The following is a 230,529-nucleotide window of genomic DNA, read 5'->3' as shown; positions in this document are numbered from 1 at the left end:
GGGAGAGAGAGCATAAGGAGGAGACAGTATCAACCAAAGGAAGAAAGAAGCTTGGAGGGCGTCTCTGGTTGGGCTCTGAGATAAAGAGGCACCAGGGTGGATCCAGGGCAGGTCAGGTCAGGACAGCCGAATACCAGTATTTAATTAAGTATTTATCATCCATTCAAATTCATCCAGCTTACTCAGGTATATTAATTTAAAACTATCTTAACTACTATTATTTTAAGATGCTTTGAAAGTTTCCAGGATTTTATTCTAAAATGGAGAGGGACAACTCCCAAATATATGTGATTTGTATCTTCATTCCCACTATATCTCCAAAACTAGTTTAAAAAGTAACTGCACCCAGTCTAATAATCCTGCTTGCCCTTTTCAGCTTGAACATTTTCAGCTTTTATCATGTATCATGGCACTTTAGTACACCGCTACATCACAGCTGAGGATGGTCACTAGAACACACCACAAAACCAAATGACACATAGAAAACCTGGAGTCAGGTAGTGTTAATCTAGATGTCTGAGGATGTAATGATGCTACCGAGTAAAGTTTTTCAAGACAAGTCAAGTCAGTTTTGTATTGCCTAAATTTCTAAATTTGCCTCAAAGGACTTTTTTTTAAGTTGCACAGCATATGAACCCTCTAAACCTTTAATTTGTGTAAGTAGAAAACCCTTCAACTGGGAAAAAAGGGAAAAACTTCAAGAACAGACAAGGGATCTCTCATCAAAGGACAGACATGCAAGAGATGTTGTGTACACAGAGTAGACATAAATAACAATAGTATGTGACAATGTGTACATAAATGGGAACTTAGAGAAGCGGAAGGGTACAAAGGGGTGCCCTAACAGGTTAATCCTGCCACATACCATATACCTGCTACATACATATGTAAAAAGACCTTTTGTCTAATCTGCTGCAATCATTGGTGAAATGAAAACTGTTTCCTTTCAGTTGTTGCAGCTGGATCTGCTACTTTATGGCCAATTATTTTATTACTTTATGTTGTAGGAGAGCTGCCTCTGTTTTGCACAGGAATAAAAACCAAACCTTTATATACAAATGTTCAAATGTTCTTCAGTCTCCACTATACCTTTCATCTACACATTGTTCATGGTCCTTGTATCTTATATCAAAGACTTATAGAAACACTAGTGGGACATTATTTGCTGGTGCATCAGATGCCACCAATTGGGCCCAACACCATTTCTAATATAAATGCAAATTGAGTTTTCTAGTATCAAGGCCGCAGATAAGACAGACGAAAACATGCTTCCCCGAGCATGACTTGAACCATTTAAATTTTCCAGGCTCTTCTGTTGTCCACTTCTGAGAACTTTAGTCAAAATTGCCTAATAAGTTTGCAAAGAACAAAATGGCTGTAGAGTTGGTAAAAAAAAAAAAAAAAAAAAATCAACCCCCAAATGTGTATAATTTGTTTCCTATCATTTGTGTAAGACCGAGGAGGGACAGCCATCAAAGTAAAATGGCCACTTGCACAAACACACTCAAAAAGCTGATACTGATGCCACTGTCTGCTATTTCAAGTAATGACTAGACGAGCTTGCTTGAACCAAATGATGTTTTTCAGAGCTCTGAGTGCCACTGCTATTCTCCCTTCTCCATATCTCGCTCTCTCTTCATTATCCTCTGCCTCTGTGGCTTTCTATTTCAGAACAAATAAGAATAAAGGATTTTTATTTAAGTTTTTGAAGAAAGTTGATACCTTTTTTAGTGGTCAGAAATCAATCAATCAATCAATCAAACTTAATTTATATAGCACACGTCTAAAAAAGAGTTTAAAAAGGACATGAGTTTAAATTTAAAAAAAAACATTTAAATGAATAAAGTATAATATAATAAAGCTAAGAATAAAATAAGAGATAAGAAATATCAGATAAAAGCCAGGCTAAAAAATATGTTTTAAGTTTTCTTTTAAAGATATCCAAATTCTTTAAAAGAAAACTTAAAACACATTTAATTAATTCCACATTCAAAGGCTGACCTTTGCTTCTACATTCATATCTCCGTGGCATTCATCCTCTTTTTATCTCTTACTTTAGAAATGGATCAAAAACCCATTTCAAATTAAAATTTGATTCAAAGCTTCTCTCACACAATCTCGACTCAGATAACCACTTGAATCGTCTTGGAAATGGCAGCACAGTGTGATACAGCAGTAATCAGCACAGCTGATAGCGGCTACCTGTGATAGTTCTGAATATCTCATGTGTTTGATGGTTTAAAATAAAAACATTGTGCTTTATTCTATGATGTCTTTTGAATGTAAAATCTTAATCCTATCTACAAAGAAACAGCTATCTGTCAGCAGAATTAAGTGGAGTAAGTAGAAAGTAAAGCATCAGTACGGTAAAGATCCCCTCCAGACAGGTATTAAGGCATATAAAAATATTCTGCTTGGAGCAATAATGAGTGTCTAATATGGTTTTTCCACAATGTTAAAATCCTTAAATGACATCTCCTCATTCTCCCTCATTAAAAATTCCAGAATCTGTAAATATGAATATATATTTCTTTTCAGAAGTTGATCTGCTGGACACAGGATGTCTCCTACTGCATTATAAAGTCCATTTTCAGTGTTTGTGCACCTGGGGCTTCAAGTTTCCACATCACACTTGTGTAAATTTAATATTGGACCAGGACTGGCTTCCAAACCACTCAAGCTTGTAGGTTTTCAATGATCACAGAGAAACTTTCCATTTTCAGCAGATGAATGTAAAAACAGCCTTCTAGTGTCAAACTGTTAACCTAGTTGCTCTGATTATCATGCAGCCACAGATAAAATTCTTGGTTTAGTATATTTTCCAGTCTCTTTCAGCTCTCACTACTTGACCTTTAGTTTTAGGACTACATTGAAGTCTGTCTGTTAGAACTGCTTTCAGCACCATGGACAGCGAGCGGCTGAGCCTGCAGGTTTCTGTCGTCACCTGGTGGTGAAGAAGCTGAACTGCAGGATTCACCAATAAGAATGACTTGACACTTTGGTGATTCAGGATAAATGGACCTTTTTCCTATCAGACATTTTGACTGGTCATAGCAGGTGAAGCACAGGTAAAACTGATAACATTAACAATGTCTCAATTCTATTCAAGTGTCCAAGGAAGCCATACTGGTCATACTGGAGCCGTCACACACTGTACAGGGTCACTGGGTCAAGAATTTGGAAAAATTAAATGGGATTCAGCCATCATTGATGGTATTAATTGCAAAAGCTAAAGAAAAGTGATGAGTCTTAAGATGAGTTTTAAAAATATCGATTGAGGGAAAGATCTAATAATGAGAGGCAAACTATTCCACAGTTCAAGGCCAACAATGTTCAAACATCCCTTGATTTTAACTGGGAGTGGAAGAGCAGTGGAATAAAATATGCTGTTAAAAATAGAGAAAAATACTTAATTACTTAAGTAATAGTACAGAAGTTGTATCAGCAAATAAGTAAATCAAAGTAAGTATTCACTATACATAATGATCCCTTTGATGGTTTTATATATAAAATATATATATATATATATATATATATATATATATATATATATATATATATATATATATATATATATATATATATATATATATATATATATATATATATATATATATATATATATATATATATAATCTTATTGGATTATTGATGCATATGCATTCATGTATAAGCAGTTTTATAAAGGCGTTCTTTTAGTTTAATATATAACAACACATTATGTTATTTAATTAATATGTTTAAGCTGTCCAATAAATGTAGTGGAGTGAAAAGGCACACATTTCGCCTCTAATATGTAATGTGTATATATAATATAATAATATAATATATTCATAAACGTAGGCCACTTAGTCTTCACATTATATTTATTATAATTATCAGTAGTTGTAATGCGCTCTAGTGATTCATGTATGAGTTGAGATACATTTCAAAAATTTACATATACACAAGGTTATCATTATTTATTTATATATAATAGGCCCAAACAGTGAAATGCTTGCAACTATGTTAAATATAAGACCAACTAACTATTTAATGTGTTCCCTATACATTGTATGTAACTGTGTTACTTATCCTTCATGCATGTTTCATTTAGTCTTTGTTCACCTCTGCTGACATACAACTTGCTTTGCAGATTTAGATTGTATGTACAACATCAGCTTACAAAATATAATGCAATGTTAAAGGTTCAACTGCCCAACAGTATATAAAGTATTTGAAATGACCTTTACCTGAGCATGAGCTACACAATTAAAACACCCCGGGGGGCAATTCTGTATAGTAAGTAGCCTACTTTTAAGTACATTATATACACTTAGTTGCCAGTTTATGTAGTCTAATACAGCAATACAGCAGCCCTGCATACCTTCATACAGGTTATTTTATCTGCCCTAATTTATATAAATGGAGTGGACAAAATATTAGAAACACTATACTGGAACACAATACACCAAAAGACTAAAGCCTAAAATCAACACCTCTCTAAAACAGTTTGAACAAGACATTATAACCTTCGTGATGGTAGGATCTATTGCACGCTGAAAACTGGAAACTGTGCATACTTTGCTGATAATACTTGTGTACTTCAATATACTGTTAAGTAAAACTTTGAGAGAAGGACTTTTAATAGTGGAGAGTGAGGAGTATTTCTATATTGTGGTGTTACTGCTGCTATTTATTTCAGTCAAGAACCTGAATACTTCTTCCACCTCTGCACACTGACATAAAAACTTTGACAGGAGGTCACTGCGAGCGGACAGGCTGCAGGTCCCAACATCCAATGTGAGACTAAACCATCACTGCTGACATCCAATCAGCTGAGGGCTGATGGGATTGGATGAGCAGTGAGTGTGTTTCTCCCCGCAGCATCCTTGGATACCTTTCAGGCTGACACTGATCTGCGTTATAGGCGTGGGGATTTTCATCGGTGATGGAAAACACCCGCTGCTTTGCCAACCGCTTCTCCGATTACAAAGGCGCGCTAATACCGGGCCAGGGCGCAGAGATCGTGGTGCCCGCCGTCATCTCCACCGTCGATAAAATCCTGAAAAAGGTCCCCATCGACATCAGCGACTATGACGGAGGGCTGTACGATGGTCCGGCCGGGGTGGCCTACATGCTGTATCATGTCAGCGAGTGTCCGCTCTTCTCCCAGCAGCGGGACGTCTACCTGAAGACGGCCAAGCAGATCATCGACGTGTCGGTCAGATATGTGGACGCGGAGCCAGACAGAAACATGCGTGCCGCCTTCCTGCTCGGCGGGGCGGGCATCTACGCGGTGGCCGCGATGATATACAAGTCCATGGGCTTGGCGGAGTTTGTGAAGCCGCTGACCAAATTCCGTAACCTGTGGGAGGTGTGTGCGCCCATCAATTTCCTGGAGTGCGGCTCCGATGAGCTGTTTGTGGGACGGGCTGGGTACCTGTGTGCCGCCCTGGTGCTTAAGCAGAAGCTGGGCATAGAGGTGAGCTCCTCCCCAAGGCACAGCATGGCACACTTCACATGGCCTGTTTGCAGAATTATAGAGGCAGTTCATCACCTAAACTTCAAAACACAGGTTTGAGACCTGATGCTGATAGATCCACAGGTCTGTAAATAGTCTACATGCACACACACAAGACAACCAACTCAGGTTCATGCTTTCTGATGCTTTAAAAGGTTTATTTATCAGTAATCTATTAATCATTAAAGCTCCCCTTCACTCAAAAATGTTTTTCTTCTTGTTTCTTCAGTTGGATGTTTGAGCTTCACTGTGCAGAATGATGTATGTGCAGAGTTTGATACTAGAAGGCTGTTTTCACATATATCTGCTGAAAGTGGAAAGTTTCTCTGTGTTCATTAAAATCAGAGTTTAAGGGGTGGGTCTATGAGTATGATTTGTGACATCACAACTAGTTTGGAGGCTAATCATGGTCCAGTATGCAGTGTGATGGGGAAACCTGAAGCCTCCAGTGCATAAATACTGACTATGGACTTGAAGCAGCAGACATGTTCATATTCAGTGATTCTGGATTTGTCAATGAGGGAGAAGGAGTAGATAGAATTTCAAGGTTGTTAATGAGGTAACTGTACTCTTTATTAAGGAAAAAAAACATAATAGGCACATACTATTATTCCAAGCAGAGCATCTTGTATACAGTATCTTTTACAACATGTCTGGAGGGGATCTCTAAATCTATAAAATGGCAGAAAATAGTTAAAAGTGGCCCCTACAATTTCCCATATTCTAAAGTGAAGTCTTCAAATGTCTTGTGTTGAACAGGAAATCATCACATTGGAGAAGCTTGAAGCTAGAGAATGGTTGCTTGATAAATTATTCGGTTAATTGATCATCAAAATTGTTGACAATTTGTTTTCTGTCAGTCATTTCAGCCCTTTAGTTAGGCTCACATTTTCAGCTATGATAAATTGAAAATGTGGGCCTGTGGAGCAACTCTTCAATTATGTATGTTTATTTGTTTATTTGTCTGGATCCCCATTAGCTTTCGCCACAGCAGTTGCTAGTCTTCCTGGAGTCCACACCCTTAAAATACATCATAAAAGCAGGATACTTATAAGAGTATCTTATTAAACAATAACCAAAGGTAATGCTAACATAAATATCATCATACTAGACACAGTAGACTAATCCAAGGTAATCCAAGTTGCCTTAAGTATGTTTATTCATGTGGTCGAGCTAAGATGTATCTTATGTATTTCTCGAAGGTGGAGATGCTGGCAAATTCTCTAACCCTAATTAAATGTTTGTTCCATTTTGACCAAAAGTTTGAAAAAACTACTCTTGGAGCGAGGAATTACTAAATTACAGTTACTTAGGGAGCATGTGGGATAACTATGTATTTGGTCTGGATATTGCAGTTGGTCAGAAAATGGATGAGGTGTACCTGATGATATCATAATAATAATAGTATAATATTACTTCCTTTATAAATATGAGTATGCCATAATGAATCTGACTTGTACTGGGAACCAGGACAGTTTGTTGTGCATTTCAGTAATGTGTACTATATATATCTCTCATTTCGAAGGTGTGACAGGTGATTTAAATGATTTTGGTTGATCTCTTCTCACTCTCTCCTGTTACACTTTTATTATTCTTACTATGTCTGCAGACCTCATTTAATTTCCGGCACATCTCCACCTAGTCATCAAGTGTCTGTCTATATCTTACAGTTGTATTTCTAGCGATTACAAACCTTACTAATAACAAGAGGATATGTCCTTTATTCTCCAGATTCTGAGCAAGGATCAGATCAAATCTATTTGCCAGGCCATCATCGAGGCGGGAAAACAGTACGCCAGGAAGAAGAGAAAGCCTTTCCCCCTCATGTACTCGTACTATGGGACAGAGTACCTCGGTAAGAAGAACAGCAGCTTTGATCGAGCTTTGATAAAGAAGTATGTCACCCTGCTGTTAGCATTTAATGTCTGTCTTTGTTATCCAGGGAGACTTTGTAAGTTGAAGAGTGAATTAGCTTAGTGAATTAGTTTCTCAGAGCTGCTGCCCTCTGACTATAAGTACAAGGAAACCTTAAAGAGATTTATTGTTGTGGGATTGGTGTGTTCACATGTGTAAAGCTAACTTTCCTTTCCTTGACTGCATCAGATGAAGAAAGCCGTCAGGCTCGGAGATCCTCAGTAACACTCACACCAACACAGAGTCCATAGTAAGCATAGCCCCGCTGGCCACTTCTGCATGGAAACAAAACTTTGAGGATGATGAAGAAGTGAAAAAAGTGACACTTTAAACTAGAAAACTATTTTCACGTGAACACACCTGGCTAAACTAAGATACTGCATGTGTTAACAGTTTGCCTGTACTAAAAGATTTGCTCGCTGAGGGGTTCCTCATTTGATTTGCTCGATATCAACAAGAATCACATCTGAAGGGAATTCACTGGCTTTCCTTATATCAGAGAGCCATGTTTTCCCTGCATGTGTTCAGTACTACGTAGGAAGATTCTGCCCCAGTTTCCGAAAGAATTACATCCATATTTGACGAATTCTGCACCTCACAATTTACATCCAATTCCAACAACGTGTAGCATGTCTGACTGACATTTCAAAAATGTTGGACCTCTGAGGTTTTGCATAATCGTCCAATATCGACTATCTTGCCTGGTTAGAGGGTTGCAAGACTACAAATACCTCAATGTACCTGTATTAATAACCTGTATTTATACTATATTTTCTAATAATTCTAATCTTATTTTAGTAATATGATATTCTGTACAATCTTTTTTCAACAAGTAACTTGTGGTAACATTTAAATCCCAACAGAGTGGTCTCTGGTCCTGAAGGGTTCCATAGTGGGACAGTGATTGTGCAGCTTCTTATCTAAACATCATCTGTTCTGGGAATCATCAAGTTTTGGCTGCTTACCATTAGCTTTATTAAACAGAAAGGACTTGTTCACTGCTTGGAAACAAAACATTTGCTATCAAACAAAACTGTCAAGTACATATATCAGACTAGAGGGTAAACAATCAAAAAACAGAAAGCCAGTCCTCCAGTCGTCCTTTGTGAATGTCTGTGCCTGTGTGCTTCGGGTTGTGTCTGTCTGTGTGTACCTGGCACATTGCCTTCTTGCATGCCTGGTTTGGCGGATGCATGTGTGTCCCCTCCCCTCACTCCCCCTCCTGTCAGGCGCAGCCCACGGCCTCTCATCAGTGCTGCAGATGCTGCTGAGCTACCAGGACGTGCTCAGCGGGGTGGAGAAGGACCTGGTGTGGCAAAGCGTCGATTTCCTCATGAATCAGGAGCAGAACTGCAACTGGCCCGCAGAGCTTGGCGCCATCATCGAGAGGGAGAACGAACTGGTGCACTGGTGTCACGGAGCCCCGGGTACGCTCAGTATTGTTCATTCAGCAACTGTTTCTTCAGTTTAAAGAATGTCTCCTGTTAAATTCGTGTCACCATCCTCTCATGCAGGTGTGGCATATCTTTTTGCCAAAGCCTACCTGATCAATAAGAAACCCCAGTATCTGGACACGTGCATCTGCAGTGGGGAGCTTGTGTGGCAGAAGGGTCTACTGAAAAAGGGACCTGGGATTTGTCACGGAGTTGCTGGCAGTGCTTACGTTTTCCTCCTGCTTTATCGGCTCACAGGCAACTCGAAATACATCTACCGTGCTCAGAGGCAAGAAAGCCCTTCTACTGTCCTTCATTACAAGAGTCAAGATTTTAGAAATTCTGAGGTCAAGGTTGGCGTTTGAAATACAGGTGCATGACAAGCAACAAATACAATACAAACAACTTTATTAATCTCTGAACAAATTGCCCCTAGTGGGATTAATAAAGTTGTTTGTATTGTATCGTAACAAAGGTCCTCAGCCACAATGGAACTAGGGAGTTCAATTAAATTCAAAATACTTTATTCGTCTCTCAAAGGGCAGTTTGAGGCAAGCGGGTCTGTAAACACAAAAACACTTCATTCATTCACAAGCTTAAAAACAATGTAACCATCTTTGGGAAAAACTTATTAGACATGTACTTTGATTTTTTAGTTTGGCTCATGTCCTGTCTACTAACAGGGAGGAGGCAGGACATATGACCTATACTGCAGCCAGCCACCAGGGGGCGATCGAGATGTTTTGGCTTCACTTTTGGGGAGCTGTCATGACATCCATCTTTATATACAGTCAATGGTTACAATAGATGAAAAGATCAATACCACTCTTGTGTCTGTACAATGAATATGAAGCTAAAGCCAGGAGATGGTTAGCTTAGCTTAGCATAAAGACTGGAAACAGGGAAATAGCTAGCCTGGCTCTGTCTGAAGGCCTCTGCACCAAATCCCTTGTAAAAGCACAACATGTCATTTTTACACTAATATGTACTAAACAAACAAGATATAACGTGGTAATAGGTGAGCTTTAGAGGTGCTGTTACCTCTTGTTATGTTTTAGCAGAGCCACGCTAACTGAACACGCCCCTGTTTCCAGTCTTACTAGGCTACAGCAGATCATCTCCTGGCTCCAGGGTCACATAAATGTATAAAAATGAGAGTTATATCGATCCTGTCATGTAACTCGGGTCAAGAAAGCAAATAAGCATATTTTTTCCCTTAAAGGGAAACATTAAAATATTGGAGGCTACATGACAAAAAGCACAAACAATGTGTTTCACCAGAAAATCTCCTCACATATGCAACCAGTAACAGACATGTATGTATGTTATTGCCGAGACTATGGACAGCTATCGACAAGAAGTTTACATAAACGTACCTAAATTTATATAATCTAAACTTTTAAGGGAAATGTTTTGTTTCATATACTCTGTTCAGCCATCTTGGCGTCAGAGTTTCTAAAGATGTGAAAACTTTGTAGAAGAAGGGTATTTGTGTCCCCCACCCTTCTTCAAAACCCCCAAATTCTCAGAAAACATACTGAAGACATGACCTCAGTGTCTTTAACTGCGTCTCAGCTGTACTCCATTCATTTAAAACATCACTGTCAATTCATGTCTCTCTACTTTTCTTTCCTCCCTGAAGGTTTGCAGAGTTCCTCTTCACAGAGGAGTTTAAGGCAGGCTCCCGCTCAGTGACCAGTGTCTACAGTCTGTTTGAAGGCCTGTCGGGGACCGTCTGTTTCCTGGTCGACCTCCTGCAGCCGGACCAGTCAGAGTTCCCTCTGTTCAGTGTCTTTGTGTGAATGGACCCAGAGTCACTGACCTTTAACTTCTGAAATCCCCCAAGAACAGGATTGGTAGAAACTTCAGAACCTGGATTGAAACTGTGGAGGGATGGATGTATGGTGTTTGTTTGAGTTTTAGGAAATCACATTTGAGTACAGTTGCAGTAGAAACCGGTCTTGTTTTGTGTCTATTCTAAAGTGGGTGTTCAAGTTCCAGGCTTTACCAGTTTCATCCCACTTACTGTAGCCTATCATTGCCCATTTCAATTTACAATGTAATCACATGGAGTGAAGTTTTGGATGTTTTGTTTTGAGAGTGGTACTTCTAGTACAATGAATGAAACTGCAGCATATTTTACTAAGGTGCTGCTCTCAGGTCCCAAACACACATGAATATACATGATTAACAGCTGAAATAAACGGCAATCACACTCAAGTCACACAAAAAAGAACAAGTGTCACATAATGCCTTTAAAATTTTTCTACCGCTTCACCAGCTCAGCGTCACATATCGCAGACTTTTGAGTTTATGTCTTTAAGCTTCTTCATTTCTCAAATTGCTGTTGTCACAATAAATATTTGCACAACAAATATTGGAACCTTGAAAGGATTTTGATACTGAACTTAAAAAATCAAAATGGGCAGAGAGGTATAACCAACAGATACTGAGAGAAAACCAAACTGTACTAGTTTATTGTCTCACTTTGTCTGCGCTGTGCAATATAACTTACTCACCTGTTTGAACCGAGCTTAGGTCGTGTTGCAGTGTGACAGTTGTTTGTACCTATTTGATGTGTCAAACTTATCTATTGTTATCTATGGAGATGTTTGAAACGTTCAATGTGATGTGTTTGCTACAAATTCTACCCTGAAAAAGTGCAGCATATTAGACTTTAGCTTGTGATGAGGACTGAAAACAAAAGACAAAAACATGTGATCAGTGTGAAAATGTAATTTTCCCTTTAATGTGATCTCTTCAAGACACTACTTTGTGCAGCTCAGTTATGTAAAATTACAGTTGACGGCAGATTTCTTTTCTTAGATGATGTGATAATAAGGCCTTAAAACACATTTCAAGAATTTGGATTTGATCACATCTCTCAGAGAAAAGGTCTGAAAACGTTAGAAAGTGAAAATGCTTTGGGAGGCGTTTTGGACATGTTGGTCATGTTGTAATGTAAAAAGGCCTGTGAACTCAGTAATGTCAAACCAAAGCAGTTTCTTGATGCTATTTGTGCCTGTTGTGGAACATTTATAAGCTGTGTATGTCTGCACTGTTTTTGCATTTGCAATCGGAGCTGTGCACAACAAAGTCTGAATTCAAAGTCTTATTATTGTTATTAATAAAGTGTCCAGATGAAAAAAACAAACAGATGTGTTTTTTTGTTTTTCTGAAAAGCCTTGCAGACATTACCTTCACAGCCTGACATAATGACAAATGACTCATATCTGCTTTATATGAAAACATGACTTAAAACATAAATCAATGCATCTCTCTGACCTTCCAGATAATGTGTACAATGATCACCTTCTGGAGGTTGCAGGATAATCAATTACCTTTCACCACATTGCTGTGTTTTATTGTGATTTAAATATTGCGCTGCATTTTTAATCTGGTTTCATTTACAATTTCCACAGCCTTAACATAAGTCTGTAATGTAGTAGAGGTACAGCAGTCTGTTGTTATTATGATTTAGGGCAGCCAGGACTTCTACGGAAATAAATTACATTAACTTATAGTATTTTCTGTGTATGTTGCAGTTTCGTGCCTTGTTTGGCTTATTTACAGTTTATTTTATTTAATATGTGTTGTCTTTGCATGTTCAGGTCCCATTTGGACTGAATCTGTCTTTTGTTTTGGTTTTCTTTCTTCTGGTGTGTGTGTGTGTGTGTGTGTGTGTGTGTGTGTGTGTGTGTTATGTGCAGGTTTTTATGACAGAATGAAACCAAACCAATGGATATGAAATTTACCAAATGAAATTATATGAACAGTAAATTGTATTTGATGGACTTGTTTCATAACATTATTAGCCTGCTTAATGATATGATTTGTTAAGTCGCCTGTCATCAGTCTGCATGGTGTTTATCTTCTCACTGACCGGCGGCGCTTCTCGCGAGCGCACGGTGAGCGCAGGCGAGCGCAGCGCCGACTGCGCCCCCTGCAGCCTCTCGCAGCGACAACATCTGACTGTGAAAACATCCTGACTGCCTGCCTCAAACCACGGACGAGCTGCGGCGGCGGCGGCCGACACAACGCCACCCTGTCCAGCGGCTGAGTGACGGCCGGGTGGTATGGATGTGCGGACCCTGAACGAAAGGTTCCCCAGATGGCTCCGTGAGTGAGGATGCGACTCCCCAGTTCCATCTTTGTGTCGGTGTCTCTGTTCACGGCCGAGACCACGGCAGCTCTGTATCTCAGCTCCACGTACCGCTCCGCAGGAGACCAAATCTGGCAAGGGCTCACGCTCCTCTTCACGCTCGTGCCGTCCGTGCTCGTGCAGCTGACTCTCACCTTCATCCACCGGGACCTCAGCAGAGACAGACCGCTCATTCTACTGCTGCACATCCTGCAGCTCGGACCCATCGTCAGGTCAGTGTTGGCATGTTTATCACTGTGGTTGGCCCGTAAACAGCCTCAGATACCATTGTATCATTAATCTCCACCATGTCACGTGAGGAACGTTTATTACCGGCCACAGGTGTCGCGTCCACAGGCGATAATTGTCGTTAAAAACACGTCCGGGCCTGTGTGTCCATAAGCTGCTTACGGATGGTTTGAATGCGCTGCGCACATGCTGTTGTTTTCCTTTTCTGTGGCCTTTTGTGTTCGCCTGGCTGCATTCACCCGGGTGGTGCAGTGAATGTAAGCCTGTGCCTTTTTACTTCGAAAATAAAAGGCTGATCAATGCTCTCAGTACTCATCGATATGTTCCATAAACCCCCACAGTTGGCAGTCTGCTCAGCCTCTCTCAATGCAGTGTGACTTGGCGTTAGATCTCCTCCTTCTCACAGTTTGACCATCTTCAGCTTCACAGAGCAGACAGAGTCTGATTTATTCATGACTGCTCCATCTGAAAGATCATTAAATCACCCTCCATGAAGAGGCGGACACACTGTGATGGTTCTACTGATGGAGGAACCTTGAAACATCTGCACAGAAATGCTTTAAACCATAATAGGCCTGGTCCTTCTGAGTAAGCCCTGGCCTGCTGGCCATCTGCCTCAGCTATAGGAGTCATGAGCCTAATCCTCCTTACTGTACATACTGGCCCACACGACCAGCGTCCACCAGTATAGAAGCAGCAGGAGTGTTACTGGAGTAATATCTATTTATCTCCTGAAATATAATATAACTGTAGAGCTGAAACAACTAGACAATCAATCTAAAGTAGAAAATTAATCTGCAACTATTATGATAGTGATTAATTATGTAATTTTTCAAGAAAATAGACTTTTCTATTTTATTTTGTCTTACATTTCAGTTGAGCTGCAACGATTAGTCTGTGACTGTAAACTGAATATTTTTGGGTCGTTGGTTGGGACTAAACAAGACATTTGAGGTTGCACCTTCAGGAAACAGTGATCAATATTTTTCAACATATTCTGACATTTTATAGACCAAATGCCTAATAGCCTAATAATAATAAAAAAAATTGACATTAATCAATAATGAAAATAATTGTTAGTTGCAGCTCTACATTATAGTAAAAAAAGCTATTTGAAGACTCCACCTCGGAGGATATTATGATTCTCATGTTTTATAGACAAAAAAATAATGAATTAATCAAGAAAGTGAAAACAGTTGTTAGTTGCAGCACTAACGGAAACAATTAATTAGAGCTGATATGATGAGTCAATTAACTGATCAGTAGATTGACAGAAAATGAATCAGCAACAATTTTAATAATCCATTAAAGTTGTTTTTGTTGTTGTTTTTTGTGTTTAAGTTTTTATTGATTTCATAGAAATGGTTGGCAGCAACTTGATCTATACAACATGTCATATTACCACCAACTTAACCAGCAATAGAGACAGTTAGAGACTGTATATTTATGACCGCCAGCAACAATAATACTTTCGTTTTTTCTCTGGGAGACCGGTTGAAGAGATGTCTCTCACTGCGGATCTGACCCCGCCTGGCCCACTTCCCCCTCGAGTGTACATTTACATGATTACTGTTCTAGGCTTCTACATCTTCCCACAGTGAAGAGCAGACCTAAGAATAACACATGTCACTGCAGCTCCTTATCTCTGACAACACAAGTAGAGGGGGCGGGCGTCCGCTTCTACTGCTGACGGCACAGCTGCACTTCCTTCTCTCAGAGAGTCTCATTCGTTCAAAACAACACTTCTTTATCTTACATCTACTTGACTTGTCATTTAGTTTATAACACTGCTGGTTCCTGTTTTTGTTTCGGCGTCGTCTCTGCAACCTCGTTCCATTTCGTCACAATTGAGCATTTAGCACGAGCCATCATACTCTCTTACACTCTAAACAGAAGTGGAGTTTAATTTGTCTACATACATACAATATTATCTTTTTTCAGGAGCTTTAAACCAGTTCAACTCCTCCTCTATTAAAAAATGTGTTTTTCTTATTGAAGAAGGCTGTTTTCACATTAATCTGCTGAAGGAGGAAAGTTTCTCTGGTTTCTCCTTAAATATGCGACATGTACCTGTGAGCATGATGTGTGACATCACAACTTGTTAGGAAGACAATCATTTCCAGTATGCAGCTTACACAAGATATGTCTGAACCGGATCTTGAAATGTGCAATAACATACTGTTTGGCTACTTGAAGGTCGCAGAAACAAGCTGTGAACACAACACTGATTGTGAAATTGCAAACTTGTTAACAAACACTTCCATATTTACACATTGAGCAGATATGGAGCAACGTCAGCATTCATTTGGGGTCATGTTCGTGCAATATTTACTTCTTTTAGCTCTGTTTTTGGTCTCCATCAATTCCTGAGAAACATTTCTGTCTCTTTAGCTGCTTAATCACCGGCTAGTCGCTAACTGTGTCTGTTCCTTGTTTGGTGCTGAGCACGTAGCGTATAGTGAGTTTATCAGCTCAACACAGTTGCCTGCTGCTGCTGCAATGAGCTGAAAGACGCTGTAAAGCTCAGTAACACTTTGAACACTTTTCACATTCAAGTAGTCATTATTGTAGCTGCTTTTAAGTTAAGCTGCAATATTTTCTGGTTTCTTTAGTCTTTCATGATAGTGTTAGTCAGGACAAAACAAGAAAACAGTGATCAACATTTTTTACCAGTTTCTGACATTTTAGAGACCAAATGACTAATCAGTTAATGGAGAAAGTAATCAACAGATAAATCGATCATGAAAATAATCGTTAGTTTTAGCCCTAAAGTTAAGATTATCTTGTCAAAATCTGTCTGTTGTCTGCAAACTTGTTCTCCTAAACACATAGTGGATGTTTTCCACTTAAAACATGCTGAACTTAGCAGATCCTTGAATGAGATTTTTTTGGTGTTTTGTATTAACATCTTAAAAACAGCTCACAAACTGAAGTTTCACATGTGTTTTTTTAACTAAATCGGTGATGTTTTCACTGTGCATGCTACTCCAGTGAGGTTCAGGCTGGTAAATAGTTTGTTCCAGCACCCCTGTGGTCTAAATCCCCCTGCCTTGCTATATTATTGGCACTGTGTATCAGTGCTGCTTTACCAGAACAGCATTGCCTCGACTTTTGGCCTTTTCCCCACAGTCAGCACTTTAGTGTTTTTAGTGTCTTCCTGGCGGATGCCTGACTGGAACATCTGTACTAACAGAGAGATGAATGCTGGTGTAAATGTACAAATAGATATTGATGCTGTTGGTAAAAAAAGAAAAACAACCTCTGGATTGCTCACATCTGCTGGATTTCATTGTGATTGTTACATTGAGTGATCAATTGATTAGCCATCATAGCATTTTCAACTGTGCTAGCAACGTAGCCCTAAAGCTGGTGACATCGGTCTGAAGTTTACACTGATTTCACATACGAACACAGTGACAAAGCCTCTAGCATGGTTGTAGACTATTAGTCTTGTTTCTTTCAGTTTATCTGCACATTATCTATCAGTCAGTCAGTCGATCCACCACTTTGGTCCAACCTGTAATATCTCAACAACTGTTGGATGGATTTTGTACAACCATTCATGGTCCTCCGAGGGTGAATCCAACAGATTTTGGGGACACCTGACTTTTCCTGTTGTGCTACCATGAGGTTGACATCTGTGTTTATGAGTGAAATATCTCAACAACTGTTGGATGAATTGGCATGGAATTTAGTTCATGCATATTTTTAATTTGTCCAAAACTATAGTTTATGACCAAATATCTGCAAATATCAGCCTTAACTGTACTTTGTGTTTAGTGCTAATTAGCAAATGTCAACATGCAAACACACTATGCTAAGATGGTAAACATTATAAACATCAGCATCTTAGTCTTGTTTCTTTTAGTTGATCTGGTCTTATTGTGTGTTGGTGTTATGGTGTAACCTAAGGACATGAAATTGAAAAAACATAAATCAATAATGAGAAGTTATATGCAGCCCTTCATTGAGAGCCTCTAAAACAGTCTGCGGCTCTGAATGATTCCTGTTTCCTTGCTGTTGCTGTACTGTAGGTGTCTGGAGGCGTTCTGCATCTATGGCAGTGTGGGCCGTGTGGAGGAGCCTTATGTCAGCATCACCAGGAAGAAGCAGATGCCCCGCGGGGGTCAGTCTGAGGAGGTGGAGCGGCAGGTGGGGCAGGCGGAGGGCAAACTGTTTACACACCGAGCAGCCTTCGCCCGCACCTCTGTCATTCAGGCCTTCTTGGGTTCTGCCCCCCAGCTCACCCTGCAGCTCTACATCTGTGTCCTGCAACAAGGCGTATCCATCGGAAGAGGTGAAAGGGATGCGTGGAAGTGTGTGTGTGTGTGTGGACGCAGTTATGAGTTATGCAGTTATGAGCTCACAGCACTATCTGTCCAACTCTACTGTCTGTCACCAGTCCACAGCTCCACTATGATGTGGGCAGATTAGCTAAGTGCCATATTGGAAATAAGAGGATGTTGTTTTCATGAGTCAAAGAGGACTTATGTAACTGCCTCTCTGATGTTTAGGATGGAAAATGGTGATTCTGTGTGTGTGTGTTCGTGTGTGTGTGTGTGAGCCAGTATTTCTATTCCAGACAGAGATTTAGTAAAGGTTCACACAAAGTCAAACTAGGACATCTGGTCTTTGAATTAGGACAAAATAAAAAGAGAAAAAACATTTGTAAATCTTTCTTTTTCTGCTCCTGGAAGTCAGACATCTTTATTTCATGCTTACTGACTTAACGGTCTGTATGTGATGAATGTGGGCACAGCTTCAGGACCTTAAGTGATCTCTTTCTCTCTCTCAGGCACACTGATGGTGATCTCACTTTTGTCCATTGTGTACGGAGCGCTGCGCTGCAACATCCTGGCCATCAAGATCAAATACGATGACTATGAAGTGGACGTCCGACCCACGGCTTATCTGTGCATTTTCCTGTGGCGAAGCTTTGAGATTGCCACCCGTGTGGTGGTCCTGGTTCTGTTCAGCTCTGTGCTGCAGCTCTGGGTCCTGCCTGTGGTTCTGCTCAACTTCCTTATTTTCTTCCTCTACCCCTGGATCCTCTTCTGGCAGAGCCACTCGCCGTTCCCCGAGAATATTGAAAAGACATTGACCAGGGTGGGAACCACCATCGTGCTTTGCCTGCTCACCTTCCTGTACGCTGGCATCAACATGTTCTGCTGGTCAGCTGTGCAGGTGAAACTCAATGACCCAGACCTCATCAATAAGTCCCAGAACTGGTATCGCATGGCTGTGTACTACATGTTGCGTTTCATTGAGAACGCCTCGCTGCTTCTGCTGTGGTACATCTACAAGACCGACTTCTACAAGTTCATCTGTGCCCCGCTGCTGGTACTGCAGCTGCTGGTCGCCTACGCCATCGCCATCTTCTTCATGCTGGTCTTCTACCAGTTCTGTCATCCTTGTCGGAGGCTCTTCTCCTCCAGCATGACCCAGGGCCTTTGGAATTGCTCCTCTCTCCTCTGTCTGATGTGCAATTCTACTTCGCCGCAGAACAGGCCGATAGGAAAGGCCATCCTGGAGCCGCCAAGCCCCAATCAGCGCAAGGAGCCAACCAGCGACGGAGCCCACGAAACAGCCAGTGACACCACTGACGACATGCCTAACGACACAACTTACGACATGCTCAACGACACAATCTATGACATTCCTAATGAAACGGGCAATAATACAGAAGAGGGAATCAATGGTGACATTAGCCACAGTGTATCCTGCAATGCTTGAAGCATTACATTTGTTTGACGTGCCATTCAGAGGATTGTACAGGGCAACTCTGACAGTATTCGCACCACCGTAACCTTTTAAGTGCCACATTGATCCCTCTGTGAGTTGAGTTTACACTTTAAATCCTTTCATCTTCATTTCATGTATCCATTGAATCTATTTTCTAACACAGTTGGTTCCATACATGAAGCAAATGTGTCCTTAACTTTGGATCTGTACCGGCTGCATTGTGTTCACTTGTGTTAACCTGACGTCAGCAAGCAGTGTGCAGAAACATCCTAACCTGTCATTATGCAGCCTTTACTACGAATGAAAACCTGTTGTTGTTGTAGCCACCATTACTTTTATGTGTGGAGACTGTTTCCACTTATATGCTGCATTATTGATCACCAGGAGCCATGGCATTTGAATTGATTGTATTTAGTATCTCTCTTTGGCATGGAGGTGTGCATGTGTGGAGCCTCAGATGAGGTGTAAATGTTATTCTGAAGGGGGGGGTGGAGTCTGTTTTGTACAGGGTTCTTTCTTTAAAAAAAAACAAAACCCCAGTTTTATGGCTGCAAGCAATCAGCTTTTTTACTCCTTGATAAAAGCTTTATAATAAATCTGCGCTGCTTCTGTGATGTATTTGTGCTTGCAGTGAGATATGAATCTCTACACATTGTTAAAGAGCCTGTTCGATCACCAAACATGTCACTGTAAAGCACGGACATCTCTCCGCATAATGTTTTTGCACGTTTACAAAAAAATAAAAAAGGATTTAAGTGTCTTTGGTTCAACCGTTGGACAGCAACAGCTGTTGTGATGTGAAATGCTTTGTATTCAGATGTATTTGCATTTTTCTAACTCATGCTTTGTTACGTCTGTCAGCCCTGCGTCTGTATGTTTAGTTAGAATATTTACACCGAGTGCACACAAACATGGATAATATCTAACAGAAAAAGTGTCAATGCTTGGAATTGTGAGTTGTATTTTTGCTTAGTTTTAACCTTTAATGTATTTGTGTGTGTGTGTGTGTGTGTGTGTGTGAATGTCAGTGTTGTTTGTTTTTGCACTAACTCCTTTTTGCAATGTATCTGCGGAGTGAAGACGACCTCGGGAATCACATTCATGCTCCTAATGTTTGTACAAATAAGACAAGCAAACTTTGAAACCAAAAGAAATGTGAAATATCTATTGTACACATCAAACATTCTCATACAAAGCAAGATGAAAGGCATTAAAAGATGAAATCCTACTTAAAATAAATTTATATTTATATGTGAAAACTGTCTGTATTGTCTTAATTCTAGCAGAGGAGCAGTTATCCTGTGCTGACCTCTAGTGGATGAATGCTCAAACTGCAAGCTAATGACATTTTTCTCCTCTTTCCATTTTGGTTTTGAAAAGATTGACGCTCACTCAGAAGCAAAAATAAATTGTTGAATACATTTATTGACTGAACTGTACACATTCTAACAAATTAATTCATTAAACAGCCTCCATAAATTAAACAGTTTAACACAAGAATTCAAGGACGTCTGCAGGTTAAGTCCAAAGAAAAAAGTTTATTGGTCGCTGGGACCATGATACAGTCCTGGCCTGGAAATTCACAATCATATCCTCACAATTAGATATAAATGGGTAAAATATCAATGCAAACTAGTACAAACACTTTATACAAGTAGACTTGCTTATACATACTAAAAGACAACAATCACTTTTTCTAAAAAACCGACTCTCCTCTACAGCAACAGTTCAGTCTGTTTTATTTTGGAATGTACTGAAGGAGACAAATGATAAAAAACTACTTAACTTCTACATTATGGAAAATTTACAGCATCTGAAACAATTTGATGGATCACAATATTTAGTGTTAAGTGTTTATCAATACTTTGTTGACTGAAGAACACCCCCTTGATATGTCTAACGTATAATTTTTTAAAGTACTGCTTCAGGCTTCCATTCTGACCATGACCCAGTAACGCCCTTGCACAGCTGCAGCCCATCCTGACGTTATGTTGTTCAAGCCTGTGGGGAGACATAAGCTACTCGTACATTAACTTCTACCAAAGGTTTTCATCTGAGGATGTTCACGGCTTGTTGGTCACGGTGCCATTTCAAGCACAGCTTGGGACATGACGATACTAGAGGAGAGAGAGAGGGAGAAAGAGCAGGGTGCGGCTCTGTGCTGCTGTTACAGTGTCACGGCAACAGCAAAGACACTGACCACACAGTACATGGTGCGGTTCTCCCATCTGACTGTACAGCTTCCTAGAAGAGAAATACAACAAGAGCCATCAGACTGCATGAAACCTCCAAATATTTTCAAGCAATAAAGTTCTGGTTATATTATATAGAGAACATGTTACATAATGACTCAAACACAGAAATTAGAGCTTAAACAATTAATTAATTAAACAATTAATCAAACTATTTTAAGTATCGATTAAAGATGTAGATGGAGCAAAATTTCAAAACATTTGCTGCTTTTGTCTGTTTGATGTAAATTGAATATGTTTTGCTTCAGGACTGTTGGATGTAGTTTACATATTGCATATACTCGACACACCATTTCAAAGCAGAAAATGCGATATGCTAATATTTCTGAACCGTCACTGAGATTCATGTCACTCAAATGCAAACTACATGAAAACTGTACAAACTGAAACATCAAGTCCGACCGATCCAAGCAGTTTGTTTAGAAAGATTGTCTCATTTCAAACATTTTATATCCCCAATTTTTTTTTTTTTTAAAGCAACAGATCCAGTTTTGGCATTACTATGTCTCATAGGTAATACAAATTATTTAGTGTTTATGCTCAGCAGTTTAGGTTTCTACTCTTGATTCACAAGTTGGTTGGTTCATTCACTCTTTTTGGAGTAAGAAGGCCGGCAGATGAAAGTGCATTTTGCAGTTTGATAGTTTGTGGTTTTTATTTAGGCCACGACAGATCACATAATGTATAAACAGTTAAGTGAGTGAAACAGATAGAGATCAAAGTTTTTCCTCAGTTTTAAAGTTTTGGTCTCATTAGAATGAGATTAGAAGGTTTGCAGTGACCTGAACCCACATGTAGACACTATATTTGAGTTAAGAACAGTGATACTACATTTGTGTAGCTGATACCGATATTTCAGTATATTCTGAAAATCTGATAACGTTGTGTCAGCCAATATTTGTTTGTTTTTTTTAAACATTAACATTTTTCATAAGGAGTTCTTAAATATAATTATTAAAGAAATTTGATATTTTACAGTTGATAATAAACTTCCCAGTACTCTCTGATGGACAAACTACGTAACACTTCTGTTTCTGAATGACCTCACACGTAGCTTCTGTATTTCTGTACTGAAACTATATCTGTAATATGTGTAACTAAAACTGACTTGGACGATTTTTCACTCTGGCTGACCTCAGCCGACGCCTGCCCTTTGCTGATAACCCTTTTCGATGTGTTGCGTGCATGTAAATTAGGATGTGTGGCCCCCAGTGTGAGACTGGTCCTGAAGCCCCGGACTGGGGAGGCACTCAGTCCAGCTCTGCAGTCCAGTCTATGCAATATAGACCATCATGTTATATATTCTCAGTTATGTTATTAGTTAGTGTGGCTGTGATTTGATCTTCAGATCTGTCTGTACTAGAAGAGTATTAAGTTTCTGTATAGGCTGGATTTCACTGTGCACACACCCACAGACACATTCAAATACATTTTTGTTTAGAGACACTAGGATCAGGAGTATTGCTTGTAATGTTTTTTGGTTTTTGAACAGTTAAGAGCCAGGGAGGTGGGGTGAGTTTTTATTTTTCATTTCTTTCGTTTGAAGACAAGTTTTTAGGTTTTATTTATTTGATTTATGATTTGTAGTTCTCCTGTTTTTCCTGTTATTCACCTAAGTTAATTATGACCAATCCTTGTAATAAATTAACTTTGTTTTATCAAATCCATCTGGTTTTATGTTACTGCCCTTTCCCCTAGAGAACTGGGTCACAACAGATGCCATTAAAAGTTGAGCTGGTATCAAACCACATAACTCTTTTGGTGCAGCCCGACATGTTGTCCAAGTATAGAAAACTATCAAGTACCAAAAGCTGGCATCAAAAGTCTGGGCAGGTTTGTAATCTTGTTTACTTATTCTATGATCAGATAGTCCCTGATTTAAATAATAATTTAACCAAACTAAAGATTATTTCATTTAGGCAAACTTTTGGTGCAGCTGCTTTCTATAGACAAGAGTAAACATTTGAGAAGTTTGGCTTCTTTTTTAAATAAAAAACTGTTTTTTATAGAAAACCTTCTTCTTTTTCAGACTAACCTCACTTCTTACAAGTGCATTCAGTAAAGTATTGTTTTGTTATTGGTATAGTATCAGCACTAGTATTGAATAATTGATGAATAATGACACTAACTGTAATTATGATTTGTCTCTTACCATCAGTGGTGGTGTCCCAGTAGCAGGAGTTGGCTGTGTGGAGACCAGCGCCGCTCTTCTGCATGATGGTGCAGTTTACTGGAAAACACACAGAGACCCGTGTTACGCAACACATATTTAAATGTCATATACAAGCCCTACATGTCAACATAATGTAGAGAATCTCATGTTAGTATATGTGAAAGGGAGCTAGCTCACCCATGTATTTGAACGGCCGTCCTTGTTTCACCAGATGAGTCAGAGAGTGCTCTACGATGCCGGCAGTCCACTGGTTGACTTTACTCTGGTTATAATCTGTCCCACCGATGACACCTTCAATACACTGAGACAAGAACATGCACAGAAAGATGTGAACACAGTCATCACGTCAAAGAGTAGATTTACAATCACAGAAAACATATGAATGTTTCCAGGAATTAAATGATACCTCTTTAACTGAGATACTGGCCTCATCAGCATTGAAGACGCCCTGCAGGATCATTTAGAAAAGAAAAACATGCAGTTAGACGCTTCTGAGTAGCTTTACTATGTTTATATTTATTTGACAGTTATAGTTACTGGTTCCAGTTTACAGTCACTATTATGGTGTACTGTGGCATGTCATTGAGGACATTATTCATGAGAAAATATAATGGAAAACTGAGATCATGGACTGAAAGTTTGAAAATGTTCAAAGATACATATTCACTCAAACCCAAAATTGACATCTCACTAGCAAAGAGTTGTGTTTCATATTTGTAGTAACAATCTAATGAAGAAATAGTGAATAATTTAAAAAGAAAGAAAAGCATCAAATTATCACATCTGAGAAACTGCAACCAGCTAATTTTTTGAAACTAGGAGCTAAGAAATGACTAAGACTATTATTTGATTATCAAAATAGTTGCAAATTAATTTTATGTTGATCTACTAATCAATTAATGAACTAATCGTTGACACCTCATTAACATAACGTACACACACACACAGTTTGTTGACACAGTAAACCCAGTTTCATTCAGTATTCTCGGTTTTCTCATTATTAATATTCTTCTGACAGTAATATAATACTGATATGAATATGAATATGAATACATGATAATATTAAACATGACTGTGGAAATTCTGCATGATAAGAAGTTTCATTTTTCATACTGTTTTGCTGATGATACTTTTGTTCTTTCACTTAAAGTCCCCCTCTACTCAAAAATGTGTTTTTCTTCTTGTTCCTTCAGTTGGATGTTTGAGCTTCACTGTGTAAAATGATGTATGTGCAGAGGTTGACACTAGAAGGATGTTTTCACATTTATCTGCTGAAAGTGAAAGTTTTTCTGTAAAAATCAGATTATAAGGTGTGGGCCTACGAGTATTATTTTTGACATCACAACTAGTTTGGAGCCAGTCGTGGTCCATTATTTATTTACATATTTATAGATGGTGGATTTTTAATGAGGGAGAAGGAGTAGATGTAGTTTTAAGAATTTCTAATTTGGTAATTGAACTTTTGTGTGGCAAAACATGTCAGTCACAAACTATTATTCAAAGCAGATTATTATTATGTGTCTTAAAACATGACTGGATGGGGATCTTTAAGAGAAGTAACATTATAAATGGTTTCACTTGCAAAAGAGAATTTAAATACTTCTTCCATCGCTGACTAGATGATCAAACAAATAAGGTTAAATAATTTAGGAATACATTTATTTTCAATTTTAATAATTGATAAATGTAACTATCAACTATTAATTTATCAATCAGCTGATTGACAAAATGGCACAAAGAGACTCCACAGTTTGTGTAAATGTCACTGTAACTAACTGTTTCAGCCTTTCTTGTTAATAACATAACATACTCTGCATGTATTGTACATTATATAATATTATATATCTAAATACATCTATAATACTGTATGGCCACACCCTGAGAGAAACACCGTTATCTTCAAATTTAGAAACAAAGGCAGCTTTCATGTCGACTGAGAGCCGTGTAATATTCAGTTATATATGATCATAAACAGCTGTACCTCATCTCCAGAGTTATATTCCTCCATTGTTACAAACACAGGTACAGCTGTCTGCCCTCTTTATTGTCGCCGGTGGCTGGATGCTGTTGTCATGGACGGTTGTTAGGTTGTTCAGTTATTGTTTCCGGTTCACGCTCGTCCTCCTCCGCCTCCTCTTCCTCAAACAGTGTTTTTATGTCGCCTCTCTGTGGCTGAAAACACACACTACACAACCAAGCGAGTCTCAGGCTTTTACTCACACAATACAACTGAAAATTAAATGCACACACACACACACACACACACACAAACACAAACACACACACACAAACACACACACACACACACACACACAAATACACACACACACACACATACACACACACACACACACACACACACACACAAACACACACACACACACACACACACACACACACAAACACACACAAACACACATACACACACACACACACACACAGACGCACACCTATAAACATTATACACATGTACAAATACTGCCATGAATTGGGGAACATACACTTATGCAACACATGTAAAATGATTGAAATATGATGTAAATATTGTAATTTTTGTATGATCATCAACACATAAAATTGCACCCAGTTTGGGTCAAAATAGCACCAGTACAACACTGGGTTAATTTTAGCAATCTGTTATTTTGACCCAGTGATACACACAACAAGCTTTAGTTAAAAACATCACAAACGTATTGTTTCTTGTACAGAATGATGTGCATATGACATAAAAAAGATACACAAGTTATTATAAAGATTATAACAAGCTTTGGTTCAGGTAAATAATAAAAAATAACACTAACTGTGTCAAAACAACCCCTTGTCTTGAGTGGCTTTCTGGATAACATTAACCCAGTATTGTGTTTGTGCTATATTGACCCAAACTGGGTTAAAATTGTGTGTAATGCTGGAAAATGTGTCCTGAAAACTGACATCTTTAGTTTCCATACAAAAAAGACATTCATACATGATTTCATATGTGAAAAATAATATATTTCACATGAGCGTCTACATACAAATTCAAATGAAATACTTCTTAATCTAATTCATGACCAACCTTCGTGCCTATATGTGATTCTATGGCATGTTTTACATGTGATATGATATGTTACATTGTTGTTTTCACATGTGACTTCTTACATTTGTGAAAATATCTGAAAAAAAACATGTACATGTGAATTTTTATGTGAAATAGTTGTCCACATCCATGTTTCACCCGTGTTGAGTTCCTGTCATGATGTAATACAACTTGATAGATATAATTTATTTTTGTATAAAGTTTTATCAGCCTTCAAACGAATGTAAAATTAAAACTGTTATTAAAATCGGACAAATGTATGCAGAGCAATAAGAAAAAGGGAATATTAATGTTAGTACAAATGTACTCTACATGATATCATTACACTATAATATCAGGTAACACAAAAGCATATATAATACAAAGAGCAAGCACAACAAAGAGGGAAAAACATCAATTACTATGACACAATAAAAAAAATGAGACAGGCTGACAATAACATAGATAAACGGGTTATTTTTAAGACCTAAGACCAAATAATGATATGGAATAAGGTCGACTAGTTATTTTGATATTCATTTATTCATTTGTGTTTTTTCCATGTCATCAGCTGATGACCAACAAGACTCTTTCAAATTATGTGTGAGCCACATACATGAACTGTCACTTTACACCGAGCTGGATCTTCCTCCGGCCATAACCTCAGAGATGTAGACTCCCAGGAGGTCTCAGGGGGAAATATATAATTCATAATACTACTTCTGACAACAGGGAGTTTCCCATAACCTATTTAAAGCCGAGCACTGCGAAATACAGTATAGCTTCTGTATGTGAATGCTGTTTTGAACGGAATCCGCCTTTAATTAGGTTATGTCAATAAGTTTATTGCACAGGCTGCAAACAACAGGAGACTGCGAGAAACAATTGTCGCATTGTCAGAAATAAGCCTATTTGTAAGGATTGCGTGCATGTGTCTCTCTCTCTGTCTTACACACACGCGCACACACACACACACACGCACACACACACACACACACACACACACACACACACACACACACACACACACACCACGCCCCCTCCTGTCGGGAACACCCTGGCTGTGGAGCTCTGCCTTCAGACGGTGCCGAGGCGCACCGACACGCTCACGTACGGCCCTTGATCCACGGACCGACTCTTCAGCCTGCCGCGCTCTCCTGCCGGCTCCTCACCTCGGTCCACAGTCACCAGGTAAGACATCTCCTCTCTCTCTGCGGGTCAGCCGGCGACACTCCGGGACACCGAACCCCCCCCGTGTTTTCTCTGGCATATGGCAGTGTGTGAGACAAGGCAGCCGCTGCATGCCGCTGTTTGTTTGCAGTTAATGATCTTTTATTTGTTTCTTTTCCTTCTTGGGGGGGGGGGGGGGTGTTTGTCCACCATCACGACCACGACCTCGGAGAATTGATCACTACCAGACAGCCCACATCCCACCTGAAAGTTAGGCGCGTTTGGGCAGGTGCAATGCAGCAAAAAGCTCATTTTCTCCGCTGGTGTCGACGGTAGATTTACTCTTCAAGCAGGTGACTAAAATCATTATCTTGGAAAGATGTGAATCCTGTCTTATAATAATAAAAATAAGGCAGTGTTTCAGATTAAATGATCACATATCAATGACAACTTTAATGGTGCAAACAGAAGCTCGTCTGTGCCTCACAGATGATAATTAATGATGACCTTGTTTCCTCATAGTCCTATCTGGTGTCACCAGGATACCCCCAAAGCTTTTTAGGGATGACTGCAGTTGCTGAGAAGGTGACAGACAGACAGTAATTGTCTCTGTCCCAGCGGATCCCCTGCTGGGATGCTGCTACATGTCTGTAGGTTTAGTTGGTTAGTGTAGGAAGGGGTACAATTGCTTCTTTGATGAAGAAACACGCTGACCTGGATTCAGATTTAGAGGTGGTTTTTACCTGGGATTAGCCGGTGTTAGGCTTGTGTTTGATGCTGTCATTCACAGCACTGATGCAAGGTATCAGAGATCTAGTTGTAGTTGAAGATAAAAGAGAAGATGGTAAAATACTGTCAGCAGTAGGATTTGAAGCCTGTGTTCAGGATGCAGAAGTTCTGTTGGGAGGGTTTGAGTCTGACACCCTGAAACACAAAATGCATGTTGATGTATGAATAAAATCAGGGCTGCAAATACTATCATTGTCACTTTGTTTTTGATTCAATTTAGGGCTGCAAATAACAATTATTTTCATTACCGATTAATCTGTGGATTATTTTCTTCAATTAATCGATCAATCTTTTAGTCTATAAAATGTCAGAAGATACTGAAAATGCCCGTTGTAATGTCTTAGAGCTCATGGGGACGTCTTCATGTGTTTTGTGTTTTTGCTTAAAAAAATGACTAAAATGCTCAATTGATTATCATAATAGTTGTCAATTAATTTTCAGTTGATCAACTACTTGATTAATCGACTAATCGTTGCAGCTCTACATCTGTTAATGTCAGGAAAATGTGAAAAATGACACAATATCAGTTTTCATTTTTTCCGACCAACATAAAAAAGTAAATCAGAAAAGATCAGAGGCTGTGACGAACAAATGTTTTGGACTTTTTACTTGATAAATGATCCAATTATCATATTATCATATATTCATCAGCCAGTTTTATTTCTGAACAACCATCAGAGCAATTCAACTTTCCAAAGAGGCTATTAGACCTGTCAGACAGGTGGCTGCTAAATCAGGCTGAGCGGCAAATATTGAGTTACTGTATGTGTTTAAGACTGGAAACAGCTGTAAATCAAAACAAAGTTGTTGTACTAATGAGTGAAAATAACAGTGGACTGGTGCGCCTCCGTAGCCTAATGGTGCCTTATGTGGCGCGTGCCACATAACCGCAACATCCACCGTTCAATTCCAGTAGTGGATCTTTGTTGCATGTTGTTCCAAATCTCTCTCTCTCCCCTAATTTCCTGCCATATCTCTACCTTTGTCTAATAAGGGCAAAAAATGTCCCCCTCCCCCCCCCAAAAAAACATATATAAAAACACCTTTCAGTTCATACATTATCATGAGTTTTCAGTGTCAAAGACATCAAAAATAGAAATGTCTTTCAAAAGACATCCCAGTCAAATTTTACATCTTTGCAGTGTAAGATATCCTGCAAAACTATGATGTGTCACAGTGACGTTTGCCTAAATTAGTTCATTTGGCTCGTATAAGCAAATGATGCTGAGGCTGTTTCATCATTGTCATGGGGAGAATGCCTCCTTAATGATCGCCAAGCTTTTATACAGCGCATGCACAAGGCTGGAGGGGGCAATAAACGGGTGAATAAAGGAGGAGTGAAGCCAGGGAATGCAGGGATTCCCTGATTTCTTAACACGCAGGCGAGCAGAGAGCTCATCCAGCAGAGCAGAAAGGAGCCCTGGGGAGTGCAGTCACACGGCATTAGAGGTCTGCGTCTCCCAGATCTGGCAAGACCGAAGAGTGTGTGAGTGTGTATGTGCAGGCACATGCATTCACACATGTATGCATTATTATGGCAGACATCTCTGTGACAGGCTTCTGGTGCCAGACTGATGTACTGTTGGCACCCTCTGTGTCTCTCACATAAATCCTGTTTACATTGTCCACTCCCTTGTATTCTCACACTGAGTGTTGAGCTGTAACAGGACAAGAGGAGGAGGTTCATATATTCAGCCTCTGAATAATAGCTTATTAAACCTGCTTTAATTTCTAAGATCATCTGCATGATGACCTAAGCTGCTGTAACAAACTCAGCTCTGCTGCCGCATTGAATAATGTCTGATCTTTGTAGTGCAGGGCTTCCCTGCCTCCCACTCATTGATGCCTCTCTTCTCCATCGCTCTCCAGTGCTTTCTTCATGCTCGTTTGGTATGCAGCCTATAGCCCCATGCGGCCTCAGAGAAACATCGTGTCCCCGTTCAATCACGGCCACAGCCAGGCAATCAGTAGGAGCCTCTCCACACACCAAACCCCCCAGACACGGGAGGGGAGAAAAAAAAAGCATCTGAAAAGCAGGAATGTAATTTGGAGGCAGGGCTGAGGGGAGTGACTCAATTGAGTAATAGATTGCCGGTCAGGGAGTGATGCCTCTCTGTCACCTTTCCTAAACTTGTCATGTGTGTGGGACACATGCCTTTGTGGGCTGTTGAGGGCCACCCATGGGATCAGGGGTCATTTCAGCCAGGCAAAGCTGTGGGTGCAATAAAACCTTCACACACGCTCAAACTCACATAATTGTTTTATTATTTATTCAGAGCCAAAAGCGCAGTAGGCTCTTGACTTGGGTGTACGGCGTGCATGGAAAAGTCAACACAGAAGAGTGTTCAAACATAGGCATCAATTACACACACTGTAAGCAAGTCATGCAGATCAAGGTGTGTAATTAATGGGTATATTTGAACGGATCAATGATAGCTGTAATGACATCACTTGGTGTAAGAAATTGACTGAAACTAGAGTCACAGCCTGATTCAGTTTTCAGTGATCTTATTGCCATAATAACAGCAAAGATGTATTTAAAACAGGCAAAACAAGGAGTTAAATATTTGAGGGAATATTATTTAAAATTCTATTTTTTTTATAAGCAATTTGAAGATTTAACATGCGGTGCAATTAAATGAAAATCATCTGCATTTGAGCATGAAGGTTCATTCTTGACATTGTGAATAGTAGCCGTGATACACAGTCGACACTTTCAGAAAAAGAGGAAAGCTTAATGATTTGGAAAGATAGGATGTGATGATATTGTAATCTTACGTATAAATTAGAAAAAAGGTAATAAAATGCGGCACATTTTGGTAACCTTTTACCTATTGATATACACATGAGATCTGTTAACCATGATCAGTATAAGCAATGTGATGATGAACTGATGAAGTACATGTAGAGATGATGAACAGCAGTAGGTGAACAGGTGATAAAAGGTAAAGTGCATAAAAGCAGAGCCGGCGCACCTGAACTCCATGTTAATCCTCTATTGATGCATTAGACAATGTTTTGTTCTTTAGGTCAAACTGAGCGCACTCAGGGTATAAGGTTGCCTCCTTTATGATGTCATTACTGGTGGAGACCCACAGGTGTAGGATTAAAATGTAGTTCTTTGTGTCATGCAGATTTTAATCACATAGTCTCGAGCATTAATCTTTTGTTTCAGTGGCATTTCCCGTCGACCTCGCCCATATTTGTTGTAAAGGCTAAAGTCCACATTGAAATTCACTGTGTTGGCTCATATCACTGCAGGAACAGCGCTGTGTTTCCCTCCTCAGGGGTAGAAGTAGTGACTTGTTCCATGTGTCTGTGATCAGGAGATGTTATGATGGATGTTATTCACGTCTGTATTTTGTTCTCCTTATTCTTGTTTTCTTCACATAACCAGACAACCAGACTACAGGGGGCTTTTCATTCTGTTGAGCACATGTAGTGATGGTTTTATTTCCTCTGGAATTGAAGTTACATTGTGTACCTGATTGTAGGAGCCATCTGGAGTGTCACTTAGACATCCGCTGTGTTGAATATTTGTATATTGGTAGACACAATCTGTTTATGGGGTTGTTTACACACATCCACATCCAGTGCTGCTGTTAATGGATTTTCCACAAACTAGTTTTCTAATTGGGTAATACTCGAAGTGATACAGCACTCTCATAAGGAGCCCCTTAATGGTTTATAACCTGTAATTAATGACTTTGTTAATGGTCAATAAATCATTCAATGAGGCTTTATAGATCACTTATAAGCCATTAGTATGAACAATTTTTTTGGCTTGCAGCTTGTGAAGAATCTCTCTTCCAGGATCACACTGGCTTTGTCTGATTAGCTCTTTAGTTCCTCAGAAATCCCTCCAATGGACTATCAGTTACCTACTGGGAAAAGACTACAAAACATCTGGGCCACAATACATTTATAAGAACTTACTGATAGATTAAACTGCAGACTTGATAGATTAGTATATGAACCCTTTATTAATGACATATGGACATGCATAATTCTGAATGGACTAATATTTGGTTCAGATATCCTTAGGTCGACATTTCCACTTATCCAGGTAAATATCTCAACTGCTACCGGATGGATTGGGACAAATGTTTTTTATAGACATTCGTGGCTATAGGGGGACAATTGTGTCCCAAATCCATAATGCACACTAATTGTATACAGTATTTGCTATATACTAATGCTGATAGTATACTGTTAGTGTACAAGAAATCAACATACTTATCCCAGCAGGAAATTATGCAATATGTGAGCTGTGCAAAGGCAATTAAACTGAATGCCACCGCCAGTTAAACCTAACAAAAAGACAGCAAATATTTTTTTTCAAAAAATTCAGTAGTTATTTTTTGTTTGTTCCTGGAGCTGTTTCACCACCAGCCACTGTCACTTTTAATTTTGTCCAGCTGAGAGTAGTTCCTCCATTTCCTTTGTGCTCTACACTTTGGGAGAATAGTTTCCCTCAAGAGCACACTTACAAATCAGAAGCTTTTTAGTATGCGTACCAACTGCACACTAAAGGAGTATACTTAACTTGTTGTTGCTTGATGTAAGCATTAAGCTCAAAGTACAGTATCACAGAGCTGCTAGCGTGGCTATAGACTGTCATGTTTTAACAGCAGCCGAAGGGATATTTCAGCAACATTTTTACCGTTACATTTAATCATTTGGCAGACACTTTTATCCAAAGTGACTTACAGGCAAGGCAAGACAATCAAACGTTAGAGGACAGTTACTCAAAAGCTGTTGCAGTTGTTGAAAGTTGTCTTGCGATACCAAGACTATCGGAGATCTCTGCCTAACAAAGGCTGGGGATTTCTAAATGCACGGTTGTTGCTTGAAAGGTTGCAAGAACTAACACCTAACCACTAACCACTAACAAACCTATACCCCTTACATTTAATCAAGGACACACCTTACCAGAAACGATGAGCAATGTAATGAAGTGCAATGGGAAAGAGTGCTAAACAGATGAAACCTAAGTTTTTCTTAAATCTTATAAAGCATTAGTGACTTATTTATTAACCATTTATAAAGAGAATAAGTTACATCATGTAAACAATGTAATACGATTATTTTGACTGGCAGCATCTCTGACACTTTTCCTTACGTGAGAATTCAGTAATTGTCTCTGTCTGTACTGAAACGAATCAGGATGCCCTTTCTGTCAAAATGCTCTGTGCTCCAAATATTGGTTGCTGCGTGCTGCATATTTTACAGGTGCAGTTGTTTTGGTTCATAGCCAGGATTTTCTTTAAATGTGTGGGAGGCTGAGAGCTCATATGCAGAATCAAAAGTGTTTTGTTGTTAGAGTTTTAGTTTCACAAGTACTGAATGTCATGACCACCTGAAATCTATTTACCGCCTAAGCAAGTAAACTTCTTTGACATCTGAAAAGAGGGAGAAGACAGATCAAAGGCCTGGCTACTAATAAGAAAGGAGGCTGACATGCTTTTTTGACTTGATACTGCTGAAATTACCTTCAAAAACAGAAATTCATGAGTACTCCAAACCTGGAAGATTCAAGGTCCACATGTCTCAAACAGCAGTTTTGTCTTCGCTGAAACATCTTTTTTCATCAATCTGTCTTGTTGGCCAGCTGGTTCGGACACCCATCTGTCCACGTTAATGTACCAACATACAGTCTAATAAAATAAAAATGATGCAGGGCTACGCTTAAAAAAATATATAATCCACTAGCAACCACTCAGTTTTAAATTACACATGCTGTTCAATTGTTACAGTTTGATTAATGGTAAGACTACTCTGAACACACACAGCCCTTTTCTCTCCATTAGACTGTAGCGCTTTGAAAAGACAAAGTGCACTAAAATATGTCAGGAAAGCAGCAGTTAAACAGGAGTGAGTGCTATGAAATATTCAGCCATGTTGGTGAAAGGCGAGGGAGAGGTTTATAACCTCAGTGTCTCTCTCTCTCTCTCTCTCTCTCTCTCTCTCTCTCTCTCTTTCTCTTTCTCTCTCTCTCTCTCTCTCTCTCTCTCTTTCTCGGTGAAGAAGCGGCAGCAGCAGAGGCCACGACTGAAACTGGGTTAATAAGATCCAACGTCAATCTAACAACCTCTCATCTCTTGCGCTCTAAGTGCACATAGAAATCTTTTACAAATCTGGTTCACAAACAAAAGCATGTTTTGCTGTGTGAAGTTTTCCTGAAAGACGCACGTCACAAAAGATCAGCCGTGTACAAATAATCCTTATTTATTAATCTGAGTTTTATTAGATTTCCTGAAGGACCTGTTTTGCTAAATTTTTTTCCTTCAGGGCGAACGTTGAGAACTACAGATTTCAGACACTCTGCACTGAATGTGAGTGTGTTTATCCAACAACCAGACTCCCTGCATGTCCTGTGTGTTAATAATCACATTAAGAATGAAACATGCTGATACAACTCATACAATTCAGGAAAACTAATGTGACAACTTTATGCAGATTATTGGATTTATTGGTTTTATGGACCTGATCTGATGGGATTTCCCAGCCGTGATCCGTCTGCTTGAACACGGTAATTGTTCTGCCTCTAGGACTTATTGGTCTGTTGTTAGCCATCTCTACCATCTAGCCTCCAAGTTAGTCTAACTAGTTAGCCTGCCTAGCGAGCTCGGTACCATCATGATTCCTAATCTTTCACCATCCCATTGTTTGGGTTGCATACATTTAAATAGCAAAATCAGCAACCTGGAGGACACCAATCCTATGCAGGGATCAGTTTGAAGAGAGGAGTAGAGAAGGTGATGCAGAGCTGGATGATAGTATTCTCATCGTGATGTTAGCCAGCACAAGGTTAGGCAAATCTGGGAACAAAACAAGTCGAGACCTGAACAGCCCAGCCCCACACCGCAAGGTAACTCCTGGTGGTCTGTGGGGAGGAAGGAGAGTCGGGGTGCAGGGTCTTCTGAAGGTGCATCGTGCTCAACAGCCCATTGTTCTACAAAACAGATATGATAGTCTATACCTTGAGGAGTTCCCAGTGCTGCATAACCAGTTATCTTCACTGTCACTGGCGGATTAACACCGCACCAGCAAAAACCCGGCCTGGACCCTCCTCCCATCCCAAAGCTGTCAACCCTCCAGGGCTGGGTGAGCAATCCTACAGCGGTCTCTGCTACTACTGGTGCTTTTGGTGATGCTGTTCCTGCTTGTACCAGGCATGCGATGAAACGACTGGATCCTGCAGGTCCTGGTGCCCACCTCTCCTCTGTTGCTGCGGTCGATGCTGAATGTTGAAAAGTGGAACCAGGCCTGCCCACAGAAATGGATGGGCCCCTGAAAAGGTCCAGTGAATGGGCCTTCCCCAGAACTGCTTTACTCATATCAGTGCATGCATGTTATGTGCTACATAGGCATGGACACACATACACACTCACACACACACAACATAATAGAACTCTTTGTCACACTTACACACACCAAGGTCAACAAAGATCTGTTACACGTACACCAAACATTTCCTAGTAGAAAATGCAATTTCTTACCTTATGGCTTCATCTTTGCCGCCTTCCTTGTCTTTCTGGATGCAAAGTCCTTTATAATGTCTTAAAAGTCCATCTGTTTAGCCAGTTCACACACGATGGGAAGTATTACCAGGTTATTGAGCCTCTCCTGGCTCATTGTGGAGTGCAACAAATTCTTTATTATTTTCAGTTTACTGAAGGATCTCTCTCCTCCTGTCACAGTTACTGGTAAAGTGCAAAATATCCTCAGTGCAATGCAAATGTGACCATAAATGCTCTCAATCTTCATGTCATAAATCCTGTTGAGCAGCTCCATGGCTGTTGAATTTGAATATGAATCTTTATTTTATTTGATAGGGATGATGCAATTCAACATAGTTGTCCCTAGTCGGGCTTTACATGCACAGTGTAATTAAAATAAACCGTTTTCATCATCATAAAACCACAGTACTCTACAGATATGGAAGTACAATAAAATACACATATTGGAATACGCTGATTGCGATGTACAGTTTGAAAGAAAAAAAATAACAATACAACACAATTAGCTAAAAATGATGGTTGAGAATGTGGCACTGTATATCCTTTTCAAATGGAGCATTTGTTTTTCCAAATCTTCAGATAGATCCTTAGAATATTTTGTTATCGAATTTCTACAAGATGACTAGACAAGATCCTCCTCACTCAACTGCTGGAACTTGAATTTTCCCTTGAAATCATTGTAAATATCCCTGATTGACTGAAATCTGGAAGTCAGCTGTGCAATGATACTGTCCACTGCAACATAAAACACAGAATTGCTAAATGTTACATCAGGAGTCTCTTGTGCATCTGACCTTTCTTCAGTGCGCTGGTGCTTTCTCTGCCTGCTATGTGTGAACTCAGGTGGGATGCACGTTGCTTGGACTACATTTTGATCTTCAGCAAGCATTGAATCACACTTATTTCTCAAAGAAATTATTTCCTGCTGTAGAGCGTCAATGTTTGCTGCTTCCTGATCGAAAGATAGGCTGCCACTCTGCAGGAGCAAATTCTTATCTTCAATATGTTCCAGTATTTTTACCCAGACAATGCACACGACAACCGCTGTGAATGATGTGAAGTATTCTCTCAGTCCTTGTGCATCTGATAAGGCCTCAATGGATAATTTGCAGGATGATATTATGCAATTAAGTGCTTCAATCACACTGAGGAGGTGGGGAGCAAGTCTTACCACATCAATATGTGCACTCAATCGTGTATCACTCAAGCAGGCATCTGAAATAAGTTGACATTTACTTACATGTCTGGACAGCATATACACCTATTAGATTCAGTGTATGCTTTACACGAGGAGAAAATGTAGCCAAAGGATTTACTTGGATAATTTGGGTTTGCACACCTCTAACTGCTCTATCATGCTGGCGATTTAATTTCCTGTCTTTTTTGCAAAGTGTACAAACTCAGTAAAACATTTGTTTATTGTCCAGTCTTGCCATGTGTGTCATCGTTGAACATGTACCTCAGAGACAGGATGTTCTGCTTAACGTGATATATCTGGGATGGCATCATGTATTATAGAGTGATAGATTGACTGGAGTCTTTTCCCGAGAATGGTGCTGAGAACGTCATTTCCACACAGCTCAAGTAATTCATTCTGAGAGTGCCATGAGAGATAGTGCGTTGGCAGCTGTTCCCCTCTCTGCTTGTATCCTTTGACTTTTTCTAGATGCTCTTGTATGACAGAATAATATTTTGAAATCAGCTCGAGTAGCCCCAAAAAATTTCCATTATGAACATCACCAAGCTCACTGGTCTCCCCACTGAAAGCTAGATTTCTAGATGTCAAAAAGAGGGTTAGTCCTGGTGTTTTGGGCCTTGCTGGTCCACAACTGAAATTATCATCCGTACTGGTCATGAGAGACTCAATTGTGCATCATGTCACTGTTCCAGGAGGTGTAACACGTTGTCACACAGGAGCACTAGTGTCAGACATCAACCATACGCTGCTGAATGTCCTTGACCAGACTCCATTAGTCCAAACTGTAGGGCTTCATGTTGGAGTGAACAATATAAAGCAGCAACAATCAGAACTATTGAAAAGGGATTTCTTGTCCTTGTTTGAGACACTCAAGAAATCTGAGGACTTGAAGTTCTCTCGTCTACAACAGCTTCACCGCTGGCTGACAGGCTGTTGTAGCCTTATGAATATCAGCTTTTATAGACAATTTTAATGTATTTTTTAATAGATCCAGAGGGTTCAAGGTTGTTATCTACAACCATGTGTGAAATGGTAGAATCACTGAAATGGGAGCCATCAGTCTTGAAGTCTCCCCTCACTGGGTGACGTCTCCAAGTGAGCCCGGTTCAGAACACACTCTGTCCTTCACTGTCTGCTCTTGTGTTTCCTGTACTGATCACTATTGGCCCTCATAAACAACACCAGCCTATTTCTTTTACAAGTTATTATAACCCTGAAAATTTAATAATCTCAACCCCCAAACAAACTCTATAGGTGGCCATTAGCGAGTAAGCCCTCCTGTGACTCTGGTCAAGCCTTATTTAACCCACATGCTTTCTAATCCAGAAATGGCCTGGGGCTGATGCATTTAAATATCAGAAGTCTGTGTAATCAATTTAAATTAGATCCCCTGAGAATTCTTGTTTCACAGACTGACCCTGATATCCTGGCTCTGACAGAAACCTGGCTTAAACAGAGTATAAATATTTCTGAGGTTTCCTTACATAACTATAAATTGTACAGAATAGACAGAGTTGGAAGAGGCGGTGGTGTGGCTGTATATTGTGAAGTCATGTTTATCTGTTACTGTTTTAAATGTCATCACTGTACCTCATTATTTTGAATTTATTGCTCTGAAGGTTAATTTATCTAGTAATAATTCAACTAATGTGGTGGGTGTTTACATAGCACCCTCAGCTGTCTCTAGTGCAACTAATAAATTAGCAGACTCACTTGCTCAGTATAGTAACTCAGAGATGTTCTAGGTGACTTTAACTTAAATTGGTTAGAAAAAGATTCAGATAGTCTAAAAGAGATGTGTGACAATCTCAATCTGTCACAGCTGATTGATGAGATGACCAGAATTAATTTGAAGGATCCCTCAAAATCAACATTGATAGATTTGATTCTGTCTAATAGGAGGAACATTGATTGCTTCTGGAGTTTTTGCACTGTCCTCTAGCATGCGTTAGAAGTGCTAGACTGGAAAGATCGAGCTCTAGGATCATTATCAAAAGAAATTTAAAAACTTTTAATGAACAGGCTTTCCCCAGTGACCTTGCTGACAGTAATACACATCACACCTCTGAAATACCCGATGTAGAACTGGCATTGGAATATTTTACAAATTCATGACTTTCTATCACTGATAAATATGCATATTTTAAAAAGCTTAGGGTTAAAGATAGATCAAGCCCCTGGTTGTCCACAGAATTATCAGTGATGTTCAAGGCAAGGGACAAAGCCTGGGCTCTAGTGAGGCGTACTGGTTAAGCAGCCCAACTCAGAAGTAAATGCACATCCTCCTTGAGAAAAGCAAAATCCAATTATGACATAGAATTAATCTCCAGCTCTTTTACAAACCTGTCAAAAATTTTGGAAAGTAAATGTAAATGAAAACAAATCCTCTCTTTCTGTTCCTTCTTATGTTAGGTTTAATGTTCGCTTAATAAATAAGACATCAGCGATTTGCAATGCTTTTAACACACATTTTACTGCTGCTGGGAATCCGTTTGATATGGTGTACTCAGGATCTGCTCTTAATAGTAAGCCTTTGGCTCACGTGCCCTCCTTAAACCTCACAGTTCACAACACAGGCCTTCACTTCCTCTGTTGTTAAGGAAGTACTTCAAGCTAACGATTGCAGAAAAGCAACTGGGGAGAATAAACTAGACCCTCATTTTTCAAAGCTCTGTGCCCCATTTATTACTGAACAAATTACATATCTCTTTAATCTTTGTATCTCCACTGGAGTTATCCCTCAGGTCTGGAAATCTGCACATGTAGTACCACTGCATAAGGGTAGTGATAGAAATTATCTTAATAACGATCAGCCATTTTCCAAAATGTCCTGTCTTGCTAAAACCCTGGAGTCATTAGATAATCATCAGCTCAAATCATTTCTCTCAAGCAATTCTGTGTTAAGTCCACACCAATCTGGTTTCAGAGCTAAACGTGGTCCTGTCACTGCTACTACTTTTGTTAAACATGATATTGTAACTGCTGTTGACAAAGGGAAATATTGTGCTGCCGTCTTTGTTGATTTAACAAAAGCACTTGACACTGTTGATCATGCTGTGCTCCCACAGAGGCTATGTGATATTGGTTTTGATTATAAGTCATGTAAATGGTTTCAGGACTACCTGTCTCATAGACATGTGTGATTTGGGGAAATGATTGTTCTGTATTTTTACGACTGTCAAAGGGGGTTCCACAAGTTTCAGTATTGGGTCCTGTCCTGTTCACAATTTGTATTAACAATATTGCATCCTTTATAACAAATTACAATGCCCATCTTAATGCAGGTGATGCAGTTCTGTATTGCTTTGCCAATACTGCACATTCAGCCACTGAAATCCTACAACAAGCCTTTGACAAATTGCAAGATACACTTTTTAATTTGAAATTAGTCCTGAAGACTTAATATATGCTATTCTCTAGAGCCAGAGATATTGTGGACAGTAGTTTGCATATTACGACTCTGAATGGACTCCATATTGAGAAGGTCTTGGTATCTCACACACTGACACACTTGTCAGCAAGCTACGACACAAAATTGGATATTTGTTCAGAAACAGAGCTAATTTTCCTATGTTCAGTAGGAAGTGGATAATTGAGGCCATATCTTGTCTGCTTTGGATTATGGAGATATATAGACACACCTCTGCCTCCACTCTTTAACTACTAGATTCAGTTTATCACTCCACCATGAGATTTATTAGCGATGACAGTTATTCTATTCATCATTGCATCTTGTATGAAGAGGCTGAGTGGGCATCTCTAACAGTAACACGTTACAGGCATTAGTTTCTATTTATTTATAAAACCCTTAATGGCAACTTGCCATCATATATCACTTCCTTATTGAATTGGTCCCATAGTCATTATTTGACTCGCTGAAGTGCTTGAAGTCCACACTAAATTTGGGAAAACTGCTTTTAGTTTTAGTTGGAACATTTTACAACACACATTAAAACTTAACACAATTGTACCCATAGGTCCATTTAAAACCATGATTACAAACTACTGCGCTATTGAATTAACTGTGTTCTGTTGTTGTTTGTTTTTTTGTTAATTATTTTTTGTGTGCATTTATTCTGTTTTAATTGTTCTCTCAACATCATTGAAAATGAGGATAGCCCCCGATGATTCCTCGAGATTTAAATAAAGGTTGAATGAATGAAATATAGAGGATGCACTGGGGAAACTGATTGAGCTGATTGAGCAGAAGAAAAAGAGTGATAGATGAGCCTTCAGACAGAATTTGACTTGAGTTATGCAGGTTTTGCAACTAGAAATATAAGGACAACTAAGACAGAAAGAACTGGATATTTATTTAACTTTGTGTCAGAGGTCTATGTTATTTTAAGAAGATAATTATTATCATTACCATATGATTTTCTCCTCTGATGTAGCTTTGTTCATCATTTATAAAAACAGGCTGTGATATTATTTACGTTTTGCAGACACTTGTCCAAAGAGATGTACAAATGTAAGCCACAGTAGATCCAGGAGAGGCCTCAGAGAATACGTGCAGCAGCAGTCAGGTCCATGTTTGACACAAGTGCCACAAGGCTGCAGGTGCATGAAATAAGACAAAAGTGCATAGCAAATACCTTTTTCTTTTTTTCTTAGAGAGAGATGTATTTTACAGTTCAAGCAACAGAGTGCACCATATCAAGCAGGGGAATTGAACTCATGTCCCTCTGACAAGCAGGCAGGCAGTAAACCACTTTACTACATGTCAATGAATGGATGAAATGCCTTGTAGTTAACATACAGAGAGGGCAGTTTGTTTGCCAGACATTGGCTTTATTTAAACACAACATGATTTACACTGCAGTAGTTAAATCCTCTGCACCCTTGGATGCTTTTGGCAGCGTAGGTCTATGGATGAAAATGCCAGCCAGTCGTGTACCAAATTGGTCCAGAATGAAATATCTTGATAAATATTGGATTGTTTTGTGTGACATTTTGTAGAGATATATTCCTGTTCCCCAGAGGATGTATCCTAATGACTTTCCTACTAGCTGCACCAGGAGGTTGAAAATGTTTTGGTGAAAAAATGTCTCTACATGATGAATTGTAAAACCTCTCTTGACTTTTCAGCTAGCACCATCTGGTTAAAGATCGACTTTGTCCAATACTTTGTTTTATGACCAAATACTTGAAGAATGAATGATATTCCCATCAGCCTCAGCTGTACTTCGTGTATAGTGCTGAATGAAGGATGGTGAACATGGTAAACATTACTCTCTAAAGCATATTATTCAGCATCTTAGCATTGTGACCACGTTGCTATGCTATTATTAACCTTTAGCTCAAAGCACTGCAGTGCCTACAGCCTCACAGACCCACTGTAGACTCTTGGTCTTGTTATATTATGCATTACTTGAAAAATTAAAGGCTGCAAAATCTGGAAATTATGTTTTGAGAGTGCACTATCTTTCTGGCTTTAGACATCACAGTGCGGGAAATAGTCTGAGTCTTTTTTATCTTTGGTGATGCAATTTTAATGAAATAGTTTTTTGAGTTTTTTTTTAACATTAATACGTTTTATAACACAGCATTAAGTAACAAAGCAATTTTCCTCAAAGAAGTCATTAAGATTGTGACTGTATTCAGAAAAACATTATTGGCTCTATGCAAAATGACCACAATATAACGGTTCTTTGTTTTATCTGCTCAGTGAAGAGGAGGAAAGTCTTTCTTTGCATTCCTCTGAGAGATTTGTCTTAAGGCGTGTTGTGTTGTGTTGTGTTGTGTTGTGTTGTGTTGTGTTGTGTTGTGTTGTGTTGTGTTGTGTTGTGTTGTGTTGTGTTGTGTTGTGAGGGATGAAAAAAAAATGTTTCAAGGTCAGAACACTGAACCTGCGTGAAGTCATCGCTGACCACCTGCTCTAACTGTCTTTCTCCTTTTCCCCTTAAAATCCTGAGCTGCTTTTCTCTCTCTGGCAGTCTTTTATTCCACCGGTCACACCCAAAAACACAAGCAAGCAAACCAATAATCTCTTTTCCATCTCCGGTTCAGCAGTTTTCTGCTGGTGTGTGTGGGGGAGTGGCAGCCTCTTCCTGATCCCACGCTGCCCTTTCCTCTTAATTAGCGGGTGAAATGACACAAACAACCTATCAATGCAAGGACAATAAGCAGCATTCAGATAAGAATGATGCAGGTTCAGTGAAGGTGAAAACCAACGAGTAGAGGAGAGTAGTGCCGTGCGTGAAAGAGAGCACATCTGACAGGATAAGGTTTTTACAGGCACTAACTCTGTTGGTTTGTTTTTCCTATTTTCTGCTCCATTGAGCCCTGCGGGAAACTGAGAGGTGTGCAGGCGTGATAGGTTGTTAGTGATGAGGGCTCCTCTGAGAATTGTAATCTTATAGTGGCTGTGACATGTGTGCTCCATGGCTGTAAGGGCAGCATTTTAAATGTTAGTCATGGTTGGGCAGGAATTGCCTTAAACAGTGGTGGTGGTGAAAAGGTTTGTATGCAAAAAAAGAACACTGAAAGATAACATTACAGTCTGCGTTTGTGTCCACTGGTTTGTTATTTCCAAATTTATGAAGAATTCAAATAAAAAGCTTGTTAGATCGTCAAACAGTGTTTTTAACCTCCTCACCATGTTGGAATTGGTGGTGGCTGCAGGCGTCAGTCGACTTCAGTGGACAAGCTGCCATTACTGCGGTTGCACCAGACTTGTAAACCCACGTGTAACACTGTAATGTACGTAAAGAATTTCACTTTCAAAGCACAAGAGAAACTATCCAGGTAGTCCTGTAGAACCAGTTATATGTTGAAAATATAGACATCAAATGCCATTAAAACGAAGGTTACAATCTACAAAATTTGAACTCAAAATAATTTAATCCAGATTTAACTAGTCGTCTTTTCTGAGCTGTTATCAGCTGCTCCAACAGTAAACTCAGACTTTGGAAAAAGGAAAAATGTAAAAGTGAAGGGCCTCTGCTCCATAAAATAAATTTTACTTTCATAAATGTCCATCAAATCCTCATGTTTTCGGTCATATTTTGAGCAGTATGCCAACTAAGGGACCACTACAGATGAAGCAACCAGCACTCCGCTGATCTCTCACCATCTGTGTATCAGTGTTACGTTTCCTGGCCGAAAAAAAAATCGTGAAGTTTGATGATTTCGATCGTAAGCTAGCAAGTGATATCTGCTGAGTTGAATTAGTTACTTCACACAGCACTTTCACATCCAGACTGTGGAGGTCAGACAGAGGCAGTGCGTTCATGTTATTTTTTCCCAAATCATGCGTCATAACTGATGTCACACTAGTGTTTTAAGACTGTCGATAGTGATTATCTCAGTCATCTGCGCTTTCGCTGTCACTGTAAAAGTGTTCTGTTTAACTCTAATGGCGGCACTTACCACAACAAAACAATCAGCCGATTCGTCTATAGCTCGAGGCAAACTAGATCATACAATTTGTTGTGTGCCTAAAGGCAAAAGTAATTATAGTTGCTGCTCCAGACGACACACACATTTGAAGGCGATGTATAAATCTGCAAAATTAATCTGATCTCAAAATAGAGTGGGGCAGGGACAATAATTTGGATTGGACAGGTTTCATTTATAGTGTTCGGTTTTACACGCGAAAAGTGATGGAAGTAGTTGTCTATAGTATGAAAAAACAGAGCTCAAAAGATAAAAATCAAATCCTGTTGTTCCTGCTGTTTGACCAGCATAGTTGACTCATTTGACACTTTTTGTACGTTTCCAAACCCGACAATCAAACAATCACACCCACTTGATGCCATGATTGGCCAGTGTGGAGGTGACAAAGTACGCAGGTGTTGTACTTCTCTCTCAACCTCGCTTTTGTCATTCTCCACTCAACAGTTTCAGATGTGTGTATGAGCTAATTCTCAAGCTCACCCGGCCTTTACAAACTTGTCTTTCTCTCCTGTATTCGCACTTGTCCTCAGTGCAAGCATGAAAATTTGTGTACAGCCAGTTAAAAGATGACATCGAGCCATCTGCTGCAAGATGACATCACCACCCTCGCTGTAGACTCACAATCAGAGAAAAAAGGCCAAAACTGGCGAGGAAAAGAATGCTAGTCACCATAATGCAAAGTGTCAGGCTTGACGGAGGTGAGTTATTCATATTGGTGTCTAATGTTGCTTCATTACCTTTGAGGCGTCCAACTAATTAAGGTTTCAAATTGGATTCTGATTGGCAAACCATGATGGGTTGTTTCTCAGCAGAGGCACTAACATGCAGAGAGAGATGAAGATGGAGAGAGTGACGGATATGTGCGCCAACAGGTCTTTGCTTGATTGGCAATGACATGAACAGTGTGTCTGAAAGGTCTCAAGGCAGTGGGAGGGGGTCATTACTGCACTGCAGTGGTGCAGATATGTTATCTGCCCTGAGGTGATGTGTGTCTGTCGGAGTGAGACTAAGAGTCCAAGAAAAAGAGAGAATGACAACAAGGTCACCCATTAATGAAAAGTACACACAGGCAAGGATACTTTCCACTCGGATAAACATGTCATGTATCACTGAATGTGCCATCGCTTCCCCGCCCAAATCCGTCCTGTGCCTCTTCCCAGAATCCTCTCCAGTCTCCTCCAACATGCCAGATCTCATCTCTAGCTGTCTGTGGAGACGATGGCTGCCTATTGATTTCACCTTGCTGTGAACACAGGTCCACATCCGACCTCAGGAAGTGGATTACATGCAGGGAGATACACAGCTCAGATAACGGGATAAATCTTATTTGCTTCATTTCCTTTAAATTGAGATAAGCTGAGTGAGCTAGAAACCATTTTGAGATACAACAGCATCCTTTGTAAGAATCTGCAGCTTGTGTAGAATTATAAAAGACATGAAGCATGAGGAAGATGTGTGTGCTGCTTTATAAAGACCAGTCTCCGCCTGTTGACAGGGTTGTACTGTCACTACTGGTAAATTTGATTGGCTTGGCTCTCTGGGTTTTATGTGAAGAAATCCATCTCAATGGCTTTGTGCTTCATCTCATCCCCTTACTTAGAACTGCAATTGAATTTTAAGTCTATTGAGCGTTGCTGTGCTTTGATCATCGCCACATCTGTCATTGTTGGGAAATTTCCCCATAGAATTACTCCTTGTATAAAAGAGTTAGGCCATTTAACAACCTGCTCGGCTTTAAAATCCAGTTTGTTCTGCTGTCTTGTGTGCTCCTTCCTTTCACTGAAGGCAGTGGGCAAGTAAAAACGATGTGTGCGTTCCCATTTACACACAGTTTTAAAGACTTTATTAGTGTGGAGTTAATGAGGGAGGGATGGTGACAAAGATAATATTACAGATCAGAACATTAGCAGTAAACAAAGAAATACATCAGTGGAGTAAATCATCATTATTCTCCCTTCAATGCTTTTCGGTGCTTAGTAAACATATGATGTAATGTAAATCAAAAACGATGAAAACAACTTACTAAGCATTTAAACTAATCAATGAATTTAGGGTTGCAGCTTACGATTATTTTCATCATCGATTCATTTATTTATTCATTGGACTTACAATGACATAAAATAGAGAAAACCTGAAATAAAAGAATGTTTTTGCTCGATAAATTACAATTTATTGATGATCAAAATAGTTGCTAATATATTTTCTGTTGATTGACTAAATGGAACACAAAATACGCCATTAAACACTCAAACTGACCAATGAAATACTAACCAAATAAAGTGAGTCTATTAAAGTGACAGTGAAGTACTTTTCTCTACTTTCCTAGGTTATTTATTTGTTTACTGCTTGAGGGTAAAGTGGTTTGTAAGATACTGAACCCTGATGGCTGTGCCATCATTTTATGAATGTGTGTGTGAATGGGTGAATGTGGCTAGTAGTGTAAAAAGCACTTTGAGTGGTCAGAGGACTAGAAAGCTGCTATATAAGTGCAGTCCATTTATTTACCATTTATATAACGTTCACATCACGTGGGATGGATGGGAGAGATGGGAAAGATTCACATTTATGCAGTGAGCATTCATATCATCTGACAACTGAAAATGGTTGTATGATTTGTTCATGCGCTGCCTTAAAACACTCTGCATTGACGATAAAACATATACACATTAAATTTGGGTTTAATACTGACTATTGGTTTGCCTTTTGATGCACTTAAGTCATAGTTAGCGTCATGTTATCTTGTCATAATGGCTTGGATGTTTAAATGAACAATTACAAACTAGTGCTCTATAGTGACATAAATGTGGCATATGCATGGATGTTGGGTGATGTGCAGACTTGTGATGTCACAGGTCTATTGTACATGGTGTCAAGAAATCAACCTTTACTAGTTATAGTAGAACTACAAGAGCAGAGTATGTTATATTCTCTGGTGTAAGCAGCTGTGAAGTGTACCGTTATTGATCATTGTTGATGAATTATTGATGTTTTCTACTCTCAGAGCATGCCTGCCACTGTGTGTGTGTGCACCATATAAAATCCTGTGTTGGCTGGCCGGCAGGATGTTTCTCTGGCTGAGTTGCATTGACCTGCTGTTTAGTGGTCACCAGAGATGCTCTCTGCCATTCATGATCACTGTCTACCGGCGTCTGTGTCGCATTATTAATGCAGGAAGAAACCGTACAGCATCCTGTGGTTTACCACAGTGGCATTTAAGGCTAATACATGAAAACAAAAGAGCAGAGCCGCAGTACATTACAGACTGCAGGTCCCACCAACTTTCAACTGGAAGAAAACCCTCTATAGACAGAATAATAGTTGATAGACTCCTGCAGCTGTCGGTTACATGGTACTGGCAATTAGTATAATTTATTAATGATCTGGACTCACTGCTCTTCATAGTCGCCTCTGTGCGCATTGTGTGGTAGTGTACATGCTAGAAAATGAAAGCACCAGGGGAAATTATCCAGAAAACGCCAGTCTCCCATGAGATTAAAGATCTGCTGATACGAGGTGAAGGAGCTACTGTATGATTTATTTACTATCTTAAAGGCGAAAGAGGTCTCTCACATCAAAGATCTGTGCTGCTCCTCGCTGAAATAACAAGGCTAAAGCTGAAGTCGAAGCTGGTGAATTTGAAGACGATGGGGCTGACCCACATTTCTGTAAAAAATACACAACGCACCATAAAATGTTCTCTCAGCCTCAGTCACCCCACTTTAACTCTCTCATAGAAAGGTTTCATAACCGCATTCACATGTTGTGTAAAGTGTGTGATGCATTCAAAGCTTCTGCATAAAGTTGATATTGCTGCTCTGCTGCTGAGATCCCACTGAAGTTCAGGAGTGAAAAGTGAACAAGAGGAGAGAGAAATATGAGCTGAGTGCAGGTGATGTCAGGAAAAAACACACGTTTCTATATAGCCTGGGCAATAATTCAATGTTGCAGTTTATCAAATTTTATCAAAATTGTACCATGATGATTATCATGATATAGTTTATCAATTCTGCTGTCCAAATTAATAATTTAACCAAGCTGTGATTTTAAAAAAGTAACTAAATGAGCCATTTTAGCCCTTAATTTTCCATCTAGCGCCACCATTAGGTCAAATATCTACTAAACTGATGACATTCACATAAGACTCAGCTGTACTTTGATGATTGAAAGCTCCAGAACAGTCCAGAACAATGGACCTGGTGAGAATGCTTTCTCAGTATGAATGTGTGATTGTGACTACATTAGCTATATTGTGATATATATTGATATCAGAAAGTATCGATATGAATATTATGGCCAGTGGATTTGTAGATTATGAATGAACTATGAAGTGTGAAACTATAGGCAGGAATGTGTATTGCGTGTTTCATGTGTTTATGTGTGTGCATGAGAACAAATAAGCACAACTCATAAAAACATTGCTGCATAGCACTACTAGTGATCAAAAACTCCACCTTTAAACAACTTTGTAGAGCTGAATATAGTCTATAATAGCTGTGTTTTTTCATGGTGGAGAAGATTTGGCACTCGTTTCCTTTGCTCAGTCATACCATAATTTAATTTGGGAATGTTGAATGAAACAAAAAGACATAGAGAGATCAGGCAGTTAGCTCATTTGCTACTAAACTTTGTGAGTAAACCTGGATGTGGGTGTACACTCAGACAAATATCAACTCAATGCTCAAGTAACTAAACCACATTCACAAAGACTGTGTTGAATTCTAGTTACAGTAGCAGCATATTCAAGCATCAAGAGGTCTAAGCATCACACTGATTTTTTTTTTTTTTTATTAGATCACATTTACACAACACGAGGCAACAAATAGTCCAGATATCTGTTGTTCAAGTCACAGGAGCACCGATGAGCAAAACAATTTAGCCAGAGGGGAACACTCTTATATGCTAAGTTGCGATGCTGAAGAACAGCAGAATAACAAAATTTTGGCTTCAAAGAATCAGTACTAAATAAATAAGACTGCATTTTAAAGGGACAGCATGATTTTATATTTTATTTATTTTCAACAAATTCCATGTGAAGAAGATACTCTCTGACTTTTATATCCTGTCTGTGGCTCTCAAGCCCTTTGGTTTCTGCTGAAGATGTAGATCACAGAAATGTAGTTTCAGTTTTTAACAACAGGCTCAGTAGTTTCCTAAAACAGCTGGACACTGCAGGTTTTAGCAAATATCACATTAACAGGAGTAAATGGTGCATTTGTTCGGGACTATTTTCAAACATTTGGTGCTCTAGCCATGGCAATAAAACTATTTGTTTTGTTTCCAGTGGGCAACCTCTACTTCTACTCTGTTTATTGGCAGATTATTTAAGCCTATATCGCCATCTACTGATAAAAGTATGTGTTACGTAGCCTTGTTAGCTTCAAACCAGTTAATGGAAACGCACCTAATTCGCATTTTCCTTTTTGCGACATTTCAAAAATTTGCTTAAAATTATCTTGTGAATCTAATGGAAACACGGCTAATGACTCGTGCAACGCTAACGGTGGGCAGAAGCTAAAGATTACGATGTTAAGAAAACTGATTTTACAATCTACAGTGTGAGTCAGTTCGGTTTTCTAGGTCTAGGTCTCTTTTCAAGGTCACTTTTGAGGGAATTCAGCAACTATGGTGCAGCTTTTGTGTATAACCTCAGTGATGAAGTGCTTGGAATTCATTACAGCTCTGATTTGCCTCTAATGAAGTTGAAATAATTGAAACGAGTGGTCATAATATAAACCTATAAGAACGTTACATTATCCTGGACAATCCTGAGTTTCTCTGTTCAGTAATATTGAGGAAATTATTTAAAGAAAATTTTAAATGGGAATACAGAATGGAGAAAACACGTCTGGAACCAGCGGCCCCTCTCACTTCACAACTCTATTGTAACGATGTGACTTATTGGTATATTTTTTAATGAACTACAGTGCCCGTGTTCATTGTAATGAAGGACCATGTCAACCAGTACAACAGTGTGGTTCACTGATGTATTTTTAAAAGTTTTTGAACAATGGGGTTTTACAGCACTGAGGAATAAACTATATCAGGCTTTAGATACACAGACAGTACTTGTGTATTAGGATCAGTTCACTGTTGGTTTTGTCTTTTCATGGGATTTGTTGAAGAATAAGGAAAATATAGAATATCACTGACTTATCTTTTAAAGCCCCCCTCAGCTGCCATGTCTGACAGGGCCTCTATTTGCAGAGTGCATCCATCCAAAGCCAAACATAACCCGGTGTATCAAGTACAAACCAAGACCTTTTTTCAAAGTCAGAATGTAATAAAAGTAAATGAATCATTTTGCACTGATTTTCCCCTTAAAACTATTTGCATGTGAAGGTTTTCTTTCTGGAAGAACATCCTTGTATCCAACTACACACAGTTCAGGACTGAGTTGAAAGTACATGGCCTTGGTTTATGACTTCAAATCAAGTGGCAACCTCCGGGGCTGAAAAATGAAGCCAATGTGGAAGTACCAAAAACTGCAGTTCCTTGAATGGCCACTTGAGGCTGGCTCCAAAAGTGAGTCAATCCTCATAGACCCCCATATTAAAATGCCCCACTTGCAGCAGAAATAAACATGTTTACAGCCTGATACAAAAAATAGTTTTGGTCTCTATAGCTAATTTCCCCTTTCATGACAACTGCACGGAATGTTTTTATAACCGTAAAGTTATGCATAGTTAAGGACGTGGCCGCTGAGTGACAGGTCGCTAGCCACCAGGTGGCTTGTTTCAGCAACCAGGCTTCATTCGACCTACCTCAGCTCCACCTCTTTGCCCACTTTGGATTAGCTGGGAGTCAGGTGGAGTCAGGGACTGCCAAGATGGCGACAGCCGGAGCTGCCCACTTTGAGTTTCAAAACTGCTCTTCAGGAACCATGACGTCACGGTGGCTACGTCCATATTTTTTACAGTCTATGCTTCAAACCCTGTTTTGTTTTGTCAGCCATTTGTGTTCTCCTGTTCAGTAATGACTGTATTTTATGTTTATCCTGTGGCCATTTCTCATCCATGTATCCTCTGCTTTTCTGCCAACCGGAGCCCAACTGTTCTCAGCACACCTGTGGTCTTTAATTGGCAGATTGATTCTGCTGTCTGTAAACCCGGCCACCTGCAGAAAACACCAAACTAGTGAAATGCCACAGAGTTATAAAACACCAAGAATAACACAATGTGGCTTTGTGGCCAGATGTCCCCAGTAAAGCATAGACCCTGCGGCAAATGATCCATTATATGCTTGAACAACATGAATTGTGAAAGGCGAAAAAGATGAAAACCTTCCCCGCACTGTGTTGAGAAAGCAGTGAGTCAGCGAGCATTCCTTGAAGCTACATTATTAGTGCAGAGCTGAGAAGTGAGTGTATTTCCTCTGTTCAGAAGCCAAAGTTTAACTGTCTCCTCACTGGTGTTTACTCAGGGCAGAGTGAGCGGCAATAGGAATGTGTGTTGTGTGTACTCAGGGAGGGCTGCGTCAGGACACCACGCCTACTGCAGCACACAGTTCAAACTCTGAGACCATGTCGTGCTCACAGCACCACTGTAAAATGACACTCAGATAAATATTTGTTTCACTTTATTGATGTTGTTGACCAAGTATTAGTCATATATGCCCAATACGTCAGCATCATGTGGCACAGTTGTTTAGCTACCAGAATCTTATGTGTTGTTATATTCTGCATTTTCAACCTTCAGCTTTATAGACATTTACTTTTGATTTTTATCAGGTGAGCACATTCTTTGCAATCTTATGTTTACAGTTCAGCCTGTGGAGTAATAATGAATTGAGTTACAAACCCAGAGATCAATGACTTTAATTTCCCAGTTAGAAGATAATTGTGTTGTCTGAATGTTTGAAGAAGTGGTACGGTTGACCACTTAGTCTGGAGCTCTGTCTCACACAGCCTGTGTGTTTGTCTGAGGGTAAATAACAGTCCATGCAGACTGAAATATCTCGACAACTATTGGATGGATTGCCATGAAATGTGGTTCAGATGTGCATGGTGTTCAGATGATGATCCCTAATGACCCTGGTGATCCTCTGACTTTACCTTTAGCGCCACCAGCAGGTTGATATTTTTGTGAAATTTGGTTGACATTTGGTGAAATATCTTGACAACTCCCAATTAGTCTCCAGGCTTGACATTCAGAGCACATCACCCACATATTTAAGCTTCTACTAGCAAAGCGCTATCTTTCCTTGAAATTCACAAGACTTGCACAAATTATCTGCACACCTGCTTGCCAGTACACACAGCTACATTACATTCTTTGGCAGATGCTTGATGGTTTTGTCCAAAGACTTTTTAGTCATGTTAGTGGCATGGCTCCCAATTGGTCCACCACTTTGGTCCAGACTGAAATATCTCAACATCTACTGGATGGATTACTGTGAAATGTGGTACAGACATCCATGCTGCAGAGAGGATGGAGCCTACTAACTTTGGTGATCCCCTGACTTTTCTCTAGCACCACCATGAGGTTGACATATGTCGTTTTGAGTAAAATGTCTCAACGACTATGGATGGACTGCCTTAAAATATTCTCCTCAGGATGATCTGTAATTACTTTGGTTTACGACCAAATATCTACAAAACTAGTGACATTCCCCTCAGCCCCAGCTGTACTTTGTGTTAAGTGCTAATTAGCAAATATCAGCATGCTAACATGCTAAAATAAGAGGATGAAAATGATAAACATCAGCTACACACCATCATGTTAGTGCATGTTATTACAGTAGGCTATGCTAATTTAGTTCAAAGCACCACTGTAGTGCCACTAACATGTCCGTAGACTCCACTTGCTCCACTATTCACAGTAAGTTTCAGTCTTCTAAATGTAACGTATCTGTAAATCGTCATTATTTCCTCTATTAAATCCCTACCTCATGTCTTAAAGGTGGAAAATCTCTTCAATGGGTACAATGCAGCTGGAGTTCAGTTTAAAATGCTATAATCACTGATGTCACGATGTGCCTTTGGCTGCAAATGAAGCTGAGATGATGTCTGCCGGTTCATTAGTGCTAATTCATGTAAAGTGAAGGCAAGAGGCGAGAGAAGAAAGAGGATGAAAGAGACGGTAATGAATAAGGACTGAAGGAGGTTGGTGTGGGCTTGTGCAGATCCCTCCACTCCATTCAATTTTGATTTCGCAACTTCATTTACACGTACGCTGACAGAATCTTGTCCTCTCCTCAGTGACTCATATAAGCCTGTATGTATTAGTTTCTAATCTTCTTGGTTGGTTTTATTGACAGCATGGAAAGCTATTTTTTGTGCAAATCAAGTTATTCACAGCAGTTTACTTGATCAGGCACCGCAGCTAGATGGTAATCTAGTTTGTGTGTGACTGATTTTCATATTCAGTGTGTGTGTGTATGTTTATTTTCAGCATTCAAAGCACATCATTTGAAAAAAGTCATGGCCACTTAATGTTTTCACAGCGCAGCTTGGAATGACATTTCCATTGTTTTAAACTCAAGGCTGCTGTGGCTCAGATGGTGGAGCCATTAATTGTAGGGTTGGTGGTTTGATTGCCAGCTCCTCCCAACCATACTGTATATCACAGTGTGCTCGAGCAAGACACTGAATCTAACAAACTGAGGTTAGTGGCTCTGTGAGGCTGTTCATTGAGCTGCTGACAATGACAACGCTAACATGCTTCTGTTTAGCAGGAAATGTTTACCATGTTCACCATCGTAGTTTAGCATGTTAGTGTCCTAACATCTGCTAATTAGCACTAAAGTAAAGGTTAGGGTTAAAACAAACTATGACAAAACAAACTACAACATTATTCTATGCTCTCTTGATAAATTCAAGCTATTTAGACTAACAGGGTCATATAGCTCCTTATTTATTTCCTTTTACATGCTATGTGTCCCTATTGTAGACAAATCTTGTTTCAGAGATTTTTTCGATTACCTGAGTAGTTTGAGCCCTCTATTTATGTAGAACATTCATTAGTGCATTTTGGACAGTTTTAAGCATTGACTAATTTTTTTACAATTTTTCTTCAATTGAGGTCATATACAATGTGAATGCATGTACATTATAAAGGTTTTTTATTTATATGCATCTTCATTTATTAATCTGGATTGTATAGCTCTTCATATATAGTCTCTTGCTATACGTTTCTGTCTTGGGCATTCGGTTCATATATCCATTACCTTTTAGTTTGTGATACTTGTCATTGTTTTCTCTGATTATTGTGGTCACAATATCTTCATTAGGAGAGGTCCATATTTGGGTGGTTTATTCATAGATGGATTATTATGCAGTTATGTATTCTCTTTGCTAATTGGTGTTTGAACCTCACCTGTTTTTATATAAGTTGCCATTTCTGCTGTTTTGATTATGCTGATGATGGCTTATTGCTGAAACGCGTTAATTTTTGCTTACAATACTTAAGAAGACTATTGATTTGTGAGTGTCAGTGTTTGGTTTGTTTTGATCTGTGACCTGATATAGTGTTCAAGAATTCGAGCTGTGCGCACTGGTACTTTGACTATAAAGGTTAGGGTTACCCTTAAGTATTGGATGAAAATTTTGAACTGATGGTGCCAAATGAAAAGTTAAGAGATCAACAAATTGATTACAATTCATCCTGAGGGGGACATGAATGCGTGCACCACATTTTCTTGTAATCCATCGAATAGTTGTTGAGACATTTTACTCAAAATCACAAATACGAACCTCATGATGTTGCTAGATGAAAAAGTTACCTATGTCAGTAAGCTTCATCCTCTGGGATGAACCAAATTTCATGGTAATCCATCCAATAGATGTTGAGATATTTCAGTCTGGCCCAAAGTGGTGGACCAACCAACCAACATTGCTTTATTGAGGACTACTAGTGTTGCTAAAAAGTAAGTCTTTGGATAAAAACATCTGCCAAATGAATGTAATATAGCTGTGTGCATTGGCATGCCAGTGTGCAGATAATTAGTCTTGTGAATTTCAGGGAGACATAGAGTTTTGCTAATAGAAGCTGAGAAATGTGGGTGCTGTGCTCTGAATGTCAAACCTGGAGACTAATTGGGAGGTTGGTAAGTGACTGTGGAGCTGTCAAATGTCTACCAATTACTTGTGTTTCCCCTTGTAATCCTGAAAATCATTGTTTTATTTTAATTAACGTGTTTTAGACTGGCCAAAAAAAAGCACATTAACTAGGAATTTGACTTCAAACCCATTTGGATGTTTAGAAGTTATTAGTGTCAGCCATATTTTGTTGACTTTCCCTTTTGTCTGTTTGACCTCATCTAGGTTTCCTGAGAGTGTCCATCTCCTGTGAGATTTCTCAAGAAAGAGAAGATAAACACTGGAGGGACGCGGGGAGCTTTTTGGAATCACAAGTTTGGACTATGCACATACTAAAAGAACAACAACCCAAATGTTAACATAACAGAAATGGGAACACATCACAGCATAATGTAGTTCTTTCTGGCTTCCTCCATGCAACATCTTTGCTTGGCTGATTTCGTTGGCCGAGACTGAAGGACCAATGGAGCAGGTCATGGAAGATCTGAACCTCTCCTTTCTGCTGGAACATGAAAGAGAAATGATCCTGAAGGTGCTGCAGAAAGACGAGAAAGTGAGGAAAAGAGAGGAGAAGAGAATACGGTGAGGACTTCAGTGTCAGTCATTATCATTCGAGTCTGTCTGTCTCGCTTTTCTCAGTATCCTTTGGTGTACTCCTGTTTCTCTACCACAGGAAGCTGAAGAATGAATTGCTGGAGATCAAACGGAGAGGTTCCCGTCGGCCTCAGGAGTCGGGGGAGCGACAGTGTGCTCGCTGCACTAAGACTTTGGGCCTGATCTTTGACCGTGGAGAGCTCTGTGAGGAGTGTCAGCTGCGTGTCTGCAATGACTGCCGCATTACAACTCCTAAGAGACGTCAGTGGAAGTGTAACGTTTGTGCCAAGATCTCGTAAGTGTAATGCCTGCAGGGACCAGACCAATTTAGTGTTTAAAAGAGGAATGGACTCCAGATGGTTTGGATTAGATGGTTAATGACACCACATCTGTCTCCATTTGTCTGTGAGGGCCTCAGGTGTTTCTGGTTCGCACAAACATCCCCAAAAAAACCCATTTTAAAACATATGGCTGGCGATTATCTATATTTTCTTATTGTCAACAAATCTCATGTGCAATGCCAAACCAGTAATTAATAAGTCCCACTTACAAGCATTGTGTCTGTATCCAAAGCCTGATATATCGCATTCCTCTGTGCTGTGGACCTCCACTGTTGTCCAAAACCTATTAAAACACATCAGTGAGCCACACCGCTGCACTGGGTGAAATGCTCCTCGGCCTGGAAGAGTTTAGTTACGTTAGTTTGTTTAGAAACAGCTCCAAAGTCTAATAACAGCAATCAAGTTTTCAGTCTCTGGAGAGTAGTAGAGAGAGTAGTTAGTGGGCAGACGCCACTGAGCATGTGCAAGGACATGATTTATCTTTACAGAGCTTTGCTAGCTTGTTGTGCAACATATCACAACTTCTTGACTTTGTATCACATTGTACATTATTAATAACTTTAGAATAAAGTCACAAGGTTGTGACATGCAGCACAACAAGCTAGCAAAGTTCTGTAAACTGAACTTCGTTCCCACACATGTGTAGAAGCTTCTGCTGTACAAGGAAGTACTTCAGTGACCCTAATCTCACAGGCCAAGGAAAATGCCGTCTAGTGTAGCGGTGTGGCTCATTGATGTGTGTTGAATAGTTTTTGGACAACAACAGAGGTCTACGGTACAGAGGAATACAATATATCAGGCTTTGGATACACACACAATACTTGTAAGTAGTAGTACAGTTCATTGTTAGACATGATATTTGTCAACAATAAGAAAAATATAGAAAAGAAAGAAAATTTTCAGCCATATCCTTTAACACTGTTCATCAGTGTACTTTACACAGAAGTGATGTGAGATATTTCAGCTCTGCTACCATGGAACTATTAGGCATAATATTTCTGGTAAACATCAAGCTTTGGTGTCTGTTCTTCAGAATCAATTAGCCATGACTTTCTCTTACAGTCACTATGCACATTCAACATTCACACAATAAGAAATCAATGGCAGAAATAGGAGACATGCCAATTCTCTGCCGCCTCCAGTCTGATAGAGTTGTACGATGTGTTTTCAGGGAGCTGAAGGTTGTTACAGGAGAGTGGTTCCTGGAAGAGAGGTCCAAGCGCTTTGAGCAGAGAGTGCTGAGCAGTGACATGGTTAAACAGACAATCATGAGCAGCCCGACAAGTGAGTTTCACCACTAATGACAACTGTAAAAGTGTAATACCATAATGATCACTGTGGAAAGTATGTTTTGAAGGTTAGGTGGTGTAGGATATATGATGGTTTTATTAATGGATTCTTGATGTTTTTGATCACAAGCCTCAGACAAAAAGTCTACAGAGAACTTGTCAGTTGCTTCTGAGCCAGAGAGACCTGACACGCCAAAATCCAGCAGAGGTGTATTACACAATGTTGTGGACGGTATGAGAAAGAAAGGGTAAGTCTACACTTTATGTTCATGTAGACACATACTTATACTGAATGTTAAAGGGTTTACTCAGTGAATTACACAATATGACAATGTGACAAAAGCAGACACTATAAAATCATCTCAAAGCAAATTTGCAAATTTGAAAGAAGTCTGCAGTGTGTTCAGAGCACACTGCAGCACAAAGGCAGCAGAGAAGATCAAGAGGATGCTCATTTGATTTTATCAGACCATGAATACATTTTAAAATACATTTGGTAAAGCAACATATCAGTAATTGGATTCTGCATGCTAACACCACTCCTTATCTTGGCTGCAGACAAAGATGAAGTGCAGTGCAGTTCAAATGAACATTTAATATATATGTTATGACTCAACTGTCTTAAAAAATGAATTACTTCAATTTCAAAATCGCAAGCAGCTACAATTATTTTAGCAGACTGGTGGCTGCTGAAAAGTCACTGACTAATACTGACCTATATTTAAGAAAACACTCAAACACAATTTATTCATACACAATACTTTTTAAAATCATTTTTATTAAATGTGTCTTTTTTGCAGAAAACTTAAAAAATGTGTTCCTGCATGCTGTGTACTGTTTCAAAATGTAAAAACTCTGAATTCTGTAAATTTCGAAATTAATGTGAATGTATATCTGTATCAAAATTCACAAATAACAGTGACAACCAATCATGGGATTCATATTAAAGAAGCCAAATAATTACAGTGGTAAAAGACAAAATAGAGAAATGTCCTTCAATTCATTTTAATGACAGAGGAGTCGCTTTCCAGCCTTTATCAGTGTCACAACTATACAGTTCAGATGCCTCTGAAACAGCAAAAACACAAGTGATTTATTATTTGGATCTGCATTAATATGTGAAGAGATTTCCTAAATTAGCAAGTCTAGTAGATGGTGCTCTCATTATAGTGGCCTAGTTTCAGTCTTCTTCTGTGTTACAATTCTAGATTCAGATTGGTTGTTATGTAAATATCTGCCCACCTTGCTAGGTGTGATGGCAGTTACCCCTTAAAGGGGTAAAATTACCTGTGTTTTTACTATTATATAAGAGGCATCTGAACTGCATAGTTGTGACACTGATGAAGGGCTGATTTTGACTTCTTGTCATTTGTATCTTCACTGAGTGCAAACCTCCTCTGTCATCATTAGTCAATAGAATGAAAGAAGGAAAACACACCAATGTTTCTGAGATGGTGAAAAACTCTACATGTAAGGAAGCCTTTTCAAAAATCCTTGATCTCCACCAAAAACAACAAAAAAAATCACTTGGCCAAATGCCTAAATGTTCACCAAATTTCACTGAAATCTATCAAGAGGTTTTTGAGATATTCTAGTAACTAAGAAAAAAGAAAGAATTGCTGTATGATTATGTACCATAGTTGTTCATACCTGACAAGAGTATATTTCCTCTGTATTTTAACTGTAGAGCTGAGTCACTGAGGTCATCCTGATAAAGCAGAGGGAGCAGAGAGAGACAGCGTAATGGCTCTATAATAATGACTCTAATGTCTCTGTGTATGTGTGTGTTTGTGTGTGTGCAGAAGGATGAAGCTGGATAAAAAAGGCATCAGGCCCAACTTGAAGCCAGAGAACGGAGTCGACAACATCAGTGTCAAATCTGTCCCAGATGTTGAAGCTCAGAGTGTACGAAGTGGTCCCTCTGCTCCGAGTCCACGTTCAAACAGGTGTCCATCTAAGCTCCCAATAAACAGAGTGAAACGCGAACCCTGTGATCAATGTTCATACAACAACAATATTTCAAATAATTTTCATTATCTAAACAGTTACACCATGCAGTACAAGAATGGAATATGCAAAAACAACTCTTCCTCAATGGCTCAATATATCTCCTTAAAATTTTACATTAACACAGTAAAAATGTTTTTAGATCCCCATTTGACGAAACATAATATATCGGGTTTGGACAACAACAGATATTGCCTCAAAATTCATTCTTTCAGCGCTGGTGCAAGGTTTGTATCAGTCTCTACAGTATGAAACATGTGAATGGAGACATTGCTTATAAGTGGGTTATATCTCTATGAAAAATGAACACTTGAGGCATCAAGGCTGTAACTGCGGTTTCAAAAGAATTTAAGCGATTAAAAAAGAAACACATTTAAAGATGAATCAAGTGGGATGGCAATGACATTTATTAAGAGCTCAGTCACATAAAAAAAGCATCTATTTGAGTGATATTTTTTAATAGAGTGAGTGAAGAATCTGAATCTTACTTATGCCTTAGGCAGGTAGCTTCCCTCGAGTGTTACATGACGATGAAAGACTTGAATTGATGTCATTTTATGTTGAAGGGAATGTCGCAGGTGTTAAATTCTTGTTGTTGATGTTATACTTGTGGTTTTCAGTGGTGGTGCGGTGGCTTTGGAGTCCTCAGGGATGCCGACTGTACCCAATAACATGCGTTCACAAACTCTGGACAGATCCTCCACTCCCAGCGACAACCGGAGGGTCAGGGTCAGCAACTGATGCGCAAACACACACATGTAGAATTACACAAAGCAAAACTGTCTGAATTAAATTGTTATTTTAACAGCTTGGGTGTGTGTCTTTTGTGTTTGCTCACAGCCTGACGGAGCAGAGAGTGTTGCCAGTTTACACTCCAGCGACAGTGAGAAGAAAGCTGCCAGCAATCACAGGAAGAATTCTGGCGCTCCGACCATTTCTGTTTCCAGGGCTTCGGTCTCTTCAGGTTTGTCCGTTAAACCCCACACCTCCTGTTTCAAATACTTTTTTTTGGTTTTTGCACCACATGCCAAGAAACATGACTGATCCTGAACGCCTGCTTTTGTCTCACAGTTTCACAGCTCACATACAATCATTTTGATAACTGAGTCACAGTTTCATGTTTTAGAGGCAGCAGTATCATATCAGGGTGATGTTTAACAATGACTGTCTAACCAGGACTATTAAGTATCAAGTACAGGACAAAATTACTCCTTTTGTCAGGAGCAAATATCACATCTGCACAAATTACACTATTACACAGGCCCGTCACTTTCTGTTGCTCTTTTATGTGTTGAACTCCCCTCTTTTTTTAAGTATAATCTCCCCCACTTTGTCTCTCTCAGCGTCAGACCCTTTATCTCCACTTGTAACAGCTGCTAAGAAGTGTGTCAAGATTTTAAATTGGCTCCTATTAGTGCCATTAGCTGGAAAATTGCTGCTGGGGTTTAACGGGGGATCTGCTCACACCCACACATGTGTAAGGCCATATATTCAGTAATATATATATACTTTTTATTAAAGTGTATATAAGAGGAAATCATACTGTTTTGTGACATTATATTTCCTGTTAGGATAGATTTTAAGATCCTATAGTTGTCTAAAGTTTTATTCATAAAGTTTTGCCTGACTGTGGTAGATTATGTTTGTTACGTTTGTCTCAGGAGGAGTCCTCAGATCCTCAGACATTCTGCTGCTCGCTGTTTCAAAATCTCAGACAAAGACTTGTTGTAAAGCTGTATTCTGCAGTTTTAGACCCAGAGTCTAAAACAGTTTCCCTCTGAAGACAGCAGCATCAATGTAGGCTTTTAAGTGCCTCCTGAAAGCACATTATTTACACTTCTGAGTTTCAAGTTTCAACTTCCCTCATTATCTTTTATTCCTATATGCTGTGTTTTTTTTTCTTACTTTTGAAAGAATTCTTCAATATTTTGGGAAATATGTTTATAATTAACATTGTTTGTGAGAGTTAGATGAGAATAGAGACACCATGGAGGTGATTTACTGTGAGCTTTGTTTAGGAGAGTGGAAGCAGCTACGCTAGCTCTCTTCAAGAAAGTAGGGGCACACCTCCCAGCTTCATAATAAACATTTAATTTGTTTTATGCATATGATTTCTTTTTAAAATCCATTTTAAGACCAAAAAACACTAGAGTATAAGTGTAAAGAGTGTGTTTATCTGCTCGAAGGTAAACTGCAATTGTTAGCTGCAATAATGTCTGGCTAACTAGCTTACTACAGTAGTAATTAAGCATTACTTCCAAGCTAAGTAGTACAATGTTAACTAACCACATTAGTTTTGGGGTTTAAGTGTTTTTAATAATGTTTAAAAAAAAGCCTGTTCATGTTCTGCTCTAAGTCCACGATACAAACAAGTATGTAAGCTAAGCAACTAAACAGATAACAGTTTGAATTTCCTTTTCAAGAGAATATAATCTATGATGTAGATTAGATAGTAAGTTTGCAGTCAACAACCAACACAACAACCCAGCTCCAATTTCAAAACATGCTGCAAAGTCTCTCTCTTTCACACACACACTGCACAAAATATAGCCTACGTGCAAGCCACATCTAAGGTTTCTCTGTCTCTCCATCTCTCTCTCACAAACACACACACACACACACACACACACACTGCACTGTGTGCGTCATTAGAATATAATTTGAAATAGACTACGTACTCTTACCAAATAAATTCAGACAGACCCAAAAGCCACTCAACATCTTGTGTAATAATCATGAAAGCCAAGGCTGGCATCATTCTCTATTCTTTGTTTGAATCCCCATTAGCTTTTATTACCATTGTTGCTAATCTTCCTGTGGTCCACACAAATTTATACAAACACTGACAGCATACAGACATACAAACAGACATACACACATCAACTTGCACCCCATCAGTCTACACAAAAATTACATAATTAAAAGTCAAAGTGATCAAAATCTATATAACTTAATGCATGTACAGAGGTTATCAGACGAACTTATTAGTTGAAATCCCAAATAAAACATCATAGCAGGTGGCATCATTCTTGTTGTGTGGTCTCTCTCTTTAGTTTAATAGGTATTTGCTTCTGATTTGTTTAATGTGTGTAGGTAATGAGTTCCACTGGCTGGAGGCTCTATAAATGACTAAGTTTTAAGTTGATTTGTTTTCGACTTTAGAACATCAAGATGATCCATGCTGACCTGTCTAGTTTTATGATTGTATTTTAGACCTGTCTGTACAAGTTGTTCTGTGAAGAACTCCAGTTTTCCATCTACGATTGCATTTTGGACAAAAATGAAAGGACTGGATGTTAATTTAGCCTTAATGGTCAGCCATGACAGACTGCGGTGCATCTTTGTGACATTAGTTTTAAAAGAGCAGTGAAGAGCTAGTCTTGCGGCTCTATTTTGTGCAAGCAGGAGTATTTCGGTATCTTGATATCTTTGATATCTTTGATATCTTTTTTTGCTGCGCAGGACCACACAACCATACAGTGCCCTAGGTGTGAGAGAAGTTCTTGTGTCTTGTGTCCTGTAAATCTCAGCTGTTTGACAATGATTTGACTTGTTCCTGAAACTGCCCCACTCTGTGGGCACATTCAGTTTCCATTCTTCCAACATCCAAATTAGCTCAATGCTAAGAAAATAATGTTGAATTTGATTGAAAACTATCCTCCTCGGTTTTTCTTCAGAATGGATCTAACTTTCTTTTCTGATGTCTCCCAAGTCTCCCCTTTCTCATCTGTTATTCCGTCCACGATGATGTTGCTCCTTCTTTATTGATTCTCTATTAAGTCCAGCTTTGAGATCACTTCATCAAGTTCTGTTCTTGATTTGTCAATTTCATTTTCGATTTCTTTCATTCTTTTTATCTGCCCACAGCTCATTGACAAAGCCCTTGGTAAATTGATATCTGGCTTTCACGTCTTGGAAAGTCTTTAATTACTTCATCCAGTTCTCCTGCTGCTGTAGAATCAGCTACTTTTAAAAGTTTATCTGAAGCTAATATGAAGCTTCAACTGTCCAAATTAGTCAAATCAAGTAGAAATCCTTCAATGTTACAGTATTTTTATTACTTTACTTCCACTGCAGCTCAACAGGGAAACACTGTCCGAGGAAACAGAAGGAGGTAATTTGATGCTAAAAAGACTGTAAATGTGGCAGATATCTACTGATATGACTAACTCAGACTGCTGAAGCCTCATATAAGCTTTAGATCAACTTTTAAATGCATTTTTACATAAAATGACTGTGTGGACACACTGTGAATTTTGGCCCCTATCACTTACATTGGAAGCACATTTGAAGGGGATCTTTTAATAGCCAGTATGAACAGGAAGAATGATTACAGTGAGGAAAAACTCTTTCAGTGTTCATATGGGCACCTGACTGTTGTTTTGAGTAAGACTTGAAAATTTTTGATGCAAAGACATGAGAGTTGGTATCTTGTCTAACTCTTGACAAGAAAGTAATGAAATATATTTTAAAAAGTGTTGAACTATTCCTTTAAATGATCAGCCCTTTCTAATTGTTCTCAGTTTTCTCTTAATGTAAATTGCTTTGAGTTGCATTTCTAGCACATTATTATTAATACTATCATAATTATGGGCAGTACCTTTGCACATGTTCATGATGTTCACATTTGTCTAAGCAGAAAACATGGTGGTAATCATTAGTATCTGCCCTCTATGTGCACTGCGTGCTTCTGTTTCTCACTGCCTGCCTTCTGGTTCCTCAATCTTCAGACAGCATCTTTGAAACTGCTTTCTTTTTTTTTTTTGTCTTACTCCCCCTCTGCATTCCTCATCTCCCTGCCTGCACCAGATCACAGTCGCTCAGAGATGGACCTGTCAGCTCCTGGTTCTGAACCCAGTGACGACGCCTTCAGTCTCAGAAGCCGTTCAGTCCCCGGGCTTAATGAAACAGTAAGCAGCATCAATCCACGATCACACATTTGATTTCTGCAACAACCTCCCCACAGACCCAAATCACAGCAAAGGCCTTGAGACCCTTTGATTTTTCAGTTGATGTCCCTTTTAAATCTACACATCTACTATACTATGAATCCATATCTGGCTTGAAATCTGTGGGCGAATGAAATCAGCGTGATGCATCAGATGTGGGGCTGAATGTTAATTTCATCTCAGAGCTCACTTCAAAGAGCATGACGAGCATCTAAATGGCTGTAGGCTGAAAACAGGTGGAGGATCTGACAGTCAGTATAGCACTGCTTTGTCTGTGTTCATTTGCATTCAAAGTGTCCGATAGACACACTGGCACATACTCAGACACGCACAAAAACAGACAATTTAAAAACAAACATACTCATCCATTCATACTCACAAGTTTACTGTAAACCCTGTGACATTGTGATTATTTTGCATGAAAAATGAGTAAACGAATTACCACACTCTGTCCTCATTTGTCTCATTGAGTTTAAGGAAGCTGGCTGCATCCACCCACACAGAGCCGCTCCGTCGAAAACTGTGCAAGTACAAAGATGCGTTGGCCAGCTTCCCAGATGCCATCTCCCCTTTGATTAAATCTGAATGTTGTCCTTCATAGGAGTTTTCTGATGAGGACGCGGAGGAAGACATTGATGCCCTGATGTCAGCCCACAGCCAGACTCCCGGCCGACGTCTCAGCGTTGCAGTGTCAACGGTAACACCCATGTTTAAGCTAGTACAAACACAAAATTATCAGAAACAGATTCAAGGAAGTCCCGTATGCTCATATACAGTACAAACACATACACGCACACTCTGTACACACACACATACTCACCATCACCTGATGGGTGAGTCAGGTGTCTCTGTTCTAGTGTTGACAGTGTAAATATAATGTGAGCTTTCAGGCCGGCTTGTGTCACGCATACACGCTTCTGAGGGCTGCTGCATTTACATAAACTAACTTGTCTTGTAGTATGATAATGTAAAAAGTGTTGCAGAAACATGTTGTAATGTAGGTCAATGGAGTATGTGTTCTGTGTTCTGTGTAAGTTTGTAGAAAATTCATTGTACGTAGTTTTTTAAAGATTTTGTAGTTTTTATCACAATATAGAGTCGAGTCACCCACGTTACCAAAATACATATTTTCTCATTTACCTTTATTGGTGTGTAGTTAAGTAGATGGTTTGTTTTTTTGTGCTGGGTTTGAGATATTTGTCTGTCAGATTTCTGCCTTCACCCAAAAACAATTACATTTCTTTTGTGATGCTCACGGGAATGAAAAATTACATTTAAAGTGGGACTAATTATATTTTTATATTAGCATTGAATCAAAAGAAGGAAGTGTAATATAAAAGCTGTGGCTCGTAGTGACAGACCCACAGAGAAATATCACCTGAATCTGCAGTTTCTCTCGGCATTACAGAGTGTTTGAAGCATATTCCAGCTCATTGTTTGGGTTTTGAACTGCACTGTTTTGGTTCACTCTCACCGCTCTCATCTACGTGATTTTTTTGGCTACATTTGGAAGCGTTTGTTATAACAACACAGTGCTACACATTCAAAATCATTTGGTTAAAATTTTACCCTACCCAGTGTGGGTCAACATGGCACTCATACAACATTGGGTGAACTTAACAAACCTGAGCTAAAAACTTTCACAAATGTATTGTTTCTTGTACAAAACAAATTACATTCAAAAGATACACAAGTTATTAACAATCAATAACAAACTGTGACATGTAATTTTAAAAAGAGTAGAGTGGATTATAAACTTTAGTCTGGGTAAATAATCCAACAGTAAAATAAAAAATAACACTAAAACTGGGTCAAAACAAGCTGTTGACTTGAGTGGCTTCCAGGGTAACATTACTGTGTCGGTGTTATATTGACCCAAACTGGATAAAATTTTAACCCGGTGATTTTTAGTGTGTACCTGCCCTGCACCGACAGTTAGCGACTAGCTGGTGAACATAGTGGAGCATTTAGCAGCTAAAGAGCCAAATATGAGCTAGAATGAGTGAAAATTGGACTTAAATTTGTCAGATGGGCACAAACATGATGCTAATGTTGCTCTGGTTGTGTAAATATAAAATGTTGTTGTCATATCAACTTTAAAATGTCACTGTTGTGTTTTGAGCTTGTTCTGCTACCCCCGAGTAGCAAAACAGAAGAAATAGTTCCCGTCTAAACTGTTGATGGCCCAGAGTAACAGGGACGAATTCTGGAGACAGATGTGGCTGTTGATTTTATAAAATGTAATATTCAGTAACATTTTTTGCACGGCTAAATGCTACATATACTCGGGATAAGTGAGAAAATATGCGCTCACTCTTTTACATGTGACACAAATGCAGGACTTGAGCACAGTTAACTTGGTCACACATCTTACTTTCTACTGGACACCTTCACAACCAACAAGAAAGTGCAAGAAAGTGCTCAGTCTGGCAGAAAATACAGGTCTTCAAACAGTGTAAATAATTGGCTTATTTCATGACTCATACCGTGTTCATTGTTCCAGCTATTTGTGTGTGTGTGTGTGTGTGTGTGTGAAATTCGAGAACTCCATAGTTAAACAGGCGAGACAGACGTCGTGCCTGTCTGACATTTATCATGTCATCTCATAAATGACTAACAACTGTCATTGAGCTGCTGTTGGCTGTATGAATGGAAGTGGAAGTAGGCGATGAGTGACATTATGCAGATAGCAGTGTCTGATAATGAATAATTTGCTCTGCCCACTGTTACATGATTCAGTTCGTGGAGGGCTTTGGGGCGGATATAATGAAAGCATAACTGACGTAGTGTTGGTGCCATTTATTTAATAGTGCAGTTTCTATTACTTGTTCACTGTTTTACAACCTTTACTGTTTACCCACACTAGTGGTGTGGCTGTAGGGAAGGCAATGAAATGTCTTGACAACTATTGGATGGATTTCTATGAAATTGGTAGACACATTCATGTCCCCCTCAGGATGACTGAACTTTTCATCTAGCGCCATCATCAGGTCAAAGTTTTCATTTGTATTTTGATTTATGACTAAATACCTGCAAAACTAAACATAAGCTGTACTTTGTATTTAGTGCTAGATAGCAAAAGTCATCATGCTGACACACCAAAATAAGATGGTGAACATAAATTAGCAGCTTTTACACTTTAAGTCCCCTATTTAGCATTTATAAACACTATATAAACATTTGATAAATGGTTTATAACTCACTATAATGTATTTATAAGCACATATAAGAACACATTTGAAGTGTTTATCACTACACAGTATTTGTCAACAACTCTCATATGAAGATATTTTATATTATTACCACTGTATTTTAGTGTATTGTTGTTCATTATCTGGTTATATACCCATGTCCACTTATGGACGTCCACAGTAGGATTTATACGATAGTTGTAGAAAAATACATTAATAAACACTTATATCTGCTTACAACTACATTATAGTCTGTTATAAACCATTTATTAACTGTTTGTATACTGCTTATAAATGCTAAATAGGGGCACTTTAAGTGTTCCTATAGTAGAGCGCAACAAATATCTATTCTTAAGTGACAGGATAAAAGTTGTTTCTTTTGAGTTGAATTTGGAAACGAATTAGAAAAATATGAGAATAAATTATAATTTGATACACATAATATTCTTTCCCCATTCTGGCTGTTGAAACATATGCGTGTGTGTGTCCAGTGAGCTTCATGTTGATTTCACAGCCGATTCCAGATGAGTTATAATCTCTGTGGTTTCAGCTGATAATCACCATGGTAACCGTGTGTAATGTGGTTCCTGGCTGTGCTGCTGGAGACGGGGTTTCTGCAGCTCCTCCTCGGTGACTGTGGGTCTGTGCTTGGGGGTCTGTCTCTACCACTAACACATCAAGCGGCTCAGTTCTCTCTACTTCCCTTGTTTCATCTCTATCCTTCCCCTGTTTATCTCCGTATCTCTGAAATGAATCGGCTGCTAGTCTTCCACTCCTGGCTCAGAGCGAAGGTGGGGCTACCTCAATGTCCCCGACTCGGATGCTGAGACTGTAAGTCTCCCCTTCCGCATTTGTGCATGCAGTTATTGCATGTATTCATTATTCACCGTTACATTATAGAACAATAAACATGCAGCAGCAGCATCAAAGCACAAATATTACATACAATATTAATAATATATACTGATAAATAATTAATAAACCAGTTTTTGTAGCATCATATTTAGCATGTTGTGTTGTGAGCGTGTGTATTTGTGCAGATACATGCCATATCAAACTACCAGCTACATCTATTTCTGTTAAGTCTAAGCTCCTCACATTAAACTAGTCATTTATCACACCGGCTCCCTGCAGGAAATAAATGAGGAAGACTTCACAGTAGAAGAGGCACAGTGTGGTTCAGTGCTGGCTTTGTGACTTTAGCGCTCTCTGGACAGCAATATTATTATCAGTGGATTATACCAGTTATATCCTGTCCAGGGCTACAACAGATATGTTCGTCTGTCTCCAGTGACATTTTCCAGACACAATTATCTGCTGTGGTTGTAATGGTTTTGAGTCTTTTGTTCATTAAATAGGTTTTGCAGGTGCACAATATGAGGTAGTACAATGTAGTCACAGAGCTGTCTAGTTTGTGGTGTAGGAAGTTTTGACAATCTGTGAAACACAGGAGGTACTCGGACAGATATATGCGACTTATTGGGTGTTACTGGTAATGATGGAGCCAGAATAATTTATGTGTTGTCCACAAGACAAGCAGTTATCTCTCTTCTGACAAACACCACAATTAAAAGTTTTTCACTTTATTTTGCTCATTTTGTATTTTGGGTTTCTGTTAATTTCCTCTTTCGTCTTATGATTATACACTTATTCTTCATATTCGTCTTATCTAAGCCGCTTATTATTTGACAGAAATTTCAAATAATATGTTTTGGGTGTATTTAGAGGTGAAACCATCAGGTGATTAATTTATTAGTCGTTTTAACAGAAACAGAAAACAGAAAAAATAATCTGAAACTATTTTGATAATCGATTAAGTCATTTTTAAAACAAACATGCAAGAAATGATGTAGTTTCAGCTTCTCAGTGGTGAGAATTTTCAGTGTTTCTTTGTTTTATGTGATTGTAAATTTAATGAGTTTTGGGTTTTGGATTGTTGGTCAGAAAAAACAAACAATTTTAAGACTCAATTTTCTATTATTTCATAGACTAAATGATTCATCAAGAAAATAATTGGCAGGTTGATCAGTAGTGGAAATAATTATTAGCTGCAGCCTTGCAATTTTTAGTCTACAATACAAGCAAGACATCAACAACTGAAATCTGATGAGTAAATACAGATAATTTCCTCCAGTGGCTTCTCTCCGCCTCACTCAAACACAAAAACAAACAAGAGAGGACGACTAAAATACATCAAAGTGGTCTTCTTAGAGAGGAAAATAAAAGAAAAAAACATACAATATGGAAACAAACTATAAGAATATAAATCCCACATAGAACCCAATGTCATCAGTGTGCCTCACATTTAGACTTATGCATTTATAAAAGAAAATGCATAATGCACCATTAGAAACATCACATCCTTTCAAATGCCTTTCTTAACTCATCACACTTTCCTGAAAAGGAGGCACAGAAACACAGATAATACTTTTGTTTAAGAACAGAATAGAAAATTTTCATGCAGAATTGTTGGATTTCTGTCCACATTGCAAATGTTAAACTCAGTGACCTTTATTCATCAAAGGAAGCTTCACTTCCCTTTCAGGAATGCCCTTTTCACACTAGAATACCCTCATCTCCCTTATATTTCCAGCAGACCACTGAATCTTTTAATTCAGTATATAGTCTATATAATATATATACTATGGTCTATATAGTCCATATAACCTTCTGTGTAAAACTTGAATTTAAAGCGTATTGCTGCAGATTTTATTCCATTCATGTTCATCAAGTGATATCACAACATACCTCATGTGTTGCTGTTTTCTTTTTTTACCTCTTCAGCTCTTTTCTTGCTTTGACCTCTTCTCCAACCATTATCTACCACTCCATCTCTTTTCTTTGCCCTAACAGAGTAGCATAAACAGCATGATGAGCATGTACAGTGAGACTGGTGACTATGGCAACGCCAGGGTGAGTGGTGAGATCCTGCTGAAAATCAGCTACAGCTACAAAACAGGCGCTCTCAATGTCCTGGTGAAAGAGTGTCACAACCTGGCAACAGGAGATGAGAGGAGGCAACGCACAGATGCGTAAGAGCGCACGCACACATATACACACACACACACACACACACACACACACACATGCGCACAAACACACAAAACAAACATACCAGGATAACAAGTACCTGCAGCTTGTCCAATATACAGTGTTATTAGGGCTGATGTTAACGGCTATATTTGCTCATCACAGATTTTTCATTATTGGCATGTTAGCAAATGCAAAAACAAAATACAGTGCAGTAAATGACAGCAATAAAAGTGTTATGGGCTTCTTTTTTTATGTATAAATGACCATTATTCATATGAAAGAAGTTCTCAGAGGGGAAATACTCAATGTTCGCTGTCTTACCTTTTACTGTAAATGAGAAATTTTATATCAATTTCTTCTCTGTGTGTTCAGTAGTGACATTGGTCAAGGGCATTTAGCCTAGCAGCTAGCCTTGAAAAAAAGAAGGAAAAAAAACACCATCCAACAACAAAATTGCCTTATTTATCGTGTATCTTTGTAATCAAAGCCGGTAACTTCACAATGAGGTCAAGACTTTGAAGTTGCATACAGGCATTGTACCCTGAAGTGTTTGGACAGCACGACGCTCTAATACAAAACCAATAATAATATAAGCCAACAATACGAACACATTTTATTTGGCCATCAAATTTGCAGTTATAAATGTTGTTGAAGTTAAATTAAATGACACTTTTTTCTGCACCTAATAAACCAACAGGAAAAGTTAGTAGGTCATCTGCAAATCAAGAAATAATAAAAGGGCTTCAGTCTATCAAGTATGCATATGTCAATAAACTGATAATATATGAATAGATAAGATAGCCATAATAATAGCCAGTCAAGATATTGATACTGTATTACTATATTACAACACAGTTACCTCTGTATTAAACACACAGAGATTAAATTCTTATCAACCTTTTCATCTAACTCTTAGTAAGAGAGCAAACATATTTCACAATATATTTTCCTTTAATCCAAGTTTAATATACAGTAGTTTTGTTTTTTTTAAATAAGTATTTATAATGGTTCATTTTCCAGTTTTCTGTTATATATTTACTGTTGTATTAATTGTCACTGTCAACTTTAATAATAACATTGATTGGTCAGCTGTCATATCTTTATCTTCCTATCAGTGCTTTAATAACTACATTGGGAGGATTCTTGATTTTAAAAAATGCTGTAAATGCTATGTGTTTATGTTAAAAAAAAAAAGAAGTATCATTCAGTATCGGCTGGGCAGGCATCAACTGTAATAAAGTAGGTGTTGCTAATCTATCACGTTGTAGGTATGAACAAGGACAAATGTTCATCTCCTCCTATGGAGCTTGAGTGAGTCACTGTGTCTGTTTCATGGCAGTTATGTGAAGACTTACCTGCTCCCAGATACATCACGGCAGAGCAAGAGGAAGACGAGCATGAAGGCCAACACCATTAACCCTGTTTTCAATGAGAATCTGAGGGTCAGTGGCTGAAAATCCCAATGAACACAATTACTCTGTGTACTACACACGTCAATTGAGATCTTTGTCATTGAGTTATGTTTTTTTTCTTGTGTGGTGTAGTACGTGATCAGCCACTCGCAGCTGGAGACACGAACACTGCAAGTCTCTGTGTGGCACCACGATCGATTTGGACACAACAGCTTCCTGGGAGAAGTGGAGCTGACCTTTGACTCCTGGGAGTTTGATTCCCAAATAGAGGAGTGGTACGCTCTGCAGCCCAAGGTAGGAACTAGTGCTCCAGCATGTGCACACGTTGTTGTCTTTTTTTATATCATACAAACACACACAAAGACAAAGTGTTTGAGAGGTTTGTGGATGTCGTTTATGTAGTTGGAGAGCAGTATCGACTCCACAATGCAGTACAAAGGAGAACTGACCGTTGTGTTGAAGTATATACCTGCAGAGAAGAACCTCACGCTGCCGCTGGACCAAGTACAAGGTACATTCATAACTGTGATGACTATTGTACTATTTATTATATTGTATATAATGTTCTACCTCACATTGTATTAAACTGTGTCTGGACTTTTAAGAGATTAAACAACTGCTCTGATAATTACCGTAAATTTATAATATCTAAATTTTGAAAGACAGACAAAGTTAGGTGGTAGTTTTCTCTTATGTAGCTTTAAAGTTATTCAAAAATCTTTTTCCACGCTGTGTATCAGCTTCTTTCAGCTCTTAATGTTGGCTGTATGACATATACATTTGAGTAAAATATTCAAATCCAAGACTCCATGTTGGAAATATTCTACAAACATTTTCCCCTAATTCATTCTGTAATGTGAAGTATATTTTGAGACTTTTGTATCTCACTCAAATATAAAATAGAGTTTAAACAATGTTAAGCTGCACAGGGTAAGTTTATAACGACTGTCCCACAAGCAGGCCACAAGTTAGCTTCTCTCATCTGACCTGAAGAAAGTCGTTTATGTGCTAGTATCTTCCAGACATGACTACTGAAACTTATGTTAGAATTTTCCAGATCTGTATTTCCCACTAAGGCAGCGTGCTGCTGCTAAACCATCATCCAGTTGTAAAAAAAAAAATAGACCAAATAGTCCCAATTACTGAGTCCATACTCTTCAAAGTTCAAAATATTACTACTTGTGTTTAAAGAGCTCATAAATCCGAAAGAGTTTGCTGTATATAGCCTCTTCTTTCTTTGTTAAAAAAGCTCATTATCATAAGTATGTGTCCCAACTCATGCTTGTCTCTGTACAAACAATACAAGGTGCCTGTGTGTCTTTGTGCACGCCTTTTTTCACGCGCGTGTTAAAGTTTCACGAGAGACTTGTTTGTTTTTTTAAGTGTCACATAAATAAACCTGAACCTGTGAATTGAAGATTGTTTATTCTTTCACTCTGTCTGCTTCCCTTACTCCCTCAGTGAAGAAAGGCTTCCTGAAAGGCAAGAAGACGAGCAGCTTCACGCTTCCTAAAGGGGGCATGGTTGAGCTGTTAGTCAAAGGAGCCAAAAACTTAACTGCTGTCAAGTCTGGAGGAACCTCTGACCCTTTTGTTAAAGGGTGAGTGAGACGCTCCTTTGTTTGGTATGTGATGTGATTTACTGAAACAGCCTGAGCATTGCACAGTAAATTTGTATTCCCCTGTCCAGATACCTGCTCCCTGACAGCAACAAGTCAACCAAGCACAAGACAGCAGTGGAGCGACGCACAGTGAACCCACAGTGGAACCACACCTTCACGTACTGTGGCCTGCAGCCAGGAGACCTCAACAACGTCTGCCTCGAGCTCACTGTGTGGGACAAGGAGGCTCTGGCCAGCAATGTCTTCCTGGGAGGAGTCAGGCTGGGAGCTGGAACAGGTGTGTGTGAGATTGCTTGCTGGGAAAGAAAAGTACCTGGGTAGACTTTGTTACTGTTAGACAAGACATCTCCATGTTTTTTTTTCTTTTATAAGGTCAAAATACAAAATTTCAAATACAATGGTAAAACCTCTGAAATGTTTTACAGTTGTACATCGGCTAAAGAGCTTTACTCAGTCTTTGAGGAGGCAAATATACTTTACATCTACAGGAATAAGTTGTGTTTTAACTCCCATTAAAAGCTTTTGTAAGTTTGAAGAAAAATGGCTTGAAAATACTGTGTCAAAATTAAGGACATATATGCATTTTTTTTAAAATATAGGCCTGACTAATATGTTACATCTTATCTAGAAACCAAAGATCTTTACAATAGTTGTACAGTTGAAAGCTGGTATTCTTCCTCTGGCTACTGAGGTTGGCAAATTCAGAGGGAAACAGATTACGTGAGCTGTGTGATTTGGGAAAAGTGAGTCCCATTTTCTTTTGTATTGGACACAGAAATATTGTGGTGTACAAATAATCAAAAATAGGAGCGGTTGTTCAGTTTTGATGTGTTTAAAGGAATAGTTTGACATTTTAAGAAACGTATTCACTTTCTTGCTGAGAGTTAGATGAAGATACCACTTCCATGTCCATAGATAAATATAACAGAGCATCCTGTTAGCTTAGAAACAGGGGGAAACAGCTAACCTGGTTCTATCCAAAGCTAACAAAATCAGCATACCAGCACCTCTAAAGATCACTAATTCACATGTTATATCTTTTTTATTTAATCTGTACAAAAACAGAGGTTTGCAGTTTTTACTTTGGTTATGTGCCGTACTATCTCTTGGCTAGGCACAATGATTTCCTGGAGTCTTGTTGTCACCGTGTGTTTGCCAGAAAATAAGCAGAGACTCCAAGAATGCACAGAAATCGTCCAGCACATAATGCCCATTAAATCCACAACTTGTCATTTGTATATTTCAGTTTTTGTAGTGACTATACCCCTGTCTTCAGTCTTTGTGCTAAGCTAAGCTAATAGGCCGTAGCGATTAGCCTTTACCATACACAGAAGAGAGTAGAATTGATCTCCCCATGTAACGCTCTGCAAGAAATTCAATAAGCATATTTCCCAAAATGCCAAGCTATTCCTTTTAGTTTGCTAACTTTGTCTTAAGGGATTTGGTGATTTTCTTTTATTGTTATCAACAAATCTCATGTGCAGAGCCAAACCAACAATGAACTGATCTACTTACAAGTATGACCGTAGACCGCTGTTGTTGTCCAAAGACTATTAAAAACGCGTCAATGAGTCACACTGCTACACAAAAGCTACCGTAGTTTGTTTAGAAATGACTCCAAAAAGTAACATCGATGATTACATTTTCAGTTTCAGGAGAGTAGTTCTGTGTAAGACAGACACCACTGCACATACACAGGAACACGTTACCCTGTGTAGCAGTGGGAGTCATTTACATGTTTTTAATAGTTTTTGGACAACAATGGAGGTCTGCGGTACAGAGGAATACGATATATCAGGCTTTAGATACACATCAAGTACTTGTAAGTAGGATGTGTTCATTGTTTGTTTGGCTCTGGACATGACAATATGAAGAATATAGAAAATCACCAGCTTTATCTTTTAAAAACCTGGGACAGAAGGCAGGATGGAATATTTAATTGATATTCACTCTGATTTCTCCAGTATTGTACAGTACATGTTTTGTCAGATTTATGAATTTTTTTGCAGTCACAAAGGTCTGAAAATCTGAAAGTTATTCAAGTTGGTTTTCCTTAGTTTGAAAATGTAAACACAGCATTCTTGACCTGGCTTAAATGAATTTGTAGTGTCTTGTAAGCCTATTATCATATGCATAAAACAATAAAACTTCATTCATTCATTCTTGTATCATTATAATCTTAAAACGTATATCTATTCATCTAATATGCAAAACTGGAGTGTTGAGGGAGTATAAATGTCCTCAGGGCTCCCTAGTAGTTCTAACAAAGTAAAACAAATGTGTTTGTCTCTCCCCTCAAGGCAAAAGTTACGGGAACGAGGTAGACTGGATGGACTCATACGGAGAGGAACAGCGGCTGTGGCAACGCATGATTGAAAACCCAGAAGTCCCTCATGAGTGTACTCTTATGCTGCGTTCCAGCATGCGCAAGTGCAATACATGAGCCGGGCCGAAGCACAAACAGAGAGAATAAAAGAGAAAAAAGGGAAAAAGTGGTGAAGGTGTGAGGAGAGAGCTGGAGAAGTGGAACGGTCAAGAGAAGCAACACAGCAGAGGGTCCAGGACTCAAATGACCGTCCCTTTCCCTTCTTCTTTCCCCTGAGATGCTCTGTTCAGATTCCTTCTCGTGTCCAGAACAGCCAGTCATGCCTTACACTCTCATCCACATGTGCCCCTCTGCCCTCCAAAGCATCTAGTCTTGACTAAGCACTGCTGTTTACTGCTGTATATGAAAGACATGTATTGTATGTAACTTACCGTACCTACTGAAAAAGCACACGGCGTGACTCCTGATGTGTATGTCCACGTCTTTGTGATCCATGTACCAGAGTCATTTCTGCATGTAGTTACAGCAACAGAGACCATTTGTAAGGCATTAGATGAGATACTGATCAATAACTTAGAGACTTAGACATTCCCTTTATGAGCAACCAAGCTGCATCCTGGTCTGAAGCACACAATGAGGCTGAGATTCATCCCCCTTGTAAACAATTGTGAACAGAGGTGGAAAGGGACTAGTGCTAGTTGTACTGCCCTATTGAAGTAGCACTCTTACTTGACTCTATTATTACTGAAGCAGAACTTAAGTACAAGTACAATAGAAGCACTTTTGAGTAGTCACATGATGTATGGTCACTGTGAAAGGACATACCTTTCCAATCCCAATCCCCAGCATGCTCTCCAAAGAGGTGACCATCTGTTATTTGTTTTCTCAGATTACTTTATGACGGAAAAGATTATCAAAGCAAAATCCTACAGTCAATCATTCTGTTAGACTTGCATTTCAAAAAGGAGTTGAATGAAGGTCTTAAACAAATCTCACAGTGTCAAAGTTGATATAATGATTTTAGAAGTTGAAGTACAGCTGGAACCATCAAATATTTGGTATTTTTAGCGGCTCTAGGGATGGCAATGTCCGTCTATCGGTCATTGGTCCTCCACTTTGTTCCAGATTGAAATATCTCAACAAATATTGGATGGATTGCCATGGAATTTGGTAGAACCATTCATGTTCCCCAAAGGATGAATCCTATCAACTTTGGTGGTCCTCTGACTGTTCATTTAGCGCCACCATGAGGTTGACATTCATGGTCTTCGGTGGAATGTCTCAACAAATATCAAATAGATTGACATAAAATTTTTTACAGACATTCACGGTCCCCTCAGGATGAATTGTAATAACTTTGATTGATCCCCTGAATTTTCCACTAGAGCCATCAACATTACAAAATTTTAATTTTCCAGTTCTTTGGTTCATAAGTAAATACTTAAATACTTACAGTACATACTTACTACTTACATTAGTTTATAGAAAACTAATGATATTCCCCTCAACCCCAAGCTACCATTTGTGTTTCGTAAATTAGCAAACGTTGGCAAACAGTATACCTGCTAAACATCACGTGTTAGCATTGTCATTGTGAGCATGTTAGCATGCTGATGTTAGCATTTAGCTCAAAACACCACTGTGCCAAAGCACAACCTCACCGAGCCGCTACCATAGCTGTAGACTCTTAGTCTTGTTGTTTGATGAATGACAAACAATTAATTAGTTTTCTGTTCATCGATTAATCGGTTAATTGTTTCAGCACAACAGAAAAATACAGGTTCCTGAAAAATGTACTTACAGTAACAAATGTACTTACAGCTGGTTACTTTCCACCCATGCTGGTTACTTTCCACCCCTGCTGGTCTAAAAAAAATCTCTGGCACAAAGTCTAGACAGATTACACAATACTTTAACTAGCTTTGATGTAAACTTACATAACACTGTATCAGTGTGATAAGTAAACTGCATGGTATTAGAATAAACAGAGGTAGAAGAACAAAAAGTAAAAGTAAAGTAAATAAAGCACTGATGATGAAATCACTCTACACTCAGCAGTGATTTTAGGTGCATTCCCAGGATCCCTGAGACGGGGGCTGTGTGTTATAGTTTGAGTCAGCACTGAGGCGAGCTGACTTCATCTCAGGGGGTGGAGTTAGGGGGGGAGGGGGCTGATAATGGGTAAATGGACTCAGCGGTCCACCATCCTGTGATGAATCACGCAGCTCACAAAAACAATTCTCAAGTTAAACCCTGTAAAACCATTTTTCATGTGGAATGCCAGTTTTGTTTGCTTGTCCTTGGCAAACCCTCAGCTCTGAACTCCCAGGGCAAAACAGTTTCACACTGCACAATTATAGTAATAATACATGGTGTTCACTGTACAACATACTTTAGATGAGAGACTTGTGCAATACCCAATTACCGAAGAAACTCTATGTACAGCATGTACTATCTCTGTTGTGTCTGGTTTCCAAGCATTAAACTTAATGTATTCAAGCCTATTTTGTCCCATATGTGTTACAGGAATATTTTGAAATAAAAACATCTTTCCATAGATTGACTGTTTGCTTTTTCTGTTGGAGAATATTTCCTATATTATACACTTTATGTGAAATGTTGGCTTTGTACTTACAAGACTAGTTTGTGACACACTACAAAAAATACACTTTTTAAAGCTTTTTTTTTTTGCTAAAAGAAAATTTGTTTTTAGATTGACTCGCTGAACACAAATGTGCTATAAAAAGCAGAATGTTCTCTCCAATCCCAAAAAGTAAGCGCAAAACAGCAATGATTGGTTAATATAAGGCTTCAGCAGCCTGTGTCAGTCAAATTAAATGAGTATCTTCCAAAGTTACAGTCTCTTTTAGAACAAAATTCCCCCGGACAGCATTTCCTTGCTGAGCAGTAGTGCAGGGATCATAACACAAAGAGGAAATTTTGTACTAAAATGATTTTGGAAGATACTCACTTGATTTGTCTAATTCAGACTGATGAAGTCTCATATTAGCTTTGGTTGCACTTTATGCATTTTTAAAGGGGGGCTGTTACACAATTGTTGCTGTTTTTGTTTTTTTGTGTTTCTGTTAATTTTTTGGTTGGTGAGTTTTAGGGAAGTCCTTTCTGAATAGACTCTCATTATCTACCACCCCTGAATACATCAAGTGGTCAGGTATAGGCCCTTTTCACAGAAGACATTTTGACATGTCCCAGTAGAAAAAGAAAAGGTGGAAATAATACAGTTAATACAATTAACGATGGCTGAATTCTATTTAGCTGCTTCATTTCCAGGGTTCTGGTATTGTTCATGCTGACTCACTGTCACACTGTCATGACTTACTGGGACACTGGGACAGAGCCATTGTTAATGTTTTAGTAACACCTGTGCTTTTCCTGCTGTGAGAGGTCAAAGTGACACTGTAAAGGACACCAATATATTTTTGGACTTGCAGGAGAAAAACCCTGCCAGTTTGTGCCCAGTAAATAAGTGTTTGTATATTGAAATGAGACAAACTGACTCCCTAACTGACACTTGATCCTGGAAAATGCTTTAAACAAGTTGTTTGTACTGAAAAAGGGTTGAAATGATCTTACTGCAGGGACATTTGTTGTTATTTTAAGAAAGGATGATGCTTGATAAGATGGAGATTTTGCAGTGGTCCTTTCCCCCCTTTCTTCACTTTCTCTGTTTTCTGCCCAGTATTTTCACCTCAGATGGTTTTACATATCTCTTGCACTCATATTGACACACTGAAGATCACATCCTCTGTGATAGACATGTTTAATCAGTGTCTTGTAAATTCAGGCGTGGATGTACAGCGTACTAACAGAACAGCATCTACAGTACACAATACACACACAGTGTTCCAGAGAGTGTCAGATAATACATCATTATTAGAGAAGTGGGACATAAATATTAGACAGGCAAAGAGTTTCCAGTTCATACAGTAAAAGACTTTTTGTACAAAACATATTTCTGCTTTGAAAATAATAATAATAATAATAATTATAAAACATACAGATAGACAAGACACAGGAATCAATATGATTGTAATGTACTGTATGACTCATTTCATTTAATAACTGCATTCGATCAATCTCCTAGCTTCAGATCAGCACCATGGCTGACATCCCGACCTTTGATGTCACACACACACACACACACACACACAAATTAACACACGCACAGACGCATACAAACACACACACTTACAACTTCTGGATATAGGGCTGACTGAGTTCAGGTAGGAGTGTGTGACGTGGATAGAAAACAGAACATCTGAGTTGGTCCCGTCTGCTGTGACAGAGGAGGAAAAGGATCAAAGATGAGAGTCCATGGAAGTGCACTGAACGACCGGCGTGTTTTATGATTGACAGGTCTGGCCTGCCTCCTGCTGCAGCACCATCTCGTCCTTGCGGAGGGGGAAGGTGTCAATGGTGGTGAATAATTCAGCTGCTGTGATCGGGAACGGGTAGCGCTGCTTGTCCATGCCCTGCTTGTCTACCAAGACCATTTCGAAAGACCTTTGTGAAATCTGGAGCAGTAACCTGGGAAACACACATCAGCTCAGTAAGCATAGGGAGCAGGTCACAGTGCTGAAGTTATGAAAGTGTGTGTGTGTGATTACCTGAGTTGCAGGGCCAGCCCAGGGGAGAGCAGCCTGTGTCGAATTCGGCCAACCTGTGCAGGGTAAGTCCCAACCAGCTCAATGACCGTCACGTGCCTCAGGTCCAGTCCACACTGGGCATGCTGTTACCCCGAGAAAGAGAAAATGATCCATATCGCATGGATTACTGGCTGAGCAAGTTTTGCTGTTTAATAACTTTATTATTGATTCTTTTCCAGGCAAAAGAAAACTGAGCACAACTTCTATTACAAAAGATAAAACTCCAACCAATGTTGACACACTATTTTTTAATTATCGATTAAAGCTCGTCTTCACTGACAAAAAGTGTTTTGCTTTTTGTTGTTTCAGTTGGATGTTTGAGCTTCATTGTGCAGAATGATGTATGTGCAGAGTTTGACACTAGAAGACTATACTCACATTCATCTGCTGAATGAGGAAAATTTCTCTGTCACAACTACTTTGGGAGCCAATCCTTGTCCAATATTGAACTTAATCAAGTGTGATGTGGAAACTTGAAGCCTCCACTGCACAACACTTTTCAATCTTAAACTTTTCAGTTTTAAAAGTTGTCTTTGTTAGTTTGCAGATACAACGAGACAAGAAAACAGATTTGTGAAACACAGAAAAAAAATATTTTCAGTAATTCTTGTCTGTAATCAAATATCATTGTAATAAGAAATCATTGTAATTGCACATCTTTGTGTTGGGGGAATGTTTGAAGAAATTCTAATAATTTTGCCAACAATTTAGTCCTAAAATTTTTATTTTCTTAAAACATGATAAAAAAAATTCCCAGTACAGCAACTTTATTTCAAACTGTTTCCAGTAAAAAAAGTGTCTGTATCCTGGACAAATTGCCTCAGTAACATCGAAAACATAACTTGAATCAAGAAAATGCTTGAAACAAGTTCTTAGTACTTCAGCAAGTTGAAGTTTGAAAATTGAATTTTTAGAACTACATTGTAGACAAAAACAATCATAATATCCCAGAGCCCAACGTGACATCTTCTCATTTCTTGTTTAGGCTAAAACTCAAGTGACTCTCAACTGCAGTGATATAAAACAGAGAAAAGCAGCAAGTCCTTAAACTGGAGAAGCAGGAATCAGACAACTTTTGGCATTTTTGCTTAAAAAAATGACCAAATTAATTACAGAATAGTTGCTGATTAATTTTCTCGATGAATGGACTAATTGTTTGAGTGCTAGATAGCACAGACACCTCCTGATAACCCAACTCAACACGCCAGATTCCAGGAGCCATCACTCAGGTTGTTCACAAGCTGACGTTTGTCTTTTCAAATTATAATCCAGTCACTTTGAAAGGTCAGGCGTTTAAAGACAGCTCTGACTTAATGGTTTCTGACGAGCCAGGAAAGCATCCAACCCGAGAATAGCCTAATCACAGCCTGTGTCAGTGTCATTTCTTTATCGTCTTGACATTTTCTGTTCTTCAGGACACCCCGGTCCTATTTATTTGTCTCACTGCTTTGTCCCACTTTGGCAGCTGAGCGAGGAAGAAGACCAAACACACCATGGTCCCCTTTTTGATCAGCATTAGAAAGGACAAACATTACTTCAGTCATTTCTTCATCCCTATTCTCCCCTCTACCTCAGTTCCTCCGCATACATACGAGTCATTTTCTCTCTGTGAGGCGTGCCTCACCTGTAAGTTAGTCATCTGGAAGCGATAATTATGATTGGCAGCTGTAGGGGCCGAGATAATGAGGAGTCGTCGTTTCTCATAGAACTGGTCCAGCAGTGCAGCAGCTGTACGCACTCCCACATTGATGTTCATGGCTGTGATGATACAGAATGTACAATTATGTGACATGACATGAAACATGAAACAGGATACAGTGAGATGCTGCATTATTTAATTCATTTCAGGCTGTTCAGCAGATGGAATCAACTATGACACTATTGGTCGAGTATTCAACTGTGATCTGAACATGCAACATGGAGTTGTTGAACAACATTTTCTGGCATTTCATTGAAAATAAATCAAGAAAATAATTGAATCGATTAAAGTGGAAATATTACGCTTTTTGTGGTTTTCTGTTAATTATATGTTATGATGTCGGATGTCTATTTTAACATGGTCAAAGTTCCAAAACGTAACATTAATTGAAATAGAAAGTCAAAAGCCCAGGCTTCAACCTGCCCTGAACATTTTCAATGTTTTTTTCTACCTTGTTGACGAGCTGATGTCAGCTCATCACACATGCCCATAAACGGCCATCCAATCCATAGCCTTGGTTGCTAAGGTTGTTGCTAAGGTTTTTCCATGTGTTGTTTGCGTTGTCCCCTCTCATATTTCGGAGTGGATTTCAGCTCAAACATGTACGGATGTATTTGAGGAGTTGACATTCCAAGTAAAGAATGAGAAAAAGTAGTCAAATCCTACTATTGTAGTTTGTTTCATGGTTTGTTGACGTAACCTCTGGAGCCGCTGGAAGTCTGCCGTGATACAGCTTCCGAGAGCTGACCAATCAGCTCATCTAGGGGGCGCTTAAAGAGACAGGAACTAAAACGGCCTGTTTCAGACAGAGGCTGAACTGAGGGGCTGTGCAAAGGGTCAGTATAGGATAAATAAGGAGAATTTTGAAGTGTGAATCATGCAAAGATATTCCAGTAGAACCCAGAATATGAATATAGACCTGGAAATGCGCATGATGGCCTCTTTAATTGATGATAATAATAATAATCATTAGTTGTCACCATGAATAAGTAATGTAAATGTTACACATAAACTATATTGTTAGTTCTGTGAATGATAATGAAATAATAACTATTGGAGTGAAAATACTAAAAGTTACTTCTGCAACAGTCCAGAATAATATTGTGGCATGATTCCTACTAAACTATATTATTTATCACAATGAGTAAGTGACTAGTAAACTTAAGAACTTAAATCAAAGTAAAGTTACAATTTTACAATAATCTCTAATGGTCTGTTGCACAAGAACTGCAGCACAGTCTCTCCCATCGGCTACTTCTTGTCTCACAGATACAGACGTTCAATAGAGGGACGTCCAGTATTGATTATTCTAATCGATGGATGGCAGAGGGGTTCTGTGTTCTCCTCCACTGAGCTGTTCACATGGACACAGTTTAGCACAGGTGAACAAAGTTTACATACTGTGGTTCCGTTTGTGTGCATGTGTACATGTGTGCATCTGTGTGAAGTACATACCTGCACAGTTGGTATCTGTTCCAGACCAGGTGAGTCCATACTGGCACACTCTGGCAGCGCTGCCCTGCAGCTCGTAGCCACCTGTGCATTTGAATTCACAAGTGGCACCGTAGTTGTCTTTGTCACTGTCACACTTCATATAACCGTTGTCAGGGGGAAATAGTGGGCTGCAGCGGCGCACTACACAGAGAGACAGAGAGAGAGAGAGAGAGAGGCACAATAGACATGTGAGGCAGTGAGGTGGGATTAAAAGAAAGGAGAGAGAGGAGGAGGATTGGCATCTACCGTAGAGCACAAATCTGAAAAAGTAGTAAACTAAACTAAACACTGGTATAAAAAGGAGCCTCCCAAACTACTGTCACATCATTCACACCTGTGCTTTTCATACTGTAACATGTCAAAATGTCTTATGTGAAAAAGGCTTATGGATGCATATAGTAAGGAAAATACTTGTGATGGAAAATTGATATTTTCTCTGAAGAATATAGGGGAGACCTTCCCCCCAAAAATGGGAAAAATGAATCACCCTCATTGCAAACAATGAGGATACTTTCAAATGTGGATAAGGATCAAACTAAGCACAATGTAGAAATTAACAGTAAAGTAAGAAATGTAAACTCCACTGGGTTCTTGTGTCTTGTTAATGATTATTTGCTTCTTTTCTTTCAAAAATATTTTTAAATTGTTATGAATAATACCATTTTTCATCACTAAGACTGTAGCTGTGTCTTAAATAAAGTTTGTATCTCTAGACTGAATAATGGAATAATCATAACGGGATATCATGGCCTGCCTGATTCCAAAGGCTCAGACAAATACAGTTGTTGTCCTCGTTAATTTTCTAAGTCAGAAAAATATCACATGGCCTCATTATTTTAAGTTACTTGGCTCAGGTGGTCATCAGTCCCTCATGAAGATATCACATGAAATAAGCCCCTGCAGTATGATGGAGGCCAGAGATTAAACTCCACTGTTTGTTAGTTAAGTGGATTTATTTCACCTTTAACATGCTACACTCTGGTCCGCTTGTCTGTTTGTTATATGTAACAAATTGCACTGTATGACTAAAAACCTTTATTTATTATTTTAGACTTAGCAAGTCACTGAGGGCCACCCAAACACACCATTACTTGGAGCAGAACCATTTCCTTCAGATATCAATCAAACACAAAAATCTGGTAACACTTTATTTCACGGGTCCATCATTTCCTTGGAAGTTTTCTGGAAAGAATTTCTTAATTATATGTGGAAATAAAACTCAATTTAAACCCAAGTAAACATCCATTCATTCTTAATTTATTGTTGGAAATGTTATTTTTCATTTATGTTGAATTGTGCTCTCACCTACAGACAAATTTCACAAATTGCACTGACTAAAAACATTAGTACTTTCCTGGAGACTTCTCGGAAATAACCCATAAAATAAAGTGCTGCTAACATCCTGCTCCACACAGATTGATGCGTATATCAAAAACCTTTCATCTCCTCCTCTGCTTACCTCGCACTCTGACAGTGAAGCGGCAGGATCCTTTGTTCCCTGCACGGTCGAAAACAGTGTAGGACATCTTATGGAGCCCCTCTGGGAAGTCTGATTTTGAAGGTTTCCCTTTCAGAATAACACTGCAAAAGACAGGCTTGTTTAAATCTTTCACTGAGACCTCCCTGTTCAGCGTGGAATAAAAAATAGGACCATAGAGTGCAATGAAGCGACATAGGAGAAAAGTCTAGAAGGGTGTTGGAGATGAGACTTACTCTGTAAGGATGCCATCTGCAGTGTCCACACCCTCCGGTGTTTCCCAGGCCACCCTCGCGGTCAGTTTTCCTGGTTCTGCCCACTTGTCCTTCAGATTAGGGCACTTGATTTTTGGAGGATCCATATCTAAAGAGAGTGGCAACAAAAAAAAAGACAAAAGAAAGGGAGAAAGCAAATCTCTGAAATCACATCACATGGTCCACATTTAAATACATATTACTACATAGGCCACAAATGGAGAGTAGGAAATTTGGTTTCTATTGGCCAAACATTAACAGTGATAACCGTGGCAGATTTACCACTCAAATTATAAATATTTATTGCTTTTTGAAACAATGGCTCCATGATTTTAGACAGAGACAGACAAAAGCAGGCTCCTCACTCAAGCCGGTGACTGACAATCTTGCTGGGTGAGATGACAACTGTTGCCAACATATTTTATCAGCTATTGCCAGCAAGCATTCACTCCATGACTTGGATTAAAATGCTGCCACCAGCTGACTTTTTAATGTTTCCAGCTGTCTTGTTAACGAGGAACAATAAAAAGCCGTCTTAAATATGCACTTCATGGCTACATACATGATACCATACTAAAAGACTGGAGCTAAAGCTGTGTGTCCAGTGCAAAAAGTCAGCAACCTCACCAGTTGGTGATACATGAAGGAAAAAATGGAAATAAAAATCAGTTTTGTTTTTGTATTGCAGTATAGTGCTAATTAGCTAGAATTCTCGAAAACTGCCATTTTATTCCATCATTACCTGTTTGGCTGTTCAACAAACAGACTAGTCACCTATTGTAACACATTGTATTCTTGAAGCACCATTTACCAACACAAACACCCGAACTTAAAGAGTTCAAAGAGCAATGATCATGACAGACAGAGACATTGAGAGATGATAACATTATTAGAGGTGATCTGGCCAAAGTCTTTGTTTCAAGATCATTGCTGTGAGGAAACATGAGTCTTGAAAGTATCCTTACAGACAAACTTAGAAGACTCAACATCATTTCACAAACAACCCTGGTGAGGATGTGATGGCTGTGATGCAGCGAGATCTGAGTGAGTCTCTGCAAGCGAACACAAACCAAGGTAGAAAGACTATTCATTCATTTATATGATCACCTAAGTGAAAGCAGTTATAACTCAGCTTTCTGTGAAAAACATTTTCAGTCATTTTCAGGCTCAGACTCACTGCAAAGAAGTGAAAAACATTTACCATGTTATTTTTATTCAAACATCAATTATCTAACTTTGCATTATGAGGAATACTCTTTGTTGTTTAGGCTTTCATTCAGTATCTTTGCGCCTTAAGAAAGTCATTAAATCAGTCTGTTACACATTAGGTATTTACCGTGCAGCTGCAGAAAAGAACACAAACTCTCTTACCAACACAGGTCGGGACTCCAGCGCTCCACATCTTGCTGTGCTGGCAGGTCGCCGTCTTCTGGCCCTTCAGACTGAATCCAGGGGAGCAGAAGAACTCACAGCGAGAGTTGAAGTAAGAGCCGTCTGAACACTTGTAGCCGCCGTTATTGGGCATGTTCAGTTTAGGACAGCGGATCTCTGTCAGAAAGAGCTCAATGTTTTTTAAGGGCCTTTTTGACAATTTTATTTTTCAGGTATTTAAAGTATGTATATCGAAACGCTAGATCTTCTCACCCACCCCCACCCAACAAAAACAAGTGGAAATACAATGAAACAAATGCCAGAGAGCAATAAAATTATTAACATATTTGCTTATGACATTCTTAATCTTGTTCTTTCACACTCCTTCTTTGGTTCATATTTTCATCCAGACCACTTAAAAATGTTCTCCACACCTTGTTTAACATTTCATCGGAGCTATAGTGAATTTTCTCCAGGTATAGTGAGGATATAATTTCATCCAGTCACTGTTTAAAAGCACATTTCCAATTCTTCAAGATAAGTCTTTTGGCTGTGACCAGCAACAGAGCATCTATAGAGCAGCAACCAAAAAGAACCTTTCTGTCATAAATAAAAGAAAACCTGTGAAAAATGTATAACCAACATTTAACCAAACAGCAGAGATTGATGAATACAATTTGTTCAGCCTTTTAGTGCGTAATGTCAGTGATAAATCAATGTGACCTAGATAAGTCCATCCCTTGCATTTGTTGAATATAAATGTACCCTTTTAAAAAGAAAAAAACTCTCCCGTAAAGCAAAACTCTTTGCTAGATGCCAGAAAGAGATCGGTCTTGATGGAGTGCTGCTTTGAATTAAAGGTTTTCGTTTTTCTATTCAGTTTAGCTTTCTGCAGTGAATTTAGACTGATGCATTATTAAAACTCACAAGTGTGTTGGCCTTCTTCAGAATAGTTTTCATTGTGTTTGATGTCATTGTATAACTGATCAGCACTACTGTCTTGAGGAAGAGGCCTTTAAGCCGAGCTGATTCTGGAGCAGCGATGGTAGTTGTAGTAATAGTCGTGGCAGTAATTTTCCATCGGTATTCTGAGTAACAACGGCTTGACTTAGTTCCCCCAGGGTCTAAATAGTGTTTCCAAAGAGGCTTTCACACTCTGACAAGAATAAACCTCTGAGAGAAGCAAAGGATCTAAGAAATGTGTGGTATAAACATGAACTAATTTAAAAATCCTGAACATCAGCTACAGGCAGTTTGAATTTTAATGTAAAATGTGATTAGAAAGAGACTGCTTTTTTTTTTTTTAATTAAATAAATGATTAATTAAATATTTAAGGATGATTGCTCTTTTGGGGAAATTTGTTGCACAGGGTGATATCTCTTTAAACTACTTTTAGCTGCTAGCAAGAGAGCTATCACACAGAAATGACTCAGAAATCCTCCAACAAATTACAACTGCACTGCTACTGAAATAAACTGTATGAAGAAACTGGCCTTCATCTTAAGACTATGATATGAACAATATGTAAAATACTGGACTGTACAGTGTATGTGAACACACTGAAAAATGTAAGAATTACTATCAGCCTTTGGGAATCCATGAGGCAAACCTAGTATGTAGATGTATGGACATAATGTTCAGGTGGATGTCACTCCTCACCTCGGCAGGCGTAGTTAGAGGACCAGTGTTTGCTGGCCATGCACACCACTTCTACGCTTTGGGCCTCGTATCCCTGCTTACAGCGGATTTTACAGCGTGTCCCCATCACGTTCCTGTAGTGCTCTCCTCTCGGGGTGCGACAGCTCACGTCACCATGTTTCACCTTGATGGGTGCGCACCACGGGGTCCCTAAAAATGGAGAAAAGAGAACTGTGCTGACCTTTTCCTTTACTGCATCAAAGCAATTATGTTTTTATGGTACTCCCTCGTAATGGGAGAGAAGGTGGTTAATATCAGTGTTCAATAACTGGCACTTACCTGGAGACCATAAAAGCTTTGAAAGACTTTCTTGTAAGTGTGAAAATGTGAAAACCCGCCCATCATCTGAGCACAGACAGATATGGTGGATTTCTCATTACCTTATCTGTGATTTCCCATAATCCAGCGGTGTCTCGTGAGGATAAGACAAACAATGATGTGTTAAGGGCACTTATGTGTGTGTGTGTGTGTGTGTGTGTGATAGAGTGAGAAAGTCTCCTCAAAGATAAAAGTCTATGTTGAGAGTGCAGCTCTTTATTGATTCTATTCACGCTACTGATTTCGAGAATCAGCTCTGCTTATTGTGCTATTATGCTGGAACCATTTCCATCCCTCCAGGCTTTATTGTGTACTAAACATGTTGATTAGACTAACTACAACCATAACAGTGTTACTCTAGCTCAATAAAGTCATTATTTTTACACCTTCTAGTGTCTATACAGTACATGTGAGGCTATGGGCAGCAGCTGATTAGCTTAGTTTGGCATAAAGACTGGAAACAGGGGGGAAAGCTAGTCTAGGCTAGCATAGGCTCATTAAAAAGAAAACAAAACCCACCAACCAGCACCTCTCAAGCTCACTAATTAACACTTTATATCTTTGCTTGATTAATCCGTACAAAAACTAAAGTGTAAAGAAAACAAATTGTGATTTTATGGTGGATTAACCAGTGATGGGTAAGAATTAGTCCCACACATAACCCCCCAGTAAAGACACATTGTCATTTTTACTTTACTTTTACGCAAAATTTAGTCATTTGTGCTCTCAAATAAATGATTCGTGCTCTCAATTTAGCATTACGTATCACCTTCATGCCATTAGTCTTGTCTTGCATGTTCCCTTCACACTCTCCCTCTTGGATTTAATACAGTTATATTGATCTACTGAGATATGTGGTTATTTTTCAAGTTTTGGCTGTTAAACACAACATTGTGTAATCTTTGAGTTCCTCTTTAACAGACTGTTTCACCATAAAAGCTTTGACGACAATGCAGATGTCATCCAGTTCATAAAAACTCAGCTTCAGGGTTCTGCAGTGCTCCATAAATAAATGTGCCACTCCAGGCTTTTAATGCCTTATACAGACAGAGGGGAGGATTTAAAAAATATAATGTCATATAATTAATTAATATAATATAATGTATAATATATATAATACAATATTAAATTGAGAATATGAATCAGTAGTTTGTGCGCACAAATTACTTATTGGGGAACATTAGTTATATACTGTGTAAACAATTTTTTTGACAGCTTCTGGGCTCAATATCCCTCCCTACCAGACAACCATGTTTGTTTTCAAAGTTTCTCCGCCCATATTGGATACCTTTACTCATCTCTACAAAGCTTGCGTAAAAATTCCTTTTTTGATGCCAAGTTTGAGGGGCCACAAGGTTTCTATTCCAATACGCGGAAATCAAAATCTGCAGTTTATTTCCTGCTGGCTCAGGACAAACACTCAGCTTGGTAAACCAACACACACACACACACATGCATGCACTTGGAGAGGAGAATACACACCATTATAGGCTAATTTCCAGTTGGAATAAAAATGAGTATTCATCACACAGCAAGCCTCCCACACTCCTGGTCTCTCTGTATGTGTGTGTGTTGGCAAAGTCTCCACAACCACTGAGTAAGAGAAAATAATACTACATTTGAGCTTTTACACAAGGGGAGAGTTTGGCTTGGCTTCGAGGATAATGTTCCGTGTCTAAGTGACCCGGAATTTAAAGCTAGAAGCATCTTTGACGTAACTGTGTCAGTTTACAAAACTGGCTGAACTAATTTCTGTTGAATTATGACTCATTAGGGGAACTTCATGAACTCTTTCTGTATGAGGTGAGGTATTTCGGGAAATCGTGTTTATTTTGATCTCAATAAAACGATCCCTAAATTGAAATGTGGGTCACTTTTCAGAATGCACGTGTGTATTGCAGTCACCTTTATATCTACGAGAATACCAGTCCTCATCGTCTCCATAGGCGTACTGTCCTGACCCTGGGGATAAAAGGAAAGGAGAAAAAGAAACTAATACAAAGAAAAGCGCTGCATCCAAGATGTTAGGCAATGTTTGAAAGCATTGTCCTGGGCTGACCCGTACAGTACCGAGAACAGGCTTACAAAGTATTGCTTAAGTATTTATCTGAACCAGACTCTGGGGGGTGATCTGGATCTTTTGGACAGGAGACATGCAGAAAGAAGAAAAGATCCTCTTTTTCCATCTGGTTTGGAAAAAGGAGTCTGTTTAACACAAAGATTCACTGATTCAATCCAGTGGTTTCTTTTTACGGCCCCCTGTTATGTTTGGTAGAAACGGAGGAAGTAAGAATATTTTGAGACTCTTTGTTCCAAAACAGCTCCCATAGATTATACTTACCATAGATAGATATCCATTTTAATTCAGCTTTAACATTGCACACATCACTCAGACACAGCAAAAGATGTTTTTGACTATAAAACAGCAGCATCGAAGGAGGACTAAAATGTTTCTCAGTGGTGGCTGCAGGACACAGTTCAGTGGCACTGGTGAAAGACAAATGTGAGGAGAATTGTGATGAGCAGGGAGGATTATTTTAGGAATGAGGAAGGGATGGAGGGAGATAGAGCAGCTGAGGAAGCAATAAAACAAGGATAGAGGAAATGGGTGAGGAAGGGGTTAAAATGGGGGAAGGGTGTTCAACCTTGGCCCCGGGATGTTTTGAACTCCGGTGTGAATGTGTCCTCTGTTCAGGATCCACAAGGGAAGAGTGTTCCACCCTCCTCTAGCTTCATATACTAGTTTCATGTTGGTCAATGAACCCGATACTGTGCGTACATCTCCCGTCCCCTTTCCCCGTTTCCCATTGTGGCGTTTCTGTCAGTTTAATAAAAGCTGTCTGGACCAAAATGCCGCAAATCATCTAACACACACGCACAACAAGCTCTGAGGTTTTAGCAGTCAGATCACACAGCATGGATTGTACAGAGCAAACACGCAGACTGAGTGAGTCAGATTTAGCTGTCTAATGGGAAAACCCAAAGTGTCTGCTGTTTAATGGGGAGAAGGAGACGCAGGAAGGTATGGAAAACTAATCACAGGTGTGTGTGTCTGTGTGTGTGTGTGTGTGTGTGTGTGTGTGTGTGTACGTGTATATGTGTGCGTGTGTGTCTCCCCCTTCAAAGTGCACATTAGTTAGAGACACACACACCAGAAGAATGATCAACTTTCAGCCATTTCAGGCAAACAGGAGCTACTTGTTTTGACTGGCTGGCAGGTGTTCCCAAAATCCATGACTTAAAGGGGACGGAACATGCTTTTTGTGATTTTCTGTCATTCATATACTGTTATGTTGGATGTTAAACATGGTCAAAGTTCCAAAACTTGAGGTGAATCTATGTAAAAATGCCCCCTGCATCAAAAGTCAGGGCTTCAGCCTGCTCTCAACACTGTTTGCAAAGCTACTATATCCCTGTCGAACTGACGTCAGATCATTCACACATTCCTACAATTGGCCGTCTGTTCCACAGCCTTCATTGCTAAAGTTGTTTCATGGGTTGTTCAGGTTGTCCACTTGAATATTTCAGATTGTATTCAGGCTACAGAATGCACGGATTTATTTGAGAAGTTTGTATTTCAAGTAAAGAATGATAAATAGAGGCAAAATCTGCCGACAGGAAGCTTCCATGAGCTCACCAATCAGAACAGAACAGGCTCATTGGGAGGGGGGCCTTAAAGAGACAGGAGCAAAAACAGCCTGTTTCAGACAGAGGCTAAACTGAGGGACTGCATACAGGATCAGTATAGGATAAATAAGGAGTTTTTTGAGCTGTAAACCATGCAAAGATTCCAGTAAAGCCCCAGAATATAAATATAGACCTGAAAATGTGCATATGTTCCCTTTAATTATTCTCTCTTCTACAGACACAAATCCCAACATTTCTTAAACACTAGTTATGGTCAGCATTTTTTTCTGCAATGGACATTCAGTGTAATTACATTTAGCAAATACTTCTGTACATAGTAGTTGTTACTGTAAGCGGCGGAGTCCGCCAGTCCCGTGCTGGTTTCGAGTTGCCTGCAAACCGATGATACGCAGATGATAATGTTTTGTACTGTGTGACCGATTCTGTCCAACAGCCATCATGAAATTACAACTCTCCTTTAATGCACTGCAAGATGCACTTATTCATCTTAAATTGGTACCCAATGAAAATAAAAATGCTGTGTTCCAGATCCAAAGATATAGATTATAATCATTTCTATATCTCTACTTTAACTTTTACTTTAACTGTTTAACTTTGAGAGGGTCACAGAATATAAATATCTTGGCATCTGGCTTGATGACAAACTTACATATTTTAATATCACATAGAAATCCTTCTTATTTAGCTATGACAAAAGCTCGGCCTGTTGTAAAGAAACAGAAGCAGCTTCCCTCTGACCTGTAGAAAGAGGGTTGTTGATGCAGTTTTCCTGTCAGTTCTGGATTATGGGGTTGTCATTTATCGACATGGTGGCTGCCTCCACTGTGAGGCCCCTAGAGTCCACTTACCACTCGGCCCCCTGGTGACAATTACAACACTCACCACTGCATCCTATACGCTAAAGTTGGTTGGCTTTCCCTATCCAAGAGACGTAATAATCACTTATACTTATTTATCCACAAAGCCCCTAGTGTAAAATCCCCAACTTATATATATAAAAAACACTTATAACTCTGTAACTTCAAGAACATTCTTGATAAATGCTCTCTACCGGTTACTTTGTGTCTGTAATTTCATTTAACTGTTAGCAAGGCGTTAGTGTAAAAGAGCATGTATGCTCAGCCAACCTACTCTGTATGAATAAATAAGTAAAAGCATTCAACTGGTATAACATGGGTTGATTTTTATTATGAAGGAGCCACAGGAATCACCATGCGGTCATCAAAAATGCATCTACATAACCAGACAACCGTCATTTTCAGCACTTTTGGATGTAACCCACATCAGTTTTAAATATTGCAGGAAGTAATGGAACAAGAGGGAGCAGATGTAGTGAGCTGTTAGACGAAGAGCCGCAGGCAACGGGCTGCATAACTCTAACTTTTCAACAAGCCAACTTTACTGTCCTCTGCTGAAACTGCTCACCACGTGTGCAGTATGAAATCAGATTCAGATGGGAAAACAGTTGATTATTGACCGACTTCTTTATTAAAACAACCTGAGTTTGTTTGGCTGCGGTGTAAACAGATACATACAGACCCCCCAACGTTCCAAAAGATTTTTTTTAAATCTTGTGTCAACTTATTATCTTGTTACTGACCGATTTTCTTTCAACCAACTACTCAATTAATCAAATAATAATTTCAGTTTTTTCAGTTTCATTTTTTTTCATAATACAAACAAAATGTGGTTTGGGCTTTTCCACCTCCGAAGTAACCAGCAGTACAGAGGACATACAAGGACACCGACAGCAGTGTGAACACAGAATATCTCGCAATATAAACCAGAAGATATGCTACATAAACAAACTTTCAGAGCCAAGACAAGCCTTTTTGTGTGTGAAGTCATCTCTGTACAAAAATCTGTTGAACGAGCCTGCAGGGACAGAGCAAGACACACAAACATGCCTGTGCTGTATAAGCTGCCCAGAGCAGAGGCCGTCAACCAGAAATCAAAAGTAAAAACTGTTTTGGCGTATGCGCTGTGTGAGTAAGTTTCATTGAAATTAATCAATTTGCTATATGCTAGCTATGACAGTTGTCAATACACAAAACAAAATGTGCCATAAATTAGGTTAGTATTCCTATGGAAGCCCAGTGTTAATGTTTTCCTTAATACATCCATGAGGTTGCTGTTGTCACTCTTCTTGCCTGTAGGTGGCGCAGGTTAGAAATCGATCCCTATTTACTATAAAGTGCGCTGTTTATCTTCTGACATTTTATTTGATTGTCCAAATGCTGAATGTGTAAATTTATCCACTGTATAGCACATAAACATATAAAAAATTCCACAATGGAACAAAAAATTAATGTCCATAGCATGTATAAAGCATTACATTTACAGATGCGAAAATATCTGACTCTAAATATGTTAAAGCTGACTGACAGAATGATGATGATTGATGAGTGTCCAAAATCTCATTGTACTGCTCACTATAGAGTAAAATATTGAGAGTCTGTTATACAGGGAGAAGTGAAGAGTGATTTTGGACACTTCTCAGGTCTGAAAATGCTGCAACTCTGCTGTTAGATGATATTTACTCAGTCTGGCTTGTCCTTGTCGATAAAAGTATTTGAGATTCAAAGTCTAGGAGGAGAATATGTGATCTGAGACTTATTTTCATTTAGATCTAATAAATCTCTCAACATGATGAGGTTAGATCTTCAGCCAGCATCATCCTCTTGTTTGTTTCTTTTCTACTTCAAATGACTTCTTAGTAAGAAAAATGTCAAACCGTTAACAGTGGAGGGAGCATAAAAGCTTGTCTTCCTGACAAATTGATAAACTTTCAATTACAGAGACTGATAATCCAATTAGTTTTTCTCTGCAGGTTTGTAATAAAAACTGTCATTATATGGAAGCTTGTTATCTGTAAATGTTAAAGGCATAGCTACAAGCTAACAGAGCAGAAAATAATATCTTTAACTTCATTTCTTTAACTCTCAATTCAACATGATTGCAGAGTTACAAAATTCCTTTTGGAGCACTAAACTGATTTCTGTCCCAAACTCTATACCAACACGCCTGCTGCTCCTTTCTTAACCACGTCAACATTTCCTGAAACTCAAGAACAAACTCTTGATCCTGTTGTTAACTCGTCTGCAGTGATGGACCCATAGATCAACACAATATATAGTATTAATGGTGAAAAATAAATCTTTTTAAGAGTTAAGAGTGTAAGTAAAGGCTAAGCTACTGCTCATTTAGGGTTAGGTTATGGTTTTTGGCTTTGATTTGATTGATAAAGTATTAAAAAAGGGTGGTAGGACTAGAAAAGTTCTACTTCATCCTTTGCCCTTGTCGAACATTGAATGGTTATTATTTGTGTTGCTCACTGAAATAACTGCTGTTATTTTTATTTTCTTTCTTTCTCTATCTTTCTCTGCCTATATATTTTGTTTTGTTATTTTAACATGTTCGAAATAAAAAAGAATCTAATCTAATCTAATCTGATCTGAGTAGAATCATGCACCGGATTACCTGAGACACAAAAATGAGTAATAGCAGCAGAGTTTATTGGAAATGATTCCTTTTGAAAGTATTCATGCAGATGTACAGATAGAAACCTATAATTATATACTGCTAGAATAACATAGCATTTATCTGTCTGCTCTTAATGCTGCACCAATCAGTACATTTGTATTAACAATGGATATAAAATGACTAACGGCCAGATTACACCAGGCATGGACATGGTGCAACACGTCCAAACCCTGCATAACCAACTGCATTATCACCTGGCAAAACTCAATATGCATGCAGTGACAGAGAATGGAGTTGGTATAGCAGGTAGAAAACCCTGCTCCGCCCGGCCTACGTGATGCACTGCATCCATGTCTGCTGTATTTCAGCTGTAAGTGTGATGTGGAGGTTGTCACTCATAGATTTATCACCTGACTCTCCAGTTACCTTCAGCTCTATCAACATAGCATTTTATCTTATCTTGAAACTTCATTTAATTGATTTTTTGGCCACTTGGGGGCAGCGCAAACAAGTTGTGAGAGCATTTACGTATAACTTTTTAAGCTGATATTTTGAACTTGTTAGCAAACAGCTGCTTATTTACAGCAGTTAGTCCAATATTCACTCTCTTTTAACTGTTTTGGTTTCTATCAAGTCCTGAGGGAAACATCTGGCTCTTTAGCTGCTAAATGCTCCACTATGTTCACCAGCTAGTTGCTAACTGTGTCTGTTTGCTGTTTGGTGGAGAGCATGTAGTGTACAGTGGGCTTTTAGGGCTTCTTGCTGCAACCAAATACGACACTATGAGAGCTGTGAGAGTGAACTAAAACAGTAAAGTTTTGGGCTTGACAGTTAAACAATGAGCTGAAACTTGCTATGAAGCTCCGTAAAGCTGAGAGGAGCTGCTTAGCCACTGATAATTCTCTGTAGGTTCGAACCTACAGAGAATTACTACGAGCGACACCTCTCACATTACACATTATTATTATGAAAATATTGATTAGTCTGAATCTAAATATTTGCAACAGTTCACTCTAACGATATTATTATTATACGTGCTGCTTTAATTTCTATCTAGAACCACATAAAACATCTCTGATTAAATATTTATTAATTAACAGATAGTTTCTGATCTGTTCTTTGGTCGTTCTTTTGTAACTGTTCAGGATTTACCTCATAAAGTGTTGCTCATTTTTGTGGCAGAGACACTACTTTAGAGTAATGGTTCTCCAGTGATGGTGCTGACATTTCCTGAAGTTACTCCCTGTATGTGTGGAGGATCTCTGCCTCAGACTCACATCAGTAGCATCATGGAAAATATGATTAGGCTCTCATGAATACTTGCTGTTAAGGGGTTTAACTGTACGAAGCAATGCAGAACACTGGTCTTAAAAAGAAATCCCAAAGATTTCCGCTGTTATTAAAGGCATGCACACACAACTGATAAATGGGCTAACTGACCACCAGAACAAACACCAGCACACCACTGTACCCCTCATAAATTCACACACGCACAAGTACGGACCAGAGGCCTGACTGTCAGGTCGACAAGCAGTTTTTAGTCTGTCAGTGTAAATCTGCTCGCCAGCTTGTGTTCATGTTCCAGCCTGTATGATCATACAGCAGTGGTGGTGAGCCATTCTCAAACCATCTACAGGCACATAGCCACTGTGACTGCACACACACACACACACACACACACACACACACACACACACACACACACACACACACAAAACTCTTACGTCCAGACTTTGAAGTCATTTCAGCTCCTCACTGCAGACTACAGGCTCTGCTCTGTCTGGCTCCATCTATCCTGGCAGCCTGTATGTTCCCTTATGTTGGATGCCATTGTTCAGTGTGTGTGTGTGTGTGTGTGTGTGTGTGTGTGTGTTTTACAGAGGGTCCTTCTCTGTTTACTCAACACCAGGACAGAAACCCATCAGTAAAGTACTGTAAAATACTCCAGGCAAGCTATACCAACATGCACCAGATGTGACAGCCCTCTGCAGTAATTAATTTGGATGATGGAGGTTTTGCTCTCGGGCTCTTGTGAAAGAATATAAAGCATACAAATTGAAGACAAGGAAAAGCTCTGCACCTCAGCTTCCATTAAAGCCACAGACTGAGCTCTGTGCAGAGAAACGTCCCCCAGATGCACACTGTACTCCCCCCGCTTTCCTCCCCCTCCACGTAAACACAAGCGCGGTTCACCAAAAACCATTAGTGGAGATAAGAAGCCTCAAATACATGCAAGAACTGTAAAATAAAAACCTACAAAAAACAGAAAGCGTTTACTATAAATCCAGCATTAAAACGGCTATATATCCCATTTTCATCAGACTGTCTAAAGATAGCCTGTTCGATTATTTGATCCGGACCAGAAGAGTAGAGAAGTAAACGGGGGTGAATGTGGGCCCTTTTTTATCGGTCCTTACCTTCGTACCCGGCGCAGAAGCACAGCTGGACAAACAGGAGCACCAGCGGCCACATGTCCATATTGAGAAGCGGGACAGACGCTCTTCAACATGTGAAGGGAGCTTGCAGGAAAACTTCCAGCGCATTCCTGCTTTCCAAAGACCCGCCTCTTGCTCCAGAAACAAGGGAGGATTCTCCAAACACAGTCAGGCTGACCGGTATGAGGGAAGGCAGATAGTGAAGGCTTTGCCAACCCCTGTTGGTAAACTGTGACATGTATTCATCATCACCGCAAGGGACTGAACTAATAATAAACCCACTTATTAAAGTTATTTTACTCATTAAAGTCTCTGATCTCATGCACTCTGAATGTTTATTTACCCAGTTAGTTACTGCACATAAGTATGATTTAGAGGTACCTGAGTACTCATAAATACTCAACATACAAATAATGAACAGTTTATAAAATATTATCCAGTGTTTCCCAGCCTAGGGGGGAGTAGCAAGAAGAGTCTGAGGGGTCCAGAGGACAGAGTTAGAAAATATATACTACTTATATACTTATAAATACTAATTAATTTACCCTCTTCTAGCCTTTAAAAATACCTCAAATTAAACAATCTGATAAGGATTAAAAAAACACCTTTGAGATGAGCTGCTAATGTCCACACTATGGCCATACCTGAGGGTTACCTAAGGTTATTTTACCTGAGGGGTCACAGGTAGACAGTGTGTTATTTTAAAGGACCATTGTGTAGAATTTAGTGGCATCTAGGACTTGACAGAAATTGAATATAATATTCATAAGTATGTTTTAATTAGTGTATAATCACCTGAAACTTAAGAATCGTTTTTGTTAGCATAGAATGAGCCCTTTATAGCTACATAGGAAGCGGGTCCTCTTCCACAGAAGCTGCCACGTTGCACCGCCATGTTTCTACATTAGCCCAGAACAGACAAACCAAACATTGGCTCTAGAGAAGGTCTTTTGCGTTTTCCACAAGTTTCGTGGCCACCTTAGATTCTCCTACACGCTTGGAAGGGGAGGGGGATTCAAGTGATTGCAATTTGCAACCTCACCGCTAGATGCCATTAAATGCTACACACGGGTCCTTTAACTTACACTGTTAATTAATTAATCATGTTCTTTGATCAACTTGTCTAAAATGATAATAAGCCATTTGTGGACTGAACTATTTTGTTCGTGAGAGAAGTTATCGCAAACATGAACTGTGTGTTTTCTCTCATGCATGTTTTTCATTAGTTTCTGGTCTACAAATGAAAATATACATTAAAACTGCCTAAACTGCTAGAATTTGTACACATGAAAGACACTCTATATTAACAGAGCAAGACAGCAAGGCTTTCTTGATATTTTGGATTTTGACTGACATGTTTGCTTGATGAGTATTTTTATTCCCTCTCAAGTGAGGAAATCTTGCTAACCTGATTAGCTGAATCTTGCTAGCCTTGCTAGCATGACAGTATTCTTGTTTCTTTACAGTTAGCAAATGAATAAGACTCAGGATTCAGCTTGAACAGCAAATAATGATGTTATTAGTTACATCAGTGCTTAACCCTCCTGTTGTCCTCGGGTCAATTTTGACAAAATGTCTGTTGTCGGTATATTTAAGTTAAGTTTCATTCTATATTTTCAATTAGTTATGCGTGTCCCACAGCAATGGCTCGGCTGCCTCCCAGCAGTGCCTGTAAACCCAGTTTGGAAACCACTGTGGTAAATGATTGTGTTGACCATAGGGTGTTGACAAATGTTTGTGAGAATACTTCCTGTTTTGATGTTGGTTAAGTATTCAGTTTTAACAAGACTAATTGCCCTAATTAGAGAGCTCCACTTGCTCTTTAGGACTAGTCATTACTGTATGTTACAGAAGCTGTTCAATATCTCTTTCTCTTCTGCTTTACACAAACACACCACCATCACCACTGAAAAGCTCCAACATCATATTGGTGCACAAGTTTACTCAGTTTTACCGTTTGCTAATGATGTGAATATCTAACAGGAAGTTGGATGATTTTTTTCCTACCAAGGCTTTTCTGGTTAAATGTTTAGTGACCATACTGTAAGCAAAACTGCATGTTTCTCCAATAGTAGTGGGAGAGGTATTGCAGGAGTAGTATTTTATTTTATGTTTTTTTTTTTAGCATATTAGATTTATTCCAGCTTGATAATTATATAGAGGCTTTTTTACAGCGGATTATTGTTCTGTTTCATAAGAGGTGCCCACATACACAAACATACACAGCAGGAGAGCCGGGTGAAAGTACAGAAGTGTTGAAAGACTAATCAGTGTTTAATTTTCTCCTCCACAAGCAAGAGGTTGGTTAAATAGACCCTGTGTAGCCTGTGAGGGGGCGAGTCCACACATGAACATGTTGAAGTGTTCCTTGTCATGTCAGGAAACAGGAAGGGGAGGTGTGTGGTGCAGCAACTGCGAGAGGATCTCCTGATCTGTAATTACATGTGGGTTCAGCCAACTGTTACGCCTGTTCGGACAGAAATGTCCCTCTCACTCAGGTCAGGTGAAGAAACGGTTAACTGACTCCATTTTTGCACTCCTGGCTCTGAAGGAGAGGTGTGCCACTCTGATGTGGTGTTACAGCCAATGATTTTGGATTAAGATTGTCTCTGTGTTTTGTTTTGTTGTGTTTATCTGTTGTTTACACAGATTTACACTCTGCAGGTGTTCTCTTTGTGTATATTTTGAAAAATTCCCTATGTTTAAACATTTAAAAGCATTGTTCCTAATCCACCTAAATACCTCCCTCTTAACCAAACATTCACTGCACTGACACAGTGTGTAATTACTGCAGGAGTTTTCTCATCATGAAAGTAGTGAAAAGTATGTAGAAAGATAAGTGTTTTTTAATTTACAGGTGGGTGACAAATTAAAGAAAAAAACAACATAAAGTGTCTTAGTAAGGTGTTGGGCCACCATGTGCTGCCAGAACACCTTCAGTGTGCCTTGGCATTGATTCTACAAGTCTCTGAAAATACTGGAGGGATGAGCACCATTCTTCAAAAAGATATTCCCTCATTTGGTGTTTTGTTGATGGTGGTAGAGATCGCTGTCTACCACGTCAGTCCAAAACCTCCCACAGGTGTTCAATTGGGTTGAGATCTGGTGACTGTGAAGGTCATAGCATATGATTCACATCATTTTCATACTCATCAAACCATTCAGTGACCCCTTGTGCTCTATGATTGGGACACTGTCATCCTGGAAGAGACCACTCCCATCAGGATAGAAATGTTTCATCATAGGATAAGGGTGATCACTCAGAATAACTTTGTATTGATTTGAGGTGACCTTTCCCTCTAAGGGGACAAGTGGACCCAAACCATGTCAGAAAAATGCCCCCCAGATCCCCTCACTGAAGGGGTCAAGCATTCAGACCTGTACCAGTTTATCCTTTAATTTATCACCTGTCTGTATGTACAATCTTAACATTTAAATCAAAACATATCATCTTATTCATAGACAATAATTTAACAATATCCACTCAGAAACAAGGCACACACTCAGCGATACAAATAAACATTTATGAGAACACAAAGAATAAAATACACAATTAGCCTTAAAAACTTATACAGACTTTTATATCAAAAAGTTGTGATGTTTTCAGTCAGTTTTAATGTTTTAAAAAAGGAAGTGGCTATTGGTACAAATTCCTCCATGTCAGTAGTACATTTATTGTTTGTACGGGGTTAATAAACATGCACATCGGTATTGATTGCACAAGATCACGTGATCAAATTCAAATTGTTTTAAAATGGAGAAATGTTTTTGCTCGCAGGTGATACGCCAATCCTTCCCGTGGTTTCGGTTAAAATAGTTGGGTTTAGGCACAAAAAGCACTTGGTTAGGGTTAGGGAAAGATCAAGGTTTGGGTTAAAACAGTAAAATTAGGTAAAAATGTCCCATTAACAGCACTAAAATGCCCGATGTGATGATAAAAAATATCCAGCAAGAATGCCCCGTTTAACAGCACTAAAATGCTTGAAGTCTGTTCCCCCCTAAAATAATGTCCCCCTCCTGTTAAAACTGTGTTTATGTGCCAATAGAACAATCTACTATCAGCACGGAAAACCAGTCTGGACCGACGGCCTGTGGACTACTGACACAGAATCCCCTTCCATGTCAATAGTCAGTAAAATATTGCACCAGTTGGTACCTTTAAAAAAAAGACCAGTATGTGTCCAGTATTACCAACTGTTACACTTTAGTTTGACTCACATTTACATTTTTAAAAGATAAGTCTGATAATATTTCATATTTCCAACATATTTTTTCAACAAATCCCATGAAATGCCCAAATTGTTTTTTAATCCAACTAACAAGTGTAGCTAAAGCTGGATATAGTTTATTCATCTGTTCCACAGACCTGCATCATTATCTAAAAATGACTAAGAGCACATCAATGAGCCACATCGCTGCACTGGGTGACATGTTGCTTCGTTACCATGAACGTGGGCACTGTATTTTATTTTGAGTCAATCCCTGTCAATTACTGAGACTTTTAAAGTGGACATAAGATGCACATTTTCAGATCTGTATTCATATTCTGGGGTTTTACTGGAATATCTTTGCATGATTTACAGTTCAAAAAACTCCTTATTTATCTTATCCTGACTCTTTACACAGCCCCTCAGTTCAGCCTCTGTCTGAAACAGGCCTTTTTATTTAGCTCCTGTCTCTTTAAGGCCCCCCTCTGTTGAGCCCACTCTGTTCTGATTGGTCAGCTCCTGTCCCTCGACAGACTTACAAACAATAGTCGTAGGATTTCACTTCACTTCAAATTCACACAAATCCGATCCAAAAAATGCGATTGGACAACACGAACAACATTAACAACCATAACAACAAAAACTATGGAACAGACGTCCGTTTGTTGCGCGTCATCGTGAGGAGGAAGTAGAGGTAACTTTGCAATCAAATCGTTCAGAGCAGGTTGAGCCCTGACCTTTGACTTGAAGGCGGCATTTTAAATACGTTCAACACAAGTTTTGGAACTTTGACCATGTTTAACATAAACATTCAACATTATAACAGTATATAAATGACAGAAAATCACAAAAAGCACAATATGTCCCCTTTAAAAGTTAAACGACATATCTGTGACGTATTTTTCAAGAGGCAGTCAGGATGTCAGACTAACTAACTGGTCTCTTCCTGGAATTTGACTTGTTTTTTGACAATAAATACATATAAAACGTTTACCGACACTCTGGCGGCTGATTGGTTGGTACGAGTCTGTGTGTTCTTTCAGCTGAGGGACGGCGTTTGATGATGTCATTGCAGGTCGAGGTACTGCGGCAGCACGTCGTTCCAGAACTGTTGAGGGTCGTCAGGTTTCGTCTCCCCTGCTGCTCTCTGCTTCGTCCTCGGCGCTGGTTTGGGCGTTTCTCTCTCCTTCCTGTCTGGAGGAGCAGATTTAGGAGGCGATTTGTCTTCTTCTTTTGCTTTTGTCGATTTTACCTTTTCCTTTTCTTCTTCCTCCTCCTCTTCCTCTTCTTCCTCCTCTCCTGCCTCTTCATCATCTTCTTCTTCTCCTTCCTCATCTCCTTCCTCCTCCTCCTCCTCCTCCTCCTCCTCCTCTTCCTCCCCCACTTTTGGATTTCCCTCTTTTTCATTCTCATCTTCCTCCTCTTCCTCACTTTCCTGTTCCTCTTCAGCCAGCTTTACAGCGTTTCCCTTGTCCTCACTCTCTTCCTCTCCCTCCTCTTCTTCACCCTCCTCTTCCTCCTCTTCACTTGCTTCTTCTCCCCCTTTGTTAGCTTCTTCCTCACCTTCCTCACTCTCCTCTTCTCTCTTACTTTTCTTGAGTCTTGTCTCTGTTTTCTGTTTAATCTGTGTGTCATTCTCTTCTTCATCTTCCTCTTCCTCACCCTCCTCTTCTTCCTCCTCCTCCTCTTCTGTCTCTACCATGACCTTTTCTTTAGCTTCCATGCCTTTATCTTTTCCTTTTATTCCTTCCTCCGCACCTTCATTCTCTTCCTCTTCTCCTTCCTCCTCTGCAACCTCTTCCTCACCCTCTTCTTCCTCCTCCTCACCCTCTCCTTCTTCCTCCTCCTCTGCCGTCTCTTCCTCCTTCCCTGTACCCTCCTCTGTTCCCTCATCTTCCTCTTCCTCACCCTCTTCCTCCTCCTCCTCTGCCGTCTCTTCCTCCTTCTCTGTACCCTTCTCTGTTCCCTCATCTTCCTCTTCCTCACCCTCTTCTTCCTCCTCCTCCTCTTCTGCTGTCTCTTCCTCCTTCCCTGTACCCTCTTCCTTTTCCTCATCTTCCTCACCCTCTTCTTCCTCCTCCTCACCCTCTCCTTCTTCCTCTTCCTCTGCCGTCTCTTCCTCCTCCTCTGTTCCCTCCTCCTTTCCCTCATCTTCCTCTCCCTCACCCTCATCTTCCTCGTCCTCTGCTGTCTCTTCCTCCTTCTCTGTACCCTCCTCATTTCCCTCATCTTCCTCTTCCTCACCCTCTTCTTCTTCCTCCTCCTCTGCCGTCTCTTCCTCAGGCCCTCCCTCATCCTCTTCCTCCTCCTCTTGCCCCTCATTTTCCTCCTCCTCACCCCCTTCCTCTTCCTCCTCAGCCTCTTTCTCACTCCTCTCATCTACAGATGCCTCTTCCTCATCTTCCTCGCCCTCTTCCTCTTCTCCAACAGCCTCACTGTCTTCCTCCTCATTTTCAACACTCACTTCATCCTGTTTCTGATCATCATCATCATCATCATCCTCTTCTTCATTCTCATCTGTCCCTTCATCCTCTGAGTCTTTCTCCTCATCCTCACTTTCAGTGGAATCTTCATCATCTCTTTCCTCTTCAGTTTCACCTTCTTCATCAACATCGTCATCATTTTCTTCTTCTTCACTCTTTGCAGAATCAGACTCTGCAGCATCACTTCCCTCCTCCTCCTCCTCCTCCAATTTAGACTCTTCACTCTTGCTGCTAGCCGCACTTCCTGACTCTTCGCCACTTTCATCTTCTTCACCATCACTCGCCTCACTTTCCTCTTCTTCCTCTTTATTGTCTTCCTCACTGGACTCCTCTTCACTTACACTTTCCTCCTCCTCCGCTGCTTCAGATTCCTCGCTGCTTTCTTCTCCTTCTTCTTCCTCCCCTTCAGTTTCTGTAGCATCACTCTTATCGCTTACTTCAACCTCTTCATCATTGCTGGATCCTGTTTCCGCCTCTTCTCCCTCCTCAGTTGCATCGTCTTGCTCCTCTTCGCCCTCCCCAGAGCCGCTCTCCTCTTCAGCCTCTGTGACATCACTCCTTTCACTTTCCTCCTCCTTTTCTTTGTCCTCCACATCGCTTCCACTTTCTCCCTCTTCATCTTTTTTCTGCTCCTCAGTGTCTGTTTCTTCTCCCTCATTATCCTCATCCTCTTCAGAAGCCTTATAGGTTGTGTCATCTTCATCCTCCTCTTCTTCATGTTCTTGTTGGGAAGTTTCTGTGTTTGTGCTGCTCTTTTGCACCTCTGCTTGTGAAACGTCTTCACCTTCAATCTGCTCAGATGTGTCACTTTTCATCGCCTCCCGCTCTGACTGATCATGAGTGGTACAATAACTTTCTTCTTCTTTGACTACATTTCCTGACTCTGTATCTTTGCTGTTGCTTTCTTCTATTACATTTGATCCTTCCACTGAAGACAAATGTGACAATGTCGAGGAGAATGACGGCTGCATAATTGCAGTCTGCTTTGTGAACTGGTTCGCTCGGCTAGATGTTTTAGGTGGTGTAGAGGTAACTGTGTCACTCTCAGAGTGAAAACCCCTCACACTTGTCAACGCTTCACTAATGACATCTATCGCTGCACCTGCCATCCCTACAGCAGGAAGAACAGAGGCTGCATCACTGAGAATTTCGCCCCACCTTGGTTTTTCTTCTGTCAGGCACTGAATATCATCTCTGTCTCTTTCAGAAACAAGCAGATCTCTATCAACAGGTTCAAAGCCTTGAAGGGATTTGGCATCACTGACGGAAATCACCTCTGTTCTCGCAGGGTTCTGTGAGGAGATGGGGGTAGAGACCACTTCGGTAGGTGCATCCTGCTGTGATAACAGCTGGCTGGAGCCTCCACGGAGATTACTCTTTGGCTTGGCCCTAGTATTATCTTTAGTGTCTTCATCAGCTTCATCTTCACCTTTGATTTTCTCTCCTTCTCCTGGCTTTGTTTTTGCCTTCAGTTTAGATTCTTTTACCTTCTTTTTCTCATTTAGACTAGCGCTGTCATCATCGGGCAACTTCTGCTTATCAACAGGTTTATCTTTAATTTTTTGAGCTGTGTTCTTGGCAAAGTGTAACTCATTTTCTGCACCCTTCCCTTTGCTTCTACTTTTAACTGGAGTTTTGACTGGTGTGGATTTGACCTCTTGAGGTTTCCCTTTAACTTTCACAGGTGTAGATTTTACACCAAGAGATTTCTTAGATTTAGCCTGAACAGGTGTGGTGAAAGGAGTGGTTTCTTTTTTCACTGGTGGTGATTTAACATCCTGCGCTTTACTTTGACCTTTAGATTTAACCTTGTGCAGATCTTTTGTTGGAGTCGATTTGACCTGCTGTGTCTCCTGTTGCACCTCCATTTTAACAGGTTTGACATCCGCGGTTTTATTCTGGATTTCTGCATGATTGCTCTCTTCCTCTGCAGCATTTTCTACAGATGACATATTTCCACTTTTGACAGACATACTGGTCATATCATTTCCTGTAGTGACCTCAATAACAGGGGATGTCTTGTCTAAAGCTGGTGATTTTCTTTTCTCCTTTTTCTGTGAGCCTGTTGTCTTTTTCAAGTCATCATTAAAGGAGCTAGCTTTCACGTCGTCTCGATTCACAGAAGTTTCTTTTAAATTTCTATTTCTCCTGGCATTTCCTTTCACCTCAGACAGTCTCTGTTGTGGCTCAGTCAGTGTCCTCCAGACAGATTGTGGAGTCTTTGAGCTCAATTCTGACGACTTGCTTTGTTTTGATGTACCAGATTTAAAAGGAGAGAGCTCTTGAGAGAGTTTTTGAGTTTGTCTGTCTCCTTGAGTTTTGATTGTATTGGCGTGTTTGGTGATGTTTTCTTTGCCTTTAGATGTCTGTTTGGAGTTTTTTCTAATGTTCTTTAGCAGAGACACTTCTTTCTTTAAGGAGCTGGAGCCTTTCAGGGGCTCTGTGGATAAGGCCTTGTGAGGGTTTTGTTCTGCCTTCCCATTGGAGAAAAGCTGTTCAGCAAAGTCCTCTGCCTCTTTCACAGCTCTTCTAAGAGCTCTGCCCTTTTTCTTTTCCTGTAATGAATCACAGAGAAAAGTTTTTTGTAAAATATAAAAAATATATAAAAACATTTAAAAAAATATTATATAGTAATAAAAAAATAAAAATAGAATCAGGCAGAGAAATGTCATATGCTGTTAATACTGTGTTTAAAAAAATAAAAATGTATAAATATAGCAGCAGACCTGCAATCAATATGACTGGATATGTAATTGTGGTGTTTTATGTTTATTTTATTGCCAAATGTCATCGCTAGTTTAAGAAAGTGGTTTCTTGGTCAATAACATAAATGTCCCTGGAGCAAAAATAATGTTTACCTACATGAGCAGAATCAGAACCAGTTTGTCTGGAGACAGGTTTCATTCATTTTTTCTAGGCGTACAGTATATGTCATTCATTAAAAATGTTTAAAAAGAGAACAATATTGATGCCAGTGTATGTTTTGGATAACATATGTCTAGCATCTTCTGCACATGTACCAATATATTTTTGTACAGTACAATTTAATCTTTTCTTCTCTGTTTCTCTGCAGTATGAGTAGGTTTGAATGATAACACCAAGAATATCATTCATAGCCAATATGTTATGTACACACATAACAACATCAACAAATCTGTCATCAGGTTTAAATACAGAAGTGGGCGCAGAGGTAGAGAAAACCATGGAGATGATTGAGAAAAGAACGGGAATCCTGATTTTTCCATCTGTGCTGGAGATAAACAGAAGGTGGTTAATTAGGGGTCAGTGAGGTGTGATGTTAAACAGCTTCATTTAATCACGGTCACGGCAGAGTTTCTGATGCTTCAGTGAAGGTTTAACAATCATAAAGATTCTTATGTATGATTCTTAAAATGTTTTTAGCTCATAAACAATCATTTAGTGACTATTCAAAGTAATATTCTCTGTCTCGCTTTAAATCCTGTATGTGTATGAGCAAACACGTAGATGCACAAACAGACATGAGCCTATTTAACACTACAACTAAGACTGAAACGGGTTACTGCGCACCACATGTTGCACTGTGACACACAACATTGTTGGTGACTCTTTCACAGCTTGCTTCATCACTAGCTGTGGAAACACTGATGAGATGTGGCAAGATTCCTGCCAGCTTTTCTAAGGAATTGTATGTTTTGAGTGCGTGTGTGTGTGTGTGTATCTGAGCCTGAAGCCCAAACAGATTTGTGTATTGGCAAGATCCTAATCTCTGAATCTGCTTTGAGGAGATTCACTACACACATTCCTGGTCAAAAAAAAGCAAATTCAGATGGTACAGAAATAAGACACCAAAAGACCAGATTCAATTAAACTCAATGAGTAAACATTTTGCCTTCGTGTTACACCAAGTGGAAAATGCCTCCACAGGCATATACACACATGCTTGTAAGAACACACACCCACATGGATACCGAATGTATGCTGAGCTATGCACATTTCCTGGAAAAGTCAGTGAGCGTTCAAAGTCGCTGCTTCCTGCCCTGGAGTGCTCATAATGTAGACCAAAACCAAGGAGTCTCAAGAGCAAAATAATGTTCTACAGGCTTTGGACAAAATTATGTGTTTAAAGTTGAACCATAGCACAATGGGCTATTTAAAAAATACACTGATCTCACCATATTTGGCAAAAAGTCACAGTTCTCAGAGGTATTCTCCTCCACATCTTCTATGACCATTTTTCTTTCAGATTCTCCATCTGAAACAAAAGACACAGTATAGTTAAACTGCTGTACACTACAGCACCTATTTTTAGATTTTTATGGGAGTGCAAGATCAACCTCAGCTCAAAAACAGAAAGCTGCTAAAATTATATGTTTAAAATACCTGTTTGTGGCAAAGCAGGATGCTCTTCCTCACTGAGATGCTTATTGGAAACATGACTAGGGGGTCTACTGGGGCTGCAGGGTCCTTTAGGTGGTAGAGGAGACTGCGTTTTGTCACTTAGTTTTTTTCCTGCAGTCCTTTTAGGGGATACCGGGATGTTAGGGTTACGTTTAGTTACAGACTTAGGTGACAATAAGGGAGAAGGCACCTCTTTGGATTTAGACTTAGAGGGGGTGGTGGAAGAGGTTTTATTCTGAGGCGTGCATGATGACTGAGAATCTGGGCTTGATGGCTTAAAGGATAACACTGGACTCAGAGGGGATTTGGACGGAGATCTGGGGGAGATCGGTGGGCTTGGTGTTACTTCTGATTGAGATTTGGGGGATGATGACGAATTAGTCGAATCGTTTGAAGGATGTTTAGGGTTAAGGATATTTCTGGATTTTTGCCAAGAGGTGTTGAGGAAGCCTGCACTGAGACGAGGGAGGTTGTCGAACATCTCCCCAAACAGCTCGACAGAACTTTCCTGAAAGACAGAGAGGAAAAACAGAAAAAGCATTACTGAGTCAGGTTTGAGACTCATCTACAGAGCTCCCCCAGACAGGCACTCAGTGGCACTGCAGCAGAGCTACAATCTGGTGCAACACTGCACCCTGCTGGACTTAAAACATGACTACAATCATCTCAAACAGACTAGAAACTGTCTTGAAGTTAGATTATGACCACAGTTGCTAATGGTTGGAAATAACAGCTATCTAGTTTTGGAAGCTGGCTTTATCTTTAAGATCAGTGCTGGGGTGTTGGTTCTTACTTTTTCTCTGTGGCGGGCTCGAGCAGCTGGGGCCCCTTGTGGGGTTGTAACTACTGGAGTAGGATCATACAAAGGGTCTAGTTGGAGAATTTCTGTGCAATTTGACTCCATAATATTCTCAGTCATTGGGACATCCATCTCTGGTGCCACTTCTGGGCTCTCTGGTGGTCTGGGTACAGCCAGTACCAGCATGTGGTTTCCCCCACAGGACACCTAAACACAAGAGGACACATGGACTGTTTACAACTGTGAATTGTGTACTTAGCTTAGTGATTCACAATCACTGTACTCAGCCACTCTTTACTTTCATTTACATAACATTTTAGACCAGTTTGAAACCAGTATTTGAGGGTTCATTGTCTTGCTCAAGAACACTTCAACATGCACATAGGTGGAGATGGGGACCCTGTTGTTTGGTAGAAGATCTGCTCTACTATCTAATCCACCACTGCAGCCCTTCATACTTACAAATTGTACGCTGTACTTGAGAAAACGTGTGCAAGGTGTCGGGCTGAACTGGTTGATGAAGTTCTCCTCCCCTAACCCCAGTTTTCCATGGCGACCATCGCCAAAAGTGTAAAGCAGCCCACTATCTGTAGAAGAGGAAAAAATGCATTCAAGTTTGAAGATTATATTTAAGGTCCGCTGCACTACTCAGGTGTAATAATCATACAACTATTTAACTGCACTGTAAATTGGGGTTGAAATGCTGATTAAGTAACAAGGCAGACTAGGTGGATCAGTGTTTCAAGATCAGAAAGTAAATCAGAATTCAATCCATAAAAAATACATTATTGCAACTAATTCAGAGCTTTGTGCAAGGAGAGACAATGGAAATTAATATTTAACACTATCATAATGACTAGAGAGAGGTTAAAAGACTGCTTACTTGTGATCACAGCAGTGTGGTTTTCTCCGCAGCTGATGTGCTTGATGCCACTGTTACAAATGTGCTCCAGTGGTTTTGGCAAATCAGCTTCAAACAGAAATGTTCCATGGCCCAGCTGACCGTGCTGACCCCGGCCAAATGTGAACACGTTCTCCTCTTACACAGCAAGAACAGACAGTAAAATAGATTATGCTCATTACTAGGCTAGGAAGTTAAATATTTGTGTTTCTTATATACTGTATATTAATCATAATTAGAGGTGTCAGTGGACACAGTGTAAGTACTGTCCAATAATACTGATACCTGTGAGTGCCACAGTGTGCTCCCCTCCACAGCACACCTGGGTGACACGACTGAGGATGCCCTGCACCCGCTGAGGGACTCTGTGATTGGCGAGTTGTCCCATCTGGAGACCAAGCCTTCCGTTCGCACTCTCACCAAACGTATAGAGGTCTCCATCCACTGGGACAAAGCCAACATATCATTTACAATCAAATCTGATCAAATGACCACATCAGCAAAGCTCAGACTAAAAGAAATTTTACAGATAGAAAAATTATTTGCCTCATCAAAGCTTGTTTGATTGATTAAACTAGTTCACTCAAGTGTGAGCTGTGTTTGGATGAACTGTGTTTCACCTGTGACAAACGCTGAGTGCTGGTACCCACAGGACACCCATGTCACCGCTTCCCCAACATTCACCTCTCTGGGTTCTGCTGCAAACGTCTCGTCCCCCAAACCAATCTGACCCACAGAGTTGTCTCCCCACATGAACAGCCTCCCGTCCTCTACCAACACACACATACACACACACACAAACACACAAACACGCACACAATCAGAGGTACATACACACATACATGCAGTTCGGGCCTTGGCCAGATCATCTTGCCTACCAAAAACACTTAAACCATTATTACTTGTCACTTTTCGAACCTGTTAAGGCAGCGGAGGTATTGCAGCCAGCAGAAAGCATTTTGATTGGTGCATGGTCACAGAAGGGACGCAGCATCTGAAAGGATGTAGTGTTGTTGCAGTGGCCTAAACCGAGCTGCCCCTCCTGGTTACTGCCAGCACCATACACACTACCCTGCCCTAAAAACATACAAATCATGAATTAAATACAAAAACAATTAATTTTGGGTGCTACTGGTCTGTGTCCATGGAAAAATCTTTCATATATCTTACATGTGCAGACAATTGTGTGATCTCTCCCACAAGCAACAAGCTTCGCCTTCTCAGGCTTTAAGGCTAAAAGGGAAATACACAGTTGTTATAAAAACTAAAACAACTTAAAAACACCTAAATTAATGCTTCTTCAGTCAATTTTAAAATAGAGCTGAAACAATTAGTTGATTAACTGATTAGTTGATTGACAGAACAATTTTTATAGTTTAATTGTGTAATTGTCAGTTTTCAAGCAAAGCTGCCAAATATTCTCTGGTCTCAGCTTCTTACTTGTGAGTATTTGCCGCTTTTCTTTGTCTTATGTGATAGTAAACTTAATATCTTTGGGTTGTGAACTGTCTACCAGACAAAACAAGTGATTAGAAGATGTCTGTTTGGGCTTTTTCATTGTTTTTTGACATTTTATAGAACATTGAGGATTAATTGAGAAAATAATTGGCAAATTAATCATTAATGAAAAAATAATCGTTAGTTGCAGCCCTGACTTAAAGTAACTTACCTTTCACAGAGGCAGGTTTGCTGGTAACGGGCTTAAACCCCAGCCCCAGCTGACCCCATGTGTTACCACCAAACATGAGCAGCCTCCCTTTTCCTGCAGACATAAGTATCATTACTGAGATTACAAGTTTGATTTGGCTACACAATTACACAAATATGTATTGTTAAACATGGTATTCATTAATAACATATGCATTTGGTGTGTGCACCTGTGATGACAGCAGTGTGCTCTCCACCACATGATATGTGCAGTGGGTGGTCATTCTTCACCCAGAATGTACTTGGCACATTGTCAGCAAAACTGCTTTTTCCAAATGTGAAGAGGGCTCCTGTTTCTGATGACAAATGGGTGATTTTAGACAACCTTGATGAAACTATTGCCATGTGCAGGATGTTAAGACAGTGACTCACTACTCTCTGACTTAACGCCGGCTAAATCCCAACACAATCTGTTGTCAGATCTCAAGCGATTTAAGTAGCAGCAGCAAGACTGAAATAGCAACAGGTTTACTGCACACACACACATACAGTATGTAGAAATCTGTACAGGTGAGTATACCATTCATAAAGCTTTGGCTATAGAGTGCCTAAAGTTATGTGTACAAACGCTCTCACCAGGTATGTTGATGTCGGTCTGTCCCATCTCATCTGCTTTCCCCTCGCACCTCCTCACCGTGAAGCTCGGTGCTGACTGACGGGTAAATCAAGAAGCGTCACAGAGGGGCAGGGCCTCGTAAAGAGGCGAGTTAAAGCCAGTCAGCTGTCATTAACTGAACATAGATTTTGCTTAGTTAATTATAAACAACAAATATTGATACAGCTAACTTAATTTTCACTCTTCAGTGTATTTAGTAAACAGAGCAGCATGCTGGTGCCCTAATTGGCAATAATAAAAAACACTAAAAGAAAAACATAATCAAATGTTTCTTAAAAATATTATTTTAGCCAACTAATAACTATATAATAACTAAGTACATTTACTCAAGTACTGCACTTAAGTACAATTTTGAGGTACTTGTACTTTACTTACTATTTCCTTACTATTTCCATTTGATGCTACTTTATACTTCGACTCCACTACATTTCAAAGGGAAATATTGTATTTTCTACTCCACTACATTTATTTGACAGCTTTAGTTACTTTTCAGATGATGATTTGTCACAATGGATAATATAACAAACTTTTAAAATTCAACACATTGTTAAAGATTAAACCAGTGGTTTCCAACCTTTTTGGCTTTTGATGTCTTACAGAAAGCAGTGTGTAGTCGGGTTCATATTTCAGATGTCTATGAGTTGTTAACAGCTCCACCATATAGTGATTTTTCCTCTAAACTTCTCACATGGTTTCATTTCAATAAATGTTCAAATGATCCAATATTTCACCAAAAATCAAAAATTAGAGAAAAAGTCCAAAAACTGAAAACAGATTTGTGTATCAAAACTTTGTTTTCTCTTCTTTCCTCTCCCATCAATCATCTCACGACCCCTCAGATTTATCTGGTGACCCTTTGGAGGTGCCCAACCCCTAGGTTGGGAACCACTGAACTAAACTAGCTAACTGTATATAAAGTAGTTGAAACTAGCTCCACCTCCAGCAGCTACAACAGTAACATGCTGCTCTAACACTGATGCTTCAGTATTAATAATCTAATGATGTCATATATAATAATAAATCAGTCAGAGGGACCAAATCACCACTTTTACTAAAATACTTTAAAGGCTTTTTGATGTTAATACTTCTGTACTTTTTAAGTAGCATTTTTCATGCAGGACTTTTACTTGGAGTATTTTCACATTGCTGTATTAGTACTTTTACTGAAGTAAACAATCTCAATACTTCTTCCCTCACTGCAGTATCCACGGTTTCTAGTCATGTGTGTAGTTGTGTGTTATGAGCATGTAAACACACTCATTGTGTAGTTACACAGAATATTTCAGTGACGACATATTGAAAAAAGTGATAGGCTTTCATCAGCTTCTCTCAGTGTTGGACTTGGAAATGATTTCACACTTCCTCTAAGACTGACGGAGGAAGGGCGAACTGCTGAACTGCTCATGGTCCGGGATTTTAAGATCTACTTGGACAGCGTGATGAATCTTAATTAACAGATACAAAGCAGAATAATAAGTCATTTAAGAAATTATTATTATTTCCACGCAGCATATTCTTCGAGAGATCGCGGATCCATCAGAGTGCAACATGAGGACTTTCCTGGTCTTATTAATGGTGTTAATTGCCTCAGTGGACCACCTGAGGAGGTAGACAGTGCTGGAGCATCTGAAGTCCTTAAGGCATAAAAACAGGAAAGCAAGTTGTATAGGTAAGCATAATCCCTCTGTTAACTAGCTGGCTAAGATGTGAAATTCTACTCAAAATGTTACCAATTTACCAATTAAAATAGTGTTTATGAGCTGCCCAGCTAACAGCTAACAGCTAACAGCTGGCTAATATCCTCACCAAGATGATACTTATAGTTCTTTACATATAGAAGCAAAGCTAGCCAGCTGAAGTCAGGCTAGCATTTAGGTCCTGGTCTTGGAAACATTTATAAATCATTGCCTTTTTGGTGTGTGTGTGTGTGTGTGTGGGTGTAGATAAGGTTTTGTGGCCTTTTTTGAAAGATATTAGAATGCCTTTATATAAAAAAATTACCAGAAAAGGTAGGCTAATGGACAAGTTTCTTTTTCTCTCTATCCCTGTGTGTGTGTGTGTCCAGAACAGATAAGGAGTCTGACTAGCCACTTAATACTGCCTAATTAATCATTGAGTAAGTATGCCATTACCAGCAGACTGTTCACACTGGAGTATACTCAAGCAACACAGCCAAGTATCCTAGAATTCATTTCGAATCATTGTGATCTAGTATACATCCAGGGATTTCTGGAGTATGTTAGTATCTGCAATTCCAGACACAATCAATGTGTTTTTACTGACATTTGTGGGAAACATTATCAAGCTGTGCAGATTAGAGCATTATAGCAAATAGAAAAAGCAATGTTTTTCAGTAAATGTTATGCATAGTATGTAAAATGTATAGTGAATATCTGACTTTTTCCTTTACTTTCAGTACAATCTAGGAATCAAACTTTGGCTTCCTGCCTCTCTAAAACCACAGAATGTGCTCATCAAAGCCTTAATGTGATGATTTCATCTACAGGGCCTGACTCTGGCCTCCAAGGTCTCGTACAAGAGATGTTTTAGGTTCACAGCGTCAGGCTGGGAGATAAGGTGGTAACCTTGGATGGGTAACAACAGCTGCCCTATTATTTTCCAATCAGAGTTCATTCTGACACCAGTTGTCCCTGTCTCTCCCCTCCCTGGTGGCGTGAACTGAGCAACTCTATAAGAAGTGATTATTTTCCTGTTTGTGCTAAGTGTTTTTGTGCGACTGTATCCATGTGTACACTGTGCCAAAGGCTTCTCTGATGTCAGATATTTATTTTCAATAAACTTCATATATTTAAGTAAGCATCAACTGGAGCCTGTGGAGTCTCTTCAACAATTTTTCAACAAGTACAAGACTTTCCATATCAGGGACCTAAGAGCACTCCTAGAGGAAAAAATACACATGTTAAAAGCCCAGACCATCTTCATTGTTGAACACAGCACTGAGATCTTGGCCACCCTCACCAAACTACAAGACACATCCAGACTGTCCTCTGCCACCATCCATGGAGAGCTGGATGACCTGTATATATTGTTTTAGTATGGAAGCACTGCAGGTGCTGAAGACCGGCGTCCTGAGACTACTAGAGAGCAGCTGAGGGTACTGGTTGACGGTTACCTGCTCAGCTTTCCCAGCAGACCATGGCTGAATGTTCTGCAAAGCTGCAGGCTGTGATGGAAAGGCATCCCTGCATGGAGCTCTTCAAATCCATTCCCGTGTTTGATCCAGCAAAGGTGACTGGGATTAGAAAGAACATGGATGATTATGTCCAGACCATACCTACCCTAATCCAAGTGTCAGCTGAGGAATGGCGCCGCTACATTCACATGGACAAGAGTGACACTGTGGAGGTCAGTCCTGTGTGGTGGTGGGTCTTGAGGGAGGACAGGATGCCCACTCTAGCCTTGATAGCAGCTTTGTGCCCCCACCTCCCGACTACCTCAGTGGATGTAGAGACTTTTCTCCCACTACACGATGCTGCTGACATAGCACTGACAGAACCTGACTGAAAACAACATTAAGATGATGCTGATTGCCAAGTTCGACTGTAGACCCCAAGACTAGACTAATCCTTACCACAAGTCAAAACCCATTCACTCAGTCATATCACTCACTGAGTCATTTGTTCTGTTACTGGACTGTTGATTTGTTCACTAACTTTTGACTAAATTAATTTTGTAGGATAATTTGCACCTGGATATGTGGATATTTTGAGTATCCAAAGAGTTTTAAATTTTAAGCAGATGCATTATTTTAGAGTACTTAAGAAAGTTTTATGTTTGAGTGTCATGTTTTTGCCTTTGTAGTTTTTAGAGGTTCTAAAAAAGATATTTGGTGAAGTTGAGGTCAAACACTTTACCAGTTATTTATTTATGTATTTGTGTGTTTATGTGTTGAAGTGTTAATTGTTGGGAGGTGATTAATGGTTAATGTTTTCGCAAATTAATTTTTGCCACACTCCACATCGAACCTTGCATTTTAGTGGCCACGTGTCCTACATTTTATGTAGTTTTGAACTGTTTGTGATGAAATAAAATCTCAAATTCAAAGGTTCTACTGAAATCTACTAAATATTTCTTTCAGCCTGCTTGAGGTAATTTTAGGTTGTTTTAGTGTATTGTGTGTGCTTATTTTTGCTCAAAAACAATCTTAAATGAATATTGTCTATCACATTACAATCAAAAAAACAATCCGCAAATTTTCATTCTGGATCACTGCTGAAAACTGTAAAAAAAAAAAATAAATAAATAAAAAAAAAATCCGCAAATTCTGGTTGGTTTAATTTAAAATAAATATACATAATATAATACGTTCATGCAAATAACGCAGTCAGATTGGAAGCCACGCCCCTCTACGTCGTCACGTGGTGACGTCATTGGTATCCATGCCCTGGCTGCACGTTATCTGGACCTGATCTGTGAATGAAGGCTGCGCTCTCTGATGAATTAATCACACAACATTACGCCTCCCTTTAATTTACCTCCAGGGCTGCAATGTCAACCAAACTGTTCACCGCAAACAGTCCCGTTTTCAAATGTTTGAAAACTTTTTGTAACACTCAGGCGCGAGGGTTTAGGTAAGTTAAGAAACTCCAGATAACTTTTTATGTTAGCATTGCTGACAGTCAAGCTTTGATAGCCATTGCAAGTCGTTACATGTAATAAGACATGCATTATGACTTTGTCGTGCTTTTTTCAGAACTGGAGCTGCTTCCTTTGGTTCGGTTAATTTAAAGGGCCGCAGTTGTCTTACTCTGAAAGACTTCAGCTCAGATGAAATCAAGAAGCTTTTGTGGGTGTCAGGAGATCTGAAACATCGGATCAAACGTGAAAAACAGGTAGCTAACATTAACAATTAACGTTTACTACAGTATCCATGTGTTAAATGTCCATATCTGTACTGTGTAGCCTCTGAGTTTGTCATTTAAAGAAAGATACCGTCATTTCTTTTCCAGTATCTTCCTCTTCTACAAGGAAAGTCCATTGCTATGATATTTGAGAAGAGGAGCACCAGAACAAGAATGTCCACAGAAACAGGTGTCCGAGTTGTATCTTAGAAAACTGCACTTGTGTATGCCACGTGGCTCAGTTAGACATCTCCATGAATGACGGAATACTACACATTTTTATAAAGGCACCGGTCAGCTTCACATAGATGTGTAGATTATGAGAACAATTTAAAATAAATGTTTCCTCTCATACTGTTAACTGGGCTGATCCCATTCATCAGTGTGTTCAGCAGTAAAACATTGTTCACATTGTTAATGTGGACACAAAAGGACCTGCTGACAAGGCAGATAAGATGCATCCCTGGAACAAAATAGCTCCTGAACTGTTATTCCTCCTGTGTCTCCCCCTCCCTCAACATGTGTCTGTGTGCTTATTCATTTAAAATATTTATACATTTTTCAAGCACCAGTTGGCCATAAGAGAAACTAAAGTTGCCTTAATATCATAACTCCAGGCTTTGCTCTGCTGGGTGGACACCCCTGTTTCCTCACCTCCCAGGACATCCATCTGGGAGTGAATGAGAGTTGCAAAGACACAGCAAGGTGAGTTTTATAACTATGCAAATATTTTTTAAAAGGTTAATGTCGGTTGTATACGTGCACGCTTTTTAGTCATTTAGTAAGTAAACCCCAATAAGCAAACAGCTCTCCTTTACACATACAGTACCAGTCAAATGTTTGGACACACCAGACTTGACTTTTGACTGGTACTGTTTTCATCACACCAGTGGGCTTCTCAGGGTAACAAGTCTTCTAGTGTTTCTCACTGCTGCGGTAATTATTGAGAGGAAAAGACAGCGTTTCCCATTCAGATTTTCCCACCTGGCACAGTATACGAACCACAGCCGCCCCCTCGAGTCCATGCCCACCTTTCTAATCTCTGCTACATAAACTCCCACTGCAGGGTTCTCTCAGGACTATGCGATATCGTCTTGGCACGAGTGTACAGCCACTCCACGCTGGAGGAGCTAGATAAGGAGGCTTCCATCCCCATCATTAACGGCCTGTCTGACCTCTACCACCCGATACAGATTCTGGCTGACTTCCTCACCTTACAGGTACTGCAACCCCCTCTATTTACTGCAGTTTTCATGCAATAAATGATAATGATATAGTGCTGTCTAAATGCAACTGCAACTATCTTCTAGGAGCATTACGGGTCCCTTAGTGGACTGACGGTGAGCTGGATTGGAGATGGGAACAACGTCCTCCACTCCTTCATGATGACTGCAGCCAAACTGGGAGTTCATCTTAAGGTTGCTACACCTAAGGTTTGCCTCTTTTTACATTTACATTTGACTTCCCCTTTAGCTGTCTTTTCACATCTCTTTTGGCGTACGATTCATGTTTTATAGCAGTCAATCTTGAGCGTCTCATTTCCCCAGTGGCCTCTTGTGAGAGGAGATGCTTGGGGATACAAAAACATGTGCATGATAATGTAGATCATTAATCCTAATCAGAAACAAAGTTAATACTGTCTTCATTCCCAGGGGTACGAGCCAGAAACAAGTGTTATTCAAGAAGCACAGAGACTCTCTAAACTGGTGAGGTCCTGATCAGTATGATAGACAGACCACCACATGATCAAAAGATGCTGTCATAACATTTCATTATGTTTCAGCATGGTACCCAGCTTCTTCTGACCTCTGACCCGATGGAGGCAGCTCAAGGCAGCAATGTTTTGGTCACTGACACTTGGGTCAGCATGGGACAGGAGGAGGAGAAGAAAAAGAGGCTCAAAGACTTCCACGGTTACCAGATTACAATGAAGGTAAATAAGAATATTATATTATCTATAGTTTAGAAGCACAACCCTAAATTTCTACCTTTTAGAACCTCTTTTTGCATTAGAAATAATTAAGGGCCATCCACCTCATGCCAGTAACAGTTGTCTTTGTTCACTGTTTGTTGCCAAATGTGTCCCTTTTGGCAACTGTACACAGTAAGCAAATGAAGTCAGTTCAAAACAGTATCTCAAACATGCTCCTGTCTGACTGGATGATGCAATTACTGTAAACAAAACTGCAGCATTTAACCTTCTGTAAATTGTATGGTATTGTACTGTATAGTGAACTAATCTAACACTAATTACAGACTTCATCTGGCACATAAATTACCAAGCAAGCTTGAAATTAAACTCTTAAAATGTAGAGTATACACAAAACTGACAGGGTAATATAATCTAAAAAAAATGATCAAAAATGAATTGTGAACTATTTTGAAAAGAGTAAACATCAAAATGAGGATGTGCGGTGATTATAAATTGTCTCTATTTTCCTTGTATTTGGATCTTAACTCTATGTTTTGGTGTTATTTCACTACAGACAGGAAGTGTGGCCAAACCAGACTGGACCTTCCTGCATTGTCTCCCCCGGAAAATGGAGGAGGTGGATGACGAGGTTTTCTACTCATCCCGCTCCCTTGTCTTCCCTGAGGCTGAGAACAGGAAGTGGACAATCATGGTGAGTGAAAGTGGTTTGATCTGATCCTGTCAGAATATTATCTGCCTCCAGTTTGATTGTCTTGGTTCTAATCAGCACAACTCTCCTCTCTTTCAGGGTCTGATGGTGTCTCTTCTGACCAACTACACTCCACAAACACCAATGCTTAAGTTTTAACTTCAAGTCTTAAGGTGGAATTATAACTGTGTGTCCCGAGACCCTGTCATGCTTCAGTTACATACCTCAAAGTTGTTATATTCACATACTCTCATTTTACTTCTTATATAGATCAACAATGGGATAGTTTTCATTGTCTCAATGCTAAATAGACAGTTCAAAGTAATTTGTTCATACTGTATGTTCCTGGTTTGATTCCAGCCGGATTCAAACTACTGCATTACCACGACATGTTAAAGATGCTTTTTTAGCAATAGGGCTGAAAATGGACAAAAACACACTACTTAAAATATCTTTAAGCGAGTGACCAATGTGTTATTAGATTAATATGCCTTCCATTTGGTTAAACAAAGACTTTTTAAAACCTTTTTAAGTATGTAGTGTATACAAATAAACCAATGTGTGCCTTTTACGGGTTGCTCACCACATTTTTGAAAACCTTTGAGTGTCGTCCCTTAAGAACCTGTGTTGCAGAGATGATGAATAAAACTAAGAGCATCAAATTATTGTTCCCAAACTACACATAAAGATAGATGTAGTCTTTAGACACAGTAATCCAGGTTTTGTTACTTTATTATCCCAGTTTCTGTCCTTACTTCTACTTCTACTACTATAATTTCTACCACTACTCTCTTGTCAAGATCTTTCTACATGATCATTTTTATTGAGATTTAAACAAAACAATATCAGGATGGTTCTAGTGCCACCACCCCATATAAAGGGCAGATTGAAATAATAAATAATTTTGTTTTTATTTCTTACATGATGTTGCTTCACCTCTATGGCAGTGTGTCTGGGATTGTGATGGTTATTTCAATACTGATATTATTCTGGCTACCACAGTTAGGATCATTTAGTGTAATTACTTACTGCACTTTAAAAACAAAACATGATCAGATTTCCCATCAGGTTTTAAAAAACAGATGCAGCAAATGTTTATTAGACAGTCATGTAAGGAATGAATTAAGGATCTGACCAGAGATGTAATAGAGAGGAGTCTCTTTGGAGAGAGGTGGAGGAGCTAAAATAGCAGCTCAACGCACAGCTCTCACTCAAACTTGAGCTCAAGTCTGAGTGAGAGGATCATGAGCTCCTGGAGGAGGCTGGAGTGTCTGAGGAGAGGAACCCAGAACTCAGGATTTCAGCCTGGAAATGAGCCTGCCACTTTCTGGGGTCGAGGAAACAGTGTGTTTGACCAATCAGATTCAGCTGTTGAGAAAAAAAGGGATCAAAATTCGTGCTTGTAGCTTGTAGATTGTAACTTCTAACTTGTAACTAAGAGGAAAGTTAAAAGTAAAAAACTAAAATACAATGTAAAGGAAAGATACTAAAATGCAAAAAAAAAAAAAAAAATCAACAAAAAAGTAAAAACAAAAGCAAACTTAAAATAAATCAAATTAAGGAAAACAATAATAATCATAAAAATTAATTAAAAAATGAAAAATTTAAGAAAAGTAAATACAAAAGGAAAGTTAAAGTAAAAAACTAAATCAAATACAGTGGAAAGAAAAATGACAAAAATTAAACGAATTATCAATAAACAACTAAAAGGAAACTTAAAATAGGAAATTAAATGAAGTACAGTAAAAGGGAGAATATGGCTTTGACCCTGGTGTACTGACTGAGGTGTCACCAGAACAGATCATCAATGTGACTTCTGCACTGCTAGAAGGGACGGACTCAGCACTCACATGCTCACCTGCAGCAGCACCCAGTACAGGTGGTGATGAAGCACATGGGTGTTGACATCCCAGGTACCTTCACCACCGCTGACCAAGAGAACCATTAAATCATTGTGGCCATGGAGTATTTCACTAATCACCCAAGATGTACATTGTTCATACAAGATGCTCTGCAGAAACATAGAGGCTGGAGTAAGCAAGATAGCAAAGACTGGGACGTGGATTACACCACTACACACCCAGAAAACTCACAAAGTACATTTAATCCACGATGCATGTAAGTACAATTTTATGGTACTTGTACTTTACTTGAATACACGCAGTTTGTTAAATATTATGCATTATAAACAACTCAACAGTACTATATAAAGTATGAGCTCCACCTCCATTAACTATAATACTGAAATGCAGCTTACACCTTAAGGCCTCAGTGAAAACTATTATACTAAAAAGTACTATTACTAAAGACTTTCACTTACATAATGGAGCTGTGATGTGAACTTGTTCACAATTGATTAGAAAAACCAGTGTTATGACTAATAAATTATCATATGCAGTGGTGGAAGGTAACTAAGTCCATTATTTCCATTTATGCCACTTTACACTATTATTCCTCTACATTTCAGAAGTAAATATCATACTTCCACTGTACTTTACATATAACTACATTTACTTAACAGCTATCATTACTTTTCAGATTAAGATCTTAAATACAAAAAGCATCATTAGTTTATAAAACATGATCCCTTGTGTGGGGGAAATATTTGTGATATGCAGCTGTCTTGATAAGGATGGCTGTCTCCTATGGGAACCAAGGTCAGGTGGAGGTATACTGTGCTTTGTGCAGACAGTCAGACTGGTCTCAAGATAACCTGTGTACAAACCTCAGTTAACTCTAATCAGCATAGTGTTTTGTTTATAGTTCAATAACCAACAGGGGCATAGATGTGTGAGGAATAACCTTATTTGGAGGTAGTGAGGGTAAGGATTTGGTGGATGGTTTAAATACTCTTGACCGGAAGTAGATGGCACATTTGAGTGGCATTGCAGTGTTTCACTTGTACTGTAACTCTGTTCTCCTTAATTGAGCTTCAATAAATGTTCCTGCGTAAGACATCCTGGTCTCCTGACAAGTTCATCACTTTGAGTTAACCAGCTCCAGCAATTCCTTGACAAACTGGCATCACAATCGAGGATTCCAAGAGAACAACTGACTGGTAAGTGCAAAGTTTCTTTTTACCTTGCCTTGCTGAAGTCTGTGTCTCATGGAATTAAAAGTCCTGTGTATTTTCTGCAATTTGGCTGTGAGCATCTAAGGTGTGGATAAGGTCAGAGCTTCAGTGTCCGGGCACAATGTCCTGGCTGAACTCTCTGAGAGTGTTGCTCGGAACGAAATGTGCCATATAAACCTCTCAGTGGATGCTCAAATCAAAAGTGATAAGTGAAAAATTGTGGAAAAAGGAATCCAGTGAGTGTGATCCAATGTGTTGTGATCTTATAAAGATTTTGTATAAATGAACTGGAGGGCAGTTGGTGATAAATTTGAGAAAAAAGACTGTGGTGTTTGTTATTTCAATCCCCTGCAGCACCACAGCAAGGTGTTTTTCTTTTCTGGGGCAGCGTCAAGGCTATGCTGGACACAGGCGAGACCCACAGTGAGGTTAAGCCTTTGGGAAGACGTTCTAGGTTAATCAATATTGGTGGTGAGTCTGTGTCCGTTGGGACAGGAGGTTCTGTTTTGCCTCTAGCGTCAGAGACCAAGGTGCTGAGTTTTATAATTATATACACAAGGCAAAATACTTTCTGAGTTTTTACTTATATTGGTCTCAAACCACCACCACTGCAAAAGAAAAAAGGCAATAAAATATTATGGAGCCTTGTGATGCTGCTGGAGCTTGTATTGAGATGCATATGTTTAATGTTTTACTGTGCATGCTGTGAATATGTGCTGATGCAGTGTTTTATGATGTGTATGTGTTTTAAAAATGGGTGATACTCTGTCAACTAAGCAGTCTAAAGCAGAGGTTAGAAATGACTCTGTAGTTAATTCATCGCAATAAATGATGAAAATACAGATGTAAAACAAGAAAAACAAGAAGATAACTGTACTAGCACGCAAACAGAGAGACAGTCACAGAGTCATAATGACCCCAATCATATATCACTTTATAAAGCAATGTTTTCTCCACATGTGCCTGCAGGAATTGTAGGTAGACAAGAAGGCTGGAATTATGTGTTTCCTTTTACTTTGCTTATGTTTGAATGGACAGAGAGTGGATGGCCGTTTCAGGGGTCATTTGGTAAGAGTACGCTGCAAATAGCCAAAATGAATGTTAATCCTGGGATGAGATTATAAATACATGAAAGAGTGCATGACAGTGTGGTCGGATGTTGCTTATCAGCGATGTGGTGTTTTGAGTGATGATGAGAAGCGCTGTAAGTAGCATCAGTAAGTAGCAGTAAGGCAGATGAGACAGGGACAGTGAAAAGACAGACAGATGAGGATCTCATTTTGCTTGCTCTGGCTACTGTGGCTTGGAGAAAAGAGAGACAGCGAAGTGGACACAGGGAGAGTCAGGAAACTTCTGGCTTAGAATCAGTGGTGGTGGAGGTGGCACCCAAAAAGGGGGGGCCTGTTGAAGCGATGAAGATAGTACGTCAGAAGAAAGCGCCTCCTCCTCCTCCCTTTTCTGCTCAGACTAGGTCCATGGAGAAAACACCAACACAGACTGCAAGTTATCAAGTTGCTGGTGGTATGGCTGTTTGCAAACCTTGGACCCCACGTGAAATTATGAATATGACTAGGAAAGCTCCTAATCCAATTAGTCGCCCAGATGAATATCTGGTTTGGCTTTCACAAGTGTTTACTGTATACAACTGTCTGCTGCCTGATGTAACACAGCTGGTAGAATTCACATATGGAACTGAGTGGGTTCTGTGTGAGGAGGAATCTACTTTTCCTGATCCTACAGAAGATGACCAATGGGGCAAAAGAAGCCGTCATGAAATGTGCACAAAAACGCAATGATTTTTTAAAGGTTATTCACTGTGTACAGGAGCGTAAAGAATCTTTGCCTGAATTCATCCAGAGATTTATCCAGGTGTGGGACACCCATGCAGGGATAAAAAGAGAGGATAATGAGGTATTTGTCATCCAAACATCCCTGCAAAACGCAAGACCACGCATTGCCACAACTTACAAACTTGCGGTTGCTGATTGGCAGGAAATAAATGGGAAATCAAATATTAGTAAATTAATGGGAATGTATAGAAGTCAGGTTTTCTCAACAGATGATGCAGGCTCCAAGCAAATGATGAAACATGTAAACAATGACAGTAAGCATGAAACAGGGGGTGGACAGAACCCCAATAGAAACAAAAACATGAAGAAAAGAGGAAAGTGTAACAACTGTGGCAAACCAGGCCATTGAGCGAAAAAGTGTAGAGCCCCACAGCGTCCTGGTATATGTTACTACCAACCCTGTTTCACGTGCAGCCACAGTGCAATGAGCTTCTCCTACTGTGCAATGGATTGAGAATATACACAAAGCCCTCCTGGATCTGAAAACTGCACTCACAACAGCCCCATCCTTGGGTCTGCAGGATCTGCAGGATGCTGCTACTCAGCATATGACAGCTGCATGTCGCTCAGGATTCGAGGCAATCATTCTTTCCAGTCCCCACATATCATTAAAGTGCTCACCACCCTTGAGTCCAGCTACTCTCCTTCCTCTAATTGATACAGAAGATGATCATGATTGCATTAACACCATTGAAATTAGCAATCTCCAAGGCCAGGCTCGTTGCAGACACCAGTACCTAATTCTGACATGATTCTCTACACTAATGGTTCAGCTTGTAGACCATTTGACACCTTACTGGCTATGCTGTAGTGAACGACTGGGATGTATTAGAAGCACGAGTGTTACCTAATGGTACTTCAGCTCAAGCTGCTGAGTTGTATGCTCTCATTAGAGTTTGTATTCTAGCTAAAGACAAAGTTACAACTATCTACACTGATTCTCAGTATGCTTTTGGTGTGGACCATGACTTTGGACAGTTGGGGAAGATGAGAGGATATTTGACATCCTCTGGGAAGCCAATTCATCATCATATTTTAGTAGCAGATTTGTTAGATGCCATTTTGCTCCCGTCTCAACTTGCAGTTGTCAAATGTGCTGCTCACACTACTGGGTCTGATCCTGTTTCATGTGGAAATGTGGATGAGTATATGACAGAGTATGTTAAGAAACTATCACAAACCTTGAGAAAGGTTACAGGTGTCAAGTAGACTCCAAAAATCATCAGGAGAGCCTATCCATCCATTTCAAGTGGGTGATTTTGTACTAATCAAATCTCTGGACAAAGTGTCTTTGTCTCCCAGGTGGAAAGGTCCATTCCAGGTGCTGCTGACAACCAGAAGAATGGGTCCAGGCGTCAAGGTGCAGACTGGCTCCACCATCCGTTCACGGAAAAGGGAGAAGCAAGGACAAACAAAAGGATTCTTCCTGCTCAGTGAGCTGACAGGGTAATCCAGGTGATCCAGAGAATCCACCCAGGGGATGCTCTTTGCCATATGTTCCAGATCAAGTGACTTCTGAACTAAACTCTGATCCAATTAGATTTAATTACATTTCCCATTTACATATCATTTATGATCCAGGTAGCTCTGGCCCAAACCAATTGTTCAAAATTCTCTAATGACCATGTATGCACACCCCAACCTTATACTCCTATGGTACTGGCTGAAGCTATGGGGTATATTCAATCATGGTTTGGTGCTAAGTCTGTAGAGTAAGTTAAAGTAAGGGTGCATAGTTATATAGCACTACAAGGTGAACAAACGCCCCTACGTGACTGTTCAGATTATTTACCCTTTATATCACTGCACTATTAAGAAATGTTTCCTTATATTTCCAAGGAGTAGGGAAAGACTAGGCTGTAGAAATAACTGTGTTGTATCCTCCATTAAATAGACACAGAAGAGAGATTGCACCAGTACAAGAGGTAGCTAGTGTCTTTCTGTCACGGTATGGTGTATATGTCTCCCAACAGTAACTCTTATCATTAGTAAAGTAAAGCCATGTTAGCTGAGCATAAGGCGGTGCAGGAGAAACTGTAGTTTTACAGAATCAAATGGCACTTTATCCCCTGTTATGGACATGGTACATGACACAGCAAGAGGTATCAAGGAGCTACATATTAATCATGGATTTTCCTTTGGGGATTTCTCAAGTATGTTTGGATCATGGGGATCTGGCTTAGTTAAATTCTTGATTACTCTTATAGTGTCTGTTTTCCCCCTAATTCTCCTGTGCTCTTGTTTGGTAGCAGTAGTCAAACTGATTATTCGTAGAGTCATGAAAGCTGCTATTGAAGCACCTCAGAGGATGGTAAGTAATGCAGGAAATGATACAATGATGATGTATTATGACTACCACGATTTTGAGTCGATTCCACCAGGTCATCGGTTTAATGAAGATAAATGTGTTTGACAATCCTGTTCTGATGATAGGGCAAAATAAGAGACTTTGTTCCCAATCACAGGATATTCAACTACAAGATATTCAAGTGATGGATTACATACCACCATGCATCGCATGTGCTAGTAACCTCTCCATGGTGGTGACCCTCCACTGTGCGCAAAGTACATGGGTTGAAGACTCTTCACTGTGTTGATTATGATGTTAGTGTGTAAATATATTGATTACTTTTTGCTTACTTTGGATAACATAACATGATGAGAACACTGTGATTGAGTGTTTTGATTTGGATCAGGCATTAAGCTGTTTTATTTTTAATGTGTTTTCAGGTCTTTCAGGACTGAAATTTGCTGTCCTCACCATGTATTCTTAACATTGATTATAGGCCTTAAGATGCCAGTTTAAGTGTTTTAATTAGTAGGTAGTGTAGTGCTACTATCTAAAAGCTATTATTAGTTATTATTATCAGATAATATGTAATTCAGATCTGCTTGAAATGTTATCTATTGGACTTAGAGAAAATCATTTTAGATTGTCTGAGTTAGTTTTTATTAGTTAGTTTCTATTTTCTTGTTTCTATTAATATTACATTAGGTTTATATTGAAGTTTTGATATTTTTACTTGATGACTTATATGTTAACTGTTTAAAATCATTGTTGATTATCCTGATGTATTTGTATGATTACTTGTTATTAATTATTATAGAAGGTGAAAATTATGTTAGTTTTAATTGGTATTTGTTTGACGTTGATGTCTGCTGTTGTGGAAATTTTCTTGAGAAAGAGGCACATGGAGACATAAAGAAAGCATTAAACATTGTTACTTGTTGAAGCAGTTGTAGACACTGTACAGTTCAGCTGGCCCTTTCCCTAAAGCCAGCCCTTTCTCTAAAGATTGTGAACCCAAACTAGACAGCTTTATACCTCTTCAGAAGCAAAGCTAAAAACAGTCTGGTCCCTAAATGGACACTTCCACAAACGTTACACCTTCTTACAAACAAATATGGTCTCTAAAACAGTAGGCTTAAGACAAAGATATCTCTAGCTAACCCCAGAGGTCAGTAAGCAATCCTCAGATAGAAACAGGTTCAAGAGTTCAACTAGCCTAGGAGTAGGATTTCTTCACCAACATGTATCCCCAAACAATGACATTACATCACATTCAGTTGATAATAAACATTGACTCTTTAGTTTGAAAACATTTGTAACATATTTTCTTTCACACTATCATTATTGAACATTCATTATTTTTGATTACTGATGGTGATTCAAAAATTTACTTGTTTTGTTGAGTGATTATTATTATTGTAAGTGTGTGTGACTTTAATTCTGAAGGTGTTCCTTAATTGATTTGAAGGTAATGGTAATTAAGGTTGACCTGACAGTCAAAAAGGGGGGAACTGTGAGGGAAATATTTGTGACATCCAGCTGTCTTGATAAGGATGGTTGTCTCCTGTGGGAACCAAAGTCAGGTGGATGTATGCTGTGCTCTGTACGGCCAGACTTGTCATAGTATAGTGTCTTGTGTATAGTTCAATAACCAGTAGGGGAAGAAGAAGGGGAAGAATAACCTTATTTGGAGGTAGTAAGGATAAGGATTTGGTGAGGGGTTTAAATACTTTTAGAAGTAGAACTGAATGGCATTGCACAGTGTTTCACTTGTACTGTAACTCTTTTCTCCTTGATTGAGCTTCAATAAATGTTTCTGCGTAAGACATCCTGGTCTCCAGACAACTTCTTCACTTTGGGTTAATCAGCTCCAGCAGTTTGTTGATACCTTGCAATAAATGGGACTACCCAAAAATATATAAAACTATTTAAAAAAATTAGCTCCACATCAACCAGCTACAACATTATTGTACTGCTTACATTAATACATACAATAATGATTCCATAATAATAATTTAACACTGACAAGGTCCACTCCGTCTAACAATTTACTTAAAATATATTTACTGATAATACTTCTGCAATTTTACTTAAGTAAAAATCTGGATGCAAGACTTTCACTTGTAGTTAAGTAATTTTTATAGTGAAGCTGCTACTTTTACAGTAAATGATCTTAGTACTTCTTCCACCACTGAAAAAGGTTAGGCTGCATAAAGTACAGACATCTGTCATGAACGTTACAGCCTACAGCCCGGTCCTCGTCATGGCGATTGTGCAGCCAGATAAAATGCCAAAGCCTTATGTGTATAACCTTATGTGGAAAACTTAAGATATGTTATTTTACAAACTATACACTGAAAACAGAACATTTTCTGTCAGTTAAAGAATTGTAAAGAGTCTAATCTATTAAGATTCAACATTTACATATGAACACAAATATAGTGAGTGTGGGTACTTACCAAATTGTACAACCCTTTCTGTAAAATTAGCTGTTAAATACCTGCAAATTACTCTAGTATAAAATTAAGGGACCTGTGAGATAAAGAATTACATTTAATTTCAGTAAGGTCAGAGGAAATTTTAAAATTACATTAAAATGAAAACAATGGTTGATTTGCAATTATTCTTATCATTAGGCTACATCACATACCGCACACACTTTTTACACACATGGACCCCAAACGACAAGAAAATAAAGCACATTTCAACAGAAGTTGCTGTGTTGTCCCTCCTCTTTAAGTCCCTCCTTTCCTACCTGATTCCTGCTTTCATCCTTTCTGTCATCACCAGTAAACACTCATTTCTTCCTGCTGATATATTTGAATAAAACAAATAAGAAACATTACAATCACAAAACTAAATCTAGCTGCTGATACAGATGTGACAATTAGCATATTACCAATTAGTTTGAGATAATTTTAAGGAGAGTTCATAACATGAGGGGAAGAGTTTCCAGTGGTTTTACTAACACCAAAAGGCCACACGATGGTGATGTTCTCCAGATAATTGACGCCAACAGTGTGCACTAAAACAAATGAATGTTCCTTGTCTTGGTCAACTCACCCAGTTTCACCACCTCAGGAGTATTTTGCTGTTTTTTGCCCAAATGTGACCAACCTGTCTGCACTGAGGCTTTCATTTGATTTTGCAGCTACCATGAGCATTTTTATCTGGTTCTTGAGTGACAGATATGTGAGGCTGGTTAGTGAGCCTGATTGACCCAAATTAAAACCATATACTGGTTTAGCATTTCTACCCCAAAAAATTCTCCATCCAAAATATGCTCCATCCTTTACTCCTCTGCACCAATATTATAGCACTTCACATCCTCCTTAAAAACCTCAGAAGATGCCTCACACAATCAGTGCATGAGATGTATAAATGCAGGAAATTGTTTTCGGTAGGAAGTAATGGGTGGGGCAATACCAGGCAGCCAGGATAGCAGAGTTATCACCTCAGGGATCATTCCTCTGAGGATTCCCAAAAAATTTATTTTTTTCTTCCCCTTGCAGGTACATTGATTTGACAGCAGATGGTACTGGTCCCATTTAGCAGAATTTAACATGAACCTCGCCAGCTGTTACACAGTAATCCTTGAGGAGGCAGACCTTGACATCAGTTGAAATGTGTTGACCTGAGCAACAGTATTCCCACATCAATCAAAAATCTATGAAATCTATAAACTTTTGATGAATACATCAAGTAGGACCTCTCTGCTTACTTTAAAAGCTTCTACAAGTAAGTTGAATCATAAAAAAAGTATGTAAAGTATTCTTTACAATGAATTACAACTCCTTTACTCTATTTGATGTTACATTTATTGTACTAAACAAGTGCTGAGGACCAGCACTTTGCAGACAAAATATAACCAAATTATATGCATACAAAATATAATCCTAGGCATTAGTGAGACTATAAGAATTCAATATTGACTCAAGTCATCTACATTTTAGGTGAATAAGAATTCAAATAATATCCCACCCTGCCTAACTCTGTTAGTAACATGAGGATAGATACAAACTGGTTCAGTTTTTATATACTAATTTTAGGCAAAGTGCGCCATCAACTGGTCACAGTCGGTCCAGCTCTCTGATTGGCTGTCAGAAGGTGACGTATTTGTGCGGGAAGCTTTAGATCTACCTGGGTGGTCCAGATGGATAAACATGATGCGACGCACTATTTCATTCATTAAGTCCACCATCCTGTTATTAAAGAGCTACACATACATACACTGACACAGTTGTTGTACTATAATGTACAACATGTTGCAACCGAAACTGAACAATAATGTACGTTTATGCCTTTTCAGCACATGTAGTGAGTAAAGTAATAGTGAGTAAAAAGCGCTTAACTTACATGCAAACCCACAATCATCTACACAAGTTAACCACAAAGAAAACACGCTGGCTGCAACAATGGCGACACCAAAACAAAACAAGGCAATCCTCACTGGCGACCACCCACACACTGAAGGAGTCTGCTAGGAGAGGGAGAGAGAGAGAGAGGGAGTTAAAGCGGAGGTGGGAGGAGGACGCCATTGCAGCCGCAGCTGGCCGTTTGCGATTCGCCTGAGGACAGACAAACTTAAAGATGTCGAGGGGCTTTCAGAGATTTCTCACACTCGGCTCTCGGGGACTGGCTTACAGTGTGGAAACAAACAAGTAGGATGGACAGTCTGCAACTGTTGGGGGAGAAAATGTGGAGCCACAGCGTCGAACCAAATCAGGTAGAAAGGGATGTGTGTTTCAGGGGGACAATGGGAGAAAGTTGCTCAACTAAGTTAGGCTAACTAACGGTGGCTAGTTGTTTTAGCTAGCGTTACCGCTAGCCAACTGTGGGACTAGTGGTCACAGCGCTGCACCGTATTCACCTTTTATAAAGCTTACATTTTAAGTATAGAGCTGTGCAGAAAGATAAAATGTCTCTAGACACCGTGGCTTAAACTTCACTTTCGTTTCCATTTTCCACACCTTCCTAAAGTTCACTATAGCCAAGTAACGCTATGGTGAGACAAGGCAAAATAATGTTGATAAACAGAGCTAACGTTAACTAACGTTAGACGGCCGTTGGTGTAAAAGTACATACGACCGTTGGTATGAAGTAGATATGGCCGTTGGTGTAACTTAAAGTAGAGACAGCTTTCTGTCACTTTGCGCAGCTAAAACTTTGATTCTCAACACAGGCGATTTATTTGTGAGGATTTTATCCTCTAGGCTGTTGAGTTATGTGTAACGTTAGCGTTGAAGCTTGTAAACTCAACTTAGTTACATGACCGCGTCCTGTACTTAATATCACAAGTACGGTACATTATTTAAAGACAGTTGTAGAAGTATTCAGATCCATGTAAACATATTCCATTACTAGTAAGCATCCTGCATTCAGAATTATACGTAAGTAAAAATACGGAATTATTATCGGCTGCTGCCATTGTAATATTATTACATGTTACATCATTAGATTGTTATTGCTGATGCATAAACGTATAAGTTTCATTTGTAATGTTGTAGCTGGTTGACATGGAGCTACATTATGTCCTATTGGGTAGTTAAATCTATGTTAATGGGCCGTAGTTTATAATGGTTTGTGTATAAAATCTTAATCAGCAAAGAAACTAGTAAATAGAACTACAGTGGAGTAAAATGTACAATATTTCTCTTGGAAACGTACCCACGTAGTGTGATCATCAAGCTCCTGTCTGGAGATCATCTGTAAACATGCCTCAGGATTATATCAATGGTTTTACATGTTTAATCCATTTATAAATTGAATTTATGCCATACATCTCAACTCATGAGCCTGCAAACCATTTTTAGCAGCCATTGATTTCCATTTATTTTCATACACTATGAAAATCAATCAGTAGGCTTTTGAAACTCGACTTGTGTAATCCATCACTGTTAACATTAAGTCTGCATTAATGTTCGTCAAAGTGACATTATTGTTATGAGGTGATGGAGTGCACACTGCTCAAATCAATCTGTGTTTAAACTGCATTGATTAGTCTATCAACAAGAAATGCCAACAATTTTGTGTATTTTCTCTGGTTTGAGCTTTGCAAATATCAGGATTTGCTACCTTTGTCTTTGTTATATGTTTCTTAAATATATTTAGAGTTTTAACTCTTGGTCAAACAAAACAAGCAGTTAGTAGAAGTCACTTTAGGCTCTGGGAATTTTTTTTTCCCAAAATTGTGTGACATTTAATAGACTAAACAATTAAAAAGTAATGGATAGGTTAATCGATATTAAACAAAACATTAGTTCTATCCCTTAACTACACTACCACGCGGCAATAATGCAGACTTAATGTCCATTGTGATAGTTTACTCAACACAAACAAGTTTCAGAAGCCTGTTAATTGATTATGTTGTACGGAAATTGATCAAAACCAATGGCTGCCTGAAACAGCGGGAAAAAATCTAATACTATCCAGGTTTCATTCAAAAATGTTTAAGATTGACAGTTTGCAGTTATGGAGCTAAAACATGCAAACACATCATTATACTACTTTAACAGTCAGAAGATTTTAGCATTGCCGTCTTTGTAATATACTTGTACATCCATTATTCTTTCCAATCATGTCCTCTTCCTCTGCACCAGCCTCCTACCATTCCTTCACCTGTCCGGTGGCCCAGTCTCTCACCATGAACACCAGTAGGAACTGCACCGGGGTCGGGAATGGTGAGGGTCTGGCTGCCCTGGAGTCAGTCTCCATCGTGACCATCACTCTCCTCGCCTGCCTGGGGAATTTCTTGATCGTGGCGACCCTCTATCGCAGGCCCTATCTGCTCACCCCCAGCAACAAGTTTGTGTTCAGCCTGACTCTTTCCAACCTGCTGCTGTCCATGCTGGTGCTGCCGTTTGTGGCTGTGAGCTCAGCAAAGAGAGAGTGGGTGTTTGGGGTGGTGTGGTGCAACCTCACCGCCCTGCTCTACCTGCTCATCAGCTCTGCTAGCATGCTCACCCTCGGCGCTATCGCCATTGACAGGTTAGTGTCAGATAATGATTGTAGTCATATGCACTAGAATAACCTGACTGCCATATTTATATTAAAGTAGAGTATTCACTTTCTAGCCAAGAGTTAGATGAGACGATTGATCCCACTCTTGTATCTGTTTGTTCAATAAGGATGACGTCATGCGGCAGTTAGCTTAGCTTAGCATAAAGACTGGACACAGTAGGAAACAACTAGCCTGGCTCTGTCCAAAGGAAAAAAAATACGCCTACCAGCACCTCTAAACCACCACCAGAGAGGCTGTGCATCTTAGTAGTTGCTGTCAGTGGAGCATAAACAGTCTACAAATAATAACAAGAAAAAATACTGGTAGTTAGATGTACATCATTCACATATTTGCCCCCATAGTTGGTATTCTATGATTAATTATTACCCATTTTACCTTGACAACACGAGGGGAATGGATATCTTATTCAGGTATGAATTTAAAGTAATACGTTTAGCATTAATTATTGGAGGAGAGGACACTATTCACTAAATCAGTTTTAAAACATGTCCTTCATTCATAAAGCGCAGATGTTGCCTTTGATCAAATGTTGAGCACTCAGTCAGGCTTGTGTTAGTTTGAGAATGAGAAGTGACAGTAATTACTGCAGTAAGGAGATTGACTTGAATTTGTATTAAGTTTATTTTTGAGGTTGTGTTGAAAATTTCTTCCCCATTGTTTTTTGGGACACAACATCTGTATGAAATCAGCAAGAGCCCGATTTATATTCATCACAATTAGAAACTAAATAACAAAATATATTTGTGGTCTTCCCTAATGTAGTGATGTTGCAAAAGGAACGATGATGCAATTCTTGACAAATCTTTACACAAGACATACAGAGTATTAAGACTGGATATGAAAGAAACACAAGACGAGAGGAAAAGACTCATAAATAACAGTTTAGAAGAGTAAAATAAAATAGAGGATAAAAATAAGCTAAAATTGAATAAAACAGATTCAGCAGGAGAATAACAATGACGTCACAGTACAAAACTGCACATTTGACATGTGTCTTCACCTCGTTCAGTCTCAAGAGTTAATAAGGGATAAACATTGTTTCTATGCTTTCATGTCCAGAAACTTGTGAAATGTAGTTTTTCATTTGCTTCCCTTTGAGGTCAGTATGTAGCTTTGTAAATAAGATTGGTTAACCACACACTTTAGTGGTGGTATTTCTCTGGAGATTTTCCCAGCTCAAGTGACAAGCATTAGACGGGCTTACACAATGTAACTTTAAATGTTGACTGATGTGAATGCACCATTCATATGCAGTGCTTGGATTATTTCCATTCATTCCTATTTTTAGAAATACGAAACTGATACACAAATAAAGCAGACTTGTTTTAAGAAACAGGACTGAAATGTGCGTCTGGTGCAGAGTTTCTAAAACTGTCAAGTAAGATGGACTAAAAAAAGACAAAGATAGCATCAAATGCCTGTAAGATTGTCTTCTTTTCTCATTCTTTGAGTAGATATTTAAATAATTTAGGTGTATTGTGATCACTATTATATTATTATAAATGACAGTAAAATGTAGCTGCTAAGCTCTACTGTAAGTTTGCTCTGTATGATTCAGTCCTTGCTGTTCTCACTGTGGTCCTAATTACTCTCAGCACCTTTGGGGATTTTTGATAGTGCATGTTTTTGTTCTCCTGCCAAGCCTCTGCCTTTCTGTTCTGTTTGCAGCTTTTTGGGGAGGGAAAAAAAAAAAACAAACAGTAGCAGCCTTTGGCCGCAGCTTCTGTATCACTCACTCAGTTTCTCAGCACAGTTTCTGTGTTACTTGGATCAGAAGACTCCCCTGAGAGCGTGTTGAGTTTCCTCACTGCAGTTTCTTCATTTGTGTTCCCCTCTCGTCCCAACAGATACTACGCGGTGCTTTACCCGATGATCTACCCCATGAAGATCACAGGGAACCGGGCGGTCGTGGTCATCGCCTACGTGTGGTTGCACTCCCTGGTGGGCTGTCTGCCTCCTCTGTTCGGCTGGTCCTCCTTTGAGTTCGACTGTTTCAAGTGGACCTGTGTAGCCTCTTGGCACAGGGAGCCGGGCTACACAGCCTTCTGGGTTACCTGGTGCATGCTCCCCCCCCTCTTCATCATGCTGGCCTGTTACGGCGTCATTTTCCGCGTCGCCCGCATGAAAGCCCGGAAAGTGCACTGTGGGACCGTTGTTGTGGCCCAGGACGACTCCGCTGGAGCACAGAGGAACGGACGCAAGAACTCAAGCACCTCCACTTCCTCTAATGGAAGCCGGCGGAGCCTTGTGTATGCAGGGAGTCAGTGCAAGGCCTTCGTCACCATCTTAGTGGTGATAGGGACTTTCCTCGTGACCTGGGGGCCGTATGTCGGGGTGGTGTGTACGGAGGCCTTGTGGGGACAGGGGAGCGTTTCTCAGGGGCTGGAGACTCTGGTGGCGTGGCTGTCCTTCTGCAGCGCTGTGTGTCATCCGCTGATCTACGGCCTTTGGAATAAGACAGTGAGGAAGGAGCTGCTGGGGATGTGCTTCGGAGATCGCTACTACAGAGAGTCGTTCGCCACGCGACAGAGGACGTCCCGCCTCTTCAGCATCTCCAACAGAATCACAGGTGGGAGAACGGCAGTGGCTCGTGAACTGTGTGGGATTTCATGTGATTTCATGTGTCGGACGCTGATCACATAACATTTGTTTGTGCTCCATCAGATTTGGGTATGTCGCCTCACCTGACAGCCATGCTGGCCGGTGGAGGGCATCTGCTGGCCCCCGGGAGCAGCACAGGAGATACTGGTTTCAGTTTCACTCAGGACTCATGTAAGTGACCGACCCGAGAATCAGACCTACAAATTCAGTTTCTTCTAAGTCGCTCCTGAAAACTCAAGTGTTGCACACAGGAAGCGGAGGGAATGAACTGTGAAGCACTCTGTAGCTGTGTTTTGAGAAGTGGTGATATGATATAACAAATGATATAATTTATGGTTATATAACATTATCTGATATCAGGGCTGGACAACAATTTGAATTTATCTGATTATCAACATCAAATTTTAAATTTCCAAGTTAAATGTACTCATTACAATTTTTGCAATAATTAGTTTGAATTTTATAGATTAGCTACAGTAAACAAATGTTCAACAAGCTAATCAGCTCACTAACTTTTTTACTGTTCATAAAATAATATGTAGGCATTTGCTGGCTAACCTCGCATAGATAAGAGAAAAGCTTTAGCACACGTTGCAAAGAAAAAGAGTCTAAACAGAATATAAAAAACTGGAAAAATGTGTTTGAAAGGTTTGCTTAAAAATATTTACCATAAAATTTGTACTTTCATATCACCTAATCTGTAACATTTCTAATGAATTGATTAAAAATGTACTTAATGAAATTTCCCAGATCCAAGGTAAGGTCTTCAAATGGCTTGTTTTGTTTTGACCAACAGTCCAAAACCCAAAGATAACGAATTTTCACACATAAAAACAGAAAAAAAAGCAGCAAATCCTCATATTTAAGAAGTTGGAACAAGAGTGTTTGACATATTTCTTGATAAATTGTTCTTGATAATTGACCAATGACTTAAAAATTGTGAGTCAGTCGACTAATTGATTAGTTGACTAATCATTTAAGCATTACAACCTACCGTTGTCCAGGGTTACATTTAATCATAGTTTCACTGCGTTGCTCTAAAAGTTAACTAACAACTACCAACCATAGTATCACATTTATTATCCTGCTTTTTAAAACTCAACCGTTGAATTTAATTTGAAAATAAAAAAATGAGCTAAAGTGATTGATTGCACTCATGTAAACCTGAGGTTTGACGGCTGCACCACTGCGTCACACTCCCAACAGCTTTGTTACAGTCGGCCTCACATTCCTCTTTTCACAACTCACATTTCCAGTCCAGGATGGTGTCAGCAGGGCAAGTAAGGTCATGTGTAACACTAAGAAACGTCTGATTATCCAACTCATTTGTGTTTGTACAGTTGTCTGTACATTAACTGCTTTCGGTTATGCAGCCTTTTTGTCTCTAATGTTTCCCTCGCAGGCACAGACGTGATGCTGCTGGAGAACTTCTCCACAGACGGCTCCTCCCATCCACAAATCCACGGGAATCCGTCCGGGAAGAGGAGGAGCTCAGTCACCTTTGAAGACCAGGTGGAGCATTCCAAAGGTATCTGTCATTTCCCCACAAGATTAGAGAGAAGGAAACAAACTAAATACTCAGAGGGTTTGAGAAAATGTGGTTTGAGGTTTGAGATCTGTTCACTGAAGCTTTTGTCTAATACGTCACACTGCATTTTTCTCCGCAGCTGAAAACACCAACACATCCTCGCTCCAAGTCCATGCAGAGGTGCACAAATCTCTCGACACCTTCGCCTCCTGCCTGGCAAAGGCTATCGAGAGCGACGCCAAGCTCACCCTGTTTGGGGACGGGTTGGCTCTGCCGGGGGGACTGTTCACAACCAGAGCACCGCCGAGACCCAGATACCTGGACGGTCAGAGACTGAGGCTGGAGAGTATCGATGAAGGGATCGTCAAAGATGACAGAGATGAAGAAGAGCAGGATGTGGAGGAAAAACCAGCCTGAACTCAGCTGGCTCGCTTACGATCTCACTCAGTTTATCTGTGGACTGCGGGCGCTTCACACCCGGAACTCGTAAACACTTTTATATGAACTGTGACCACTCGTCATGCTCTATGGTGCAGTTTACAAAGTCTGATCTCCACACTTGGGTACTCCATACTTGAAGTTATTAAGAAACAGGAAGTGCACATTATTCATTCCACTGTGTTGGACCAAGTGCACGACGTCAGTGTCTTTGCAAGCTTTTGTTTGAAATAATGCATCATATAGGAAAGCCTTAACTACTGTAACCTACATGGTCTGATTATTGTAGTAAGTTGTTTACAATTATATTTTATTATAATTGTATTTTTCCAGAACTTTCAAGGTGTGCCTCATTATGGCAGGACAGTACGAAAAAAACAAACTAATACATCGTAGCTTCTATCTCACAAATAACTCTCAAACGTTATTTGCTTCATTTTTATGACTCATTTCATGTTGAAGAAGGTGATTATTATTATTATTATTATTATTTTGTCTGTTTTTATATATCAAAGCAGTGATGTAGTTAAGACCAAATATGGTAAAAACAAAGTGGATTCATGGGTACATGACGTCCGACTTTTATCAATATTTCAGGATAGTTAAATTAATGATGTCATTGTGCACAGTGCTGTAATGAGCAGTGAGAAGCATGTCTGTAAATGAAAGTCAACTCAAATAGAAATTGTGATCAATGTCCAATCAGTAAACCAAAATTGTTTTTTTTAACTACAACACTGTCTTTTAGTAAATACTGAGTGGTACATGTGTTTACCTCAGTTTCTACTCCTTCACCATCAGTTATAAATGACACTCAGAGTACTTTTGTAATAATTAGAGCACAACTACGGTGCTTCAGTCTTACCTCGTATTTTCATATTATGTTTGAACGGTACTATTTTTATAAGAAAAACTATACACCTGAGAAGTGATGTAACCTTTTGATTTTCACTATACAGTAACTATTAATACTTGTATTAAGATTCTATTAAATTTCTTTTGGGTTTTTTTTTTACATAAAATTTTCTGAACAAACTTGTTTTTCCTTGTTTGTGTGAGTAGTTCAGCTAAACCATATTGTTCTGCGTGTCCCTGTGTTCAACTTGCAGCCCGTCAGTCTTTGAATCACTGCAGGACTCGGCGTGCAGAGTACAGACGGTTTATTTCTGGAATGAATTTAAGTTCATTCATTTGTTGGTAAGAGGCCAGTTGCACAGTCGCCCAGCTCTGAATGCAGACATCTTTGAGATGCCATTTAGCTTTATTTTCTTCCAAATTTTGTAAAAGATTAATTTATTGACATAACCATTTGGGGAGAACAACCAAGCTTTGTTTTCTTTTTTTTTCTCCAACAACAAAATTAAAGCATTCTCCAAGTATGGTTTACTTAAAGTCTTTGTTTACATGGTTACTGCCGGAGCAGCACGTCAACATCTCTTAGCTTTGTGCTACAAATTCAAAATGTCACACGTTAACACTGATCAAAGCTCACTCTCCCCTTACAAAATAATATTGCACTTAACATCCTTGCACACCAGCCGCCATTATTCTCACACTTAATATATACTGACGTCTTTGCCTTTGCATTCACACAGATGTAGTTTAAACTCATACAGAAACATCAGTAAGAAAGTCTCTTAAAAAAACACAGGGGGAGCTAGAAATTACACTAATTTTCAAAAGGAAGTATTCTACACTGTACTTGTACAAATCTCGGGTTTTCAAGTGCTATACAGCAAAAAGAAATAGTGTTTTCTTTCAAATAAAACGCCACCGGTCTACTGCTCGTCCTCGTTTTCCTGGCCTGAACCTTCAGAGCGATCACCTTCTAGTCGATCTACAGGAAGAAAAAGGCAGATTTCAAAAGAGGGAACAGAAAAACAAGTAAACCGTTTTACAGAACACAAGAGTCCTACTGTACCCGGGCATTAACAGGCCCAAACATTCAAACAATTTGCCTGATGTGAAACAGAGAGATTGTGTGTGTGTGTACCTGATCTGATGTGATTAAGGGAGGCCAACATTCGCAGCATGAATGAAGCCGGGACTGTGATTGTGTTCCTCGTCTCCTCTAGCATCAGCTCGTTGCGAGTGATTACCTTGAAAGTAGAGAAGGAGAAAGATGGAAAAACAAAGGTGAGAGGGAGTGTAGAGTATCGAGACGTGCGAAGGATCTGAAGAAATAACTGGGAAAGCTTGTTGTGCAAGAAATAAAGAGGATTTTTCTCTGAAAGGAAACCTAAAGCCGTCTTTAAAAGCTAAAAAAAAAAAAAACATGTAGCATTGTTTCATCAGCTTGATACCTCATGACTTTATGAGAATTACTCATAAACACGATTATGAGCTGATAACATGTTTCAAAAGTCCACTACAGACCCCAAATGTCTCAGAGACCGCAGCTGTAAAACATGTATAAATTACAACAGATTTTCATATCTGAAACTGGTGTTTCTGAAACTGCTCTTCCTGAATCTTGAATTTCTCTTGTTAGAGTTTTGTAACAGTTTGTTAATAAGATGTTTAACATGGAGTTTGAGCTGTTTGGCGTCTGACTCCAACTATTATTAACTTAACTATGTATGTAGTATAAAAACACTGCACTTGTCTTCGTCTGTGAATGAACAAAATAAGTATTTCTTCATTCATAGTCACTTATAACACATGAAATATGTTCTTATTTGGTTTAACAACGCTTTATGGTCATTTCTGTGTTTTGTCACCTTCGTCACATGAGCTAACTCAGTTTGTGGCAAAGTGAAGAGTTACTTCAATACTTTTCTACATGTTGGCTTTAAATGAAGTCAGAAGAAGATGCATCTCTTCTGACTTCTCTCTCCATCAGATGCAGGATTTCAGCTTTAACTTCCATGAATCTTATTTTGTGTTTTATTGCTGCCAGTTTGGTGAAATAAGCAGCATTGCTTTGGTAATAATAATAATTGCTTTGGTTGTCTGAAGGCAATGTGCTTTTTGCGGGGGAGATTTATAGAAAATGTATTGACAACTAAGACAGAAGAGACTGTATCCTTCATAATAGGAAACAATAAACCAATTAATAAATCACTCAATCAATTCACTGATTTCACTGATTGGTCACACCTCATCAGCGAGGACTCTGTTGAAAGATGGCGACTCCTCCAGTGGCGACCAAATCTTGATATCGTAGTCTATCCCTGAAGAAGCCAGAACTGAAACAAAGCAGAAAATAAACAACATGGTGGGAAACGTCGTCACGGAGCAGTAGAGAAACATCTGACGTGCGGGGAGACGCTGCGGCGGGACTCACTGGGGTCGTAGGGGTGCGGCTGCAGGCAGTTGACCACATGGTTGTCGGCTTCAAGCAGCATGAGGTGCTCTGCGGTGTGTCTGTCCCAGATGAAGATGTGACCGCAGTCTGAACCGCTCATCACAAAGTTGTTGCCCCAGAAACAGGACTCCTTTATCTAGACGTGCATGTAAAAAAACACTATAAGAGGCTTATTCATGAGGTTTCGAGGCTCCTGACCAATATAATGTAAAACGGCGTGAGGTGTACCATCGTCCTGGAGTTGCGGTGGCCCTTGTAGACCATTTTAACTGAGGGTCTCCTGATATTCTGCGTCTCGCTCTCCTCCATCTCCCGTCTTTCTTTCCTCCTGCGGAAAAGCTCCTGGATACGAGCCGCTGCCGAGCGTCTGAGAAACACAAGGAAGCCCAACACAAATGTAAATATAAAGACGCACAAAAAACAGACACAAAACGTCGTGCTGTCACTGTGGCTTATCAACCCCATGCTTCACATTTATGCCGGATTGATCTATTCAACAAACTCCCAAGCTAGAAAGCAGCCACTTCCAAGGCAAAACACCTTCATCATCATAACTGGATCAAGCTCTTGATATTCTGTTATGTTGAGTCTTGTCCATTAGTCACATGACTGACAGTATGTGTACGTTGTATATTAGTTCATAAAAAGTTTTTCTAAGAGGTCCTATTGAGGAAATCAAACTTTATATATTCGTATGTGTTCCTTTCCATCAGGATGTCATGCACACATCGTTCATTCTCCATCCCTCCATTGTATGACATCTTTTAAATGCTGCTGTAACGGTGTCTCTCAAATCACTGGTGGAGTCAACACTTCATGCATGGCGCTCTAATGCTACAGTTAGCTGTGTGTATTAGTTTTTTTTCTGTGAGTGAAATGACCAAACCAACACAAAAAACGTTAATCTTCACGCTTGCTTGCACATGTCGTGTTGTGCTCTTGAGTTTAAATGCTCTGCTGCATGTCACACACCTGACGGGTTAGATGCTTTGGTTTCCAGTGAAAAAGACTTTACCTGATCATTCTATCTCCTACTGCGGATCCTCTGGAATTAAATCTATATTTGTAGCAAAACAGTCACATCACAAAGAAAGAAACCCAAATCAGAGAACCCACCCTTTAAAAGTGATCGTAAATGAGAGCAATATTTGAATATAAGCTTTTGTTGCTTCTAGTGTAAGAACAGGAACACAAGAGCGTCATCTTGTGCAGCGTACCTCTGTCCCTGTCCTCTGAAGCGCGTTGACGGGATGAGGATGGGATCGTCGTCGCTGTCGTCAGAGTCCTGGTTGGCGCGTGCGGGCTGGCTCTGGCTCTGGCCCTCCTCTCCTCCCTCCTGCCCTTCCTCTGTGGTGGGCTCCTGCCTTCTGCAGCCCCCTGACGTGTCCTCCTCAGGCTGACTCCTCTCTGGCGGTGATGAGGAGGAGCTCTGTGCTGCGGCCGGGGCTGGAGCTGATGAGCTGCCAGGTGACGCGGAGGAGGAGGAGGAGGCGGCACATGGAGGCTCTGTGCAGGCGGCCGGCCCGCTTTGCTGCTTCGAGGACGCAGAGGGAACTGAGGGGGGACACACATCAATACATAAAGGATACTTAAAATGCACTATTGTCTGCTTTGTTGTAGGCATTCAAGTTCGATGTGTGTATTAAGGCGTTTTAGAATTACAGAAATATCACATTTTTCATTCATGTTTTTTAAGTATGTTTACAGCTGTGCATTAAGATTCGTCACCAACATAAAACCATGAACTCATCATTGTGCTCTGGACTCCAGAGTTGCTCTATGTGTTACTTGAGTCACTGGTATATTTTTATTTATAAAGCCTTTCTAGAAAAACTTCCCTCAACATCTTTGCAAACTGATTTAACAGAGTCCATCTTCCAATCATAATCTTAGATCACAAGACACATATCTACCGTCCGACCCAAACGTACGGACAGAGAGAGTATTCATGTTTTGTGCTCCAGACACTTGGAATAGTTTGCAGAGGGAAATTAAAGAACCAGACTGTATTGTAGACTCTGTGGTAAATGACTCCTTTACTAATTGTTTTGTAACTTTCTCTGTTCTTTGAGCCTTTATCATCTGGCTTTTAGTATTGTTTTATTTGTGTGCCTGGTGTATATTGTATTGTCCTGACTGAAACTTGTAATGCTGCCACTCTAGCTAGGTCTTGGTTGCTAACGTCAGTAGGATTTTTACCTGGTTAAATAAGTAAATAAAGATAACATCTATTTTTTAAGTGACATGACTGTTTTTCTATTCAGAAATCCAAGACAAGTTTCTCTTTCAGCAGCCTGAGATTTTTTTTCCAAATGTTGAGGAAAGGGAGGAGCGAGCTTCCTTTACATGAAATATTAGGAGCAGAAGTCCATAGAATTCACCTACTAGAGAGCACTCAAATTTTCATATTGCTACATCTTTCTTTTTACTGAATGATTGCTAACAGTCGGCTACACTGGTGTTGTGCCTTTCATGGTTTGTGTCGGTTACTTTACTTTCTGTATTTCTGTATTTGCTCCTTTTCTTTTTTTTTGCACCTCCAAACAATTAATGTCCTTCTTAGGATAATAAAGTTAAATTTGATTTCGTCAAAAACACATCTCACCTTGCTCTAACGTGGAGCTCTCTGTGGACAGACTCTCTCTGCTCTGTGAAGCCACCGCCTCAGATGCTTTGGATCCTCCACTGCCCATAGAGCTGGATGTGCTACTGCTCCTGTAAAGGAAGAAATCAAACCGACTGAGTCCTTTGAGCTTCTGAGAGGTTTTAACAAATGGTTTACATTTGTTTTTAACTGTTAACATCAGTGGAATCAGTTGTACGAGGTTGACGATGCGTCTGTATCAACAATGTTTCAATTTGCAACTGAAATTTCTTTGTATGCAAACTGAGAAGAAACCAGGAATTCTGCACACTGTTGGTCACTTGTAAAATCATATAAAGTGTCTTCCTACATGAGGATCTGCCAACCAAAACACTAATTAAATGCAGCACTAATGCAGCTGAGTTTCTTCTGATCCTGTGACCAACATTTACTGACATGAAACTGATCAAATAGTTTCTACAATAAATATTCACTTTGATTTCAGGTTTGATTTACAGGTCAAATAATATTTGAGTCCACACACAGTTTCTTTGCTCCCACAATAAATTTCCTGTTGGAAAGCGACAGTCAGTATAAAAAAAATAATCGTGGGAGCAAAGAAACTGTGTGTGTATTCCAACATTTCTTGTCTTGGTATTTCCTGTTTGGTTGAGCACCTGGTTGAGGAGTTTATTTTGGATGTGTGTAAGTCTCTTCTTTCTCTTCTTTCACAAATGTTAGTGGTGCCAGTTGAGTTTGGTTCAGTTATGTTGACTGACTGCTGATCCTTTATTTCTGATTGTTTGTATTATATTTGTTTGCATTTGCTTCTTGCATTTTTTGATTCACTCGGTGTTCGTACACTTGAGGTCGTCCATTGTCACATGGTTTTGTGACGAGGAGATGCAGCGATTATGAATAAGCTCGTTGGAAATGAATGAACCTCCAACAAAACATTCAAAACATGAAATCTGTTATAGGTGCGAGGACAAAATAGCTCTTCAATGACGCTACCTGTAACAGACTTTCAAGGGGATATCAGAGAGCTCACAGGATGTTTCTCTCCCACTGCTCAGGTATCACTCACCACTCATCAGTGAAGTCCAGCTTGATGGTGCTGGTTGTGGTTCCTTCTGAGCTGTAGTGCAGGCTGAGGACTGGCTCTGCTGCACTGGGTCGACTGGTGCCAGCGGTGGTGGAGGTGGAGGTGGAGGTGGATGTGGATGTGGAGGTGGAGGTGGAGGTGGAGGAGGAGGTGCTGCTGGCTGGTACAGATACAGATTCATCGGGAGGTGAACCTGCAGCTCCTCCTGAAGGGCGAGAGGACAACACACAGGCAGAGCAAGCGAGAAAGATTGATTAGTGTGGTTAAGAAAAAGAAGCTTTACTGCTGAATCAAAAAAAAAAAAAAAGGTTCAGCTAAGAGTTCAATGTGTAACTGGTTCTTGCAAAACACACTGGAAACATGCAACCTGCTGTTGCATTACTTCCCACTGATTAACACCACACACAGAAAATGGGAACATGCAGCAGACACTGACAGAGCGGACAGAGGTGGTGATTTTGTAACAGTGATTCAAGTATCAACAGCAACAGACAGAAACACCTGAAGGATCATCACACACCTCAGCTGGTCATCACAGTCATAAAGAAGATTGAACCTGCCGTTGATTAAATACATTCGATTCACATGTATCCCTGTTGTATTTATGTGAAAGGAGAAGCCTCACAAGCAAAAACACACTGCATCTCAAAACTGCAACAATTAGTCAATTAGTTTCTATAGTTGGTCAATTAACCAATTAATTGATTAGCTGTTTGACAGGAAATTAAACTATTTTTATTTATTTATTTATTTTTAAAATTTTGATAATTTTTATTTAAACTAAAATGCTGAAAGTTCACTGTTTCCAGCCTCTGAAGTTTGAATATTTGTTTTCTATGATATGAAACTGAATATTTTTGGGTTTTGGACAAAACAAGCAGCTTGAATATATGTCAGCTTGAGCTTTGGAAAATTGTGATAGATATATTTTAAAACTTAATTTATTATGGATGAAACAATTACTCAAGAAAATTATTATTATTACTATTATCATTATTATTATTGTTGTTATTATTATTTGAAAACAATTTAGTTGCAATCCTGCTCAGAACGTGAGCAAGTTAAATCAAAAGTAAAAAATGTTTTCCAAAGTTAATTAAAGTTAATTTGAGGCTGAAGTAGGTTGAGTTACACTAATCATATTATATATGTTCCCAAATTAGTCTTTTTAGCATGAAATTCCCTCTTGGTGTTAATATGCCTCCACTGCAGCTCAGCAAGAAAACATTGTCAAGGGAAACACAAAGAGGATTTAAATTAATATATCATATTATTTTATTCATTTATTATAGTATCCTTCAGCCCAAGTAACACTAACGTGGGTCTGATAGACCTGCTCAGTCTGCAGGAACTTTAATGTACATGAGGAGAGATCATGGGAATAATGGGAAAGTAAAGAGTTGGAAACAGAGAAAGCGAAGCATGAAAACGACGGGAGAAAGACTGTGATATGAAAGAAAGAGTTTGTGTATCTGAGAGAGGGTGAAAAAGACAAAGCAAGTAGCAGGGTGGGAGGAGAGGACGCACCCTGCTGTTCATCGAGAGTCATGGATCCCAGCTGTTTGTTTACCACAGACGAGGGCGAATCTGGAACACAAATGAGACTGACTAAACACCGGATACAGAGGTCAGACCTTAGGGCTCACACAGTCAACACGCACAAGAATTAAACTTCAAAGACATGTTGAAAAAAACGATCCGAGGCCAAGCAGGAAGAGCTGTAAAAATCAGCCAAAGGAAAAAAAAAAACTTCATGTTTCTTTCATTTGCTCAAACCAGGGAAGGTCATTTCACACACTGTGAGTGCAGCTTCAGCCTTTATATGCAAAATGAGTACCAGAGATTAGTAAATCTGAGTGAAAAAAATGACAAGTTCACAAATGCTTCCTACAGATCCTTTACAAATAGTTTATTCCTGCCATCAAGAATAACTTATTCTCAGGTACTGCACAACACCGCAGTGAAAATACAAACCTTAAACAACAGGTGCACAATTTTTCAAGTCGTCTTAAACAGTCAGGAGCCCAAATGAACATTGAAATGTTTTTTTTTCTTGCCATAATCATTCCTCATGTTCATACTGACCATTAGAAGATCCCTTCATAAGGCACTTACAATGTAAGTGATGGGGGACAGAATCCACAAGCCTCCTTCTGTGAAAAAATGTAATTAAAAGTTTATCTGAAGCTAATATGAAGCTTCAGCCATCCAAATTAGTCAATTTAGTAGATATATTTCAACATCACAGTCTGTTTAGTGTCAAAGTCCTTCTTTTTGTTACTTTACTTCCACCGCAGCTCAACACGGAAACACTGTCTGAGGAAACACAAAGAGGGAATCTGATGCTAAAAAGACTGTAAATGTGGCAGATATCTACTTGAAATGACAAACTCAGACTGCTGAAGCCTCATATACGCTTCAGATAAACTTTTAAATGCATTTTTGCACAAAATGACTGTGGATTTTGGCTCCATCACTGAAAGTGCATTTGAAGGGGATCTTTTAATAGCCAGTATGAACAGAGGAATGATTACAGCAAGAAAAACCTCTTTCACTGTTTATATGGACACCTGACTGTTGTTTGAAGACAGACTTGAAAAACTGTGAACCTTTCCTTTAATAAAACACAGTTTGCTGTTATCCACCATGTTTTTTAAATTATACAAAATTAACAAAAGCACCGGTTCTCTGCACTACATCTGATAGTGCTGCCTGGCTCTCACTTCAAACAATACAAGCAAAGACACTATGTGTTCAGTGAATGCATAATTTGTGTCATCGCTGGTTTAATTTAACAACTTGTCTAATAAAGCCCCTTTCAGACATGCACTTCGTTGCATAAATGTGATAGTAGATTTTTGTGTTGGTCTCATGGTTGAATAAGCACCAGATTCACTTTTATGTAAAAAAAAAAAAAAAAAAAAAAAAAAAAAAGTCACGAGGACAAAGTTATTGAGTTAGACCTAATGACATTTCCGTGACACCGTCTGCATTGAATGCTGTGAAAGCTACAGCGCAACAAGGTTTAAAACGAGACTGAAAGCACGTCCTCTACATGTGAGCACTCACCGTAATAAATCTATCACTTATTTATCAAACTCTCTTTAATTAAAGAGATTAAAAGCAGGAAATACTCAATCGGTTTATATACAGCATGTGAGCAAACGGGAATTCTTATCATCCTTTGCTTATGTGCCATCATAAAACAAAGCAGAACTCTTATCTCATAAATGATGAAATTGATGAGATTCATTGTGAGAAGTGCGTCCCTTGTGCTCATTAATTAAAGCTTCAACATCGAAATAAGTTTTAAAATCCATCAGTGATGCAGCTTGTGAGAAAACAGATGTGTGAGCATCGTGGCTCTTTCTGTAAAAGTCCTGTCATGTCTGAATAGACCCGTAACGGACACCTCTGACTGAATGACAAAAAGCCACTTCAACAAACAGATGAAGCCGGCAGTGTTACATAATCCGTGTCTGAAAGAGAGTTAGGATTCTCAAGCTGAAGTGAAATCGAACCACAGCCGATCTACGACTGATAAGTAAGTACCGTCAATCATGAGTGAACAACCACATGAGGACACCGAAGCAGCAGAGCTCCACACCGGCTGGGTGCCACTCCAATGGGAGAGTTGCAGGTGAAAAACTCAAGCGATGGAGTGAGTGAGGGGCCGAGCAAAACAGCGGAGAGGTTAATAAGCTCAAGGTGCAGTAGTGGGGAATGGAAAGAGTGATCGCTGTGGGATTAGTGGTCAGTTCTAGCAAGGCTGGATCCTCTTAGAGCATAACTGTCTCTATGTGAGGGGAGGAGAGGAAGATGGCGAGGGAAGGGGGAGGGGAGTGGGGTGTCCAGGCAATGAGGGGGAGCAGCAGGAGGTGGGGGAGGGGAGGGGAGGGAGCTCAGAGGGGCGGGTAACCTGTACGGGGTCGCGTCTCAGTGGTGGCAGCGGCAGCGGCAGCTCTCTGTGACTGTCTCTCAGAGGCTGCAGAGGAAGAAGAAGTGGTTGCTCTCTGACCCTGTCTTGGGGGGTCGGCCAGCCGGAGTAACCTCTGCAAACGCCTACACACTAAACTTATGGGCAGCCGATGAGGACCGTACTCTGACAGAGAGGCAGAGGAAGAGAGGGAGAGTGGATGCACGATTAGAAGATTGAGGGGAGGATGTGAGGAGGAGGATCAGGAGCAGAGAGTCAGGCAAAAGAAAAAGAAAACAAAAACAAGGAGAAAGACAACAGGATGCTGAAGGAAAAGAGAGTGAAGTGAGGCTGCTGCTTGAGTGGAGTGGCTCCGACACACACACACACACGCACGCACACACACACACACTCAGTACATACAGTCGACCTACTCGCTGGACTGAAGAGTAAAACGTACATTTCTGAAAACAGGTGCGTGAGTCTACCTGAGAGTGCAGGCTCTGAGCTGGGGGTGGCAGTTGGCGTGGGGGTCCCGCCCGCGTCGGCCTGACTCCTCTGCTCTGAGTCAGGCGAGGAGGTGGAAGGGGCCGAACTCTCTACCGACGAGGAGCTGGAAGCAGGAGGTGCCGTGACTGTCGACGACGACCCTGAGGAGGAAGAGGAAGTGGGGGCGGCAGCGGCAGCAGCAGAGCTGGCAGGTACTTCCAGGGTGTCTGTCCCCGCGGGCCTCATGGGGGCGCCAGATTCCTGTCTGGAGTCTCTTGCAGGGGCAGTTGAGGTACTCGATGCCGCCTCTGGACGGACAGCTGTTCCTGGAAATAAGAAAATAAATAGATGTTTACAATCTCTGGTGACAACAGCTACAGAAAAGAATAAACCAGTTTAAACCCCACGTGGGGAAAAAATTACAATCTGTGAGCCATAAAATCCTTTAACTGGTCGTCTGAATCCACACAGATAATACTGAGGAGTCAGTTGAGCTTGTTTGGTTTTTATGTTTCATAAAAATGTGGTTTTTTTTTTCTTATCTTTTTCTTTTTTGTTCCTCTGTTTTTGTTTAGAGTTTGTTGAGGTGGTTGTTGTTCACTGTATGTGATATTATGTGTAAGTGTATATGATGTTAGTCAATATATGTATGGAAAATTAAAATAAAACCTAAAAAAATAAAAATAAAAATCAGTGGTGAAGGTGGCTACACAGTTTGGCAACATGAACTTTTTAAACTTAAATCAAACCCAAAATGCAACTGGTTTATATCACATGACATCCATCCAATGATCAGTCTAAAACAGTCATAAATAATTAAATGTACTGCAGCAGTAGATGCGCTTATCAAAAGCCGTCCGCATACAGGAAGACGTTCACAAGATGGGATTTGTGAGAAAATGCCATGGTTAAAGAAATAAAATATAAAATATTGTTTACTATGAAGATCACGAAGATTCTTCATTATTCAAATGAATTTAACTTTTATGAACTAAAATTTATACAATTTTCTTAAAGACAATTCAAGACCTTAAAAAAGATGTGAAGACATCGATCCAATAATGATTTTCATACCTCAAACTCAGGATATCTGTGAATACTGACTGCCGGTCCTGTATCAGTGCTCTCTTTCCCCTCAAATTTATAATCTATATATTTGAAGCCTGAAATGTGTAGATCTTATTTTATACGTATTGACAGTTTTTCAGACTGATGCCTCACCTCTGGGTCGGGTCTGAGGTCGGGTTCCTCTGCTGCCCTGAGCCTCGCTCGCCTCCTCAAACCAACGGGACAACATGTCCGACATCCTCTGCATCAGAGAGACGTTCGGGCTCTGTTCTCCTGGAAGATCAGAGCAACACTTAGAGGCACTTTTCACACAAAACATCTGCTTTTTAACAGCAGTACATTTGACCACTGGGCAGAGAGTAATAATACAAACACAAAGTAGGTGAATATTTTTTGGTATGAGTGTGTTATATGTGTCATGATTGTAACATCACACATTGTATAAGACACACTATAAGATTTGAATAACATAGTCAGAAGTGTTGATTCAATGACTGAGACTTATGTTTAGACAATTTCACTCAGTAAGGACAAAGAAAAAAAAGTGGGGACATAAAAGTGTGCAGATTATAAAACCCTTCGAGGCAAATTTGTGACTTTGGGCTGCAGAAAAAAAAACTTACTTGACGTGTGTGTGTGTGTGTGTGTGTGTGTGTGTGTGTGTGTGTGTGTGTGTGTACGAAGTGAAGTGATTGTGCAACTGACATTCATTTAAGTGGAACGAAGCCGCTGTTCTCTTCAAGCCTACAGCTGGTGGGTGTTTGATAGTTTTGATGAAGTATCATTTCAAACCAAGGGTCTCAAACTCAATTTAGCTGAGGGTCGCTGGCCAGGTTGTTCTCTCTTCAGAGGGCCACTTTTCATTTCAACATTTAATCTCAACTGTGTACTCTGAAGCTGAGAAATGAATAAAAAGCAGATCTCTGCACATCTTCCAGCAATATGCAGCTGATTCAAGTGTTTCTCTGATCAGGGACAGCAAACCCGAGAGAGAAAAGACTGAAAAGAGACACTGATGAAGACACAGCTGTGTCGAAACATTAGTCTGTTTTCACTATTAAAGGCTACAAATCAGTGAGTGTGCTCCAGTCTGTTCCCACTGAGCCATGAATCTCTCCTCTCGTCTGTCCCCTGTGCCTATCACATTACTCTGCATGTTTGATTATATTCCCAGAGAACGGCAGCTTTCTCTTTTTAGATGAGACAGGTCACGAAATAAAATCAGTTGTCGCCTCTCTTTAAAGCAGCTATAATCAATATTTCTGTATTAGCAATGGATCACATGACTACGTGTGGTGTGATAGGTAGGTGTGAGAGGAACGTTTCCTCTCAGCTCAGCAGAGGTCGATAGTTTCTTTCAGCTCACGGTTTTGGTTTTAAGGTTTGTGACTTTACAGTTTTGGTTCACTCTCACTGCTCTCATCAGCTTCATTTCCAGCGGCGGCAGACAGCTGTTTTCAGTGAATTAAAAATGAAAAACACTGCCTGCACTGCATCAGCTGGTATGCAGACAAAGTTAGCGACTAGCTGGTGAATACAGTGTTTAACAGCTAAGGAGTCAGATATTTTCATCAGGAGTACGTGGAGAGCAAAACAGAGGTAAAAGGAGAGTGAATATTTGTGTGAGATTCTTTAGGTGGACACAAACGTGACTCATAATTAAGGCTAATGTTTGCAAGTTCACCATATCCATTTAAAAAGGGATCCTTTATACATCCTTTAATGCAGGTTTAGAAAGAAACATTCAGGTGCGACACAGTAAATCAGAGTGTTGTTGATCACATTCAAAGCGGTTATGTTGGGACGTTGCAGCTTTGCAGCCTTGCTAGAAAATTAAATGATCACTCTCATAAAAAGTCTGAGAAAAATATAAATGGAAAAAAATAAGAAGTGAATCTGTGGGCTGATTTAATAATAAATTCTCACGGGTCGGCGGTTTATTATTGTGCTTTAAACTGAGCAGGAACACATACGTCAACGTGTCACATGTTGCGGTACTGTCTGCTGTGATCTTACCATCTCTTTCCCTCTCGCTCTCAGGACGAGCTCGGGGTCCAGTGTCCGACCAGTCGCCTCGTAGACGGAGGCGCTTCACTGGAGGCTGCCTCAGCTGTGGAAACACACACACACACACACACACACACACACAGAAAGATTAGCAGTTTGTCAGTCAAAGCATGGTCAAAAATAGCTCTGCTGCCAAAGCAAAACACTGCATGTCTCTGTCAGTGTCCTCTCCAAAGTGCCCCCCCCCCCTCCTCCTCCTTCCTCCTCCTCCCTTCTAGCTGCACCACTGAGGTCGCCTTCACTTTCCAGTCCCCTGGCTCTCTCTGTAGGGCAACAGGCTCAGAGCCAGAAATAGAAAGAAGGGGGTCTTAGTGGAGAGACTATCAACTGCTTTGCTCAGGAAATGTCATCAGGTCTGGACATGGGCTGGAGGTGGTGAAAAGGAGCCGAGGCTGGAGGAGATAGTAGAATAAGGGAGGAGACAGAAACAGAAAGGCCCAGAACAAAATGGTATCACAGGTGGAAGAAAAAGGAGAGAGCATTTCCTTAGCTTCAACCCCCCCCCCCACCCCCCATCCTCCCATCCCCCCACCCACCCACCACCACCACCTCTGCCTGAACTATTTTGGTGGATAGAGGAACACTGCCTGCGTCGGTCGCTGTATTTGGAAAGGAATGTGTGTGGCGGTTGCATCTCGACACAGCTGAGCTCACCACGAGGCTTTCAAACACTGGCACCATGATCCAGCACATTCAGTCACACGTGAAGCTCCGGCGCCCACCTAAGTTTATCTGAGGTCCGATTTCTCTGACGGCTCACTTATCCGATGTCCAGACTATGTGCTCAAACAAACTGATATAATGACCTAAATACATGTAAGAAAAGATACTCAGTGTTTCAGATTTGGTTTTAGTGAACCATCATGTTGTTTCTTCTCCTCTCTTTGAGTTTCAGGGTCATTTGCTCTACTCAGCCACAACAAGGTCAGATCTGTTTCTAAGAAACAATCTTTTCACCCAAACAACTTGGGTACTTTTTATAGAGAATATCTGGAGCATCAAGAAACGTCATGTTTATGGATTAAAGGCTCAACCACCGCAGTAGTTCTGGTCCAGGAGGCCACTGCAGCCTCTTCTGCAGCACTGACCTTCTCTGTGTCCGATTATTACCATATTTCTTTTAACTGGAGCTGAAACTATTGGATTTATCATATTGTCAACAGTAAAAAAAAAAACAGTAACATTTCTTAACATCGACTAATTGTTCCTGTTGTTTAATCAAGCAACAAAAAAAACTAAACATCGTCTACTTCAAGCTTCACAAATAGGATAATTTGCTGCTTTTCTCTGTTTGATGTCATTTGAAATTGAATATCTTGTTGGTCTGACAAAACAAGATATTTGAAGAACTTGTGATGAGCTTTTTTAGTATGTTTTTGACTTAAAAGATTAAAGGATTACTCACTTAACCAAAAAAAAATTTAACAGATTAATCAATAATTTAAAAAAAAAGTGTAGTTGGATAATCACATGAAAGATTTCAAACAACATTTCATGGTATTAAAAAAACACCATGAAATTATAAGTAAGTAATAAGTAAGGACATAACCGAACGGGCAACAGTATAAGAAGAAAAAAAAGGACTTGTGATGTGTCTCGAGTCCTTCCTCAAGTCTTCTTATGTTCTCACCTCCTCCCTCCTCTCCTCAGAGGGGCCCTTTAGCTCTCGGGCCTGGTCATCTTTGGGATCGAACAGGTAGATGTAATCGGAGGAGTAGCTGACCAGAACCTCCTGGCCATCCTCGCTGTAGCAGAGAGATGTCACTCGGCACGACTTGTTGGACAGGTGAGCAGGAACGAACCTGACGCACATACCCGTCGTCCCTCGGCCCATGTAGTTACCTGACGTTGAGAGAGAGAGAGAGAGAGAGAGAGAGTTGATCAGTTACATCAGCTGCTGTGTTGGCGGGTTTTCTATTCATTGACTTTCTGCAGACTATTTGGTTGATGTGCTACAAATATATATATATATATATATATCAGGTAGAGTCCTTAGAATCTCAGACTTACTAACTTAAGTGCCTGTTAAAAACATATTTTCAGCCATGCTTTTACTTGTTTCACTTCCCTCCTCCCTTGTATGCGTGCATGCATTTTAAAGTTTTCATTTACTAACACCAAGAAGTGATCTCAGATCTTTACCCCGACTTCCTGTGTCAAAGAATTGTTTTTTTAAAGAACTACTGTTGGTTCATAAAGCACTGAATGGTTTTCTGATCTGCTGCTATGCACCACATATCTGAAACAAACTCACACAAAATGTTTTTAATGTATTCATATTTCTTACTGTACTGTAAATTAGAATTTTCCTATAATGCGTTTTAATTAATTACAGCTCATATCTGTGTCTTTATTCTCCTTACAGTATGTCTTTTATATTGCCTTTTGTTCCTTTAACATTTTGTCTTAATTCCTTTATAGGCAGTGTTATTGAAGCTTTCTATTCAAATAAATTTGCCTTTCTCAAACTGTTTAAATTGCCTGCTCTCTCTTTTCTTTTCTTTGGGTCATTACTGTTAATGTAAACCAATGTAATTTTGTTAATTTTGTTAATGTAATTTTATAAATAGTTTATAATATAGTTGGAGAATTTCAGAGAAAGAGGATAAAGTCACATTCATGAGAATATCGAACAATAGACACACAGCACGGCAGGATGGGACGACATTCTTTACCTTGTTATCTTTGTCGGATCTAGACGTTTGTCTGATGGCTGTTGTTTTAGATGCTGTGTGGTGTTTGTGTGTCATGACGGACATAAGTAGCTTTCAGTGCTCTCATGGTCCAAGACTAATTTCCTTTTGCGGACAATGAAGGTTATCTTATGTTATCTTACCTGTCGCTCTAGTTCCCAGCATGCGTCTGTCATAGATGCGCACTGAGCTGTCAGAGCAGCCCACAGCCAGGTAGTAGGGCACCAGTGGAGAAATGGATATGGAGGTTGCTGCTCTCCGACAGTTTATCAGGATGTCCTGAAATCAAAACCGTAGAATAAAGTCATTTCTGCTGTTTCTGCAGAAATCTGTTCTAACAGAAACACCTGAAGCTGCATTTTGACAATAGGTATTTACAAATACTCATAAAGTAGATATAAGGACAATCATGCTGCTATTGCAACTGTTAGGTCAAGTTGAACAATGTGGAAAAATTATGGATGTTTAGTTTTCCAGCTGTGGAGGTCCAGTCTTAACACTCACAGGTTGTAGGATAATTAAGAGGGGGAAGTGAGTGTCTGGTGAAAGTATTCTGACAGTTTCTACTCTGACAGACACAGCGACTCGCAGGCCCGCCTTCTTATTTCTGGTGACTTTAATCACACCTCTCTGTCCTCCACTATGCCCACATTCAATAAGGAGGAACTCAAGAAGGTGCAGAGAGAGCTGAGGAGGAGGATCAGGGAGGGAAAAAACATTTACAGGAGGAAGATGAAGGATCAGTTGCCTTAAAACCATCTCTGGTTACAAGGAGCCCAACTCCCCCATTCTCACAACATTCAGCTCACAGCCACTGCATTTCCTGTCCAATGCCCTACCCCCCCCAACCCCCACCCACAACCTCCAGCATACAGCCCCCCTGCCCCAATCTGTCCCTCACAAAAAACCAGGTGAGGAAAGATCTCAGGAGAATCTTGGCCAGAACGGCTGGATGGCATCAGCTCAAGGCTTCTCAAGTCCTCTGCAGACCAGCAGTGCAGGATAGTTGAGCACATTTTCAACCTGAGCCTGAAGCTGGGGAGAGTGACACAGCTGTGGAAAACATCCTGCATGGTACCAGTGCCAAAGAACGCGCACCCCAAGGACCTCAATAGCTACAGGCTGGTGGCCCTGACATCGCACCTGATGAAGACCCTGGAGAGGACTGTTTTTATCCATCTCAGACCCCTGGTGAGCCCATCAATGGATCTGCTACAGTTCGCCTATCAACCTGGCATTGAGGTGGATGACGCTGTTATCTACCTCCCACATGGATCCCTCTCTCACCTGGAAAAGGCTGGGAACGCTGTGAGAATCATGTTTTTTTTTTTTATTTCTCCAGTGTCTTTAATACCATTCAGCCCACGCTTCTGAGTGACAAGTTGGACCACCACCTCACAAGCATGGTTCCTGGACTACCTAACCAACTAACCACTGTATGTGAGGATACAGGACTATGAGTCCGACATGGTTTTCTGCAGCACGGGGGCCCCGCAGGGAACAGTCCTGGCTCCCTTCCTCTTCACCCTCTACACTAAAGACTTCACACACGACTCAACTAACTGCCACCTGCAAAAGTTCTCTGACGACTCTGCAATCATCATCACAGATGGGGACGACAAGGAGTACAGAGAACTGACTCAGGCCTTTGTGGACTGGTGCCAGTGGAACCACCTCCAGATCGATGCAGGGAAAACCAAAGATCTGGCGGTGGACTTCCACAGGCACAAACACTCCTGTACCGGTTAACAACCAGGGAATGGACACTGAGATGGTGAAATCTTACAAGTACCTGTGTGTTCACTTGAATAATAAACTAGACTGGAGGGACAACAGAAACACACTCTAAAGGAAAGGAAAAAGCAGACTCTCTCTGCTGAGGAGACTCAGGTCTTTTGGGCTACAGGGGGCCCTCCTGAGGACCTCTTTGACTCTGTGGTGGCATCAGCCATCTTCTAAGGAGCGGTCTGCTGGGGCAGCAGCATCTTGACTGCTGACAGGAAGAGACTTAACAGACTGGTTAAGAAAGCCTGCTCTGTCCTGGGATCACCCCTCAGCCCAGTGGTTGGTGGGAGAAAGGAGAATGATGGCGAAGCTATCATCCCAGATGGAGAACATGTCCCACCCCGTGCAGGACACTCTGACAACACTGGGCAGCTCCTTCAGTGACAGTGTGCTTCACCTGCAGTGTGTGAAGGAGATACTGCAGGTCCTTCTGCTGCTGTCAGACTTTACAATCAACAATCCAGTAGACCACACACCAAAACTGACACATTCACTCATGTGCAAAATCAATGTATAATAAACTGTGCAATATCAATATTTCCTATTTGCAATAATTCAGCCGTTGAGTCTGTTTACTTATTTATTATATCTTGCTTTTTTTATTGATGCTTCCTGCTATTGCATTATCCTCTTTGCTGCTGTAACTGCAAAAATCCCTGCTATGGGATTAAGGATTAACTTATTTGATCTCTTATCTTAGTTTTAATATCACAAGCACTGATCTCCAGAATGAAATACGAGTAGATGAAACACAAACTAGGAAGAAACCACTTCCCTCTCTCTCTCTCTCTCTCTCTCTCTCTCACACACACACACACACGCGCGCGCACACACACACGCACACACACACACGAACGCAGCCCGGCCTGAAGCCAAGATAACCGTCTTCTGTCTCTCCAACCAGAGACAAGCAGCACCGAGGACAAACCCACGCAAATGTGGAGGTGTTGTTGCATCATTACTACATCATTAATACCAAATCAATATCAATTCCAATATCAAGTTGTATCAATAAAATACATAACTAAAGTTAAGCGGGTAGAAGGAATTTCATTAATGAAGGAACATAATTGACAAAAAAAATTATAACTAAATTTGTGGATTCTATTTAATGTTAAATTAGATGTTTTTGATTTTTAATTTAAAAAAAGTGTTACCTGTAACTATTATGTGCTAATAAACACCTTTAAGAAATAAAGCTCAAGACCAATAACCTAAATAAAATGTAATATAAATAAATAAAATAAAAGAAATAATGTAAAGAACAAAACATGAATCATCATCTACAATGTGCTGGTATTTCAGTGGTTGAAAAAACAAAACAAAAAAAAAAAGGAACCCATCCAGTAAACAAGTAAACAGATATTAGTGCTACTGAGATGTTGATGAGTCACTGACTGAAAAAAGAAAAACAATATCACAGCTGTCGACGTACGTCTTTGCAGTCTTCTTTAGTGCAGCTAGTTTTCATGCGCAGGTCAAACCACCGCACCGTGCCGTCCTCCCCACATGACAGAAAGGTGTAGGGGTCATTTGGTACCGTCATAATCTGATAGAAAGCAGAGAGGACGAGGTTAGAAATGGAAAACGTGAGAGAGTGATAAGTTATGTGACCTGCAGAGGTTCCAACAGCGTTTAGTACCTCATAAGCTGTTCCATAATGGCAGGTGAACTGACACTGTCTGTTGTACTCAGCACTCTTCTCGGTGTGGGTGTAGTAGATGATACCATCTCCGGAGCAGGAGATGATCTCCTGATCGTTGGTGTGAGGCATGAACTTAGCACTGAAGATATTTGCACGATGACCTGAACGTATAGACTTTTTGACCTGAGGAAGAGAAACAGAAGTTAATGACAGGCTGACTGTTAGAGGCTGCAGGAAAGTAACTGAGCTGAAAACTAAACACTTAAATATATCCATTAACCATATCTGCTTCAATTTCCCATCATGCACTGAGTTTCAGTTGGGTGCTCTGCCTCAAAAAACAAATTACTGCAATGTGTTTGTTGTTTCCTCAAATCCAAATTTGAAGAAAAAGGCTCCAGTGATTATCTCATCTTGATCATTTTGGTGCATTTCACTTACAGAGCATCACAAAAATGATCAAAACATTATTTTTTACTCTTTATTTTCTCTTTTTTTTTAAAACCACTGGAGACCCACCTTTTGTTTTGGGGAAACAAACATTAAAAATCCATTTTCAAATCTTATAACGTAGGAACACTACTGGCTGTGCAAACCACTGCAATAACCATCACATCACAAGACTAAAGAAAGAGACCTCTGTCTGACCCCTAAAACCACCTTCAACTGTATGTGACCTCCACATTTGTCCCCACAGTGTCTCTAAGCTTGACTGAGAACATGAGTCGGTAACTTACTGCTGCCATGTTTTGATTATTTGTTTTTTCTCCACATTACAAAATATTTGTACACTGAAAAGAGAAAAATCATTGAATTGTACCGGAGCTAAAACTGGTTAAATATCAAAGTCAGCAGACAAAAAAGTAGTCTTCATCAGCTGTTTACTCAAACAGTTTATTTACATCCGTTTGTTGTTACTCTGTCAGCTGTTTGAACTGTGTATGACAGCTGAACTGTTGTCAGTTCATTGATTACCTTTTTGTTGTACGGGTTTGTAATGGCCAGGAAGGTATCGTCTGACCCTGACAGGATGTATTCTCCTGTGTCGTTCCAGGATATAGTGTTGACCTGCGGAGAGACAAGTGGAGACACAGACGCAGTTTTTACTCTGCAGTTTACATCACAGCTGAAAAGATTAGTCTATGAATTGATTAGTAAATCTGCAGGAAATTAATCTGAAGTTATTTAATTGATTAATCGTTTGAGTCATTTTTTAAGCAAAAATGCCAAAACATTCTCTGGTTCCAGGTTGTCAAATGTGAGGATTTGCTGATTTTTGTTATCTAATACAAGATAAGAATTTATTGATAATTATGAATTGATAACATGGTTATAAATTGAAACAAGATGTCTGTAGAAGTTACTTTGGGAAACTGTGACTGGCAGTTTCCACTATTTTCTGACATGTCAATTAATTGATCAATCAAAAAATGAAAGTGATTAAAGTGATGATGAAAGTAATTGTTAGTTGCTGCCCTAATAATATTAGTTATATAATTATATAATAATATAAGTTATTTATTAAACAAAAATACTTAGCATATTTATTGATTCAAGCTTCTCAAATATGAGGATTTGCAGATTTTTATGTCATTTTTTAAACATATTTTTTTTGTCCAAAAAACAAAACAAAAACAAAAACAAAAAACCAACCAATTTGAAGATGCCACCTTGGTCTGTGGGAAAATGTGACAGGATTTTAAAGCATTTTTATGCCTTAATGACAGACAGTTGAGATATGATGGTAAATGAGGGAGAGAGAAATGCAACTAAAGGTCTCCAGGTCTTAAACCTCTAAGCTAGATGACAGAATTTGTTTTACAATTTTCTTACATTTTTTAAACAATGAATTGATTAAATAAACAAAAAGTAAATCTATGGATTCATGGGTAACGAACATAAATGCTTGTTGCAGCTTTAGTTTACATATTACAGACAAAAACCAATCTGAAAAATCCTTTTTCGAAGTGCATTCACACTCTGAGACGTGTGGCAGCTGTATCAGAAACACATTTTACAGAAATGTTCTTGTCCAATTTAAATGACTTTCACCGTCGTTCTCAGTAACATCTAATTAACTGACTAATTACTATCAAATTATGGTCACAGGTTGTACTGAGTTGTAATCAATCCATAGATCTAATGCAGATCATTCAGTTCACTGTTTTGCACTCTGTGGATCAATATTTCATTAAAAACTGCTGGTTGCATCCTCTTCCAGTGTTTCATCATCACACTATTGCTCTTCATGTCTGAAGACTCGCTCTGGAGCAATTAGTGAAAATACACTCTGTGTTCACTCCATTAACCACATCCTGCAAATTGACCTCAAGGCTCCATTATATGTAACATTTTAACAGGTTTGAAGAGACGCTGCACAACATCTGAAGATCAAAACGCATTAGACTGAGTGGTTGAGTGTAGATGTTGCGGTTTCTCTCGTGTGATGAAAGATTAACGGACAGATGTGGTTGAGCAGATTCAGAGGATGGAGATCTAAATGAAAAGTCTCACTGTGCCTTTTTTTTTTGATTAGTCAGCTATCTTGTATAATGTGGTGCACAAATGACAATGAGACTGTGGCAACCAGGTAACATCTTAATGTTTTATAAAAATGTACATTTTTTCTGTGTCCACTAATAATCTGCTGTACAATTTTTCACTCTTTGAGCTACAATTGCAAAGTTGTATTTTGCAATTGTTTTTGTTGTTGTTTAGTGTGTATCTTTGTTGTTTTTTGGCACTTTAACCCACTTAGACCCACCAGGTCTCCTATTGTACAGCTGACCAGTCTGAGGCCTGCTCACAAACCCTCCAACAGGATGCAACTTTTTGTGAGGCAAATCTGCAGTTTATCGACCGTGATGACAGAAAAATGTGAAACAGGGTCTGGAAACTTTTATTTTTAGACTACATCTAACAAAAACACGCAAACCAAAAAACTGATGTTCAGCTGGTTCAGTACATACTGTATCTAAAAATATACAGAGAATATTGACAATATATATTTCAAGATGCTGTTATTTTTAAAAACATATACTTAAAAACCACAATGAAACCAAAAGGGTTATGCTATTCTACTTTAACCTCCTGAGCACTTCTTTCTTCTTTCATCTACATTAACGTTCAATATGGAGAGATCATGTCATATCTCTACAGTAAATAGAGCTCTTAGTACGCAGCCTCTGCTTTAGTTAATACTCTAAGGGTGTTGTCTTCGTGACTTCCTGGTGGAAGCCTCGGTGGAGAAAATATGCCACATCATTCACTTCTCTAAACTGAGAAACTCATACAGTTAATATACCTTCATCTTTGAGAATACAGATTCCCCTTTGTGGATTACTTTATCCAATTAATAGTCTTTAAAGTGCATCACATATTATCAGAGACAAAAGGGACAATTTCAAATTACTTAAAAAACTGAATTATTCATATCTGATTTTTTTGCAACAGAAAAAAAGAAACTAATTGTTTTTTTTTACTTCAAAATTGACTTAAATGAATAATCACTGACTGAAACTGTCATTATTTTTTGTTGATAAACTAACAGACTAATATTTTCAGCATTTATTAAAAGACTTTTCTTCCATTAACAGTCCACAGTGTAAACCCAGATGATTACAGCTTGTCTATACTTCAATTAAACAGATAATAACATACAATACAAATGAAATCCTTTGAACTGCGGCTGTTCTGAGTAAGACGAGGCCGATAAATAAACTAAAGTTCTTGTGGGACTTGTGAGCTGTTGTTGTTTTGGTGTCTTGGACAGACTCAGGCTGCCTGGCTGATAGTGTGACAAGACGTGTGACTGTTGTGTCGGCTTCAGGTTTCTCAGAGGCATCAACCACCTGACCTCAAGTCAAAGATCTGCTCTGTCACATACGGAGACTTCACAAACTGACTGAAGAAAAGTGACATGATTGCAACAGGGCGCACGCACGCACACACACACACACATCATACATAAACATGTGAGGTACTTACGCAGCCATCATGTACATTCAGTGTCGCTTCAAGTTTAAGCCTCTGGACAAATTCTCTCCTACCTGTGAAAAGAGAGAAACAGCAAACTTTAAAAGACTACCAAGTTTTCTCACTTTATTTCTGAGGTTATTGTATGACAGTCTGTATGCTTCATATCCATCCATCCAGACATGTTTTAAAAACACATTAACACTCAGCTTGGAATAATTATTTGAGTCTGACATGATTTTTTTTACAAAAAAAAAATAGTTAAATAACTGAAAATTCTTAAAATTACATCTACTCCTTTTCCCTCATTAAAAAATTCAGAATCTATAAACTCAGATTTAAAAAGTGAGCACAGAGAAACTTTCCACTTTCAGCAGATGAAATGTGAAAACAGACTCTGAACACTGAAGCTCAAACTGAAGCAACAATAAGAAAAACACATTTTTTGAGTGAAGGGAGACTTTAAGTTGACTGCAGTAAGAGTTCTGTGGATTGATATAAAATATCACAAACATTTGCATTCAGTATTTCCGTAGCTCGTACTGCATTATTAATGCAGGGGAAGCATCTCATGCATTTGGGTTTGTTTGCTCCAAAAGACGAAAATCAGAAAGAAAACACGTCCTACATAAATAATGATGATGAGACTATAAATGCAGCAAAAGACGTCTGATGAGCCCACTTACTTTATGCCAGAACGCAGCCTTTATGAAAGACTGACAACACTTTTTAAATGTTTAGTACGTTTTCAATAGTTATTTTGTGATTAAATACTTTTCATCACTTTCAAGTTAAGATCTGTGTCCCAAATACACACCAATTCTGTGCAGGTGTTGTGTTGTAGTGTGTTCACACTGCAAAAGTGACAAAATTCAGTGTACTCAAAACAGTCAGCATACAGACTAAAAAAAAAAAAAGCAGAATTTCTGGGTGCTCAAAAAACAACAAACTATTTGTGGATGGTGGCTCAGCTCTAGAAACAACCTCAGAGAACAAAAAATACCTGTTCCATTTTTGGTAAAAACATTTGGCTGAATTTAATTGGCCGTTTGATTGACATCTAACGACATGCTCATTGTATAAAACAGTTAAGTGTGTTATTTGTTGCACTAATGTTCACTGTGAGAAACATCCATTACTCTTGTAAGTGTAAAGTAGCTTCCTTCCTGTCATTTTTCTATTTTGAAAGAGAATAATCAAAAAGGTCTCAGAGAGTAGCTGTGAAAGCCAAGTGCTGTATATGCAAACCAGAGCTTTGACGCATAAAAGGACTAATAATCATCTTAAATATGGAATATGAAATAAATATCCCCCCAAGTCATACTCAGACTGCTGACACATGATGGTTTTACTCTCAAGTACACAGATATTTGTGTTGGAGATGGCTATGAACACACCAGGATGTAGCCCAAATACATTTATGAACCACGACATTACTACAGAAGTTAAAAGGGTTTATAGACAAAGCAAAACTGAATAAGGCATCTGGATTTGAAGGCAAATGAAGCTTTAACATCTGCACATCTCTTAGACGTCCTCTTTTTTTCTTTTCAAGACATACTTTAAACATTGTATAATCCTGAGAGTGTGGTACAAGTCCGTTATTTAGCCTGCTCCAAAGTCACTGAAGAATGACCCCAGAATACCCCTCAGATACAGGGGTATCAGCCTTAGTGCGGCTTACAAACTGTACTCTAATATAGTGAATAACAGGCTCACACAGTATTTAAAAATGGGACAGTATGTTGTCGATGAGCAGAATGGATTTAGAAAGAAACAAGCCTGTATTGATCATATACATTCAACTATTATTAGAACTAGAAATGCTAGAGGCAAACCCACTTTCACACGTGTTGTTGACTTTCAAAAGGCGTTTGACTGGATTAACAGAGATCTGCTGCTTGCCTTTAAACTTATGGAAATGGGATGGATGGTAGGTTTGTATAGCTGCCTGTGTTCAGATCAATGTTTACTGATACACTTTTTGGAATAAAACAAGGTGATATGCTTTCTCCAAATCTATTTGGATTATTTGTGAATGACTTAGCTCTACAGATTAAAGAAGCTCATTTAGGCGTACGCATAGATGATATTAAATTAGGTATTTTATTATACGTGGATGATATAATTTTACTGGCTGAGTCTGAGTCTGAGCTACAGTTAAATGTGATTAGTTTGTGGTTTTACAAGTGGAGATTCAGTCGCTTTAGAATATGTTAGTGTCTATAAATACTTGGGTTTCTTTCTAGATGAATTTATGACTTATGAGGTTGGAATTGGGTCCATCGCTGACTCTGCTGGGAGAGCTTTGGGACCAGTTATTAACAAACTGAAAGTACGTAATAATCTTGGTTATTCTACATATACCCAGCTTTACAATGCATGTGTCTCCCACATACTGAATTATGCAGCAGGGGTTTAAAATGATCTAAAACTATAGACTCCATACACAATAGAGCTATAAGATGTTTTCTCAGGGTTTAATAGATTTGCTCTGATTCCAGCAATTCAGGGAGACGTGAGCTGAGTACCAGGGTCTGTACGACAAAAATGTGAAATGATCCGACTGTGGAACCATCTAATCAAAATGGCAGAGGACAGAATAAATAAACTATTTGTACTGAGTAAATCATACAGTTCTCCATTGGCAAAAGAGTTTTACTCCATTTTCGAGGAGGTGAATATGCTGCATATCTACAGCAATAATCTGTGCTGTAATGTTAACTCCATTAAAAAAAAGCTTTTAATGAAATTTGAAGAAAAATGGCTTGAAAACATTCTGTCGAAGCCAAAATTAAGGAGCAGATCAAACAGAATTTTGGCCCCAAATTATATGTTACATCTTATTTATCTAGAAGTCAAAGATCTTTGATTGCACAGTTGAGAGCTGCTATTCTTCCTCTGGTCACTGAGGTTGGTCAATTGAAAAAATATTCCAGAGGAAAACAGATGAGTCGTGTGATTTGGGTGAAGAGGAAAGTGAGTCCCATTTTCTTTTGTACTGTACAAATTATGGGGACTTTAGAGAGTTACTGTTCCATGAAATCACTCAACAAAACCATGAAATATTCTGGTGTTCAGATGAGTAAAAACTAGGGATGCACAATATTGGATTTTTTGCCGATATTCCAACTCATTGTGGCCGATTGCCGATGCCGATATATGCACATGTTTTTTTCCAGCTGGCTGAGGAGACTATTACACATACAATCATGGATTGTACTAAGTATGATCAAGAAGACAATATATGAAGGAAGAACTTAGGAAGACTGGAGTTCAGGAGCTCAGCGTTAAAACTTTAATGAACTTGCCAAGTGGGTGGAGCAGTAGAGTTTTCTTTGAGTTTATTGGACAGACAGGATTAATGTGTAGTATTTAATCTTTGGTCCACACTCCGGAGCAGAAGGTGACGGTAATGCACCTAATACGCTGGTTGCCAACCGCCGTCATAAACCAAAAAGAAGAAGTTTTTTTTTCCCCCCAAACAGAGTGGTACATCCTGTCAGCCAAGGTGTTTCCTATCTGTGCAGCTGAACATAGCAGCTCTTCCGCGGACTATTTTACCCTGACGGTCCCGGTGCTTCCTCCTCAGGCCCCACTTCACTCAAGCTGCCCGTCAGATCAGCTGCTTCTTCCCACTTTAACCTGAATAACAAACCCGGGCTCGGTGCTCCGGTTGGATCCACCTGAAGAGCCGGGGCTAACGTTAGCTGAGAGGCTAGCAGAGCATTAGCAGCAGTATGGCCAGAGGGAAGCACAGCCAGCTAGCCTCTGCTAGAAGAAGCAGCTGGTCTGATGGGCAGCTGAGTGAAGTGGAGCCTGCGGAGGAAGCACCGGGACCATCAGGGTGAAACAGTCCATGGAGGGCACAGTTATGTGGCCGAGGAGAAGACAACAAATCGGCCTCTCATAATCGGCAGAAAATGTTCATTTCGGCCGATGCCAATATTTCATTTTAGAGCTTATATCGGCCGATACCGATGATGTGCCGATAATATCGTTCAACGCTAGTAAAAACTGTAATGGTTGTTTAATTCTGATGTGTTTAAGTTTGCTAACTTTATCCCCAAAGCCTGAAAAAGAAGGCAAGGTAGATTGTTTAATTATAATTGATCTAGATTTTCATATTAAGCTTCTGACAGTAAATGAGAAGTTCTGCACCATTAATGATGGTGTGAAGATATGAAGGTAAAAGATGCTTTGGTTGTTTCTTTATTTTCTTTCCCTACTGTTTGACAATGTAAACGCTGTACTCTGGTCCTGGTTTGTCTGAATTTATGGTGTCTTGCAGACTGAACATACAATTGTATGCATGATGCAATAATAAAAACATTCATTCATTCATTCTGTTATCAGTTCAGTTATTGTATACTGTAAATTACAAAAAAATACATTGAAATGTATAAATCTTCCGGGACTGGAGGTGAATGATCACATTCATTTTGTGTAGTTTTATTTCCAGTACAAACATGCAACAACGTCTTAACTTTACTGTCTTTGGCTTATTTTTGCCAATTAGAGTCACTTTACTTTTTAGAGTCTCTTATCACCACGTAAAACCAGAAGCAATGACAATACTGACATTTAAATCATTCTGAGGATCAGGGAAAGGCCGGCGATACACAGGAAATTTCTTCTATCCTCCCCAGAGGTTTCTCTGTAGGAATTTAACGTGGACCACAAGTTGCTGCCCCCACCCCTCTTTTGAAGCTAAATATATCCTACAAGAGCTCTGACCCACCATATCTCAGTCAAGCTAAATACAGCACTGACTAAACCTCTGTGGCACCTGCCCCACCTCTACAGGCCCATAAATCTCCATTCAACCACTGTCAGGTGCTGACTGTTTGACAGGCAACAGCACACACACACGTCTTATAAAAACTGCCTCTGTCTCTCAGTGTGCCAGCAGCTTTTCCTCTGTTTGCACCGCGATCACTGTTGTTCTTCCAGGCTGTTCACTCACAACCGACACACAGAGACGCACGGCCATCGAGAGACATAAAACTGACATTTTCCCCGTGAAGACGTGCTGATATAATGATGATGAGGACTGTTGCTGGAGGGAAACTTGAGACTAGCTTTGCCCTGGTTAAGCTTATCAAATCATACGAGGGAAATGCAACATGAATTTTTAAAAACGATCTAATTTTTTTTTTTTAAAACAGCATCACACAGCTGTGAATCTTTCAAGGAATTTAGTGTATTGGCAAGTGCTCTCGTGTAATTTGTGGGACATAATCAGTGTTACAATATATCAAGAGAAATATAATTTTCACAGATTAAAAGGTTTGAATTTAATGAGGCAGAAGTCTTTACTTACTTTACAACATCGGTACCTTTGCAGCTGTTCATTTCTGGTAGTTCAGACTATTGACTAGAAATGCAACCATAAGTCAATTAATAGTTTAGTTGCAAATTATTAAATTAATTTGCTATTTAAAACTATTTTGATAATCAATTAATAGTTTTGGGACATTTTTTAAGAATAAAATGTCCAAATTCTCGCTGATTACAGCTTTTCAAATGTGAATATTTTCTGGTTTCTTCAGTCTTCTATGACAGTAAACTGATTATCGTTGAGTCGTTTGGACAAAACGAGACATTTGAACATTTATAGACCAAATGACTAATCAATTAATCAAGAAAATAATCAACAGATTAATCAATAATGACAATCATGGTTAGTTGCAGCCTTGCTATTGACAGTTTATGGTTGTTTCACAGTTGAATATATGAAGCAGGTGTATTTGTTGCTGTGATCGGTTTATTTAAGAGGGTTTAAGAACTTTGTTTTACCAACAAAATCCTGCAAAACTGCAAACACTTCATAATGCACTAGGCAATTAATCAATACATAACTTGATTGATCCCTGCTTTTTAACTGAATTATTTTTGCCATTTATGTGAAATACTTTAATATTTCACTTACTTATTACGGTGATGCAGCCAATAGATCAGTCGTCAGCCATTAGGTTTGACCGTGGGCCAGTTTATTGCAGGATTTTTCACTGCAGGGCCGTTAACCGGTGCAGTGGAACGGCAGACTTGTGTGATTTGTTTATTTCTTTTAATTCATTTATGAGTAAAATAGATTTATAACACTGTTAAGGACTGTATCTGAGGGGTGAGGCTGAGGATGGCATTAACACAACATTTCTGTTTGACTGCTGCGCATTTGTGTTTGTGAAGAACAAATCTGTTATGATCACAAAAATAAAGGCTTCAATTTCTGGTTTATTAGACTTAATCTCAACACTATTCAAGTAACATGGTGCAACCATAGTTTTAATGCCTCTCCTCGTGTGGGGGCAGGATTAGATAGTAACAAGGTTATATTACAGTACCTCTGGGCCCCCAGGACTAAGCTCCGCACCATGGGGGGGGGGGGGTCGAGCCTTCTGTTCTGGTGCACCAGGCTTGTGGAACAACCTTCCTAACCATCCAAGGGCGGCACAGACCCCAGACTCTTTTAAAAAGGGCCCAAAAACCTTTCTATTCAGGAAGGCTTTTCCATCTTAACTCCTATGATTTTATTTCTGTTACATGTTTTTAACACTGTAGCACTTTGAGATCCACGGTGAATGAAAAGTGCAGCACAAATTAGCTGAATGTATTATTATTATTATTACTATTATTGATTAGGATTTACACGAGCCGTGTGTTTATCCTGTTATCTACAGCAGATTTGCAGAAAAATTGTTAGTTTTGATGTAAACTATGGAAGTCAAAACTTCAGGGGACCAAATCTTTTTGCTGCAGAGCCAGATTTTAGTCTACGGGCCGCTATTTGCCTACCACTGCTTATAGATGGCTGCTGTGCTGTACATCATCGACGGCAGAATCTCCTGTATCATTATGATGTCTGCAATGCAGCAAATATAGTGATACGTAAGATAAGATAAATATGAATGATGAAAGACAATATAAATATGAGTTTGCTGTGGCTCTAACGTAACAGGGCTGCACTGATGAGGATAAAACACAACTTGATCTCATCTATCCAGCAGCGACGTTGACTCTCACATAAATAATTTGAGTTAACAGGCTGTAATCACACACAGGACGAGTCTGACAGCAGATGATGTCTTTGGGGGAACAGACGTGTTTGTGTGCAGCTGTCAAACCATCAGCAACACAAACAGCCTGCAGGGAGGTTTTTTTTTGAATACCTTGTCTGGCCATTACAATAATAAGTTGGTAATATAGTACAAACAGGACAAATCACAGACTGAGCTATTACAGTTTTTTTGTAGTATTACACAAAGCAGTAGAAATAAAACAAGACAAAAACAAAATAAAAGAGTCAGAGGTCTAATCAGAAATCAATATTTGAATGTTTTTGTAAATATCCAAGGCTTGTTTGGTTTTTATACATTTCAGTGCTTTCTTGAAATGTATTAATTCGTTCATAAAGACCAAGGACAATTAGTAGAGTTAGTACATTAGTAAATCTGCATCTGTGGATAAATTGTTCAGCCATAATAATCAGCCTATTGTACATCACTTTCATTTCTTATCCTGCATTATAACTCCAAATTTAATATCATAATATTCTAATTTAGGCAACTGAAAGTCCTTTTCAGATATCAAATTTTGAAATGATTCCCAAAAAGATCTAATATAATTACAAGCAAAAAACAAATCTTCTAAAGTTTCCATATCAGAATTACAAAACATACAGTTGTTTTCATCTCAGAAACTCATTACAAGGATAAATATCATTTATCATTTTAAAATTAGTTTATTTAGCTTTCGGTGAAATAGTATCTAGTTCTAATTCTGATTATAATCTTTTAATAGATTATTTCTTTTTAATGGTAAAGGGAAGAGTTTGTTCATCTATTTAAAATGAAAGCATCTGTGGTAAATAACACATCATGAGGTAACATGTCTTTCACCATATTCAACATTACTTGTGGAACTGCCTTGATAACCACTGTGTATTGTTTTTTTTTGTATGCTGCACATTGAATTTATAAATACTCGAGAAGATTCCCTCTTGAATCCATCAAATATAAAACAGATCTAATACGTCTCTCCGCATAATCACAGGAACATAAAGATTTTCTTTTAAACAAGATACGTCTGTTATTCCAGTTCAGAGAGCTGTGTGGAGTGAAACTGTGCTTCAGTTTCCGGTATACGAGAACCTGCTGATGAAATTTATACAGCTTATTGGGTAGTTCAGCAATACAGAAAATCTATCCCACCACACTTATCAAATATTTTAGAAGGAATATTAAACCAGAATCCATCATTATTTTATATGAATTGTTCTATGAATTAAACCGTTTGAGTTTTATCAAACCACTCATTGCCTCATAGTCAATCACATTTAAACCGTCTTCTGCTGACAATTTTATCACATTCCCTTTTTAAGATAATTTTTTTTTTCCAAATTAAGTTGAAATTGGTTTGATTAATTGATTGTATTAAATTGTCAGGAATGGCAAGTGAAAGAGCTGAGTACATAATTCTAGATAGTGTTTCAATTTTTTTTTAAATCAGCATATGTCTGAAGATTGATAAATCCCTCTGTAAGTATAGATTCACTTTACTTTATATAAGTCACAATATTTACTTCTTCTCTAGTTTTACAATCTTTTGTTATAACCACTCCTGAGTATGTCACTTCATTGCTAACTGGATTCTCATATAAGTCTATTAGCAGGTGGTCATGTAGAGCAATTAGTTCACTTTTTTTCTTTTTTTTTAAAAAATGTAAGTGTAATCCAGACTAGGGTTGGGCAATATATCGATATTATATTGATATTGTGATATGAGACTAGATATCGTCTTATATATTAGATATTTTAAAATCATGATATGGCATAAGTGTCTTCTTTTCCTGGTTTTAAAGGCTGCGTTACAGTGAAGTGATGTCATTTTCTAAACTTACACAAGACTGTTCCAGCTAATCTATTATTTGCTTTTACCCACTTAGCCATTATGTCCACATTACTGATGATTATTTATCAAAACTCTCATTGTCTAAATATTTTGTGAAAGCACCGGTAATCATCCCTTCAATACTGTTGCAATATCAATATCTGGTCAAAAATATTGTGAAATTTGATTATGTCCATATCGTCCAGTCGCTTTAGAAAACTCATCTCTCCTCTTGATTAGCAGAGGGATCTGTTGTGACCTCTTGAGGGAGATGCGGTATCATCTGCCAGCTGATTTATGATCATATAGCACCTTTAAAGGCTCAATGTCTGCAGTGAGGTTACTGCTGCACGCACACACACACACACACAGTGTTAAAAGACAAGGCTTGTGTTGTTCTTACCTAAATAGTTGGTCCTGATGGCGTTAGGGTCGCTGTATCCAATTAAGCGTCTGTTTACATCCCAAACCAGGTTGCCAGAGCAAGACATTGTGACCGAGTGTGGTTCTTAATTGACAATAACATTGAAACTAAGCTAACCGTGTTCCTGTTGATGTCGCCTTTTTTATCTACCGACGCTTCGGTTTCGCCATCGAGATCAGTCCCTGCCAGCCGGGACGGGGCTACCGTTAGCTGGCTACGACCCTCATGGTTTGCATGGCTGGAAGTGAAAGACTCGCTGCTGTCCTCCCGACTTTACACGGACTGTACTCCCGCTCTGTGCGCCGATAACTATCCGTCCTGCTAGCCTAGCCTGGTTTATGTTTTTTTTTTCCTTTAGCAGACAAACGGTCAGCTGTGTCCAAACAACGCGAGAAACAACGTGTTTTCACAGAACGATTGGGTGCGCTCGCTTTATTAAGACGAATGAGCTGTCAGAGGGGCGGAGTGTGGCACATCAGAATCAGCATCTATCAGCCAAGTAACGCAGCATGTAAAGAGTGAGTCTCGTTTGCTCCCACAAGCAACATAGAAGAATAAAAATAAAATAATGTAATAATAATGATGAAGTAAACAAAATAGGACTAAAATTAAATGAAAATTTTAAAAAATTGGAATAGTAATAGTCTTGAAATGGTATATAAAACTTGAAATGAAATATTGACTGTACAAAGGAAGTATGGACTGTGCTAAGGACAAATAAATGAAAAGTATAAAATATATGAAGATGACAAGAGTAACAATTAAATGCGACGTACATAAATAATTACAGTGGAGGTTGAATGCGATGTACAATGTTAAGTCCATGATGAAATATATGAAAGTGACCAGTGCAGGGATTAAAAGAGGGATGTGAAATGTAAAGCCCAATTTGATAGGAACCCTCTTCTGGTATTAAGGAAGGACCCATCTTAGTATAAGGCAGTTGGTGTTTTTTAGTGGTGCATATATATATATATATATATATTTAAACATTTAACATAAAGAACACTGTTAAAGAATATAGATAAAACTGAATCCCATTGACCTAGTACATTATGGTGGACTGGGACATGACTCACCTGGTACAGTCATGCTGGATCCAGCAGTGTTTAAGCAGCAGTTTAACTCAAAGTTTGAAAACCAGGCAGGTGGTCGACAGTGACTGCTGTTTTGTCGACTTTTCCGTAGTCCCCAAAGACTTAAAGTCGAGTAAAGAATGTGTTTTTCTTCTTGTTCCTAACAGAGACTGTATATAAAGATGGACGACGTGTCTCCCACCGCTATGTCGAAGTGAAACTTTTTTCTTCTGACTTCCCTTATAATACGAAATAAGAATACAGAAAACATTCAAGTGAAATCAATCAATCACAATAAAATAAACAAGATAAACAAAATGCCAGGTGACAGTACACATATACAAAGCCAGAACACATTATTCATTCATTTAAAGGAGATGCACAAACATATTGTCTTGTTTTTGGAGGAGAAAATAATTTTCATGTATTACTTGGTTTCATTTTAAATAATAAAATAAATAAGGGTTTGGAGTTATTAAATGTGGATTTGTGGATATGAAACTTTGCTAAAAGAATGATTAGAGTAATAATATGTTCTTTAATTTTTATCGCCATTACGTTTATTGAAACCAAACAAAATCTTTTCTAAAGGCATAAAATGAAATCGGAGATCAATAATAAATCTACTCAAGTCCTTCGGCCTTTTGGTTTGGACACGGTACCAAAACAAATCAAGAAGAGTTTCTGGGAGTAAATCACAGAATTACCAGTTTACACTGATAGGCCTACATCCTTTCTCAATTTGACAAGATAATGATTTTCAAATCTAGGGTTACCATCATACAGTCTATGGTTACCATCTCTAGACCACGACCGGAGAGACACGCGCCCTCTGCGTCCCGCCGTCCGACGGAGGTTTGAGAGCGGCTGTCACAGCTGTCAATCATGACGTTACACACCCTTTTTATAAAATCAAATAACTAATTAAAAACAAAATGATCAGAAAAATGAGCACTTGAACAAACATCAGCCTAATAATAACTACCTAAAGTGACAGAAACCGTCTTTGGGAAAAATGTACTTGAAGTGGACTTTGATTTTTTTTTAGTTTGGCTCGTGTCCCATCCGATAACATTGAGGGGGCGGGGCTTATGACCAGCCAGCCACCAGGGGGCGACTGAGATATTTTAGCTTCACTTTTGGGGAGCTGTCATGTCATCCATCTTTACATACAGTCTATGGCAACAGTTGGATGTCTGAGTTTCACTGTGCAGAATGATGTATGTGCAGAGTTTGACACTGGAGGACTGTTTTCACATTCATCTGTAGTTTCAGTAGTCAATGGTCAATTCTGATCCAATGTTTAATTTACACAAGTGTCATGTGGAGACTTGAAGCCTCAAGTGCACATTCACTGACAATGGACTTTACAGTGAAGTAGGAGACATCTTTTGAGTAGGCCTATTTGCATATTCACAGATTATGGAATTTTTACTGAGAGAGAAGGAAGAGATGTAATTTTAAGGATTTTGAAGTAGTAATTATACTTGTATCTTAAAATTTTCTTTGCTTGCCTTGTGGTCTTATAATAGATAAATATTTTATTATATGTGTTTCACACCTTTCACAGAGCAAGGTCACAAAGTTCTTCACAAGAGTAAAATTGTTAAAAGTCACAAAGAAATAGAGTCAACGTGTAGGCTATTCTTCTGTGAATCAAAAAAAAAATGTTCCCATTAAAATCATAACATTTGCAACAAAACGTATTTTCTTTTTGGATCTTTACATTCAAACTGTATGTAACTGTTTGTCATCTTTAACAAGCAACTCTAAACTGTGTTCATAATGTAAAAATTACACCTGAAATATGATTAATTTTTTACAAATTTGAGCTGTAGAGATAATTCGTCTCCGCCCAGCTAGAATACGCTGTGTTTAGAAAAGTAATAATCCCATCTAAACCAATCATATCGGGGTTCAGTCCAGGCGGACCAATGATGGCAGAGAGCCCATGTAAGCACCGCCCCTCTCAGGTTAGGTTGCACGGCACAGAAAGTCACCTCGTCGTGTCGGTCAGGGAGAAGCTACTGACGGCTAGCAACTACCTGGAGCTCAGAGCTGCAGGAGAAGGTCAACAGCAGGACGGCAGCATCCTCTCCCGTTCTTCAGCCAACCGGACATTTATGTATCTGACAACATTTCACATCGAAAAAAGGATTTTAAAACTCTATTACCTCTTTTTAAGAAAGACACCTAGCTAGCTAACCTTTTAGCGAGCTAGCTTCAAGTTCCGACTTCCAACTGTCCTCATTTCCAATTCATCATCTACAATCATGGCTGCACTGAGAGCCTCCTATCACAGGATTTTGGACAGGATCGAGCATATGCTGCCCGCCAAACTCAGACCTCTGTACAACCACCCGGCAGGTAATGCAGAGATCATCACCCAGCCTCTTGATTAGCAGGCTGGAGCTTTGTTTGTGATGTGGTGGGTGCACTTTACTTGTCTAGATTGCACCCTGTGGGGAATAAAACAGCAGCTCTTATCTTGTGTTGTAAATAAATTAATGTATGACAGTCATTGTTTGGCTCTGGGAGACCCAAATCTGCAGGATAACAACAGCTAAGCAGCCCAGCATGCAAAAGTGTGTAAATGTCTGCAGTAAAACCAAGAATTTCTTTACAGATCTCCTCCGGACAGGTATTAAGTCATAAAAATACCTGCTTGAAACTGCTTGAATAATTTGTGTCTGATATGGGTTTTCTACAAAAAAGTTCTATTATCTTATTAAAATTCTTAAAAATACATCTATTCCTTCAGTTTATTAAAAATCCAGACTACAAATATGAAAATAGTTTTGATTTCTTAAGTTTTTCTGCTGGAAGCCTCAGGACTGGAGGCTTCGAGTTTCCACATTGCACTTGTGTAGGTTGAATATTGGGCCAGAATTGGCTTCCATATGTGTTGTGATATCACAAATCCTGCTCATTAGGCCGCCCTTAAAAATCAGATTTTTAAATGAGCACAGCGAAACTTTTCATTTTAAGCAGGTGAATGTGAAAACAGTCTTCTTGTGTCAAACTCTGCACAGTGAAGCTCAAACATCTAACTGTATGAACAAGAGGAAGAGTGGAGGGGACCTTTAAGTTTGTTGTGGTGTTCTGGGTTTGAGAGAAGTTCAGAGATATCACCATAATTATTAACTTTGATTAAATAAAATACAATAACCCATAAAATAGACAGTGACTGTGTTGCAGGGAGAATACGTAGTTTTAGTTGTGGTCACATGTACAGTTTGATGCAGAGAATCATATTTGAGTCTTGACTGTGTCGTAATCACAATAATGAGAAACAGTCACATTCTAATCTCATACTATGTTCATGGTACTTTTTATTCCTCCTGAGCTGCAGCTAATTATTATTTTTATTGATTCAACTGTTTATTTATGTATTTGATTCATTGTTTCATTGATTAGTTTTGTCCATCAACTAATCGATTAATAGACTGAACTGTTTCGACTCGAATCCCAATTTACAGCCTTTCTAATGTGTCCAAAGATACTGTGAAACCTTTTATGAATGTTATAATGTTCAGTTTTTCACTCTTTTAAAAGAGGTGTTGATTCAATGTCATGGCCTCTCTGTTTGCTTTTTCATTCACCCCATTTACATCGATGATTGTGGACCAAATCTGCAAAAGCTTTCTGTATAAAACAATACAGTCCAACAGCACCATAAACTACAGCTTCTAAACCGACCATAAAGTTGAATCGACACCTCAGTAACACTGTGTCAATAAAAAGTGAACATTATAACCTTCATGAAGGTAGGATTAGTTGCATTAGACTGCTTTATTTTAGTGAATAGTGTAGCTCGCACAGGCATTCAGCCCTCATTGACACTGATATTAACTAGAGGTTACTGAGATTAAGGAGTCACTGGCGTCACTGGTAAAACTCTGTGTTTTGTCTGTGCAAGGGTATCTGAGCTCTGCCTGTCAAGGACAACTTTCTGAGCAGGTATGAAGGGGCGGTGACAAAAGCCAACTCCCTCAATGATGATTTGCAGTGACAGACGTCCTACTTTTTGTTCAGCCTTCAGCATTGGTGGATAATGAGACTCCAAACCAGCAGATGTTAATGTTCCCTCACATTTTCCTCCTCTGTGCTGCATGTAATTAAGATTATGTGAGTCTCCTCCCAGTGACTCAGACACGCTGGAGTGTCCAAATACCTTTTACACAGATACTCAGGCTTTACTGTCTGGAGTTAAGTCTAATCTTTTCACACACTGTAAGAAGCCTTGTGTCTCAGTGAGGAAACCTCACTGGTTGACCTGGTTGAACATATCTGCCAAATTTCACTTCTTTTATGTCGGGTTGGGCGTGTTTATTGGTGCAGGAAGAGTTTTATCTGTTTAACTTGCATATTTTACATGTGATTTGACCTGCATTTGATATCAGTATTGGGTAAATATTGACCAGCAGATTTTATGATGCCTCATGCTTTTCTTTACTGTGATGTCATATAAACAACACAGAGCTAATTAAGCTTATTTGAGTTTGTATTTTCAGTGTGTTTGAGTTAAGTTTCATCTTTATATCTGTTAGAAAATCCCAGCTGGTGGATGAGTAACATCAGAGAGAAAACCTTGAAAAACTGTGAAATTAACAAATGATGTAATATCACTTGTTAAAGCTGCCAAATTTGATGTTTTCATTTTCTTATGTTTTTATTTTAGGTCCAAAAACAGTTTTCTTCTGGGCCCCGATGTTCAAATGGGTGAGTGTGTTTACATTCAGTCTAACCTGTTTAACTCGTATAAGCAAAGACACGAAGGACTCAACCAGTCAGCAGCGTGTTTTTAGTGTTTGTTTGTTTACATACAATAAATACTTCCATTAATTTACACCAGACGATGTGATGGATCTGAAAGATAATGTGTTCTCTTAACTGCAGGGTCTGGTTGTAGCTGGATTAGCTGATATGACCCGACCAGCAGATAAACTCAGTACCTCCCAGTCTGCAGTACTGACAGCAACAGGTGAGATTTTAACGATTTAATGTCTCAATTTAATTTAGAAAAAGAGATGGTGTGATCCATGGAAATATAACTGGCTGATTTGATGCATTTTATCATTAAAATCCATGTGGGGAACTTCTGACATCCTGGTCTACATGTTTGGAATATGAAGTGTTAGTTGTTTGGATTTCTTTAAGTTCATTTAAACACAGATTTTACCAATCTGTGCCAAAGGTTGATTGATGCTTTTGCAATATGTTCCTTCAAACAGATCTTATCTGTTACTCTTACCAAAACATAGACTCTGTTCTCATGTTGGTTTACCAATCGTGTGCATGACCTTCACTCTCACTGTGTTCCGTCTCCGCCAGGCCTGATCTGGTCCAGATATTCTTTGGTCATAATCCCGAAGAACTGGAACCTGTTTGCTGTCAACTTCTTTGTGGGCAGCGCAGGAGCCTCCCAGCTCTACAGGATTTGGAGGTCTGTGTGTTGATGGTGAATTAAAGTGAAATGCACTCGCTGTTCTCTGACAATCATCTGACCCACTTATCTGTTAGAAGAACTTTGATGATCTAATGTAACAAGTAACGCAAAGATAAGCGCACGGTAGCTTTCTGTGAAATATATATATATTCATGGTTAATGTTTAGCTAAGTGTGTTGCAGCTGATGCAGCGAGTTGCAGTAAATGTATAACATATTCTTCATGTGTACTTTGTTTTCTAATGTCAACCGTCGACTTGACTCCATCGGGGAAGTGCATTGACATTGACATAAAGAGTCAATAGACCAGGGCAACTGATGATGATTTTCATTCTCGATTACTCATTTTCTCTATAAAATGTCAGAAACTGGTGAAAAATGCCTGTTTTAATTTCTATAATGTCTTTAAATGTCTTGTTTTGTCCGATCAACAGTCCGAATCCTCACATTTGAGAAGCTGCAACCAGCAAATGTTTGCTGATTAATTTTCTGTTGATCAATTAATTGACTAATCGTTGCAGCTATAAGTGAAATCAGGGAAAACAGCATCACACAGGCAACAGATTAACTAGCTCTGATTGAATTAATGAATGAACACGACGCCTGGCACAATTAGTTTTTAGAGGAAGCTGCCTTTCACCTCGAGGTCTTTGGCTCAGACTTGTGATGAATTAGTTTGGGATCTGGCATCGTTGGCTTCTGGGGCATTAACAGAATTTGTCTAGATGTCTCGTGGAAGGGGTGGGTGGATCAATAAGTAAAGAGAAATCTTGTTTTGATTAAAAAATGATCCATCTTAAGTTGGATCAGGTTCTGGCTCATGAACACTCCCCTCAGTGCACAAACTCTGCCTCTGTGCTGCTTGTGTGCAGGAATCACTTGTTAGTTCACACAAGCATTTGTCACTAAAACTCACTTTGTGTTTTAAACGTGTGATTATGTGATTAACAGAAAATAATAAGAACAAATGCCTCATTAAATAAAGATGAAATAAAATCAATATTTTATATCGACAAGGGCGCAGGTTTGGTTTCAGAGGTCAACGATGGATAAGATGGATTTATTACAAAGAACTATGGCTACAACTAACTACTATTATGATTATTATTATTATTGTTGTTGTTGTTGTTGTTATAAAAATATATTTTCAATCAATAGATTCATTGTGTTTCTATAAATAGTTAGCAATTCATTTTCTGTCAATCAATTAATTGTTACAGCTCTACAGAGAACACTTTGATTGATGTTTTATACTTGCATGTTTTTTAGCAGGTGACTAAGTGTAAATAACAAATGTAGATTAAGTGGGTTTTTTTTTACATGCAGAGGAGGTGCAAGTATTGTGTTCAGCCATGAGTTGAGCCCGTAGCTTCCCTCTCAGGCTGTAAACTTGCACTAATGACGAAGAGCGACCTATATGTAGCCTGACAGGCAAAACCCGGGGCAACAAAAGCCTGAAAAGCTGGCACTGCTTGCTGATGTTGCACAATAATATCTGGAGGCAACAGAGATGATTGAATCAACATGTTCTTCAGATCTTTTATCTGGGCTGTCGGTAAATCATGTGATATCATGTGTTCTTCCTCAACAGCTTCAAGCAGGAACAGAAGGCTCTGGAGAAAGAAGCTGCAGAGTCCTGAGTGCTTTGCTGTTGCCAACACTCGTCTGCAGCGGACTCAAAGGGAGACTCCACACCGGGCAGCGACCTGCCCCTTCTCATCATCTCCACATCCCATATCGTCTCCATAACAACCATGCCATAACCATTATTCAACCACTTTTAGCCTGTTTTCCCTGTTGGAAATATGCACTTTTCCTTAAGTTTAAAATTTCCTCAGGGTGTTAAAAAAATGGACGTTTTTTTAACTGTAGTCAACACACACTCAAGAAGAGTCATCAACGCACAAGTATATTCTTTCAACAAGTTGTATGATTGTACATTCTCGCCACTCGTTGGGAAGTTTTGCTTTTTTTTTTTCCATCATCGTTGTTCAGGTGTAGCAGGCATTACCTCATGCAATAATTTCCCAAATATGTAACTCTTGGATATGTGTTGAACGTGGTTTAAGGAATGTTTCCAAATCAAATTTAGAAGGATTTCATCACATTAATATTTGCATTACTTTATTTATAATTTGGTTACAGTCACAGCATCTGTACCAGAGTGATTATTAAATCATTATTGACGACCATATAATGATTCCTTCCATTTTAATGGCTTTAATTCTTTTAATTTATGTGATAACAAATTGTAATTTATAAATTGCTTCACTGATTAAAATCTTCTTTTCTAGTTAAAACTGTATAGAAAGATGCTGTTATTCTCTGATTCTTTATCAGAAACACTTTAACCAATGGCACGTTTAACCTGTGCAGCTTTTTATTAATTGTTACTCAAGAGTCAATTAGCAAACACTGGTACTGAACCGCTTTCGGCTCTTTATAATCAAAACCTTGCTGTCAAATGCCTCTTTGCTCTTAGAAAGGTGTTTTATACTTTTTCTTGTAATGGTTCTTTCACTGTAGTTTCTCATTTTAATCACACAAATATTTTAGCAATAATTGGTGTCATCACTTTTAAATATCATTTGATCTGCTGACTGTTTGAACAAAGGGCACTTTGAAGGTTGATCGATAAGGCTCTGTGGAAATGTAATGGCTATGTAATGTGAATAAATCCTGTTCAACACCAGCAGCTGATTGAAAGTATGGATGGTAAATGCAGTAGATGTACAGTCGCAGTGACCGAACCTGCACGTCAGATACACAATAGTCGATTAAATGAATGAAGATCATCGTGCTTTGTACTCTGAAAACAGTTGGTGGAAAAAATAACTCAGATGATTTCATGAGTCTTGAGACATCACGTTGTGGACAGGAAGCCTGTGTTAACTATTGAGTTGCAATATGGAAATAAGATCCAGTATTTCACAAGTTTCACCCACACAGGACTAAAATTAAGATATTTTGTTCTACAATGCCTCAATTTTCTGTCTCTCAAAATTCCTCCAACTTTATCAAAGTGCAACACCAAATCAACTGAGTGCCTGTTTCAATCAATTGATCCACTTCTATTGTAAAGATTTTCTGCTTTTTCTCTGTGGAGCACTGATAACCTGCAGAGTTCATCTGTCACACTAAACAGATACACTAACAGTTTAAAGAAATAACTTTTTTTTCCAGCTTCAATTTTCTAGACTTCTAATTGAGGAAATCGCCATATTCATGGATCATGATTAACAGTTGCAACCTAAAAAGATTTATTATTTCTGGTGGCTGAGTGTTTCTAAGATAGTCGTGAATAATTGATGCAGGAGACTGGAGCTGTTTTCAGTCTCATGTCTTTGTACCAACTCAGTTACTTATTGTGAAATGTTTTGGAAGAGCTTTATTTATATGCTTTGGCTGCATAATAGATGTGAGTCACTGTTTCCAGTATGAACATAGAAACTATTTTTAAGAGGTCTTTGCAAGTGAGCTGCATTGGTCTGTAGACCTCGACGAGCTGGAACTTTAACTCCCTCTCCTGCTTCCACTCGACACTACAGAACAAATCAGTTTCCATCTTCTGAAGATGTTTTTAACCAAAATGAGAAGTCTGAACGGACACTGTTGGCTCTGACGTGTTCATATTGAAGTTACCAGACACACTACGTTACTCAGACTTTAGTTACTCTGCAGTGGATTGTGACATTATTGTATTCGGAAGTCTGTCCTGCTGTTTCATACATACAATGCAAGGTTTTAGTTATCAAATTGTCAAACTGCATCATCTGTGTGGATTCAGCCAATTGCTGGTTTCGTCCAAACATTGATTAATCTGCCTCTGAACTCTGTTACCAACTGAAGTGCTGTTTGTAGACTCGCCAAGTATTGAGCCAGTGTTTACAAACCAGTGTACAATATTGAACAACTCTTTCTAGTAAAAATCAATTTTAATTTAATTTGTGTCAAATGCAGGTGGACACATTGAAAGAAATATGTTGGGACAACTTCAATAAAGTTGCCTATAGCATTGCCTTGTTTTTAAATAACCAATCACATCAATGATGGTTTACCACAAAATTTTATTCACAACCAGAAACGGTAAGTCAGGCTTAGCGTTTTCCACCGACGCGAGGTGCGCTGATCTTCATGGGCTTGGCGATCTTGGGTTTCTGTGCAGTCTTGGTGGAGGCCTGCAGAGGAACAAAGACATCAAGCACACAGTTAAATATAATCACAGTATACAAGTTACTTCATAATCCAGAGAATACACAGGAGCAGTTCACACACAATTTATTCTGTGATTATGTTCAAAAAACAAAAAAAAAGCGCTTATTTTGCCAGATAGCTTTAAGAGTTCGAGTAACAATACTATTCATAAATGTGTTTACAGTAAAGCAGCCAGATGTTATACTAACGAACGATGAACTAAAACTAAGCAAAACAAAACATCACTTCTGCACAGCAGATCTTACCTTTGCACTTGGGGCAGCGGGTTTCTTGGCTGCCTGCTTTGCCTTCTTGGCCTCCTTGGCAGCTCTGACAGAATAAAGAGAAAAGAATATATAAAATCAGCCAAACTGAAATTACAACATGTAGGCATGGACACTGGGTACCTCTATCATGTTTTACAGTGTGCTTTTATATCAATATATATTGTGATATAGTCCCATTTTTCAGGAAAAATACAAACAATTGAGAATTATTATATTATTATTATAATATCGAATCATGACGTATCATCATATCACTCAACCCCACAACAAGTTATGTCAACGGTTCAAAACGAAGCCCAAAGTAGCTTTTTTGTTGAAGTGAACAGATTCCTGGACCACACTGCATTCACTTATTAAACCTTTTCCAACAAATTGTGTCCAATTTAAACGACAACAATAGTTTAGTAAATATGAAGCTATAGATATTAGCCAAGACTATGAATTAAAACCCAGGATGTACAATCAGTAATTGAATATTCCATTAACCTCGTTAGATTGGGTACATCTGCATACAGTGACCCCCCCCGCATTAAAAAGGCTGGACAAGATGAAAGATGGAGTTGTGGGAAAGTCCTTTCACTACATCTTTCACTATTTTGTCAGACTTTTCTGGCTGATTCCAAATAATTTATTAAATTTGTTGTTTTCCAGAGTAAAATCTTGTAGTGAAAACAGATGGTGAGACTGACGCTGGCGTTGCACAGTAAGCGGTGGTCTTCTGCCTCTGAAATAGCCACCTAAAGCTAGACTCAAATTTTGATTCCACAACTGCAAGTCTACAAAGTCTCTTCTGCTAGATTTACAGACCCTCAACTGTTCATTAACTTGACTTCAGAGCAACAATGAACATATTATTCTGGGGAGAAAAAAAGGTTTCACTATCGGGAGATAAATAAGCAGTTTGTGTTTTACCTGATGGCCTGCTCCCTCTGGGCCTTGCGGACCTCGGGCTTCTGGTTCCTCTTGGCCATGATCTCAGCCAGGGAGGCCCCAGTGATGGCCCTCTGGAACTTGACTGCGCGGCGGGTACGCTTCTTTGTCACCTCTTCCTGTTAAAACATGTGATGAAGGAACCAAAGTTCATTTGTAGCCCAATATTACAAATATGCTCTAAAAGGCAACATTTCCAACAAAGAGGGAAATCTCCTTAAAAATATATGAAACGGTATCAACAAGTTGATGGTGGCTTAGGTCATGTTTGATTCGGTGGTTTGGTTCAAGACACCAGAAAGCAGTTGAGTTTCTAACTGAGATGAAGGCAAAGAAGGAAAACACAGAATACAGGTAAATAGCCACTAAACAGGTGCCACAAACACAAACTATGGCACATAATGGTGTCTACCCTCAATCTAACCAAACTACAATGACCCTGAAATTATAGTGGTCCCAAATATCAAATCACAATTGTTAGTATTCATTTTAAACCTGCTTAAAATCTTGGATCTGCAAACATATTTTTTACTGAATTATGTCTTTCAGTGTCACTAAAATGCTGGTATTTGCCATGTGTGACTGGAATCGACATTAAACAGTTACAGGTGATAAATGTGACGGCATGTAGGAGAGTTTGGAGGCTGACCGATGGTGAGAAGTCAATAAAGACGTCAAGGGCCAGTACTATGATCTCCACTTTGTCTATGGCTGCAGGTGTGGAGTGAGCACTGCTGCACAGCCTGCAAAACACAGTCCGGCAACAGCACATAACATGGACTGACACCATGCACACCATCCACCCACAGCCAAACTAGTACGTGTCAATGAGGTTGGCTTAATGTAGTAACAGTCTGAAGTTTGGTAAAGAGGCACAAATACATCAATTCCCTATGTTTTCCCACCATGATGGCCGACAGCAGTGCTTTTACATATTTGTGCAAGTCTTACTAGAAATGGAAGAAACTGAGAAACCAGACATGTTTTTCCAATATGACAGCTGTAATAAGAAACATACCGAAAGAAAAGACGACCAGATTAAAAAAAAAAATCTCTATCAGTCAAATATCAGTACTAGAAAATAATCTTTGGGCCAACAAATACTTTTAAAGCTGACATTGGCTGCTGTATTAGTATCTGACAGTATGTAAATAGTGTGTGTATGACTATATTTACACAGACAATTGAGGATGACAAATGTTGCTGGTGGCTGGTTGTATCAGTGTGATATTTATGTCAATTTCATAAGTAACTTGACAAAATGCCAAAATTAAACTTGTCAGGTGTCTGTACTCAGCCAAAGATCATTTGTGAGGGAAGAAACTCCACTCTGCAACATTACTGTACAATCTTAGAGTGAAATGAGCATTTTTGTAGAGTGATAAGTCTTCTCTCTAAAAAAGGAGCATAACGCAATTCTTGGAGTTTCCATTCATATCATAAATAATTCAAGTTTATAAAGTTAGTTTTGAACCTCCAGTATGTCAAATACATAGTTTGTGAAAAATAAGGGGTGTTAAATTTAGGCTACACCTGTTAAAATAATGACTCGGATACATATTTAATCAACACTGCATCTCTTCTGCTGATATGTATCATTTATTTTGTCTGCATATGGAGCACATTTGGCACAAAACAAATTTCTGGGATGATTTAAGGTCTAGATCATCTTAGTGTCAGGTAGCTTCTGTATGCACTGGGCAGCTGTGCCTTAAAGCTGATATGACTATCGGATTTGCAGATAATTGTAGTTAAAGAACTTGAATCTGGGCTGGAAACACTTGTTATAGAGACATCATGTTACTTTAAAACACAGACATACAAATACAGTCCGTTACTTACAGACTGGCCCTTCTTGTGCTTGCGTCTGTACAGCACAGTCCAGTTGATCTGTCTGGGGTTCCTCTTGGCCAGGAAGGCAGACTCACACTTGGCGTTCAAAAACTGGAACACCTGATGAAGACAAGAAACTCAACTAAATGACTTGTGATACAGTTAGGCTGTGTTTGCAATCACACTTGTTTACAGGGTCACAATTCTCTATATAATAAAGATTCAAGAGTTAACTGGTGACACAATTTTCTGAATGGACGGGTTCACAATTTTCAAGTATGTCTTAAAACAGTCAGGTACCCAAATGAACATTGAAATAGGTTTTTCTTGGCAAACTCATTCCTCCTGTTCATACTGACCATTAGAGGATCCCTTCATGATGCATTTACAATGTAAGTGATAAGGGACAAAATCCACAAGCCTCTTTCTGTGCAAGAATGTATAGAAGTTTATCTAAAGCTAATAAGAGGCCTCAATCATCCAAATAAGTCAAATCAAGTAGGTATCTTCCAATGTTAATCTTTTTAGCTCCCAAGTCCCTTTTTTGTTACTATACTTCCACCACAACTCAACAGGGAAACACAAAGAGGGAATTTGATGCTATAAAGACTGTAAATGTGGCAGATATCCACTTAATATGACTAACTCTGACTGCTGAAGCCTTATATAAGCTTCAGGTCAACTTTAAAATGCATTTTTGACATCATCACATCCAGTAACAGCCAGTATGAACAGGAGGAATGATTACAGCAAGAAAAACCTCTCTCAGTGTCCATTTGGCCACCTGTCTGTTGACACTTGAAAAAATGTGAACCTATTCCTTTAATCTGCTATTCAAGTGAATTATGTTTCTGCCTGCTCTTCTACCACAAAGCAGCTATCAAGCAAGTTAGGTATCGTGTTAATTCAGTAATACTGTGATATTTGACAAATAAAATGTGATCTTGTTTAGCTTGTTACGCTAACAGCTAACATCGGCAGTTACATAGGATTCAACGAGAGCCGGTTAAGGCCTACTCCAGGCTCTGCTACTTATGTTACAAACACCAACATTGGACACATATTTGATACACAAAGTGATGACAGTAAACTGTATAACACACAGTATCAACAGACAGAGCCAGGAGGAGCCGGGTTGAACCGGGGAAGGAGGGAAACGGTTACCTTTCCGTCTATCCTGGCGTATCGGCGGCCATGGCCGGGGTAAATTTTATACCCGCTGAAACTGCACAACTCGACCCTGAAAACGACAAATATAAAGCATCACTGAAAGAAAATAGTGCAACTTTACTCTTAATGGCGATTGCATTGTCAGATTGTGTATTTAAATGTTGAGATGGCATTTGATAATATTCCGTAAACTCACTTCATGATGGCTACGAGAGGGCACAAAACCGGAAAGAACGATGACGGAAGCGGAAACTGAATAAGGAGACTACAAATCGATACTTATAACCGAATAAACAGTGAGTTTTTGTCAGTTGAAGTTTAATTAATAGTCTAAAGATAATATACACATATAAATATATTTTTTAATTTTAAACAAAAAAAAACATTTTAATCAAATTAATACTTTTGCCAATCATCACGGGGTGACGTCACAGTCTGACGGTTGCCTAGCAAGCGTATCAGCACTCAACAAGCGTACAAGCAATACTTCCTTGCCTCATAATTCGCTAATAAAGTGGTGAATCACGCAAATAATATTACGAAAAACTAGATGACACCTCTTCTAGGTCGTCTCGTGTAGCTCACATATTACAATATAACTTCTTTCCCGTTGATATATCCTGGCTGGCGGGTTTCGACAACATTTAGCGCGCTGCCGCTGCCACAGACGATGAGTTTGAATTGTAGTCTTTTCAAACCACAGATACGCCACTTCGCAATGAGGGAGACAGCCGCTATGAACTACACTTCCCAAAATCCCCAGTTGTCTGTTTGAACCATTCGATCCTTGGCAAGCGACAGACGCTTTTTTGCATTCACAGACCAGTCTGCAAGCTAATAGAGTTGCTGGCTAACGTAAGGTGTCGTCTAAGGCGGCAGGATGGGTGTATCAGATTTAAGCTTTGATACAAATGCAGGTGAGTGTCCCGCTGTATGTTTAGGTCAGACAAACAGCGACGATTCACGCAGGTTTAACTGTCTCCGTTGCAAGTATGTTTATTTCTAGGTCAGCTAACGTTAGCTAACGTCTAACATCAAGTGTGTCAGAGGGTGCAGATCAAAACTAGACCTTCAGTTTGCCATATTTGAATATTAAACCATCTCATTTGTGTTTATGTTCTGCGCCTTGTCTTGGTAGATTGCAAAAAGTGGACCGTAGCTAAATACATAGCTTATGTGGCATTGTATTTATTCTTCTGTGTCTTTGTTAATCTTCATTTGGTAGTCAGCTTTCCTGATTTTGGATTGCCATGATGCCAGCAATACCAGTCATCCATGAACATTTAAACCATTTGGTAAAACCAATGCACAAAGCCAGCAAAAGACATTTGTTTAAAATAACTGTTATCTCTTAAGTTTAGTTACATGTCCAGATGTGAGTAATTCTCTCTACCACTCTTTTCTTGAGGTATTTAGCACCGCATAAAGTTGGGGTACTTGCAAGAGAGAGGTTATTAAAATAATTGTCAAAATTAGTGCATCAGAGGCTGAAATATCCTGACTTTTCATCCTTAGAATGAGTCAGAAACGCTGACTCCTACAATTCCCATAATGCAGCCTAACTGCATCTTTCATCAGACCTTCCCTGCCCTTTTAAATCCCCTCATCTTTCAAACTCAATACCAGTCCCAGTTTATAGCAAAGGTTTTCTGTCAAATATGTGAATCCTCAAACCGAACTCAAGATAACCCTGATGATGGTAAACTGTTAGGTGTAAAATGTGTGCGGTGCCCACATTAGTAGCCTGCTCCCAGCTTACTGAAGGTGTCTACTGTATATGTGCGTAGCTGCCTCATGAGATGATCTAATACATATGAAAACAACGTAGTCTTGTGCACATCCACAAGACCTCAGTGGGGTAGGTGCTGGATACAAAAAACAATTAAACTAGATACAAGAAGTACCTGCACACTGAACCAGAGCTCCCTTTTCTTTATTTGCTTGCAACGTTTCGACCAACCACAGGTCTTCCTGATTTTGCCTGAGGAGAACCTGTAGTTGGTCAAAACGTCACAAGCAAATAAAGAAAAGGGAGCTCTGATTCAGTGTTGGGGTACTTCTTGTATCTAGTCTGATATGTAGCCATGGTGATTAGCAAAATGACAGTTGTGGTGGTTTTCCAGTCTGTTCAATATCCATCTTCATCTCTATCCTTCTAGGACCTGTGGTGGATCTTTCCGCCCGGGGTATGCAAAAGCTGGATCCCAATTTCATCTGCTCTGAGGACACCCACACTCTCATCCTGGACCGTAACCACATCATGAAACTGGACCACCTAGAAAGGAGCCCAAGCCTCCAGCAGGTTAGTTAAGCGTCTAAACTTAAGGCTGTCTTGCTTGTGTTTTCACTACCTTTATTCTTGGACTTACAGCATAGTGACAAGTGATTAAATACTATGAACAATTTATTCATTTGATGTCTCGTCATAAGTCTTTGTCTTTCCCTCATCAGCTATCTGTAGCCAGTAACCGTCTGGTGAGAATGATGGGCGTGTCTCGGCTAACAGAGTTGAGTGTCCTCAATCTTCCCAATAACAGTATCGGCTACATCGAGGGGCTAAGAGATCTGCCACACCTCAAATGGCTTAACTTGTCTGGAAACAATATTAAGGTAAGGAAAGGAGCTGTTCTCCCACACTTTACTTATATTTCATTTGTCTTTTATGTACAAACATGTCAATGTATAGTTAAAACCATTAGTTTCATCCCATGTTTTATATTAAATGTTTAACGAACTGTAAACGTTTTACACAGGTCATTGAGCAGCTCAACAACTGTGTTTCCCTTCAACACCTGGATCTCTCTGACAATAACATATCTAGTATCGGTGATCTGACTAAACTTGTGGCATTAAAGGTGAGTGCTGGAGTTTCTCAGGTCAAAAGTGGCCCTAAACAAATTAATATAACCTTTAACAATGTAATATTATAGTGGCGGTTTTCTCGTATGTGTGTCTTTGATTAATTTGCTGTCAATTTTGCAGACTCTTTTACTTCACGGAAACAGCATTACAACACTTCGTACTGTTCCTGCCCACCTACCTGCACATCTATCCATTCTCTCCCTGGCAGAAAATGAGATAAGAGATCTCAATGAAGTAATTATTTTTCTTTAATTGATACAGCAGCTCTGATCTCAATTTCAGTTATGTAGAGGCTTATTTTCAATGACTGATTTTTTTTTTTTTTTTTCCTACCTGCATCCCTTGCTTTTACTTCTGAATACTCCATAGGTGTCATACCTGTCACCTCTCCATGAACTGGAGCAGCTGTCCATTATGAGCAACCCTTGTGTTATGGCAACTCCCTCACTGCCAGGATTTGATTATCGGCCATATATAATGAGTTGGTGTCTGAGCCTAAAGGTCCTGGATGGCTACGTAGTGTCTCAGAAAGAAGGGTAGGTACATTTCTGTGCTGTTGCAATTTGCCATTTAGATAAGATAAATACACAATATCCAAATATTCAAATACCTTATTTCTCGTTGTTAATTGCAGCCTCAAAGCAGAGTGGCTGTACAGTCAGGGCAAAGGTCGTTCGTATCGACCAGGGCAGCACGTACAACTGGTTCAGTACCTCGCCACTGTTTGTCCTCTGACCTCATCACCGGCTCTGGAGACAGCAGAAGATGCCAAACTGGAGAAGATCTTGAATAAGCAGAGGTATAAATCAAAACTTACAGACAAGTCTCAAAGCACACTACAACACTGCTCCAAAACCTGAAGCAAAAAAAAAAAACTTGATACCAAGACACACATGCCTATTAATGGAAAAAGTATTTACTTGAATGACCTCATGTTTGTACTGACATTTCTGACTCTCAGGTTTCACCAGAGGCAGTTGTTAGAGGAGACCCGCGGAGGCTGTGCCAGCCCTCCTCGCCCAACTCAACTAGATGTCGAGAAGCACAGTCCTTCACATACAGTCCCACAGGGGGGAGCCAGAGAGGTGAAGAAAATGATTGCAGCATCACCAGCTGCTGTTCCATCAGCCTGCGAAACAGGTAACATAGCTGCTTTATCACTTTGTGGGGCAGTTTTCTTGACTCAGGATTAAACTTTAAGCTTTTTAAGTAAAATAATCTGCCTCATAAAACCATTGAGTAATAGTTTTTCTTCACTGGCATTTGTGATACAGTGTTATTTCATCATAACTTTGTGTCTCTGTTTGGTATCTCCACTTTTGTACAGAGCCAGTCGTGCAGTTTAACACCTGGGTGAGCTGTGACTTGTCCCATCCATCAATGCCAGTAGTACGCAGCCCAAGACTCGGAGAGGAGCACATCTATTTGGAGGATGTGCAGACTGATGAGGATAAACTCAACAGCAGCATGCTTTCCTCAGAGTCCACCTTTCTCCCCTTCACATCTGACCTGGAGCCACAGCAGACTCACTCTGACAGCGAGGACGAGACAGCGACATTTGAACTTGACTCCTTGGCCCCTAAGCAGCCGGCGCAGCCCAAAAAGCACAGCACCAACAAGACACATCATTCGCCTCCAGCGGATAAGCAGAAAAAGGGGACTCTGGAGGAAGAAGTAGTTTCTGGTGCAGCCACACCAGCTGGCTCACTGGTGGTCAGAGTTAACACGCCACAAAATGATGCAGAAACATCTTCTGATTTTGGTAAAGCAGAAATGAAAGAAGCCCCCAAACAGAAGGAAGCTGTTAGTTGTGCTACTAAATCAAGTTCGGTGGAAGCAGACAGTGCAGCTGTTAAAATACAGTCATGGTGGAGGGGACAGTACACTCGCTGTTGTCACCCAACAGCCAGAGAGGTCCGCAGTGAAATCCGCCTACGCAGGATGCAAGAACACATCCTCTTCCTCTCTGAAAAGCTTGACAGGTAATTGACTAACCAGTAGCATTTAAAAAAAATCTGTTTTAGTTTGTTGTAGGTGAATTTTTGACATTAATTGCAAAGACTCAAAGTACTAAAAGGTGCAAATGGGATTTGTTTGCAGAGTGCAGAAGCAATATGAGGAGGAGAGGTTACAGAGGCTGGTTCAGGAGGAGGCTGTGAAGTTTCTATGGAAACAGGTCAGCAAAGTTTTTTTTTTTTTGTCATGCACACATTCACCATTTTAATTCACCATATTAGTCAAGATTTGTGTGGTAAGATGTTGGTCTCCTTTAAAAACAAAAAGGGCTTCCTGTAGATCATAACCCTCTAACTTTCTACATGATTCATGTGGCTACCTCATTAGTTTGACACTTTTTCTGTGCGTCCCATCTAGCTCCAGTCGATGCAGCAGTGGAAGCAGTCTGTAGAGCAGCAGCTGGCTAGCGTTTCTCAGGCTGTTACCCCAGCTCAGATCCCATCTCCTGGACTCTGTGAGGCGGCTCCACCTGTTGCATCCAGCACCACGAACCCAGCCAGCACAGACGTCTCCTTCCCAGACTCCGGCTTCCAGTCGACAAGTGAGCAGCAGGCAGCACAGGAGGACAGCTTCCTGAGCAGCGGGACAGCAGACTCTCTGAAGACGGTGCGAGCGCTGAGCCCCGTTCGTAGCGGCTTTGCTGGAGGGGTCGATGGTGTGGACAGCGCAGACTGCAGCCTGCTGGAGCAGTACCTCTCCTCTGTCCAGCAGAGGGAGGAGGAAGCTGAGGAGGTGATCAGTGATAGAACAGAAACACCACAACCCTCCTCACCAGTCTCCCCTGGCAAAGCAGCACAACCCAGCCCCCCGCTGCAGAAGACAGCAGACAACCAGTCAGAGGTGCAAAGAATGGAGGAAACCACTGCTGGCCCTCACTGAAAAACTGCATATAAAAAACACCTGTACAGAACTACTGAGTGTGTGTAAATTGGCACTGACTTTAGGAATAAGATGCTTTGCTCCTTCTTGGGCATGTCTGAAAAATGCACTTACCTTGATTAGTCACCCAGATCTCAAATAACACTGCACTTACTTTCTTTTGTTTATCAAGTCTGTGGGTAGTTAGCTGAGCCCAGGACAGGCTTGAAAAACGATAGCTTACTGTGAATGTAACTCATGTTTTTTTTTTTTTATACTTCACCTCTTGGATCTGTTGGTTTATTTAATGGACAAGTCATCGCTGTGTAAAGACAATGATTGTGATGCTTCAGAAGGTGTGAGTAACTTGGAAGCAGTTATTTTATGATAACGTACCGTTAGTAGGTTGCTACCTCTATTGATGGAAAGACCAGGCATGGTGTAACAACCTGTTCTCTTTATTGATATCTACTACATCAAATACTTGTGATAAACTGCAATAAATCTGACTTGTAGTTGCTGTGATAAATGTAGTGAACTTGTAACAAGAGACTATACTATACAAGCATACTGCTGTGACATACAGTTTTAATTGGCTGAACTGTTTTTTATCAACTTTAGGTCACATCACCCGATGACTAACAGAAAAAATGTTGTAGCACCTTTATCTTAAGTAAAATGTAAATAAATCTGCAATTATTATTTTAACATTTTTATTTGATTTCACATTGTATTGAAATATTGTAAGAGCTAAGCACTTACTTCCCTGATCAAGTTGTCAATGAATCTGTCAGTGTATAAAATGTAAAAATTAACAAGTTTGTTCCATTAGAGCCAGAGCCCAGTGATGTCTTAATTATGCTGACGTTTATATGATAAGAATGAAGCAACGCCTTGCATTTCCAAATCTTTTCTTTAAAATAACCACAAAACTTGATAAATTCCCATGACAACAGATATTTTGACTTTTCATAGCAAGTATACAGGTGTTACTAATGACATTAACAATGGGTCCATCCTATTAATTGCCCCAGTAAGCCATGTCAGTGAGTCAGCATGCACAATACGAGAGCCCTGGAACTGGCTCACCTAAGTGGAATCCAGCCATTGTTTATGTTATTAACTGCACTTCTGCTTTTCCTGTGTTGACAGGTGAAAATATGTGCTGTGAAAAGTAGATACCAGGGTCCTGGAACTGGAGCACTGAAATGGACGAGATCCATATCATTCATGATGTTAAGTGCACCTGTGATTTTTAAACTGAAGAAAAGTCAAACTGTCTGCTGTGAAAAAAATGGTCTTTTAATTACCAAAATTGATTCATCTCTGTGGCTAAAGTAACATATCAACCGACCGAATGTTTCAGCACTACAGAGTAGCAGCAGGTTGAAAATGGAGGAACAACTTCAGTATAGTTTATACCCAAACCTCTGACTTATTGTATTTGGTGAAATTTGTTGACTACTATGACCTGATTGATATTTATTAGTTGTTCCTGATCATTACAGTACTATGAGAAGAGGGAGGGGCATGGCTGGATAAACTTCTATGGGACCTCAGCAAATATTTGTTGTTGGGCCCCTACTGACCTCCATTGACCCCCGCTACATATGGTAGTACTCTAGAGCTGAAATGATTCAGTGATTAATCAATTGAAAGAAGTTTCATTGGAAACAATTTCAATAATTGATAAATCATCAAAAAAAAAATCACTGGTATCAGCTTCTGAAATGTGAATATTTGTTAGTTTTCCACAATAGTAGACAAAACAAGTAGTTGTTAAGGGAATAATTATCTGTATTTTTCACTATTTACTGAAATTTTATATACTGAACAATCAATTATCAAAGAAAAAAATTGTCAAACCTATTGATAGTGAAAATAATTATTGGTTGCAGCCTTACAGTACTCCAACGATGGACTAATACTAGCTTGCCATAGGTTTCCTGTGTACAGATTGATAAAACACAACTTCAAAACAAATTAAAACAATATAAACTAAAACAATTCACGTCTTGAAACTAGATTTTGACACAGAGTGAAGGTGGAGGACCTGTCATAGGTGATATTATACTTTGGTGCAAGTTCCTAATAAATCTGCGCTTAATAGAAGTATGTAGACTCAAACGATATGGAGCAAACTCGGGGGTCGGGGCCCCTGGGCAGTTAGTTGACCACTTTCAAGAAGCAGCAGGAGATGGACCCAAATGCAGGACGCAGGAGCAGCAGCTCCAGGACATGCTGGCACAGCCAAACTGAACCAAACTAAACAAAACAAAACTGAACGATGCACAGATTAAAGGATCCAACAAGACTGAACTGAAAACCAGGACTTAAATACAAACTGAACTGATGAAACAACAAGAAACAAGTGGCAAAACAGGAGGGCAGACACTGGAAGCAGGGCAGAGCTAACAAGACGGATGTAGGGCGGATGTGAAGAGAAGGGTGGAGAGAAAAGTAGGCCACATGAGGAATTGGCTTGCATGTAATAACATGAATAGAGGTGAGACTGAGTTGTTCTGAGTTTCAGTTCACTTTTGCGCATTGTCTCTTGGTCACATTACCATAAGAAAATTACTCGTGTAAAAGCAAACTTCAAGGTCTTACTGCCACTCAGTCCAATTCAACAAACAGGAAAAAAGTCTGAGGGCATCTGGTGGACTGGTGGAGGGACATAGAACCAGACTGGGACAGAACCACCCGCCTGGTAAGTCTGGGGGAGGGGTTTTCCTATGTCAACGCACAATAAAATGATAAAATATACATAATCATGAGATCAGAACTTCTATTTTAATTATTCTTATTCCTCTTTATGCATGTTCCTGTCGAGAAAAGGGCTTTCATACACAATTTTAGAGGCTTCAGAGTCCAAATGCCCCCCCTTTTTTTCTCCTTTACCCACTTTGGCTTCCAGAGAATGCAGCAAGACTGATCCATCCAGACTGTTTTGAGGTTTCTGAGAGGGTGATTTTGTGATTGCAATATATTACAAAATTTATCTACAATATTTGCGAGAGCTTGCAATTATGCTAAATGCAACTTTTCCGCATGATGAATGGCCAATGGAGTATGACACTGAACTGTAGTTTCATACATGAGTTGTAGCCTAAACACCCCTACAGCTCTAAGAGATTACACTTTGTCTTTCATCTAACCTGCACTATGCCTTTGGTTTCCATTCAAAATGGACATAATCTACCTTGAACATAAAAATTGGCACTTTGGAAATAAACAATATTTTTATGTTAATGGATTTATTTTAACAGCATTATCATTTTATTTAGTGCTAATGTTGAGGTTACAGTTTATTTAATAAATGCTTATATATGGAACTCAAGTGCAGTATTTTCTTTTTTAATATAATTTGAGCAAATGGTTCTCACGTTCAGAAAATAAATTTAAAAATAGCACTGAAATATAGTTGTTTCTGTGATATGTTGTATGTTCTGCGTTGTTCTGGGCGTTTTCAATTGAGAGGCAGGTGGCGGCTCTGGGTCTCAGGTCTTTAGTAGCAATCTCTGGTGAAATATATGCAAAATAACAAAACATCTGGTGGTGTGTGTGTTTCTGCTTGGCTGGATAGAGCTTTCCTATTTTGCCAAGTTACAGTTACAAAATTATAACAACTATTAGATACTGTGAAGTTCAATTTCATAGACATATATAGACATAGCAGCATAAATCAATAAAAACAAAAACAAAACCTATCACATAAATAATTAATCAATTATAATTAAACACATAGTAACCATGACCAAGACCCATATTTCATTACTGTAACAATTATAAACATACACAATATCGATCCACATTGAAGTCTGATTTTCTTATAACTAGGCCTACATAACATACAGCACTATAGTGTTACCATATCAACCACACCGGCACTCTAACGGTCGCTCAATTTCTCCAAATCTACTTTAATTAAAAAACTATGGTTAGCGATCTCAAATATTGACATGATTTACATAGAATAGAACTGATATGACATAGAACAAGACACAACCATTAGATAACGTTAGCATCACATCAAATGCATAAAAAAGTTATCAGGGAGTTTCAGTTTACGCAGCCTAAACTACCTCTCTGTCAGTTGTGCATGCGTGCACACACCGACGTAATTACGTTGTACACACGCACGCGCACACACACACACACACACACACACACACACACACACACACATACACACACTTCAAATGACACGGGTAAGAGATGCAGATCCAACAGAACAAAAATAATAAACAGGAATGATTAGATGAAATTCATAACAAGGCTATATTTGTATTAATCGGTTACAATTACATATGACTCTTCACTGGTAGTAGTTTAAAAAATCGCATTATTTTCCTTTGCTTGAAATTTTATCGCAAAAAGAGCAAACATACAAATTGCATAAAAAGCCGCTGCTCTCGCGAGATTCGTTGTGTGCGTTGTTTGTCATTGTACAAAATGCCTATATTTTATGATGTGACAATGCTGTAGTTAAAGTCTGGTTAGGTTTAGGCACAAAACTCTTGGTTGGGGGTAGGGAAAGGTCTGTCAGGAAAAATCATGGATGGGAAAAATGTATGGAAACTCATTCTTAAAGGGGGTTCGGGAAAGATGGTTTGGGTTAAAATGATCACTCTCGCGAGATCTTCCACAAATCTGGGGTTACCATACCCCGCCCTCCCTGCAGGACATCACAAACAGGAGACTCTTGCCGTCCGTCCACCGGGCTGGCTCTGATGTTCCGGCCAAAGCTCTGCTACCTCACCGGCTGGCCTGCCCTGCCCGGTAGAGTCATTACCTTTCAGCGTCTGTCCAACGGTCCGACATGATGATAATATGACATGTTAATGTAAGTAGGCGAGCATTTGCTGGGTACCAATCACACCTGCACCCACTAGCCGTGGGTTATGTCTGTTAAATGAACGGTATTATACAGCAGTGAGTATAATATTGAATTTTATCCTCCGTCCCTTTGTTGTTGGCTCTTGCGTCGTCGCAGCTGACTGTTACTGATGTCTAAAGATGGAGGATTTGCTTTAGATGTACCGAGTAACGTTGGATGTTAACCACTGCCATTACTATAACTCTGTCTGTAAGGCTGTTAAATCAGTTTGTTCCAAGTTGAAGACATTTCCAAGCATGGATGTTGGTCGATTAGTCCACCAATAGAAAATGAATCGGCAACAATTTAAAAAAACACACGAAGAAATGCCAAAATAAAGCACTGCTTTCCAATATGCTGTGGCTATTGGACTGTCGGTGAGACAAAAATAGCAGTTAGCTGCCGGCTTGGGTTTGAGGCAGCCTAACTAGAGTAGAGACCCCACCGTATAGATATTGTCTCCTTATAATTTAACACCAGCAGCACAACTGGCCCCCTTCAAAATGAATAACCTGTATGATTGTTTCTCTTCGCTTGCAATACATAAACATGAATTGTCCCTTTGTTGAAGCTGAAAATGTGTCAGTTTCGTGTTTTTCCATCCTGTCTCGTTGACAGCGTTCATTTCTCTACATCAGGTGCTGAGGGCGAAACGATGCCATCGTCACCGTGGTGACAGCGGAGCGTGAAACAGGGATGATCATGGGAGACAGAAGGAGGTCACCATGTGCCGAAATCTATCCAAATATGCCCTCATCTTCCTCTTCTTAGCCCTGTCTGGCCTCATCTTCCTGCTATGCAACATCCACACCGTGGAGGTGAGGAGAGACGCATTATACAAATGGATTTGAAGTAGGGCTGTGCGTTATGACGATATATATCGTGTGATGAGAGAAAAATGTCTTCATATTATGCTCTATCGTTTGTATCATTGTGACGCAAATCACACTCTTTACGGCAGTATTTTTCGTCATTTGGAGTCAGTCCATCTTTTGCGCAGATTACATTGAAAAATCTTGGCTTTTTAATCTCGAAGCTTTTATTGCACTTACAGTTACATAATGGGTTTAGTTGTCAGCTCTCCACCCCTGTCTGTCTCTACTCTGCTGCGCTGCACACACTGTAAAATGTGATATATAGGTATCCTTATCAGGATATGAAATTACCTATATCGGGATATGAGATTTTGGTCATATCGCCCAGCCCTAGTTTGAAGTGGTGTGTTTCCTCAATAACCTGTTTAGGGTAATGGATAAAATGATAATTTACCTGTGTTTTCACATAGTACAAAAGCTTTCTACACAACTGAACTGAAATATAGAAATTAGAAAAAAAACAAAGTCCAAGTAAAAATACATATTCTTAACAGAACCATCCCACTAAATCCAGATTTAAAATAGATATAGGAAGAAACAGATAACAAAACCAAAAATAGTGTCATATATCTATTAATAATAATAATTTGTGTCTGATACTTTTTTTTTTACATGCGGTCAAGCGCATTTGATAGGATTGCGTAAGAAAAATCATATCAGGCAGGCAAATAAATATGTTGCTGGGTAACAATTCAGAGTCACAAAAAGAAGCCCAGCCGCACGGTGGAAGTAAGACCCGGGTCCACATATTTAAGATAGGATTTCAAACACCTTTGTCAGAAGTTTCAATTAAAGGTGCACTAAATCCACTTAATTAGTATTTCGTCTGGATCTTAAGTTATCAGAGAGACAAGCTGAGAAAACATTAGGTGCAGCTCAGTTCACAGCCCCTCCGTCCTGTGTCCGCCAAACAGTGTCAGAGAAACACTGATTTTTAATGTGAAACTGCTTTATTCACTGTTTTTACTGGTTTTAATCACCAGGTCTGTTTCTTTTGGAGAGGACGAGACCTCTGCAGATAATTCAGCTCCCTGTAAAAACCTCCTGAACGATGAACACTGAAGGAATCTTAACCTCAAAACAAAATAATGATCCCACGCTACGTCATGATGTCATCAAACTCCGTCTTTTGTTATTGTTTTGATTGAGAGACGCCTAGTGGCATAAAATTACATATTGTGTGTTTAAATACCAAAATAACATAAACAATAACTATTGTGTGGCCTACTAACATTACTACAATGTGAAAGTGGTGTGCAAAACAGTGTAATTCAGTAACATGGGTAGTTCTAAATGCAAATAATGGGGAATTGTAACTTTCAAGTGAAGTAATTGCATAAAGCAAATTCCATAGCATGACAAAAATTGAACTTCAACACGTTACTCTGATTATCTGGATGTTGTTATTTACACTTGTAGATTGTTTGTTCAGACATTCTTTTTGTTTGTCCCAATCACAAACATCTGTTTTAAAAATACTGTAAACCCTGATGATGTCATCAGGTGCTGTTTTTGTCATTTTCTCAGACTTGGAAAAAAAAAACCTCCTCCAGAGCCACAGAAAAAGAGTAAACTGACCTTTATGTTTAGATCTGTGTTCTTCTTATTTAACTCTGTGCTTGTCACTGATCCATCATCAAAAAGATAAGATATTATGCAAAAGTTTTTTTTTTTTTTTTTTTTTTTACAATTGTTTATTTATTTTATAGGGTAGCCCAAGTAGTAACACAAGAAGATCCATCTTGAAATGCACTCAAAGTATTTGGTTCCATTATTGTTGCAATAATCCACCAGACCTCTGTATTACATTAATTTGCATTTTTTTAATGCATTTTTGTTTGCCAGTCATAGTTGACGGTGCTTATTCCTCCAGCACAACTTAACTCTTCTGTCTGTCTCCTCAGAACTGGAACTGCCACACAATTTCAGCCCTGTACCAGCTCCAGAGCAGGATCCAATCATCCTTCATCCCGGTGGGTATCCCTAATTTTAATCACAGCCGCACCTTCTGTGCACATCTGGGCCTGAAACCCTCCCCTGAAGATGAACTGGAGGAGCGCTACCTGTTGGACTTAATCGCCTGGCCTGTGCCACCGTCTCACTCCACACCAATTGCTCTGCGCCGCACGAGTGACCCTGTGCACAGCCTGTTCGCCATCCTCCCCACTAAAGCAGGACGGGAGTGGCATGTGGGTGACCAGCTTGAGGTCCTCGTCCAAATGCATGACTTCCAGGGTCAACCCAAGCACTACGGCGGGGATTTCCTTTTGGCTCGACTGCACTCCCCGGAGCTTGGAGCAGGTGTAGCGGGGATTGTGCTGGACCACAAGAATGGATTTTATTCTGTTCTGTTCCCACTCCTCTGGGTGGGGTCTGCACAGGTTGAGATCACGATGGTGCACTCCAGCGAGGCCGTCACTGTGCTGCGACGGCTGAGGGAGGAACGACCTGATCGGGTGTTTTTCAAGAGCCTATTTCGCTTAGGCTTCCTTTCTGAAACAACTGTGTGTAACATGTGCCTGCCCCCCGACCAGCAGCCCCTGTGCAACTACACAGACCTTCACACAGGTGAGCCCTGGTACTGCTACAAGCCGAAGATGCTCAGCTGTGACACCAGAATCAACCACGCCAAGGGAGGCTACCTGAAGCACCTCATCACCAACAAGGAAGCATTGCTCTTCCAGAGGTTTGTATAATATAGGATCAGGAAAATGTGGTAATTGGACATATGTGTTTGTTAAAGGATAAATCTAGTGATATTCTTTATTTTCTTATTGTGAACAAATAACATGAAAAAAAATTCAAAACTAAAAATGAACTGATCCCACTATTAGTCCAATTGAAATAAATAGCATTCCCCTGCTCTGTAAATCACTTGTCCTGTGTTTTCCTTTGAGGAAATAATCAGAAACCAAAAGGGAGAAATTAATACATTAAATTCTTTGATTTCATGATGGTGCCCATAGTTTTGAATTAATTTGATAAAATACAGTTCCTCCATCGGCTTACATTGCTGGAGTCCTAATTTCTCCAAATCAAATCTGGCATGAATAACAATAATGGGGCGATTGTCACACTGAGCCTGATAAAATCCTGCTACACAACACAAGAACCACAGACTGAACAACAACACACATTTCCTGCTGAAGCCTCCTTCTTATCCAACTTCATGATTTCACGTTCTGCACGTCTGCACCTTAGCTAATTGAATGAGACACCAAACAAACACTGAAGAAAAGTGCACTACTAATGTCAATTATCAGGCTAGATAGCTAATTAGCTACGCAGCTGCAGCACATGTTAACTTATGAAAATGTCACTTTGTTAGATGCTGGTTTAGTCATTGCTCTTCAAAATCCCTGTTAGCGACACACTGTATGTCCATAACTTGTAGCTACAGCGGTTAGTTTACTTCGTCTCTGTTTCCTATGGTGTAACACTTGAAGCTTGCCCGCTACTGTCAATCAAACACGGACACTGGCACGCCCCCCCAGCTGGTCGAGACAAAAAAGAGCACTTCTGATATTTCCCCAAAGACTTTTTTTCTTCATTCTAATGATACAAAACGTTAAACAATATATTTTAAAACATGCTGACTATATTATTGACTGCAAACAGGGCTAAATATAGGGACTTTAAGTATTGTCTGTGTAGCCAAAACCTCCTTCACTCTGAGCTATAGAGCTTAATTTTGCAAAAACTATTAAAACATTAGCGAGCCACATCGTTGCACTGAGTGTCATGTTCCTTTATTTTAATGAACATGGAATTTGTTGTTTATTAATAGTTGTTCCCACAACTACACTGTCCTGATGTCGCAAATACTCTATAGATCACCAAATCCATGGCTGAAGATAGTCCTCAACAAATACACTATTTACTCCCGTTTAAGTAATGTTTTCTAAAAATCACAGTGCCCATCTGATGTAAGAAACACTGAGCCTTGAAAAATTAGACTACATACACTGCCTGGCCAAAAGAAAAGTCGCCACCTAAAAAAAAAAAGGTCACACACTCTAATATTTCGTTGGACCGCCTTTAGCTTTGATTACGGCACTCATTCGCTGTGGCATTGTTTTGATAAGCTTCTGCAGTGTCACAAGATTTATTTCCGTCCAGTGTTGCATTAATTTTTCACCAAGGTCTTGTATTGATGATGGGAGGGTCAGACCACCGCGCAAAGCCTTCTCCAGCACATCCCAAAGATTCTCAATGGGGTTAAGGTCTGGACTCTGTGGTGGCCAATCCATGTGTGAAAATGATGTCTCATGCTCCCTGAACCACTCTTTCACAATTTGAGCCTGATGAATCCTGGCATTGTCATCTTGGAATATGCCCATGCCATCAGGGAAGAAAAAATCCATTGATGGAATAATCTGGTCATTCAGTATATTCAGGTAGTCAGCTTGCCTCATTCTTTGGGCACGTAATGTTGCTGAACCTAGAGCTGACCAACTGCAGCAACCCCAGATCATAGCACTACCCCCACAGGCTTGTACAGTAGGCACTTGGCATGATGGGTGCATCACTTCATCTGCCTCTCTTCTTACCCTGATGCGCCCATCACTCTGGAACAGAGTAAATCTGGACTCATCAGACCACATGACCTCCTATCTTTATGCTCCCTAGCAAATTGAAGCCTTTTTTCCGATTAGCCTCACTGATTAGTGGTTTTCTTAGGGCTACACAGCTGTTCAGTCCCAATCCCTTGAGTTCCCTTTTCATTGTGCGTGTGGAAATGCTCTTACTTTCACTATTAAATATAGCCCTGAGTTCTACTGTTGTTTTTCTGCGATTTGATTTCACCAAACGTTTAAGTGATCGCCGATCACGATCAGTTAGGATTTTTTTCCGACCACATTTCTTCCTCAAAGATGATGGTTCCCCACTATCCTTCCAGTTTTTAATAATGGGTTGGCCAGTTCTTAACCCAATTTTAGTAGTTTCTGCAATCTCCTTAGATGTTTTCTCTGCTTGATGCATGCCAATGATTTGACCCCTCTCAAACAGACTAACATCTTTTCCACGACCACGGGATGTGTCTTTCGACATGGTTGTTTAAGAAATGAGAAGCTACTCATTGCATCAGTTGGGATTAAATAACTTGTTGCCAGCTGAAAGATAATCACCCATGCAGTAATTATCCAATAGGAGGCTCTTACCTATTTGCTTGTGCTTGTGACCCGTTTTGCCAGGATACAGGTAGTTGGAAACTATTGAGACATTTTCTTGTCCAACATATTCTTGGTTTTATCATTTTTGGGGTATTTGTTGACAGTAACAATAATAAAGTATTTTGTTAGCTTTATCCTTCAACATTCTGTTTTAACACTGATCCCTTCTGTTTCTTTAATCTTAGTGGTGTAAACATCAAAGTTCCCATACATGCTTCAGGAACTGACAGGATCAATGTGGTGCCTTCAAGGACAGGTATACCTCACACCCTCATATGTGTAGTTTTGTGTGTCATTTCACAGTTTGTGCATGCTTTGATTTATTCTATTAAATTAATTTTGTCTGCAACGTTTCTCGCTTTGTATCAGATAAAGTAGACGCAGAAAGCAGCAGTATAAATCCAGAACCTATTAAGCTAGCACCGTCCGGATATTACTACGAGGACTCATGGAGGCCGTTAGGTGGTGTTACAATGCGCCAGTTTAACGAATCATCTGCCATCACTCAGTGTTTGAAGAACAAGGTGATCAACATGTACGGAGACTCTACCGTCAGGCAGTGGTTTGAGTACCTCATTGCTTCTGCACCAGGTGAGTTTTGAGTTTTACACTCTATATTTTGGATTTTGTGTGTCTTTCCCACTGTAACTTCAAATTATTCCACTTTCCCCAGAATTAAAGGAGTTCAACCTACACAGTCCTAAAAACGTTGGGCCTTTCATGGCGGTGGACAGCACCCATAATATTCTCTTGATGTACCGCTGCCACGGCCCTCCCATCCGCTTCTCCACAGTCATGTCCAGTGAGCTGCGGTACATTTCCAATGAGCTGGACGGCCTGTCTGGGGGCCCCAACACTGTCGTGGTCCTCAGTATCTGGGCCCACTTCAGCACCTTTCCTGTGGAGGTGTACATACGACGGCTTCGTCACATCCGACGGGCGCTGGTGCGACTCATGGACCGAGCGCCGGGGACACTCGTCGTGATCCGCTCAGCCAATCTCCAAGCCGTGGACCAAGAGGTGAGCCTATACAACAGCGACTGGTACTCCCTGCAGCTCGACAGGGTGCTCAGAGCCATGTTCAAGGGACTGAATGTTCTGCAGGTAGATGCCTGGCAAATGAGTGTAGCGCACCACCTCCCTCACGCCCTCCACCCACCTCCAGCCATCGTCAAGAACATGATAGACATGTTTTTGTCTTATATTTGTCCAGAGAAGAAAAAGAGACAACAGAAATAGAAGAGTTGTGACATACCCTTTAAATACTGTCTGTACTGAGAGATTTACCAGACTGCTAGTTTTAATCTCTGTTTACCTGCCTGTTACATTGCATTTTGCATCCCACAAAAGCTATTTTGCTCTGGAAATGCCAAAGACATTGGCACAGCGATTGTTACTACCCCATCTGTTTATGTTACCAAAGTATTTGTGGGTGTGGTACTCAGTATTTTTACTTAAGTCGGCCATATTTGCAGTTGGTACTTTTTTTTGTTTGTTTTATGCTTATATTTATTTGTTAGTTTGCCAAAGGTACGGACTTATTGTCTGAGTTCTTGTTTCAACATCTTTTCTCAGGCAGATCAGTATTAAAAATGTGCTCTTACACCCTGAGCCATGTAAAAACATCAGATACACATCAACTACAATCTAAATTTGTTGCAGCGTGTAACTCATAACTCATAGAACAGACAAAAGGTCAAACAAGTTTTGTTTATTTAGACAAAACCTGCAACTTTAACTGCTAGCGTCAACCATAATTTGAATTCTTTTTCCTCAAGAATATTTTTATTGAATTGCAAACAAGGAAGCAAAATATACACAGGAATTTTGTAGAGTGCACAACAGATATTTCAAGGTTAAAGAGCACATGCATGATAGAAGAGCACATCGAGCAATCTTGTCCCAATTGCCCCTCACCCCCACTAGCCCCATCTACAAGCTGGAATTTAAAAAGGGTATTTCGTCCCTGGAGTAATACAGAAAGGTGCTAGAAGTCAGGTTTTATATTTAGAAAAGAAAGAAAGAAAAATAAATAAAAGTATGGGGGGTTAGAACTTTTTTGGAACTTTTGTTTGAGTTACAAACTGAGTAGTGGATCTTTTTGAGGTTTAGACAGGACATGTTGTCCATCAGCCACTGAGCGTGGGTGGGTGGGGCAGCATCCCTCCATCTTAGTAATACTGCACGTCTGGTCAAAGGAGAGGCGAAGGACAGTGTGCGTCAATTGATTGGATTCACGCATGCATCATCCTCTCCAGTGGTGCCAAAAATGACGACCAGAGGGTTGAGTTCTAGGTCAAAATTGAGGATTAGGGATGAGGTTTGGAAAACATCCGTCCAGTATTTTTCCAGGCTAGGTCACGTCCATAATATGTAGATAAGGGAAGCCTCACCTCACCTACATTTGTCACAGCAGGGATTCACATCTTGGTAAATACGAGATAGTTTGGTCACATGGGCCCTTTGCACAACCTGTAACTGTAACAGACAGTGACAGGCACATAGGGATATTTAATTAACCCACAGTGAAAGGTTTAAATCCTGCTCCTAGGCAGTTTCAATTTTGTCAAGAGGGGCAGGTCTTATACCTGCTAGCTTGTCATAGATAGCGGATATTAAACCTTTGTAACAAAGAAACAGCGGTGTTTGTATCAGGTGCCTCTGGGAAATTTGTTACCTGATAGTGGAGAAAATGTCTGGTTTGCAGATACCTGAAATATGGGTATTTGGTAGGTTAAACTTTTCAGAAAGTTGTTCAAATGATGCAAAACTGATATTGATAAAAAGATCCTTAAAGCGCTCGATACCTATAGGTGCAAGAGCTCCATCTACAGATGGATTTAAGTCCAAAAGTGAGTTATTTTTTCCCTCATTGTCCGTTTATGTTGCTGCCAATGTGAAAAAATATTTGACCCTGCCACTGCATTTCCGCTTTTTCGCTTTGTATGCGATTAAACGGCAAGGGAAAGAGGCGCTTCTTGTTCCAGACATCAATGCGTGTTCAGGCTTCCCAGAGTTGTATATGCATCGATTTATACATCTATTTTCTCCAAAATAATCAAAGGTCTGGAAATTTTATTTAATGTGCACTTATTTCTCTGTAGGGATTGGTACCAAATATTACAAACAATACAAACATATAACAAACATATTTTCAATGCCTCTACCGAATGGCCTGTGTTGAACTTGAAAAAATATTATAAATATGCATACTTACTTATTCATTACATTTAGATTTAAGAATCAGAGCAAAAATTTGTAAAATATTCATTCAGAATTTCATTTATGAAAGAACAAATACTTTTAAATCATGGGTTCAGATTTACACGTTCCAAATTGAAAGACGTTACATAACATAAAAACATAACTTTTTATCCCTCTTCCCAGAGATGGAAAAAGTGAGCAATACATAAATAGGACACACAATATGACATAAATGGAAGATGGAAAAATCCAGCACTCTTGGGATTTTCAGAAACGAGGCAATCTCAAACTTTTTCAAGTTAAGTGCCTCCAAAATAGATGCACAATACACCAGAGACCCATGTTTGAGATGATTTTGTCTGAAAGAATCCCCTCTAAGAAGATACAATCCCTTTAACTTTGTGTCAATAAAGTGAAATTAATCTATTTGTCCTTTTGCCGGGAACCCCCTGCAGCCCTCTCGAGGATCCCTGCAGTTTTCGGATCCCAGTTTGTGAACCATTCTTCTAAACAACTGGATAACCAAAGTGGATAAACTTAGGGATGTCACAAGAATCAATACATAGATCCCATAGATACATAGATATCAAATCAATACCAGCATTTAGAAAATGATACTAATACCAGCGTTTTTAGTTATCAATATTATCAACACCTCATCACGCTATAACTCAGTGTTATTATTCTAATATAGACGGAGCGTGTTTGTTTAAATGCTGAAATACTTTCAGTCATATTTGCAAACCAGAATGAGAGCACAGAATCACAGTTGTATTTGTTGTTAGAGAATGAATTTTCATACAGTTCCTCTAATTTGAAATGACTGTTTTTTGGGCTGCTTGGCTTTCTACTTGAAGGCTACAGGCCAATATTTAATTTGTAACTATTATTCTAATGTAGCCTGTATGCTTAAATAATGAAACACAAAAAGTTTCTGTTCAATTTTTAATGTTTATATATAGTTTTTAAATAAAGGAGTGTGTCCTGAGTGGGGTTTCCAGTATCAAATCAGGTACTGAGAGCAGTGGATCTTCAGTGGTAAATCTAGTATGGTGACATCACTAGTATATACCGTCTAAGTGTCATACAATTTACTGATGACTTATTTTGAGAAATTTTCTATTGCACTTCTGATTTGGCTGTGAGATTTGCTGATTTTGTGTGCATCAGATGTGATGAATTTGAGTAAATGTGATGGCGTTTTCCGTCCAAAATGGCGGCAGTGCTACAGCAGTGCCATCCAACAGTGGTTGTCAAAAAAGCACCAGAATTTCATCTCTTGTGCTTCTATAATCCTTGGTATAACTGCACCCCTAGGTCTGAGCCTAACTCCACCCACTGCATAATTTTGAAAAATGCTAAAAAGTAGGCAAGGGGCTGAGGGGGGACAGGCGGTGGGCGTTGGACGGAGCATAACTGTGTGAGGCAGGAGTTCAAGGTCATTTAAACGAGCCAGAAGTCAGGCCACAAAAACAACAGAAATCCTCCTCACATCTCGCCCTGCAGTTCTGTAGCTGCCGTTAGCTTCTTAAGCTGAAAGTATATAGTATATATTTGAAAATGAGCACAGGGCTGGGGGAGGTGGGCGTTATCATTCTACCATTAATATACATTTCATGACGTAGAGAACTATGAAACGGTCGACTCTACGTCAGCATTGGCCCCGCCTTTTCAGGGCTGATTTTAATTAGCAGATGACACGTTGAGCCATTTTCAACCCATGAAATGCAGATTTTGTTTTTCATAAATGTGGTGTCAGTGTCAATATTAACACAGCATTGATGTGTTTCATCACAGCACAGTCATATAATTTAGTTTACAGCTCAAAAAACACGTTTTAGTGTGTATTACCTCTATTACGGTCTAAAAAACCATAGTCTGTCCACAGTGTCTCATCCACCGCCGCTTTGTGTTACACAAGCATAGAGCACTAGCACGGCTAATAGCAAATTGTTACTACTGTTGCTGCTCTAGAAACAGCATTTATTTATATTTCAAATAAGAATAAATTCCAATGCTGTTCTGAATTTATTCTTTTTTTAAAATAATATACTTTTTAAAAAGCAATTATTTAGTTATGAAAAAGAACCGATAAGAGTCTCAATAGAGAACCAAACCAATAAGGAGCATCGATAAGAGTAGGGATTGTCAGTGTGCAGTCAGAACCAAATTGCACCATTTAAAAAGAAAAAGAAAAAAGTGGGTGAGTGGGGCCCACAAAAAACACTTGGTCAGATCTAGGCACAAAAACCACTCGGCTAGGTTTAGGCACAAAAACCACTTGATCAGGTTTAGGCACAAAAAACACTTGGCTAGGTTTAGGGAAAATTTGTGGTTTATATATATAGATGTCATCGGTCTCATGTTGTCGAATAATGGTGCGGAAGGATTTACATTGGAGTACAGACGCTAAAGAGTGCCTTGTGCATTGGTGTCAGACGCTGAGGGGTGTGACAAAGCGTCGGTATTTGGGAATGAGAACAGGCTGGATCAAAACATAAGACAGCGTATATTAGCCGCCCAGTAATAAAAGCAGAAATTAGGCAGTGCCATGCCATGTCTTGCTTTTTGATTTTTGAAGATGGACTTAATTTAGTTGACGGCACTTGCCCTTCCATATGTAGGACAAGATAACTGAGTCTAGTGAGTCAAAAAAGGATTTAGGAATGAAGGTTAGTTTAGATTGAAAAAGATATAAAAATGTAGAGAGAATATACATTTTGACGGAGTTAATTTGGCCCACCAGGGATGTAGATAGGGGTGACCACTGTGTTAGGCACTATTTCGCATGATTTAACAGAGTAAAGAAATTTTCTCTAAAAAGACACTTAGGATTTCTTATGACTGTAATACCGAGGTAAGTAAATTGATTTTTCACAATCTTAAAAGGGAGCTTAGTATACTCTGACGTTAGTGCCTCTCCATTCACAAGGAGAAGTTCACTTTTGTGTAAATTTAGTTTGTATCCTGAGAAGTGGCTGAATTGGATGAGCAATGGCAGCATGGGGGGTAGGGAGGTGTCCAAGCTTGATATGAAAAGCACAAGATCGTCCGCATAGAGGGACACTTATGTTCAACTCCCTTCCTCCAAATTCCTGAAATATCTTGGTGACTATGGCACACAATTGCGTAGTGGTTCTATGGCCAGATCAAAAAGTAGTGGGCTTAAGGGGCACCTTTGACGAGTTCCCTGTTGGAGGTTGTGACTGTTGAGAGTTGGTTAGGATTGAAGCAGTAGGGCACAAATGTATAATTTTATCTACATGATAAAACATGCACAGGTTTTGCTGACTGCTCCAACCTTCCAGTTCGATGAATTTAGTCGTTAGCTTGAAATTGTTTTCACGCAGGCTGGAGCAAACATTTCTAGCTCATTGACATGCTGTGTTAGATCATCCAAAGCGAACTCAAGAGATGATGATGATCACCATCTGTCTCCAAAATGTTTGTATGCATGGGGCAGAGTTTACATGTGCACATTCTCCCGCCAAATTTGTTTTTATAGAGCGCAACTTTTGTGTGGGACGTGGCGTATGCCTCTTTCAGGCTCTCCAAATTTCACATGGTTTTGGCAAATCTATTCAGATCATGTCAAATTTTGGCAGTGGTGTGTGTTGATCTGAGGCCTGGCCTTTGCATTCATTTCTAAGAATACCCTTTTGTGTTAATAGTTACATTCTATCACTAAGAAATCATTTTCTTTCTATATTCAATTGTAATCCTAGGTGTTTTATATGGACATTTGAGGGTTAATTTAACATGATCACATACTGTATGTTGTCCCATTTTCATCAGTCAGTCAGTGAAGATTTGAGAGGAGAGCGATGGTTGTTTTTTGAGAAATGAGGTCTGTGTGATATGAAGATATAATGTGCCTATTTTTGCCTACTTCTGTCTGACCCTGATAAGGATTAGAGCCAGGCGATTCAGAGATCCCGTCCTCATTTGTAAGAGCTGAGTTGCTGTCATTTTTGACAGCATCTGCTATTGTCAAGTGTGTGCTTTCCTAAAAGGTTTAAAGTTCAAGACTATTTGTAAGCCATTGTCATGCTCTAATTCAAGCAGGAAAACATGGTTTGAGCTGGAGCTTGGTGATATATCCACATACAATTGTATGCTGATACAATTGTACAATATGGGGTTAAATACTGTCAGGTTTTAATTTAAATGACGCTTTGTTTATGACAGTTCTTCTGATCACGAAGCCTGTGGTGCAGTTTGACCAAACTGTTACGATGGTGACATGAAGAGTAACTGATCAGTCTCAGTCACTATTTCTCATGTGTGTAGAATATAATGCATTTTCATTTTTCTTTTATTTAATCAAGTGAAAGAACCATTGAGATTTAAATTTGTTTCAACTGTTACAAGGTGTGTCTTCATGTAGACGGAAGGTTTTCAAACTATCACCGAAGAGTGTATTAACTCTACATGAGTCAGGCTACACTGACCAAAATAAAAAGAAGCTTGTACCTAAAAAACATGGAATTCATTCATTTTTTGTTTATCTTTATATATAAATCATATCCTTGCTGAAGATATTTTAAATGTATTGTCAATTTATTATTTAGGTAATGGATAAATAAGTTGTATCATTGCCATATTGATTTTTGTTCATATTGCACACCTCTGTAGTTTGAGCAAAAGAAAGGTACAGAAATGTTGATGTGGGGAAGACGACATTCATCATATTGCACAGGAACTGCTGCTCAGTGGCTGCAGCTCTAAATAAATATCTGTTATGATGGCATCACATTGCTGAGTCAGCCATGTGTTGCAAATCATATGGAAAAATTTTGTTTACTAGCATCTGTTGGGAGCTTGGATGGGTGTTAAGACATTTACTTTGCTGCTAATGCAGAGGAAACCATTTGTTGGTCTTCAAACCACTGATTAGATATTAAAAAGCACAATGACTTCATTTATGTGTGTGCTTTCTCTGGAGGTACAGAAAAATGTGATATTTATGTCTTTAAAAGTTTTGATTCATAATGTGAGGAATAGAACAGATTTGATTGTGGTCATTGCTTCATATTGTGAATATATTGTAATATTCATTTTTAACAGAACAAATTCTTACAATGCACATGTGTAGTGAGTGGGCCTGCACCATCCGCTACCTTTACTTTTGTTACAGTGGCAGTTGCTGATGTTACACTTGTCAAAATGGCATGAATATTTAGCAAATGAAACACCACAACGATTATTTCAATAAACTTTTGATTAATGAAAACATTCTTGCCCATTATTTCTGTGTCACAGAGTATATTGTTCTTGAAAATGTGATAACACATAATAAAAATAAGCATCCACGCACTCACAGTAACAACCAGCTCCTTCACTTAAAAATGTATTTGAATACACCATGTATGTGGACATCCAAACATTACAGGTATGAACATGCTGCTACAACAGATTCCACTCTTCTGGAAAGGTTTGCTGCAAGATTTTTTGAACATGACTACAGGGTTTTTCTCCCGTTCTGCCACATGATCCACTTTATTTTTATAGCAAGTGGAACGAAAGGGCCAAGAAAAACAGCCCCAAACCAAAAGTACAATACTAGAAGCAAATTCACCAAGTAAATCTAGTTTGTCACAGGAAAAAAGAGAATATCCTTGACTTGATCTCCTCATTAATCAGTAATCCAAGAGCAAGCGGATGGAAACTGATGAAAGAATTGTGAATTGAGACAGGATAAACAGACAAGCTGGACAATGTTGTAGCTGCTTCCTTCCTACTTTACTCTGTTTCCTGTCAAAACACATGTTGGAAAGAAATCATGAAATCATGCATGCAGGCCATACATAAGACTTAAGACAGTTCAAGAGTCCACCAGCTGGGAGCAGTCCTCCCCATCCCAAAAAAATAATGGGACACAAAAGGTTCAGTTATACACTGCTTTTTCAAAGAAGTTATCTCTGTTCAGACACAACATCAAATAACTGCTTGAATGTAGTTGCATATCCTTAAAAATGACAAAGTTCCACGATTTTGTTAAAAATTTTATTTAAAAAGTTTCATGTTCCCTTTGAAAACATCAAGCATATCTCTGTACTAAAGCTTGCAGAGCATTTTGTTTTCTAGGAGTAGAAGATTCAGTTCATCAGCAACTTTGGCAAAAAACACAACAACACGCAAAGAGCTCTGTACAAAACTAAAGGAAAACACACCACTGGATATAAAACCATCCTGATGGTGACACTCACTTCCAATTGATGCCTCTTATGAACACACATTCAACAAACCTCCTTTTGCCTCCTATCAAGAATAACTGATTCCCTTAAACAGAAACGTAGGCCGATCCTGGAGTGTTTCAGTCCTGTGTGCAGGTTAAAACGTGCACACACACAGAGGAGTGTAAAATACGAAGAAGCAGCTGGAGGGATGAACCACATGTTGCCGTCCTAAGCTAAACACATGGCCTCTACAACTGAAAACGAACAAATGCAGATGTTAACTCAGGATATGGAGAATGTGATGTCCTGAGGTCACACAGAAAGAGGCACTATGAATTTGTACTTTGTGTGAAAGTTAGATCTTTTTTCTTTTATACACCTCAAAATGAGTCTTCTGTTCATTTGTGTCAGACAAGAGAAAGCATTGTGTGTTACTGTTTTTTTTCATGCATTTCAGATTTTGACACAATGTGAGCACAGAATACTACAACAGCTGAATGGAGTGTAGTTACGTTGTTAATGTGCTTATATTATTTGATATGCTGTTGAGCAGTTAATATCCTTCTTTCTCAGTCAGACCTTCATATCAGTTGCTGAGAAAAGTACAGTGTTGAAAGAGAAAACTTGACATATTAACACTTAGAGTTTATAATCCTTAACATACAAGTATATTATGCATCGTTGGTTGGCTTATAATTGGGCATCTAGTTTATAATGAGCTCCATGTGCTGCGTGTTGAATCTCTAAGTTCATTTGAGAACAAACCAGGGACATTTATAGAAACAAACATATGAAAGAAACAAACAACTAAAAAGCGAGAATCGTTGGCAAAGTTTCTGAATGGAGGCAATTCAAAAATCGTAAGTGACGGCAGCATATTACATCTAGAGAGAGAGAAAGAGAGATGACCAGGATCACACATCCTGGACCTTCATGGCCTCCTGCGGCCAGCTGTATGTGTCCAGAGTGAACGAGTCGTAATCGGGACTGTAGACATGAGACAGCACAAACGCCTCCTTGTCCTTTGGCTCGGGGTACACCGAAGCAATGTTGTGTTTGTACGCGTAGTTTACAATCTGGCAGAGAGGGAAACAAGACAAAAGAAAAAGTGGTAAAATACATATTGAGAGTATTGGATCAATTAGAAATGATACAGTCAGCTGACAAGTTTTGACCAAAAACATTTAGTTTTCTTCATGAATTCACTACAAAATGCAATTAATAGAATCTCTTAAAAAGATCAATAAGCTTTCATATCTTACACAAAGAACTTTATCTACATCAATTAAAGAATAAAAACACCTGGTTCATGTACAAAAAGGGAAATCCTCAATAAAGATAAGGAGCATATGTCAAAATGTCAAAAATGTCAAAATGTCTGACTCTCCAAAGACTGTAAATGCCCCAAAATCCTCAATATAAACATCTTCACACAAACTGCTTTTATATTTCTAGCTTTTATAGTAAATCATCATGTCAACAACATTTTCAGGTAGCAATCTAGGCTAAATTATTTATTATAATGTTTGACAATTTGTTTGACATTGCAATGCAGTTTTCAGTTCTGCACTGAACAATATGATGTATTATTATGCATCTGTGTATCACAATATCTCTTATGAGCCCAAAATATCTTAAAGCTGCAATAATTTATTTTTAGCATTAATTTAGAGTTATGTTTATGTTCATCTCCTTTTAGTTGTTTTGGTTGCCAACAACTCATGAGGGAAATATCAAGTATCTTAGCTGCTAAATGCTCCACAATGTTCACCAGCTAGCTGCCAACTTTGTCTGCTGTCTGATGCCGAGCAGTGAAGTGCACAGTGGGTTGTAAAGCTTTACAGAGCTGCAGAGTCAGGTGATAATTCTGTGGGCTCATCACTACGAGCAACACCATTCACATACAAGTAGTAATTTGATCCGTTGTTAATATGAATGTATGCTGCTTTAAGTTTGTACATCAACATCATCATTACATGCTTGAGGAATGAAGGCTGACCACGTGGAAAGATCACCTACCTTCACTGCGATCTTGAAGGACACCTCTCTTATGGAGTTGAGAGGAGGATAGAGTCTCCCCTCAGCCAAGTTCTCCTCTGTTACCATGTCAGCTATCGCCTGACGGACAGAATAAATCATGCTGATTTGAGTGCGTACAAGAGGAGGGAAATGCTTGTCAGTTGACATTTACCATTCCTGATTCTAAAATATGGTCTGAATAAGACAGATATGGTCTTTAAATCCTTCTGCAACCAAGGATAAACCGTTTAAAAAACAATTTATTTAATCATGTTGGTGTCAAAATAGCACCCTCATTAACATAAGTTAACATACAGTATAATACAACACTACTGCCATGAATAAATTAGCAACTGAAGAAAGTACCTCTGCTGTGGTGAGGAAGATGTCATCAGATATGTGGCGCACTCCACAGGCGATGACGCCCAAAGCGACCCCTGGGAAGACGTAGGCGTTGTTTCCCTGCCCAGGGTAGAAGGTGCGTCCATCAGCCAGCGTCACCTTTTGAAACGGACTTCCACTGGCGAAGATACCCCGACCCTGATTAAAAAGAGGAACATGGAAGATAAAGAGGTGACAAAAGAAAGAAGTTAAAAAGAGAAACCATGAGTCACTTCTGTGACAGAGAACAGAAGGAATTGTTGGCCACGTCTGTCCTGAAAAAGAGATTTTAATCTCAATGAAGCTTTTACCTGGTTAAAAAATGAAAATGAAAAAATTAAAATTTGTGAATTTTAAGATACACTGTAGTTTTTTTTTTTTAATCACTAGGGAGCAACATTTCTGTGACTGCACAGAGCAACAAAGCAAAGTTGTACTGGGATGAAGATGTTAACAGAAGAAAAGCAGATTCACACAGAAATGACTCCTGACAACTAAAGATGCCTTATGAATTAATGGGCATTAGCCATAGCTGACCATGAAAACAGTGAAACATGTGTCCATGCTAAGTTTACTTTTTACATGTTGTGATCTTTTTGTCGTTAAACCAAAAGGGAAAGTTCAGTTTCTGTATTAAATGTTGGGAAATACTTCCTGGAAATGTCTCATCAGTTAAGTTAAATTTCATCAAATTTCTTGATGTGCTGGTATATAAAACTGGTGTGTAAATTCTGGCCATATCTGCCAAATGAAAGGTACAACAAAACCTGTATTCATGGATCAGTTTCATGCAATTCCACATATAACCAGCTGGGGCAGTATTGTTCCATAAAAAGGCAGCAATGTCTCAATAAAAGTGAAAGTAAAAAGAAGACCGCTAATAAAACAATGCAGGTTTTCAAAACAAAAGCTCTTAACAAAATATTGAATGAGGCGGGATATGCAGTCAGCATTTTTATTACACCTCAAGCTTAAACACAATATGGAAACTTTCATGGAAATGTGGAAACTTTAATACAGTGACTATAATGTGCAGCTCGCCACACTTTACCTGTGTGAGCTTGTAGCACTGCTCTGCTGTGCACTCTGCCTTGCTGGTAGGGTTACTCAGGGCAAAGATGATCGGCCTCTCGTTGAAGGATGCCATGTCTTTGATAATCTTCTCAGTGAATGCTCCTCCGATAGCAGCCACTCCTTCATATTCAAGACACAGAGCAAAGAGAGAATACTGCACATCAGAGGACAAGGAGAGTGACTTTTTAACCACAAGGACTTAAAATTCACAAGCTCCAATGAGACAATGTGAATAATGTTGCCTTGAGGTACTGTTTTCTAATGTGAGGCCTTTCTTTTAGGATTCAGACCAAATGAGTCAATTACTGTGACGCACAATTACTGCACCAGGATAAGATAAAAATGCTGAAAATTACAATCACAATCTACCTAACCAACCATGGATCTGAGTCTTTTTTAAATTTATTTTCTAATTATTTCCTCTTTAATCCTTATAAACAGAAGAGGAAGATGTTAACTTTGGACACTGTCGTCATGTTATCACAGTTCATCATACATGCAAGCTGATTCACTAAAAACTTTGAGAAACTTTAAGGCATTAGATTAAACAGCGCGAATAAGTTGATTTGTAGCAAATTACTGAGTTGTTATAGCGCTGAGCAAAGGCGGAGGGAAAAAAATTCACCTTTAACAGGTTTCTCTGTTTTTCCACAACTGGTCGGGAATGACCGTAAACAGATGAAAGAAACAATGTGGGTTATTTGGAGTTCCAACAATGAGGGATATTTCAGGATGTTTAGCTCTACAAAAAGCTTGATGAAACAATGCATTTATCTCCTGTAAATAATTTATTGTAGCACCCTCCAGGGAGGTAAACTCACCTATGATGGCGGTGGGTTTGATGGTGTGCACCACCTCCTCCAGGGTCTTCAGGTGCTGGTGCTCATGAGCAAACTCCTCTTTCTCGTGGTTCAGATGACTTCTTCCCTACATTTGTATAAAATGCATTTTATCAAAATTCAACATGGTCCCGTTTGGTGTTTCACATACAGTACAGGTCATATCTGGGAGGTTGTGAGAGAGCAAACCTTACCTTTACAATGAGACCTCTTGAGTCCACCATCCAGATCCTTTTGGCAGCTACTTCACTACTCAGGCCTTCCTTGGCCATGGCCATAATGAGCAGGTGAGCAATACCCAGAGCAGCCTGGCATTAAAAAAAAAAGAGAGAGAGGATAATTCTCTGTCTGCATCACCGTCTCTGACCTCAGCCAGTTTCTCGAAATTCAAATTTGGACTGAGACACAGTCTTATCTCTCAGGGATTAAGGACAGTTAGCGAGGAAATCTTCTCACCTCGCCTGCTCCCTGGAAAACAAAGGTGTGATCAGACAGTTTGTTCTTGGTGATCTTCAAAGCAGCTAAGAGGCCGGCGACAGCTACCGAGGCCGTGCCTGAGAGAAGAAAATGAATAACAGAAGTGTGCACAGTCAATGCATCATGACAATACAGGTCATTTGACATGGAAAGACGGGTTATTTAGAAGTTCAAACATGCTAATTTTGTGGTTTGTTGAATCCAGGTGAGTGAATTTCAAAAAGTGAATCCTCAACTTTTTTTCCATTGTTTTTACTCAATTGGTGAAAAGCTAAAAAAAACAGTGTAATAATCTAGATCTAGACTTGACAGACTTGACCCTGTAAATATGATCAGACACAGGTCAGCAGGGCCGCTTGACTCTGAGGGGAAAATGGTATGACTAGATTATACAATACTGGTTGTAAGTGTGTCTTTTTTCTGAGAATGTGCTTATTTTGGACTGGGAATACTGGGGAAGTGAGTGAAGGTTGTGTGGATGGAGGTCAGGAGTCATGTGGCCGAATACGTTAGCATCTGGTACCTTGGATGTCATCGTTGAAGGTGCAGTACCGATTCCTGTATTTGTTAAGGATGCGGAATGCGTTGTTGTTGGCAAAGTCCTCAAACTGAATCAGACAGTTCATCCCGTACCTGCACAACGACACGGTGATCGGTCAGAATTTAAAGCAAGATCACTCCAGTGTCTTCTGCTCACTGGTGTTTCCACTCACTTGTCTGTCACGGCCTGCATGAACTCATCGATTAGGTCGTCGTACTCCTTTCCTCTGATTCTCTTGTGCTTCAGTCCGATGTACAAGGGGTCATCGAGCAGTGCCTGAACCGAAAATTATTATCAGTCGGTCAATCAATAAAAGGCAACTTGCCATCTTGTCTCTTCCTGTAAATCTGTAAATAATTACCGAGTCACAACAGTAATTCGTCTGATATTGAATCTATCAAATGGAAACTGATAAGAGGCAGATAAGACGCATAAAACTTATTATTCCTGCAGCTGTGAGGTCAAACACACCTGGTTGTCGGTGCCAACGTCCAGCAACACAGGGAGACACTGCTGCGGCCGAACGCCACCGCAGGCTGTGTAGAGCGCCAGCTTCCCAACAGGAATGCCCATGCCATAGCTGCCCAGGTCACCCAGTCCGAGGATACGCTCGCCGTCCGTCACCACAATGGCCTAGACAGAGACAAACACATATTAGCAATTAGCTTCTCATATGAATATGATTCAGGCACAAGCAGCTGCATGTTTGTGCATGTAGAGGGAGGAGGGCACCTTTATGTCTTCTTCAGGCCAGGAGTTAAGCATGGTGGCAATGTGGCCTCTGTCGTGGATGGTGATGAAGAGACCTCTGTAAACAAGCAGGGTGCAACAATAAGGCATGAAGAAGACAAAGTTTCATTATTTGGATGACTTTTAAGTTTAGGATTATTGACTCATATATTTTAAAATAGACTTTGTCAGCAATAGAACGATAAAGTCCTAGACTTATTTCCATTGTTGTCCCTGATGTTTTCATAGACCATCAACCATCCCACAAGACCATGTCTGACATGAAGAAATATCACAACACAAACACCCAACGTAGACAATCCCAAGAACAAGTAGTTGACATAAATGTTTTTAGGATGTACTCAAGACAAAAGGCAACACAGACTATAACATCATATCTGAAGAGACAACAGTTGCGTGACACTAGTTCAAAAAGCTGTGATAAAAAAGTGAATGAAAGGTTTGACATAAACATGTCAAGATATCATATTCAACCATAACCATAACCCCATTCAGGAACTCTGTCTAGTATCCATTGCTTTGCCTTTGACTTTAAGCTAAATGTTTTGATGTTTCAATTCTTTCCAGAAAGTTCTGAAAATTAACCTGCAGAGACTTCAGAGATGTCCTAGAATAACCTCACACCACTGTCCACAGTTTCAAACATTAACTGGAGCTATGAGCAGCTTTAAACTAAAGAATTTATTCTTGCATTCACAGACATTAGCGCTATCAACACATTAAAACCCCACTTCAGTAAGCATGCTGGAATTTTTAAATATACTTCATTTTATATTTTTCCTAATGTGACAGCACAACATACTTAGAATTAGTACGTAAACACTGACGCATTGATGTCCATTATTTCTTCAGTCTATTGTCTGTCAACAATTAACTATAAAGGCACTCAGTGTTCATTGTGATGGATAACCTAACTCAAAGTTTTAAGTTTTAAGAGTGACTTAACACTAGATTGAAAAGCTGTGTTTCACTTCCCTCTCGAGTTGAACGTTTCAAGCCTCTTCCAGCTCAGAAGTGTTATTGTGATGCACGTGTAACCTACAAACTGCAGTGCCAACACTGACACAGAGTGGACGCAATTATCTCACCGCGGTCTCCTGAAGGCCAGGCCGTACTGCTGGCAGGCCAGGCCGACAGTGGGAGTGTACACGATGGGCATGAACTCCTCGATATCAGAGGTCAGCAAACGGTAGAACAACTTCTCGTTCCTGTCCTGCAGCGTCATCAGCAGGATGTACCTGAGACAGAGAGAGAGAGACACCGAAACCCAACATTTTCATCAGCTGCAACATCCTCTCCTGTTAAAGTAGGTTATTATTTCTGCATGTTGACCTGTGTTATGATGTCATCTATCTGCGATATTGTTAACAAAGGTCACCCGGAGATTATAAAGTGAGATCTACTTCAGTATAACTTTAAACAATCATATCAACCAACCCTAGTTAATATGACACCAATTAAACTTTAAATCATGCTATCAATGAAAAAAACAACAGCCAGTTGTGCTCTGGCAACAGATGGGACACACTATCGAAGATTTGATGAAGTCCTGGGACAGACTTGAGATTAATAATGAACTTAAGTTAACTTAGTTGTATAGTACTTAGATGCATTGCAGGTCAGTGCTGTTCTGCTCTACCTGCATGGTGTGGTATCATGTGCACTATGTGTGGATATGACTTGTTGTTAATGTTCTTTTTTGTCCCCACACTTGAGTAAGTATGTATGACAATAATATCTAGCATGTTTTACTGTAAAACTGTGAGTCTGCTCTCACTTGTCCAGAGGGTTGCTGCGTGTTTCATAGCTCTTCATGACACGCAGCACTTGGACATCCTGCGAGAGGAAGCAAGGGGGCAGCAGGCCGTGGATGCCCAGTTGTAAGCGCTCCTCCAGCGTGAATGCCATTCCCTACGGGGTGGAAGAGGAACGGTTACATAACGCCCACAAAATAAAGAGAAAATCAGACAATCTAGACCACAGTGAGTCATGTGTTAGTCACCACAGTACGACATTGGCTCAGACTCATAGCCACACCCAACTACAGAGGTGTTTTTGAGCTTTTTCTCCAAATTAGGAATTATTTGCCCCTTTTGTATAAAAACACATTGGTCCAGTCAAACAAAATAAGCTGACTTTGGAAAGCCCTTCAAATGTTTTGGTAACTGACAGCAGCTTTTACTGAGTTTGCAGCCTTGTACCCCTCTCTGCCTTCTGCTTAGTGTCTCTGCAATGGCAGGCTTCCCAAAGAGTGATTGGAGGGGAGTGTGAGGTTTAATCTATTTATTCTGTCCAATAGTGTGTGAGGCTGAACTCACTCCCCTGTCAGCTCGACTTCTCTTTCCTCGTCCCTGCTTTATCACTCTCTCCACTTCCTCTTTATTCTGGAGTGTGCAGGAGGAAACGCTGACCTACATGGAGAATAAACTGGCCGTAAAAGGGTCAGTTTGTTTCACTGCGGGTCTTTGCGTTTACTGAACGCACCCCTGTCACTGTAAATTATTCATGTTCATAGAGAAGAGCGTGAAATGTGATAGTGGATTTGATATTTGGTTACTAGTTGTGCCGCCAGCTTATGATCGTTGTTTCACAGGCTGCATGTTTTCCCATTAAATAGTTTTTCTGATGATAAATGATCAACAGCTGGACAACACTACTGTACAGCCACGAGTTGCATACTGTTTAAGAACATTAATTGTAGCTGCATATCAAAAGGTCTGCCAACCAGAGGTCATTAAAAGGAGACATGCTGATACACTGATGCCTTAAATAACAAACTCTAAAGAGAGAGAGAGGACGTCAGTGTGGAGGGAAAACATTTCACATGTAAATTGTCTTCTCATGTGCATCCACATCACTGTGAACAGGACCGCAGAGAAAGTCAAAGATTAACAGAGTTCAGCTACATCTATTAGAGCGAGCAGGTAAAGAGGTACCAAAGTAAACCCATTAAGGTTACACCTCTAACCAGTGGCTGTCATTAACGCAGCCTACACACACCAACTGTCAACACACAAGGACAAAGAGAGAGAGCGAGACTAAATGTGGACGGGAGAGGTACAAACTCCTACAAGATTAACCTTTGTAATGACTCCAATTCAAACCTTATCATGGATTACTGTGAAAAAACAATGTAATATAATCATATCAGTGATTACAATAAAGAGATGAAAGAGAATCATTTATATGGTTATGAGTCCATTTTGTTTTGATAAAAACATTTATCCTCTAGATCCCTTTTAAGGCAAAAATCCCCAAAATTGAATGGTTTCAGGCTCTCAAATTTGAGAATTAGCTGCTTTTCCTTATCTGACATTTACAGAAAATTTAATAATTTTGAGTTTTGGACTGCTGTTTGGACAAATTAAGATACTTCATGTGACCTCTAGAAAATTGTGATTGGCAATTTTCATTGTTTTGGTGTTTTAAACCAAAATGATTAGTAGATTAGTTTGTAGATTAATTAAAGATTAATCAATAATGAAAATAAGCTCTAATTAAGCAAGAGATTGGTATAGTGAGACAGATTTCTTGCTGTAAAAATTTCACCCTTCCTCACTAAATAGTTAATATATCCAGAGGAGCTGCTCAGTGTCAATCAACATCACATCATGCGATTGTGTCAAAATGAGTGTGGATATGAAAAAAGTGTCAATGAAACACATAAAAGTGCAATCACTCACTCAGACTTTCACTGGGTAGTAAAGTCTACAATCATATAACAATAAAGTTTTAAATATGTGTTTCTACACATTTCATTATTTAATGTGCAGATTCACGTTTTACTTAGACTTGTTTTCTTATCTAAGAGGAGCATATTTCCTGAATCTTTCCTCTGAGTCAAGTCAACATGTAACTGCTGACTGAGCATCAGCAGTGGAAGGAACTTGAAATCAGCCAAAATCAAAGTAATAAACTCAGCTAAAACTTGTCAGTGTCCGTCCTGCTGTCCTCACAGTGCTACCAAGGCAGAAAAAAGGTGTTCAAATCAAGTTTTAGAAAAACTGCAGTAAAACCACCTGTGAATTACACAGAGGATATTTGTTTGCAGCAAGAGTAAGTATATCTATCCAACTGTAACAAGAAAATACTATCATTTCCTTACCAGTACAGCAAAAGTTAAGTGGGCAGTCATAAAGTCATACAGGCTTTATTATGGTATTTATTAAGACAGAGAGAAAGCAGACAGAGACAGAGGCATTAGAGGAATGTTTGGAAGACCATTCATCGCTTCAGTGGTCGGGGGTTTAACCCCTCGCCAATCTCACTCAGATAGGAGCTTCATGCTGTGCTGTATTATGTGGTACTTCTACGGTATTCTCTGTTTACGTATGTTCTACCACCATACAACATAATATGCGGGACATCATGTTGTCTGTAGACAGAGTCATGTGAACGCAGTAACAGCACACGTTCCCCCACAGAGAACAGATGAAGTTGTTAGATTTTAAAATCACCTTGCAGCATAAAGTTGCACATTTTCACAACTAACTAATGCTTTCAGACACATTCCATCATAATGCCACGTGTTACATTAAAACAACAATGTTGAGTGTTATATTTGCTCAAGAATGCATTAATTATTGTTGCTTACTTATGATAGCAGGCCGACAGAATTACCAAAATCCTAAACTGCACGGGCCAAAATAATTGGCACCACAGATAAAAGTGAGAATGTGAGCACACCTGTGCATAATTCATAATGTACAGAACCTCTCCCAATGTCCAACATCATTCAATCACTAGGAATGATCAAACAATACCCGTACAATACCTAGTACAACTATCTTTAAATGCATTAGAGCTGAAATGGTTAGTCAGTTTATCAATTTGTTGATCAACAAGAAATGAAATGGCAACAATTCTGATAACAAATTAATCATAAAGGGAGAAAAAATGGCAAAAATTCCCTGGTTTCAGCTTCTAACAAGTAATATTTTCAGGTTTTCTTTTCTGACATGTTTTGTCTGACTTGTCTCTTTAGACCCAAAGATAAAGGAGTCACTTTGGGCAAGGGGACGTTGTGAGGGGAATTTTTCAATATTTGCTTAAATGTTATAAACCAAGACACTATTAGTAACTATTAATTTATCCAAAAAAAACCCAGTAGATTAATCAATAGTGAAAATAATCACTAATGCAGCCCTAACATGCATATTCAATAAAGCAATGCAAATATCTTCTGTTGTGCTCAGTTCATACATGAATACAGCTCAGCACAATATCCTCATATGTATACAGGTGAGCTCACACCTTTACCTCTCCCCGGGGAAGACCTGGTGTGGTTGAAATGTCAATGTAGAATAAAAAAAATGGGGATGTGACTTGTCTTTTTTGTTAATATTTGATTCAAGCACCTGCAAAAGAAATATAGATATGTTGATGATTTCAGAAAAGGTCTAGGACATGTTAGTGAGCTCACCTTGTTGAGGTGGGGGTTTCTGGTGATGTCGAAGCCCCGTTTCTTAGTGCTGATGCTGGCCTTGCGGTTCGTCCCCGAGTGGCAGACCCGCACAGCCTGGAGAGAGACCCTGTCCGCCAGCAGGCCCCCGGCAGGGTGACCTGGGGAACCAGTGAGGACCCTCATCCCGCCTGTCGCTGCCGTGCGTCTGCACAGAGACAGTGCGGCTCTTCCCGGGAGAGAGTTCATGCTGCCTTAAGACAACAACACACACAGTAAAGTTATCTCAAACATAATCCTATCAAGAGAAGCAGGGCCGGATTTAGTGATCTGGGGGCCCGATGTAAACCCTGTCTTGCTTTATATTCACCCATGTTGGTATTGGCGGTGGCAGAAGAAGTGCACAAAACTGTTTTCTTAAGTAAAACTAGTAAAAAAGTCCTGCACATTTTGACTCAACAGTGAAGAGTGAAAGAGAGGCTTAATCAGCACAATGTCCTTAAATTAACTGTTCAAGGTGGAGCTTTTCATTCTAACTAGTTTATACAATACTGGATAGTTTAATGAATAATAATGCGTCATAATTTAATTGTTATATTTTGTGAGTAAAATCTGAATCTGCAGCGTAACCAGTAACATATTTTTAAGTGCTTTGGTGACCTTTTATAATTTATTTCGGGGTACAATAGTAACATAATTCAATGTTTTTCATATCTAAATAGTATAATAAATCTATAACTGTTTGGGGGCCTATTAGTTTTGGGCCCCAGGCAGCTGCCTACCTTACCTAATGGTGAAGACACACGACCTAGAAACGCCAAACATATCATGAATGATAGTCTGTCCTCCTGTAAACAAGCTGGACCATCAGCTTCACCCAAGCTGAGTCACAGACAAACAGGTGCCGCCGACATTTATATTTATAAAAATATATAAATGCACTGATAATGTATTAATTAATCTGTGGTGTAGATGTGGTCAGGATGTTTAAACGCTGCTGTGTGCGGCTACTTTATGTTTTGCCGTCTGCAGCTTTAATGATAATTAATGTTTTCTTTAGAGAACAATCTGCGCAGCTGCTAAATGCTAAGTTAGCGAGCTGGCGGCTAAATATCCAGCCAGTCTTACCTGAAAACGACGTGAAGCTGCTGCGCTCCTGACTTCAATCTGCATAGGAGGGACTGAGCGGTGCTGTGCTGAGTCTCTGTTGTTTATGGTCGCTGTGGATGTCTGGGGAAGATCGACAGACAGTTAACAGCTGATCCAGGATCCTTTGACATTGACAGTTTTACTTCCCAGTCAGTCAGCGAGCGAGTCCACCAATCAGACAACAGCTCCAACCCCTTCCCCACCTCCTCCTCCCACCTCCTCCCTCCTCTTTGTAAACACAGCCTCCATCTTCAACATCTGCTCCCCAAACACAGCATAGCTTTGTTTGAATGGATCTTCTACTGACAAAGAGCTCGTCATTCTGCCGCTTATATAATAATATTGACGGTATATTTATGCCATTGTTTAAGTTTCATGGATTGATTCTGTTTCATAAAACCTACAGCTGAGAAAAAAAGAGATTTGTTGTAACTCTTAGTCATGCACTGACATAAACACCAGTGAAACATAGAGAAGACAAAACCATCTGACCCCTGCAGATCATATTAAAGCCTGTGGCTCCCTCTGCTGGACACACCAGTGTCTCCCTGGCAGAGTACAGTCAGTTTAAAGGAGACGTTCACCGTTTTTCAAGTCTGTCTTCAAACAACAGTAAGGTGTCTATATGAACACTGAAAGAGGTTTTCCTCACTGTAATCATTCCTCCTGTTCATACTGACTATTAAAAGATCTCCTTCACATGTGCTTTCAATGTAAGTGATGAGGGCCAAGTGGATATCTGCCACATTTACAGTCTTTTTAGCATTAAATTCCCTCTTTGTTTCCCCAGACATGATTACCTGTTCAGCTGTGGTGGAAGAATAGTAACAAAAAGAGGGACTTTTGTAACATTGAAAGATATCTAATTTATTTGACTCATTTGGACTGAAGCTTCATATTAGCTTCAGATAAACTTTTAAATACATTTTTGCACAGAAGGAGGATTGTGGATTCTGGTCCCCATCACTTACATTATAAGTGCCTTATGAAGGGATCTTCTAATGGTCAGTAGTAAAAAGGTTCTTTTGGGCACCTGACTGTTGTTTTAAGAAAGACCTGACAAAAACCTGTCCTTTAACAGTATCTGGGGTCCCTAGGTTGCCTCTAACTCTTTCTTATCAACTGCAATGTACACAGCGCACTATAAACGGCAGTTTCATTGTATTTTTGTCCAGAGACCCAGGGATACCACTGGAATACTAAATGTCTAAAAGCTGTCCTTCTATCTTTCTTTGGAGATTGTATTAAATATTTAGTCTATACTCACTAGTAGAAACGGGGTGGACAACATATAAGTGACAGCTTTCAGTACAACACAATGTATTTCAACAGCAAAAGAAACTACAGCCTCCAATACAGTTTCAACACAAACTTTACATTATAACCTTTGTGAAGGTACCTTAGCATTTATTGTATGGATGTTGTATTTAGACTGAATTAGTTTAAACTAGGTGTACTTAATAAACTAGCAACCAGGTGTATTCTTTTGGCTAACGATTTTCTGTATGTATCTTCATGTGTAAGTATATAAATGATCCAGTTCACAGTAGCTGTATCTAAGAAGGTTTATTTAAAACACTAGTTTGAAGCCAATCCTGGTCAAATATGTAACTTACACAAGTGTGATGAGTAAACTTGAAGCCTCCAGTGCACAAACACTGAGAATGAACTTAATAGTGAAGTAGGAGACATCATGTGTCCAACAGTTAAACTTCTGAAAAGAAATATATTTGCATATTTACAGATTCTGTCATTTTAAATGAGGGAGAAGGACTAGATGTCATTTTAAGGATTTTAACAAGTTAACTGACCCTTTTTTGTGGAAAAACCATATCAGACACAAATAATTATTCAAAGTAGAGTATTTTATATAAATCTTACGTCATGGTTGGAGAGGATCTTTAAATTATTGAACAGATTTCAGTCAAATTTGGTGGAAAGTTCATTAAGGCCAATTAATCAGGAAGAGGAAGAAGATGGGGCCACTATATGTACACTTAGCATTTAACGCTTTACCTCAAAACTCTTGAACCTTGAAGTGTAGAAACTACTTTTTTCTTGATTGCTTGGTCCAACCATGGACTGTCATATAGGCCATGCCAGTTTCTGCCTACACATTTTCCACCATTTTGTATTAGTAGCAATTTTTTTTCCTTCTCCACATGTAGGCTACAACTTTAATATAATGTTCTCAAAATTTGGTGCATAACCCAATTTGACTGAACCTGTAAAAAGCTAAGTGGTTTATTTTTTGGTATTCAATAAGCCTATTATTTTCCAATATGACCTGGCCAAATTCTTGTAAGCATGCGTATATGACAAAAAATTGCTATAATCCCTTGATTGAGTGCATCATTCAACTGCAATATTTAGATAAATGTGTAGTCATTCACTCTGAACAATCCTTCAAATGTTGACGGCGTGCCAGCATAGGCGATTCTCATTTTCTGTTTGGACAACCATTACAGATCAGAACATTTTCTGTTCTGTAAATGACTTTGTTGTATGTTATGAAGACGGTGATAACAGATGGAAAAGAAAACATAAGAACTCAATAATACATCAATACAACTACAGTACTATAAAATACAATCATACAGAGTATTTATATTAAAACAGGGGGTGCTGAGTCACAGCAGTGTAGGAGTGTCAGTTGAGTGTTGAGTCATTCTTGCCTCTTTCTCAGCCTGGAGCTGAGTGGC

At 39.4% G+C, this 230,529-nt stretch overlaps 14 protein-coding genes, 1 long non-coding RNA gene and 1 other non-coding gene across 25 annotated transcripts; 9 read left to right on the top strand and 7 right to left on the bottom strand.

Annotated features, from left to right (window-relative positions):
- Positions 1-4,386: 4,386 nt before the first annotated feature.
- On the top strand, positions 4,387-12,052 carry LOC122992904 (lanC-like protein 3). Its single transcript, XM_044366909.1, has 5 exons — positions 4,387-5,464; positions 7,235-7,358; positions 8,647-8,844; positions 8,932-9,139; positions 10,493-12,052. The coding sequence occupies exons 1-5, from the start codon at positions 4,931-4,933 to the stop codon at positions 10,650-10,652; spliced, it is 1,224 nt and encodes a 407-aa protein (XP_044222844.1). The 5' UTR covers positions 4,387-4,930; the 3' UTR covers positions 10,653-12,052.
- Positions 12,053-12,650: 598 nt separating this feature from the next.
- Positions 12,651-19,768, top strand: xk (X-linked Kx blood group (McLeod syndrome)). Its single transcript, XM_044366421.1, has 3 exons — positions 12,651-13,224; positions 17,275-17,537; positions 18,036-19,768. Exons 1-3 carry the CDS (start codon positions 12,980-12,982, stop codon positions 18,971-18,973), a joined length of 1,446 nt encoding a protein of 481 aa, XP_044222356.1. The 5' UTR covers positions 12,651-12,979; the 3' UTR covers positions 18,974-19,768.
- Positions 19,769-20,387: 619 nt separating this feature from the next.
- Positions 20,388-25,530, bottom strand: LOC122992208 (dynein light chain Tctex-type 3-like). The gene is made up of 5 exons (XM_044365906.1): positions 25,389-25,530; positions 23,814-23,855; positions 23,585-23,708; positions 23,387-23,464; positions 20,388-21,226 (listed from the first exon to the last, which is right to left on the bottom strand). The coding sequence occupies exons 1-5, from the start codon at positions 25,413-25,415 to the stop codon at positions 21,150-21,152; spliced, it is 348 nt and encodes a 115-aa protein (XP_044221841.1). The 5' UTR covers positions 25,416-25,530; the 3' UTR covers positions 20,388-21,149.
- Positions 25,531-27,528: 1,998 nt separating this feature from the next.
- sytl5 (synaptotagmin-like 5) lies at positions 27,529-78,895 on the top strand. 4 transcript variants are annotated; one of them, XM_044366348.1, is made up of 18 exons: positions 27,529-27,653; positions 55,801-56,157; positions 56,249-56,464; positions 57,682-57,794; positions 57,930-58,047; positions 59,602-59,745; positions 60,427-60,529; positions 60,647-60,770; positions 64,616-64,716; positions 65,357-65,452; positions 68,712-68,777; positions 70,800-70,978; positions 72,319-72,421; positions 72,524-72,685; positions 72,794-72,902; positions 73,853-73,991; positions 74,081-74,289; positions 76,313-78,895. In XM_044366348.1, the coding sequence occupies exons 2-18, from the start codon at positions 56,039-56,041 to the stop codon at positions 76,453-76,455; spliced, it is 2,244 nt and encodes a 747-aa protein (XP_044222283.1). In that variant the 5' UTR covers positions 27,529-27,653; positions 55,801-56,038; the 3' UTR covers positions 76,456-78,895. The 4 variants fall into 4 exon arrangements, with proteins under 4 accessions (XP_044222283.1, XP_044222281.1, XP_044222284.1 ...); XM_044366346.1 differs by having other exon boundaries at positions 60,427-60,535; XM_044366347.1 differs by lacking the exon at positions 27,529-27,653 and adding an exon at positions 27,840-27,985 and having other exon boundaries at positions 60,427-60,535.
- Positions 78,896-80,102: 1,207 nt separating this feature from the next.
- srpx (sushi-repeat containing protein X-linked) lies at positions 80,103-99,142 on the bottom strand. 2 transcript variants are annotated; one of them, XM_044366531.1, is made up of 10 exons: positions 98,866-99,139; positions 91,223-91,279; positions 88,961-89,149; positions 87,301-87,477; positions 85,912-86,038; positions 85,658-85,779; positions 84,160-84,339; positions 82,630-82,763; positions 80,967-81,088; positions 80,103-80,886 (listed from the first exon to the last, which is right to left on the bottom strand). In XM_044366531.1, the coding sequence occupies exons 1-10, from the start codon at positions 98,924-98,926 to the stop codon at positions 80,703-80,705; spliced, it is 1,353 nt and encodes a 450-aa protein (XP_044222466.1). In that variant the 5' UTR covers positions 98,927-99,139; the 3' UTR covers positions 80,103-80,702. The 2 variants fall into 2 exon arrangements, with proteins under 2 accessions (XP_044222466.1, XP_044222467.1); XM_044366532.1 differs by lacking the exon at positions 91,223-91,279 and having other exon boundaries at positions 98,866-99,142.
- A 4,405-nt stretch (positions 99,143-103,547) lies between these two features.
- On the bottom strand, positions 103,548-114,069 carry rpgra (retinitis pigmentosa GTPase regulator a). Its single transcript, XM_044366327.1, has 14 exons — positions 113,938-114,069; positions 113,532-113,657; positions 113,324-113,416; positions 112,825-112,887; positions 112,573-112,731; positions 112,275-112,424; positions 111,940-112,098; positions 111,637-111,792; positions 111,216-111,340; positions 110,748-110,960; positions 109,937-110,462; positions 109,729-109,808; positions 105,429-108,129; positions 103,548-105,386 (listed from the first exon to the last, which is right to left on the bottom strand). Exons 1-14 carry the CDS (start codon positions 113,963-113,965, stop codon positions 104,158-104,160), a joined length of 5,808 nt encoding a protein of 1,935 aa, XP_044222262.1. The 5' UTR covers positions 113,966-114,069; the 3' UTR covers positions 103,548-104,157.
- Positions 114,070-118,363: 4,294 nt separating this feature from the next.
- On the top strand, positions 118,364-122,031 carry otc (ornithine transcarbamylase). Its single transcript, XM_044366731.1, has 10 exons — positions 118,364-118,569; positions 118,692-118,830; positions 118,948-119,029; positions 119,457-119,544; positions 119,906-120,059; positions 120,150-120,272; positions 120,492-120,545; positions 120,623-120,772; positions 121,326-121,463; positions 121,560-122,031. The coding sequence occupies exons 1-10, from the start codon at positions 118,487-118,489 to the stop codon at positions 121,617-121,619; spliced, it is 1,071 nt and encodes a 356-aa protein (XP_044222666.1). The 5' UTR covers positions 118,364-118,486; the 3' UTR covers positions 121,620-122,031.
- Positions 122,032-124,256: 2,225 nt separating this feature from the next.
- On the top strand, positions 124,257-143,515 carry LOC122991739. The gene is made up of 4 exons (XR_006405898.1): positions 124,257-124,518; positions 127,686-128,376; positions 128,591-128,595; positions 143,503-143,515. It is a non-coding gene; the product is annotated as an uncharacterized LOC122991739 (long non-coding RNA).
- On the top strand, positions 130,035-141,893 carry gpr161a (G protein-coupled receptor 161a). Of its 2 annotated transcripts, none has more exons than XM_044365013.1 (6): positions 130,035-133,399; positions 135,273-135,660; positions 137,542-138,263; positions 138,359-138,466; positions 139,698-139,823; positions 139,963-141,893. In XM_044365013.1, the coding sequence occupies exons 2-6, from the start codon at positions 135,317-135,319 to the stop codon at positions 140,238-140,240; spliced, it is 1,578 nt and encodes a 525-aa protein (XP_044220948.1). In that variant the 5' UTR covers positions 130,035-133,399; positions 135,273-135,316; the 3' UTR covers positions 140,241-141,893. The 2 variants fall into 2 exon arrangements, with proteins under 2 accessions (XP_044220948.1, XP_044220949.1); XM_044365014.1 differs by lacking the exon at positions 130,035-133,399 and adding an exon at positions 133,418-133,678.
- On the bottom strand, positions 141,628-174,596 carry dcaf6 (ddb1 and cul4 associated factor 6). 4 transcript variants are annotated; one of them, XM_044365008.1, is made up of 21 exons: positions 174,191-174,595; positions 164,908-164,969; positions 161,896-161,988; positions 160,918-161,103; positions 160,711-160,824; positions 157,634-157,769; positions 156,428-156,639; positions 154,747-154,840; positions 152,884-153,003; positions 151,662-151,988; positions 151,177-151,359; positions 148,785-148,844; positions 147,240-147,462; positions 146,174-146,283; positions 144,786-145,122; positions 144,584-144,625; positions 143,797-143,935; positions 143,548-143,704; positions 143,361-143,449; positions 142,255-142,360; positions 141,628-142,098 (listed from the first exon to the last, which is right to left on the bottom strand). In XM_044365008.1, exons 1-21 carry the CDS (start codon positions 174,276-174,278, stop codon positions 142,040-142,042), a joined length of 2,937 nt encoding a protein of 978 aa, XP_044220943.1. In that variant the 5' UTR covers positions 174,279-174,595; the 3' UTR covers positions 141,628-142,039. The 4 variants fall into 4 exon arrangements, with proteins under 4 accessions (XP_044220943.1, XP_044220944.1, XP_044220946.1 ...); XM_044365009.1 differs by lacking the exon at positions 144,584-144,625 and having other exon boundaries at positions 174,191-174,596; XM_044365011.1 differs by lacking the exon at positions 151,177-151,359.
- Positions 174,597-177,268: 2,672 nt separating this feature from the next.
- On the top strand, positions 177,269-183,427 carry mpc2b (mitochondrial pyruvate carrier 2b). The gene is made up of 5 exons (XM_044365501.1): positions 177,269-177,654; positions 179,969-180,009; positions 180,187-180,271; positions 180,622-180,733; positions 182,327-183,427. Exons 1-5 carry the CDS (start codon positions 177,561-177,563, stop codon positions 182,373-182,375), a joined length of 381 nt encoding a protein of 126 aa, XP_044221436.1. The 5' UTR covers positions 177,269-177,560; the 3' UTR covers positions 182,376-183,427.
- A 1,355-nt stretch (positions 183,428-184,782) lies between these two features.
- Positions 184,783-189,443, bottom strand: rpl24 (ribosomal protein L24). Its single transcript, XM_044365500.1, has 6 exons — positions 189,346-189,443; positions 189,144-189,219; positions 187,989-188,099; positions 186,129-186,265; positions 185,196-185,259; positions 184,783-184,913 (listed from the first exon to the last, which is right to left on the bottom strand). Exons 1-6 carry the CDS (start codon positions 189,348-189,350, stop codon positions 184,833-184,835), a joined length of 474 nt encoding a protein of 157 aa, XP_044221435.1. The 5' UTR covers positions 189,351-189,443; the 3' UTR covers positions 184,783-184,832.
- LOC122993012 lies at positions 186,770-186,950 on the bottom strand. Its single transcript, XR_006406276.1, has one exon. It is a non-coding gene; the product is annotated as a small nucleolar RNA SNORA23 (small nucleolar RNA).
- Positions 189,444-189,573: 130 nt separating the features above from the next.
- cep97 (centrosomal protein 97) lies at positions 189,574-195,593 on the top strand. Its single transcript, XM_044365495.1, has 11 exons — positions 189,574-190,066; positions 191,309-191,451; positions 191,601-191,759; positions 191,903-192,004; positions 192,132-192,245; positions 192,381-192,547; positions 192,646-192,810; positions 192,973-193,151; positions 193,339-193,993; positions 194,112-194,187; positions 194,385-195,593. The coding sequence occupies exons 1-11, from the start codon at positions 190,030-190,032 to the stop codon at positions 194,904-194,906; spliced, it is 2,319 nt and encodes a 772-aa protein (XP_044221430.1). The 5' UTR covers positions 189,574-190,029; the 3' UTR covers positions 194,907-195,593.
- Positions 195,594-195,690: 97 nt separating this feature from the next.
- nxpe3 (neurexophilin and PC-esterase domain family, member 3) lies at positions 195,691-207,877 on the top strand. 2 transcript variants are annotated; one of them, XM_044365498.1, is made up of 6 exons: positions 195,691-197,595; positions 200,403-200,582; positions 202,544-203,325; positions 205,999-206,069; positions 206,183-206,404; positions 206,487-207,877. In XM_044365498.1, the coding sequence occupies exons 2-6, from the start codon at positions 200,490-200,492 to the stop codon at positions 207,050-207,052; spliced, it is 1,734 nt and encodes a 577-aa protein (XP_044221433.1). In that variant the 5' UTR covers positions 195,691-197,595; positions 200,403-200,489; the 3' UTR covers positions 207,053-207,877. The 2 variants fall into 2 exon arrangements, with proteins under 2 accessions (XP_044221433.1, XP_044221432.1); XM_044365497.1 differs by lacking the exon at positions 195,691-197,595 and adding an exon at positions 198,641-199,731.
- A 7,144-nt stretch (positions 207,878-215,021) lies between these two features.
- me3 (malic enzyme 3, NADP(+)-dependent, mitochondrial) lies at positions 215,022-227,981 on the bottom strand. The gene is made up of 15 exons (XM_044365496.1): positions 227,807-227,981; positions 226,700-226,932; positions 223,055-223,188; positions 222,366-222,515; positions 221,260-221,335; positions 220,999-221,160; positions 220,700-220,803; positions 220,510-220,619; positions 219,966-220,063; positions 219,704-219,817; positions 219,492-219,597; positions 218,648-218,790; positions 217,582-217,755; positions 217,216-217,314; positions 215,022-216,272 (listed from the first exon to the last, which is right to left on the bottom strand). The coding sequence occupies exons 2-15, from the start codon at positions 226,925-226,927 to the stop codon at positions 216,111-216,113; spliced, it is 1,860 nt and encodes a 619-aa protein (XP_044221431.1). The 5' UTR covers positions 226,928-226,932; positions 227,807-227,981; the 3' UTR covers positions 215,022-216,110.
- Between the last annotated feature and the right edge of the window lie 2,548 nt (positions 227,982-230,529).

This window comes from Thunnus albacares, chromosome 11, assembly GCF_914725855.1.
Source record: "Thunnus albacares chromosome 11, fThuAlb1.1, whole genome shotgun sequence".
Classification (NCBI taxonomy): Eukaryota; Metazoa; Chordata; class Actinopteri; order Scombriformes; family Scombridae; genus Thunnus; species Thunnus albacares.
The sequence above is the reverse complement of the archived record's forward strand: the minus strand, read 5'-3'. Positions and strand labels throughout refer to the sequence as shown.

Excerpts from the sequence above, each read along its gene's own strand:
- LOC122992904 (XM_044366909.1), top strand. The coding sequence starts at position 4,931 with ATGGAAAACACCCGCTGCTTTGCCAACCGCTTCTCCGATTACAAAGGC. Across the intron at positions 5,465-7,234 it reads AGCAGAAGCTGGGCATAGAG|ATTCTGAGCAAGGATCAGAT; the intron begins GTGAGCTCCTCC and ends TTTATTCTCCAG. Across the intron at positions 7,359-8,646 it reads CTATGGGACAGAGTACCTCG|GCGCAGCCCACGGCCTCTCA; the intron begins GTAAGAAGAACA and ends CCCTCCTGTCAG.
- rpgra (XM_044366327.1), bottom strand. The coding sequence starts at position 113,965 with ATGGGACAGACCGACATCAACATACCTG. Across the intron at positions 113,417-113,531 it reads GCACACTGCTGTCATCACAG|GAAAAGGGAGGCTGCTCATG; the intron begins GTGCACACACCA and ends TTATGTCTGCAG. Across the intron at positions 111,341-111,636 it reads CCACACTGCTGTGATCACAA|ATAGTGGGCTGCTTTACACT; the intron begins GTAAGCAGTCTT and ends CCTCTTCTACAG.
- dcaf6 (XM_044365008.1), bottom strand. The coding sequence starts at position 174,278 with ATGTCTTGCTCTGGCAACCTGGTTTGGGATGTAAACAGACGCTTAATT. Across the intron at positions 161,989-164,907 it reads TGAATGTACATGATGGCTGC|GTCAACACTATATCCTGGAA; the intron begins GTAAGTACCTCA and ends GTCTCTCCGCAG. Across the intron at positions 143,936-144,583 it reads GTAGGAGATAGAATGATCAG|ACGCTCGGCAGCGGCTCGTA; the intron begins GTAAAGTCTTTT and ends TGTGTTTCTCAG.
- me3 (XM_044365496.1), bottom strand. The coding sequence starts at position 226,927 with ATGAACTCTCTCCCGGGAAGAGCCGCACTGTCTCTGTGCAGACGCACG. Across the intron at positions 219,818-219,965 it reads TTTTCCAGGGAGCAGGCGAG|GCTGCTCTGGGTATTGCTCA; the intron begins GTGAGAAGATTT and ends TTTTAATGCCAG. Across the intron at positions 217,756-218,647 it reads AGTGCTACAAGCTCACACAG|GGTCGGGGTATCTTCGCCAG; the intron begins GTAAAGTGTGGC and ends CTTTTTAATCAG.
- cep97 (XM_044365495.1), top strand. The coding sequence starts at position 190,030 with ATGGGTGTATCAGATTTAAGCTTTGATACAAATGCAG. Across the intron at positions 192,811-192,972 it reads AAGATCTTGAATAAGCAGAG|GTTTCACCAGAGGCAGTTGT; the intron begins GTATAAATCAAA and ends TCTGACTCTCAG. Across the intron at positions 193,152-193,338 it reads TCCATCAGCCTGCGAAACAG|AGCCAGTCGTGCAGTTTAAC; the intron begins GTAACATAGCTG and ends ACTTTTGTACAG.
- mpc2b (XM_044365501.1), top strand. The coding sequence starts at position 177,561 with ATGGCTGCACTGAGAGCCTCCTATCACAGGATTTTGGACAGGATCGAG. Across the intron at positions 180,010-180,186 it reads GGGCCCCGATGTTCAAATGG|GGTCTGGTTGTAGCTGGATT; the intron begins GTGAGTGTGTTT and ends TCTTAACTGCAG. Across the intron at positions 180,272-180,621 it reads TGCAGTACTGACAGCAACAG|GCCTGATCTGGTCCAGATAT; the intron begins GTGAGATTTTAA and ends CGTCTCCGCCAG.
- sytl5 (XM_044366346.1), top strand. The coding sequence starts at position 56,039 with ATGGAGCAGGTCATGGAAGATCTGAACCTCTCCTTTCTGCTGGAACAT. Across the intron at positions 68,778-70,799 it reads CCGACTCGGATGCTGAGACT|AGTAGCATAAACAGCATGAT; the intron begins GTAAGTCTCCCC and ends TTGCCCTAACAG. Across the intron at positions 70,979-72,318 it reads AGGAGGCAACGCACAGATGC|TTATGTGAAGACTTACCTGC; the intron begins GTAAGAGCGCAC and ends GTTTCATGGCAG.
- nxpe3 (XM_044365498.1), top strand. The coding sequence starts at position 200,490 with ATGTGCCGAAATCTATCCAAATATGCCCTCATCTTCCTCTTCTTAGCC. Across the intron at positions 203,326-205,998 it reads GAAGCATTGCTCTTCCAGAG|TGGTGTAAACATCAAAGTTC; the intron begins GTTTGTATAATA and ends CTTTAATCTTAG. Across the intron at positions 206,070-206,182 it reads TGTGGTGCCTTCAAGGACAG|ATAAAGTAGACGCAGAAAGC; the intron begins GTATACCTCACA and ends GCTTTGTATCAG.
- otc (XM_044366731.1), top strand. The coding sequence starts at position 118,487 with ATGTCAACCAAACTGTTCACCGCAAACAGTCCCGTTTTCAAATGTTTG. Across the intron at positions 120,273-120,491 it reads TTAAGGTTGCTACACCTAAG|GGGTACGAGCCAGAAACAAG; the intron begins GTTTGCCTCTTT and ends CTTCATTCCCAG. Across the intron at positions 120,546-120,622 it reads CACAGAGACTCTCTAAACTG|CATGGTACCCAGCTTCTTCT; the intron begins GTGAGGTCCTGA and ends ATTATGTTTCAG.
- LOC122992208 (XM_044365906.1), bottom strand. The coding sequence starts at position 25,415 with ATGGAGGAATATAACTCTGGAGATGAG. Across the intron at positions 23,856-25,388 it reads AATATAACTCTGGAGATGAG|GGCGTCTTCAATGCTGATGA; the intron begins GTACAGCTGTTT and ends ATGATCCTGCAG. Across the intron at positions 23,709-23,813 it reads CCAGTATCTCAGTTAAAGAG|TGTATTGAAGGTGTCATCGG; the intron begins GTATCATTTAAT and ends TTCTTGTCTCAG.
- rpl24 (XM_044365500.1), bottom strand. Across the intron at positions 188,100-189,143 it reads ACGCCAGGATAGACGGAAAG|GTGTTCCAGTTTTTGAACGC; the intron begins GTAACCGTTTCC and ends TGTCTTCATCAG. Across the intron at positions 186,266-187,988 it reads AGCACAAGAAGGGCCAGTCT|GAAGAGGTGACAAAGAAGCG; the intron begins GTAAGTAACGGA and ends ATGTTTTAACAG.
- xk (XM_044366421.1), top strand. The coding sequence starts at position 12,980 with ATGCGACTCCCCAGTTCCATCTTTGTGTCGGTGTCTCTGTTCACGGCC. Across the intron at positions 13,225-17,274 it reads CAGCTCGGACCCATCGTCAG|GTGTCTGGAGGCGTTCTGCA; the intron begins GTCAGTGTTGGC and ends GCTGTACTGTAG. Across the intron at positions 17,538-18,035 it reads AGGCGTATCCATCGGAAGAG|GCACACTGATGGTGATCTCA; the intron begins GTGAAAGGGATG and ends TCTCTCTCTCAG.
- srpx (XM_044366531.1), bottom strand. The coding sequence starts at position 98,926 with ATGGACATGTGGCCGCTGGTGCTCCTGTTTGTCCAGCTGTGCTTCTGC. Across the intron at positions 86,039-87,300 it reads TGGAGTCCCGACCTGTGTTG|ATATGGATCCTCCAAAAATC; the intron begins GTAAGAGAGTTT and ends CACTCTCTTTAG. Across the intron at positions 81,089-82,629 it reads TCCAGATGACTAACTTACAG|CATGCCCAGTGTGGACTGGA; the intron begins GTGAGGCACGCC and ends TCGGGGTAACAG.
- gpr161a (XM_044365013.1), top strand. The coding sequence starts at position 135,317 with ATGAACACCAGTAGGAACTGCACCGGGGTCGGGAATGGTGAGGGTCTG. Across the intron at positions 135,661-137,541 it reads GGCGCTATCGCCATTGACAG|ATACTACGCGGTGCTTTACC; the intron begins GTTAGTGTCAGA and ends TCGTCCCAACAG. Across the intron at positions 138,264-138,358 it reads CATCTCCAACAGAATCACAG|ATTTGGGTATGTCGCCTCAC; the intron begins GTGGGAGAACGG and ends GTGCTCCATCAG.